Raw genomic sequence first — 256,831 nt, forward strand, 5'->3', positions numbered from 1 at the left:
TTAAATATAAATTGTTCCTCTCTCTCAATGTTCTGTAAATAATGAACTTTGAATACACACTGCTCCAAGTTCAAAAGTTCTTGTGATATATAAGTTTATCAGAATATGCTATTAATCACTCTCAATATCTTCTGACTAAAAATATTTTCAGTGTACATTATTCCTCACTCTTCCACTCCTGTAATTTATAAACGTTTCAGTATACACCCTTCCTCTCTTCTCAACGTCCTTTAAATAATAAACATTTCAATATATACTGTTCCTCATACTCAATGTCCTGAACTAAATATACCTTTCCTCATAAATTGTTCCTAACTCTTAATGTTCTGAAACTAATGAACTTTTCAATATACACTGTTCCTGTCTCTTCATTTCGTGTAATTAGTAAAGTTTTCAATATACACTTTTCCTATCTCAAAATGTCTTGTAATTAATGAACTTTTCAATATACATTGTTAATCACTCTCAATGTGTTGTAAATAAAAAACTTGTATAAATTCACTACTCCTCATTATCAGTGTCTTGTAATTAATAAGCTTTTAATATATATATACAGTTAGTCACTCTAAGTGTCCTAAAATGAATAAAGCTTTCAGTATACACTGTTCCTAATTCTCAAACTCCTGTAATTAATAAACTTTTCAATACACACCGTTCCACACTCTTAGTATCCTTTAACTAATGAACTCTTCAATATACACCGATCCTAACTCTCAATATACTGTAATTAAAAAACTTTTCAATATATACTTTTAGTCACTCCCAATGTTGTCCAGCTAATAAAGTTTTCAATATACACTGTTCCTCAGTCCCAATGACCAATAATTAGCAAACCTTCCAGTGTACACTTTTCCTCGCTCTCAATGTCATTATATTAAAAAATATTTCAATATACACTGTTCCTAATTACCAATCTTACGTAATTAATAAATTTACAAAACACACAGTTCTTCATTCCCAATGTCCTATAATTAAAACACTTTTCAATATACACTGTTTCTCTCTCTCAAGGTTCTGTAAAAAATAAACTTTCAATGCACACTGCTACTCGTTCAAAATGTCCTGTAACGTATAAGCTTATCAGAATATACTATTAATCATTCTCAATGACTTCTAAAAAAAAAATCTTTTCAGTATACATTATTCCTCACTCTCCCACTCCTGTAATTTATAAACTTTTCAGTATATACTATTCTACCTTCTCAACGTCCTCTAAATAATAAACATTTCAATATATACTGTTCCTCATACTAAATGTCCTGTACTAAATATACTTTTCTTCATACATTGTTCCTAACTTTTAATGTTCTGAAACTAATAAATTTTTCAATATACACTGTTCCTGTCTCTTCATTTCGTGTAATTAGTAAACTTTTCAATATACACTTTTCCTATCTCAAAATGTCTTGTAATTAATGAGCTTTTCAATATACATTGTTAATCACTCTCAATGTGTTGTAATTAAGAAACTTGTATAAATTCACTACTCATCATTATCAGAGTCTTGTAATGAATAAGCTTTTAATATATATATACACAGTTAGTAACTCTATAAGTGGTATAAAATAAATAAAGCTTCCAATACACACTGTTCCACACTCTCAGTATCCTTTAACTAATAAACTCTTCAATAAACACCGTTCCTAACTCTCAATATACTGTAATTAGAAAACTTTTCAATATATACTTTTAGTCACTCCCAATGTTGTCTAACTAATAAAGTTTTCAATATACACTGTTCCTCAGTCCCAATGTCCAATAATTAGCAAACCTTCCAGTGTACACTTTTCCTCGCTCTCAATGTCATTATATTAAGAAATATTTCAATATACACTGTTCCTAATTACCAATCTTTCTTCATTAATAAATTTACAAAAACACACAGCTCTTCATTCCCAATGTCCTATAATTAAAAAACTTTTCAATATACACTGTTTTCTCTCTCAAGGTTCTGTAAAAAATAAACTTTCAATACATACTGCTACTCGTTCAAAATGTCTTGTAATGTATAAGCTTATCAGAATATACTATTAATCATTCTCAATGTCATCTAACTAAAAAACTTTTCAGTATACATTATTCCTCAATTTCCCACTCCTGTAATTTATAAACTTTACAGTATACACTCTTCCTACCTTTTCAACGTCCTTTAAATAATAAATATTTCAATATATACTGTTCCTCATACTAAATGGCCTGTACTAAATATACTTTTCATCATACATTGTTCCTAACTCTTAATGTTCTGAAACTAATAATGTTTCAATAATCACATTTCATCACTCCCAATGCTCTGTAACTAAATACCTATTTAATAAACACTGTTTCCTCACTTACACTTTCTTGTAATTATTAAATTTTTCACCATACACAGTTCATCATCCTCAATGTCCTGTAACTGATAAACTTTATAACATATACTGTTCCTTACTTTCAGATTCTTGTAATTAATTATATTTTTAAATATACACAGTTCCTCCCGCTCAAATATCCTCTAATTGATAATCTTTTCAGCATACACTTTTTCTAACTCTAAAATTCTTCTAATTAATAGTTATCAATATACATTGTTCCTCACTCCCAGTGTCTTTTAATTAATAAACATTTCAATATACACTGTTTGTCACTGTTAAAGTCTTGTCGTTAACAACGTTTTCAACAAACCCTGTTCTCATTCCCAATGTTCTGTAATTAATACACTTTTCAATATACACATTTTTACATTCCCAATGTGCTGTAACTATTAAATTTTCAATATACACTGTTCCTCACTCTCCATGTTGTGTAATTATTAGTTTTCAATATACACTATTCCTCACTCTCCATGTTGTGTAATTATTAGTTTTCAATATACACTATTCCTCACTCTCCATGTTGTGTAATTATTAGTTTTCAATATACACTATTCCTCACTACCAATGTCCTGTAATTAATAAAATTTTCAATATACACTGTTCCATACTCTTAATGTCCTATAATGAATAAACTTTCCAATATACACTTTTCCTACCTCAAAATGTCCTGTAATTAAAGAGCTTTACAATATACAATGTTAATCACTCTCAATGGACTGTAATTAAAAAACTTTTAAGTATACACTTTTTCTCACTGTCAGTGTTCTAATTAATTGTTAATAATATACACTGTTCTTCACTCTCAAAGTTCTGTAATTAATAAACTTTTCAATATAGTCTGTTCCTCACTCTTAATGTCCCGTAATTAATAAACTTATCAATAAATACTGTTTCTCATTCCCAGTGTTCTGTAATTAATAAATTTTTCAATATATTCAGTTCCTCACTCTCAATGTCTTTTAATTAATAAACTTTTCAACATACACTGTTCCTCACTCTCAATGTCCTATAATTAATGAAGTTTTCAGTAAACACTGTTCGTCACTCCCAATATCCTGTGATTAGCCAACCTTTCAGTATACACTGTTCTTCACTGTCAGTGTCTTTATATCAAGAAACTTTTCAATATACACTTTTCCTAATTCCCAATGTTACATAATTAATAGTTTCCAATTCTTCATTCCCAAGGTACTGTAAATAATAAGCTTTTAAATACGCACAGTTCGTCATTCCTTGTGTACTCTTATTAGTGAACTTTTCAGTGTACACCAGTGTCCTGTAATTAATAAAGTTTTCAATATTTTTTAAAGTCCTGTAATTAATGAACTTTTGAGTATACATTGTTCCTCACCCCCAATGTCCCGTAATTAATAAACGTTTCATTCTGAGAAAAGAAAGAATGTCCCACATTGAACAGCAGCTGGTTTGTAGGAGTGGGTGTAATGTTCTCCCAGTAAAACTAAACTGGAACCCCGACCTCTTCTTCTTAATAGCATATTATCCTCTTAACATACGAATTTATTTTGAATTTCGCGCAAAACTACACGAGGGCTATCTGCGCTAGCCGTCCCTAACTTAGCCGTATAAGACTAGAAAGAAAGCAGCTAGTCATCACCACCCACCGTCAACTCTTGGGCAACTCTTTTACCAACGAATAGTGGGATTTACCGTCACATTACAACACCCTCATGGCTGAAAGGTCGAGCATATTTGGTGTGACGAGGATTCGAACCCGCAATCCTCGGATTACGAGTTGAGTGCCTTAACCATGCCTAGCCCTTAACATATGAAATATAACTTTTATACCAGTACATTGGGCCCGGCATGGCGAAGCGTGTTGAGGCGTGCGACTCGTAATCTGTAGGTTACGGGTTCCAGTCCCCGTCGCACCAAACATACTTGCCCTTTCAGCCGGGGGGGTGTTATTATGTGACGGTCAATTCCACTATTCGTTGGTAAAAGAGTAGTCCAAGAGTTGGCGGTGGTTGGTGGTGATTAGCTGCCTTCCCTCTAGTCTCACAATGCTAAATTAGGGACGGCTAGCACAGATAGCCCTCGAGCAACTTTGCGCAAATTCAAAACAAACAAACAAACTAGTACGTTGAACATATTATACTATTTATAATACAGTTGTGTTCTATTATTTTAAATTGAAAACATGATTACATAAATAGTATATAAATCGTGATTAATAATATTAAATATAAACTTCCGTATCTAATTAAAATGTTTACTCACAAAATAAATAAAATGTTTCTAATTAGGAATACTATGCTTCCTAATGTATAAATACTTAAATAATTGCGTTCTGTAGCGTAAAAAATTATTCAGTTTTTATTTGCATGCATTTATTGCTTGTTGTACTTTGTGGCCTGGAAATAACTTAGATTTAAAAAAAAAGAAAGAAACTACATTTATTTAAAATTCCTTTATAATTAAAACTTAAAAGCAAGAAATGTTATTATTATTAGCAACTGTCATCAAAATGAATCTTTCTCTAAATTATTATCACACAAACTACGTCCTTCTACTAAATGTAGTATTTGTTCAAATTAAATAAGGGCAAGCAAATAAATAAAAAGTATTCATCATAACGACTGTTTTACTTTTAAATTTAAAACACGCTTATCAATAAAACTTTAAACTTCAAATAAATTAAACAAAGAAATGTCCAACTGCATTACTGTCAATGTCGAATTTGAAATTAACTTTATGTTTAGGCCTAAGCAAAATTAAACGATTGTAGTTTCTTGGTTGAAAATTTATTAACACTTGCTGAATTTTTAGATATTAATTACTATAAACCAAAAATGAAACTTGCACATTCTAAACTGCTACACCTTGAATACAATTTTAGCCAAAGCGAACAAATATTGAAAGTTTAAAACGCCAAACAGTTCTTTTCTGTTCCAAATTAGGCCTACTTCAACTAGCGCGTTCCCTCGGAAGATGGAAAATATAAAGTATTTCCTAAATAATAAAATATGGCATGAGAAAAGGTAGATTAAATACTAAATTTGACATATTGCAAATTGAAAACTCATAGTAACAAATGAGTTTTACGAAGCTTATTCAATCTATGTGTAATCAATTTTAAAAAACATAAAGGAGTAAAACTAAATAACCCCAAAGTACAAGTTACACTCTGGGAAATTATGAAGTGGTAATTAGTTTTCAAAGTATCCACCTGCAGAAATAGAACACAATTAACGGTAAAAACAAGTCGTGTACTCGATTTCAGCTCTATTCATCAATCTTACAATCTACTTCGCTATCTAGAGGAACATTCTCAAAAAGTAAAATTTTGCAAAAATAATACATTAATTTTGTTACCAGAAAGGCAGACAAGAATGTTAAGAGTTCTCACTAATCTTGATGAACTATCTTTAACCCTTAAACATCGGGAATATTGTAGATAGCAGCAACAATTTATGATAGCCACCATTTAACGGTTAAATAACTTGAGGAAATGACGAAATTTGAATAAACGAACGACAACTGTCTGTATAGCCTTCTAAGAATTTCGAAACGTCATCCGCTTTCGTGTGTTTTTACAACAGGCAGTTGCCGTCGATTCAACTAAATTTCTTCACGAGTACTCTCGCTAAATAATATATCAATGAAACTTGCCAGAGTTGCAAAAACTGGCAAGCATAGACATGGAACTCTCCTAACATTCTAAGCAAATCTTATTTAAAGCCTTTGAAACATCTGTGATAAACTTTTGAAAACCTAGGTAAAAATATATGTATATATATATGAAACAAAATCTGGTCTACCACGAACCAACACCGATTTAAATATGGCAACAAGCTCTCCAGTTTCTTGTTTGTTTGTTTGGAAATTTCGCACAAAGCTACTCGAGGGCTATCTGTGCTAGCCGTCCCTAATTTAGCAGTGTAAGACTAGAGGGAAGGCAGCTAGTCATCACCACCCACCGCCAACTTTTTACCAACGAATAGTGGGATTGACCGTCACATTATACACCCCCACGGCTGGGATGGCGAGCATATTTAGCGCGATGCGGGCGCGAACCCGCGAATTACGAATCGTACGCCTTACGCGCTTGGCCAGGCCCCTCCAGTTTCTAACACAAGGAAATGGTGATTTATGCCTATTAGATCAATTCGCTAAAAGGCTATGGAGATCATGAGCGATTCCACCTGAACCAAATATACCCTGTGGAAAGTACAGTTAAAGTTAAAAAAATTGCTTGAGTTATGCTATGTTCCAAAGCTGAAAATTTTTTTTGAAGCAAAAAATTTTATTAACTTTTAATCTAAAATAAGTAAAAACAACATTTAACACAATTCAGAAATACATTGCATAAGCAGAGGTGCAGATGTCCTGCATCATTAATATTGTTCACTGTAAATATTTGTGAGGAAGGGACTTCTTAAATAATTAGTATGCAAAAAAAATTAAAACAACCTCTGAGAATGATAGAAAACTTATCGTCTGTGTTTACATTGTAGCCTTTTGCCAGTTAAATAATGAAATATAGCATGTTACTGGGATTTCTGAAACATATGACTGAATCTTAAATTTATGTAAGATTTATATGAGAAATTAGTCTATTACATTTTCTCTTGTTCAAAGTTGCTACAAAGAAAAAGCTATTTCTGTGTAATTCATTCTCGATTTTAGGGTTAGAAAGAAAATCTTAGAAACAAAAGCATTATCTGGTAATGATATGGAGTTTGTTTGTTTGTTTTTAATTAAAGTTTTAATTCTGTTAAGTGAATAGAATTGAAGCTAATTTTATCTGTCTCTTTACGTCACGAGACGTTGTAAGCAACTTATTGAAATAGTTTCAGTGAAACGTGGTGGAGGAAGTTGGTAAAGCTTCCTAAAGACAAAATTCAATAAATGAGTAATCTGACAAACGGTTTAATCTTAACAATGACACGAGCATTAAGCATGTTCCAACATTTCTCTCGGGTTTATTTTAACCTACGAAAGTTGTGTGCGTCATTCATATACACTATTCCATCGTCCTTGCAAAGTTAATGAAATAAATTCCGCGCCAGATGCGAATACTTGCTAATGATGTATGTTATGTATTAATATATCATTTCAAAATTATACTGTCATTCTTATATGTTTTACTAGATGGCGCGATATAATTTACGAAGGTTTTCGTTTCTAAGTTAGGCAAACTGAAACTTTTTGGTCATTAAAAAGTATAATTTATCAAATTAAATTAAAACAGCCAAAATAGTTGATATATATATCTATTATTATCGTGGAAAAATAGTCGCATATAAAAAAAATGCAACATTTATTGTCTACCGGCAAGTTGCAATGTCTGTTTGACTTTTCTGTAACACCAGTGTTTGAACTGTTTATCACCCTCTATGATGCCCCCCCCAGTGGCTCAGCGGTATGTCTGCAGACTTACAACGCTGAAATCCCATTTTCGATACCCGTGGGGTGCAGAGCACAGATAGACCATTGTGTAGCTTTGTGCTTAATTCAAAACAAAACAACAACAACAGCACCCTCTATAATCAGTTAACTAAGCTAAGATAATCTTAATTAGCTTATAAAGAAAAGCTGATATATCGAAATGCTACATGCCTGCGTGTGTAGATGTGAAAAATCTGCAATTTCCTCTAGAAAGTCATGGAAAAGAAATCTAAAAACAATATATCCATCCTAATAAATTTAACATTATATATAATGTTTAGGTCATTTTATTTTTATTTTTTAACTTATTTGGCATAATCTTTATTGCGACATTTGTTCTTCATACAAGATAATTAAATAATTATTTATTCAAAGCAAGAAATAGGGATAATAAAACTAGGGACTCTAAAAAAGTAAACAGACTAGGCTGGAAATAGTGTATACATTATTTTCTGGAGCTACAAATTCCTATTTTGACTTCACTAAATTTAATAAGTACTGTAGACATACAATTACTAAGTCTTTCGTGATGACGAGAAACTCACTTCAAATAAAAATGTTTTAATACCCATACCAGCCGTCTTGGGAATACAATTACCGAGCCTGTTGAAATATTTCAAGACACACTTACTTCATAAATGTAGTTTCAATTTTACGCTTTTACCTCAGTCTCATATATATTTGAGTAATATCATTGTCAGGTGTTTTTCTTTAAAAACTGTGGTGTGTAAAATCGAATGTCACAGATTGTATATGCTTGTGTTCTTTTGTAGCTACAGAACGTACTTGTGTAGTTAATTGTATCCACGATATTGTTTAAAACGGATATATGTAAAAGAGCACAATCAAATAAAAACCAAAGACAAAACAAAATTGTTATATATTTATATATAACTTGTTCATTATATATTAATTGTATTATGAAAACGGTAAGAGCCACACAGTAGGCCAACCACGGGTATAACAAACAACTTTTTAGCGTTATAAGCCTTCATGCTAACCGTTATGCTACGGGGAGAACAGTTCTATGAAGAAAAACCTATTATAAAGGTAGGAAAAAGACATAAAGAGAAAACTCATTAACGATAAATTACGTGTATCGTCGATCAGTGATCGGTGGAAGAACTTGTGACATCGTCGATGACGTGTTCTTCAAAGTGTCGACAGAGTCACTGGATGGTTAGTGCTGGGGTCTCGTGCTGTCTGTTCTGGTGGTGAGGGTCGAGAACAATGAAACCATTTGTGTTCTTAGCTTATCTAACCATCCTAACAACAGAGATACGAACACACCAAATGCCCACTGTTTACAATGTTCTGCCTCTCGTATATAAACTCTGCGGCAAGCATTAGTTAATACTATTATTTTACTGTCAAACCAGTTGTTACATATAACTTGGACACGATAAAATTACGATATTAGTATTTCGTTGAACGCAAATAAAAATAATAACACTCCTGATATAATAATATATTTTGTCTTTACGTTGTTAAAAAGAATAAACTCATGTTTGGTGAGGAACATTCAGAGCTGAATGATTAATTAAAAATTAACAGAAACTTCTACAATAGACATGTTTTTATCGTATTTTGAATAAATAAACTCAGTTTAACATAATAGTTGTTTCGGTGTTAGCTTCATCTTCATGTTTTGAACAAATATAAATTACTCAAAGTCGTTCACGTATTTTAAAGCGTGTTTTACTTTTTTCAATTTTAAAACTTTGTGAATTTTGTTTAAATTGTGAATGAAAGTTCAAGATGAAGACTTCGTGCTGTACGTTGTGGAATGATAAGGTCTAAAATTCATAAGAATAAGTGAGCTGTTGATTTCTTCTGCCATCGCCCCTCTCTATATATGTGTGTGTATGTATGGAAAGAGGGGAGTGCTGTACTTTATCGTATAACAAAGTTAGATCGGGCTATCTTTTGAGTCCACTGAGCAGAACCCGGAGTGAGTTTTAATGTGAAATAAAATCGATTATATTATTACACATCTTTCATTTAAAAATACAACTATAAATCAAATTGTAGAGTTTTAATGATAGAAAACATTTTTTAAAACTTGTATCGACACAAGCATGTCTTAGATTTTAATGTAATTTAGTTCAAAATAAAAAATACATCATTAGAATTAACAGATTATATGCGTTAGTGACGTAACGTGAGGTTTTACAATTGTCTAACTGCGTTGTCAGTATATTTTTATAAAACCTAGAGTAACATTAATCTATCCACGGTCTCTTGGACAAGGAAATTGGAATTTTGAAATTCTAATTACTTGCTAAAACAAATTATAGCTCATATAATAATAAATTGTTTGTTTGTAGTTAAACAGAAAGCTGCCTATGCTGTGACAACCGCGTGTATTTATTTATCTCTCGTTTTTCATGTTATAAACTTTCAAAGTTGCCGCGGTGCCACAGGAAGCTTATTACAATTAAACCATTTGATATATTTCATTACGAGTCTAATTAAAAAAAAAAAACACAATGCGGAAGGTTTTAATTAACATTTGAAGCATCATAGGATTAATATATGTAGAAAATGTTTATCTTGTTTTATAATAGGGGTTCCTTTGAAATACAGCCATGTACACCTAGATGAAACTGGTTAACGTGTTTTAATGTACCGCTTTGTAATAACAAGAAAGTGGAAGCAGCAACTCATTATATCGTGAACTTTATTTAGTACCAATCCAGGTGATGGTCTGATGTAGTATGGTGGTTAGGACCATCGACTCGCAAGCTGTGACTCATAGATTCGAGTCCTGTTACATAATACATTCGCCCTTTCAGCCGTAAGGGCGTTATAATATATCGATAAATCCTACAGTTTGTTGATAAAATACGAGCCTAGGAGTTGACTGGCTGTATTCTTCTGGTCTGTCACTTCTAAATTACGGACGGCTAGCGTATATAACCCTCGACTATCTTTGTGTAAACTTCAACAAACAAACAAATGTTTATCAGACAGTCAATACCAATGGCGCTAGTGCAGACTTGATTAGCATCGTTTTTATTATGGTTATGGAGGATTTCTTATAAGCTTTGTTTCCATATAATAAAGCAAAATAATTACTGAAAGCTGTTTAACGTTCAAGGTAAAAAACCGTTCTGAAAAACAAACAAAACTGCTAAATGAGAGACGGCGAGCGCAGATATTCTCCGTGTAGCTTTGTGCGAAATTCAAAACAAACAAACATATAAAACGAAAACACAATTCACCAAAGAATAAAAAATATTATTTTATCTTTCTTCTACTGGTTTCCTGACTTATTAATAATATATTTTTATTGATTGTATTTCAATGCCAAACCTTAAGTGGAAATCATGGGAGAAAAACAAAAACAACTAATTTACTCTTTCATTATACATTCATCTGCCGTTTTCACTGCGAAAAGAAAAGTTGACCAAAAAGTTGTTTTCGCTTACATCTGAGTCACACCTGTCGCGGCGTGCTCTCATTTGTTTCACTTTTTATTTTTAATGCATAAATCTTATAAATGTAGTTCACTCGTAATGATTTATTACGAGTAATGGGGCATTTGTACACAAAGTATTATATTGACTACAGTTAAACAGGTGGCTAAATGTGTCTCTATTATCGTACTACTAAAAAAAAGAATCTATTCCCCCCCCCAAACACCTTGTTTATTTTAAAAAGATTTTATGAACTTGTTTCATTATTAAACCCGAAGATGTTGCAATACGAGTTATACTAGCTGGAATATGGCAAAGTGTATTCCTATAGTCTGATCTAGCAGTTGACTGATAACCTAGAAGCCATCGCATGTGTTATAGCCATACTTTGAAATTTGATTTTGAAACTATCGCGCATTGCAACTTAATGTCCCCTGGTTTGAACGCGGTAAATCTGTGGACTTACGACGCTAAAATGCGTCCCTACGATGGATACAGCAGATAAGCCAATGTAACTTGTTCTAAAAAACAAACTACATTTTAATACATACTTTAATGACTTGCACTGTCTTATCATTAGTTGCAGATGGTTCAGTATATTACGTTAAACCGATTTTGAATGTGTAAATCAAGTGAAATCAAGTGACAACTACAGCTGATATAAAATCGCGATGGAACAGATTGTACTACAATTACATTTTGACATTGTTTGACATTTCGTACGTTGTGTGATAATGACCAAAACAGATCACCTTTTTCCACAAAAAAAAACTTCGTACACTCAGATAATAAATATGTGTTCAGAGCAGCATTTAGTTTTTCAGTACAGCAATAGCCTTTGTTATTAATGGCACTGTAAAAAAAAAAAGAAAGATTGATCAATTTGAAAACCCAGGACCATTCAGAAAAAGACCTGCAACAAGTCATATCTAAGCTTTGGTGAGTAAAGTATGGAGTATCATAAAATATGAGAATCCACAAACACAAAAGTCAGTAGCAAAAGTAATTTACGTGTTCCAACGCAACATAAATATTTTAGTCTTACTTCCAGTTCAACCGTTGCAAACCTCTAGCATCAGGGAAATAAAATAGGTATTTACGCTATTCCATAACAATCAACTTACCTGACGCAGTGTCTAACATTTATTATATGTTCGGACTGATGAACATGAACGGACATGACGACATAGACTGTAACAACACAGTTAAGCTTCAAAATGGTTTTACAGTAACATACTCAACTATGTTTACTGTGAAACCTGTCAAGAAATGCACAATATCTATTGAATGTAACATGTTCCAAACCGACATTGTCCACTTCTAAGATACCTTTTGGCTTGTATAGAATTTTCTCGTCAGTTTTTTCGTAAATTATTTAGACCTCGGTAGTTGAAGATAAAACCTCTGTGAATATAATTTTCTACTTACTTAGCTTTGTCATAAAATATCTAGATCTGAGAACACAAGAATATCATCTTGTCCATAAATGTTTACTTATTCTGGTATATTTTAATTAAAAAATTGATTTGAAGCTTTGAATATAAACAAAGTGTTAATATATATACATTTGCAATGAAAATCAAATTATATTAAAATGTAGCAAGTAAAAGAATCTTTCTTGACTAGAAAAACTCATATTTCTACCCCCTTGTATAAATTATTTGTCGTGATTGGCCGGGAGCGAATCATGTGGAATGAAACATTAAAAATGTTGCCTTGAAAGCCAGTTATCAATGGAGCCTGGTTGTCAAGGCCATTACCACGAATGCACGAGGTCACAGAAGGCTTTTGCAGACGAAAATTTTTTTCGTAATATCAAGTGAAAACATGCTGATTTATTTAGAAATAATTTACAAATGACATCATAAATCTCCCTAGCAATCTCTAGGGAAATTTTATGTTAAAGACAGATGAGTGTTTCATTTGTACGTTTATTGGAATGATCAAAAGATGATGGAATGTTATATTTTGAATATGAAATAAGTTATAAACCTTACTAATTTGCTATTGATTCTTAAAATCAGATCTACATATTCAACAAAATATTAAACTTTTAAGTTTTACAGGAAGGTCTAAGGATGTCAAAAAAAAAAAAAGAAGAGAGAATATAACAAATGATGACTAATAATTTCAAACAACTTATCTGTTACCTTCATAATTAATCAATAAATGCCCATTGTTTTCGAATGCTAGTCATGAAAATATTCATCTTTTATATGCAGCTACAAACGAATTACAAGTAGAGGCAAAGGTTGGATGCTTGGAAGAACGTTTGGCTAAAAAGGTAAGAGTTTGGTTTTTACTAGTTTCTGGTAATATTTGTAAACGGAACTCGAGTGCATTTAGTAGATGCCTATATTCGTGATGTTGTAAACAACACTACACAGTATCTTATAACCTTTGTACTCCTTATTAATTCTGCTTTATCGAAAATATTTTTGATAAGAAACACGAGAACTTGAATATTATACTAAGCCAACTGCCTGTGTAAAGTTGTTAACATATATTTTAATCAACACATACATAAAAGCAAATTATAAATCAGACATAAGACATTTAAAATAATGTTAGTAGGCCTGGCATGGCCAGGTGGTTAAGGCACTCGACTCGTAATGTGAGGGTCGCGGGTTCGAATCCCCGTCACACCAAACATGATCGCCCTTTCAGCCGTGAGGGCGTTATAAAGTTCGGTCAATCCTACTATTCGTTGATAAAAGAGTAGCCCAAGAGTTGGCGGTGAGTAGCAATAACTAGCTGCCTTCCCTCTGGTCTTATACTGCTAAATTAGGGACGGCTAGTGCAGATAACCCTCGTGTAGCTTTGCACGAAATTCAGAAACAACTAAACAAAATGCTAATAATATTCAACGCTTCTTGTCTTTGGGAAAATTGTACCTAAGCCTCTGCATAGCAGATTTCAACAAATCGACATTAATTAAATCATGATCGCTTAATGAAAATACACTTAAATGAAGTATCACGGTCAATCATATACGAGGGCTGTTCAAAAAAATACGCAGACTGTTTGAATTGCGCGGCTCCAGTTGGTTCCAGGGGAATCCGCTTGGTGTCGCTAGGTTCGTACAGATCAGCTGATTACGACGCCATTTCCCGATTGCAGATATCTTCATTTGTGTATTAGCTACGCGGTTTTAAGTGAAGTGCGATTTTTTCGTTTGACGGATTTCAGAATGAATGACCTGAAGGAACAACGACTTGTTGTGAAATTTTGTGTTAAACTTGGAAAATCTGCGACTGAAACTTTTGCTATGCTTAACACGGCTTACGGTGATGTTGCTATGAAGCGTACGGCATGTTTCAAGTGGCATGAACGTTTTAAGGATGGTCGACAGTCCATTGAAGATGATGAGCGTCCTGGACGTCCTTCCACGTCAACTGACGACCCACACGTCGACAAAATCAACACCCTGGTGCGGGCAAATCGACGTCTGACTGTCAGGGAGCTTGCTGAAGAGTGTAGGATATCAGTTGGATCTTGTTACGAGATTTTGACCGAAAACTTGAAGATGCACCGCGTTGCTGTGAAATTCAGCCCTCAGAACTCGTGAGTTTTTGGCCAAACACTCGATCACTGTTCTTCCCCACCACCCCTACTCACCTGACCTTGCTCCTTGCGATTTTTTCTTGTTCCCCAAACTCAAAAGACCCTTGAAAGGAAGAAGATTTGAGACGATTCCCGAGATTAAGGCAAATGCGACGAAGGAGCTGGAGGACATTACAAAAGAAGCGTCCCAGTACAAGTGGAAACACCGTTGGGATAAGTGTGTGCGTTGGGGAGGAGAGTACTTTGAAGGGTTCCCAGACCTGTAACTTCTAAATAAAGTACATTTTGTTTTATGACGTCAGTCCGCGTATTTTTTGAACAGACCTCGTATAGAACAAATAGATCAAAGGTAAGTTAAACCAGGTGATAACAAATTAAACATCTCTGAAGTTTTGAAGTTGGTTTAATAGCTCAAATTATACCAACGAAGAAATATATATTTTTTTAATGTTGCTTATGTTGAAAAATGTTTTGTCTCAAAATAAGATATAGTTTACCATAAGCACCGTTCCGAACTAATCACTCTTACTAAATATTCATGTAATACGGTAACTTTGTATCGCCCCACAGTGACACAACAATATAAACATTAAAGTTATTTAGTAACTTTTTTATAATCCCCCCAGCGGCTCAACAACAAGTCTCGGGAGTTATGGCGTTCAAAATCACGCTTAACAACGAATAAACAAACGCAATTTTGACCATGATGTCACCTGGAGGTTAGGACAAAAATCCTCCATCTCATATGTCTGTACTAACAGGGGTCGTGTTTTAAATCGCTTGATGACATATAAACAACAGTTAGAAATGTATTATCAAGCCATGACTTTGTAGGTTCTAATCCGTTCAGATGTTTCGGTTTGAAGTTGTACCAGTGCTAAATATAATGTGATGTTTATTAAAGTTATAAGATACGGTTATGATGTAACAAGTGCCAAAGACACGATGTTATTTACTTGTCCATAACAGCAATGTCAGTCTTATCCTGTTAGGCCCCAGCATGGCCAGGTGGTTAAGACAATCTACTTGTAATCTGAGGGTCGGGGTTCGAATTCCCGTAACACCAAATATGCTCGCCTTTTCAGCCGTGGGGGCGTCATGATGTTACAGTCAATCCCATTATTCGTTGGTAAAAGAGTAGTAGCCCAAGAGTTGGCGTTGGGTGGTGATGACTAGCTGCCTTCCTTCTAATCCTACACTGCAAAATTAGGGACGGCTAACGCAGATAGTCCTCGTGTAGCTCTGCGCGAAATTCCAAAACAGAAAAAAACAAAAACAATTTTATCTCTTTATACATACAATATTAACTCAGATTTGGATGGCTGTGTATATATATATATATATATTTTTTTTTTTTTTTAAGTTTTCGTCGCATAATCCACATTATATTCCTGAGAAACAAAAAAACCGGACCTCATGATTTGATAGATATTTGATTTATTCTCTGAATCGTGGCGTGTCTGCTGACTTTGTATTATCTCGTTCTTAGAGACGTTTGTAAAAACAAGTAACAAAAGGAAAAGAAAAGTGGAAAGTTCGGCGAGGATTCAGAACAAAATAAACATGCAAATAAAATACCTATACCGAAGTGTTGCTTAACGTGTCACATGGAAATCACTGTTTTGGTAATATAAATCACACATTATTTGTCGACAAAAACACAAAACCTAAAGAACTTTTATAAAACCCAAATAACATATTTTAACTGTTCTTCTCCTATCGGGAATTCCCGTCTGATCTTTCAACAATCTGTGGAGGTGGAATTCTGCCACATTAGATACTCAGTGGTTAGTTTGGGTAATGTGCTTCGATGCTTGTGAAGTTCGAGCGCTTTCCGCTAAGCGGCAGAACTTAGTAAGTAAAGTAATTACACAGCGGAAAAACGTTTTAAAAATACTGTGTTAACATGTGTGTGTATGTGTGTATTTTTATAGCAAAGCCACATCGGGCTATCTGCTGAGCCCACCGAGGGGAATCCAACCCCTGATTTTGCGTTGTACAGTGTTAACAGTCGTTGAAGAGTGTTTTCATTAACTCAACTTTAATTTATACGTCGCCTGTGGCTATTCACACGCGCGTGTATGAATTTTCCCAACTACCTCAGCGATGCTAGCAGTTATCAGAATTATAGTCGGAAAGCGCGCGATTAGTAGCAGTCATATTTAGATGATAGGTTACAAAAAGTTGACTACATGTTCTGTGGGTCAACACTGTTCATAGCATTACTAACGTTAACTTGGTATGAATTTACGTGTCAGAGCTTTGATTCCAAAGAAAAGTGATGGTTAGCAAGGATTTCTGGAAATTACTTATGAATTCTAATGAATTTTTATGTCTACTTATAGCAGGGTTTCGTCCCATTGTGTCTAAAGCTTCGACACATTAAACTGTGGGTTGTGAGAAATGCTAGAATTTATAATAGACAGAAGATCTGAGAGAAATCTAGGATTAAAGAAATGTGTGTTTTGAGGAACCTACAAATAAGTTTGCCTGTAGTAGGTTGTAGAATGTAGCAATACATGATGAGGGGTGTGGAATATTAGGAAAATGATGGACCTTAGTCACGTTTGAAGTCTACGTCTCAAATTCTGATTATTTTTCAAACTTACATATTATAGGATTTGAATTTTAAACACGATTGGAGTTTGTATATTAAATATTGTACATTCTGAGTAAATTTGGTCTTTGTCTGTTTTAGAAACACGGCGTTTATTAAGCTCGTGTTAGTTTGTCAAGAAGGCGTTTGGTTACCTGTGGTACTAGCTTTGAAACTTAATATATGTATATGTACGTTACTTGTAATAAATTATAGAATATAAATAAAATGGTATGTTTATTTGTAATAGACTAGTCCAGTGGAACATCGGGCAATATTACGCATTCTTAGGAATGGAATTTAATTTTTAATTGTATAGAACACGTGATGTTGACCGAGTTGGTTTTGTAATGCTATCTGCCCTTGTCTATAGTAACTTGTAATGAGTACATTACGGAATGTAAAGAAAGTCTGTATGTTGTACCCCTCCTTTTCTTAAGGCTCGAACAAGTGTTAATTTTTTTCTCATTTAGTTTTTTTTAAAGTTTCATAGATGTTTCCTTTAGTAATTAGTCCTCAGATAATTAGCGCGAAATGATCAGTCCAGAATGGACCTGTGAGAATAACAACTCACTTTATATTTGTCAACGTTCTCATAATAACTTAAGCTAGTCAAAACCAGGACAAATGACTAGCGTTAAAGATTACGTTTACGACATTTGTAAACGGAATAAAGAAGGTGTTCACTCTACATCAATCTACATATTGAGATCACCTTAAAAACCTAGCACTTTCAACAAGGTTACATTTAAAACTGTTCTAACGTATACATGTCAACAAACTGTCACAGCCTGACTTCACAAATAAAACCAATAAACAACCTGAAATCTCTGTCGACATTCACATATTACGTAGTTTTTATAAAGATGGTTAAAGTACAGATAATTAAACTGGTAAAAATACCATAGTGTTGATAATGTTTTTATTTTCAATAAAATTGTATCTTCCTTTTCTTTCTGAATTTGCAGAAAACGCCAAACCTGATAACAAATCCATCAAACAATCCGAGTTGTCGTTTCCCAAACGAGGTCAGCTGACTGTACAACTTCACTCTAGAAAACTCCTGGACTTAACAACCAGACAAAACTAGCTGTACAACATGGCTTTACAAAACTCTTGGAATTCATACCAGACAAAACTAGCTGTACAGCTTGACTTTAGAAAACTCCTGGACTTAACAACTAGACAGAACTAGCCGTACAACTTGACTTTAGAAAACTCCTGAATTTAACAACCAAACAGAACTAGCTCTACAACTTGACTTCTAAAAACAACTCCTGGACTTAACAACCAGACAGAACTAGCTGTGCAACTTGACTTTAGAAAACTCCTGAATTTAACAACCAAACAGAACTATCTCTACAACTTGACTTTAGAAAACTTCTGGACTAAACAACCAAACAGAACTAGTTATATACCTTGACTTTAGAAAACTCCTGAATTTAACAACGAAACAGAACTAGCTCTACAACTTGACTTTAGAAAACTTCTGGACTAAACAACCTAACAGAACTAGTTATATAACTTGACATTAGAAAACTTGATAGTAGCATATACTGAATGGTACCATTGTAGCCGATGGTCCAGAGTGCCCAGACTGCGAAACTGGGTATTCTAGTTTGTGAACAAATTCAGTAAACTGGTTAACAACGTGACATGTATTTTAATAACATTTGATGCGCGTGTGGAAATTCTAAACAAAATTTATGCACGGTGACATAAAGTGCGAAAAATTCTCGGTCAAGTATGGGTGAATATATCCAAAAGCTCCAGACAACCCAATTTCATAAGTAATCACGCGTTCCATAAGTGTTTACCTCTCGTGTCACTCGCGACACGTGTGCCTCAGGTTAGCCACGTCTGTTCTAAATTGTACAGTTATATGTTTAAGTGACTTTCTAAGTCTGAAAATATAACTTATTGTTCAGTTTGGGTGTATTTCACTAATTTGCTTTAACAATAAGGTATTTATTTCAGGTAACCCCAGCTTTTCAGCAATGTTTTAGGGAGTCCTGACAGAGGCAGGGGTTAATAAAAACAATCAAACACTTCACGTGGAGAGGTTAATAACCACACTCTGCTTCCAATCAACATTTGTTCCTCAGTGGCTCACAAAATATCACAAGGCACCTACACCTTTAACAACCCTAAGTTTTATTTTTGTGGAATATGTTTTTGTTTGAGTCGAGGACGACGTGTAAGGTACTAAGGCATTAAACAAAAAACGATCCGCTATTATTATACTACTGTTGTAAGAGATTTTATTGCACTAAAATAATCTTTGTTTATTAAGGTCTGAATTTATCATTCTTTAGCGAATTTAAAGTTCGAGTACATATGGCTTTTTTTTTTAAAAAACAATGGAATCAAAGGACTCAATCTCTAGCATGATTGGTCCGGCATGGCCAGGTAGTTAAAGCACTCCACTCATAATTCGAAGGTCGCGGGTTCGAATTTCTATCACACCAAACATCCACGCTCTTTCAGCTGTGGGGGCGTTATAATTTTACGGTCAATCCCACTATTCGTTGGTAAAAAAGTAGCCCAAGAGTTAGCGGTGGGTGGTGATGACTAACTGCCTTTGCTCTAATCTTACACTGCTAAATTAGGGACGGTTAGCGCAGATAGCTCTCGTGTAGCTTTGCGCGAAATTTAACAACAAAAACCTCTAGCGTGATTATATTTCCCACACCATTATTGTACTTCCAGAAGCTCTCTATATATATATATATATACATAAAATACCCGAATTCCTCTCTGTGACGCTCTAAATCACCTGGCCTCTCAATGGCACATCGGTACGTTTGTGGACTTTCAGTGCTAAAAATCAGGTTTCTATACCCTTGGTGAGCAGAGCACAGAGAGTCCTATATGCAGCTTTGCGTTTAACAACAAACAAAGTGTATTTCCTAAATTTATAGAATACATTATGTATCAAAGTGCTTCTTTTCAAGAGTACATTTGAAGAAAAGTTTTTGTATGTGCTGAACAATCAATTTAAGAAGAAACAAAATGATTAAAAACGAAATTGTTACTTTTTTTTCTGAGGGAATTTCATGGGCGAAAACAGGACTTCCTCCGTCGACTGATTAAAATAAATATCTTGAAGATAGAAACATGACGAAATAAAAAACGCATGTCGAGGGGAACGTGTTTGAGTATCTATTTGTTGTTGTTCAGTATATGCTTTTGATTTTACTATTTCTAATTAACACTGTATACATGCATGATTTTATTGTACCATGTCGAATAAATTGATTTATATTGAATTGAATACATCCCCATTGGCACTAATAGAAACGACAACTGTCAAAAAACACTCACTTCAGTAGCCTTATTTTCTTGCACTCAGTATATAATAAGGAATGATTACATCTACTGGAAAAAAAAATCCGCGGTTATTTGGTGAACTTGACACTCTGTTGTACTAGATGCGCCCATTTGTATCGAAACTCAAAACAGTTTTGCCAATAATGTATTGCAGTGACTTTCCTTTGCTTATAAATAAACGCGATGTAATTTTTCGCCTTGAATTAACACACGGAATGACAAGAAAAAAAGGTTATAAACGACCCACTAGACAATTATATTGAATGTACGCTATTATCTCATGGATTGGGTTTGACTGCACATTTTATGTTTATGGAAGAACTGCCGTTGGAATATTTCAATCGGCATTTGCTAGTGAATTAATAAAATCATGCTTTCCTGTTTACAACCGAGATAAGCTGTTGACTGTCAAGCAATGGCTATTTGAAGGCAGTTGTTCAGTTGAAAATATTTTTTGGTACTTGGTGCACTTCAAAGGCCTATCTAATCATTATTTATCTCAGCCTGGCAGACATATTCTTTTTTGATTAGTACTCTTATGCATTTTTAAAAATCAGAGGAGCTTATTTTACCTATGTTCTTGCAGATTTAACATGATATAACTAAATTTCCAAATTTATAGAGTTAAAGACACTAATCTCCTATAAAATTATGTTGTTGTTTTTTGCATATGTAAATAAATACAGTGTTTCATGTAGGGCGTTTATAAAGTTTCCAATCAATGTCAGAAACTTTTGTTAACTATTATAAAACACGTCGAGATATTTTTCTTCTACTTTCTGATCTAAGTTCCATGACCTCAAAATCCTTTCTTTTTGTATACGGTTGTGCAGCTCAACTATGATAGTTTATTATTAAATGTCTAGTAAGAAATCTTCAATATTTCGTGCCCATAAATTACTATACCCTCTTTCACAATGTGCAGTAACTTTTTCCTTCACTTTGCACAGGTTAGCCTAACAGCTTTGGGACGAATGGCGTGTGTGATAGGAGAAATTCAGCGTCCTCTAGTAGTATGGAAGTTAGCATTTTCGGTAAAATATTTTTTCTAAATCTGCATAATACATTATTCTTTGTCATAGAACGTGGAATAATTATAAAAGTAACACTGCAAAATTTTCAAAAGAGGTAGACATGTTTTAAAATACCTGAATGCCATTATAACATGATTAAGTTAATTAGGGTTTTCTAAGAATCTGAGAGTTGCGGGTTCGCATCCCCGTCGCACAAAACATGCTCTCTTTTTCAGCCGTAAGGGCGTTATAATGTGACGGTCAATCCCACTATTCGTTGGTAAAGAATAGCCCAAGAGTTGGCGGTGGGTGGTGATGACTAGCTGCCTTCCCTCTAGTCTTGCACTGCTAAATTAGGGATGGCTAGCGCAGATAGCCCTCGAATAGCTTTGCGCAAAATTCAAAAACAAACTAAGAACAAATAAATATATTCATCATTGATCCACGCGTGCAATGTTTATAATATACTCTTCAAAAAAAGAAACGCAAAAGGAATATTTTGTTTATTTTAAAGAGAAATATATGTAATAACGTTACAAGCTCGGAGTATGTGATGTTACACGTGTTAAGGCACTGATTGTTAGACCAAAATGACAATAAAAGTTGTGCACTTTGAAAACGGAGGAAAACAACGGATTTTTCGCCAAAACGCATTCGTGTCCAATATATTTGTTTGAGAGATCTGCATGTTCTGCAAGTGCAACATGTACAAAATCCCTATAAAAGTGACGGGTTCTCGGTTTCCATAGCTCAGTATTAAGCCACCGACACGCAATACAGTTACGCCAAGACTGACTGAAGCACAATGCAACAACGCCATTGGTCGCTTGGAAGCAGGCGAATCTCGATCAGATGTTGCCTGAGCTGTGAATGTCCACCCAACCACCATCACAAGGCTATGGAATCGTCACCAACAACATGGATCAACTCGTGACCTTCCACGATCTAGCAGACCTCGTGTGACCACGCCCGCACAAGATCGCTACATCTGGTTACGTCACCTTCGGGATAGGGCCACCACTGCGACGTCTACTGCCTCAACCATACCAGGGCTGCGTAGGATTTCCGATCAGACCGTACGCAACCGTCGACGAGATTCTTAGGCCCCATGTGCAACCCATCATGGTGAACGTCAACGACGTTTTTCAACATGACAACGCCCGTCCTCACACAGCCCGACTCACCACTGTCTTTTTGAGACACCACAACATCAACGTTCTTCCCTAGCCCTCCAGATCACCAGATTTAAACCCCATCGAACATCTTTGGGACGAGTTGGACCGACGTCTGCGACAGCGACAACCTCAACCGCAGACTCTACCTAAGCTTGCAGCAGCTTTGCAGGCTGAGTGGACAGTCATTCCATAGGATGTGATTCGTCATCTCATCGCTTCCATGGGCAAGAGATGCCAAGCAGTTATTGATGCTCACGGGGGGCATACTCGTTATTGACGTTGAGTGACGTTAAACTTCAACTAGTGAGCGTGGACTTCGCCTTTGCAGACTTTGGATGTTTAGCAGTGAATGTGCAAAGTTTCACACATGTCATACAGAACTACCCGGAATAAACTTGTTAACAATTTGTCTCAAATTTTGCCTTTTGCGTTTCTTTTTTTGAAGAGTATAGTAACTCAAACCTAGTAGCTTGTAGGCTAAAGTTTGAGATTCGCTTCCTCCCGATGTATATAGCACAGATAGCTTATTGTGTAACATTGCGCTTAAGTCTCCTGGAGGACCAACAACAAGTCTACATACCCACAACTCTAATATCCGGGCTTTGATTCCCACTAATGAACCAGGTGGCTAAGGCGTTCAACTCGTAATCTGAGGGTCGCAAGTTCGAATTCCCGTCACACCAAACATGCTCTTCCTTTCATCCGTGGGGGCGCTATAATGTAACGGTCAATCCTACTATTTGTTGGTAAAAGAATAGATCAATAATTGGCGGTGGATGGTGATGACTAGCTGCCTTCCCTCTAGTCTTACACTGCTAAATTAGGGACGGTTAGCGCAGATAGCCCTCGTGTAGCTTTGCGCGAAATTCAAAAACAAAACAAACAAACAATTAAGGCTCATTCCAGGGTGTGTGAACTGACAGTTTATCCTTTGTGCGCATGCATTCCCAGTGAAGTTTAATGTTCCAATTATTGAATAAATAATCTATTTACACAACAAAAATAATTACTTTCAAATATTGTACAAGTTTTTCGATGAAAACGTCTTGAAAATTATTGCTTCTCTACTCACAATAAACTGGCCGAGCTCAAGAAACAGACCCTGAACGATATGTTCTGGGTTTCAATAGTCGTAGTTGACAGAGCACAGATAGCCTATTGCGCTTCAAAAGAGACAAACACACACGCGCGCGCAGGACACCATAATCATGACATAACAGAAAAATGTATTTATTGTAAAAACATCAGCGCTGCTTGAGGTTAAATTTCAGAAGCAAATTATTGTTGAGGTCAGTCCAAATAAACTGTTTAATTTTTTTTAAATTGAAAATACAATAATATGTATCCTATCATTGGATTGTACCGCGACTTCACAGCACAGACAGTAAAGTCATAAAACTGATATGTCTACTGTCAAGTTGTTATGTTCCTGGAGGAGTCGCAATTAACTCCTCCTTTTCCCACAGTAATGGGTTTATTCACTTACGATCAAGTTACGGATATGACCGAGTGATTAGCTAGCTTTCTTACACAGTGAAATCGATAGTTCATGGTTCATCAAACTTTTCAAAAAGATCTAACGTTAGGTCGTAGAATCATAGTATAATTTATTTATTAACAGTATTAAGCCCATTAAAGTTTAGCTCTAACTAAACTAAAACAAAAAAAATGCACACAAGTTATAGTTTTAATTTATCACTATTGATTACAGGCCATGCATAATAAAGGCTTAACTCATGTTAGGCCTAAGAGTGGGCATAATTTCAGTGACTGAGATTACAAAACTTTTGTCATTAGTTTAGCACTCCAATACTTAAATAAGTGCTTTTCCAATAAAGGTATTAATTTAATCGCAAACGTTTTGCGATTTTTGTTAGTTTGATAATAATATTTTACTACCATCCCTGTTGATTTGAATTTTTTTCTTGTAGAAATGTTTCCCTCGTGATGACTCACAAAAAATTAAAAAATTCTGGAAAGTAAAGTTCTCAAGAATGTATTCATAAAGTTGCCAATTTGGCCTAAAGTAGTAAACATGTGATATCAAGTTATTTCAACAGGTAATACCATCGCCTAAGCTATTATTACTACATTGTTGAGGCACGTGATTACATAATTAAAAATCTATTGGTTGGTTGGTTGGTTTGGTGTTTCATGGCGCAAAAATTCTATTGACACTCAACAAGTAGTGCCTGACATAATGAAATGGTTTCTTATAACAAAAGTTGAAAAACGGCGCATTTATTACGAACATATCCAGGCTCAGGTTGATATCTGAAATATAAGCAGTATTTTGGTTGTTTTACCAGAATGGTTACAAATATGCGTCATAAATATAGGTATCGTTGTGCAGTGGAAGCTTTTAACAGTTATAAACAAGTTAATTCTCGAGAATATGGGTGTACAGATGTAATTTGCGGTGTACAAACATAAAAAGATGGAAGGCGAAATGCAGTTTACAAACATTAAAAAAATGGACGTATATAATAAGTAGACTTGAATGCCAGTATATAATATTTTGGTAGTTTATTTAAGTATAACATTCGTCAAATATGTAATTAGTGTATAATTTAAAATATTGACAAATATTGTAAACTGTATATTTATTGTCATTTTAGATCGCGTAAGGCGTGCGACTCGTAATCCGAGGGTCGCGGGTTCGCGACCACGTCGCGCTAAACATGCTCACCCTCCCAGCCGTGGGGGTGTATAATGTGACGGTCAATCCCACTATTCGTTGGTAAAAGAGTAGCCCAAGAGTTGGCGGTTGGTGGTGATGACTAGCTGCCTTCCCTCTAGTCTTACACTGCAAAATCAGGGACGGCTAGCACAGATAACCCTCGAGTAGCTTTGTGCGAAATTCCAAAACAACATCATTTTAGATAATTCTATTGTCAGTAATTTCCGATGTGTAAAGAGGGACGTGGCTGTTTAAAATGTGATATTATTCATAATTATAACTTTTCAAACTGTTCTAGCATTTACTTGTTTCAAAGTAACATTGATAATTGTTCTTTCAGGACAAGAGTTGATCCAATGAAAAATATTAATCTCTTATTGACTGAAAAAGTAATAATCGAACACCAGTAGCATATAAATAAACGATAAAAAGTTATCTTGTTTTTCCTTTTCGAAGAATCGCCTCGAAATTCTAAGCACGTCTATTTTCTGCTTATCTCACGTATGCTAGATAGAACAACTACATGATCTGAATTTTATTTTTAAGTTTCAAGACACACTTATTTAATATAACTATTGTACAAGTTATTGAAATTTATCATTCATTTGTTGAATAGTGTTTACTCACACAGTGGTTACAAGCTGCATGTAACTATTTGTACATTAGGACTGTGTTTTCAAAAAAACGTGAATTCCATGTATGTAAAACATAACGACAGTGACAACATTGTATATTAATATAAATTACTCAATATATCTTTATAATGCCTAAGTCTAACATTGAAAATATAAACGATTAGAATTATTCTTGATTCCATTACCTATCTTATAAATTGACTGCGAAGGTTGGATGTGACGTACTCTTGTCAGCTTCCAACAAAACTAAATAGAACCTTCTTAAATACAAACTAAAATAGAATTTTATTTATAATCCGTGTACGAAAGAACGTTGGACACAAAGAACTACTAACGTCCATGAAAAAAAAAACACACAAACGTTTTTTACATAATGTCATCTGCTGCTATTTTCGCTTTAAGTAATGTTTTGTTTTTAACTAATTTACAGTCTTAATGTAAGATTACTTCTACAGGGTGGCCCGTAAGTCGCTACCCATCCATATGTTATTATGTTATACCAAGGATGAGTTGAAGGCAGCTGTTGTTGTGGCATTTAGAACAATAGCCCCTGCTATGTTGAGGAAAATGTCTCACAGAACATGGCGTCGCATAATATTATGCAGCGAGAATGAGGGACAGCACACAGATACACTGGATGGGTATGGACTTACGGGCCACCCTGTACAAGCTAGGTCTAATAACCTTCTCCGCTCTTTTCATGTTAGTTCAACCAATAGCAGATTACGTTTTTTCAATGTGTCTAATGGATGCAGCGAGTATATAGTTTTATGGGTTTTAACTCGTTTTAAATCATTATTTTCCATAAGCCTAAAACTTATTAGCGTTTAAATTTCTGCAGTTTCATGCATTCCGCATAAATGCATGTATACATAGTTCATTCGGTAAATTGTTTTTATTACTAACAGAAAGCAGTCTGTATTAATTAAAACTTACACTTAAGGGCTTGGTGATTAAGTCACTCGACTTGTGAAATTAAAATCAAATGAAGGTCATTGTGATGATAAACAAGTACTTTTATTTAATATTCTAACTGGTCTTATTGCTTCACTAGCATGATTAAAGGTCAAAGGTTGATTATCACTTATTCTTATTGCCTATTGTATGCCACTTAACTTCAATAAAACGTGCCTAACACGAGCGAGTGATTTATTACCAATGTTTATATTTCGACTGAACTATATCATTTGTATTTGGGGTTTTCGTTCTCTCATCTTCCCTTCACCCTTCCTTACCGCGATAACTTCGACTAATGGTGGGAAAATGTAGCAATACTTCGTGATCCCGTTGCTAAGCTGATGACGTCATTGTTTACTGCTTAGAGAAATGGAGGAAAGTCTAGAGTTCGGTCTGGAATGTGATTAATCTCAATATATGAAAAAATCTTGGGGAAAAAAATCATAAAAGCTCAATACCTCCACCCTAATTCAATATGGTATAATGCCCTGAGCCGCAAAGATAACGATATAGTTACAAAATAAAACTTCAAAAAAAAAAAAAGGTCGTTATAATGGAAACTATAGCATATATTCTTGCATCAATTGAAAAAACTTGTACGTTGTCTGACACTCGCCATTATTACGTTTGTACTCCCACATTGTTTTGAAATTTCGCACAAAGCTACTCGAGGGCTATCTGTGCTAGCCGTCCCTAATTTAGCAGTGTAAGACTAGAGGGAAGGCAGCTAGTCATCACTACCCACCGCCAACTCTTGGGCTACTCTTTTACCAACGAATAGTGGAATTGACCGTCACATAATAACACCCCCACGGCTGAAAGGGCGAGCATGTTTAGCGCGACTGGGATGCGAACCCGCGACCCTCAGATTACGAGTCGCACGCCTTAACACGCTTGGCCCTGTACTCCCACATTAACCCCTTTAAAACTTAAACATAAAATAAAAGATATCAACAGCAAATACATAGATAAATAAACATCGCTACATACTATGTTTATCCAACGCAAAATCACAGATTTTGAATAAAAATAAATAAATTATATTATTACTGTTATCTTTTACATGTATTTCACTTTGAAGACTGGCTGTGGAACTTTTGAAGTTGTATTCATGATCTATATCTATCCAGTTGAAAACTAAGATTTACGGTTTTAAAAATGTTTTTCTATAAATAAATTCATAAAAAAGAGACGCTAAATAATCACACAACCCACATTTTTATACACATAAGGGACTGCACAACTCACAGTTTTGTATGGATAAAGCTTTACACAACCCACATTTCTGTACAGATAAGGAACAACACAAACCAGTTTTGTATAGATAAAGCTTTACACAATCCACATTTCTGTACAAATAAGGGACCACACAACTCACAGTTTTGTATAGATAAAGCTTTACACAACCCACATTTCTGTTCAGATAAGGGTCCACACAAACCACAGTTTTGTATAGATAAAGCTTTACACAACCCACATTTCTGTACAAATAAGGGACCACACAACTCACAGTTTTGTATAGATAAAGCTTTACACAACCCACATTTCTGTTCAGATAAGGGTCCACACAAGCCACAGTTTTGTATAGATAAAGCTTTACACAACCCACATTTCTGTTAAGATAAGGGACCACACAAACCACAGTTTTGTATAGATAAAGCTTTACACAACCCACATTTCTGTACAGATAAGAGACCACACAAACCACAGTTTTGTATAGATAAAGATTTACACAACCCACATTTCTGTACAGATAAGGGACCACACAAACCACAGTTTTGTACAGATAAAGATTTACACAACCCACATTTCTGTACAGATAAGGGACCACACAAACCACAGTTTTGCCAGTTGGTAAGATCATGCTATATTTGTTGTTAATCATCGAGCTACATATGGGCTATCTGTACTTTGCCCACCACGAATACTAAAATCAGGTTTATAAAATTATGTGTAGAACATATCAGATCCCATTCATTAGACAGATTGTTACAAGTATCCAATGTAGCACTACTGTATACAATATGCTCAACGTTACATAGTGCACGTTGCACAAGGTGCCTCTTTCTTGCTACTGATTGTCATGTCCTACCTCACGTGGAATCTGTTAAATAGTTAACTTTACTGAAGGTATGCCTCGTATCGCTGTATGTCACATCCTACTTCATTTGAAGTCTGTTATGTAGTGCACGCTAAAGAAAATAACTTGTTAAAATGGGCAAAGAACACACTAGATGTTTATCTTAACTTGCATTCATACCATTGTACTCTTAATACGAAAGATCTGCTGTACATAAAAATAATGTACAGCTATCTTTTTTTTTTTAAACATGTTCCATCTTCTTTCACATCTTGCGTACATGAATTGTAACAGACAGACGCACTGCACATGAAAGAATCTACCAGGTACACCCACAAGACTCGTTGTTTCTTTAATAGTTAGTTCAGCAGAGAATTGAAGTGTGTTCATTTGTTCTTGTACACACACAAACTGGGTCTTATTATTATATACTAAATACACTAAACTTTAAGTTTAGGTAATTAGACTTCTACACGCAACTACCTAAACTGATAGTTTTCATCTTTTCTAATCTGTGTATTACATCAAAAATAAGGACTGAAATATAGCAATAAGTCTCCTAATTTGATCCAACATAGAATCTGAAAGTGAAAAACGTTTAAAAAAGTGTATTATATTACATATTTTTTGTTGTGTTCAAAGCAAGTTTGAATTATATTTTTCAGTTACAAAAGTAATTTAAAGTAATTACTATTGAATATACAAATTTCATTTTCCTTATTCTTTGGCATAAATTCTAGCTTTCATTTATCTTTGAAACTTTTTTATTGTTTATGCATATCTTCAACTGAATTTATTAATTAATTGATTAATTAATAATACACAAGTATTAATAAGTTGATGATTTGTAATTTTTACATAACTAATACATATACTAGCTTATTAACATGATACAATACGATAGGTAACATCCCAAACTGTATATCCAATCAGACCAATTGTTCTATAAGCATCTTCCTGCCCGTTGTTCAGATATAAACACTTTTCACCATTGGTATTTGGGGAACGTTACTTGTCCTTCAATAGTTATGTTCTCTATTCTTCTTACACAAATTAAAATAATTTTGTTCACTTGGCTGACAATCAAGGAATTAACGAACAGCTACTCCTGTTTCACGAGTCCAGTTCATTCAACTGTTAAAATTTTATTATACATACAGATATCATCAATACATTCAATCAAGGAAAAAAGTCATTTATAAGATAATGTTTATGGACTTGCATTGTACCCTGATACATTATGTTTTTGCTAATAGTTAACATTTTTTTCACAATTTTAGAAATTATTTCTAATTAATTTTTCTATCATTAGCTTTTAATTTTTAAAATTGTGGCTAAACAAAATAACCAAACAACAGGTAAACAAGTAAATGAATAACAATAAAAACCCAATGTAAAGCTAAAACTAGCAAATCTCTTCTTGTTACTGATATATGTTTCATATTTCATTTACTATTCTAAACAATCCTGAAAATATTCTGCTAATAAATGTTCAGCAATCAGATACTGCTAGCCTTGAGATTCAGTATGTTCCCAACAAGGTTCAAAATTAAATCACTTTTGAAAACTAAATTGCCAGATGACTCATTTATTTCGAATTTTGTGCAAAGTCACACAAGGGCTATCTGCCACTAGCCATCTCTAACTTAGTAGTGAAAGACTAGAGGGATAGAAGCTACTTATAATCACCCACCACCAACTTTCGGGCTACTCTTTTACCAGTGAATAGTGGGATTGACTGTTGCATTATATTGCCCCCACAGCAGAAATGGCAAACATGTTTTGTGAAACAGGGATTCAAACTTCAGATTGTAAGTTGAGTGCCTTAACCATCTTACCAGGTGACTGAAAAAAATGTTATTCTTCAATTTTATTCCAATTTTTTGTAATAAAAAACAACAATACTATTAATGAAAAATATATAACTATTTCATAACACTTAATTTCTAACGAAGTATTTCATTAAAAATACATATATAATTTTTTTATAAATTATACAAATCAGAAAATAACTGCTTACAAGTTCATATTTACTTATGACTATTTTAAGTAATGCTTGAACTGTAGCACAACCATTAATCCTCTAGATACAAGTTGGTCACAGCGTAGTACTTGTCAATTTTTTTTTTTAAGAGAAACATATTCAAAATTTAGTCAAGTTACTTTGTTATTAATGTATGTCCAAAAAACTTGGTATTACAATGTAATTTGTAATTCAACTGTCACTTCTTTAATTTCAAAAGGAAATATTAAAGTAAACCCTTAATCTTCACTTTTATGTATCATGTAATATTTCACTGCTCCAAATTATCCATTTCAGGGTTTTACACCCCCTATGATATTTTCTGAGAACTTACCAACTTGCTTTAATTAGTTACAGGCTGAAACTTACATGCTACACCCCTCCTAGTACACGTTGTATTTAAAAAAATGTAAATAAGTACCTTTGACATTTGTTATTGGACTATTTATAGCCAATAGAAAGAAAATATTTTAACTTTTTGCTTTCCTTATGAGTTTATCTCATTCTCATGAGAGCAGCTAGAAATTCAGTTCAATTATAATAATTTTAAGACATATTTTCTTTGTTGTACATTAATTGTTTACCTCTAAGCTGCTTATTTAAAATATATAAAAATTAAATAAGGTACTGGAAACATTTCTATAAAAAAAAAGAGAGAGTTCACTTTAATGAAGACTTAAAGAACAAAAACATACAGGACATAAATATATACATATATTGTATGTATATTGTTCATTTATTGTCATAACTAAAATATAAAAATATACATACAATATAAGATATTATGTATATATTTTTGTCCTGTACGTTTTTGTTCTTTAAGTCTTCATTAAATAGTGTGAGCACTTATTACAAACATAGTATGCTAATGGTAACTTGATGTATTTAAAAAAAACTTCTCCACTTAAATTATTCATTTTGGCACCAATAAATGTGGCAATAAACCTACAGGAGATATAACTTGTAAAAATTGTCTATAACAATGTATAGTTATTCTAGAATGAAAAAATGATAGTTATTTTTTATGATGGTTAAAAAGTCAGCCCAATGGACAAAGCCCTGTATACTCTGTTATGGTAGAGAAAATAACAGATAAAATAGAGTTTTACCGACACTAAACTTTTGACATTTAATTTATGATATTCTAGAATCTAGATGTTATGCTAGTGAAATTTGAAAACTGTAAAATGAAACAAAAGGGAATCCTCGATAGCACCGACACATGAAATTAATTTAGGCAGGGTAATAGTAAATTAATCTATGAAATCTGTTTTTCTTTTTATTATCAATATTTTTGTGTGTTGCCAATACCAAGCATGGGTGTGCCTTACACTCATTTCAGTTTTATTATTCCTAAGGACCTCTATAAGCCTGCCCAGAAACTGAAATTCTTTTAGCAGGATTGGAATAAATTAATCTATGAGACTTTGAGTGTGGAAAAACACATCAAAAGGGTTTGACCTCTTGAGTTCAAAACTGTGATTAGCTCTCAAATCGGTCAAGAAATGATGGAGCTATGACCTGAAAGTTTGTACTTAAAAAAAAAATCTCAGAGCCATTCTACGAGCCACTATGCCATGGCTAAAAATAAAGTATTTTTAACCTTAGCATGAAAATCAACTTGCATTAAAACCAGTTAGGGTCTGACTCCAAATATGTACATGCAAGTCTTTAGCAAAAACAATTAGTTATATAATTTGAATTTTGGTGTTCAAAAACGTTTATTAAAAGCTTTTCAAATTTCATAAAGATACACTCATTACATTCAAAGTAATAGTGTGTAAACTTTCATCGTTATATGATGTTAGTTGAGCTTAAGTAAGATTATATATTCAGATTCCCCTTTCAACTATTATTTTACTATATTGTTATCCCATAAAAACTTTACAGCTCAGAAAAGTGAATTTTTTAAGTCCATTATGATTTTCTCAGCTTTCTCAAGAGTAGTTTCCTCCTGTTAAAAAAAATGTACATATGTACTAATTATATACATCTTTTTCTTAAATGAAATTACTTCAAAACAGTAGTTTACATGGTACAACATAAACACATCTTCAACTACAAGTAATCCTGCATCTCTAACCACTCCTGCACAGAAGAGAGAGTTTCCAAATTGAAAATGCCATTTCTTTTAATCCTCCCCTTTTTAATGCTTATGCCTCCAAAATTCAGTAAAGCTACTGTAACATATGTGCAAAAACGTAATGACAAGAGATAGTTCTAATTGCACTAGACCAATGCTTCCCAACCTTTTTTGTTGCAGTATCTCCCTTCAGTAAAGACTGAACACTCGTGCCCCCCTCTAATAAATGTTTAATACAAGTACTGAAAGTGACACTGAAAAAGATATGCTCAGCAAATGGGCAAGAAGCACTAGGGTAGGTGTTGCTTGCCACAAACACACTCACACAGTGGTTTTTGCTGAAACGTGCTTAAAGGAAAACCCTATTTCTTATGGTTAAATTTTAATATATATAACTATGAAACCCTCAAAACTTAACTATCCACTTCATGCTAATCTCTCAAAGTTTAATGTCTACCCCCTGAATTTTAAAAACACCCACCACTAGGAGTAATACTGTCCAGGTTGGGAAATACTGCAGTAATGTATTCAATGTTACATTTACCTCAGAAGTACTTTCCACAGAAAAATATTTTCTCAATTCTATATCTGTTGCCAAATTCTCTGTTGGCATCATACTTTTTCTGCTCTATCCTAATGTTTGTATTGAATTGTATAATTATGTACATTTTTCCTTCATTTTCTGTTTATGATGACCTTATTAGATGTATATAACAATTTCAAGTTAATTATGGTGCTAATGTTAATTTTACAAACAACAGAATATTGAAAGTGTTTACATAATTGTGTGAATCATATGTTGTGTTGTTCAATTGTTGTATTAACATGTTGTGTTACAAGAACTTGTAAGTTTTTCTTTAATATGATTACATTATAATATATTGTAATGTGTGGAAATTTTTAGGTCTCAGTCCTAGTATTTACACATACGTGACCAAAATGTAGTTCAAGTAAGTTAGTTAAATGAGAGATATAGCCAGATAGATCTAGACTAAGGACTTGTGAGTTTAGCTATAAAGAGCATATAATGGTAATTTTTTTTTTTAAGTAAAATTATCACAGGTTATATTGTAACAACAGAGTAGAGAAGAATAATTGTCTTGTGAATTATGTTCTGAAGTAATTGAATAAACCTGTGTGTACTTTTGATAAAAAAAACAATTATTTAAGCTCAGGATATAACTGTGGTAACCAATGGTTATAATACTGAATTTTGAAGTAGAATTATCACAGACTGTATTTTAATAATAGATTAGGGAAAAATAATTCATCTTGTGAAAGTGTGTTATAAAGTAACTGGATCACTTTGTGTAGACTATGGAAATAAAAGACAATTATTTAAAGCCCTGGGTGTAACTGTAACAACAAATAATGTAATACTATTTGTATATACATTTGACTTGTATTGATACATATATGATTTTAAAACAAGCTCATTGTGTTCTGTTTGTTTATTGTTGAAATTTATTAAAAAAAATAGATATATACTGTAAAGAATTTACACATGTTAAACCTGACATACCTCATTTTACAGTGTACTGCTTTTGTCCAAACTATTCTTGCCTTATCCCTTCTCAAATAATTCTTTCAAGTTTTGCCATCAATGGATTATGCTTTCATTATTTTATACTCATGTTGTTAACTATGAACAATATTTTTTAATTTTTTTTATAGAATATTATACCAGTTTAGGCTTGATTGTGAATCACATAGTTTTCAACTGAAATGTAAGTGTATATACACACATATACATATAAATATGAAAGTTTCATATAATTGCTGAGCTTATTTTGTATGTTTAGTAATATTTAACCTATATTTGTACAAACTAATATGTCAAATACTACATTTTTCTAATAAAACTATCTATATAAACTTTTTATAGCAGTTAAGGCACAATTCAACTTTACTAGATTAATTAGGTAAGGTTTAAGACACAAAGCTCTTGGTCTTATAAACATTGTGATGTTTTTAAATAATTTTAAGTTAACTTGTAACAACTTCTCATTTAAGTTTTTTGCATAGACTACCTGCTTACACAATACATATCACAATTCATAGTTCAACTTTATATATGTAGTCAAAATAATCTGATTATAACTTATTACAAAAGTTTTAACACTTGTTTATTAAAGCTCAGTTATTATATACTCTTTAGCATTGGTACAGGTTGTTTCCTTTGTTACAATTTACTTACCTTACAAAAACAGAAACGGATAAAATTCTCTCCTAAACTTTTGTGTTCATTGGAATAAAATGAACTGACTGGTATACCTTGCAGTTTCTACAAAGAACAAAAATACTAAAGTTTCTCAGTAATTAATTTCAGCTACACTTTTTATACCTTAAATACAAATTTTACATTTAACTATAGAGCTGTTTGGTGAATAACAAAATTTCTCAAGAGCAAACTTGTGCATCTGATAAAGAAGTCACGAACAGTATCTAATTATATGGGTTAAAAAACAAACAAACTAACTTCAACCAGATTGCAAGAATTACAATATCAGTCTGACAAATACAAAAATAAATACCCCACAAGACCTTTTTTCTTATATCTACTTGATGGATAACTCTACATTAATTATTGCACAAATATATGTGATTTGCTAGCAGGTATTAAACAAATATTTTACAATTAATACTATTATAAAGATCAAATTTGCAACAAGCATCAATGAAATCTATAATTATGCTTTATTATTTACAGATAAATTATTATATAATACACATAATTGCTTTCAAGTCAGCATGTGTTCTAAAAGTTTATATACGTGTGTATATACAAAACATCACACTCACATGCTCGTACATATATATACAGAAATACATACAAATTAACATTTGCACTATAAATATGCAGTTGCAAAGTTAACAACAGAAGTAGGCTACATATTTTGAATAATTAATAACAGACAAGTTGATAAGAATTTTATTTCCAAAGTAATATCTAAAACACGTATCAATAAAAATAAAATCACTTTTTCAAAGTTCATCAAAAGTAGAGTCTGCAAAATGTACACTGTAATACATTTTCTCATAACAATTAATGCAGCTTATTCTAAACATAGAAATGTTTTAATAATATATATGGTATTGCACTAACCATATTTCTACATAACCACTTCACAAACCGATAATCTTTTGTTCCAATCTCTGCATCAAGGTCTACCTTGGAGCCTGGAAATATACTTTATTAATATATATATAAATGTATGTGTATATACACATATTTTATGTTCTTCTCTTTTTATACAATAAATGAACTAGCTTTTAGTTGTCTGTTCTTCCATTATTTTTTTTCACTTTTGTATGTGTTAAAAAAACTCACTAGAAACTTTCTAAACCCAATATTATCAGCACAGCACATTTATAGAGTAACATTTTGCTATATTAATAAAATTATGTAATATAGTATATATATTTACAAGGTAAGTCCTAAAAATATAACATGTTGACATATGTAGAACATCTCATTAAATACCTATTTCTGAGAAATCAGCAATCATAAAATAGCCTCCTTCTGGAAAAGTAGGTGCCATTCCTACAGTTGTTAAAAATTTGGCCAAGTGGTCTCGTTTGGGTTCTAATGTGTCCACAGTGTTTTGCCAATAACTATCCGGAGTTCCCATACGTTCCATTTCAATTTCAAACCCAACTGCTATAGCCTCCTACAGCACGTTCAAGTATATATTACATTAAATGTAAACAATGATACAGATAGTTTTGTAAGTAACGAAATGTTCTGTGTTTCTTTAAGTTAGTTCTATTAATATTATTTTTTACTATTATAACATTTAAAACTATATTTGTTATTACTGTAACTTATAATTGGATATTATTTTCAACTGGTAGTTTAGTTAGCTGATCAAACATTATGGGGTATTATTGGGTTGGCACTGAAAGTTTCACTTTCCTTGTGTATTGACTGATAGTATTATTTACTTCTAGTTAGTTTATCTGGTATTAGCTTCATTACAACCCAATTTATTTGTAATTCTAAACTACAGAGTTAGGGTTAATTACAAATATGACCATAAGTAAGTTATGTGCATGGTGTCAGCCCACTGGACAGATGTCATACCTGTGAAGTTGTACATATTTAGCACATATATATTTATACATATATATACACATTTATATCAATTAAAGGCCATGTTACATATTATAACTTATCCCAGGCAAGCCTCCAATTTATTATGTTATGTATCACAATTTAAAACAGACTGAGGTCAAGTTAAATTTGAATTCAGATTTAATTTTTAATTCAGTTTTCCTTCTTATAACAAATATATTTTAATGTACAAACAATAATATAACTTATAATAAAGATCAATACAAATAGATATTACAAATAATAATTTATATCCAAAAGTTTGACAAACTTACAAACAATACTGAGTCTTTTATTTGGCCTGTAACTGAATATTTTATTGATGGTTCACAATAAGTGAATGAATTTAAAATTGATATCAGTACAGTTCACTTAATGGGTAGCTGGCTAGCTCTTGCTGATCACATCAGTTTTTTACTAATCAAGTTATATAACATCTAAGTAAAAATACTAATGTTCAATGTCAATTCACTGAAGTTAGAGTTTGTAATGTTCAAAACTTATAAACATTTTCCCGGCCATATATTTATAGTTTCCTGATTAGTAAGCATTTATCACAGTTATACCTTCTGAGGTTTATAGCATTATAGCAAACCAATAATGTATATTGTCTCTTGGTGTATCAGTTTATAAGTGTTAAGGTGAGATTCTAGAAATTTCAGTTGGCCCAACAATTTGCTGATGCTTTCATAAAATACATATTGTTGGTTCTGACACTGAAGAATCTTCTACAAATTTAGGAAATACATGGGAATTTCACAATATACATTTAACAGTACAAGTTACATGCATTTCTATATATATATATATTAAACTAAAACAAATATAAATATTAAAATAAATATACAACAATACTGGGTTTGGTACATTTGTTGATAACTCAGAAAATAAATAGTTCCAGTTTTATACTCTGGCCTTTCAAAAACTATAATTTGGGGTTTATAATTTGTTGGACACTCTGAAACCCATAATGGTGAAAAGCAAAAATCTATACATTCCTTAAGTAGCTCATCAGTAAGTCTGAGGGCTTATAATGCAAAAAATTGGATTTCAATACCCTTGATAGGCAGACCATAGAGCACCCATTATGTAGATTTGCACTTTACAACAAACAAACCTATTGTATACACTTTAATACTTTAGAAATATAATTATTAAGCAGTAGTACAGAAAAAAATATGTAACAAAAATACTAGAGTAGAACAAAGGTTTTTATTCAAGAAAATATTTTTTTCCCTTACCTCATACTAAAATAAAACTACAGCATGTGGCATGAATAGGTTTTAAATTTTCAGTGATCACTTATAACTGGAATTTTTCCAATTGAAAGCCTGTGTCAAAAACTGATACTTTTAAACAAGTTCTCACCCATAGATCTAACTAGCTTGACACAACTTGACAATTCTCACAACAGAAGTGACACTTTCATAGTGTTTTTAATATATTTTAATAAAATTACTCCAACTGTCAAGACAACAGTTAAAACCCTGACATCAAAGTGACACTTTTCAAATATTGTACATGTGTTGTTCAACTCATCCATCAATTACAACTAAGTAACACATTCAAGTAACATGCTTATACAATCAAATTGTTTTAACTGCTATGTAGCCTTTTAATTTATAGACTGCTTATAAAAAAAGAAAAAGCTTTGTTTGTTTTTTTGGAATTTCACACAAAGCTACTTGAGGGCTATCTGTGCTAGCCGTCCCTAATTTAGCAGTGTAAGACAAGAGGGAAGGCAGCTAGTCATCACCGCCAACTCTTGGGCTACTCTTTTACCAACGAATAGTGGGATTGACCGTCACATTATACGCCCCCACGTCTGGGAGGGCAAGCATGTTTAGCGACGCGGGCACAAACCAGCGACCCTCGGATTACGAGTTGCACGCCTTACGCACTTGGCCATGCCAGGCCTAGTGTGTGTTTTTCTTATAGCAAAGCCACAAAGGGCTATCTGCTCAGCCCACCGAGGGGAATCGAACCCCTGATTGTAGCTTTGTAAATCCGGAGACGTATCTCTGTACTAGCGGGGGGCAAAGAATGGCACAAGTATTTATGGTTTCTTTTGTATATGAACAAACAAACAAAAAAACCAGTTTCATGAAAATTGTTAACGCTTTTCTATAGTGAGTGAATAAGCATATTTATTTTACCTGAAGAGGTGTGGCACAGGAAGAAACACAGTTCTCGTGAAGTAACTGAGGAAATTTTGTTAGCTCCTTAGGCCCATACAGCCAACCTATCTAAAGAACCAAAATATATTTATATTAATTAACATGCAAGCTATCAAGATTCTATATACACTTTAAACATTATTGTAGGATAGGTTATTTCACAGTTTAAAGCAATGGATAATGATGTTGACACCAAACTACAATAATTAATCTAAAACAGGAGAATTAAAAGCCCAGAAAAAGTACAATTACTAGAAAATAAACAAGAGAAATTGTGGCAATGTATGTAGTAGAGACCTGATCAATTTTTTGTACATTTTCTTGTAAGTTGTAATCATTAATGCATTATACAAATTAACTTCAATAATTTTAGAAAAATATTTCAGATTATTTTACATTACAATATAAAGTTATAAAAGACAACAGTATAATACAAACTAGTTTATAGTTGCATGTCTATCTCCCATGCTACTAAACAATCACAAGTTACCATATTTATACTACTGTATAAACATATAAATTGCACCTACATGTACTGTAAAATTATGGAACCTTAATTACATTTCAAAGATGTTCCTTGTTATGAATAATATATGTATGATCATAGAATAACTTTTATTTTGTAAAACATACATACATACTACACATTATTTTACTGGTATCTTAGGAAATAAAAACTTCCTTACAACGTTAAGTGGTATGTAAATAAATGTTAGAATTCATTTTACTACCATATGTCATGAGCAGCAGTAGGAAACATTTTTCACAGTCACGGTGGAAAGGGTGGGAGCACTGGAAAACATATATCCCAGACAAAACAAAAGTGTTTAGTACATGCATAAAGGTTCAACATTAATGTTTTATTTAAGGCATGTAAACCTCAGATTTTGGGCACAGATGTACATCTTTCATTAGCAACACAAGAAGCCTCACTTATTGTAACAGTTGGCTGTTGTTGTGCTTACTATTAAATATATTAACATATATTTGTTGGAGGTGGTGGCAAGAAAACTTGTTTTGGATTCATTTTAAACAACTTGCAATACACTACATGTGCACATCTACTTCTATTTGGTCACTTAAAACTTTACTAAAATTAGGATTTCTGATGACTTCAATAACTTACTTTTCTTGAATGCTTCAATTATTAATAAAACAGCATTAACTACTTCATTTCTCATTTCTGCATTATTTTGATGAATTTACATACATAATATGTACACTCTGTGATGATTGAAACACGTTTTGAGTAAGTATAGCATTGTACCATAAATAAACAACTCTCTCAGGTCTTCAACTCTACTACTACTCTCAAGCACAAATTATATGGATGGTATTTCTATAAAATAGATAATACTAGTAGGACAAAATTTCTATTATAATTAAGGCCTATGTGCAAATGTATAATTATGTAATCAGTCAGGTTACGTACCCATAATCCTAAGTCATATTTTTCAATATATTTTCCAAGTGACAAAACATTTTACTTTAATAAAAACCTTGTACATTTTCATTGAATGTCAGCTCAACAATTAGATATTGAATTATTTTCTACCCAACAAATAGGTATACATGGATGTAGATGCATATTTGGTAAATCTGTAAACTGGATAAGGTTTTAGATGCATTCAATAAAATTTTTTATAACTGTTGAATCATTAAAGGAATAAAGAAAATAAATTTTAAAAGTAGATTCTAAGTTTACAGCCAAGTGTTAAAACAAATATGATTCACAACTAAAAATGTTTTGTAACTTTGAAATAATTTCAAAATCTTTTAATCAACAATAGGATTTCATTTTATATCCTTTCCAAAATAGAGGCATGGGCACTATTTCTTAAAAAGCATGTGGGCATTTCAGAACTGGTTGATCCTATTGTGCCTTAATGTACAAATAATATCTTAAATTTTTTTACAATTGTGTATTTTACTACACTATTATCATTAAACTTTATCTTTAACACAAAACAAGGTTTTATGTCTCTATTAAACATTTTTTTTAAATGAGTAAACACCAACCCAAACTACTTAAATTTAAAATGTTTTTGATGTGCTATATATCATAAGTCATAAGTGCTTCATTATTGTTGATAAAGAAAATGTTTGAAAGAAAACACATTTTCAAAATGTGACAATGCACCACTTTAAATAATGAAAACATTAAATTGTCAATATTTATGAAGAAAGGAAGAATCAGTTACAAATGCAAAACATTTTTTTACCTCAACATGTTTTTCAATTTTAAATTATAGAACAGCCTCGCTATTTCCTTTATTTCTCCTAATTTCATACAAACAAGATTTCTACTGAAATATATAAAGGAATTTGTAAAAAATTTGGATTTGTACTGAATAATTACATCTGGTCTTATTTGCCATGGATTCAAGGTGGTAGATATGATAAAGAACATTTATAACTACGAAAAGATAAACAAGATAGGCAAACAAACAAAAATAAAAAGTTTTATGCTAGCTGCTACAAAATATTATTCGGAATACATATTTTTCATATTAAATTAAACAAATAAAAACTATTATTGAACTTTACAAACATTTATGACTCTTACAACTGACAAAAATTGTAAGTAAACTTAAGTAAGCCTAAAAAACCTTACCTTCCAACCTGTAATGCCAAATGTTTTTCCAGCACTTCCAATAGTTAGTGTTCGTTCCCACATTCCAGGAAGGGTAGCTGAACAATGTTTTGAAATAAGATATGGTTATTTATATAAAGTTCATCCTATAACAACAGAAAGTATAATTCATGAGTTGCAAATACCTTTGCAGCAAACTTTGAATCTTAGAAATCTTAAAAATAAATTATTTTAATATCATTTTGTTAGACCAGTTGTAAATATTTTTTGGTTTAGAAATTTCCAAGTGTGTAAAACCTTAACCATACATTTTATTCAATTTTGGGCCAAGTTCTTAACCTCACTAGCTGACTAAAATGCAGTGCACACTGGAATGTAAACATGTTTAACAAAAAATGAGCAGCTGATTAGTAATGAAAAGATTATCTTGATATTTCAACTGACATTTTCTTGTCCAATTACAAAAGTTGTTTTAATGCAACAAGCAACTGATACAATTTAAATATCAAACAATGTATCCTTAAGAGCTGTCAGAGATTAAAACATTTTCCAACTTTCCAACAATGCAGTATAACAATATTTTAATATATATACAGTAAATTAGTGACAAACATAAGAAATATTCATCAAATAAAATCAAAAATAATGAAATATGCTATCTAATAAAAATAAACTAATAAAAACAGATTCCTTGAACTTTCTATCGAGCAACTGTGGAATGTAGTCTATCTTAATTGAGAAGGGCTGCCTAGACACAAACAAGCTATTTTCATTAATAAAGTATGTTGCAACAGCATATATCATAATCACCCATCATTATAGCTAGCCATAAGTAGACTAAGCTATTGTTTAAGGCCTTAACCAGCTGTGTGTTTAGTATTGTAATAATTAAAAAATATGTTTTAAATTAAACCAATCAAAATTTAACATTTCCCTAAATTGAAAATTTATTTCTGATAGATACTAACCTATTTTCACAAAAGGCTTTTTTTAACTTATAAGCACAACTTTTCACTCATCAATAGCTTAGATACTCCCACATACCCTCACGAGGCCTCTTTGCATGCTTACATGCAAATTATTCTGCAATAACCCTCCACCGTTAGGAGAACAACACAACTTCTATCATAACTTGTACCCTCACTTCTGTACAGCTCTTAAACACTTTGAGATTGGGCAGTACATACAGAATGTACAACAAAAGTGCAAAAGTTGGAAAGGAAACGTGCATAAATAAGTATCAATCAGAAATACATTTTCAATATAAAAATGTTAAATTCCAGTACAATATCTCACCTTTAATCAGAACTAGCAAAATTCACACATTGAGTTGGCAGACGGCCCAGTGAAAATATGATTCATCTTTAGAAAGTGCCCAAAGAAAGACCATGAAGTTTGCAAAAATAATTGAAAAGAGATTTCCCTATGGGAGGCTGCTCCACTTCTTAGCTAGGTATACTCTTTGCCTATGCAAAAAATTGTGTTACAATGATGATTAAACAATGAAGGAACTGCTTCATCTTAATCATGTGTGCACATCGAACCCAACCATCAACCATATCTGCCAAGAAGCAGCATCCAAAGGGGAGGTGCATCTCCAGTCCATCACTAGGATGTATTACCCAGTCAATGGTAGGAGGAGAATACCCAGTCAAACATGTTGATATTAAAGGACTACAGGTGTAGAGTTGCTAGGGCACATTGGACCATAAATAGGAAACTGACTACAACTAACACTAGGTGTGCCCTGATAGTGATATTTGGCACATGGTAAGAAAATGGTACTCTATCTTTCACCTCTAATACATGAACTGATAAAGAAGATGAGTCTCCATGCGAAGAATCTGCAAGTCCAACAAAACCATCACCATATCTGATGAGAACTAAAATCTGATGGACAGAAGGAAGATTTACATCAAAGTGGGAATGCACCTCCAATCCATTACCAGGCAGCATTGGAAAAAATATCATCCCATCTATGGTAGGGAGATTGTACCCAGCTACACTCACATGTGGTCTTATGTGGCTGGTACACCTCCAATCATCCCCATATCCATCTGGAACACAAAAACTGAAAGGCTGTATGAAGGAAAGTGCCTCTGCTGAGAGGAAAACTCCATGTTAGTGGAATTAATCATCCATCATTTGATAGAATCTGGAATTGTATATCAAGTCCACAGTAGGTTGAGCATCAACACCATCTACACTGGCAGAACTCCACAACCCTACACTCAACTGAGTGTAGGGTTAGCACACTCAGGAAGAAATCTCCATGGTCCACCACCCCAGCAACTCTGATCTCATGTGTGGCAAGGACTTCCTTACTTCTTCAGAAGAAAGAGGGAAACAATGCACTGGAGAGCCCAGAGTAATACTGCACTGGAGACAGTATGGCGGGTGACCTCAATACTTTATTTTAAAAAGCTATACATGGATCATCTAGAATGGGCACTAATCTCTGTCTGCTTTACTCTTGTTAATCAATGAGAATACAGTCCTGGACAAATGTTTTTAGGAAACAAAACATTGCAGTACATACCTACAAATGGTCTTGTGGAATACCCCATCTCAACAGTGGAAATATACTATGCACAAGTTTGACTCTACAGGATCCAAATATGCTAGAAAGGCTCCTAAAAATAACAGAAGAAAATAAAGAATCATTTGACTTGCACACTTACAGAAAAATTGTGAGCACAAGATGATGAATGGAGGAAAACAAAACCTCGTATAACAAGTAATGGCTTTGTAGTAAAAATGAGTAGTAAGGATGTAAGAAATGTTCCACATACAAACAACAATGATGTCCTCCAACAAAGGACAATGGAAATGAGCAACCAAGAATATAATATAGTGAATAATTTGATGGGAAGAAACATGGGAAACACCCAATATAATTATCTAAAAAAAAAGGAATGTACAAGCCAAGTGAATCATCTGGCAAATCCTAACCATAAGGGTAGTTACAGAAATGTAGAAAAATTAACCCAATGCAAAAACAAGGATTTCAGGCATTGTGAAATGTCAGTCTGCTTGAACAGGGATCAATCAAAAGGCACATGTGAAGATGGAGACTTGTAATTGACTGATAATATACATTCGATTGAGAAAGACTTAGGAGGGAGGTTGAAAAACAAAGATGGTCCTAGTAGTCAGCACAAAAGTGGAAACTACAGCAGAGGCACCCAAAGTGGAGCCACCTACAGAATTAGACAACAAGTGGTGTGGATGATGAAAAGACCCAGGGAAACAGACAATGAAATGAGTGCTTTCTAGCCTGAAGGAATACGAGATAATAATTGAGTTGTTGGAAAGCACCATCATTGAATTGCCCTGTCCTTCGAAGCAACCAAATATGCATCCCAACCAGAAAGGAAAGCATCTGTTAAAAATGACATTCTGGATGATGAGTTGGAAGAGGAATACCTGAAGGGGCACTGCCTCAACCAATCACCTTGGTACGTTGGTTAGTAAGGAAGGAAGAAGAAAGAGAGGGCTGTCCAAGAGATCCCAAACAAAACACCTCTGAAGATTATACATGTAGGCATTAACAATAGGATGAGGGCCTCAGAAAAGCCCATGTCTCAGGAGAGAGGGCCTCTCACACTGGGGGAAAAGAGGAGGAGTATAGTTGTGAACTAAAAGCTTCATAGTTCCAAATGGAAGAAGTTTGGGCCTCTCTGAGAAGATGATTATATAACACTCCAAGATGAACTAGGTACTGCAGAGGGTTGAGGAAAAATGTCTCCACCTACACAAACCATCTAACCAGATCTACTACTCTTATGAAAAACTGAGTATGAAAGACTGAGCCAGCCTGTGAGAAAGTAAAAATAAGTTGACCATCGATGTAATGGTTGTAATGAAAAACAAAAGCAAATACTTGAGTCACCCAACAAATAACAGAAACACTCAAGTCATCCAATAAAAAACAGAGAGAACCTGGGTATGTTCAGATTGAAGAACCTTGACTGAAACACATATCCAATGGACAAAACAAAGATAATGTCAGAATGCAGAGGAGATGTAGATATATAGGTATAAGTCCAACACCTCAACCATCATCTACAAACCAGGAGGAAAAACCCAATGAAGTACAACTCCATGGTGACACGTGGGAGGGCTAGGAAATGGTTTCATAACTGACAGATCAATGATACAGCATCAGACCCCAATTTTATAATCAGGCTGGGTGGTTTCCTCTCAATTTCTGTTGAATATTTGTTCAAGGTTCTTTGACTTGGTTGTTTGTTTCAGAGAAAAGTCACTTTGTCTATATTAGTGTTTCCTAAACAGTGTGCCACGAAATATTGTAAATGTATGGCATCCAATATACTTTTCCATGACCATGTAAAATAATCAAGTTTATTTAGGCCAACAAAGTCTTATTATCAAAGTAGAGTAAAATAGAAATACCCATATGTGTGGTGATACTCACATGGCTTAATTTGAATAATTGAGTAAATAAAAAAAACATTTCTTTTGTGTGGATTAATTGTGTGTCCAAATATATTTTTAATTATTTTATAAAATTTAAATATATTAAATTGAGAGCATTTTTCTCTATTAGACCCAATTAGTATATGATGATGAGAAAACCCACTTGGAGAGAAACATATATATGTAAAAATGGCTGGTATGAGGTGACAAAATTTTTTATGTGGAGGAGCAAACAACATGAAACTGATGATGACCAAAGAAGGTTGAAACATTGTTTGCTTCTATACATAAAATATTTTTTCAACCCATACCAGCCGTTTTTATATATATAGTATATTTTATGTTTTTAATCAGGAAAACTGTTCTCTTTTCATGTGCAGGGTGAGACAAATGTGCCATGAGCACAAAAAGGCTAAAGACCCACTGGTTTATATGTTGTATTCATCATGTGGAACCCTATCTCAGATCTTAAAACTGTAAATTTACTACTATCACACTGGGTGACTTTAAAATAATCACTCTGATGGTGACCCATTTTCTCTGCACTGAATACCAGTTCATCATAACTAAACCCTGAACTAAGAGCTGGTACCCAACATACAGCTAGGTAAACTGGAACAAGATGAGGAAGGTATCTTACTCAAGGGTACAACAGTAAAACAGGCCAGCATCAAACTCATGCCCATCTTATCCAGTCAAAAGCATGAACCTACTGAACCATGTTGCTCACTGTAGACAAGGAAAAGAAACTGAGGTACTAGAATCTAATCCTCACAAAGGAACAATAAATTACAATTCCCAGAGCATGATCATCCAAAGTACATGACAGTCAAGGTATAGTGGCTCCTAAACTCAACTGGCCCTCAAAACAACTCATGTGAACCCCAGTATCTGGAGAAGTTAGGGAATAATATATACTGACCCAAAACCTAATCACAGATAGGGACAGTAATATAATCATAGGAAACTATAGATAACAATAAAACATAACATACCTAAGGGATTAGATTCACAAATGGAAAGGAGGTCTGGATATTCCCCCCCACAATTACTCATGATATTGAAGCATAGACAAAAGGAGGAAACAGGCTGTTAAAAATTCTCATCAAGATCTGCATGAAAAGACAATTATCAGGTGTTTAGAATCTCACTTAAAGTAGCCAAAATCCCTATGAACTAGAGCTGTCACTTTCCAAGATGCTCAGATGCCATTAAAGTGGCAAGCAAAGCAGCTGTAAAAGTTACAACTATGATAGAAGCAACAAGGAATTGCAAGTGCATGATGTGTGTATGAAAGAGAATTTTATCTCCAAAAATAATTCTCAAAACTGGAAAAAATTATGGCTGAAAAATTAAGTAGATGAAAATTTAAACTGTAACTTGAGCAAACAAGCAAAAATATCAGTCAGAAAACACGAGTAAAACACAAACTGACAATAAATAAGTAATTAAGAGCTGCATGGTGACAATATGAGGTAAAGAATTGCTGCATGATAATTTGCATGTCAGCATGCACGAGTTTCATGTGAATATACAGAATGTAGGTGAGAATATCAAGGCTAGTGGCAAGCAAAAATTTGAATTTACACCTATAAGGATAGTATAAGTCAAGAAAACTATTTATGGGAGGAAGTAAGATATCTTATCAGAAACACATAAGTCAGAAACAGATATTTTAAAATTGCAACAGCAAAACACCTTTCTTTTGGGCACATGTGGTGCCCATATACTGGCTAGTTGCTTAGTTCAATACATGCACAAAAAAGAAAGATACCAGCAAAGCAGTGTTGATGTTTGAGAACAAATTACTCTTAACAAGGATATTGATATGCAACATATTGTATAATTTTTGGTTTGTGGAAACAACAAAATTAGTATTAATTCCTATTAAGACTGCCCTAATGAGTCAATACAGTCTCTGCTTGAAGTACAATGATGTTCCATACAGTATATCCTAGAAGGTCTCTTATTTCCAAAGTATATTGTTTGTAACATACATGGAAAGTTAAGTACATTAATTTAAAAATTATTTTAAAATAATCAAATCAGCATGTCACAAGAAAACTGCACCTGATGTATAAAATCACACTTAAATGGTACATATTAGAAATACATTTTGTTTAGTCTTTCATATACAGTTTGCATAATGCAACTGAAACCTTCTGGATAGAGTAGCTGACAACTCTTTCTGACCCTTGTGAATTTAAAATGCCAAAGATAGGAATGTCTCTTGCACTCAATGGCATGAGCCAAAGAAATAAGGATCATCTCTGCAATGACAGAAAAAGCCAGAAAGAGACCTTCAACAAGTCATACTCCACCCATGGAAGGAAAAGTTTGGCATCTCATAACTAGTGAGAATCAAACAGAAAGTTCAATGATGAAAGCTGTCCACATGTCTCAAGCAGCAGTATATAATTTAATCAAGATGAATATCAATTTGAATAAACTACAAAGTTTACATGTATACAAATTGCTTCCACAATGTATCCAATCAACAACTGCATATCTCAAGCAACTGCAGAATGTAAAGGGTATTCATATTATTCCATAACAAGACATACATAGCAGTTAATCAACCTATTAGACTGTTGAAATAGGTGCTGGAAAGTCATTATCCTCTTACAATAGGATATGGTTATGTGGATCAAAATGGCATGGTGAGGCTTCAAAATCATTTTAGTATAATGTACACAACTTCTGTAATGCATGAGATTGAAGGATGCTATAGTGTGTTTTTTAATGGTTTTAAACTCAGGCTGCTTTCTAACTTTCATTTAATAATTGCTTTAGAGGTGTCTAGAAGATGTAGGCACTCTCCAGGTAAAATATGTTCAAAGTAAAACTGGTTGGCTAGGCTAAATGCACCAAGCATCAAGGTAAAAAGTTAAACTAAATTTAGTAAAATTCATAAAAGGAAATTAAGGTAAAACAAAACAAAGTTTAAAAAAAACATAAGTAGCATAAAACCAATGTTTACATGTAGTCTGCAACGTTAAGAGAAAAACTACAGTGATACAAGTTGTAAAGGACTTTCTGCAGCATAACTGTAATTATCATAACTCACCAGGAAGACTAACAGATAAGTACAAAAACTGCCATCAGTCACCTGAAGTTGGCCTTTCCAGTTATTTGATGTTATGGCCATTTTCAAAAAGTAAAGTAATAAAAGTTTTAAAAGACTTGTAGCAAAATTTTAACAATAACTCACCAGGATGACTAACAGATAGTTCAAACATCAGCATTAGTCACCTGGAGTTGGTCTTTCCAGTCCTGGTTTTGAGTTATTTGACATTACAGCCATTTTCTAATTTCAAATTGAACTATATGGACTTTGATTCTTGAAAAGAAATCACATTAAAAATGTCTAATGTATAAATTAAAAAGCTTAAATGGTCAAAGATAATCTCCAATAACTTTGTCTCAGGGATCACAGGCAGCACAACTTCACAGATACGGAGTTCAGGATCAGGGTGAATACCCCATTGGCAAAAGTGCATGCAAATGGTTTTAGAGAGAGAAAAGTTAAAGCCATTTGCTGTGGTCCACTTCAGTAAACAATTGAGGGCAGTCTGTAGCTGCCACTCAATATACCTCATGTTCAATGACTGACATGAGATGTGAAAGTCATTGACAGAGAGCCCATTTGCAGCAGTGAGAGGGAGTTGTTCAGTGATGGCATTAATTTTTATACTGAAAAGTGGGACACTCAAAACACAGCCCTAAGGGACTCCAGGTTCCTGTAGAAAAGAGCGGGAAAGTGATGAACCCACAAGAACTTGGAATCTCCTGTCCACGAAAAACTGTTTTATAAAAATGAGCAAATGGCCACGTAACCCTTATATATGGAGGTCTCACAAAATGCCACACCTCCATGTTGTGTCATAAGCTTTCTCTGTGTCAAAAAATACTGATAAAAGATGTTGTTTGAGAAAGGCTTCTCCGATCGATGTTTCAAGTCAAATCACGTGGTCCACAGTGGAGTGCTGTTGTCAGAACCCACACTGGGTGGGTGAGAGGAGGTTCTTTGATTCAAGGAACCAATGCAGTTCGAGAGTGTGGGACATCTATAGAAAGTATCCCAGGCTCATTTTTTACCCTTTCCTGCCATGGGCAGGCAGAATTCCACCACGGATAAGGATATAGTGGAAAATGTGTCAAAATTTTAGGAATACATTGAGCAGCTGCTTCTATAATACAGTCAGTCACTGCTGCCATGCAGTCGTCTATTGATGGCTTACAGACGATGGCAGGATCAAGTTCTGTGAGAGCACTGAAAGAGGGCCAGTTTAGGTGATCCAGCTTCTACTGGGGTGCATGGGTCTGGTGGCATTGACCATGGCCAGTCTCTCTCAAAAGTACAGGAAAATGATCACTGCCTCTTGGATTATTGTCAATCCTCCATGAAAAATGGAAGAACAATGAAAAGGAGCAAACTGAGAGATCAATAACAGTAAAGTACTGACTAGGTGCATGAAAATAAGTAGAAGAACCAGTATTGAAAAGAGAAAGGTTGTGATCAGAGAGTATAAGATCTACAGAGCGACCCCTCCTATCAATATCAGCACTTCCCCAGAAGGGACGATGTCCAATAAAGTACCCCAGCCTTAAAAAGGGAGACAACAACTGTTCAATGAGAGCATCAAGGTCTGATTTATCATATGTCTCTCCAGGCAACAGCTAGAGAGAATAAACAGTGATGATATGACCCAAGGAAACACTGATGGCTACAGCATCGAAGAGTGCATCAAGTGGCAAAGACAGGATGGGAACATGTTGATCAACCAACAGCGCCACCCCTCCATGCACTCGTCCATCACATAGCCTGTCATTTCTGTGCAGAGAAAACCACTAAAAGGTAACTGTATTGGCAGGTTTCAGAAATCTTTCCTGCAAGGAAAGACATGCAGGATGGTAGGAAGCAATCAGTGTTTTTATGTCATCCATATTAGAACGTAAACTTCGACAGTTCCATTGTATCAAGGTGGCCATTTTTATTTATGTGTAGGCAAATTAGGTGGAGAACCCTTATGTTTATGACCACGTCTTTTTTCCTTACTATCCTTATTCGAGGGAGGTCTATCGACCTCCATGGATCCTGCCCTTGGTCGACTGGGCAGGTTTTTGCTGTTGGAAGGGAATTCCAGTGAATGAGGACATGAACGAAGGATCGTTTTGCATCTTGGGGTGAGAGAAGATGTATCCAAGGAAATGCCTGTATTCAGAACCAAAGGAAGTGGATCTTGGGATTTCTTGGAATGTATGTAAGGGGCAAAGATGGGTGTTGAATTTGATTTATTAACTTTTTTAACCACAGAGGTCAAAAGACTTTTCATTTGTTTTGAGAAAAATTCTTTTCAAGGCACAGGGAGATCTGTCTGCACTCCCACTGTAGTTGTGGAACGAAGTGGAGCAGCATACATCAGAGATGAGGTGGTGGACAGCAACTTTCGAGCCTTAGGATAAGTAATGTTATGAATCTTTTTCTTCCAACCATTTAAGACAAGAATGAAAGTAGGATGGGTGAGAGCCATTGCAATTGACACAATGATGGTCTGTTTCACACTCATAGGCATCATGGTCCTTGCCACTGCAACGAGCACACATCAAGGAACCACGACATGAAGTCTTCAAGTGACCGACCCGTTGACACTGGAAACATCGAAGATGGTTTGGAATGTATGGTCATACCCTGCAATTAAAATAATCTGCCTTGATGGTGGCAGGTGCACGTGGTGATGTAAATCTCAAAACGAGGATATCTGTCGGCAGTGTAACTCCATCTTTGCGAGTGGAGATGCTCCTCACTACAGAAACTCCTTGAGTGGAGAAACCAGTGAGAATCTCTGACTCGGGGACGTTCTTCAAATCCCTCTCAACAATAACTCCTCATGATGAATTCAAGGTAGCATGAGGGGTAACTTCAATAGTTACATCCCCAATTGCCTTTGAATTCAAGAGGAGTTCACTGAGTTGGGATGTGGATATTTCAACCAATATGTCTCCAGATCGAAACTTCTTTATTGACTTTGTAGAGCCAGCAAGTCCCTCCAGTCCCTTCTGAATAAAAAAGGGGGACATTTGCCCTAAAGGTTTCTCTGAAAGAGAATATAGGATGAGAAAATGAGGTACAACTGGTGGTACAGATCTTGAAGGTTGCTGCTCAGAATCTCCAAGATGTGGTCACTTACTTATAGACTGTTTTTCTACTATTCTATTTAAGGTTTTATTTGGAGGATCCATAAAAAAAGGAAATTTCAGTACCCACTGACCCCACCCACCATGGAGCCCTACGAGGGGATACACTACAATGTCAAACAAGGACACTGCAACAATTCCAGGGTTTCGTGAGCTCTGTACCCAAACACCAGCATCAGATACAGTATCCACAACACCTGTTGAGAACATCCAACACTAGTACTTGGTTGACCCTAGCCCATGTGAACCAGCTGATTGACCCAAAGGGGGCCAACTCAAGGCCCCCCATCTACAGGAATTCAAGGGCAAAGTGGTGTGTTAGGGTTGAACCCGTCAACCACCAGGATCCTACTCTCCTCCCCTTCACAGGTCGCCATGAATGGCAAACATGTGGGTGGGTGTCTAGATCCCAGAGGAGGCAAACTGAAATAACAGGATTTTCCCTGGAAGGTCCCCTCACCACGTACAGGAATCCACACCAAAGGGCAAAGTAAAACTGATGGTTTCAGGGTCCTGATTTAGAAATTAATGGTAAATCAAGCTGCCTAAACAATCACTCCAAACAGTGTATCATAAATATAACTATGAGAGAGGAAGAAGTTGTTTAACACAAACCTAATATACTTTTTTTCTATTACATTTAATAGTTCCTTTTTTTTATAATACAAATATCAGAATTGAAATACCTACCAGTTAGCTAAAGACTAATCACCTATGATTTATTAAGATAGTTTTTGATAAATATCTGATTTTCATGTATAGTTTCCTTAGTTACAGATAGTTTTCTTTATTCTAAATTCAAAAATGCAAGCTTTTTTTTAATTTGCTTCAAGAATTAAAATGTATATTTTTGGCTTGAATTGGCATTTAAAATACAAATAGTTCTTTTTTATGATTATGAGTTAAAACACAAAGAAATATTCAGAAATTTACATTTTTTAAAGTTATCAATGAAGAAACTATAATACATGACTAGATATTCATAGATGAATAATACACATCAGTACTCTAGGGTCTCATATGAGGCTTACCCATGCGGATATGTTCTGACCCTTTGTAAACCAACCATTCATAAACCTCATCCATAACACAGATTACATTGTGCTTCTTGCAGAGTTCTGCTATCATCTCTAGCTCTGATCGGGTAAATACCTAAAGTAGAAACCAATGTAATAATTATAATTTAAAAGGTAATAAAATTTTGATGTACAATAAATTAACAGTGTTATACAAATTATAATGAGAAGGAAAATCCCTCAATATCTGTATAAATTAAAAAATATGTTTCTTAAAATACTACATTTTCTAGGAAAGACTGCAGTAAAACAATCAAAGTGTTTACTACCACTGTAGTAATATATAATACATAATTTATAGCTATTTCAGGTAAATAACATTATCAAGGAAAATAATATACACATTTCAGCTCATTGTTTTCAAATGCAACTTTATACAATAATTTTAATTTAATGCTCTTTCAATAATAATATTTAATGAATTTTAACAAATTAAACTTAATCTTTCCTTAATCTTTTTGTCACACCTGCTTAATACTTTAATTCATTTTTAAAGTTAGTGTGATTCAAAACAATTAAGAGTTACTTTTATAGCAATAATTCTTAAAGAGTTAGCAATGCACACTTGAAAAAACAATTATATTGCCTCATTAATGTAAAAAAGATGTTAAATGGACTGAACTATTGTCATTACTTCTTATGATTTCAAACTTCAAATTAATTAAAATTAGTAAATTACTAATTTATATAAATGATTGATATCAACTCTGAATAATTGAAGAAATATTCATACAATAATAAAATAGTTCATCGTGTTTTCAGTACAACTGTTGGTATTCAATTCCTTTTCAATTTGATTTATTAACTGTAATTTGATATCAAGTTCATTAACAAATCAATAACGAAGCTCATCAATTAAATTTTGAATGTAACTCTTGTGAAATGTAACAACTTGTTCTTTGACCCCTAATCCATGCACATAAGGTCAAGTAAACTTATGGTTTTCCCTATTATGGTATTTAAATGTAAAGAAATGACCAATAACACTGAGTGAAATATCTCATTTTCTAAGAAAAAAATAAAGGGGATATCCAACAATACTTAGTTGAATTAATTGTAATATTATTTTTTTCTGTTGCTTTTTTATAACTCAATGTTATTAATAGACCTGTAACCAACAAAGACATGGCCAGAAGCAATTTACTGCACAAACAGTTTCAAAATATTTTAAAATTTGATGGGGTCCATACACACTCCATCTGTAATACAAGGTTTAATTAACAATTGTGTGAAACAACTACACAATACACATGTGCCTAGGTAAGAGCTATGCATTGTGAATCCATGTGTCAACAGTCACATCTGTGGTCTCTTCTAGCTTAAACACTTACATTTTAAAAACAAGTCTAAATTCAACTAGAAGTTAGAAATGACAAAAAATAAAAGCTTAGCTCATAGGATAATCTTTTGAATTGTAAATTTCAATTTCCATTTTTGAAATGAACCTATAAACCAGTACTACATCAACTATTTAAACTGCTATGGCTTAATATGTACAATGTACTCATTTAAATAATTCAGCTGTTGTTACCCAAATTCAAAACATAGCTTCCTAATTGTACTACCTTTTGCTAATATATGATTGGAAGATCTACAGAATATACATATTGGTACAATTGGTAAAGATTACCTAAGTAATAAATCATACCTGTTGACCTTTCAAATCAGATTTTGTTCCATGTTATACATCGAAGTGTACAGTAAGAACAATCTGTTCTGTGCCAATATTTAGTTGATGGCATTTCCTTGCTTTTATTATTCAAAGAACTCAGATGCTCATTAAAGGCTTCATTTAATGGTTCTGTACTGTTTTCTTTATTGTTTTCTTCACTGTGTTGTACTTATAAAAAAATAACCACTAACATTATCTTGGTTTGTTTGTTTGTTTTTAAATGATTTAAAGATTCTATTCAAAACACAGAGTAATAACGATAAATTATTGAACATCAAAATACACTGCAATTCTAATTTGATAACTAAAACTAGTTCACGATAATTTAATCAATTTATACTTCAGGTATAAGTTGATTAAATTTTAAATTCTATAATTACCATTACTGAAATTAATGGTAGACTAGCACTAGACCTTTTATTCTAGTACTTAATTTTACAAATTAAAAACGCTAATTGCCCACTCCCAAAAAGCAATTCCTCAATAATGAAAGAGTTTTAAGATTTTACTTTTGTGTATATGTTTCTCAAATTTCTCACTCAGACGAAAATAACAACGTAAGTCATGTCTCTCTCACAATAACTGCAAAGAGTCCTTACTCATACCACATATTAATTTCTTAAACCATAACTAAATACACCAAAGTATTATTTTTTGAGTCATAATATTAAGACAAATTTGGTTTCACATAATAAGGTTCAGAAGTGTTAAAGTGGATTTATAGAACCATAGTTACTAATCTATAAAAATAATCTATAGAACAGTGTGCTATTTTAATCTCTGAAAACTCTATTACTTAAGCTTGTCTACAGAAAACCTTGGTGAGCTACACGAGCTAAAGTTTAAAAATGAATAGTGCAAAAAAATAAAATGTTTACCTTCCCAAGTGGATTATGTGGAGTGTTCACAATGATAATTTTAGTTTTGTTTGTAAATTTTGAAGCAAACTCTTCAGGATCTAGCACCCAATCTGCACTAGATATAAAACCATGAGATTTCTGCAAAATATAATATACACTCTTATTAGGCAAACAAGACTCGTTTATACAACACTCACAATTTCTCTCATCAAAACTGCATATAGAAAAAAATTATTTGAAATATATGGCAATTCTGAAACAATTAAAGATAAACAAGAAAAAGGTTATGTTGTGTCATCTTACAGTTAAAGCACAGCCAGATTTTTAACTGATCTTTTCAAACAAAATATATATTTTGTGTATGTGCATGCAGGTTTAGAATCATATGAAGTGAAAACTTGCCATAAATTAACTTTCTATATGTACCTTTAGAAAAACAAATATAGTAACAAATTCATTTTCATTGATGGACATCTGTGTTTAAGAAAAAAGCACTGAAAATTATCTCATTTAACATGCTATACAAGCATTAAATTCTAAAATACCTGTAAAGTTGTTCTCACTAAACAGTTTTTACTTTGTAAAATTCGATAATGGACATTAACATATTAAATCACAGTTGATATTTTCAAAAATAAACTGGATCATGCAACACTAGTTTGGAATATAGTTGTCATCTTTCTAATGTACATTACAGTAACTTAAGTACAACTATCATGCATATGATATCAGTTCCTGCCTTTTAAAACATTCCATTTCATATCACATTTTACACAGCTAATTTTATGTAAATCTATACTGTACAACATTATTAATTAGTATTGGGTCATCAGAAATTAAAAGCATAACAATTAAGTTTATTACAAAATGTTAAAATAAATTATGTTTTCTACATTTTACAAACTGTAATTTGTTCTTCAAAGAATACTCTTAAAATCATAGCCCCATAAAACTGCTAACTGTGCACAAGTCAACATGTTTCTAAACTAAAAATATATTTCTGATATGCCACTAGTTTTGAGCTGACCCCCACCAAAAATTCACATGATTAACATGAACTGCACTAGTGTATGAAGATATCACCACGTAACAAAAGCCCTCCATCAGTAGAAAGGTAACCCAATCTCCATGCACAGTAACTCCAATTAATCACTTGCACTCAAAATAAATCAATCTTTAATGAATGAAGAAGAAAGTAACTGGAAGTGGGGAGGTTGAGAAGAAAAATATGTATCAGAAATACATTTTCAGATCAGGAAAATGGTAACTTCTGATAGGATACCTCCCATTTGGATAACAAAGTAGCTAGAATACTACAATGAATTGGTGGAGGGAGATTTATAAACCTAGATGAGGTAGCTTCAAAAAGTACCTGATGTGGAAAACCCATCCAGTGTGACACCCAATGACAGAGGTGCTCATAATGACACACCTATGGGAGATTGCATATTGTCTCAACCAGGGTATACACATCACCAAGAATGTAGAGGGAGGGAAGGTAAATGAGCCCTACGTGTTGCAGAAATTGGTAGAATATGAACACGACCACCTGAGCACTTGCATACAAGTGGTTAGCAAACTAATATGTACAGTACAGTACAGTTAGGGCACAATCAGACCATACAAAGTTTACTCATCTCTTCTCAACTGGTAAACACACTGAAGCTGCAGAAGGAGGGTACATTTGTTGTGTGAGGGGTGACCTGTACTTCTCTGACAGTGCTACCCACTCCCCACTTCTCACCATACTGTACTGAGCCCACTGCCAAAAGTTCACTGCCCAACAGCTATGAAAAGGTAAGTAGCAAAGGTCTCCTGTGTTCCACTTGAAGAAGGAGTGGGTAGAAATCACACTGACAAGTTCCAGAGAAAGGCTTGGATTCCATCTGGCCTCTGGCTAAAAATTTATTTTACTGGAGACAGTATAATGGAAAATATCAAATTTAAAAGCTGACAATCATAAGCTATTTATCTGTTATCACCCTTTTCCAAATACAAGTTCATGGAATGGTATAGTCTAGATTTCATAATTGAGTAATATTGTTTACCACGAGGATACCTTAAGAGGTCTTATGGAATACCACATCTCAACAGTGAATACTAGCATAATAAAGGCAGATGGAGTAGATGCTTTTCATTACCTCTGACTCAATACAAATTTTGGAAAATAAGTCACACTTGGGAGCAACACCAGCCATATGGTAGGATCCTTTTAGGCAGAAACAGAAAAAAACATAGAAAATATATTTGCACAACTTAGAAACTGTGTGCTGTTTGAAGAATGATGACTGGCAGGAGTCAAAAGTCTGCAGGAGATAAAAAAAAAAACAGATGATGCTTATTGTGAATGACAAATGTATGACAAGATCTCCACATGAGAGCCTGGAAGATCTCATCCAAGGGTTGGTGAAAATAAAAAGCAAAAGAGAAAGACAGGTGATGAATCCAATGCAAGTAAAGTTAAAATGTTCTGCGAGCATCACTAACCAAAAAATAATATAAAAACTGGGTAATTTGACAGAGCAATCCAGTAAAAGATGAGAAATCTGTGGTTGAATAACAGTCCTAGAATAGAAACAAACAATGATGAGAACCTGAAAGGAAGAAGTGCATGTCAAGTAACACTAAATAGCCTGAACTGAACAAAGAGGTTGACCCTTATCTGTAAGAACACAGAAGTGAGAACAGGAGGAAGGGAGAGAGGAGAAAGAGCAATCACTCTCCTGAGCAGCTGAAGTCTTATGAAGAAAAGACGGGTACAGGCAGAGAAGTAGGTACTGTGAATAAGTATATAAGAAACATTGATGGTAGACTTATGAACAACAATGGACATAAGAAAGAAGAAGAAAAGATGCCTTAAGATAAGATGGTGCAAGATGCAACAAACTAACATCTTGAATACAGAATGTGCAAGTTGAAAAACACACTCAAAAGTATTACATATTGTTTAATTTGAGAGAGGACATGGAAAGCTGAACAAATCATTCCAGCTGAGTAGCTTCTTGCAGAAGTAGAGAGGTGTGGGAGAATGATTCCTCCAAAAATAGAGCTAGAAAAACCCATAATCCATATAGAAATGGAATCTCATCTCCAGACTGTGAAGGTGTTGAGTGAGCATCCTCATGACCTGAGTAAAGACAAAAGAAGCTGATGTTATGCTGAAGAAAAGAGAACTAAAAGGCTAGACTTTGATGAACATATTTCAGAAAATGTTTTGTGTGATGGGACAATCACGATATGTAGTAAATCATCTAATATACCAGCCTTGCTAATTCACAGTCCAAATGAAAAAGAACACCAGAAATAAAATAAAACTTCCATTCAGATCCTCAAAATAACCAGAAATTGGTTGTGTAGAGGAAAGGCAAGAGTGAACCCCAGAGTACGAGTGTATACCCTTTTAATGACATTTTTGGCCAAAAGATCCAAGATCAAGTTCTTTAGACTTTGAAGATAGTGGTGTCTGAAGGAAAAGGAAAGATATGAGAAATGGAGAAACAGACTGTGGGTGAGAATGTGAGAAACCATTTGTTGGCTGAGAAATTAGTCTAAAGAAAGGTAAAGTGAGACAGATGGGCATCCACTAAGTTCTACCAAACAGGACAGTGTTAGAGAGGAGAGAATAAACCTCACCATCAAACCCTCTGGAGAATGATGTGCTGGCTCAAACATGAGGTGGAAGGATAAGAAGCAAGACAGGAACATGTTAAGAAAGATGCATAAGCTCAAAAACAATGTATTAAATATCAAAACAGAAGACAAGAGGTCTGCTCCCCTAAAAACATAAAAGATACCCCAAAGATAAAAAATAAAAAAAAGAGAAGGAAGAATAACTATAAGCCATAACAGTAAAGTCAAAAATGTAATTTCAGATGTGTAGTTTTTTTTTTAAGAAAGGAACCATAATATCAGGCAAAGGAGGAAAGATAAAATAATTCCAAACATTGGTGTCATGAAGTAAAGAAAGGGATGGGTCAAAAGTGAAAGGAAGATATCTTAGGACTGTCCTTGACAAGTGAAGTGGTATTCAAAGCAAATCCTGTGGGGAGGGTAATAGCTGGTCATTCTCCAACTGAGGTGAAAAATGTTAATGACAGTGATGTGGAAGCCCATCATATGCAAGGGAACTAACAATGCATTGTACAATGGCTGTAATATCTTCAACAACCAACAAGCCTCCAGAAGTCATACCAGAAAATGGTCTTGTGTTTGAAATATCGTCATTGTCACAGGGCAGTAGAAGACACCATCACTTGAGAATTCAAGAAAGTAATGCTTTTGAAACAACAGGTAATTTAAAATGAACCATAAGTTTTGTTAACAACTACTAATGCAAGACAATGCTAAAAAAGGGCATTATTTTGACCAAATGTAATTAAGGACCTCCACTACATATGGAAGTTACATCACAGTTCAAGGTAATCATGTAAAATTTAAGTTAGCTCAAGGCCATGGACATCTGCAGAAATTATTCCATGGAATGTTAATGTTTTCTTGTAGGGGAGAAAAGTAGTGTAAAATTGTGAATTTAATAAAATAATTTATATACATATGTTGAATGAATAAAGAATGAATTATGTTTCTAATTTTCCAGATGGGGCAAGTGCTCTCCCTTGTTTTCAAGTTGTAATAATTTTCAAAATGATTCATTTCTTACTGCTTTATTGTAAAAGTGTAAACAGAAAAAAAAATTACAGAAATATGACTATTCAAAATTGTATGAGTGAATGCAAAGGAAAATGTATCAAAGTATGTCAACCACACTATATCTGCCACATCTAGTGCTGATGAGGCCAATACCAGAGTTCATCATGTCAGCTTGGACATGACACATATAGAAATGGTCCAAATCCTAGTCTGTAAATAAGATAAAGCAAGTGAATTGTAATTATTATCAATTATAACCCATATGTCCTACACATAATTCAGTTGAAAATGTTTACTATATAAAAAAATGTGATGGCAAGATAATTTTTTTCTTATCTGTTCTAAAACAACTGGGAGACTCAAAGTACCATACACACCCCAAATTATCCTTCAGGCAACATAAATTACCCTCAGAGTCTTGAATTTTATCTTGGTGATGTTATTTTTCTATCATCTTTATATGTCAGTATTTTATTACAAACATCTTTTTGGTCTCTTCTATTCAGTCACACAGAATGTTAAATATTCAAAATAGAGTCCAAGCATCTTAGACACTTATCAGTAAGCATATGTTTGTCTGGGTCAAGTTATAACACAATACATTACAAGTAACTACATATTTCATCATGCAATGTCTTTGATGACTGTTTAATCTGTAAAGATTTGTCTTTTTCATATATATACTAATAATATATGTAATAAATGGGATAATAAATGTAAAATATTAACATTTCATATGCTTAAAAGTTTAATATCAAGGTACTATTGCCACTCCTTGATTATTTTAAATTATGGTGGTGTGGTTCTTTACCAAATTTGATCACAAATACAAGATATTCTCACTTGGAGTTATATTAATGTAAACATGTCCTGCCATCAGATTATATAATTAACTGTACATGAAATCAAGAGTCTCTTATTAGAGAAAACACTTTTTCACATTGTTGGACTGTAAAAAATAGCATGTGACACAACAGTAAGAGGAAAAACTCCTTATAAGAACACAAAAAGAAAAATGAATTTTACTTTGTAGATTGAGGTAAGTAGAAAACCATTATGACAATGCTTTCAAAAGTGACAGTTTGTTTTGTTTTTATTATTTAAATTACTGTTTCCTATGACTAAAGAGATCTTAAAACTTACTGGATGAAGTGGTACAAAAACAGGAATACCACCAGCCATTTTAATCGCTGGTTCATAAAAATCAAAACACGGTTCAATAATAACGACCTGGAAATGAAATAAATAAATAAGTTATTTAATAAAACTTAATAAGACTTGCAAACAAATCTAAATAAAACTGCTTTACTCTAAAAATATACTTTACTTTTAATCACCATCTGTAAATAAACATATGTGTAATGTTGATTTATGATTAAACATTATGTTTTACCTTATAGTTTCCTCTACGAAAAATCTCAAGTCCAAGTGAAAAATTTTTAAGTGACAATATGTACTTTTAGTTTCCAAAGTAAAAACAAATTTGTTTCATAAAGTAATGAATAAAACAAGCACTTCTATCCAAAACAACTTGTTTCTGATTATATATTGTTTATAAGATCATTTAATTAGCTGGATTTGCAATCAAGCAAATCCTCAATCAAAAATTGTTAAACTACAGAAATTAAATTTTATATATAGAGAGAGTTAATCACACATTATAAGACGTTGCTGTATATGTTAATGCAATGGTGTAACACCAGGAGTCATATGTTTAACACCTATAGTATATATCTGGTTCACAGTGAACATCCAACCATGATGTTAGGGTAGACTAATATATATGAACATGAACAACATTTAAAAAAAAAATATACAGTATTTGTTTAGCAAGACTATTAAAAAGGTCAAGTCAAAATAAGTTTTGAAAACAATCTTTAATATCTACTTTGAAAGCAGTAAAACTTTTAGAGTAGAAAATTAAGGAAGACAGTGGGATCTAAAATTAAACACCAGTCTCAAAATGAAAATTATGGTTTGGAAATAGAACTTGGTGATATCTCCTGCCTCCTTAACGTAATAATGAATAAGGATAAAAAGTTGATGAAAGCTTATAAAAAAAAGGCTTATAAGCTTCAACTATGCCCAAAACTTGTTAGCAGTTTTCATGAGCCAAAGAAAATGGAACCAAAGCAAACTCACTTTACCATACACACTTTTCCTACTTTTCAGTGTAACTCTAGTAAATATTTGTGCTTTATGTTTGATTAAATATGGTCTTGGAAATAGATTCTACACTTGTTGATTATCTACAGAAAGTGTGTTAATTGACATACATTGTCTAAGATTGATCTCACCATTTTTGAGCAGAAGTTTGTCACAGTTGAAATTTTAGTATCACACAATAGTACAGAAGGTTAAGTATATATACATATTATGGAAGAAGTAGAATCAAAAACCTGGAATATTGTTCTAATAAGGTGTGATTAACATTCAGTACTGAGGAACCTGTTTAACTCAAAGGACAAGTAACTCATTTCTTTATATCTGTAGGAATTGTCTCAATATATTTACTTCTAATAATACAAAGATTTGTTAGCAAACATATATATTATTTAAAAAATGTAATAATTTTTAAACAAGTTTTATTGAAATGTTATGCAAGTAAAAGATAAATCATGAACTCTTCTACATCTATTACTTGGGTCAGCAAAAGTGTTTTTAAAACACTGTTGAACTTAACTTTTCCATCAAAATACTTAGAATTGCCATTCATCAAGAACATCACTTTAAGACATTTTATAGGCTAATATGTAAAAAAGTGAAGATCTGTCACCTTCACTTCATTATTAATTTCTCAATATATTGAGAATCAGTAAAATCTTGTCATCAAAAATGGCAAAAAGAACATGTTTTAAAATACAGCTCATTCAATAAGAAATTTGTGTCTAACAACTATTTATAAAAACAAATAAAAGCTAAAGATACAATTTCAAACTTAAGCTAATCTCCTTAACTTAAATTATATGACAGCATTAACCTCTAAAACAATACATGTGTATACATATTTTACTTTAGATAAAATACCTCATCTCCAGGATTAACAAAAGCCATAACAGTGCAATACATTGCTTCATCAGCTCCAATAGTGACTAAAATTTCATTTAGTGGGTCCAGTTCACGACCAAGCAGATTTGAATACAATTTACTTAAAGCATTTACTAACCGTGGATGGCCCTGTAAAACATTATAAAAAAGACAAATAACAAATTCACTGTAGTAAAGTATAAAATGAGTAAAATAACATTATCATCTTTGATAATTATAGAGTGAAAAGAGTTTTAATACATACTGTAATCAAATATATCACAAAAAGCAGATTTTACCTTAAAAAACCTGGTGCACTTGAGCACCCACAAAATTTATTCTTTGTGGGAGCAAGCCCATAATCTGCAAACACAAGGAGCATCACCATTTGCTTAAACTAGCAAAGAAAAATTATATTTAACAAACTTTGACATAATATACCACATAACTTGTTTCGTTAGTAAGCTTTAGTTTTGTAATAAAAGTATTTATTCAACCTAACAAGTTAATAAATGGAAGGAGGCAGAAAAGATTCATTGTAAGTTACCTGTAACAGAAAAATGTACTAAAAAAGATACACATCTAATTTATGCTGAACAAGTTAAAAGTAATATTTTAAAACTGTCTTAATATTTTAACATTATGCATTCCTTAAAATATAATCCAAAGGTTAATGTATAAACTATTATTTTTTTCCAAATAAGTGAAATGTTAAACTTTATTTAATGACATATTACAAATTATTTTATTGTGGAATTTTAATGTTTTAGTCAATAGTATTAAACACTTATTCACATTTCATACTACTAATTGAAAACACAAAAGATATGCAATTCTGTGTGCACCCTAATTTTGTACCCAATTAATTGCACCCTTCTGTACGACCAAATAAACTATCTCATTATGTAACACTGATATAAGGATAAAAGTAATTGTGTACAGTACATGTCTTAACTTTTGAGTTTTCAAAACACATGGGGAAAGGTATCCAACGATCATTTTGACTAAAATAAATCTTATTAATCAGAAGGTTTATATATAATCTCACATGCATTCTGAACCACTTTGGTCAACTTTCAGAAGCAAATCATAACTTGTAAAAATAAAATAGATCTTCAAAAATCACTTGCAGCTTGTCATGTTATTAAACAGATAAACCTGATAACAATATGAGGTTAGATGAATTATTTAATCATTAATACTAAAGCTGTTTGTTTGTTTGTTTTGAATTTCGTGCCAAGCTACTCGAGGGCTATCTGCACTAGCCGTCCCTAATTTAGCAATGTAAGACTAAAGGGAAGGCAGCTAGTCATCACCACCCACTGCCAACTCTTGGGCTACTCTTTTACCAATGAATAGTGGGATTAACCGTAACATTACAACACCCCCACAGCTGAAAGGGCAGACATGTTTGGTGCGACCAGGAATCGAACCCGCGACCCTCGGATTACAAGTCAAATGCCTTAACACACTTGGCCATGCTGGGCCTAAAGCCTTTTGAACATATGCCCAATTAATTTGTAAAGCCAAGCGACATGTAAAATCAGTTATAGCTTTTTCCTTGAACATATTAGATAGTTATAAGTTGAAGTCTAATAAAAATTAAAATGATGCTAACAATAAAATGCAGAATGTGTTTATTTCACATTAAATTTAAACATGTTTTGTAACTATGCCTGGAAAAGTAATTTTTTGAAAGATTGCCATCTACAGAGAACTTTCAACCACGAGAACATTTTAAAAGCCTATAAAATACTAAAATATTAAACTTATAAAGAAAGTACAAAAGTTCTGAGTGAAAGCATCCCTGAAGTAATGTACTCATTCACTCTTTCGGTTAAGCAAGGCCCCCACTAGTACAGTGATAAGTCTATGGATTTGCAATGCTAAAATCAGGAGTTCAATTCCCCTCGGTGAACTCAGCAGATAATCTGATGTGCCTTTGCTATAAAAAAACAAACACACAGTTAAGCAATGGAAATATCAAAGAAAGGATTACAAACAGTAGGAAAAAATTCATATATACTACTTATAAATGTCTTCCATTTTCTTAGCAGGTTTTATTGATATTGATCAAAAGAAAAAATACAGTAGTTTCTAAAATACCTAGGAATATAGAAAAAGATTCAACACTGTGCAACATGCATATGAAGTAACATGCATAAATTTAGTGTTGTAGCAGATTTACACTTAATCATACACATTATGAACTTGGAAAATAGTTTAACATATAGTATAAGTCAATTCAAAAGCAAATCACATAACTCAGTGTGAATAATAATAATTAATATTGTAAACACTAAACTAAATAAATTAAAATCTACTAAACTAGCAAATATTCCAGAGCAACAATCCACTAACTGTCCAACTCAAAACTCTTTGAATGCACTTAGTAATACAGTTTTTTAAACACTAGTCTCATGGCTATTCAAACAACTGCATGTGATTTAAGAAACAATTAGAGTAATTGGACCTTAGTCTTCTATGGTATAAACTAGACAGAAAAGTGTAAAAATATGTAAAATTCAAGTTTTTTTTCACTGCACAGTTTATTCCTGGTAAAATTACTTTTATGGTAAACATATCTACTTTCAATTCAAAAGCAATCTAACTTGTCCGTTAAGATGCAATTAAACAAAAGTTAACATTTTCTTAATTCAAAAATGTATTTCCAATAATAGTTACCTCTTCTCACACTTATATCTATTACTTAACTGCTAGGATTTTCTTCTTTGACCATCTAAACATAGGTATAAATTCTCTCTTACTTACCCCAGTCAATGCCCTTGGTGATATTTATCTTGTGACACTCTCCACCTACATTGATGTGTCATTTATCTTGATACTGTATATAAACACCTCATTCAGATAATGTCGTCAGGTTTTTGAAACTGACTCAATCCCAGTCTCTAACACCAACTCTCAGTTGAGAAACAATGTCAGTAAAGTGTAAGAGAGGTAAGTATTATTGGGAATACATTTTTAGTTTAATAAAATGTTAACTTCCAGTACATACTTACCTCCACTGACTCCCACATTGATAAGGTAGAGGAAAATGATTCTACCTGGCAGTGAAAGGCTAAATCATGAATTTCCAACAACCATATCAGATAAGTCATAACTATTCTTCCATATAACTGAGAAGTAAAACCTCCCTGCAGGTTCAGAAGCAACAGAGGAAAGATTCAAAACATCACATAGTCAATAAAATTACTAAATAAAACAAATTGAAGAAAACTTATTCTAAAGTGGCTTCCTTTTTGTATTTATTTCTCTTAAAGACCATGTTGATTGCCAATGATTGGAACAAAATTTGATAAAGTAAGTTTGTTTTATTACAGCAAAGCAACACTGGACTGTCTGTTGTGTCCATTATAGAAAATTAAACCCCACATCTGTGTTGCAAGTGTGTCCGCAGGGGGCTTGAAAGTCAACAAACTAAAAGAAGCCACAGGAAAAAGTAAAAATAAATTCTCTCCAGACCATGTCAATTGCAGCCTCAGTGCCCCCTTTAAGAACACCACATATTGAATATACGACTTCATTTCACTACAAATAAGTTCACTGACAGTCTCAACTAAGATAGGAGAGGCCCAATTTCCCACCATGTTGAAAATAATAATCCAGGAATTCATACCATAAATCAGCTTGCAAATCAGTAAATATTATTTTTTAAGAAAATGAACTTGGTAAAACAGTATGTTTGTTTCAGTTTAATAGATATATATATATGGAAATGCATATGTGTTTTGCAAAATTCTCATCTGTTTTTTAAATTTGTAGGAGATTCTTGAGTGTATCACTTAAATACAAGTACTGATGGGCCAATTGAACTTTCTAGAACCTAACCTTAAAGGTTTTTTTAAAAATTGCAATACACAGAAAGACAGTTTAACAATATTGTTCGTTCGATACAGTCAGAATACCATATATCTCAGAAGCTATAATTGTGATAAACCCTTATTAATAAAAAAACTATAGATATTTGACCAGGAACATTTATAGAATTTGAATATTATAAACCATTTAACTTTAGTGAATTAACTTTGAATGTTAGTATTTCTATGAGGAAATGTCATCTGTAAAAAACTATCATACATTTGCTCAGTGAAGCAGCTTGCTAGCTAGCCATCAAGAAAAATGTACCAATGTATCAACAGAGAATTAATTTGCTCTTTGTGAACTGTCAATAAAAGATTCAGTTCCAGATAAGATAGAAGAATCAGTATTATATGTCAGTTTATGAAACTTTTGCATACAAATTATTATTTGTAATAATCTTTACTATAAATTGTATTGTTATTTGTGTATTAAAACATATTTGTTAAGAAAAAAAATTTTGTGTATCAATCTTGTTGTCAAATTCCATAAATTTGGTACATATTAACATTCAATTAACTTTGAATTAAAATTTCTGGCCGTTTGAAATCGTAATACGTTACACACATAAGACAATAAATCGGATATAAATTATACCTTCAATTACCACTGGAATATCTGTATTATTACCAGTGATAATGTTATTCTAAGCCTATTCTAGGAGTGCCTTTTTTTGGAGAAGCCATAATATGAGCTGTAATAAAAAAATTTGATTCAGCTGAACTGTTACATATCACTCCTACTGAGAACAGGTCTGTATTTGAAATCATTACACAACAGTTGAACAGAATTGTCTGAACTGAACCAAAACAAACTTACAATATTTTGCAAATGGCTGCCATTACTGGGTAGTGTTTTGCAATTTTTATTTTTCATATGTTCTCATAATGCTGCCTTAATATCAATATCATTTGAAGTGAGTAAAAATGTCATTGTTTGATGGAAAACAGGCAAATTAGGCCATTGACTAGTTTATTTTAGTCTACTAGAGAAGGGCCAAAGAATTTTGTGATCATTTATGATTATATTGTTTATTTATTTATTATTTAATACAAAGTAGCTAAAACACTCATACTGGGTCATATAGAGGAGCTTGGATCTAGTATCAAAACGCTTCCTCCAGGCTTAGGTTTAGGCCTATGAGCAACATTACCTTTGGCCTGGTAAATGCAGGGTAAATTTCTGAGACTTATTTTGAAGGAAAAAATAGTGTTTTTGATGTCAAAAAATTGGGCATATACTTGTTCTATGTAACAGAAACAAGTTTTTATTTATACTGTAAACTATTGTTGAAAACACAATTTCACAAAAATGTGACTTTTAGGCATAACTGGGTATAAGGTCATCTTTTAAAAATGTAAGAAATCAATCAACACACAGAAATACCTCAATGTCAACAAAATTTATTTGTAAAAATAATCACAAAAATAAACCTCTTAAAACAAAAGTAATATCATAATAATAAAAAAATATGAAATTGTCTCAAAGATCTAACAGACATTTTCTGGAAGACTTAATTTCTCTTGCACTCTTACACATGTCAATATAAACTTACATGACTTTGAGTGTACTGATTGAGAAAAACATTTGGATGTGCCAAAACATCACGTAAAGCTTTTGTAATAAACTCAGGAGCTGCAAAATCAGGAAAACCTTGTCCTAAGTTTACTGGTTTCACCTCCTGGGCAAGTTGGATCAGTTCCACCCTAGAACAAAAATCAAAGATCTTCATGATAAGTTTTCATGTGAATTATCTCCATCTCCAGATATTGAGGCTAAAGTGTCAAAAAAATTATACAGTAAGTTTTATGAATTAATGGAAGCTTCAGAGAACCATTCTTGTTGTGCTGCAGTCATTATTTATTTTCTATGAGAAACATCAAATATTATATTCATAAATAATAAACATGTCCATAAAATGAAATAGCACAGAAGAGATCTTTTATTTTCTACCAATGAACCCAAATTAACAGATTTCTTTTTTTGTTCTTCTCTACAGTACCATTATTATGCACATTAGGTTTTGTGAAAATGAAATAATATACTTAAGAATGTAGCTAATATGAAGCCATCCAACAAAACTCAAAACTCATTCACAGAATTTCCCAATATTTAGATTATTAAGCTATTGATAAATATGAAGCATGCTTTTTTTTTCAAAAAATATTTATTCTTCACTGTTCCTTAACATGACAGAAAGCAGGACACAGTAACTAGTAAGAATCTACTTTATTGTATTAAAAAAAAAAAGTTTTCAAAATTCTTAGTATATCAACTCCATCACTTATATTGTAATACTCCAGCTCTATGCATATTTGATTCAAATATTTTTACAATTATATTAATCCAGAACTTATCAAACTCTGGACATAGTTTCCAAATGCATCCCCAGTTTAATAACTAGACATTAACTAAAGTAGAAATAATCAGTGATGTCGAGAAAACTCACTTGTAGAGAAATATATATGCAAAAACGGCTCGTTTGGGTTGTGAAAATATTTTACATAGAAGAGCGAACAACGTTTCGACCTTCTTCGGTTACAGCCTCCATGATAATGAGAAAACCCACTTGTAGAGAAAAGTACAACAATTCAAGCCCATAATAAACCAATACAAAAGAACACCTTTATACCTATATTAATAAATATATCCAACATTTAAGCATGCCATCTACATTCCTACACTCAATTACACAACCCCCTTCAAACATGTGGTCAGCTATTGGTCAGTTACCTCTTTCTTTGTGAACCTGACGATGAGCGAAGAAGGCTGAAACACTGTTCGCTCCTTTACATAGAACTTTCTCTATCCTTATCAGCCGATTTTACATATATACAGCCTCCATGATTCATTGGGACCGACCAATAGGGACATAGCTGTGCACATGTCCTGAATGAAATCTATGTTGTAGAATTTAAAATGTAATGCAATGATTTATTTGTTAGCTCTCTTCTGTCTAAACCTCAAACCTTTAGTTTGGTAACTGAAGTGTAAGTTATTTCTCCATAAGTAGTAATTATCTCCTAAAGTTTAACCTGTAGCATTAGCTCATTTTTATTAAACTTTTTTTATATTTCTTCAGAAAGTTGAGGTTTAGCTGTACAGTAAATGCTAACCATCATCCCATGCACACGTTTTTTTATTGGAAGTTTAAATAAAGATTATTTAATCATGATTTTGTACATTCTTTCTGAAACTGTCAGATAGAGAACTCAAAATTACTTTGCAATAAATATCTTGTTGAACCTCCTAAGGGAAATTAGTTTCACCTGAAAATATCACAGTGGCTTCTTATTGCCTTATTGGTACAATCACTTCATTCCTTGCCATATCACAGGATATCTGTCTATGGTTCAAGTTAGAAAACTATACAGATATCTGTTAATTGAGTTTCATTACTGTTAGTGAGCAATTTTATTACAGTTAACATATTCCTACTGTTTTAACACTATTTCATGAATCTGGTCTGAGTGCTATATTATGTGATATTAAAGTGATCAGGAGATAACTGTTATCTTACCCAGGTTTTGTACAGTTGTATTTTTACATTGTGTCATGTTTAAGTAGAATGTAAAAGTAATACTGTAAACACTTAACAGTTCAAATTGCACGTCTCTGGGATTACAGAGAGGCTTAGGAGTAACCTTTTAGTAGTGAGACTTAGGTCCAAGGGACCAATTTTAAATAATAAATTTATGGAAAGAGGCTCCAGAGATAACTTTGGTCAGTTTTGTTTTTTGGAAAGGAAGTTCAGAAATATGTTGGCTATGCCTTATGCTGTATCCATTTGTGTAAAAAACTTTGGAGTTGCAAAAATAATCTCCTGAAATTAAATATCTATATTAAGTTGAAATTATAGTAATATGTTTTGTTGTCTGTTCCAAGTGTTTTGAGTTTGTGTTGATTTATGCAACAACAAGAATAGAGAATTGAGTACTGTTATTCAAAACCAAAACCAAAATGAAGCAGTTTGTACAATGTGAGATGTACCATGTATAAAGAATATACTTGTTAATGTTTAATAACTAAGTTAGTGGTGCATCTAGAAAATATTTCCAGGGTTGTACAAAATTCATGTAATTTGGTATTAATATACTTGTAAGAAATATTTTTCAGCATTATTATTTTCAGTTAGATATGACTAAAGTTCTAAATGTAGTATGCAAAAACCTACATATCTCATTCTCTTGTAGTGTTTATTTTGTATTTACAAAATTAGAAAACATTTAAAAATTAGTCAGTTATAACTTGCTAACCTTGATTAAGGTCATGTTTTTCTTTAACCCTGAATATTAGTTTATGTAGCATATTTGAGCTATGGAAGTTAACTACTGTTTGATAGGATAGTTACAGTTGGCCCTAGAGTTGCTTATGCATGTGAGATTATCCCATGAATTGACACTTGAAAAAAGCACATTTTCAAATATTTGTAGTCCAATTGTATATTTGACCAAATACAAAAAGAATGTGACCTCTAATAGCTGTGACAATATTTCAGTCATATTCATTTTTGTTTAAGAGGGATCAAAGGGCATTCTTGAAGTTTGTTAGCCTTTCTTTATTTTGTTTTTTTTTATTTATATAAAGTTTATCTACTTCATTTCTAATTTCAAATTGAACAATAAATTATCCTCTGCTTGTAAAAACACTTACTCAGTAGTGTATATTTTTGATCAAACTTCACACTACTATCTGTAGCAAATCACCATGTTAGTTATTTAATGTACTAGGCTCATAAGTCTCTTGTTATTGTGAAAATCAAGAAACTGTGTCTTGATTAATCCTTGAAATACCACAGCTCTTCTACCAATTGAGACAAGTTTTGCTACCATCAATCAGGGTTCAGTTGCTGCAAAATATATAGTTAGTGTTTCCTCTGAACTGTTTCTTTCTTGTGATTCTTGTGGAATACCATCTAAGAGATATTTTGTGATCTGGTTTAAGTTATGTCAGATTATAGAGAACTGAACTGATCTGAGTTTGAGATCAGAAAAGTTTTCAATTGAAATCTAAGTGTAGGTGTTTCAGAGCTATATGTATAACACAATGTCACGTTTCTTTGAAGCCTTATACTCTACTTTTTCATGGAAGGCAAATCGTGGACTTGGTTCAAGGTGCATCTCAAGGTACTTGACTTTTTTTTTTTAACATTTGAAACCTCTTTGTTTTGGATTATTCAGAAGCTAATTCAGATCAACAAATGACAGAAAAAAAACATATCCACATCATCAATGAAACAATCACCGATTTTCTCATCATCATGGAGGCTGTAACCTCAGGATATCACCTGACCTACCACAGTAGGTCACATTTGTCTACTTTCTTGCATTGTGTGCAGAATTACAGAACTGTTCTCATGGGAAGAACAAATATTACTTTCAAAGCATAATAAATAAATTAAATAAATACAAAATAATATTACATCAAAGTAAGAAGGTATAAATGTTTGATAAATTTATACACCACAACACTACATACTAGACAAATCTTAAAATATCTAAACTCTAGTTTCTTACCAAACATTTTCTTGCATTCCTTTGAGACGGTCTGCTGCAACGTGACTTGTTCTTGAAGACTAAAATGAATATTAAATTAAAAAATATTAATAAAATATTTTAACAAGAAGTTTATATAAAACAGATAATTATATAAAATAAAAAATCATCAAAGTTTCTTAATCAAAAACTTTTCTAATTTAAACATCTTCCAAAGTCACTTCAAACTTAACAACTTCCTAGCTTCCTGTGTCCTTAAGAGAATTCCAAGATCAAGAGTTAAGTAGGGACACATTGACCAGACTTTTTCCTGATGAAAGACAATACAAGACTGAAGACAATGCATCAATATATCAAAATTATCTTTTCTAATATAAAACTTCTTACAGCTTGTTCCATTTACTGTTTTTTCATGAACCATAAATAAAAACATAGCAACTTATACTATTATTTTGTTATCTCACAGTGTATTTTCATGACAAAATAATTACTGTATGTATATTGAATGTACTTGTATATCTATCCAAATCATAAGCAGACATAAATAGCACAGCAATTCTTTCTTTTGAAAACCTTTACTATGCAATGTCTGTATAGCCAAATTCAGTGACTTGCACTATACCATGTGGGATGCCAAATCCATAAAAGGAACAGACTCAGCCAAATACAAAACTGAAATGCTGATTTTCTTTACCATAACTTTATTTATTTTTTATGTTATATAAGTAATAATTTCTTTAATCACTGAACTATTTGATTTTTCTACTAGTTCTACTCTTCATATAAATGGAACACTTTTTTAAAATACAGTTGTTTGATATGAAAAGCATGATCCCAAACTTTTAATCAAGTTAAATAAGTGAAACTATACATACAGTTACCTACATATACCAACACTTATATACGTTTCTTTTTACTTGTACGTTTGCTTTTCTTAATTTCGTGCAAAGCTACACGAGAGCTATCTGCGCTAGCCGCCCATAATTTAGCAGTGTAAGATTAGAAGGAAGGCAGCTAGTCATCACTGCCCACTGCCAACTCTTGGGCTACTCTTTTACCAACGAATAGTGGGATTGACTGTCACATTATAACGCCCCATTGGCTGAAAGGACGAGCATGTTTGATGCGACGGGGATTCGAACCCGCGACCCTCAGATTACGAGGCGAGCGTTTCTTCTTAAACGTAATTATTTTAATTTAACCATAAATGTTCCCTTGTTTATAGAGGGAATAAGAAACGGCAATATGATTGAAAGCTTGAACGCCCGTTAAGATCAGGTATTCGCTTTTTTAAAACCAATTGGCATATAGCCCTTTATGTTTAAGAACACATATTTATCTAACAAAAGTATACACAAATTAAATAGTTGCATGGTTCTGTAGACTCGTAAAATTACCATTTACCTTGCGTTTCGCAAATAGAATAGTACCTGAACATAGGTCACATGCTACACCAACTGACATTGTGCGAAAGCTAATCCTATGGGCAATAATTTTCACAAAATCCTTATAAATGACCAATAAATAACATTTGACCTACCATTTACAGTTTACTAGGGAGAGACGAGCATCTACAATACGCTACTGCTGTGTGCTCAATATATATATAATACATATTAAATTGCATTCACGTTGTTAGATTTGTGCATGATATAGCTACTAGCAGACGATATTTTTAAATCAGGATAGATAAAAACGCCCTAGGAAAACCAACCCTCCATCTCACGCGCAACAACTGAACGCTGATACAGCAACGACAATATTTTACAGCAGACTACCGTGTTGAAGGCTGAAGAACAGTCACAATATCGGAAAAATATATTTTTAAAAAATCACACAAACTGTATTGAGAATTAATTTACACAGATCAGGAACAAAAAAATGTCTTCCACATCCTATTGAAATATATTATTTTAATACACATTCATTTATCCAATGTTGAAATTAATATTTCAGAAAAAATAGGTAATTTTAACTTATTAACAAAATGGAAAGATTATTTTATCTTGAACGAAAAGCTTTTTGCTCGTTAAACGAGGATTTTCAAAATAAAAGTGTTGAATCTTTAAGTAATGCCATTTGTATTAGGAATTTCTTTGAAATTGCCAATTACAACATTAAACGATGTATACATAAAGAGGTAATAGTGAGATAAACCAAATGTGTTGATTTCGAATATCTTTGTAATAATTTATACTATTTTTGTTTTATTTTTTGATAAAACTACTAATATTTTAAAATATGTGATGAAAAGTATTTGAATATATCAGATATGTGTGTGTGTTTTCTTATAGCAAAGCCACATCGACTAAGCCCACCGAGAAGAATCGAACTCCTCATTTTAGCGTTATAAATCCGTAGACTTACCGCTCCACTAGCGGGTGCATGTCAGATATAAAATAATATTTAATGTAGTATTATTAATATATTTATTTTGTTTTTTGTAATTCATTTATCTCAAGGCTATCAAATGTTATGTTAGCAATCCATTAATGTAGAGGCTACGGAGATTTCTAGAAGGTCTAAGTGATAAACGTATAAATAGCTATGATAAAACGAGCAGAAATCGATCAATCATAGAAAATGATAAAACGCTGTAGGAGTAGAAGGCTTAGTGACTGATATGTTTGAGTGAAATTGACAGTTTGAAAAAAATAAAGAAAATAATTTGTTTCATCAGAGAGAGTTCTGAAAAAATTGAACCCGTCTGTGTGGACTGTGATAAAGAGCAGGTGGACACTGAAAGTTCTGGTTGTAATTGCAGTAATTTTCGCGATTGAATTATACAAGGATAATATTGCGATAGAAATAGAAAAAAGAAATAGTTTGGCTTATCATTTGAATTCTTAAGCAATTGAAATGACGTAAGTGGACTTTGACAAGAAGAGAACTTCAGTTCTAAGAGTGACAAATTATGATATCTATATTGTAAAGAAGTTTTGTACATACGTTTAACTTGTTTTGGATACATATATAATTTTTAAAAACAGTAAAAAATGTGTTGTTTGTTTATCTTAGAATTTATCGCCAACAAGCCACAGACATATAATATAGAAGAATCCTTAACTCACAACACTCATATATTTAAAATGCTATACTTAAAAAGTTAAAAGTTTTAACATTTGGCGAACAAGCCAGGATCATACATTGGTGGTAAACAAAATGTGAATGACAACGAAAATAGGTAGGCCTATATACGTACACTTGTAGTAGCAGCACGAGTAGTATTAAAGATTACAACCATGCTATGTAACCATGTCAAATTTTGATAATTGAATAGAAAAAGGAAAACATCTTAAGTTAAAAGACAGTGAATGATGAGAGTTTATTAAACAAGAACAAGAGTGAGAACAGTGGAAACATAAAAGAGAGGAAGAGAAACAGAGAAGAAAGGTAGGAAGACTGAAAGAAGAATAAGAAAGAGAGAAAAGGAGCACAAGCTGAGGTTTAAAATCTCACTCAATCAAAGAAAGAAGGAACTAAAAATGTCAATGAATTCAGAGCCAACTGACAGAAGCTGCTCAAATGTGGTGAATATAAAGATGGCAAGGATACTTTCCTGAAGGGATATAAGAGATTTATCCAAAGTTTGAACTAAGACAAAAGCTATTGAGCCGTCTGTTTTAGTCCTTTCTCATAGGGAAAGACCTGCAAGTATATGTAGACACGATGTCAGAAGATGCTACGAACTATGGCAAATTAATAGCAGCTTTACTGAAATGATATGAACTTACTGAAGAATGTTTTTGCTGAAAGTTCAAGAGAAGTCAAACTTAAAAATGGAGAAACTGTATTTCAGTATTATCAATGGTGATACTTCACCAGATAGAATGACATAGCTAAGTGTGAAAGTAGTTTTTGAGGAATTGATAGATCTAGAAATATGAGAACAAATCATGATCGCGTGCTCAAATGACATGTCACAGTTGTTAAAAGAGAGAGCATTAAAAGATGCATAAGAGATGATCAAGCTAGCAGAACAGTATACGGAAGCCCATTGAGGGAATATGACAGTTAAGTCCAAATATATCCAGTGATGGCTGACCAGAAACAAGAGTCTGCCAAAAGGCAAAAGGAAGATAATACGCAAAAGGGGTAATCAATGTTATATTTGTTATAAAATTAGATACATTACAAAGAAGTGAAAGTCTATTATAAGCAAGGAAAAGTAGTAATATCAATACAAAGCAACTGGAGCTGTTTACAAAGATAGCCTTTCTCCTCTTATTTTTAATTAAACTGATGCCATGGGTGCTGCTGTAAAAAGAAACAGAATACATACAACTTGCCAAATTCACGACAAAAAGTAAATATCCTTCACGTGATTGATCAGTGGATGAATGATGGTCAACTGAAGTTAAAAAATGAATCAACAGTGCCAGTAGTGATTGAAACATGATATATATATTGAAGGTGCTAACAAATTATAATATACCAATATGTGAAGACTATACTGGGGACGAGAAAGTGAAGGTTCTACAAGATATTGGGTGCAGTAATGCAGCAGTAAGAACCAGTCTAGTATCTGATAGTCAGATGATGAGCATAACACGCCTGTATATACTAATTGAAGGGATAATTAAAAGGTTTACCATAGTAAAACTAAAGATGGATACTCCATATTATGTAAAATATCTTGAGACCATGTGTACCAAGGAACCAATATTTGACTTGGTGACAGGAAACGTAACAGGCAGTAAACTTTGAAAGATATACCGAAGAAAACCTTTCATCACAGAAAATTCTATATAGTGCCAACGAGAAAGTCAAACACAGAACAATGAGGGAATAGACTTACAAAACAGAGGACCAGAAACGAGTATTGAACTAGACCTATCAAAAGATTTACTGAGAAACCAAACCCAAAGAGTGTCAGAAACACTTTATATAATAAAACATCCAATGGTCGAAATTTCAAGGTCAAAAAGGTTTTAGTTCTGATACTCACAACCAACGACAAACTCACCTGGCAGTGGAAAGGATCTTTCACAGTACAGGAAATAAAGAGAATGCACTATAAAGTGAAAGATGATTGAACATTCATGGTCTACCATGCTAATATGTTGAAGTAGTACTTTGAGATAAAAGAACTTACAGGTGCGGCTACTGATGTAAAAATGGAAATGGCAGGTGTTGTTCTCATAGTAGCAGAATGAAAATGCAGTGGCTTTGTTATACTAAGCCTAAGAGATGAGACGTATAAGAACATCAACATAAATGAAGAACAAACTGGTAAGACAAAGAAGAAAAAGAAAAAAATCTACTGTGTCATTATACAGATAGATTAATCTGTCTCTTATATTTTTATTTTCATTTTATCTTTCTTTTTCTACTTGATCTTTCCACTGTTTCATCATCTGCACTTAGGTTTTAATCTCGCTTTAGAATCCTTTTGTCATCTTAAAAGTTGAACATTAGTAAAGCTCTATTCTGTTTTCATCAAAGTAATCACACTTCTTGTTCTACTGTTGGGTAGGTTTTTAAAAGTTATATGGTAATAATAATAAAAATGCGAATTCTAGCCTACGTAAAAATAAGAACTTAATTTTCGAATGGGTTTCTCGTCGTGAAGAACAAATTAATTTGTTTACTTAATAACGTTTCCAACAAGTTGTGTTCCCTTGTGAGCCTAACTTTATAAAACAAATAATACAATAATGTTATTAATATGTTTTGTTTGTATCTTTGTTGTCAATGGTAAAATTAAACAACGGACTCTTTATGCTCTAACCATCATGAGTATTATAATACATTATTACAACAAACACAAATTCGATACGAAAAAGCTAGTTCTGACGACGAAGGCTTCACACTAGTGAAGACTAGAAGTCAGAAAAACAAGAAAAACAAACACCAACAAATACAAAAACACACACAAAAAATGCATTTAAATTACCAAAAAAGCACCATTATCATACAAGGCATACCAGGAAATTACAACCAGCCAAAACTAGCAAGGGAAATATTCAGGTGCAAACCCAAGACTAACATTACAAACATTGAGCGTCTGCCTCGCGGCGGGGTTCTCGTTTAAGGACAGGAACCCGCTGACTTAAATAGATTATTGAAAGAGTGGCCTTTAGACGCTTTTAAAATAGGAAACACTACTATAAACTTGCCTGGAGCTAGGCCAACACCCAAATCTTTCGTAATCCGGGGGTTGCACCATTCTATCGACATAGAAAACATTAAGGAAGCACTAAGTGAACAAACCATAAAACACAATTCAGTTGAACGCATAATTTCAAATATGACAAAAAAAAACAACAACAAACCTAATTCAAGTAGTTAGAGACAATACCCAAGATATAACCCAGCTAATAAATAATGGTATCACAAATACACGGTAGAACAAACCAAAACACCAACAGTGGTTGTAACACAGTGTTGCTAATGCCAAAGGTTTGGACATGTAGCAGCAGCATGCCAAGCAACTGCGCGCTGTGTAGGCTGTGGAGAAAATCACCACATACAACAATGTACCAAACAAAATCCCAAACTTAAATGCTGTAATTGTGGGGAAGAACACACCGCAAACTATAAAGGATGCTAAAATTTCAAATCAATTAAGGCACACTTATACGAACTTAAAAATCAAAACATGAACAAGCCACAAACAAACAAAATCCAAGAATAATCAAAACAAACTACTACTCAAACACCAGAAAAAAAAAAACACAAACAAACTCATATGCTGCAGTAGTCAAGAAAACATCATTCATGCAGGAAAAATCATCAACAAGTAATGAAGATTTACCTAAGACAACTGAAGACACAAAAGCACACCTACGAATATTGAAAACACACTAACCAATGCCTTTACTTCCACCTTTTCTGAAATATTGACAGAATACACAAATCCAAATAATGAAAACAGTCTAACAGACATAATCATTAAAATAATTATGAAAAACATCCAACAATACGTACCACAAATGTAAACATACATCATGAACTCTGTTAAACATGGATAAATTCACAGTACTACACATCAATATCCAGAGTGCTATTGCTTCCAACACCTCTCCCCGTTAAACTTGTACATCTCATCTTTAAGATAAAATCAAATTTAAAATAATAATAATAAAATAGTGCTAAAATAAAACATCCACCTACGTTCTAGACTTAAAAAAATAAAATAAAAATATAAATGGACATTGCCCTGAAAAGGACCAGATTTAAAGTTATGTTATTACTTCAGTATTAATCAGTCCATTCCAACAAAGTAATGGAAGAAGGAAGAGGTCTAGTGTACCTGACCCTCCTGGGTATACATATATATATATATACCCAAATACCTATAGATTAATAGATAGATATATTCCAGATTAACATTTAAAAAAATATTGGACTTGCACATAACACGAGCTTATTTCAAAACGTGTACTGCAGAGTACGCATAAATTCTGATTTTGACTGATTTTCAGCAAGAAGGAGACTGAAAACATTTAACCAGGTAAAAAAAAAAATTTTTTTTATCTTTTTTAAAAATACATTCACAGTTTTGATTGCACTAAACAGGTGATAATTATTTACTGGAAAGACCTACATTAGTTTAGTGGTTAATCTGCAGATCTTAACCAAAAATCTACCGTTACAGGCTGAGAAAGAATAGCATTTATATAAATGACATAGAAAACTTTTTAAAAGTATCATGTAATAATTTACAATTTAGAATTCTAATAAAAGGTTTGTTACACCGTCTGTCCTATCTATCGTTAGCTTTGTTTTCATGATTAACAGGGTTCTTGTAATATGTAGTTATAGTTTGTTAAATTTCTACTCCCATGAAATTGAAGTTTTTATTATATCCTCAATACATATTTTCAAATATAAAATGACTCTGTAACTGTTTTTTTTCTTCTTGAATCTGCCAGGTGGCGAGTGTTGACCAAAAAATCTGACTATACCTATACATATATGTGTGGTATTTATTCTTTATTATAGCGGTTTTTGTTTGAATTTCGCGCGAAGCTACTCGAGGGCTATCTGCGCTAGCCCTCCCTAATTTAGCAGTGTAAGACAAGAGGGACGGCAGCTGGTCATCACCACTCACCGCCAACTCTTTTACCAACGAATAGCGGAATTGACCCAACAAGTATAACGCCCCACGGCTGAAAGAGCGAGCATGTTTGGTGTGACGGGGATTCGAACCCACGAAAAACAAACATAACATTCCTTTTTTGCATATTTTGTATCCAATAAAGAAATTCCTGAAACGTAATCACATAATATTTTCTCATTGCAAGTCTTTTCCCTTGTTACTTTCTCACTTTTTATAGTTAACAAAATATGTAATCAATTTATTTTCTCTAGGCTTTGTAGGATCTTTGTCCAATTGTACACATATATTGTGCTTCGAAATTTAAGTAACTTTATTGATGTTATCTTTTATATTTGGATCAGTTTAGTGCTCTCGAAGCAGTAAAGCCAAATGTATCATTTCAAATCTATGATCTAAAGTAAGCAAAACCTTAGTTGCACTGCACGTACAGGAACTTTGCGTTTGTATAAACATTTTCGTTGTGCATTACACTATGTCATGCCCATTTATTTCTTAGCAAATACTTAAGACACTTTTAGGAGAACTCTATACTGTCTCTTGCTGACCTCTCCAACCCCTCGATACACACACACACACACGTACACTGATGGCCAAAATCATCAAGCCAATGAACATAAAGAAAAAATATGCATTTTGCGTCGTTAGACTCAACCACTTATTTGAGTAGAGCTTCGAAAGATGAAAGTAAGAAAAGGGAAAATAAAAATAAAAACTTTTTTAGCATTTAATACGAAAAATGTGAACACTATGAAATTAGCCTAAATACTAGATGGTTAAAAGTTTAAAACCATATTGAAACGAAGCGTTAATCGGTAAACACGTAACGAAATTTAGTCATTTGTGTTCAAGCATTAACGTTGCCAACATCTCTCACTGACATCTCCCGTGTTACATAGGGTAAAAACATGGCAAAGGCTAAAAAGTTGACAGGGTTTGAACGTGGCAGAATTGTCCAGCTGCAAAAGCAAGATCTCTCTCAACGTGCCATCGCTGGTGAGATTGGATGTAGTAAAACTGGTGTTGCAAATTTCTTAAAAGACCCTCAGGTATATGGAACAAGAATTTCAAGCGGTCGGCCCAAGAAAATTTCGCCGGCGTTGAGCAGGAGGATACAACGGGTTATCCGGCAAGACATCAGTTGATCGTCGAACCAGATTAAGGCCCTTACGGATGGAGAATGCAGCTCAAGCACAATAAGACGGCATCTACGAGAGAAAGGGTTTAAAAACCGTAAACGTTTTCAAAGGCCACGTCTCCTTCCACACCACAAAACAGCTTGGTTAAACTTTCCTGAGAAGCACCAAACACTGGATGTAGAAAAGTGGATGAAAGTTTTATTTTCTAATGAGAAAAAATTTAACCTGGATGGTCCAGGTGGTTTCCAACGTTACTGGCACGATAAAGATATCCCACGAGACATTTTCTATACGACACAGTGGAGGAGGTTCCTTCATGACCTGAGGTGCTTTCTCCTTCCATGCAACACAATGGAGCTTCAGGTTATACAGGGGCGTCAAACAGCAGCTGGATACATTGGCATGTTAGAGAGAGTATCCTTATTGACTGAAGGCCCTCGCTTGTGTAGAAATGATTGGATTTTTCAGCAGGACAAAGCTGCAATCCACAATGCCTACAGGACAAAGGACTTTTTCATGGCAAATAACATGATTCACTTGGACCATCCAGCGTGTTCGCTTGAAGCGAACTCCATTTAAAATATCTGGGGGTGGATGGCAAGGGAAGTCCCTAGAAATGGATGTCAATTCCAAACAGTGCATGATCTTCGTGAAGCCATCTTCACCACTTGGAATAACATTCCAGCCAGCCTTATGCAAACGCTTATATCGACTATACCAAAGCGAATGTTTGAAGTTATTCACAATGACGACCGTGCAACCCACTACTGAGACCTCTTGTTGGGCATTTCCTACCCTGTTTAGGACGTCTTTTTGGTATGGTCTTAAACTTTTGAGCAGCTAGTATTTAGGCTAATTTCACAGTGTTCACATTTTCCACATTAAATGCTAAAAGTTTTTTTTTATTTTTATTTCCCCTTTTCTTATTTTCATCTTTTGAAGATCTACCCAAATAAGTGGTTGAGTCTAACAATGCAAAATGCATATTTTTTCTTTATGTTCATTGGCCTTAAGATTTTGGCCAGCAGTGTATATATACATATATAGTTGAACTACTTAATTTACTATTTTGAATTCCCCATCGTGCCAAACATGCTCGCCCTTTCAGCCGTGGGAGCGTTATAATGTGACGGTCAATCCCACTATTCGTTGGTAAAAGAGTAGTCCAAGAGCCGGCGGTGGGTGGTGATGACTAGCTGCCTTCCCTCTAGTCTTACACTGCTAAATTAGGGACGGCTAGCACAGATAGCCCTCGAGTAGCTTTGTGCGAAATTCAAAACAAACAAACAACTATTTCGAAAAATCAATTATATAAAAGTACCACAAATAAATGAATATATTTTGAATAAAATAAGTTTAGGAGGTCATTTTGAACGTGTTTTCTTTTTTCTATTTGATTCGCTGGCTCTTTTTATAGTTTGTAAATCATGATAATAAAAATAAAGGAAAAGAAGCTGAAGTGTCAAAGACTAAGAGACTTATTTTAGTCCAAGAATTTTAGTCACCACCTGTTCGAGTGCTGCATTTGCGTTTCCAGTTTAAAGGCCGAGAAGTGGTTAGGGGTGTCTCCAGCATGCCCCATAATTATCTCTACTTGCAGATAAGTCTTTGTGTGAATAATCAGCCTAGATGTTATTAAGTCCCAGTAAAGAGGACTCTCAGTGACTCATCAGATAGTGTTGATATTGACAGCTGTTGGTTTTGTGGGAGCCACTCGTGGACAAATAAAAGTTACAGTGTGTGGTATTCCCGAATAGGAAGTAAGTAGGTCCTGCAACTGGAAAGTTGAAAAATATCAAGTTACACAGGGTGCGTGTGTCTCTAATATTTCTCTGAACTCTGGCTTTGTTGTGAAGAAATGTAATGTTCATTATAATTTTTATTAACCCATTAATGAAATCACAATTCATAAATACAAAACACGAAACAAAACAAGAGCAAGTGTGTCTTTAATGAGTTTGTTGGATGGTTGAAAGAGGAGTGAATTTGTGACTCGGTCTCTCTCTCTCTCTCCCATTACTTTTAAGACAAATTACAGAATCAAAATAAACTCAAATGAAAATAAAAAAGGCTTGCATTGTGAATTAAAATGAAATACTTAGTTACAAGAAAGCTAAAAGTTCAATCTATGTTATTTTATATAATTTAAGTTCAATTTAAAAAGTTAATAAAACTAAGTTTGTTAAAAGATTGTGTGAGAAAAATCTGCCAAATAAAGAAGCTGGCTTTTAATACCAAAATACAATAACATCACATCAAACTAGGTTGTACCCGTCACTCCTCGACCGTATAACTTGCATCATGACTCAAGGTCAAGAATGGTGAACCCTGATCCGTTACGTGATTCACTAACAAGAAAAACATGATTAATTAACATTTGGTAAACAAAGTCCCAGGCAGTGTTAGTGAAAATGTTTTTACAGTAGCAATGACAGCAGCGTAGAATATTGCATTACATAAGGTTGACGCAACAAATTTTATATAGATGAAAGTTGAAGAGACCTGAGAGCCAAATTAAATGAGCATAAATCAGACGACAAGACACATTACAACCAATGCAAAAGTAGCACATATAGAGGAAGCAGGACACCTACTTAAAAGGAAGGAAACTAAAATTGTTAGCAAAGGGATGGAAAGCAACAAAGGAAAGCTATAGAAGCTGCTTACATCTTATTACAAAAGAACATTAAACCAGCAGGAGACAAGTGAGCTGAAACAGCAGCAAGCCTATGACACGACAGAAGGATGTTGAATAGGCAGAGGGTGGTCGACAGACGACAATAATGAACCAATCAGAGTGGCACAGTGCAGTGATCAGGAACCTAATATTGGAAAAATATATACATACCCTTGAAAGGCATTAGAGTGTCATACACTCCTGAAGATTTGTTGTCGACACGTTGGGAGAGTAACGATCCTGTTATAACATTTTTACTGTCTCACTGCCACCTTAGTTGGTATTTGTCAACAAGAATAATACTCAATTTATTCATAGATCTATCTGCTCACAGCAATACCTAATTTTTAAGTTATCTAGCGCAAAAAAGACAGATGGCCACAATTATCACTGCCACTCTTATTTGGCTGAATAGTGTAATTAACTGGCGAATCCAACCCATAAGGGTAACGTGGAAAATGTCAAATAAAAGGTGAGAATTCCATGTAATAAGTCAACAAACTCTGGAACCACGGAAGGTAGGAGTACGTGTCATAAACCATCAGAGTGGGTGGGATTGGAATGGTCATAAAGAAAAAGAGGGAAGAGAAAAGGGTGTGAAGGTAGAATTACACTCTCGAACAGTTTTTAGTCTTTGGCACAAAGGAATGATATGGAAAAGTAGAATGCAGGAACTATGAAACAAAACGTGGAATACACATCAGAATGACATAGTTCTCACGTTAACAAGGGCTTCAAGAAAAGGAAAGATACTGACCATGAGGACAAACATTCAAATGGAAAATGAAGAAAAGCATGGGGAAGCACATTAAAGTGCTGATCAAGAAGGAAAGCAGGTTATAGAGGGCAGAAAAAAGTGAAACAAAATATTATAGACAAGACTGGCAACCGGAAAACAATCAAATTTGGCAGACTAAAATGCAGCAGATAACACCATCCTATAGCCCAGATCAGAGAAAACCGAGACTCAGTTTAAAAAGTCAAGACAAAAAGGATGGTATGTGAGAAACAGTAGGATGGGAAGGTTGATAACCTAAGGAGATTGATCAACAGCCCTTCAGGCAAGGAACGAAACAAAGCCATGTGTTAAGATGAAGTGCACATACGGATAGATGATGTATGCCAGAATGGGGCTGATAGAGTGTTGAAGATAAAGAAAGAGAAAGTGGGAGGTAACATCAAAAAGTGGCACTGCAGTTAAAATCACGTGGGACCAAGCCAATACAGACCCACCAGTAGAACACCACATGGAGTAGTCTAAAGTGTGGCAAAGACGCATTTGAGTAGACAAATAGGGGAAAAAATACATAAGTACCAACCAGATTAATCCTGATAGATAGCATTAACAACTACCATCAAAGGATGAGGAACAGAAGATCAAAACTGGGGATGTGGTGACAAAAGCATCCAAATCTGTGACACCCCATATAGCACAGAAAACTCGAAAAATGTGAGGATCCACAGGTTATTTGGCAAGGGAAAGCCATATGTTATACTGGAGTGCAGATACAAATAGATGACACATGCCAGAGTAGGGCTGACAGAAGTGTGTTGGAAACGAAGGAAAAAGGGATGCAACACCAAGAACTGGCATTGCAGTTGAAATCACACAGGAGCTGGTCAATATGGAGTCACCAGCAGAATGCTATGTGGAGTGGTCTGGAGTGTAACAAGTACATGTGGAAGGAGGTAAATTGGAGAAAATGCATATAGGTACCAATCCAGACTGAGAGCATCGACTGATCCCACCAGAGGATAAGGAACAGTGGACTAAAATTAGAATGTGGTGTATTAAAAAGAGTAGCAAAATCTGGAACTTCCTACAGAGCACATGAAACCTGAAAAATATGAGGATCCAAAGTTCACTTGGCAGGATGGAATAACTGTCCCACTAAATTCAGGGTACCCTAATTATTACATGCAAACACTGACATGATGGCGATGAGCCCAATACAGAAAACCCAGTGTTTGAAAACAGAGGTCTATCAACTTCGTAACCCTTGCTCAGTTTTACTTAGGGATGTGTATTTAATAATATAAGCTGTTCTTTCCGCTGAAGATATTTGGTGTTTTTGGCTGCATGACCATGTTATATAACATGTGGACTAAACAGAAGAATAAGAGAAACCCTAAAATTCAAGCAAAGCTATTGATAATTTACACCTGCTAACCAGATGAAAGGCAACAAATCAGTAACTTCTGCAACCTATATGTCTTAACCAAACAGCAGAATTGAGCTTCACAGCTATAATATTCCCACAGCTGAAACTGTGTCCATTTCCACATCATGACTTAAATCCAGGAGCATTTAGAGGCAGGTCAGTCCCCAGGGACAGTTGTGTCACCAGTTCCCTTTTGGAAGTCTTCATACATTCATGGGTGTATGAAAATTTTTTCTGGTGGACAAAAGCCAAATGTGTAGAGAATTTACATTTTTTGGATAAAAGGTAATTTTTCCTTAAGTATATTATGAAAATGAGAATATGTTATTCTTTATCCCAATATTTTCCTGGGCCCCCTAATTGACCCTGGAACTGTAGCCCTCCTCTTGTTAGGCCTGCTCTAATCTTAAACCATACGATTTGCAGTCTGGCAGATTAACTACTGCACCATGATTAGCCTTCTTCTGAGAGACTTTCAATTTCATTTATTTTCTTCATTAAATATCATTTTGTCTGTATTTATTCCACAATTTCTTAATCTTTGATATATTACTATTACTATTCAGTAAGATTACTGAGAATTTACAGTTAATTTTCTGTTTTTCAACAAACAAAAATTTTAATTTGGAATTTATTACATTTTAGATCAAAACATTTGTAAATTCAACATACTTCTATTGCTTTACTTCATAAAACTGCAAAGTGTGAGAAGCATGTATATCAAAGTAAAAGTGTGCACAGAAAGAAAATATTTTATCAGCAATATAAGTAAGGTAATTTGTGCAACAGACGTTAATATCAAACCAAGACATATATTGGCACTACCAGGTAAACATTAACTAAGTTGTTAAGTTTTATTACTTTTCATTATGCCACTATACTCTTGTAAGGTTAGGTATTGAGACACTATATACATATATATAGTAGCCACAGTTTAAAATATGCAGACTCTGTGAAGTACAGAGATCAAACTTGCCATAAACTAATGTTTCCATATGTTTAGCATTCTCTGCAAGTATCAGTGCAATGCTCTTAACATATAATTGAAACATGCCACAAAATATCTGTTCACTGTCCTTTACAAGAATTAATTCTGTATTTTACATATAACAAATACAAAATATGTGATATCGGTTCATCTAATGCTATTAATTACGACTGACTAATTGGAATTAAGCACAAAGCTACACAATAGGTTACATGTGCTCTGCCCACCATGGATATTGAAACTTGATTTCTAGCAGTGCAAGTCCACAGACATACTGTTGTGCCACTGGAAGATGGATAACTATAAAGCAAACTGCACTCAAAATGTCATGTGAATGATATATTATTATTTATGTGTTCAGCATTACATACAGCTTTTGAAACTACACTTCTGTTTCTTTTTTCCTTATAACAATTAACTTTAAGGCTTTTAATGATAACCATCTATTCAACAACTTCAAGTAAATGATGTGTTTTGGTCATAATATATGTACATAATAACTTTATACAATAAAAAGATCTTGAATGTACTTTGTATTAAATAGAAAACTAAAGTTTATTGCTGGAGAGAAGCACCATTGTTGTGTATGCAATCTTCAGCAAATGTGTAAATCTATATACAAGTGTTTATTTTCATTTTTTGAGGCAAAAAAACAAAACACAAAGCAATTATAATGTGTTTTGGAAGAGTCGTTTTTTCTTCATGTAAAGAACTACTCTTAATTCCAAGAAGGTGCATAAGCTGATATTTTCACATCTTATACATTACTTTTAAAACTGCAATTATAAGTTCCAATAAAATAGTTCTATTTTAAATTATATATTCAACCATTTCTTGTGCATTAGCAACAAGCATGATAGAAAGTAGTAAATATTTTTTTAACTGGATCATCATTGATTGATTAGTAACTTTTGTCAGTGTCTGAAATTCTATTAGATAATGCTCTTAACGCTTCTTTGCTATTTTTATAAAGTTTTTTTTGACAATATTTCAAGTTTCTGATAGCTGTTTTAATTGTCTTTTAAACCTTGAAACTTTTATAGTCATTTTTATAATGTTTTCAACTGAAATGTGGGGCTCTTTGGAAACAAGCTAACTGTGGAAATGATAAAAATCCACTTGATAAAATAATTTAACAGTCAGTTGTAAAACATTAAATTGTTTACTATACATCAAGATATTCTCTACATTACAGGAAAATCTTAATTAAAAAACCATGTTTAAAGTCATAGTTCATCCAAGTAAATCACAATCTTTGCCAGTAATAAGCACTTCCTATAACTATAACAAACAATTTCCAATTAATTTTTCAACTTCAGTGTCAGATACAAAATATTTAATGTAGTATTATTAATATATTTATTTTGTATTTTGTAATTCATTTATCTCAAGGCTATCAAATGTTATGTTAGCAATCCATTAATGTAGAGGCTACGGAGATTTCTAGAAGGTCTAAGTGATAAACGTATAAATAGCTATGATAAAACGAGCAGAAATTGAGCAATCATAGAAAATGATAAAACGCTGTAGGAGTAGTGTTGGAAGAAGTGTGTTGGAAACGAAGGAGAAAGGGATGCAACACCAAGGAAATTTATCAGAATTACTGAGCAAAATATCCAAACAACACAAAATAAAATCTCCACATGTATCACCCTATACAATTTTCAAAATATACATCTGTCCTCATTCTTATTATGAAGCAATCAGATATTACATCCTCTGAAAAAGAAGATCCAAAAAATTCCATATCCCTAATCAATTTAGATATATTCATAATTAACCTTCTATGCTTAAGTAAACAGGGTGGTACTAAAATCTAATTATTCTCTTTAGATAGTCACACAATGACAAAATTTAAAAATATTACATTTATTTATTGTCAACATAACAAAATGTTCAGATGTTTATTCGTAATACACCAATCAGAAATCCCAAGTATGCACAATTATACCAATGTATGGATATATATCAGTTTGTTCATGCAAATTATAAACCTTATAAAATAGTATTTCTCTATCCAATTAGTGTTAACCTTTGCACTTAAAAACATAAGAGAAAAAAATAAACAAGAAACACCCGATAACTGTGGTCGACAAGTGTTACTACTACTTTCATTTAATACACTTTCTTCATTGAAAAAAACAAATAAAAAACAGGACTTTTCCAGTAAATCTAATGCACAATCAGAAAATGGCTTTAAATTGATTCACAAAGTTTCAGATATACATGCATCTCTAAAACTTTTTAAAATCAATTTTTCATGTATAATTTTGAAAAACAGAGTTATTGTTGTTTATTGAATGACTGATTTGCAAAAATAATGACATGGTGAAGTATCTTAGTAGAATTTAAAAATAAAAGTTTCCTTCTGTTCCAAAGTAAATAAATAACTGAGGTAAATAATAACTAATCAACCAGACCATGACTGGATGTACCAACAGCACTTAAGGATATAGAACTTCTACATCCATTTTCGTGTGCAGAAAAATCAATTTCCTTTGGTCAGTAACAGAAAAAAATTTCCTTTGGTCAGTAACAAAGCTACACACTTTAGTAAACTGTCCAATTATTAAAATAGAGCTAATAGTTGTAGTTATCATTAAAAATATTGCACAATTACATATAATCACATTTATTACTTAAATTGCCTTTCAATTCTGACATCATTATGACCTTGACAACTCAATTGAGAGATTTTTTCAAGTCAATTAGTATCTTCTCAGCTTTCTCTAAGTTTGTTTCCTCCTGTTAAAAGAATAAATATCAACTTCATTTCAATATATATTTTGAATACACACTCTTTACCTTTTCTAAACCATATCATTTTTTCTAAAAAGTTTATTCAATATACTACTATGCATTGATAATATTTAAAACATATGAAATTGAGATAAATCTAAACAAACTACAATTAATCTGATACCTACTAAATACAAAATTTTTAAGTACAAAATGTGATATTTTTTCATTTCTGCATTTTATACAATAAATAAATGCTCAACAACCAGAATATGCAAAAAAAATTATGGCCCCTGAAGTCCATGTTAAATGCATTATACTGTTATTACCCAAAATATATATATATATATATATATTTTAAAGCAATTACCACCAAAGTTGATTGTTTGTTTGCTTTTGAATTTCGTGCAAAGCTACTCGAGGGCTATCTGCACAAGCCGTCCCTAATTTAGCAGTATAAGACTAGAGGAAAGGCAGCAAGTCATCACCACCCACTGCCAACTCTTGGGCTACTCTTTTATCAATGAATAGTGGGTCTTTTAAGAAATTTGCAACAGCAGTTTTACTACACCCAATCTCACCAGCGATGGCACGTTGAGAGAGACCTTGCTTTTGCAGCTCGACAATTCTGCCACGTTCAAACTCTATCAACTTTTTATTCTTTGCCATGTTTTTACCCAATGTAACACAGGAGACATCAGTGGGAAATGTTGACAACACTAATGCTTGAACACAAATGACTAAAGGAAAGGCAGCAAGTCATCACCACCCACTGCCAACTCTTGGGCTACTCTTTTATCAATGAATAGTGGGTCTTTTAAGAAATTTGCAACAGTAGTTTTACTACACCCAATCTCACCAGCGATGGCACGTTGAGAGAGACCTTGCTTTTGCAGCTCGACAATTCTGCCACGTTCAAACTCTATCAACTTTTTATCCTTTGCCATGTTTTACCCAATGTAACACAGGAGACATCAGTGGGAAATGTTGACAACACTAATGCTTGAACACAAATGACTAAATTTCGTTATGTGTTCACTGATTAACACTTCATTTCAGTATGGTCTTGAACTTTTGACCAGCTAGTATTTAGGCTAATTTCATTGTGTTCACATTTCCCATATTAAATGCTAAAAGTTTTTTTTATTTTTATTTCCCCTTTCTTATTGTCATCTTTCGAAGCTCTATTCATATAAGTGGTTGAGTCTAACAACGCAAAGTGGATATTTTTTCTTTATGTTCATTGACCTTAAGATTTTGGCAAGCAGTGTATATCATTGTTGTTACCATGAAAATATTTTAATCCTATTTTCCATTGTGCAACATTTTACCAGTTTATATTGTTACCTCAGCATTTGTTTTGTTAGTCTATAATCCATATACTATATAAAAATACAATTTCCACATAATTACTTATTGAATTTCTTGAGAATAAATCAGTAAATTTCACTTTCAGTTGAAAAATGTGTATTATAAAATTACATAAGCTAAGTAAAACTAGTTTCACATTTCTACTTATAATAATTAGAGCACAGTTCAACCTATGTATCTAGGTGCATAGTAATGATTCTACATACAGGATTTAGCTTTCTGCCAAATTTATGGTATTATCAAAACCTTTCTACATGCCCTTAAATCATATTAAATATAAAATCTGTTTCAGATTAACAGAAATAGGAAGTAAAAATTTCCTGTTCTCCATGTATAAAAATAATAATATATGGTATATAAAAAAAAGAAAAGCATGAGAAAACATTCCACTGGTGGATATTAATTTGAATTAAGACCTTTAAAACTGAAGCATATATTGATATTTTAATGAGTATTTTGGGGATAACTTTACTGATGAATTGTTTCCATAGTCACTGGACTAAAACTGATAACTTAGAAGCATAAGGGTAAAAAAAATAATACAGCAATCTAAAACACTACACCTGTATTGATAGCTTTTCCAGAAAGCACTGGTTCAAATTTCACTTGAGATTGAATCTTATTTTTAATTTATTTTAGAATAATAATAATAATAAAGTGTTATAAAAAGGAGCCAATTAAATTATAGAAAAGGGTAAATTATATAAATATATTATGTAAAAGTGAGTACATTAAACATGAAAACAAAAGTGGAAAACTTATTTTCTTTTATATTGCAGCTAGAATATAAAGCACCATGAATATACAAGAAGATAGCCAAGTTTTGTTCAATATTTTCATGTTTATCATTTATAACCTTATTAACACTTTCCAGATGAAAGGAGCATCAAATTTCAATTGCATAACGCATAGAACCTTCTAAAATTATAGCTTAAGTTATTGTTGTTTTTAAGGGAAATGTTTTCTATTTTCTATATTTTATGACTAATTGCAACTATTATTATTAATGTACAACTTAATGAGATGCTTAAAACTAAGAAACATACATCCCTTTGATTTTCATAAGATAATCTTGATGTATCTTCTTTTGGTTATATTTTTATTTGTATGCCTTTACATTTTAACAAACAATTTATGTTTAATGTGTTATTTTATTTTCTTGTTCTTTAGTGTTGTTATTGTGTTTTTTTAATCAAAACACATGTTCATGGGTGTCCTTGGCCAATACTACAGTATCATGGGCTGAGACACTTTAGTCAGCAGAACAATTGCTAACCCTCATGAACTGAAGAGATGGTTTATAATTTAAAAGAAAAAATAATTCTTTCAAACATGTATTTTGAAATATAACACACAATTAACTAATATATATAAAACTAAAGCCTAAATACAATTCAACTAACAAACAAATTTATAGGTGAGAAACAATGCTAAAGTACAAGCAATGACAAAAATGGAAAAAGTACCAATAGCATTTTGACTAGTTCTCTATGGAAATATTCACACTAATATTAAAATAACCCTTAAGAAATCATGTTTTGAAATGCACTCTTCTATTGATTATAAATATCTAGCTCCAACAGTACAAATGTTCTATTTGAGCATAGCTTCTGTCAAGAGTCATAAGACATTTATTTCTTTTTTTTCCAAAGGTACCCTAAGGATCTTGAAAGAAGCATATGCAATCAGAGCAATTAATCTAGTTTCTGTCTACAAACAGAAGTATTCAAGTTACAGAAAAGTTAAGACTTATTTCTTAATCTACATTATTTATACCAAAAACCTTTTTAAACTCAACAGTTGTTTCATTTTAGGTTCCAGTGCAGAAAGTTAACTTTCAGTATATTTAAATATTCAATCTTACCTTGAAAAAACAGAAACGAATAAAGTCTTCTCCTAAATTCTTATGTTCATCACAGTAAAATGCACTAGACGGTATACCTTGAAGTTTCTAAAACAAGGATTATAAAACCTTTCCAGTACCTATTGTCAGGTACTTATTTTAAATATATAATTCTATATTAAATACAGTAATCACTTTTAAAATATTGTTATGAAAATTATTCTGTTGGGTTAATATTAAAGCTTACCTAAAAATATGAGACACTGTTTATTCTATTGCAATAACAAAAATTACCCCAAAACAGTTTTTTTAAACCTTCATATCATGAATTATTGTTTGTTAGATCAGGGGTAGCCAACCTTCAGCAGAGAGAGAGACAGAATTTTGCAACACACATTACAAAAAAGAGAATCTAAAATTTATTTTGCCACAGAAGAACACAAGTAACTTTGGCAAAGTATGAGAGGAAAATGAGGTTCCCAGCTGTGCCATCTCAGTGGTTCCAGATAATACAAATGATCTTATTTATATATATTGGAACATCATTTTAACTATATGTTTTCACAGATTTTCTTATGCTCCATAAATCAAATGTGTTACTTTAAATTTCAGGAGTAGTGAAATATGCAATAACAAAGAAGCCACAGGTTAGTCATCCATGTTAAATGACAAACTTATAGGGGTATTCCATGTTACAGACATTTCATATCAATATTACAGTGCAGATCTATCTCACTATATCATGAAATATTACGAATTAATAAAGTGTACAGTTCTGTTGTTTTATTAATTTTACCTTCTAATCACAATGTGATAGGCCTTATAAAAAAAAATCAAATAATTCCAAACAAAAAACATTAAATTGACCTTGTATTTTAACAATTCCTAAGTTTTCCAAGTACACATGAAAATGCAAAACTTGCACAATAAATATCAGCAACAAAATTAATGACAGAAATAAGTTACAAACTCTCAATATTTATTACCATCGTAGTATGAATTTTATTTCTAACACAAACATATAAACAGTTAAAATCAGATATTCTCTTCCCTAAGCTCATGAAATAGCAAAAAACTAAACACACAATATTTTAATTCCACTGAATTTTTTGCATTATGATTTGTGAACCACATCTAAATATAAATAATCCTAAAATATACCAATGTTCTAACCTTATTTCTAGATAACCACTTCACAAATCGATAGTCCTTTGTTCCTTGTTCCGAGTCGAGGTTTACTTTGGATCCTTGAAATGCAAGTTGAAAAAGATTATTATAAATTTACTTCTTAAAATTAAATTTCCTTTTTTTTAAGAACTCTTTTAGTGTGTGTGTATAATCACCATAGATAAATGTTTTTATTACTAAAGCGAACTTAATTTTGTAAATACTTGTTATACTGTTGGATGCTATGTTTTCAGTATTTTAAATTAGATTATTGTTTATCACAAGAAGTTTGCCATGATGATGCAAGACACAATTTTCATGAATGTTAAAGCCTCTGTAGAATCTGGTAGTTTCCTGTATTACATACATACAAAATTACTGTCTATAGATATGAGACTTCATGAATGAATAAATTAGTTAAGTATCAGTGACAACTTGCACAGTGAGAGCTGGTGTGTCTGTCATTCATTTATTAAGCAAATTCATTAGTATGATTGTTAGTAACAGATTAGTTGGGAAATTTTGCTAGTCAGATGTTGTGTATTAGTTTTGAAGTTGTTGTTCAGAAGTTATGTAGAAGTTAGACCTAACAGCGACACAGCAAATGTTACTGAACAAATGTAAGAATTTATCATTACATGGACTAGAAATGACAAGAACAAAAACATTGCAACAAAGGTTTCAGAAGTTTGATTATTTTAGTGAGAATAAAATAGAACATTGACAAAACTTCAAGATAACAAAAACATAAACGAGACTGAAAATTTATTGGATCCAATTAAGCTCTAAAATGGAAAATCCAAAGACCGAGAAAAAACTTAAAGATAAAAGAATATCAGAGTTAAGAGATTGGATTTAAGAGAGGAGTTAAAAGGAAAAAGAGTTCTAATACTAAAATAAGAATCAAAATTTAAAATTAATCCAAGAGACAAGATTTATGAAGCAATTTATAAATGCACAATGAGATTATATCAAGACGACCAACAAGTACAGAAATATTGTAATAATAGAATTAAAGAAATACAGAAACATCAGTGAGGTAGAAAATAACACCAAAGATAGAATATAATGATGGAAAATGAATTAGTAAATGCTGAGAGCAAAGTAGACACCTCTTTCTGCATCCATCTCCAAGAATTTCAACTTAAAATGCCATTTACTACATAAAATAGAAGAGAATAAATTATTTGGTCTGCATCCATTACCACTACTGGTGTACCCTGGACTGCTTTAGCAATGCAATTACAGAATTCAGCTCCTTGTTCTGCACAAGAACCTGATGAGGTAAGAAATGAAAGACTTGAAGCAATGACAGAGTCGGCTATAACAAGAAGTTTGAAAGAAACTAAAGGGGAAAGAGATAGAAGTTAACATTTTTGTAAACTGAAAGTGCATTTCCAATAATAACTCTGCTGACATTATAGCTATTCTTTGATCTCTGGCATTTCAGCTTTGCCCATATAAGTACTGGATATCTTTTTGATTTGCTTCAGTATTATACACCCCACTCAAATGCCTTTGGTGGTATCCTATCCACCTAAGTCAATGCACCATCTGTCCTGGTACTGTATTATAAGCACCTCATTCAGATAATGTGTTTTGAGATAGATGCTTTCCAGACTACACTAGTATTCAGTGATGGTTACAATATCAATTACTATTCTGTAATGGAAAGATAGTTATAATTTAATAGTTTGGAAAAAACAAACAAACATAACCTTCAAACTTGAGAATTCATGGTAAGCTAATAATTTACTGCAAAAGTTTTCTATATTTATAGGTTAATGTTTAGGAAAAAAATAAATGTAACACTATTCTGAAGGCAATTCAGAATATGCTGCAATATGTGTAGAAAAAAACTGAATCACATTCTTATTCATAAGTAATAATTTGAAGAAACTGAGAACAGAAAACTACATTCATATAAAAGATGCTGTGAAAAGATGAAAATGCCAGGAATGTTGGGCAAATGGTGATTTTACCTTCAAGTATAACAGGAGACTCCAGATATATGCATGAATGCATGTAAGATGCCATGTGTTACGTTAGGAAGTATAGATGCCCTGACCTGTTTATAAATATTTACCTGCAATCCAATTTGGACAGAAAATATCATTAGAATTATTATGTAATCATAAATCTCAAAACTGCCATAATATAACTGCTCACATCTTAAAATCAAATATTGTGAAACTAATGCAACTTTTAAACAAAACATGAAATCTTTGGTTACACACAATGTGACATATATACTACTGAACGGGAAAATAAAGGAGGATTTTCACATGCACAGATACTAATTTGGCTTAAAGAAAAAATCTGACACAATCAAACTGATGATGTAACTTCTGCAGTTATCAAATCAAAATGATACCATTTTGTTTTAAATTGTGAAAAAGCATATTATTCATTGTGCACGTGATTCATCATCAGCATAAATTCCCATACAAGAAGAAGAAAAATGTGCTAAAAGATTTCCAAAAGCTTTCCCCAAATAGACAGAAGCAGAAATTGATGGATATTCACCTAATAGGAGGAAAGAGCCAGATGATAGAGGACACAGCATTCATATGAAGGAATTTAAAATTGATAATAGGTGGATTGTACCTTATAAACTTCACTTCTTTTGAATTATGTTTTGAAATTTATTATTGAAAATAAACAAAAACTGACAGAAGATCATGATTTTGGTAATAAACATATCCTTAACAATGGTGAAAATGATAAAGGTGGTACAATATCTCTTGATGCTCCAGATGGAAAAGGAAAAACATTTGTGAGTAACCACCTTCTTGTAAAACATAGATCACAAAAACACACTACATCTCATTCAGTTTATAAGTTACCTCTTAATGTTAAACAGTATGCATGTGGTATAAGGACAGACCAAGGGTTAGAACTCATCAACACCCATTTATATTGTCAGAAGAAGAAATAACAGTCAATGTGGTATATATCAAGCTTTAGATTTAGACAAAAATTATAAAAATAGTGTAAAAATTAAATGTTTTAAATAAATGTTCTTTGGGTACCTCATAGGGAACAGGTAATTCAACTAGTTGTATACAAATACCAGACTAAAGATTTAAATTAATCAGCTTTTTATCAGTTAATAAACTACAGTAAAAAGCTCATGTGACTGATTGAATTAGTAACTTTGTTAGTCTGTCTGTTACTAGTTGATTAACAAAGAAATTGTGCAAGTAATTTTACAAATAAATAAGATGTTATTTTCAGAGTTTCTATTGAAATAATGTTTAAAAGCTAATTTCACCAATGAATGTAACCTGTAGCAAATATTATTTAAGAAACAAATTAATTCATTAATATTACAACAATCCACTTAATGATAAAACAAACCACAGCAATATTACTTTGTAAAAAATATGTAAGAGTAGATTCCATAAAATGTACAATCCCAGAAGTTTAATTCTTAACATAAGAATACCTTATTAAATACCTATTTCTGAAAAATCAGCAATCATAAAATAGCCTCCTTCTGGAACAGTAGGTGCCATTCCGACAGCAGTTAAAAATTTGGCCATGCGGTCTCGTTTACGTTCTAATGTCTCTACAAGGTCTTGCCAATAGCTATCTGGAGTTCCCATACGTTCCATTTCCATTTCAAATCCAATAGCTACAGCCTCCTACAACAACATGTGGATGTACAAATTAAAAGTAATGTAACTGTAAACAAATAGAAACCCTTTCCCTTTTACCTCCTTGTATAGGGTATCCTTTAATGTGCACAACACAAAGTTTTAGTGTCTTACACTTAAACTTTTATAAAACTACTTTTTGTTTATGCTACACCAATTAGTATAACATAAAACCTTAGCTAATAATCCATATTATAACAGTATACAAGTTTTAAGTTCTTAATTCTACAAAGCAATATTAAAAACAATAACCAGAATTTACCCAAATCTTCTCAATTTCTCTATCACCCTTTCAAAAATACAAAAACCAATCTCAATTTTTATTGATGGTTATCAAGTCAGTCAAATTGACCAATTCTGTTTTGAGGAAGGACAGACAAAATAAACAGATAAAATATAAAATTTTACTGAAAAAATAAACTTCTGAAATGTATTTAGGAAGTTTAAGAAATTACACAAAGGAAATTTGAGATTTTGAAATAAAAGTATTTTTACATCTTAATATAAAAATTACTTTTCACACAGACTATTCATAACAAATATTCAATATATTCGTGAACAAATCTTCATTTTAGTTTATTAAAAATAATTCAGCGCAGAAAGCCCTCTAGTAGGTTTGCGCGAAATTCAAAACAAACAAACAAACAAACAAAAAAAATACTTTATTGAAAATATGATTTTTTGTACATAAAAGACTTATGTTAACTGAAAGAATGCCAAATTCTGTAATGACATACACACTGTATTGAAAATTAGATGTATTAAATATATAAAAAACTTTAAATGATTACAAAGAGATCACATGGTCAATCAAATTGACCAAGCCCATGTTGTGAGTTAAAAAAAAAATCAACTGATTTACCTGGCATTATTGGATTTAAGAACCACAGTAATACCTCACGAATCAAAATTTTCTATGCCTATTTATTTTAATTCCACTAATTTTAACAGCTCAATGTCTGAAATTAATATTTTAAAATTAATTCTTATTAGCTGCCAAAATATAAATCCATACGCCTGGTTGGAAAATATTCTGATATATTGAAGACAAGAATGACACTTTGCAATACCTATAATTACATTCTAAAAATCAAACCACTTCCTTTCAATATATTTTATACTTGCTGTTAAACTCATTCATATATATTTAAATTTTAAAAGCTGAACATCCAAGTGATATATTTTGACAAATCAAATTGACTTAACTGGTAATGAAGTTTTTATCCTAACATGACATTTAAAGATAATGTTTATGATTTTATTACTTAAAACTAAGCAAAAAATCCAAGATTTATGAAAATTCACATTATCAAAAAGACATTCATTACATTGAGTGAATAAGCATGGTTATCTTACCTGGATTGGAGTGGCACAAGTATACACACAGTTCTGGTGAAGTAACTGTGGAGGTCGTGTTAGTTCATGGGGCCATACAGCCAGCCTAACTGTATTGAAAAAAATAATGTTTTTATGTTTTAAATCAGTACCTTTAAAAATTCTATACTCAGTTACAAGATACAGTTTAACTTACCCAATCTCAGGATGTCACTAATATCCACGTTTTCGTTCTCACAATGGAAATATTTAACTAAACTGCATGAAACTTAATATAAACTTAATAACTATTTTCATCCTCTTTTGCTTTGTAAAAATGTTAAAAATTTCATTGTGAGACTGTTTTGAAAGAATAAAAAAAACCTTTAAAAACCTCCTTTCATTCTAGAATTTAAAGTCTTTACTGTTGATAACAAGTTCCATTTTGTAAATCCATTCTTTTTCAACATGATTAACAATATTAAAATACTTTTTTCACACATTACTTTGCTGACTTCATTAGTTATAATTTCCCAATAAATTACATAAAACACAACAAAAACTGACAGATTATTTAGTAACCTACAGTGTGTTTGGAAAGTCACTGTGCAGTTTTGTAATCATATACATATACAAGTGCACAGTGACTTTCCAAACACCCTGTATAATCTAATTTTTCACAATGTTGCCACTATTACCTTTTTTTCTTTTTCCAAGCTAGATAACAATATTTGACACAAATTACAATTTGTACATAATAAATACACAATGTTCAATAAATAAGTTCTTTTCCTTACTTACATTGTTTAATTGACTTAAAAAACATAAGGATTTGAAGCCTTGGGATATTTTGCCATCTCCTTAAATGAAGTCTTAACAAAGAAGGAAACACTCAAAACTTTCAGAGATATAACTTAATGTGGATACATTTTCAGAATCAAAAAGACCTTCTACAGAAATGATAAAAAAACTCTCAGAACTTGGTTCATTCTTAAACTTCCCAGAAGATTCCTTTGTTCATTTTTATAATAGCTACATTTAATCTCTTAAATTAGTGATTATTCATCAATATGCCGCAACATCATAAACGGGTGAAAAGAAAAGCTTGTTCCTCATCCTGAACAGCTGCTGAGTTGATGAACATGAAGACAACATTAATTCTGAGGTTTTTAATAACTCAAAGAATAACAAGGCTCCTGGAACAAACAATTCTCTAAAGATGGCTAATACCACTTATTCCTTTTTTCAGAAAAGGCAATGAAAGCTGATAGAAACCCTGATAAGAAAATGTCTTTTGAAAGTCTCACAAAAGAGACTTTGCAAATTCAGTTAACATACCATTTTGTTCCTTAGTCAACATGACTTCACAAGAAGAAACTCTCACCTTTCTAATCTTCTGACATTCTTTGAAGAAGTTACTGCTTATGTAGTTGAAGTTAGAAGGTATGGATTGATACATCTAGATTTTTAGAAAGCATGCAAGACAGTGCCACATAAAAGTATTGTTAAAAATTATTTCTCCAGTGATGTGGGATAAGTTGGGTCACTAAGTTGAAAAATAGGTGGATGAAAGAAATCAGTTACTATAAATGGAGTCTATTCACACTGGATTAACATCATAAGTAAAGTAACTTTAGAGCTCAGTGTTAAGACTTTCTCTCTTTGGCTTACATCAGTGATATGGTAAAAAAATGGTATCTGAACTATTTGAATTTAGTGATATTATTCTGGATATTGCTGGATGTGAGGACAATGCTGCTGCTTTATAAAATGGATTTAAATTATTTTATAAGATGGGTGAAAAAATACTAAATGGCAGATAGCATTATAATAAATGTAAGGTAAGGAATGTGGCTTATCATAATTTAAATTATAAATTTGATGGTGATGGTCTTAGCAATCTTATAGAAGAAAACAACCTTTAGTTTGATTGATCAGTCTCTTAATTCATCCAGTGTGCTGTTACCAGGTTCAAAGGAAGGCTACTAGGCTTGGAATGTAGAGGTTGTCATATAAGGTTGGGGTCTCTGAAATATTCTCTTGAAAAAAATCTAGAGTTAATCTTATTACTAAGGAAATTGAATGTTAACAATACATTATCTTTTTACACATCAAATATTGATGAGAGAAGGACAAGGGGACACAAATACCAGTCTTGGTAGGGTAAGAGTCATATTCAGGGCAGTTAGCCTTCAAATGTGCTGTATGCATTAAATTAAAACAAAGATTAGAGACATATATGTTTAAAGCATAAGGACTAGATTTGAGAGAGATCTCTAAATGTTATGATAATGTAATGTATGCACTGTGAAGATAATGTATTAGATCAGTACCTAAGAATTTACAATGTTTAATGTTTTCAATCACCCTTAATTATTGAGAATAACTTCAAGAATTTTATTATACACTTATTACCCCCACTTCTTAACATTCATCAGATCATCTCTGCCTCTGACCAACACAGGTTCCACCTAAATGATAGAGAATAAAAATATAGATTCAATGAAAGAAAACTGGCTTTAGCTTTCCTCTATGTTGATCCTTTTTGACTGTTTACTATTACACTTTTGTAAGTATGCACATTTATGAGGTGATGCATTTGGCTTCAAAAGTCAATCATATGTCCATTAATTTGATAATTTAAAGAAACTCCACATATCAATTTTGATTTAGATCCAGCTCCCCATCCACCCCAACATATTTCTCACTGGATTTGAATGAAGAGGCAGGACAGTCAATTTGACAACAGAAATAAGAGAAGTCTAAGGAATAGCAACCAAATCTCATCCCTGTAGGATAAGAGATAAAAAAAAGGGTTAAGCATCCTTATATTGACCCATAGCCTAACAATGAGTCAAGGCTTACTATGATTCTGTCAAGAATTTCATACAATTTTTGTATTAATTTTTTTCCCTTTACAATCTTGACTACAATAAATACTTTCTATCTAAAGACATTTTTTTTTTAAATTTTCTGTACTCTAGTTCCTATCTCTATGCATTTCTTTTGGATTCAATGAAGCTATATTTATAATCACAGAGTAGGTCATCTTCAAAATTTCATTAAGAAAGTCTTTAAATTAATGTAAATATATATTATATTACTTTCTTTTCACTATAATTCATATTATCAGTCTCTATCATACTGGAAAACCAATGTCAAGTTTTTTTATAACTACAATCCTTCTCTGAATCTATCCAAGTAATCTTTAAGCTGAAGTTCCCCAATCCAAGACCCTAGCCTTCACGAATTTCTGAGATGTTTCATGAGTGAAAGCAGATCCAACATTAAAAGACAAGCCAAAGACTTATTGTACTGAAATAAGGCTCTGAAAGTGTACAATGTTGTGCTTCTCCTTAACCAAAAAATTCCACTTTTGAATAAATGAGCTCATTTTTACTATTTCACTTATAACACCATATAACTTATTAGCGAGTTTTGGCAACTTCTATTGATACAGCCATCTTCACACATTCCTGAACTGAACTCCAAGTCATTAATGCAATTTGGAACATGACATCAATAATCAATGAATTTAAGTGGCATTAAAGCTGTTTTGTTCTGTTAAGACTGAGCTTATGTTCTGTATGATGTCTACCTTTTGATGAAACTAAAATGTTGAAGACAAATATTTTCACTGGGTATTGGTTGCTTCTCTTCATAAAACATGTATACACCAGTATGCACTATGTTAAATGAACTTTTATGGCATTAAAAAATGTTTTTCATGCAGACTTCATTCTACATTGTAGATTTTGTACAGGTAATTGAAAAAGAAATTCTGATACTGTTAAAACTTAAACACAGTTAAAAAGGCCATTGGCCTTTAAAAATTTAAAATATTTGTAAGATGGACAGTGTTGTCATCGTTAATGGTACTATCCAAGATCAGGATAAACCCATAATAAACACTTGCCTAAAATGATACTGTCAGTCACAAATGTCACAACAGTAAAACGTGGGCTATTGCGACTTGAGTGTCACACAGACCACACACTGGCACATCAGTTCCAGATAATAGAAAACGATCAGTTAAAAAACTGTGACCAATGTGTAACCAAGTTAGGACAACTTTCTCCTTCTGATCCTTACAGAAGCAAGATGGCCAAAGAGCAAATGAAGGTTTGATCTGAAAAAACTTGTTATTGTGTTACTCACTTTAAGTCAACTGCCAACTGCCATGGAGCCAAGCCTTGAATACAGGACAGACTTAGCTGCAGTGTCAGTAAACTTGTTCCCATGAATACCAATGTGACCTGGTATCCAGAAAAACTGGGAAGAAACAGATGATAAAGATAAATGGGATAGTCATATTTGAATATCAATGAGAACAGGATGAGAACTAATGTGAAGTGAATTCAGGCCAGTAGAGAGCTAAATGAGTCAGTATGTCAGTATAACTAGTACACTTCATGTACTGTATAGCTTCTCTGTGATCCAAGGCAAGAGAAATGGCATACACTTTGGTAGTGAACACAGAAGCTGTAGAGGGGATCCTGTGTGCAACCACTGAACCACAACTAACCATGGAAGAGTTCACAGTGTCAGTTCTGACCAGTGAAGACAGCAATGTCACCCAAGAACAGACTCAATTCAGCCAACTGTGCCTGAATACAAAGGCAAAAAGGAGCAATGACAGGCTGTCTATTCTGAAAAAGCACAACCCACTGGGAAAGGAAGACACAAGTCAAAGTGGGATGCTGTGGTAAGAACTGAAGATTCGAAGTATAGAGAAATGAAAGTTGCAAACGGTGTAGAGAAGGTTCACAAGACTAGCTGTACAAACTCTAATCTGGAGAAGTGCACAGAGCCCCTATGCAGAGCCTAAGCCCCAGATATCATGTAATTTGATAAGCTGTCTACTGTGAAGCAATTTCAACTTCTCCAACTTTTTATGCATTTCTCAGAATGAAAGAGAGACTGTACACAATGAAAGATATTGAGTAAATAAAAGACACACATTGTGTGAACTTGCTCTGATGCTCAACTGTCAATTTTACTAGAGCTGAATTGAAAGTTTATCTCCTTAAAGATCTAATGATACTTACATACCAGGTAATGTCAGATTCACCCAAAGCAGCTGATCATTATCATTTACACATAAGAGATGTCGTAAGCTTGGAGGATATTGCTATCTAGATTCTTGCACAGTGTGCAACATTACAGCTACATCACCCATTGACAGAACATGCATAATCTCTAGAGAAGAGCAAAAGAACAGAACTACCTAGAATTAAATCAACTTCACGTCTTTCTTCACTATGTAGTTTGCGAAAACTGTAAATACTAGAATAACTTTTCATCATTTCTTCTTAAGCACAAATCTACATAGAGTTCTGCCCACCAAGTGTATAAAAACCCAGTTCTGTGTTACAAGCCCTTAGAGCTTACCACCAAACCACCAGTGGGAAACTAGTTTAAAAAAAAGTATATACCAACATAATATAGAAAATGAATGATGATATGTTTGTATCCTAACACAGCCCCATAATATTCAAAATAATACCTACAGGTATTTAAGTAATGGTTAAGATCAACTCTAGTGCTGTCTTAAGAATCTATATAAATTGAGACTTTAGTTTATTATTAAATGTTTTCCATAAATAAAACCAAAACAAATAGCAAATTAAAGCTTTATAAAACCTTCTTAATATAATCTTGTTAACAATAATAATGTCCTTCATCATTTTATTACTATTTTTATTAAGAAGCTGATGTATACAAAAAGTACATTTCTAAACTATGATAACACATCTTATTTATTATATACTGAGTATGTATATACTTTACATATACACTTTCTCACAATCATATTTAAATGTTAGTTCATGAACTTGTACCTGATCTGCAAGTTAACATTTTATACAAGTCTGTTCTGGACGTTATTCCAAACAACAGCTTACACCCTTTCTGTTCATTCTGTAATTCTATATACAGCACTAACTTTATATTTTAGTAATGAAAAATTTAAGAATATAATAAAATCTTCTGCTATAATATTTATTTTTCAAATGTACAGAATAAACTTGCTGAATATAACAGCTGCATATTTGGTTCTTTTGATTTTGTATTTTACACTTGATAAAATGGGTTCTGTGAGCTAATGGATTATTTCTCTTTTATACTTTACAAGTAAAATACCTGAAGTTCTTTCTTTTTAAAAAAATATATAATTTGAAATAACTTGTACAGCTATTTGGATTTATACCTCACTATTATATCTAAATATGTTTTTATGGACACTAGTTGATACAACTTAATTTTTTTTTTAACCAAAAGTCCAAATGAGATAAACAGCAAAACACAAATGAAACAAATGTTTATGAGTTGTGAGCAAAAATAAATATTAATGGTCAAGCTTATGTGTGTTTATTGAACAATAAAAGTAGTAAAAATAACAGAAAAAGTGAATTAAAGAAGCCCTGAAAACTTTACCTTCCATCCTGTAACACTGAATGTTTTCCCAGCACTTCCAACAGTTATTGTTCGTTCCCACATTCCTGGGAGGGTAGCTGAGAAAAGTTAAGAAGAAATTTTTGTTTACATGCAAGTGAGAGGAATATTCATTTACTAAAAATACAAAGCAAAAAAGGTTTTCTTCTCTTCAGCAAATTAAGAAGTTTTGGTATTTTACTTACGGTGCAAGTGATTAAGTTTTAAATTTCTACTTTAGAAATGTTTCACTTTATACCATATTCTAATTTGATTTTTAGTTCTTAGGCAAATTAGCCAGTGTCATTAAATATATTATAGAAAATATACTCAAATGGAAATGTACACAATGACTAACCACTTTATAAGAACTCTCTCAAATATATGTACAACACTAGTTTTGTATGCAAAATAAACAGATCTATCAGGGGTTACAAAATGCTAGCATACCATATATTTTCCACTTTGATATTTTAATGCAGAAATTAAAGAATTTGTTCTGCATAAAAACACATGGTCCAGAAAACCATCAAGCTGCTTTGTTCTAAAGGCCTTCAATTCCTTTGTTGTTCCCCAGAGATACCTGCTCCACCTTCAGGAGGTATTGTTATAATGCTGCATGTGCATTGTGAAAGAATATCAATGACAACAGTGTATATGCCTGATCGGGTAGAAGATAGTTACATATTAAGGTGTTGTAGACTCATGTGAAGGGAAGATAACTCAAGAAAAGGAAATATGTTGATCAACCTGGAAGTTCAGTAGCAGCCAACCACCTAGTCTCTATAAGACATGTACATACACGATTCTGTCCACTGAATTAATGACTATTTTCATTTTGTACATGTTCAGTTTGCTTATTTTTTTACTTTAACTCATATAAATTCAGACTCATTTTATAATTTAGCTGTCAAATCATCCCATTTTAAAATAGATCTAACTGACACTCTTTGAAAAAAATCAGTTAATCTGAGAAAATGGCATTGTAATCATATGATCACTCAGAAAGCAACTGGTACAAATAGAAATTTTCCCAATTTTCTAAGGAACAAGATGAAAGGTGAGTACATTTTTTTTATATTTCAGACTTTTTGGTAACCTTTTTAAGAAACATTTGCTATCAGAGTTTATCTTTAGTAGCAACAAAAAGGAGCTGTATCTGCAAGTAAGGAAAACTGGTAGTTAAATGATGAGGATGTACAACATATAAAGAGGCTTGAAAAGAGCAACCACATTTTCATTTTTCAACATTCCTTGAACAGTAACATGGCAAACTGTAAAAAAGTAATATGGCACCACCCAATAACCACTTGCTTCAAATACAAACAAAGCTTTAGTAGGGACTAACAGCAAACAGGGGTAAAATGGGTGTCTGAAAGCAAGATATGTACTCTGATGAGTCACTTTTTACTATCTTTTGTAGCACTGACTCTAGAATAAGATCCAAAGGCAGTACTTTGTTGTTCTTACACAGATGATATATAAAATGGCATGGTTTAGGTTCTTTTACAAAGGCCAATAATAATCTGAGTACACGTGTGCAAAAACCTGCTGTTTTTCTATGGTTTAAAAAAATATAGGGATATCAATTATCTTTGCTGGTTAAAAATTTCTCTAGATCTCATTCTATATGATCACCTCTGAGAAGTTGATTGTTGCAATCACCATCACAATCCACTGCTGATACCTTTCCTTGTAAAATGAGGTTAACTGATCAAGAACCTTTAAGGATTACATGGATATATTCTCTGTCAGGTAGGGTATCAGCTTAAGTTAGTAAAGTGATGGAAGATGGCCCAACCTCATTAGTTAAAAAAAGTGGCTAGTCAATGGAGTCCAGGAGTAACCCTATTGCCTCAGGTATACTTTACCGTGTATGAAAAAGTTTTTGTGTCTTATGCTCAAAATATTATTAAACTACTTTGTGTTTATTTTATACCAATTAATATGGCACTCAGCTAATAACACACTTAATAGTATACAAGTTTTAAGTTCTTACTTCTATAAAGAAATGTAAATTTTAAAAATCTTCTATTTCTCCTAGAGTTACATAGTAATACATTCTTTCTAAACATCCTCTCTTCCCTATTTTATCACCCCTCAAAATGAACAATTTTCAATTGTAAATTGCTTCCTATAATATTGTCACTACTCAAACAAAAATAAATCTGTATAGCACTACTCACACAAACCAGTCTGTATAGCCTTCAATTTTGTTTGGTCACAGAATTAGAAGTAAAAAAAATCACACCCCTCCTGCCACACCTACCTATCACATCCTCTTAGACTTTGTTAATGTGTTTAATAATACATTACTTATAATAAACAGAAACTCAAGGTTTACCCATCAAATGATGTATTGTATAATGTTATGTTCTGAACAGACAAACATCAACTTCACTCAGAGTACAAGCTAAATTATATACTATTATATATACACTATTAAAATATGGATTACTAGCTAAAATTTTATGCCATTTTAATAGCATAACATAAACAAAAAGTAATTTAATAAAATTCTGAATGTAAAACACTAAAACTTTGTGTAATGTGCAGCACAGAATATCCAGGATGACAGGTTAATTAAATATATTTAAGCTTTTATTTTACCCTACATTGTTGATATTGTAACAGAAAGTAAATGAAATATATGCTTCACCTGAAAAATATTTATGGTATTCACTTAGTAGGTTCTAGAATTTAGGCAATTACTTTTGTTCTTAACACTTATATTAATTAAAGTTTTAAGTTCATAATCCTATAAAGCAATATTTTAAAAAATCCTGAATTTCCCGTAGTGCGACATGACACATTTCATCTCAGCATGCCATCTATTTTATGCACTATCCCTCGAACGAGTACAAAATTAAACGTAAAATACTCTCTATAAAATCATCATTGCTCAGATAAACCACATTTATTATAGTCTTGAACTCTGTTTGGCTACAAAGCCATTGAATTTAAAATTAGAGCCTGTCTCATCCTCTCTTTCATAATTTGTTAACAGTTCACTCTTATGTTGAATTATATATTACCTATAACCAATAGAAACTCAAGGTTTTTATCTATGAAATGATATGTTGTATAATGTTATGTTCTAAATGGTTAACTGTCAATTTTGCTCACAGTATGAACATTGTTCCCATGAGAAAGTTAACAACTAGATTGGATGAATTTGTAATGACTGTTATCACAGTTAGAAAGCCAGTAAGTTTTTGAGAGGTCAGAGAATTTGTCCACTTTTTTGCAGAGCAAGAAAAAAGAAGATTGCACAAGTATTTTATTTATTGTTTTCATGCTTATTCTTTATGTATAACTATAAACACAAATAAAATGTAAAAATTAGGATATTTTCAGGTTTGTTAAGATTAGATTAAGTAAAATAAATAATAATAATAATATTTGTTTCACAAGGCACATATGAGAGTTGTTTGTACTAGCTGTAGTAGTTTGTAGGTAATGTAATTTGACAACATAATGTGAGCTGCACATAGTTGTAAATAACTTATAACAGTGTGGACAGTAGCTAGTCACGACTCAAAGGGCAATGGAACAATAACATTTAATTATAAATAGATGTATACCGTTACAAATTTAGAACTACTTAGGATAAACAAATGGGATTTCATATTACAATACAAGATAATTACAGAAAAAAAAAAAAAGTAACTTAGTTTTATTTTGATTTTTTTTTTTTTTTTGGTGGTTACAAGGTCGGTTAAACTGACCAATCACATTTTGAGTTACAGTAGAGAAAGCAACAGATAAACTATTAAATCTTACTGGAAAAAAAAAAAGGTTTGAAATATATTTAGGAGGCCTTAGGGATTACACATAGGAAGTTTGATATTTTTGAGATAAGGAAAAGTATTTTTAACTTTAACATGAAAATTACTTTGCACACAGAGTATTCAAAACAAATATTTGATATATTCATGGACAAATCTTTATTTTATTAAAAATAATTCACTAAAAAAATATGATATTTTGTATGTTAAATTGCATGAAATACTGTAAAAGTTTGTGAAGATACACATTACACTGAAAGTTAGAAGTATTAAATCTGAAAAAACAAGTTCATAGAGGTCATGTAGACCAAGCCTGTGATGAGAGAGTTAAATGTAAATTACTTTTATCGACTGACTGCTCAATGTAATAGGCAATTACATACTACGTAGTATAAGTACTTTATATTTCAAATATGCAACTTATAACACAAAATATTATCATGCACCAAAAGTATAATGTCCTACATTTTCTTTCTAACTAAGTTCTAAACAGGTTAAGGTTGATACTTCTCTTTCTATTTGCTATACATAATTCTATTATAAATGTTACAGAGAATTACTGACAAGCTTTTAAAGACAGGATGTGATAAGAGGGGTGCACCGAATGGGTTTGACTTTCTTGTTCACACCTCAGTAAAGCAAAACCTTTGGAGGCAATAAACATAATTATGGCTTGGCAATGTAATGTGCAATATATACAAAATTCAGATCATAGGTAGAAAAAAATTCAAAATGAAGAACTCGGAATAAAAAGGTATCACATGATACAGAGAATTCTTTTAAATATTTCTTTTTAAATTTAAAAATTAACATTTATACATTATTAAAACTTGACTTAAGTTACATTTTAATGCTAAACTTACTGACTTTCAATCATAAAGTTGTGTCATTAAATTTTGAATGTAACTGTAAAATGGTTGTGATAGATGCAGTTTGACCCACCTACACACACAGGGTTAAAATAAGATAATTAACACCTCCTGGATTGTCAAAAATGTAGCAAGTCCTTTTATTTTCAGATTAGAGAATATCTACAGAATCATGAGTTTTACTGATAAACATATTACATAGTTCCATAATTCTTGTATGTAAGAGAAAAAACAAAAATACTATTAACAGTTAGAAAATAATTGGTGAAAGAAAAAGGCATTTTACTATTTACTACTCATAGCTGATTGTAAAAACAGTACAAAAATATCTCAATTATCTTTATTAAGATTCTTTATTAAAATTTACAATCTAAGCTATCATTTAACAATTGTTTATAAAATTCATAATATGGGTTAATAAATACCAAAATAAAATTCTAACAAGTTTTACCATAATGTAACAAACAGTTTTGGATATCATAACGGTCATGTTTTTAACATCAATAGGTCCCTTCGAGTTAAGGACCATAACCTTACAATATATAAAAGTTTTGCCTTGAGAAAATAATAATGTCATGAGAGATGTTTGCAACATGTATAGTTCATTTAAAATTACTTATGTCATCACCTAAATTTTATGTGCATTCTGTTGAGTCCTAATTCGAGTATGAAATAACATTTTATAAACTTATTCTAAAATTTCACATATTATTTAATGATTTTGGTATTTAAAGATATTTGCTTTTTCCATTTCATATTAATATAAATTGTAAAAACTTCTATATTCACTATCTTAAAGTGACAGTTATACAGAAATTTAGTATACATTATCAAGCAATAATGATGAATAAAACATTCATAAATAATTCGAGAATTGATATTTACCCATGCGGATATGTTCCGACTCTTTGAAAACCAACCATTCATAAACCTCATCCATAACACAGATTACATTGTGCTTCTTGCAGAGTTCTGCTATCATCTCTAGCTCTGATCGAGTAAATATCTAAAGCAGAAACCAAGTTCTAATTTTGTGCCACAGATTAACTGTTCCAAACAAGTGCTAATGATATAAAATCAAGAACTAAAATTTCTGAATACCTTCACTGATTAAATACTTTAAAACTTGGATTATCAAGACAAGGTTGAGCAATAATACACACTTATTAGATCTTTCATATAGATCAATAACGCTTTAATTATTAATGGTGAAACTTTATTAATTAAAGTGTGTTTTTGCTCATCATTGTAAAAGCAATATATTTTATTACTTCAACATTTCCCCATTTTAATATTTTATTCAGAAATTCTCTTTAACTGCATTTCATTAACACAATAATCAATGTTGTTTTTAACAATATGTGACTTATGTCAAAAACACTTTTTCACTACTAGGATAATAACACTTACAAAATTAATGAGTCAATTCCTTACAGTTAATCACAAAATATATACATACATATATATATATACACCCACACACACATTTTTTAAACTTTAAGCTATTGCTTCCAAGTCTCAATAACTGTCTCATATTATAGTGCAATGTGTCTCTACTGTGTATTGTAAAAAGCAGCTTAAAATATTTTCTGTTTAGATAATAAATATCAATCCATATACTGTACAAGCATAGCTTCTTTCTAATTAATTAAAAAAATAAAGCATTCCACTTTAAATAAGTCACTTTATGTGGTTTGTCTGATTTGCTATGTGGCAAGAATGAACACTACTTGCCCAACCCCTAATTTGCCCATTAAATTTTTTACGTTTTCATATACTTTTAGTTCAATAGCCACAACTTACTAAAAAGTCTTAAAGTACTGGTAGTTCCACTATACCATAAAATGTCAGAACATAAGGATTCTATTGTAGGCTCATTAAAACTTTAACTGAATAAAAAAAATCATTCCTAACTTAATAATCATACAAGATAAAATTGTTAAACTATACACAGATGCCTCAAGTTAGTCCTTGTTTTCAAAGCTAATAATAATGCATAAGTCAGAATTACTGCTTTTCATATGTCACCAGCCATGGTTTCTTTTAGCTGATATACATTCTATATATATCATATGTGTATTTTTAAAGCAAATCTATATAAAACTACATGCTAATTCATGCCCTATAATTTCTGTCATTGAGATACTTCTTGGTAATTTAAATCCTGTTCTTAAAAACTTGTAATACGAGGTCTGTTCAAAAAATACGCAGACTGTTTGAATTGCGAGGCTCCAGTTGGTTCCAGGAGTATCAGCTTGGTGTCGCTAGGTTCGCACAGATCAGCTGATTATGATGCCATTTCCCGATTGCAGATATCTTCATTTGTGTATTAGCTACACGGTTTTAAGTGAAGTGCGATTTTTTCGTTTGGCGGATTTCAGAATGAATGACCTGAAGGAGCAACGGCTTGTTGAGAAATTTTGTGTTAAACTTGGAAAATCTGCGACTGAAACTTTTGCTATGCTTAACACGGCTTACGGTGATGTTGCTATGAAGCGTACAGCATGTTTCAAGTGGCATGAACGTTTTAAGGATGGTCGACAGTCCATTGAAGATGATGAGCATCCTGGACGTCCTTTCACGTCAACTGACGACCCACACGTCGACAAAATCAACACCCTGGTGCGGGCAAATAAACGCCTGACTGTCAGGGAGCTTGCTGAAGAATGTGGGATATCAGTTGGATCTTGTTACGAGATTTTGACCGAAAAATTGAAGATGCACCTCGTTGCTGCGAAATTTGTGCCACACCTGATGACGGACAAACAAAAAGCCCATCGCGTCCAGGTTTGTCATGAACTGCTTGATCGTTCAGAAGATGAAAACTTCTTGTCAAGGATCATAACAGGTGATGAATCATGGGTTTATGGTTATGACATTGAAATGAAGGTCCAATCGTCCCAATGGATGGGTGAAACATCCCCCAGACCCAAAAAAGCTCGCCAAGTTTGATACTAGGTCAAGGTGATGCTGACAGTTTTCTTCGATGCTAAGGGTGTTGTTCACCACAAGTACCTCCCCGAAGGCTCCACAGTGAACTAGACTTACTACATTGAAGTTCTGAAACATCTGAGGGACGCCATCCGTCGCAAAAGGCCAGAAATGTGGAGGAGTGGCGACTGGTTTTTCCATCACGACAACACTCCAGCCCTCAGAACTCATGAGTTTTTGGCCAAACACTCCATCACTGTTCTTCCCCACCCCTCTACTCACCTGACCTTGCTCCTTGCGATTTTTTCTTGTTCCCCAAACTCAAAAGACCCTTGAAAGGAAGAAGATTTAAGACGATTCCAGAGATTAAGGCAAATGCGACGAAGGAGCTGAAGGACATTACAAAAGAAGTGTACCAGGACTGTTTCAACAAGTGGAAACACCGTTGGGATAAGTGTGTGCATTGGGGAGGAGAGTACTTTGAAGGGGTCCCAGACCTGTAACTTCTAAATAAAGTACATTTTGTTTTATGACGTCAGTCCGCATATTTTTTGAACAGACCTCGTACTGTTGTCTAACCATGTTGAATATCTCAAAAATTGAAAATTTATATCCCTGATGCTTGGATACAAATATAAGATTTATCTTTGTGTATTTACCTGGTAAATAATACTCTTATTTGCCTTTCAGTCATGTTTACTTTCTGATTTGTTCAACAAGACACCAATCAGAACATCCTGTTCTGCACCAATATTCAATTAGTGGCATGATGAACACTTATTACTTGAACAACTGATTTGTCTCATTAAAATGTTTGATACACTATGCTTCCAGTAACAATAATAAAACAGCTATGTCACTAATGTTATACAAATTGAGGTGACTGGATAATTAGTATTATTACATATAAATCAATTTTTTTTTGAATTTATACATATTATATGCTTTTAAAAACACAGATACTTCTAAATCATAAATTACTTTTACAACAAATATCTTCACTTCAAAATTACATCATGCTAGGTTTATCAAAATAAGGAATCAGGTGCTAAGTGGAACTATAAATTTCATAATCATCAATACTAATATAAATGGTTATTAAAGTTTAGCACTATACTCTATTTCCAGAAATTACATTTATCCCTATTGCTATGAGCATTCTTTTCTGCATACGATTCAATGTTTTAGTGAATTTTATTAATCTATTTTTTTCTTTTACACCATACTAATTTGTATAGCATAAAACCGTAGCTAATAATCCATACACGAGTAGTATATATTTCAAGTTATTAATCTTATAAGGCAATATTTTTAAAAAATCCTGAATTTTCACCTAGTGCAACAGTTTTTCTAGGCATGTCCTGTTCTCCATTTTTATCCACCACCTACACTTACTATAAAATTGTCAGTGCTCAAACAAACCATAACTTTTACAGCCTTCAATTTTATTGGGTTACAGAGGTATCAAATCGGAAATCAAACCCCTCTTGCCACACCCATTCTTTCAGAAGTTGTTAACAGTTCTCTCTTACATTTAATTCTATGTTATCTACAATCAATAGAAAGCCAAGATTTCATCTATCAAATGACACTGTATGATGTTTCATCAATGGACAATTGTCAAGTTCACTATTAATACAAGCTTTGTTCCCATAGGAAATATGCTGAGTAGCTTGGATGAATTTGTAATGGCTCTTGTTTCAGAGTTAGGAAAATTTTGAGAGTTAGGAAAATTGTCTACTTTTTTTCATACTATTAATCTATATTCTTTGGTGCATTATTTAATTAAATACAATTTATGTAATACATTACTACCATTAGTATATATAAAAAACTAGTGTTGTGTCATCCACAATTGACAGCAACAAAAAAAGATGTTTCAGGTAAGCACTTCATCTCTTGGTTTTCTTGTATATTCTTTATTTATTACAATAGAAGTTGAAATGCAAAAATAAGAACCTCTTTAGGTTAGTTAAGACTAGATTAGGTAAAATAAACAATAATATAATAAAAACGTTTCATGAGGTATACATACAAGCAACTTGTAGTAATTTGTGAGTAATGTTATTTGGTAAAGTGAGTTACATATGCCCCAAGTGATTTACAACTTGTAATTGCATGGATATATTAGTTAGACACAGTTCAAAGAGCAACCAAACAATCAAATTTAATTATGTATAGATGTATACTGTTACAAGTTTAACCCCACTTAGGATAAACAAATGTAATTTCAAGTTACAATTTGAAGTCATTTTCAAAAGTAAAAAAAGGGTAATTTTGATTTTTTTTGTTTAGGTAGTTATAAGGTCAGTAAAATTTACAAGCCCCATACAGATATTTGGTTAAATATATATATAGTTTTAATGAAAAAAAAGTTTGAAATGTATTTGGCATGTTTTAGCAATTACACAAAGGAGATTTTTGAGATGAAGAAAAGTATTTATAATATTAACATGAAAAATCACTTTACACATGGACAATTAAAACAAATATTCATGGACATATCTTTATTTTAGTTTATTAAAAATACTTCACTAAAAGATATGATTTTTGTATATGAAATACTTCTAATGTTAACTAAAAGACTGCCAAATTTTGTAAAGATATATGCACAATATTAAAAATTAGTAGTATTAACTCCATAAAGACTTTAAAAAAGTACAAAAAGGTCACGTAGTTGGTCAAATCAACCCAGCCCATGTTGAGAGAGTTAAAGGAATACCTTAAAAACAAGTCAGAAAAACCCAACATAACCAGCAATGACAAGATAATAGAAGCTTCAAATTTCTGTTTTCATGTACCCTTCTCAGATATTTATTTTTATAGCAACTGTATTTACAACTCATATCAGAACAAAACTCTTCTTTACCTCAAAGTAATGTAACAGCAGGTCAATATAGTCTTTGTAGTGTTTACACTTAGCACCACATAAAAATTGTTTTTCAACTATGATGTTATGGCTATTTAATTTCCAACAAAATCAGACTAAAAGTTTTAACTAAATACATGTAGTAAAATTTTCAAGCTTTAGATGGTTTAAATTAGGTTTTTCTTGAAATTGCATTATGTTTTGTAAAGAATTTGGTTGGTTTGTTTTGGATATCACATAAAGCTACAGAAGGGCTACCCTGTTTCTAATTTATAAGTGAAAGACTAGAGGGAAGACAGCTAATCATCACCATCCTCTCTCAACTCTTATACCAATAAATAGTGGAACACGACTCTCACATTATAATGCGCCCACATCTGAATTGGTGAGAATGTTTGATGGGATGGGGATTTGAACCTGCAACCCTCAGACTGGGAGTCGAGTGACCTAACCATCTGGCCATACAGGTTTGTAAAAACATGTGTAACTGTTCATACAAATAGAGCTAGCGTGTGTACACACACACACACACACCAAAGACAAGCTAAATTCTTAAAGTTTTTTGCTGTTTGTTTTTCTAGCTGTAGAGTCATCTCAAATAGACATCTTTTCAAGGTGAGTGGTTCTAGCTTTCACACCAGATTTTGAAACTAATAACTTCTAAACTACATATAGAAATAAAAAATAAAAACTAAGTACTAAAAGTTTACCTTCCCAAGTGGGTTATGTGGAGTGTTCACAATTATCATTTTGGTTTTGCTTGTAAATTTTGAAGCAAACTCTTTGGGATCTAGTACCCAATCTGCACTTGATATAGGACCATGAGTCTTTTTCTGCAAAACACAAATACACACGTTGAACATATTAAAATAAAAAGAGAGCTTGTACATGTAACAGTTTTTAATTTTATTTTACTAAACTAAGGAAATTAGCAATGAATGAAACTAACAGTGAAACACTTTCAATAATTTTTAGATTATTCTTGCAGAAAATTCCCACTTATAATAAAATTTGAATAGAACATGTATTTATGATTAGAAAATACTAATATTTTAACATACTGTTATTTCATTTTCCAATTATTTCCTACAAGTGAGTTGACACAGAAATCAAAGACAGTGAAAGGAGTGAAGCTTGAATCAGAAAATGCTTTAAAATACAGAAAAAAAAGAGAGACCCCAAACAAATGAATCAAAGAAGTAATATAACTAACAATCTAATGTGAACATTTAATGCCATATGCCACTTAAAGGTGAATGAGTATCCTGCTTCATGGAAAGGAAATTTAAATGAATAAAAAAAAAAAAATCTTTTAAACCTTTTCTACACAAGTCACCACTGCATTCAAAACTTAATTAACCTCCTTTACTATCAGTATATGGAAAAGAAATTAGCATTATAATGCATGTTTTGATTCAAAGATCTGTGTTTAATGTTTCAGTCCTTTATTTCAAAAGAAACCTATACATAAACTACTTAAAACTTCAGACTAAACTATGAAAATTCTCTACTTTACCACTTTATATCTTCAATAATACAATGGTAGTACTTCTGAATTAAGATACTTATCTAACCTTTTTACTCATACATTCCAAAGATTTCTGAACGAAAGCAATTGAAACAAGTAATACATTTTTTAACCCTTAGCAGGTGCCATGCTCACCTTCAAGATATTTGTTTGAGGTTATAGGTCACATGTAAATGTTACATACACATGTGTAAAGTCAATAGAGAAAGCTCATCTTACACTATAATCCAACAAGTTATTTTGTAATTGATTGTGGTATTGTTGATTGCTTGACCAATTATAGCATTAATAGTTATTTCTCACTCAGATATGCTGTATTAACGGTTAAATTGTATTTAGCTCTTACTTTTATATTTTAGTTAATTAAGTATTAATTACATTTTAAAATACACCACTGAAAGGCTTAAATATTTTTTAAATAAACATAAACCTTTGCGACACTTCTTAAAGCTTAGGGATATTACGCAGCATACAAAATATTGCCAAAGGATCACACACATGCCACAGACATCATAACATACTTCAAGAGAGCAATGATGACTTGTGTCAAAATGAACTGAAAGTAGTAAAGGACAAGAAAGAAGGACATTTTAAATTAACTATATGTGAAAAGGAAAAGACCCAAAATTATGAATATAAGCAAAATGTAATTAAAGATGTTCTACAGAAAAGTTAAAAGGCATGTACTTTTCTATCTCCTAATCCTAATCATTTCATTGTATTATATATTCATAATAGCAAGAATTAGTGATATGGTAGAGAAAATATAAAAATAAAATATAAATACTGCACTTAAGCTTTTGACACTCATTCAGGACATTTCAGAGATTATAAAATAAAATATGAAAACAATAAGATGAAAGTATTTTTATACTTAAAATGAAAATCACCTTGAATCTGAAATATTTTAACAGTTTGATGACCTAAGAAGGTTAAAGCATTGTTCTGTACTTCATTTTAATCAAAGTACTAATTCTCATACCAGCTGTCTTGAGAATGCATTTTTACTTCAAATGGGTTACTTGTCATCACAAATCTGAAGTAAAATCTAAAGGTAACAATCTTGTTGAAAGGGATATGTCTGCGAGCTCCAGATCAAGTATTAATAAAGTCAAAACTGAATAAACCTCCACAGCACAGTGAAATCAAGATTACCTCACTTGTAACAAGTAAATTTCATATTTAATAATGAGATATATCTCCATAAAACAACTAAAAAACAGACTACAAAGCATTAGGAATGAGAGATAAAACAACATGAAAGGAATCACCTAAAGCTGAAGTTTTGATAAAATCAGATTCAAAAACCTCAAATTAATGAAAACAAAAGAAACAACAAGTAGCATCTGACTTACAAAGCACTGCACTTCACTGTGATACCCATGGTTTAAAGACAAAAAGCAGTTTTCATATTCTATCAAACATTGATAACAAAAGTAAGAAGTTGTGGCATGTTTCACAAATAAGAACAAATGCTGATATTAATGCCTTACAGGTAACCTTAGCAGATTACAAAATTAACTATGGATGTTAAACACACATCTGTAAACAACTATGTAAGTTAGTTTGCTAAATGAGTGACTAATCTAGCAAGAAATAATATAACATTCCAAAACTGGAGTTACTACAAAAATACAACCAGTCAGTACTAAATGGCACTTCATACAATAACTGTTAGGTAAATTTTCTCCAAAGCATATGTATAATTGTGGATAGCTGCTGATGGAGGTAAATCTGGTAGATTTAATGAAAGTTTGAGAAACAGAGTTCATAAAACAAGTCAAAAATGAAGAAAGAGAAACTCAGAACAATCTTATCAGGGTTTTATTTCACTGTCTATTATGAAGTTCAATAATATGAATGAGTATCTTTCATAGTTACAACTGTTCAAAACTAGAAAACATTTCATTTTGTAGTTGTTTGATTACCACTTTTTTACTCCCATTTTTCTGCTACTCCTTCACTGGCAAGTAAAACTTGGGAATAACAATGATACATCTAGCCTGAAGTCATAATGACAAGTTTTTTTTAGCTTATAAGCAAATATCAATGAAAATAAAACTTGAACAAAACTGCAATGTAGACTAAAATACTGGAAGAAAAAAATTATATTGATAGTTCATACATGCACACTATGTTTCTGTTCTTCAACAAATAAACTCAATACACACTTACAATAAATTACTTTTTTTTTTAATTACATATAGAAAAAGAAATATAATTCCATTCTAACAACAGAACATGTGTATCAAAAGATCCACTGAAAAATTACAGGGAAGTCACTTTTAAAAGTTGTACCTCAGTTAACATCAATACCTTTGTTATTTGTGAAATATGATAGTAAACAGTGAGAAAAATAAACAAATACAATAAAAACTTTAAATTTAAATTTTTAAATAAGAGTTAAGAACACAATTTTTGAATGGAGAGGAACAAGTTAAAAGAACAAGTTAATTCTTTTTTTATCTTTAATTCCTAGATTCTACTCAAGAAATGTTACTTATGAATGTTCATACAAAACCACTTTTGTATAAAGGTTTGTTTTTGTCACAGTTGAGTTATCCTTTTATCTTTACAGAATTACCCAATCACAGAATAAAAAGAACAAAATGATAGAGAAGTTGTAATTAATACATTTTAGTCTCAAACTTTTATACTGAAATATTATAACAGATAATATCTTTATATATGTAAAATATCTTTGTTTTGTAACTCATAATTATTGTTCCTTTTTAGGAAAGATCTTGAAACTTACCAGTCTAAGTGGTACAAAAACAGGAATACCACCTGCCATTTTAGTCATTGGTTCATAGCAGTCAAAAAATGGTTCAATGATAATCACCTGAAATTTAAACCAAAATTTAAAAAAATTTTGTTAACATCAAAAATCCAAAAAGTACAAATAATTGTTAGCAACATATTTAAAAAGATATTAGGTGCTTTAATGTAAAAATGTAGCTTTTGTCAAATAATCATTTAATACACAAAAACTGATTTAAGGAATTTTGTGCTGATCATTAAGTACTGATTAATTACTATATTAAAAAACAATCATCACTCTTTACAAGAATCCCCTATACATTCTTTAAAATTCATGTGACTGTTTCATACAAAATATCAAGTTCAATATAAATATATTTCAACCAAGAATTATTACTTTTATTTAAAAAATAAGAGGAATTTGTATCTTTCATAATTCATAAAATCAAAAATCAAAAGTAAGACAACTTTTACTGATAATATTGTGACTGGCTCCTTATTCTTCAAACCTAAAAATCAAAAATGGCTAAGCTACAAAACTTGAAGCTCTTATGTGTATTGCAGAACTGTCAAATTCAAGAAGCAACCTTTATTTTGAGTATTTTTGAATGTGAAACTTATATTAACTAATTGTAAACACAATGGATATATTTGTGAAGTACAACAAAATTACTAGCAAACATATAAGACACAATATTCAACTGAAACAAACATAACATAGTTTTATTTCAATGATATATAAGAATAACCATCTTGTCATATATATATATATATATATATATATATATGTAACTCTTTATTAAGGTCAACAACAATTTTTAAACTGTTGATGAACACAAGTTTCAACCAAGATATTTAGAATTGAAAAACAAACAAACAAAAGAAACAGAAGTCATACAAAGTTCATAAATAAGATTTATATAGATATGTAAAAATTATATTTTGAGATTATTTCATTATTAACTTTCATACAAACAGAGAAGATTCAAAATTTTGCATTCCAAACAGGCAAAAAAAATTATTTTTTTTGGAATTTTTGAAGCTATAAGCAAAACAGAAAACCATGGGAACAGTAATGTTAATAATGATAATTAAAGTGGTTTTAAAACACCCTATATTTCTATAGCAAAATGATATTTCTAATGATTATTCTTCAAACATGAACTCTGAAAAAAAACTTATGTTTTTCATGTATAAGTTAATTACTTGAATTATATCTATACACACACATGCTGCTACGTATATTTGTAACACCTGTATACCCAATGTTTTGGATAAAAGTTTCACATACCTCATCTCCAGGGTTAACTAAGGCCATAATAGTGCAATACAATGCCTCATAAGCTCCTACAGTAATTAAGATTTCTTTCAATGGGTCCAGTTCACGTCCAAGCAGTTTTGAGTATAGTTTACTTAGAGCATTTACTAAACGTAGGTGGCCCTGTCAAACGTTATAGAGAAAAAATATTTCCCATAAGTAATGCAAAAAATGAATAAAATAAGACTGCCAACAATTAATAATTACTGTTTAGAAAACCAACATATTGGCAATTAGAAAGTATATGAATCTATGTTGAGATCATTTCACAAAAACAATTTTTATCTAATAAGAAAATGGAGTTTATAATAAATGGAAGGGCATTATTAAACATAGTACTGTTACAAAACTATAAGAACCAAAGCTTTTCTTATACATTTAGATAACACCCAACGGTAACAACCACAGTTGATCACCATACTCAGGCAAATCATTCAAAACTAAAACTGGCTTATTTTCAATTTTTGTCAGCTTATATTTCCAATGATAAATACAATTTAAGAACTGTCTGCAGTATTCTTAATCAAATGAAATTTAAGTTACAAATAAAAGTCAAGAAATTACTATTTTAATTTAAAATTTAGATCAAAAGTGTTGTTTATGTTATTCATACATACATTTTAAGCCTATACATAATATGAGTACATAATTATGGTCTGACCATATATGCATCTTAAGTCACAACGGTGATACCATTAATGTCACAAAAAAACTGAATAAGGTACATTTTTTAACAAACAAAAATCCATCAACTCAATGTGTAATATGTGCTCTTATTTGCCACAAATGTGATGAGAGATTTTAAATATTTTGTGCACAATAATGATATAATTAAAAGAAAATTAGCACCTATAACATTAATGTGTTGACATAAATGCCTAATAATTCCCTTAATTTGCCAATGTTATTATATTTTGCACTTAGATAAAACTGTAATATTTTAAACCTTGTGAAAACTTAAAAATGTTAAGTTCCCCAAAACATAATTCACAATATTAATGCAATGAAATAAGAATCTTTCAACAGAAAAGGAACAGCATCTTAACTGTAAAACCAAAAAATAACTTATGTTTAATATTTTACATAATAAATTCACCAAATATCATATCACAATGAAAAGAAAAGTTCATAAAACATTTTAAATCAGCAAATCATGATTATTATACTGTAGTCTCTAAATTCTGGTTTCTATTCACACCAATACCACACAACTGTAATCAGATCACTGTTTACAGTATTTTTTGTAACAAATGTGACATTTAAAAAAAAAAATTACTTAAGAATATTTTTTTCTACGTTGTTGTCCCTCACATAACACACAGCATAAGAGAGAAAACTGTTTGTAACATCTAAAAGTATCATTACTTCACATTTGGATTTTTCTTCACTTGAAAACACATAAGATACTAAAGTAAACAGTTTACAATATTAGAATTCAGTCAGACAAAACACCTCTGGTCTTAGGTGAAAGCTCACCAAATGTCCAACAACAAAATGTTTATATGTTGTGAATTTTGCACAAAGCTATTTGAGGGCTATCTGTGCTATCCAACACCATCCACCACCAACTCTTAAAAATAAATAGTAGAACTGACATGAGACTATAACAGTCTCATGGCTGAAAGGCAAACATGTTCAGTCACATAGATATGAACCTGCGACCCACAAATTGTGACCCGAGCACCATAACCATCAGCCATGTCAGGCCTTATAAAAAATGTACCTGAAAGTTCTACTATAAATTACTCTCAGAAATCCACACAGTTTTGAATGATGTGTTTAAAATCATTTGTCTGGTTGTTCTGTAATATTGCAGTTGTTGGACAAATCAAAATTACAAACCACAAGAAATACAAACACTGAAAATATCATATTTTAATAACATATGCTATGACCAATATTTGTTGCATGCATTTGAAAAACTGTGTCTACCCGACATGTTATGCAAATACATATTTACTCTTTTTGTGTGAAAGATATCAGAAAGAGCGATTTAGATCATATTATTTATTGTATGTCTTTAACACAAGGCCTTTTAAAGTGTTCTGGTATTGTGTGCACTTACCACATGCACTAAGACTTAAGTTATATAGTACTGTTGTCTGATGTACTCTGTTTCCCTTCCTCCCTCTGTCTGTCTGTCTGCATGTGTGCATTTACTGAAAGTGATCTAGACAGAAGAAATTCATTAGGACCCACAAACACACATCTTACTAATAACTGGTCTGGTTATTTCAGGTGGTTTCAAAAATCATATTCTGTTTTACTGTGTATAAATCAAGTGTTCATTAAAATATCCTAAGTGTGCACATATACATCACATGCTTTCTTACAGTAACAATCCCAAACATTATTTGGTGAAAAATACCCTTTCTTATCATTACTTCTGAGCACCAGAATATAAGTAATTACATATAATTACTGTTATTAATTCAAAAGATCCTTAATAATACAATTTTAAAGTATTTACAGATACTGAAATCAGATAGCTACATATTATTGCTCCATCAAATAGCAGACTACTTTAATCACAAAGATAAAAGCCAATTGTGTATAGTTGATGCATATCTTTAGAAGGTTTAAGAATGTCTTTGAACAAAGTGAGTTTCTTAACCTCTGAAATTAATTTCAAAACACTGTAAAAGTCCAATATTCCTGGCTTAAACCATACCTGGTTAATACTTTTATTACTTTTTTGTTGTTGCAGCACAATGTAATGCTAAGTTTAATTGAACCAAGAAGAATATGGGTTTAGACACTAGCACAGACATAAATTCACTTACTGAATATTTACAAATAACTGTATGTGCTTTTCTTTGTTAGCAAATTATCAAGATACTGCTTTTCATTAACATTGCTGGAGAATCATTACTCCTTTTATAAAAAAATATAAATTGGTTTCCAGAACTGAGAATGTAATAAGAGATTAAACACCAGTTCTGAATTAACTTATCTAATCATAATCTTTTAAAAATCATATATAATAATCTTTATCCAGCCTTCATACCATATGCCCACCAATCACTTACTAAAGCCCACAGCTACTGTTTTTATAATACAATTTGCATCATTGCATCATTTGATATAGTTTATCCATTTGTCTAACATACAGACCATAAACTAGTTAACACATTACTGGTTTTGGATAATGTCCAGTCACTGCTTGTGCTGTTAAACCATCCATGTGTCACTGACACAACACTGTGTTGGACAAGAGGAGGAAGCTGTTAATAAAAAATTATGGCCCATGAATTTTTGCTTATTCATGAGCCTGGCCTATAACATGAAGTAACTTTGACAGCCCTAGAAACAAAAATATTATGAAAGTGAAACATTACATGAAGCATCTTTACGAGCTGTTAGAATATCATCTAGTTGTTCTTTGAAAACTTTTAACAGATCTTGAGTCACACACCATTAAACTGTTTCTGTATACATCTGGGAATTATTACAGTTTAGTCTGCCACAGCACTACCTCGACAACAGAGTACCTGAATAATCACACCTAAGTAGTTTCCTACATAATTTATGCCTAAATAAAAACTGCAAGCTAGAAAGCTTTACTAAGTACACATACTTCAGATATTTCAGTTTAGTATGTGATGATGTGGAATTCAGTCAAAAGAAAAGAGTAACATACTAGATGTTTCAAGTAATGGAATTCTGCTTCTTGCAAAAAAAGGAATTCATTCATAAACATAAAACTTTAAGTCTGACTTGTTTTCAGCAACAACACAGTGACCCACACAATGGCTCCAAGTTTGTTTGTTTTTTAAAGTACAAACCTTTAATTCACAGTTCCATCATCTTCTGATCATCATCTAGGTTAATTTACTGTAGTCCTGTTTGAAAGAATGTCAATTTGAGGATAGGTTGGGAGAGATGAGTTGTTATTGCTGGTAAACAAAGATATAGCTAATATAAATGAAAAAAATGTCTTAAATATTAATTTACTCTAATCCTGCCAGAAGAATTTCAAGTGCCACAGCTGCTGAGAATTCCCTCATTTAAATTTCAGCTAATATGTTGTCCAACTGTTTATACTAAACCAAAGTAAGGAAAGCCAATTTTCATCCTCAACTATTTATTGAAACGGGTAGAGATTCACAGTTAATTTTCATGTTTTTATTTTGATTCAGAATATAAACTACTCTCCAATACAAAACTTTAAAATATATGGCCTTTTTTTTATATGGATGCAAGTCTATCTTTTGAAACAAAAAAGCCTACAAGTACTCTCTTTGATAGGTAAGAAATTGGTCACAAAAAAAAAAAAGTAAAAATACTGCATTTATAGCATTTTAAATAAAGATTTATGACATCATAAATCTTATTTTTGAAATATGGCAATGTACAACTATCTTAAAGATCTGATGGTCATCTTTTAAAACAATTTCTACTTCATTCAAGTACATATAAATACAAACTTACAAAACCTCGAGTGTACTGACTGAGAAGAACATTTGGTCCTGTTACAACATCACTCAAAGCTTTAGTAATAAACTCAGGAGCTGCAAAGTCAGGAAATCCTTGTCCTAAATTGACTGGCTTCACCTCTTGGGCAAGTTGGAAGAATTCCACCCTAGAAAAAAGGTAAAGGTCTGAATGACAGATTAACAATATAGTGGACCATATCCACAAGATAGATTATATAGCAAGTTTCACAAAATATTGAGATATTCAATGATTTTCATTTTATTGTTTTTGTTAAGATTTTACTTTTCAATGAAAAACATGGAATATTAATGTCCAGAAAGAACAAGCAAGGCTGTAAGTATATAGCTTCTATTTTATAAGTGAAATGAAGAATAACTGGCTTGAAAATGTAATTAATATTGAGGAATACCACTTAAGACAGAGCTAAAAAACCAAGTGCAGATTTTTCCTAATATTGAGATTTTTAATATGTTGGGTGATTATGGACAAGTATGTTTTTTGTGACATTATACATAATTCAGTACAAACATTTCCTTTACAAGGTACATAGCAGAAAAGTGAGAACAGTTGAAAACATATTACATTAAAAATACATATACATAAAGAAATTTTCAAAATGCTTAACATATAAACTTCTATACTTAAGTTCAAATCTTGCAGCTCTACTTACAATACAAACACCACCAATAAAAGACCAAGTGGTTTTCTCAACAAAATCCTTAACATGGTTTATGGGAAGAGATTCTGTGATCTGACCACCAATGTGAAGAGTACATCACAGATGCAGTTAAAAATTAACACATACTAGACAAATGTGAACATATATGAACTCCAGTTTCTTACCAAACACTCTCTTGCATTCCTTTTAGACGGTCTGCTGCAACATGACTTGTTCTTGAAGACTAAAATAATTTAAATATATATTTATTAGTAGAAATATAAATGCACACATACTGCAATAGAAGTTATTAAATATTATAATTTGAAGACCTGACTTGTGTCTCCTTTAATACCTTTATACTCCAAAAGAACTAAGCCCAAAATGTTACCTCACCACAGTATGTAAGGTCAGCACATTTACAAACACTTTTATTGATGTCAAAACTTATCTAAAATGTTGACATAATTACTTAGTAACTAAGATTCAAAGAGAGATATTACTAACAATATTCTTCTAGTTATTTTTTTTAATTTTAAATAACTCTTTACTTTCTATTTCCAAGCCAAATTGTTATGAACTCTTAAACATTTACCTTGATTTCATAAACATCCAACTTATTGATTTACTTCTTGCAAGACATTTCTGTTAAAGCTTTTCCAAGAATTAAGAGAAACATCAAATGGGAATGAGTTCATAGAAGCACAATAAAAAAAAACTTAAAAGATAGAGAAAACTTTTAAAACCCATGCTGAAACATTTGTCATTTTTGTTATTTATTTTACTATACTCATTTACATGCTTTAGGAATTTAGTACAAGTTATCTTTCCTCCAGCTATAGTTCTATTACAGCAAATTTGTCAGAGTGTGGTCCAGGTAACATTACATCATACTCAATTAACCACAATGAGGCAACCACCCAGCATTATCACCTCATTATTATAACCTCCTAAGTCACTCATTCATCTGCAGGAGGAGAGGTATAAGGGTCATCTGTATGGCTTGAACAAACAAATTAAATGAAGAATTTGTATTTATATGCATAATGTACTTCACATTATAAAATGACATCACAGTTGTTTTACTTTATAACTTTTACTAATCTCTATCTACAACCTCAGTGTCTATTGACACTCCAAGTTCTTCCTCCTTCCTGAGCTAAAGGAGAGATTTCTTGGTGATCCTACTCTTGAATGCCCAACACAGAACTGACTATGTAAAAAGGTTAGTGGTTTTCAGATGTAACCATACCAGTTAAAGGGTGTGACCTTTGTGCTTTGGTTGCCATTTTTCCTGACAAAAATGTGAATGATTATTATTTTAAATTAAAAACATAAAAATTTATGGAAAAAACTAAAAAAAAAATAGAAATAAAAATTGGGCCAAGACTGTGGAGACATTAGATAAGTACACATTTTTGCTGTAGTTGTAGCCCAGGATGAAAAGGGTTGAGTAATAACCACCTTATGACATGCCCAAAATTGCCCATGGGTCAAGTTTATCATTCTATCAAATATGAAATTGACCACAAAATAGTTCATAAGCAAAAAAAAAAAACAAAAAACGTTTTTCTTTTGTAAGTTGAGATTGCTGTATACAACTTTTTAAATAACAATAATTTTCATTTTAATACAATAATGTATGGAAGAATATACTCTTCCTCAGTGAGAAAAATGCAACATTGAATTAAATAAATTAAATAAAACAAACATGTAGAATGTAGTCCTACCATAAAAGAAATAAATAAACACAATTTGAATAATAATAATAAATTCAATAAAAAAAGTTCTATTTAATTTTATACATAAAAAACAAACAAATTTTGAATTATTTTTGGTTGATTTCAAAGTGCTCAAAATGAAAACATTACATATTTGTGAAGAATTTTTATCCTTATATTTTAGGAAGGTACAATGTGAAGATAGCATCAAATACCATGTTGATCTTTGAAGCTTCTTCCACTTATCAAAGACTCCATGTTATAAGGCAGAACACTAGCCAAATCAACCCTAACCCACTCAGTAAGGTTTCATAAAAAGTAAATAAAAAAGGAAATATTAAATTCTTAAAAACAGCACTTAGCATGAAGTTTTAAAAAATTATAACACTTTGCTTGAATGAACTTGTGTTCCATACAAAAAATTTTGTAAAACACCAATGAAAAATAACAATGCACAAACAGTCACACATTCAGAAGTGTAGCATGCTTTTTAAATTTAACACATATAATCTCAAATACAATGAGAAGTTAAATTATCAGTTCACAAAGCAAACTATATACCTGAAAGAGCCAATAATTCATAGTACTTTTCTAATATAAAGCTTTACTTCACATAATGTCAGCACTGCATTAATTCAAAAGTGAATATTATGCTAACCTCAAATGACTTTTAGACAAAGTCATACCAAAGTACACATGTGACCACCACATATTTTGCTAACATCCATTTAATAAGAACTTTTTATGTCACAAATCAAAACATATACCTGTTAAGATCATTTGACGATCTTTCATATAATACACATACATTTCTCAAAATAGTCAGCTTTGGTCAAAATTTGACATTGAATACTAAGTAAACCTCATTAATCAATGTTTATAGATTAATTTCAACTACAAAAGACGCTTTTCAAAAATCAAAACATACACCTAGGAAGATCTGTAATATGATATATATAACACTTTCTCACATGAGTAACATGTTGAAGTTCTACACTAAACCACTCTTTAATCATGTACCAGTCTTTAATGCAATGTCCACTTTTTAAAGAACTTTTTGAAACACAAATCAAAATACACTGTCACATTCTATACAACACTTCCAGAGAAACAAAATGTATCACACTGAAATTTAACACTGAATACCATGGTAACTGTATCAGTTAGTCTTTGGAGCTACATTTGCTTATTAAAGGCTCTTTGTATCAAAAATCAAAACATGTACATCTCTGAAGTTTGTTAAATGTTTCAACATGTTTATTTCTCGCATGCGTTTTTTTGTCACAACTCAAAATATGCAACGTTGCAAAGATGAGCCAATTATACCATGAAGAATGGTAAGTCATTTCCACTATAAGGTAAATCACAGTTATGTGAAACATTAATAAAATTATTTATATCTAAAATTTACTGTATAGGAGTTCTTGTACATAATTTTTATTAAAATAACACAGATGCATCTGTATACATCACTTGCACACTTAAAGTTCTTATCCCTTCTGTGTTAAAGGCTCCTAGTAAACGTTTTTAGAGGAACAAATGTGAAGTGTACTGAAAATTAATTGCATATCACCTGTCCAATACCTGTTTTGGAACATTTATTTACCATTAAATATGTCTAATGTTCTTTTAATGCAGGTTGGAAACCAGTAAATTACATTTCATCTTTCATATCTTCTGAAAAGCATTTTTAATACAAACATAATGGAAATATCCATTTGGGTTGACCAACATTAACTTACTATTCTAAGCTAGCTGGCATTATTCTGTGTTCAAAAAATATTTTAAGTGGTTTATAATTCAAAAAGTTAATGAACAAATTGGTGAATGATGGCAAAAAAGCAGCCTGATTTTGTTTTGAGCTTTCCAAATGTTTCAGGAGATCAATACTAAAAGAATTTCCAAAACTTATTTATTAAAATTACTGAAAAGCAAACCTATTAGTTGGTGGATAATAATACAACACATAAAAGATTAAAGAGTTTACAACAGAAAACTGAAACAAACAAATTTCTAAACCTTCCCCATAATTTTCCTAAGAGATGAAACAAGTGATATAGAAAAGTAAAGGAATAACAAGAAAATAACATACTGAGAATGTGTATGGAATACAGCCAAGACTTTTGTCCAGTTACCATTCTGACAGTAAAACTGTATGATGTTACAAGATTTGTATGTGATTGGGCACTTAATTAATGATTAACTTACATTTAAACAAAATAATAAGATATAACTATAAAAATCTGGCTATTTATAAACTTGTATATATATAAAAAAAAGCAGACAGAAACTTTTCTTTCACATTATTTAGTTTTCTGCTTTTATCTTTTGGTAATTATTTTTCTTACCTTTGTGTCATATTTCTCCATAGTGCCTTAATTGAGGATTAAGTGTGATTAATTGGTTTTAAAACCAATACAGCTTAAGAAAATCTAAGGGAAGGATAAATTGAACACATGTATTAACAAACTTAATACCAGCTGTATGTGCAAGTGTATAGAAATGAATGATAATCAATAAATTTTATTCTGTGGTTTTAGGTACTGACCAACTTAAGTAACACTATTAAGCAGAGCACTAATATGGGTGGGATAATAGTCCAACAGATATAAGCAACAGTCAAAGAACTGTGGGTTTACATATGTACAAGCAAGAAATTTGACAGTTTTACATCACAGCCAAGACATTATTTTTAGAAATAGTTCCATTGCAAAAAAAAAGTCCTATGGTATCTTTGGTAACAATTTTTTTTTAAACTGCCTACCAAATATTTTGTGCCAAGACACTCAATGCTGGTGTAAAGCCACTGAAGTTAACCTTTATGCGCCTCTTCTCAACAATAGGGGTATGGGCTGATTTGTAAAAGTGAAGGCTTAAAAGGTCCAATATGTTGTTGCAATTGTAAGAAAGTAGCATTAAAGTGTACTACATGTGTCAGCCTTGTAGCAGACAAGACTGTGACTTGTAAGATGCATGACATCAGAACCAATGATTATTAAAGTTTACAAACAGAAGCAATAAAGTTTCTAACCACCTAGAATATACAGAATGATTATTGCATTATTTGTACTAGCATAAAATGCGCTTTTCACTCACAATTCATAAAAATCCAATTGTAGGGACCATACTCCTCTGTTATCTCAAATTATTTTCCTAAGTGCATCCAAAGAAGTCTGTACATAAACCAGTTCTAGGACAGTTCACTACTGAAGATTTCACTAGCAGCCAATTCTTTACTGGTCCTTTCATTACAAAGATATCTCACTACTAGGTCATTCTGATATTTATTTCAGCTATGTCTAAATAACTGATTATAGCCCAAGAACTATTCATAGTAGTGGTTGGACAACTAATTGAAGAAATGACATCACATGTAAAGTGACATCAGAGGGTTACAATCTTCCTAACCCTCAGTCACACAGCTGCTGCTTCCATGAGTAATGAATATTGAAAGCTTGAATGTGGCTTGAAGTCTACAGTACAACAGAGAGTAGGATGTGATGGTCATCGATGACTGAAGAAGGTCGAAACATTGTTTGCTCTTCTATGTAAAATATTTTCTCAACCCAAACGAGCCGGTTTTGCATATAAAAAGAGAGTAGGATGAAACCAAACAAATTTTAATATTTGCAACAGACACAGGTCTTAAAGACATCAGGGAGACAAAAGGATTAGAGCTTTCATATTTTAAGTAGAATGTTTTACAACACAAGAGTTTCTTTTTTTTCTAAAGGAGTGTTTCTCTAATAAACTAATGAAGAAATATTTACTAATATTTAACTGACTGGAGTATTTATTGAACTAATAATGACAAAATATTTTCATGATCTTAAATAATGTACGTAAAGGAGATTATGATATAAAATTATCATGTAGCAAAATACCATAGTAACAAAAAGACTGGTAGTAAAATGTCCAGGATAAAAATTTTCAATAGCAAATTGTCCAGCTACACTATAAACCTACTCATAGTACCTGAGAACATATGGATAGTTTGGTCCCACCAGCTTCTATGAAAGATATGAATGACTACAGTTTTAAAAATGGTACCCCTAGGGTCCTGAAGGAGAGACAGGAACACTGAAACCAATGAGAGGTCTTAGTTCAGCAACCCTTTAAATTTATCCCATTCCTAAGCCCCATTATGCTTTGTCTTTCCAGATTCTTTTTAGTCTTTCCTGGGAAGAGAGCTATGCAATATTAATAGAGTTTAACTAAACATAAAAACAGACAAATATAAACAAAGTTAAAGGATTGTGAGTGACAAATAAAAAAAAAATGTATTTTGTACACTTTGGAAAACTGTATAACATGTAATTTTACTAAATTCTCTCTGGAAAACACTACACAATATTAGTCCTAGTATTCCCCTTCACACATACACTCATAAAACTTCAGTCCTAGAAGGATGTTTGCAAAGCATTTTTTGCAAGTTCCTTTAAGAAAGTTTTAGAAAATAATATTCAATAAACAAAATTTTATTCTTACTTGGAAAATTCCTTGAGATTCTACCTCTTTGTGATGGAATTCTCTCCATAGTGTCAGTCACTCTAAACAAACTTACTTGCTTCTCCTCTGAGAAAACTTTTGCATGGTTCAAAACTTTATAAGCTATACATGTACAACCAAATTGTTGATATGATACAGCACAGGGAAAGCTGTTTTCTGTATGTATCCATGCATGCAAATGAAAATGTTACAATCAAAATACCTGGAATGAGGAATGTCTGCTGCAGCAAAATTGTGTAAGTCTTCAACAATTAGAAATTTCCACTGAGACCCATTAAATGGATGATTAAAATGTCAAAGTTCTGCTGAAGACATGGATGTACCACCACCCATACAATAAATCAAATTTCTTTTTTTTGATTAACACAAAATCTAGAATTTTCACATCAATTGGAATGAGAAGAATATCAGACTGCATGGCATCCCTTCCCCAAGAAAGACAGGTAAATTTTCATTCATTGTATCTTCTTTTTTGGAATGTTTTTTTTTTCCTTGAAAGAAACTTAAATTGCTTTTGCAAATATCCTTTTTTGCACATGAGGGAGAGCACCAGAACTAGTATCATGTAGTGCATCTCAGAATGAATCTAGTACAAATTCTGGATAAATTCAAGTCATTACACTAAATGTCCAGTAAAAAGCAAAACTTTTGAATACAAACTGTAAAAATAAAGCACCTGCCACAATATCAGTTACTACTTTAGACATGATGAACTTTAACTACTCAACGAAAACACCAGTTTTATTAATTATTGTATACAACAAATGCAAATCTCTGATGAAAAATAGATTTTATCTGTTTAAATAAATAAAGTTCAATTTCTTTTTGAGATAAGAGATTAATTTTAGTTTGATTATTTCTTGTTCAAACTTCTTTTTTTTCTTACTCTTTTTAATTAATTCTCACAAAGTGTATCAAATTTAGGTACTTAGTACGAATTTGAAACTGTATCTCAGTTTCAAACCTTCTACTTGTATGTGATTATTTGGCATTATGTCATTTACAATCTTATCTAATAATTGAGCTAGGAGACTAGCTTCTATTATATTTGGTTCAGAAATCCACATATATTTAAGGTAATCTAATGTACCATTTTTTTGTTAGCTTGTCCCAGTGTCCCAAAAACTTTTCTTGGGGTGCATAAAATGTTCTGTATCATAAATGTGATAGGTCTACTGGATTGCTCATTGCCATAAGATGTATTCTTCTGTTACCAAGCTCTCTCAAACATTCCATCTGTGCATGATGATAAATCCAGGTATGAATATGAAGAGAATTCACACAGAGGTCATCACCAAACACAACTTACAAGTTCATGTACTGATTTTATGACAATAAAGGAAAGTAAATTTTTATATTCCATCCATCTGTCACAAATTGTATCTTAAAAAAGGTTAACATAATGCAAAAACCTAAAAGTAGTATATTTGAAAATGTTATGGATTATTAAATAAATCCAGATAAAAAGTAGTTATTTTAAAAAGAACTAGATAAAGTGAATAATCAGATTACTTGTATAATTTAATTACTTGCTCACAAAAAAAAGCTGAAATTATATTAAAAATGCTGCCGATGTTAATATAATTGAAAATTTTGTGGAATAGTTAAAAAATGAAAAGTTCACTATTTATAACAACTTTGAAATTAGGGATATGAGCTGAACTGCTCCAATGTTTGGCCTTGCAAATCTGGACACCATAAGTATATTGCATATTTATGTTTTGCTGCTCTCTACCAGCTTTGTTTTCACTACATAATTTTCCAAGTTGACTTAAGTTACAATGTTTTATTGCAAATGTTTCTTAGTTTTACTACAGACTTATCAGCTGCTACTACATAATAACAGTGTCTTGTTGATAGGCACTAACACTTTTCATAACATGCAGTTTATAGTGTGGATTTCACTGAAAACTTCTTGGGCATTAAAAAACTTTAACTGGCTTTAAAGATCAATACATTATTTTTTCAGTCCATTTTTCAATTCAATCCTTTTCAGGTTTTATTGGTATAAGATAGTTTTCTTTACTGCAATGTTAGTTTAAAAACCAAAACTTGCAAACCTGGTGAACAATAGTGAAAACAGCATTTGTGCCAACTAGATTATGAAAACATACTACCATCTTCCATCAGATAGTCTTTAGCCTCCCTTAGGTGTAAACTATAAGTGCTACACAGTTCAAGCTGCATTTCAGAATGATAACAGAGACAATAAAAAACTCTAATCAACAACTATTTTAGCAGCAATTCCTTGTGCTTATTCATCCTCATTGAAACACTTAAATGTTTCTACCTAGCTTGTTGTAATGCCAGATGTAGGAGTATAATTTGCATTCTTCTAAAATTCAACAACGAGAATGTGCTATGGAGGTATTTTTTAGGAGTGCTTTAAAATAATTCATAAAGCAAAACTCAATTAACTGTAAACTTAAAATACTGATCTATGCACATTTTACTTTAAAAATCCAAAAGTTTGCCCACATAATTTGAATGTACATTTCAATCATTGCTTGTGTCTCTATCTTTTGGAAAGCCTGAAGTTTTTTTGTTTTGTTTTTCTAATTGGAATTCTTCAATGTTTCAGACTTCCTACATTTTTAAAGTAACATTGTGCAGCTGGTTCTGAAACAAGTTTCTGTACATTTTAATTGGTCCACTTTTGACTTCCACCTTTGCTTATTATGTGTGTGTGCAGATGGTACAAAACGTGTGGTTTTTCCAAATGACTCTTATCTTGACAGTGTAACACCACACCATTTTTACAAACATGAGAGTATAGAATTATAAAGTCTTCACATATGCTGATGTCAACTGATATAACACAATAAGAATCTCTATAAACATTTTTAAAAACTTTCTGCTTTACTGTATTCCTTAATCAAGTTTAGTAATTTCAATTGAAGTTGTTTAGCACCCCAACAGACCCAGCTCAGGAATTTTATTAATACAATGTAATATTTATTAGTTTATAAAAAGTACATTGAAATATTCTGAAATTTTTATAAAAGCATAAATAAAGTTTTACTGAAAAATATTACATTAAATCACTTCAGTTTTGCATAATATATATTCATGAAAAGTCATCCAACAAATGTGAAGGAAGACTCTATAGCACTTATTCATAATAGTTACCTTTCCTCATCGTTATTTCTAAATGAACCACATACAACATAAAACTGAACCTGCACTTTTCTTTCTAATTTCATAATTAGACACAATTAAGAATTTTAATTATATTTAAATGTGTTTCACAAAGTGTACTGGAAACTACTAAAGTACAGACAACTACTGTGTTAATAAAAACCTGCTAAATATAAACAAATAAACCTTACTAAGTAAGAATGTAAAACAATTCACACATATAGGTGTACAATGCTAAACTCTTACAAACAACAGGTAAAATAATCAAGTGTAACTTTAAAAATATTGATAACCTTGACAATTTAAATCTTTATTTGTATTAAAGGAAAAACTGGTCACTTCCATCCATTATGTAACAAATGTCCTTAAAATCTTTTCAGGTAAACTGTAAAAGGTTTAAAACACACTTTTCAATTGTGATCAAATATTGATAAACAAATGAATGTTCACTTACAACTTAATTTAAAAAGTTTGATCCTCGAGCAGTAGGGATTTTTTATTCTCCTCATTTTGTGTTCTTCAATTTCTTTTCTGCATAAATGTGCTACACCTTTCTGGTTTTTCTGTCATGTCACACTATATACAGTAATTTTCTGGTAGCTAATGTGTTCCTGTTTTAACTTATGATTCAATTTTTTCATAAGTAGCCTGTTTTGATAATTGCTCTGTTTTAAAGAACATCTATCCAAGTCATCATTAACACCATGAAGATTACTTACAAAGTCCACTTCAGTAACCTTTCTGTGAGTTTATACAATTTACAAAGCTAAAGCAGATGTTTTATTACAGAAAAAGAATTAAATATAATTAATTTTGTAAAAACCCTACTTATAAAACTCTTCCTTTCAAAGACTTTATGCAAAGTTATGTTAGCTCTAAAATATCACTTCTAGAAGAAATAACTTCCATCAAGATGATAGGTTTAATATGTTTAAAAGTACTTATAATGTACATTGCAGAACATTCAGAGAAACAACCATTTGTAAAAATGCACAGTTAGGAATATTAGTCTCATTTCTGCTTGTAAGAAAGGTAATAAACTTATAGTAACAACTGCTCATAAAGTGTTTGAATAGGCATGCCATCTTTAATACCACTCATTGGTTAACATTGAGTTTTGTATCACCAGTTCTTCAATGTATAGTTCATTTAGGGGTAGGAATTCCTTGAAATAAAAATTCATTTTATTTACCCAACATGTGTTTTCTGTTAAATCGTCCTTATGGAATAAAATTCACAAGATGCCTGCTGAATAGAAGGTTGATTCTACTGCTTAGTTTTATTAAAGCTAGTTCACAATGAAACTTAAAAGAAAGTAGTATTACTATGCCTGTCGATGAACAGGTCACATTACTTTGGCAATTATGTTTAATAGGTCTGTATTAATTGACATCTGGTTTCCCTCTGTACATCCAAATACAGGTATAAAGGCAATATTATATTTCTATATCCCATTAAAAAAGAATGTGGCAAATAATATAACTTGTTTAATCTAAAACCTATTGACAGTAATTATGAACTTAGTTCTTGACAATTTTTGTAGAATTTATATCCTATGTAGCAGAAAACAGAAGCTTCCAACATCATCTTACAGAAGTCTTATTTACACTAAAATCTTGCTTCATATTTTTTATCTTTTTCTTCATATCAGAAAGGTACTACAATTGAGTGTTAGAGATACATGACTGTTTAGTTTAAAGTTTAATTTATTGACTTACTTCTTAATAGTTATTTAGTTTTCAAAATAAGTGTTAAAAGTTTTTATTTTAAAATTACTTGTTATAAGTTCCATTATATTATTCTCTACAAGTCACACACTGTGTAAGTAGTTCAATTGCTGTACCTGGCTTTTGTTATATTGTTGATGTCATCTTACTTGAACCTTCCAAGTAATTCTCATCAATATTTCCAGATTTTTCTCTCGCATTATAAATGTGCATAAAGAGAGGAAGAAGCAAGTTAGTGAATGATACAAATACATATAGACTGGGTAATCTTGAGTTTAGTCATAACTGGCAACTGTTAGTGTCTCATAATTAGACTGTACTGTAACAACAGAATAGAGAAGAATAATTATTCTTGTCATTTGGGTTACAAATTAACTGAACCAGTTTGTATGTCCTTCTGATGTAAAAAAGAATTATTTAAAGCTCTTTACCACTTACTGTATTGCAATAACAAAGCAGAGATGAAGAATTTATCTCATCAGTTCAATTCTATAGTTACTGAAGTAGCTTCCATGCAATTTAGAAAAAAAGAAAATTAAAGTTTTAGATCCAACAGTGGTAAATCAAGTGTAATGAATATTTTGTACATATTACTTTAAAATAGTAAATTTGATGATGTTCATTTATTATTGAATAATATCACTAATAAGTTAGAGATTATTAGAGGGTATTGAAACTATGATACAGACACCATACTAGCTGTCTTGAGATAGATCTTTACATCAACTAGGTTTCGCATCATCATGAGGTCACAGACGTTTATTGTAAAATAATAACGCCTTCTAAAACCTAACATCTGGAGAGCCAGCCAGAACTATAAAGTGGTAAACAGTAGTGAAAGAAGACATGAACGATGACAAAAAATACAGTTACGACAGAAGGTGTTTGTACCCCTGCATCATGAGTAGTTTTTCCTCGTAATTTAAAAAGTATCACCGATAAGGATAATGAAAGTACAGTATATTATATTATACTAACACACATCTACATAAATTTTTATATTAATTGAACGACAAATAAACTGTTTATAAACAAATAACCAAACATAGGAGGGGCAGAAAGTGTTCATGCATCTACTTTAATGGTCAGTTGTGTAGCCTTTCAGATGAATTACTTGGCGCAGTCTCTCCTCATAGCCCTCCATTATTTTTTGACAGTACTCGACTGGTATTTTCTTCCATTCTTCTTTACAGAAGGCCTCCAACTCTTGCAAGTTTTCTGGATGACGCTGAGGAACCCTGGTCTTCAACTCATGCCAAACGTTTTCAATTGAGTTGAGATCGGGTGACTGCAATAGCCACTCCAGAATGCTTATATGGTTCTCTGCAACTATGGACTATGACAAGTTAAAAGTGGAATTGCTGAAATGGTGACCAACATTTTTTGCCAGAAATTTCAGAGAAGTCAAACATGGCACTAGAAAAACTGTATTTCAGTCTATGGCAATACTTCATCAGGTGGACTGACAAGGTCAAGTGTAAAGACATGAGAGGCAGATGTATTAATATGCGAATAGTTCATGATCACATGCTCAACTGACAGGCCACCTTCCCTGAAGAAGAGAGCACCAAATGATATGAATGAGACAAACAAGCTGGCAGAACAGTACGTGGAAGCCCACACGAGTATGACTCACAAGTTCAATAATAACTAAAGTTGAAGCAAATGGTGGCTGACCAGAAGGAGGATGCCACAAAAGGTGACAGGAAGTCAACAGAGAAAAGGAAGAAGAGATACTATAATTGACTTTTTGTGTCAGGAAATTTTAATTATCATATGATAGAGGGTTAAGCCCTATGAATACTGGTTGGTAAATGTCCAATCATCAAAACCTTTTAACAGTTATGTTCAAAGTTCAAACTATTTAGATATCAATGTATGTCAATAAACTTCACATTTTTCTTCAGAAGTGTATCTAATAAATTCTCAATCTTCACTTTTCTATAGCACACAACATATTGTCACTTTATATTGGGTAATTTACTAACAACTCTCTTCAAGCTTCTGAATTTTAATGGAAATTACAAATTCATTGTATGAATATTGCTAAAATAATTTAATCTTACAGCTTCCCATCATCTTGATTTAGAGAAATAAATAAGAAGGTCAAATGCACATTCCACAACCTCCTATCCTATAAAATATTTTTAAAACTTTCAATACTTCACTTTTCCAAGTTCACATTGACCAAAAGAAGAAAATATTTTTATGCACTTATAGCTTAATAAAAAGCCAGTTAAATTATCAGTTATAGAATATTATTATTTTGTGTGTATGTGTGTGTTAATATATGAAATAAATTCAGTGCAGTACTAACAGTAACCCTATCAGATATTAGGATCAACTTTTACCAAAGACCTAAAATTTTCTTATGTAAATTTTGAATTTTTGCATGTGCATTATAAAATTCAATACTTAATTTCATTGTAACTTAGTTATTTGCTCACTTGATGTTTATAGCTTTATTAATTTTTTTCTTTCACTTTTCTACCCTAATACTCTACAGGCTTGATTCATTTTACCAAAAAACCTTTATTATTTAAGTTCTCAGAGTTATACTAATGAAATTTAAAAACTATAAAGTGAAAATCACCTTGTATGTCACTGTAAACTAAATTTACATCCCATAAATTCAGACAAATATTTATTAAATATTTTTTTTGAAATCTGACATTCTATACACTTTCATGAATGTGAAAATTTGACTAATAATATTTACAAGGCATTGTTATATATTGACACAAATGACTCATCGGGTCAGAAATTGTTGTACAGCACCCAAAAAAGCATTAAATGGTGTTAACAAATGTTATTTTGATTTGCAACACAAAGAGTTCTTAATAAGTTCATGCCCCTTCAGAAGTTAAATAATAAGGTTTAAGTAGTATTCAACAATCATTTTTGCTTAAATTAGTCAGGAAGTGCTGTTCTTAACACTCCTACGAAAAATGGGGCCTAATAGGCCCCAGAGCAACTTGAAAGGTTATTAATATTAGGCTAATAATTTTGTATTTAAATAAAATTGCCATTTAAATCCATTAATGAATGGATTAACGAGATTCCCACTGACCCTATCTACTATCTAGCGAAACCACAGCCAGGGGAACGGGCTTGGAGAAATCAGGACTAGAAACGTCTTTTCGTAGGAGTGTTAAATAAAAGGCCATGAAACAGTCTCAACAAGTAACCGAATAAAGCTTCAAATGCAAAATTTTGCCTTATATCATCAACATGGAATCCAGTGTCAAACATTAGTATGATTTGTGTCACAGGACACTGTATATTATGTGACCAAGCATCTAGTGTGTTCCAAGTTGTAACAAAGAGAATCTTTAATTAATGTAAATAAATTTCACTTTATTTTTGAAGATTATTTATTGTGTGATAAAATTTAAAGATTTTCACAAATATGTTTCAGTGACATAAAGATCAATGAATGAAGTTTACATGATATTCAGGGTTTAATTTTTATGCGACTAATTTTGGTTTTTTGCAAGAAGTTTTGCAATCACAAGATATAATGTTAAATGGTCTTAATAAATGTGTGTATTTTTAAACAAGCCTTAATAAAATGAATACAGTTTCAAAGATTTACTCATAAGGTTTGCCACAATTAGAATATGTCAATTGGTTGTTTCAAAAATTGCTTAAAAGTTACAATTACCTAGCCCTTTTTGTTTTCACGTGTAATTTTCACAAACATTTTTCATATTTATTTACTAAATTTTGTTGTTTATATTTTTTTTGTAAATAATTATTTAAAAATAATTCTACATGAACCATCTTTTACCATTTAAAGCCATCTGTAACCTTGAATATTAATACTTCAGACATAATCCCCTCTCCCAACTGTTATTATAAACACTGATGCAAAATACTGTACATCACCATATTGTAGTTCTTTTAGAATAACTGGCCACAAAGATTAGCAAGCTGGACGTAAAGAAGCAAGTGTAAGTATGGTTAGCTACATGTTTTTATTAGGCTAGAATGAAGCTATTATACATTTCCATTGAATACTAAAGAGTTTGTTTGGTCCTTAAAGAAATGGGAGCAGTCCATCCCATAACAGAAATCTGCAGCTCCACCACAGTTTATGAAAGTTATTGCCTATAATTGTGCAAAAAGCTTACCATGCTACTGATAGGCATAACAATTAGCATAAACACTAAGATTAGTGAAGATGAAGTAAATTATTTTCAATTTAACAAGCAGATAAAAAAATTAAAACATTAATTAGAGATTGCATTCAGATGAAGGAAACATTAAGAGCGAAATAAATTGACATTTCATATTTGTGAATGACCTTGTCACTACTGTGCATTTATGTCTGTTTAGAATTAACAAACTTACTGACTGGCATGATTTTAGTTACTCCATTCTTTTGTTTTTATTGTATTTGTATTTCATAATATAGCTTTGAATCTTATTGTTTAGGTTTGTCAGTGAATTGCTTTGTTTTTAAGTCATTTTATCTGCATATGTCAATTTTTAAGAAATACATTACATGATCACACAAATACTAATTACTGCATTACTGTATAACAAATTTTAATTATTACAATGGCATTTTTTTATTGTGTTTGATGTTTACTATGTAATCACTGGCAATCTTAATTGCTGAATAATTACCATGAAACATAATAATAAACTGTTTTACCATTTTATTCATTATGACATCAGGCTCACATTTTTGGCTATTTCACATACACATCAAGTACTGGTTATCTTTTAATCATGTCTCATTAAGTTATAATCATGTACCTGAAATTTTAACCATTACCCTAGATATTGAAATTACAGTAACCAAACAACACTTATAGCAATGAAGAAGTAGGGCAATTAGACACCTCTAAAACTTTCCAACATACTTAAAATACATATAATAGGGGAAAAGAAAACTGGTAGTGTAGTTGGCCTAGATTTATACAATTCATACAATGAAGTAAAGGACAAGTTTGAATTCACACAATCAGTTTGCTAACTAACTATTTGTATTCATAATAGTTTGTAAACTAAACCACTTTCTCCTTCATGGCATCACTTATGATCTTATAAATGAGATAGCTAATAGTTTAACATATATTTGCAACAATATGATGAATTAAAGTGGTAATGTATTAGGTACGTATATACATATGTATGTATGTATACACACACGTATATAGTTTTGTACATAAAACGTGTTTTGTGATTATTTTATAATAAACAAATGACGTCTAAATGTCATACTTCACCACCTTTTTTGGCAACTGTCCTGGATTCAGAAATTACAAAATCTAATATTCAGGTATGTCTGCTTTTTATTATTATTATGGGGTAGGATTTTACCGATTTTAATTTTTAGCTTATAACTTCTAAGTCTGCATTCAGTGCATATTAAATTTTATAGAGATCTGACAACTAGCTCAGTTTTCGACAATACTAAACTACTTACAATTTTGTTTTGCTGCATTGAAGCACGCAATTGCAAATACAAAGAATATAGCGATAGCAAACATTCTACTTATTTTTTCAAGTTTATATATTCAGAAAAAACAAAACACCACAACGAAACCTCATATCTATCGTACTTTTGCACTAAAATGTACAAAGTTCACCTTCACTCGACATTTACAAAATTACTTAAGAAGTTACCCGCAACTTCGAGTTGCAATAGAGGTCATTATCACAAGCTGGGCTACCTAAAATAAAACCTTGTTGGATATGCAAAATTCTATTTTTTAAGAATTTAATATTCTGCTTTCTACCTAATTTATAGAATGTTCCTTAACGCGTTACGATTAGTTAGGCTACTTCAAACACCATTCTACGAGAACACTGCGTTCCACATTTTACCGATTTACCATGACATAAATCACGATTTCTGTACGATCTATGTATAAATTAATTACACTCAACACTGAAAGTTAGTTTTTGTATATTTTACCCTCGTTAATAAATCTTAAATTTTTAACATTTCGTACTGTCTAGAGCGTGAATTAAAATTTAAGAAATACTTTAATACAATTCATGTACATGCAAATATAACCTTGGAAAATTGCTTACCATTATTACAACTTCGAGTCGTAAGTCTGTACATGCGAGCCAAGTTAAAGCAGAACAGCCACCACACTATGAAAGCGGCAACGTAACATATGTCGATTTTCATCACCTATGATATGGTATGTGTGTTTATAATATATATATACACACACATACAGTAAAACCTGTCTGAGGCAGAATCACATGGGACCGAGTGAGATTTCCAGCTTAGACAGTTAACGTGCATTTCCTTATTTATGTATAATTTTTGAGCGGAACGTTATACTTTCCTGACTCAAGAGAAGTAAGACATTTATGAATAAATTTGTTATACTGTTTATGATATATTTATTAGAATAAGAACAAAAATAGACATTCAAAATATACATAAATACACAAAATCTTAATCAAATTTATTTGAAAAAAGTGTCGAATTTCAACTGTTTAGTTTGTTTGTTTTTTAATGAGCTTTCTCATGCGGTTAAAAGAGAACGCCAATTCTACGGCCTTTTCATGAAGTTCATTTTCTCCCAGGCCGGTATGGCCAGGTAGGTTAAGGCACTCGACTTGTAATCCGAGGATTGCGGGTTCGCATCCTCGTCGCGCCAAACATGCTCGCCCTTTCAGCCGTGGGGGCGTTATAATTTCACGATCAATCCCACTATTCGTGGGTAAAAGAGTAGCACAAGAGTTGGCGGTGGGTGGTGATGATTAGCTGCCTTCCCTCTAGTCTTACACTACTAAATTAGGGACGTTTATATGCAAAAACGGCTCGTTTGGGTTGAGAAAATATTTTACATAGAAGAGCGAACAACGTTTCGACCTTCTTCGGTCATCGTCAGGTTCACGAGCATTTTTGGCGCGATGGGGATTCGAACCCGCGACCCTCATATTACGAGTTGCACGCCTTAACACGCTTGGCCATACCGGACCATTTGGGACGGCTAGGCTAGCGCAGATAGCCTTCGAGTAGCTTTGCACGAAATTCAAAAAACAAACATTTTCCCCCTTCATTTTTGCGTACACTTTGATAACGTTAATACACGTTAACACTTGCGATGAAGTAGGAATTTCTATTTCGTCACTATCTTTTCCATTTTGTTCATCTTCTGAATCTCTCATACTGTTACCATCTTGCGTTTCTATTATAAATTTCAAATCAATTTCATCAGCTTTTGTTAAAACATTCTTTTGAATGCAATTGTTCCTTTAGCAGCAAAGGAATCGAAGAGAAACTTAATGGAGGTTCAATTCGTTTTACTTATAGCAGATGCTTCAAGCCGATAAAATTCCATCTGTCATGGTGCGTTATTTTTTACCAGAGAAAGAGTGAAAATAAAGTTTTTAGACTTTCAGTCAGTTCCTGGAGTGGCATAAGAAATTTTGACGAATTGCTTGGTGTCCACTTTAAAAAGAAAAACGTGATTTATATAAAAAAAATTGTTTATTGTGGTGGCAACTGCAATACAAATTTTGGAGGCATAAAGAGAAAGGAAAAAACAATGTATATAGTCGATTGAAGAAGGATCTTGGCAGAAATATTGTGGGTGTTCATTGTGGTGCTCATCTTGTACATAACTGTCTCCAAAGTGCAACTGATGTCCTTTCTATTGAAGTGGAAAGCTTGATGGTCAAAATTTACATGCATTTCTATATCTACACCGTGCATGTTATACGCCTAAAAGAATTTTGCGAGCTTGTAGAAATTGAGTACAAGAAGGTTCTTCAATATGGAAATACGCGATTTCTCTTCCTGTTACCAGCTGTTACGAGAACTCTCCATATTTACGAAGGACTAAAATGATATTTTTGTTCACAAAAACAGTGCCTATTGTTGATAAAAAGATTTTTTATGAGCAAATGTGGAGAAATGTATCTACGGTTTGTTCATGGACAATTAGGCTTGTTCGACAAAGTGATTTTAGCCACGGAGAAAACAAAAGCAACTGCAAGCGATATTGTTGCAGAACTTAATAAGTTGAAAACAAACTGAAAGAAATACGAGGTAATAACTTTATTCTCCTTGGTACAAAAAAAACAAAAAAAAAAAAACCTCAGTGTGCTAGAAGAAGAGATGGATTCCAGGAAAACTGGATTAGAAAGGAATTTACCAGTTTTTATGTTTGCTGCCTGTCTTGTATTGAGCTGTGGGAAAACAGTTTTGGTGGTGGGGAATACTTTGTTTGGATAAAAAACAATGTATTCGTGTGACCTGACATAGAAGCAGCTGCTGAAAAAACGCTTGGAAATGCTGCAATCAACGTTGATGATCTGTTTGATGAAGTTGTTCTTGCCAAATCCTTCTGGTCATCAAAATGTGACGAGTGGAAAGCAAAAGAAATAAGTTGTGAAGAAAAATGGGTAGAACTTTTCAACTACTCCAAACATCAAAGTATTTCTGTACCTAATCTCAGGCAAGTTATGGAGTACATTTTTTGCTTACCAGGCACTTCTGCCTCTGTTGAAAGAGTATTTTTAGTTATGAACAGCATTTGGTCTCAAGAGGTCTAATGAACGAATCAACAGTAAAACGGTTGTTGCATTGTGAACTCGATATTAAGTTGCAGTGAGTTCTTTGAAAAACTAAAAACTAAAGATTTTTTTGAAGTTCATTCAAGTGAAAAATATGAATGATAACAAACAATTGTTCAGTGAAATATTAATCAAATTTTGATGTTCCTTGTCTTGCTGAATTTAAATAAATGTTAGAGATATAAACTACCAGTATTCCTTTTTTTTGTTTGATTGTTTGTTTTATGGCAGCATTAAAGTTTGATGGGACTTAGGTTATGAAAGCACTTCTTTATTATACCAGTGCCGGTACTTGTTATAAAATTTGAAAACTGTCCCGGTTTGAGATTTGGAAATTTTGGTAAGCCTACCTATTACCCATGGTTTCTCTAGTTTTCCATCAGCAAATGCGACCATAAAGTACAGTCAATCGTTCTTTCGAATAGCGACCTCCGGAATAAGGACAGCAGAAAAAAAGAATAGAATATACATTGTATTTAACCAATACTAACTGCAACAAAATGTCCCATAATTTATTAGTATTTAAACAAATTACTCATTAACAATAATATTTTAAAAATATTAATTAAATAAGAAAATAATATTTAATCAAAAAATTTTTTTCCGTCTTACTCGGGTTCTAATCCTACTTGCTGATAAATGAGGTGGGTAAAAGTTTTTCGTCCGCGTTGCGCAGGTTCCGCCATAAGAGAAATCTTAAGATAATGCTGCAAGATTTTGATATTTCCGGCTTGTACAGGTTTTACCATATTCAGGGTGGCCAGTAAGTCCCTACCCATCCATATGTTATTGTGTTATATTCAAGACGCATGTATTATAAATTTGTTTCCTTTTTTCAGGAAAATATGGCTGATGTAAGCCCATTTACACTTAAAGAGTGTATCGTGACAAGTACGTGGGTACATAAGCGCAATGAGAATGAGGGACAGTACATACACTGGATACATAAGATATATGGATGGGCAGGGACTTACGGACCACCCTATATAGTATTTTTACAGAAATTGTTCCTATACTTTTTTGCAGTTACTATTTAAAAACTCTGCATAATTTATGGTGAACAAAAAAAAAATTTGTTTGTTTTTGTATTCGTACTTTAAATTTTGAAGTAAAGTTGCCGAATTTTGTAAATTTGACTCTGTTCGGTAAATTTGATAAAACCTCCATAAAATTTGGTAAATTTTGCTAATTTACCCGTTGCATGGCCAGCAAAAAGACTTTCAAATTTATTACCTCCTTTACGTGAAATTTAACTTTGTGATAATGCTTTAAAAGGGCTAGTTTTATATCCAAATGTTTGAATATGCTTTATAAGGGTTCATTGCGCAGGCACAAGATAATTTCAGACAATGATGATCCACCGGTAGCTCTTTCCGTCATGTTTTTAAATACTGTAGCTATTGTTATGATTTCGTGACACTCGTAAGTGTCAGTGTTCGTTTACAGTGTAATGCATTGTTTAATTTTGTGTTTTGCCTAATTTTTATAATTTTATTTAGTTTACATTAAACCTAACCCACAGATTATAATGGCTGAGAAAAGGAGCGATAAACATAGTAATTTGCAAGAAAGTAAGTCTAGTTACGAACAGAAACGTCAGTTGCCACAAAATGGCTTAATGATCCTGAATTTACTTGTTCTGACCGAAGTTCGAAAAACTTTAAGTCATTTTGTAAAATATGCAGTTGTGACTTACCTGGGAGTGTCACCATATGTGAGAAACATCTTGACAGTGAAAAACATGTACAAAATATTAAAGCAAGTGTCCAGACTTCTTAAAGTAACTGGTTTCTTAACTACCTTCTACTTCTTCACATAGCATGTCTCAAGTGACTTCCACTAAACTGAAAGTGTGGGTTTGTGGCAGAACACAATCTCCCCATTTTCAGTACTAGATCATCTTCCAGGCTTCCTATCTAGTGCATGTCCTGATTCTAAAATTGCTAAGGGAATTAAATGTGCAAGAACAAAAAGAACAGCTATTTTTTGTAATGTTATTGGGGAGGAATACTTGGAAATTCTTATAGCACAATTAAATATTAAATTTTTGTTAATTATTGATGAAAGTACAAATGTATCTACTAAAAAGCAACTTCTTTTAATAGCTAAATTTTATGATAGCCTTATTCAAAAAACAGTTGACTAGTTTTTAACTCTTTTTGGAAATCAATTGCTCTATTACCCAAACATTTACAATTCTACAGTAAATGTTTTGAAAATCATCAAATCCCATTTAAAAATCTATTAGGCCATGCAAGTGATAATGCAAGTGCAATGATGTGGTCAAAAAGTGATGTTCAAAACCTTCTAAAGCAGAAAGTGCCATATCTCTTAGTACAAGGTGTATGCCATTCAATGCATTTATATGCATCCTATGCATATTCTGAACTTCCATCTTCCTTAGAGGAGCTGACTAGAAATATTTATTGATATTTGTCAAATAGCCCAAAGAGATTATCTGAATTTACAGAATTTCAGGAATTTACTCAGACTGATCCTAAAAGGATTCTACATCATAGCTGTACTCGATGGTTATCACTTCAGCAAGTGGTAGAAAGACTACTGAATCAATGGCCAGCACTTGTCTTATTTTTTACTTTAGCAGCATTAGAAGATGGGATGACTTTAGTATCTACAATACTAGAAGCTTTACATAATCCAATTGTAAAAATGTACTTTGCATTTCTAACTTTTATTCTTCCATATATAAATAAAATAAATTTATAGTTTCAAGCTGAGAGTTTCACAATTCATAAGCTACATGTCTCCATCAGCAGTGGTGTTAAAAGTATCCTTGGTAATTTTATTAAAAGTACTAAAAGATGCAGATATATTGAAGGTTAACATCAATGACCCTTCAGTTTACCTTCCCTTAAGTGAAATATATCATGGAGCAAGAACTGTAAGTATTTTTCTAGAATATTCTTCCAAAATCCAAACCAAAGACCTTAAAGAATTTCAGCTTAAGACATTGAATTTTTATGTCAAACTAAGCAAGGAAATGTAGAAGGGAGGAGTGAGCATCGCTAGATATCTGGGTGTCTCAAATAATTATTTTAATAAACAGGAAGTAATGAAGTGTAAGAAACTGTGTGTATAAAGCAATAGTATTTTAGAACAATGACAGCTCCAAGAATGTACCAAGAAAGCTGTTGCCGTACGATCAAATAATATCTAGTTTAAAAAGAATTGACACTATCAAGGACAACAGTTATTTAAAACAGAAATTCAGAGAAAACTGCTGAAAAGCATCAGTTATTTGTTTAGATTGGAACAGACAAATACTATCAACATTAAAAGGGGTTATTCAAGCTATAAACTAAAAATGAGAAACTCTCCATTGTATGTTTGAGTTGAAGTGAATTGACGCTTTTGACGATAAAAAGGGTTAAGCAAACTTGGACATTGAAACCAAGAAGAACTTTGGATGGTGGACCAATACTACAGTGTGGGCTGTTGTTTCCAAGAGGATGATTAACTAACAAACTTAGAAGTTTGTAAACAAAAGAGAAACCTTGACCATTTGATGAACTACTGGTAATTAACAAGCTTATGAAATCACAAACAGGAAGTCAGCTGACATCATGGTACTATAATTAAGCCAACAATTCCCTCCTCTGCTAGTATAAAAGGTTCGACAACAAATGCCAGAATATACAAAATCTTAAAAAGTCTAACAAGCACTCCAAACTGATCTGATCATTCAAAAGGAAGGAGAGAAGATGCTTCTTACCACTAAAAGAAATCCCATTTCTCACCCAAGAACTTTGTAAGTATTGTAATACCATTCTTTCTTAAACATCAGTCATCATGTTAATAGAGTTAAAATGATTGCCTATGATAAACATGAATAAAGATAAATTGCATATATATATATATATATATATATGTGTGTGTGTGTGTGTGGTTGTAAATATTAAGCATTTGACAACTTAAATAAAAAGTGTTATTGGAAGTCTTAGCCTCGAGTCTTTTTGTTTCAACTGTATACCCTCAAGTTAGTGCCTGCATGCTCCATTAACACACTGTATCCTCATTTGAAATAAATATTTCATGTAACAGCAGGTAGTATTAGTCAAAACTACAATGGTTAAGCTGAACAATCCACTTGGCATCCCTGTAAGTCTGCTCACGACCACATTACACTAGAAGAAACCAAGACCTAAAATGGATATATCCCTAGAAGGAAAGTAACATATAGAAAAATATATCTTGCCAAGTCCAAGTCAAACTATTAAAATAAACATAAAAGAATAATTTTGACAGTTACAGGAGGATCTTGGATATTTCAACAACTGAAGGGATTGCATGGATGTTCAACTTGAAGGAATCAGAGATTGAAGGGATGCTCACATCCCCAAAAGAGGTAGAACCATCCATATAAGTAAGAGCCTGACTACCCATTCCATAACCTGAAGCCAGATGGAAGTTGAGTGAGCCCAGCTTAAAGCATGTTGAAAAACTTGTACAATCCTGCAGGAAATGTGGTACAGATGTTCACTAAATGGTGTATCTCTGAACAGCAGAACCTGACTCCCTGTGCATGAAATGTAGATAGTGACAGGAAGAATTTACTAAAAATGCATCAGCAACACTGAACTTGGTCATCCACAGACCTGGTGAAGAATGCCATTGTAGGTTGAGAAAAGGACTTCATTGTGAACGTGGGAAGATCAAAGAACTGGTTGAGACAAGAAAGATCAACAATCATCTGCCAATCTCCTGTCATCTTAGGCACAACAAATAAAGAGGAATAAAATCATAGAAGAACAGCATTAACTCTCACTATCACCCCATGACCAATAACTCATCAATGCCCTGTGAATGAAAATTCACAATCCCCTGATCAGTTGGGGGTGGAGATACTATAGCTTGAGAGGATAATGGAGTTCAAGAAATGTGAATGGAAGGACCAATCCCGATGCTAAAACCTGAAGACACTATAGATCTGCTGTGAAGGAATACCAGAGGTCCATCAATTGTAATAACCTCATCCTAAACTTCACCCACCAAAGGTAGACACTAATGCCATTGGAGACAATTGGCCCACATGAAGGAGTCTTGAAACTTATGACAAAACATATTTTTAGTATCCATAAAGCAAAGAATAGGATCTGAGGGATGGGACTCTCAAGGCATAATTGTAGCCTGGCTACTAGGAGGAGCCAAAGAGGGTCTAGAGGCTGCCAACAACAACAAGGAAAGAAACAAATATGTGACATCATTTCATAATACCAATACCTCTGGGAGTTCCACAAATGTAAAGGGATAAAAAAGTGACTCTCATGTAACTCATGGAGAGCTACAACAAACAAATTAACTCCTTCAAACAAAGTATCTACTTAATAAATATCAACAACATACAATCTGTTTTTTGGGGGAATGATATCTCAGAGAAATGAGAGAGGGTCAAACAAGTATATTAAATTGTGACCTATGCAAAGTGATCACATGGCCAATCTGGAATTCCACATACTCAAAAGCAGATAACGCCTATGGAATTGAAATATACACCAACCTGATGGTGGTAAGCCAAAGCAAGCAGTCAGACTGATAAGAATACAAGGTATATCTATCCCATTACATAATAATACAGAAAACTCTCAGCATGAACCAGCAATATTGAATGGAGGAGGAAAACTAAGTACTCCTCCCCAACCTTTACACTATCAAGGAGGAAGTAGACTCACAGGCAACTGAGGAGAGCTTCAAATTATCAGAAACCCAAGTGACCAACTTTTATTGATCAAAATTAAAACAAAAATTCAGATAAAAACAAAAATAAAACTTGGTGAGAGCACAAACTAAACCTTACAACATGAGTACTGCCAAACAAGAAAGAATAGTTTAGTACAATTAAATTGTGGGAGTCACATGCATCAAGATTATGTTACACTCATATTGGTGAAGAGTTAACACATGATGATTTACATGTTAGATGCATGTGAATCAGCTGATTCAGAAATAGGTGGGAGATTCAAAGCTTGTGGCATGTGAAAATGTTTTTGCATATAGAAGACAACATTCAAGAAGATTAGCTGTTTATGTGAGAAGTAATGTACAGTATAAGAAACCCTCAGAACTCAGTTGTGCTCTGGAATACAATAAGAGCTCTTGAAAACAAGCATGTGTGATCTCAAAAATTTCTTACAAAATGAGTCCAAAGGTAGAAAATGTGTAAGATCCAAGCTCCTAAAGGATGAAAGCTGATAGGTGAGTCTAGAGACAACTAATTACCAAACCCAAAGATGACACCAGAAATGGATTACAGCAAAAGGAACCCCAAAAAATATCTGCTTGAAGGATGGGTGATATGTGGAGTTCTCTGAGATAGACTTGAGAGAGTCTAACTCCAAAAATAATGAATTCCAGAACAGCAAGATCCAAGGCTGACATGACCAGGTGGTTAGGGCTCTGAACTTACAATCTGAGGGTCACAGCTTCGAATCCCTGTCCCATCAAATATGTTCATCTTTTATCCATGGAAGCATTATAATGTGACAATCCCACTATTCATTGGTAAAAAAGTAGCCCAATAGTTGATCATGGGTGATGATGATTAGCTTCTTTCCCTCTAGTTTTTCACTACTAAATTAGGGACAGCTAATAGAGATAGTCCTTATGTAGCTTTACATAAAATTCAAAACACATAAGCAGCAAATCTCAGAAAACAACAACAAATGAACTAGGCAGTACTACTAAAAAAAATAAAAAAATGGGATGGCATAAAGAATAAGTTAATGATAACTTCTGCAGTAAAGCTTCAAAAGGAAAAGGTAAAGAGGTCAACAAAGTGAATGAAAAAGAAAGAGCAGAATGAGGGTAAAAGAGAGATAAAGAATAAGAAGAAAATCCCTGTGCTGAAAGATTGAAGGAAATCGATCCTAGAAAAGAAAAGTAATTCTAACCACAGGCTATGAATAAGGAATCTTAAGTGTTGAGAGGATGTGAGAACTAACAGTCAGCATTCAACATCGAACAGAATCAGAAAAAACCTGGAATAATGCATCAATTAGATGATGGACAAAGAGGGGAAGACACCTCAGGTGGTTAGGTGCACTTAAAAATATGACCAAGATCCAGAATAAACAACTAGAGAAAAATAACGGATCACAAAACTGAGTTAGCAGAATAAGCAGAAGGCATAAGTATGTGCTAGCTGATCCATGAGAGGGATAGCAGAACCAGAAAGAGTGGTAGTTTGTAGGAAGAGCTAGTAAAAGATGTCTATAGACAAGATAAATGCTAGAGAAGTTACAAAAAGTTTTCTAAAAATTATTTTGATAATAAAAATTATTTTTTGCAACTTTACTATGAACAAATGCTTATATCTTTTCAGTATGCAAACAAGTTCTGACGAACTATTACATAATTACCAAACAAATATTTTCTTGCATATAAAACTTTAACCTTTGTATGCAAAACAAACAACAAACTGCAGTCATTCACATTACACAGTTTTTATAATTCTAGAAAAACAATGATATGCATTACTAATAAAAAACATACCTGTTTAAAGCAGGGTGATGCAGCAGATGCATGTAACAGCTGAGATGAACTTTTATGAATGGTAAAACATACATTGTGTTGTCTAAAATGTAGAGTTGAATGATATAAGTAACTGTTAATTCTACGTAGACATCCAATATATTTTGACATTTCCTAGCAAGAATAGAAAAGAAATCTGTGTTTGTATGATATTGAAATCTAGTTTTGGTAATACAGTTTCCATGATAAAGCTTTAGAAACTGTTGCCTTATTAAAGACAAAAGAAAAACATCAAATTAAATCAAAGAATTTTTTTAAGTTCACAGGTCAAGTAAATTAATTACACAAACTTTTCATTCATAAACTTATCCTTAACAAAATCCAAAACACTTTAATCTATATAAAACGTTTCACTATAAAACATATTCTCTGACAAGTGTTCCAAATATTATAACTAAGAAAAAAAAGGTTGGAAAGCAATTTAGATGTTTCTTTACAGCACAAACACTGTCACTGAATTATTTAAACAAATCTCAACTTCTAATAAAAACCAAACACTTAAAGGAAAAGGCAAAGTGGGAAACAACTGAAAGATGTAGAATGCAATGGTATATATGGCACCAATAATGAAGATATTAAGATATATAGATGACAGGAACAGGATATAAACACAGAAGTTCATAAAAAATAACATGCTTCCCTAACAAAGCATTAAAAACTAGTAATTTAAAAAACATGAATCCAATAAACATCTCAATGAAGAAACCTTGCATGCAGCTAAAGATCTGAAATCAGGATTGAGCCAGTCAAAGTTTCCTTAGATGTATTAATAAAACACAACAACAGATATTATTCTTCTTGGTTACAGCTACAACTCTCGAGAAAAAAGAAAAGGCAAGTAATGGTATGATTACTCCTAAACTAGAACTCTTAACACTACAGCCACAAGGTAATAACTCAGTAGATGGAATCATCACCAGATAACTAATGCACTTACAATAAAAAAAAGAACCCCTTATTTATAAAAAAAAAAAAAAAAAAAAAATTGAGTGGATAAAACTTCTTCAGTCATCCTCCTTATTTTAAAAGTATCTATTAAAATACAGACTGGGCTTGCTATAAGAAATAAAACATTCTAAAGCAGCTGACATTTTCAAAGGATGCTATCGCTTGAGAATTTACTGGAATTTGTTAATTGATTAAACAACAATGTCATTAATCAATGATATTCAACCAGTTAATTATTATGCCATTAAAGCACACACACACACACACACACAAAAAGACACTAACTCATGAGCTTCAATACTTATGGAAAGAACACAGAAAGCATATTGCAAGCTTTCTTCTTAACAAACACAATGGCAACTTTTCAATTCTTTGGATAATTGGTATAATTGAAAATAGTAATTAAAAATCATAATATTTAGATTATTGTAAAGTTAGGATAACTGAAAACAGTATTAATCATACACAAATTTTAATTTTTTATTTTCATGTTATTAATCAATTTAATTGTAATTTTAATTAATTGTTGGAATAATAGAAAATGATAAAAATTGAAAATAATAATTCCAATTAGTTCATTATATTCATATAATAGTGATTTTTAAAATAACCAAAAGTGGTAATAATTAGAAAGTTATAATTTTTCCCATACTAAAAGTGTAGTTCTGATAAGTACTTTCCTTCTCTCACAAGATTAGCTATTCTCATCCAGTGCTGCCTCTATATGTGAACATTTTCTTTATGTATACCACAAGCCTTCTGCAACACTCAAATGGAACTGAATAATTGCGACACGCCTCTGATACAGATCATCATGTGTCATTTCTCCACCAATAAGAGAGTGGCATACTTATGTTATTCACAACACCTTGTATATACCTCTAATGAACTATTACTTTGAAGTTCAGCAAAAGACATAAGCACCAGAGGAAAATGGAGAGGAAAGGTGTGAAGTGTGAGATGAGGTAAGTACCTATCAGAAATATATTTTCAGTATAGGAGAATTATAACTTTCAGTATGGTACTTACCTCCTTTGATAAGATTAGCTAGAATCCCATGCTTGAATAGGAGGTGGAACTGGTACAAGGGAATGATAAAGTTACCCTAAAATAATTGGAAGGATACCCATGGAAATATAAGAGTCAGATCAGAAGATCTGATGAGGGGAACTGCACCACTTCTGAACTAGGTATACCCTTCCTTCCCTCATGAAATGTATAGGAGATAAGGGCAGAAAAAAAAGAGAGAAGCACATGCAAGTGGGAGAGAGCTGTGGCAGGATTATAATCCCAACCATGACTTGTATATGTAACTCATTCTTACTTAATATAATAGTGGGTAAATCAGTGGATATGCCCTTAGGTGTAGAGCAGCTAGAGTATAATGGGCTGTACTTGAGGAAGTAACAACATCCATACTACCATACCATCTTCACCTCAAGTTCAAGAAACTGAAGAAGATCTAGAACCACCCTGAGCATGACACATGTGATATCTGTGATCTCTTGATCCAGAGATCTAACATTCGGTTTTGAAAGAACATCTATATAATACAAATTAAGTCTCCCAACAGTGAAACTGATCAGAATCATCGAAAAAGCAAAAACATCCTCAGCATAAGATACAATGAGAGACAGCAAAAATGACATAACCTGAACAATCTCCCTTTTTTCTCCTTGGTTCTCTGTAAATCCAAAACCAAACAATAGGGTACCAACATTCATATGGAGGTAAGATGTGGGCTCCCAATCAAGGAGGTGAACTACAATTTGATGTTTCACTTCTTCCTGATTGCATAACACATATTGTATGGAACCCATCCAGGAGGGTACCTTTATAAGCAACCACTCCAGCAGTTTGAAACTGGAAAGTGGTAAGGATTCCCATAATTCACTAGAAGAAAGAGGATGTTAGTTCATTGGAGAGTCCAGAGGAATGTCATCACCTGAGACAGTGCAATGGGTGATCACAAAACACTATTTTGAAAAGCATATTATATTGATTTATTTAATATAAGACATAGCAGGCATGGACAGTTATCCCCATATGCTTTACCCATGCAGTTCAAGGGTGGTATGGTCTGGAACAGGCAAGGTTATTCACCTGCAAGTGATCTCCTGGAACATTGTATCTCAACAGTAAGCATTGTGAAGCCATGGAAGTTTAAGGGTGAGTCAACATGGCTGTACAATGTAGATTTCTAATTGGAGAATACCTGATTAGGCATCACTTTCCACAGAGTGGGATCCATTTAAAGAATAAATAAAGCTAGGACCCCTGAAATGAAAAAGTATGAATACAGACATACCAAGTTAAAGTAGCACCAAAGCTCAAAGAATTGGCACAAGTGGAATATGAAAGCTGAATGAAGAAGAAACTGCAATATGGAGTAAATAAAGTGAGATGAACATATTAGATGTAATCCACATGCCCAACTGACAGTCAACAAAGATAAGATGCAAGGGAAAAGGTGAGGTTTCAAATCTGAAAAGAAAAACCCCTGATCAAATTCTAGTGGGAAGAAGTGAAGAAGGAATAAGTCAACTGAATCACACATTGAACTCAATTAATCAAGATAGGAGGAAGGAGATTACAGAGAAAAACTGCCAAGAGATAAGGAGTTGAGACACAGAAATCTTATCCAGATTGGGATGAGAGTAGAGATTAGGAATAGAAAAAAAGAGAAATATGTAAAAAGGAAAAGTTACCCTCCCTAACTGCCAAGGTCTTTAGGAAGAATGAATTATCTCAATAAAAGATAAGATAGGTGTGGCAGCAAAGCATATATAAAATGTCAATGGTGAACAAATCAGGCACATGATGTCAACTGGTGAAGAGGAGAAGGAAATATATTTTAAGAGAAACATGGGTCCTGAGAAAATAGATTCTAACAGAATAAAGTGAGCAAATGGGAAACTACATTAAATCCTAGTCAAACTAGGTCATCTGAGGGGCATAACAAATTCAGAAGGAATGCATAAATATTGTAAAAGCAGAGGAGACAAAAACTTGATGGTACTGAGAAAAACAAAACATAAGGGATAAGACAGTCTATAAGCAGAGATTAAAGACACCAAAAGTTCCTGGTCAAAAATCCATGTGAGAAAATAAGCCACTGTAGGATAATCAATGGTATTTCCTTAAGTAATGGACCACCCATGAAACACCTTCCAGTTGTGCTGATATACCTCCATAGAAGAAGGACATGTGAAATGAACCAAAAGGAAAACTACTTTATTGGAGAAACTGATTTCCTCACCAAGGATCAGATGAAAGCCATGTGTGAAGACAAAGAAAATAAATGGTGGAATATAGAACAAGTAACCAAGGTTAACAAAGAAAGAAAGGGTTTGCTTGTTTTTTAATTTCACATTAAGCTACCTAAGGGTTATGGGCCATCTGTGCTAACTGTCCTTAATTTAGCAGTGTAAGACTAAGAGGGAAGACAGAAAGTCATCACCACCCACTATCAACTCTTGGGCTACTCTGTTATCAATGAATAGTGGGATTGACTACCATGTAATAATGCCACCATGGCTAAAAAGGCAAGCATGTTTGGTGTGACAGAGATTTGAGCCTGTGAACCTCAAACACCCTAACCACCTGTCCATGCTGAGCCAGAGGGGAGGAAGATAAAAGAAGGGGCACTGGAGGAAAAATGTGTAGTTGGTGTAATGGTGAAAGCCATAGTTGTGCTGGCCAATAAGCAGGGGTCAGAAGGACTTGACATGGGATGGTATGGATGAGAGAGACCACCCAATGAAGTAATCAGATAGAAGGAATTTGTGGGGCCAATTCTATTTGAAAGCATTGATAGCCAGAGACTGAGAATAAGGTACAGTGGATCAACAGAGGGTAATTTGTGATTAAGGGCTGTGCAAAATACCCCTATGTGTGAAAACCTCACAGAGAGCAAAGTTACTGGAATACTAGAGGATTGAATAATCATTGGATAAAGGTTGTCAGAGCAGGTCATATTTCCTCCTCTGACATGGAAAGCACCCAGAACATGACATAATAAAATTAAATGATGCATTTGGGCCCAGTATAGGAGATACAATGTATGAAAACAGAGATACTGACCTGGTGCCAACTTGGTGATGGATATATGCTACCACTCTAAAATTGTCTGAAGAAATCAACACTAGACAATGTCTGGTGAGAAAAAGGAAATGATGCAAAGTCCAATAAACCTTGAGAAGTTCAATGATGTTGACGTGCTTGTTGGCAGACCAACAACATAAAACCTCTCGAGGACTGATCCATTCAGCTCAACTCTGAAAGGATGTGAATGGGAACAGATAGAAACCTGAATGAGGAGGACAAAGTGGGATGCCTGTCAACATAAGGGCCTTATCTAATCACTAAAGCAGATCATCCATCAGGTTATGATGAAGGGTAAAGTGAACTGCCAAGGCATCCTAAGCAAAGTTCCACTTTGTGTGAAGATCCACTAAAGGGATCATATGTGTGCATGGGCAAGAGAGAGTAGTGATGTCATTAAAGACTCCATCTCCAAAAGTAAAAGTACCTCACAAGCAGAAAATGAGAGACCTGAAATGGCATGGCAAATGAATAGTTCTGTGAAATGAAGTCACAGAAGACTAAATAAGGTCACCTAAATGGACAAGATATTGGGTGCGATGGAGGAAGGACTTCTACAGTTGATTAACCAGCCCACCTGTGCAGCCATGTGAATGAACTGATGAGAACAGCTTGCTAACTTCACTTTGAAATGAGCAAGGAAAAGCCAGTTATTCAAACAACAGTGAAGTCACCTCCCCAGAGAATGAAGATGATGGACAAAAGCTCTGACCACCCAACAGAAAGCATAAGGAGTGAAAGCAAGTACGAAGAGTGCAAAATTGGTAAACCACCCCATGATGGAAAAACTGAAGATACGTAGGAAATTGTCTTGACATAGGCATGTGTAGATAAGCATTAGTGACATCCATAAGCCTGAAGAAAATGCCCAGCATAGGGTGAGAAATAATTCCATGGGAAAATGGTGTAGCTGAACAAAGCAACAGAGTTGGGATAAACTGATGATAGGCCTGTAGTCCCTAATTTTCTTGAGCACAACAAAGGGTCAGAAATAGATCAAGTTCAGTGGCCTGCTGAGATAGTAGGTCCTGAACCACCTCTAATAAATACTAACCAGTCATTGGATCTCAATATGGAGGGAAGGAAACAAGTGTAAAAGGCATGAGAAATGGGGAAAGAAATGGGATCATGAATACTTCCAATAAAATGCAAGGAAAACAATGATTCATGATGAAATTATGCCATTGATGAAGAAAATTGGCAAGTCAAGCTCTCACCAGACCAAACCCAAATGGGTGGTAACCAATAATGTTAGTGATGTGATGTGTATTGTTGAAGAAAAATGACAAGAGGAGGTACCCTGAGAATAAAGGACTGGAAGGTAAAAGTTCAGAAGGGAAAGGGCAGGAAACTGTCACAGTTGTCATTTTGGTCTTTCACTGACACACACAAGCAAGACTGAAATGGGTAGATTGTTGTTGTACTGATACAACAGAACCTATCAATTGCTGGTTGAGAAAAAGGGCATTCTGCATGATGATATGCAAGCAAAAACTGGTTTGAAGCCCACAGGGTACCAGGGATGATAATTCTGCTACTTAATTGGGAGGCAATGCATACCCAAATATCAGAGAAGGGGTAAAAACCAAATAGGGATGTAAATATTGGAAGAATGTGATTTATGGGAAATAGGGACAGGGGATAAAACCTAACATACCTGAGAAACAAAATCCAAAAAGATCGTAGTAGACTTAACTGAATCCTCAGGAAGGGCATGACAAAATCAGGAAGTGGAAATAGGTGATTTAAGTCCTTATCAGTCTAAACAGGCTCAGCATGTTCAGGAGGAAGTGGTGCAAAGTTTAGAGGTAGAGGCTGACCTAATTAATATTCAATCTCCCTGATAATTCTCTCAATGGTTTGCCTGCACCTAAGGCTGTGGCATAGAGCTAGTCACAGGTGTTCATAATCAAGATGGGTAAACTGAAAATCAAAATTATAAATAATGCAACTCTAATAAACTGAGATTAAGGTGTAGAAACAGTCCAAATATACTTAAAAATAATGGAAATGAAACCAGTTCCAAGTATACTAGAGCTGAAAGTGAAATATGAAACAAACAAAGAAACAAGCACTGAAAAATGAGAAGTGATAGTTTGGTATAGGTGCATAGAAGGAGTCGTGTGTCATGTGATTATGCCATTCTCCTGTTGGTGGTGATGTGATGCATGATGATTTACAAGAGAGACATGATGGAATACTTTGATTCCAATTTGGAAGGGGGGTAGGAAAGACTTGTGGCATGTACAAAGAAAATATTTGGATAAAGAGGGCAGCACTGGACAAGAACACCTAATTTTGTGAGGTGAGTTAATGCTGTATCACAACAATAATTTCAATTAAAAATTTATATTTAAAGCATTAATCAACATAATCACTGCTCACAGGCAATCTATCTTATTGCCTCGCCCTACTCTTGAGCAGTGTGAAAATGAGAGAACATAATATAATACCTAGTCCCCTAAGCACAGCTGATGTTTTGAGAAATCTGAATCTGGCTAAGCAAGATTTTCAGAAAAACAATGAGATAGCATAATACTTAATGAAAACAATGAGACTTCACTACTTCACAAACAAGCCCAAGAAAGTGCTTTCATGAAGAATCGCCAGGGTGACAATCTGTGAAACAATAAACACCAACTAAAGAATGAGTTTGAAGTGAAAATATATTCAAAATGAAGAACTTAAGCTTTACCAAATCAGCAAACACTGGTTAAAATAATTCGTTATTGACCACGTGAAAGTAGATATAATTGGTAAATTTTACCTTACAACCTAAATTAAAAATAACAGTGATTATCCAGGTAATCGAGAACCTGGAGATAGGCATACAAAATATCCAATTTCATTATCTATTTGCTTTCATATCATGCCCATGCACGTGTCAATTCACTTTAAAAGTAGGAATGAAAATGAATTATTCAGAAATGAAACATTCAGGGAAATGGTTATTGCTTTGGAACTTTCTAATGCTGTAAAAGTTTGTAGCAGATCCACATAAAAAGAAAAGAAAATTGTTTAACAGAAGTTTAAACAGATTATGACATAATGAAGTATCAAAAGAAAAGCCAAAATTAAAAAAAAACTCAAAATCCCACAGATCTTATAATAAATAAAAGTAAGATGGGTTATTAAAAAAAAACATTTAAGCTATTTCTTCCCAAAAATTTATAAACAGGGATACAGAAGAAAAATACATTTCAATTATTAAATCATTGTCTTCCAAATGGAAGGCCAAACAAGCAGAGGTTGCACATTCATATTAGAAATTTTCTAATTCAAACAATAAATGATAAAATACATTACAACTTTCATTTGAACAAACACAGGTAATACTTGACAAGTAGATAGTTAGTACCCATCAAAATTCAAAAACATGATCATAACAAAAACATTGTGGTGATTTTTTAACATTGGTTTAAAGAAATGAAACTAAAACAAAAGCTTGATGTTATAAAACTTCAATCCAAGCTTCTAGTTTTAAATGAATCCCCACAGAAAAAAAAACACAAAGGAAAAAGTAACTCTATAATGAGTGCAAACAAAATTTAACAAACTACTACTATGAGGTAAAACAATGCATACACATAAAAAAAACTAAGTTTCTTGGAAAATAACAAAAGTCAATGATAGGGTGGATCCTCTCCTTTCAAAGAGCAATATAACTCACAACAAATTAACTCCAATTGATACTTTGCATATGACATTGCAGAATAAACCTCTGACAATAAAAATAATGTCATTCATGGCGTGAAGCAATAGTTTATATTAGTTTGCAATTGTTAGACATGTTTTGCAGTTGATTGTACCAACAGAAGAGGGCAAAAGGATGGAATTTTACTTTACAAGAATCCTTCAGAGAAAGAACAACATCAGAAGTAGCTTTCTGCCACAAGTAAACTTGACTCCATTAAGCACACAAATTTATATAGTAAATGCATTGCATCAGGTAAGACCCAATATTTTAGAATCCTCACACAAAAAATATTTATGGTTAATTCACATTTGTTCCTAAGAAAAATGTTGCACTTCCATTTAAAACTTTTTAAAGCATGTTGTGAAACAGCTTCAGTACATATTATGCCAACCAAAAGCTTTGTTTGTTTGTTTTTGGAATTTTGCACAAAGCTACTCGAGGGCTATCTGTGCTAGCCGTCCCTAATTTAGCAATGGAAGACTAGAGGGAAGGCAGCTAGTCATCACCACCCACCGCCAACTCTTGGGCTACTCTTTTACCAACGAATAGTGGGATTGACCGTAACATTATAATGCCCCCATGGCTGAAAGGGTGAGCATGTTTGGTGCGACCGGGATGCAAACCCTCAACCCTCAGATTACGAGTCGCGCACCTTAACACGCTTGGCCATGCCGGGCCCCCAACCAAAAGCAAAGTACTTTTAAGTCAATTATCATGACTGTGGATAGATTAGGCCTACAAGCTATTTTATACCAGTAAAAATTAATAATACACCAACACTTGTGTTTTGCCCATATAGAAAGCAACTTGAAATGAATCTTCCTATGCCTTATAAGTCAGCTTTTATCAATTGTGTTTGTGTAATTGATTGCTTTGAAAATCTTAGCAAAAAATCTACTGACCTACAATATCAGGTACAAACATATTCCAAATTTAAACACCATAACATTATGAACTATTTAATATGGCTTATTCTCCAGGCTTTCATATTAATTTTAAAACAAGTTATAAGTATGTTACTGATAATGTTTTTTAGACATAATGTCTGCAGGTGATGTTATTTTAGCAGATGGAGTGTTAAGTATATATGAACGTTCATTTTAAATGTAATACAACAGTGTTATTTGTGTGAACTTTAAGTTATTTTTAGAAGTGACAGTTGTATCAAGTTTGCTTATGTAGCTGTTTATAAATCACTTGTTGTGAATTGATGTCATATTACTTAAATATCAAATTTTTCTTGTTGCTTTAACTGAGTATTTTTGCTTCATATATTAAGCAGTGTGTAGAAAGTTCTAGGCCTCACCTGGGCTATTTATAAAAATGTGTATGAAATTTGACAGGAAATTAAGTAAAGAAAAAAGAAAATTAGATCAAAATGGACTGTGTAATTATGAGTTTAGTCATAAAGTGTGCATAGTAGCAACTTTTAAAGTGTAATAATTACAGATGTTATTGTAATAACACAGAAGAGAAGAATAATTTGTCAATTGGATTCCAAAGTAACTTAATCATTCTGTGTGGACCTCTGATCTAAAAGAGAATTATTTAAAGTTCTGGAACCAACTGTGGTAACCAATGAGGTAACATGAATTAATTTATCATTTGTTGTATTGTGATAAAAGAGTAAATAAGAATAATTCACCTTATCAGTTGTGTTCTAAAGTAACTGAACCAGACTGTGTGAACTTTTGATAAAAAAGAAAATTATTTAAAGTTCTGGATTCAACTGTGTAACAAACATTTATATATGCACTGTTACTTGTCTTAATAAATTATTTTAAAACAAGCAAACTGTGTGCCATTTGTTTATTGTTGAATTTACTGACAAGTCACAGACACCCAATTTTAAAAACTGCCCACACACACATGAAAACCTGATACAGGCATTTTAATGTAGGTGATTCAAGAGGACTTTACAATACCCAATTGAAAATTCCTGCATTCAACTGAAGAAAAGTGCCACAGAAGGCTAAAACTACAAAAAGTATGTTATTGGAAGTGACAAAGATCAGCTCTCAGATACCTCTATACATGAGCTTTTGTGTACTAAAGAACAACAAAAACATCAAAGAGAGTACTCATTATAAACTTACATATCTTTTGACATCTGAGACAACCCGAATGCAAAGTAAAATCAAAAGCATCTGCCACACTGCAGATATTAGGAGAAAAAAAAAAGAATAATGAGATAGCTTGAGATACATGAAGAATTAGCATCAGAGTAAGAAAAAAATTCCATGACCACAGGAATCAAAAGAACTAAATAAGCACTATATAATGTGAATATATAAAATAATAAAAATAAATCCACATAAAGCAATAAGCTCAAGTGACTATAAAAAATCTAAAAAAAATAAAAAGACATTTCTAAAGTAAATGAAAATTATGGATACCATTTCAACATTTAAAATAGTTAATGGGGCTATGAAAAAATCCATTTAAGTCTTAAAAAATAATTTTAGAAATAATAGCTATAACTTTTCAACAATGTGTTACATTAAACCAGTGTTTTATTTTTTTCTTAAGGTTAAGATCTAGAAATGTGTTATATATATATATAAAGCATTGCTTTCAAAAATTTAATAATTGGCAATTTAATGCCATAAAAGAAATATAGTTTACAGTTGAACAATTTACACAAACAAAACATACATAAAACTTTGCATACATCCCCATATTAACTTGTTAATAAAACATATAAAACTCAAATTTATGTAAAACAACAGATCACAGAAATAGTTCATTTCAATATCTTTTACACAGTCCAGAAATATTAACATTACTCTGACAGCAAGTTCATTATTGAACCTCTCCAGACATTGATTAATAAAATATAGTAACAAGTAAATATATCTCAGAATCTCAGTAGCTGTACGCTTAAGATGCAAAAAGAGAACAGATGTGACATAGTATGAAAAAATAAATTTCATTTGTACAAGCCCTGAAACAAACTACGTGTTCATTACATAAAATGATAATGATGAAAACACTTTAAACAAGCATATGTAATAATTACATACAATAATTTTCAAAATGTGTGTCTATACAGACTTCTTTATGCTGAAATACTTAGCTGTAGATATCAAAACATTAATAAGCATGACAGCAAAATGTTTACAAAAATAACATTTATAATATTACATTTTTACAGATACAGAAAAAAGTACATAAATTTAAGGAATTAGTTTTTAATTTTGCTTAAACATACTAAAACGCTTTTGGTCTGGGATTTATTCCAAGACACATTTTCATCCAAAGAAAAATCACAAAGGTGATGAACACACATCCAGTTGGGTATTGAGCAGGGAAGAACAAGTTTGATGTCTCACATGTAGCATCAACTCCAGAAGCCTTTTGTGTTTGTGAAATCTCACTTTTCTTTGTACTCAAATAAATTTGTAGTTTAATCTGTTATATGTTAGATAAATATTTCAAGAACTCTTTCATAATGAAAAAAAACATTGTAGCTCTCATAACTGATGTGAGGCAAATGCTGTACAATCTCAATAACCAGTTGTTGGAGCTCTAAAGGTAGCTCAAATTATTGTCATAAAGCAATAATAACATAAAAAAACAAAGTGACAGAAGACTAATTAGTCTTAAATTACTTTAAAAAAATGTTTTTTAGATCTAACTAAGGAATAAATCTGTCTTGTCATTTGAAACTTAAATCTATTAGTTCTAATAACAAAGTCTGTGTTTCTAACTGTCAGCTTTGAAAACCTCAATCAAGTCCACTCTACTTGTACACTTCTATATTCTACAAGAAATAAGCTCAGTAATCTAAACCTCTCCTTACAGTTTAATATAAATGTAAATGAGCTAAACCAGATATCATTCTGGTGATCCATCTCTCACTCTCAACATGTTAACCACTAAAGGAGTATAATGACTCTGTCATGACCTCATACATAATGCAGTGAAAATGAATAAACTTTTTGTGTTTTTTAAAGTAATTTCAGACTTAATAATCTTCTGTCATTTTGATTTTTTTATGTTATTATTGCCCATTATAAGGTTTTATGACATTCAACCCCGTATGTTAACCCTGAAGAAGCCACAAAGGTGAAACATTAGTTTAAATAAAAATAGGTTGCTTTATATTTATTTGGACTGTAAGGGTCTTTTTTAACTTTTGAAAAAAAGTACTTAAGGAGTTAAAAACAAAAGTTATGAGAGTTAATTTCCTGTATAAAAGTTACCCCTGATACAACACAAAAAACAAAATTGTCCTTGTTTTATAATCCACTTTAAATACAACTATTCAGCAAAAGTTTTAAATAACTTATACTAACAGCATATATCACACTATTAAACAATCCAGTCAACAAGTTTGTAACTAATCAACAAAATATTCATCTGAATAAAGGATTCCAAGTTCAAACCTATTACCACTAACATTCAAATTTCGATTTTCAAACTTTTTCATTGCATCAGTTAAACAGACAACCATTAAGAATCTATCAAAATCTTTAATACTTTTAAGCATTGTATTTACATCCCCCCCATTTTCTCTGTAAACAAGGAAAAACAGATGCAAAACTATAAGCCTTTCTTCAAATAACGTGAGAAAGCTATTATTACAGTTTTTCTGTAAAGTTTCACAATGTGGTTCATTGACTATGATAATACTGGTTCTTTAACACAAATTTTCAGTGCTTGCTACTAGCCTTCTACTGCCACTTCTGTATGTACCCATGTAACTGATTATGGAGCAGCTCTCCACCAACAGGAATGAAACACACCCCTATTGCAACCAGCAGCTTCTTCGTAATTAAATGTGTTAATGACTTCAAAATATGTCAGTTTGGTTTGGTTCATTTGAAATTTTGCACAAAGATACTCAAGGGCTATCTGTGCTAGCTGTCCCTAATTTAGCAGTGTAAGACTAGAGGAAAGGCAGCTAGTCATCACTGCCTACCACCAACTCTTGAGCTACTCTTTTACCAAAGAATAGTGGGATTGACTATAACATTATAATGTCCCCACAACTGAAAGGCAACGCTTAGTGTGACGGGTATTCACCTACGGCCCTCAGATTACAAGTCGAGTGCCTTAATCACCTGGCCATGTCGAAATTGGTTAGAAGACCAACATCACATATCACCATAAGTGGGGAGGCTAGATGGGAAATATGAGAAGAGCTAAATATCTATCGAAATATCTTTTTTAGATTAGAAAAGTGTTAACTTTCAATGTGATATGTTACCTCCTCCTCTCACAAAATAGCTAGAATCTCACATTCAACTGATGGAGGACCAGTGAAAAAATGAACCCCTTTAGGAAGTATCCAAAGAGAGAGTAGAAGGTGTGGAACCAAAAATGATAACATCACATCTCAATGGGAGACCACAGCACATCTGATCCAGTTATACTTTTTGCCTTTTAATGAATATTTCACAAATATAAAAGGCAGAAAAAAAAAAAGGATCTCCATACATATTTCCAATTAATGGGACTCCTGGGTGTTGTGTGGCTAGGGCATGAAAGACCATAGTAATAGTTTGATCTAATTCAACATCTGGCAGTATCTGGAATTGTACGTCAATTCTGTAGTAGGTAGAGGTTTAACTACTAGTTTAAACAGGAATTGGTAAGGAAGATGAGCTTCCATTCAAAAATACATCTCCATGTGCATGCATTTCCAAACCAACCAATACCTGAACTACTCTGAACCAATATCCAATGGGTGGTATAGAGGACGAAAGCCTTGGTTGGTTGACATCTCTGGTCCAAAACATGGTGGCATCAAGTATGGGTCTTTCAGTCTGCAGCAGGAGCATATCTGGCCATAAAAAAATGGAAACACATGTGTTGTGTCCAGCAACAACCAAAATTGCATCCACTATGAGCAGACATCCAACAGATGACAGGAAGAAATACCACAAATGTAGATGCCTCTCCAGTTGAAAACCTGGTGGTATTGGGCATATTTAATCCATCCCATGATAGAAGGATGAATAATAACCAGAACACATGTGAGGACTTACTTAGTTGAACCATCTGCAACCAACACTTCGGAAAAATTAACCTACTAAATATAGATATTACTATGGCATAATATTACAACCAAAACCTGGCAACATCAGGTCCATGATAGGAACTGATACATGCTACTGGCCCATACAGAATTCCACCATCCTACTCTCAATTTAGTAATACAATGTATCCCTCAGGATGAAAGGCCTTTATGATCAACCACCCCAGCAGCTAAGAACTAGTAAATAGCAAGGATTCTCATACTCCACTTAAAGGGTAAGAAAAATATGTTGAAGTCCAGAGAATGGCATCACCAAAGACAGTGCAAAAGGTGGCCATGATACTCTATTTTGAAAAGTGGAGCTACTATGTTGAGAAAGTTAATCAACCAACACCCAGTAGCATCTTAAATTGTATGTCAGGTTTGCAGTAGGAAGAGTATTAACACTACACAGCATCAAAGATGGGCAGCAATCCCTGTCTGCTTTACTCATGTATGTCCAGGAGTGTACAAAGAATATTTATGAAGTAAAAAAGACACTACAAAGAACTATAGCAGTCCTATAGAACACTCCATCTCTATGGTGTGTAATCTAATTCTGCAATGTAACTGTTTTGCTAGAAATAAAAATTGTACAAAGATACACAACCAACACAAGGTGGAATCTGGAATTATACATCAGGTCTATGGCAGAAAGAGGCACAATGCAACTGAAATCAAGTAGATCAAAGGATGGACAGTGCAGAGTTTAAAAAAAAAATACCTGGGCAAGCATCACTCATTACAATATATTGGCAAAAAGGTCCTTGTAAATGAATAAATAAATAACAGAAACGTAGAAAAGAAAAATTAAACCTTTAATATAAAAGGACACATATCTACAGTGCTACTATTGAGATGTTTATAACCAATGCAAATATGGAGAGGGTACTGGTTATGATATGGGTTGTGTCAAGCTACTATTGATGGATAGCTACTGCATAATCACTTATATATGGATAAGCAAAGGTGGAAAGTAGAAGCCTAGTGAGGAGCAATTGAAATTTGGGCTAATAGAAGGCATTACTAATTGAGAACACTATTATGTGACTAGAGGTAACATATTGTATAGGAAGTAACAGAACCTTCACCCTGTTAAGGTTTAAAATAGTAAGATCCTAAATATAGTGGAAATGAGATTATCATTTTCAAATCAATTGCTTTTTATACCATGTTTTGCAAAATAAACATTTTAACTCAAGGTAGAAACTTGTGATCTTCTATTTATAATACTATCAAACTTGGGAGACAAACTATTTGTATCAAACTTACAGGGCAATGATGGAATGTCAACATGCTTTCACTTACATTTAGCACTTTCTAAATGTCACTGAATAGCATGTTATAAAACTACAGCTTTTGACTTGGTTTTCATGTAATGTAGAAGCATAGCTTCTCGATCATGAAGCACATCTTTGGCTTCATAAAATGAACTAATACTTTAGAAGATTCAAAATATGTAAAAACACAACTATAAAATACAATGGAATTGCCAAGCTTTATTTCATTTGGAGTAATTTCTGGGCTCTCTTCATTTCTTTCTTTATGTCGATGGCCTTTTTATCTTTGACTACATTCAAAGTTCTAGTTACCATGTATTTGCTGATATGCTTGTCTAAAATTGTGCCAATGATTTTAAAAATATTGCAGATTTTACGTATATATTGATTAGATTCTTTACAGTACATGTCTGCAAATGTGTTGGCGATAAATTTCAACAATAAACAAACACCAAACAATCCACTTGTTTTTGAATAATATATTAAAATAAGTCAAAATGTTCATTACACTTTTAATCACAACAGTTGTATCTAGAGTTTGAAAAAAATTGTCTCTTTTTTTTCATCAAAGTCCATATAGGTTAGTTAGATTAGTTTAGAAAAAAAATTGAAAAGATGAATTATTCTGTTATTACAATACAAACTTTGAAAGTATCTATGTTTTGCACACATATTTATAGCCTTACTGGCACAAAAATCATTCTACACAATACGAGATACTACAATGCAATAATGCTCAATTAAAAGACAAGAAAATCTTATACGGTTCTAGTAACGTGGTAAAATAGTACACAATCACCTATTCATAACACTTGAACTGTACAATGTGCACAGTTCTAGAAACAAACTTAAGATTAACTATCACTTCTTAAAATAACTAAATTTAACACTCATACTAAAACCATCTCCATTATAAACTCACACACTTGTATATCTCTAACAATAAGTCCCTCTTCAAGAAAAAAAGCATTTAGTATTTTTAATACTATATATAAAGACTATCTTCAATTCATGTGCAAAGTTTATTAATGCAGTTTGAACCAATGTTTGTAGTCTTTTTAAAACCTTCAATGCACAACAGGTAGTTCTGGAGGTATCATGCCCACCTAATGATACTTGCACTGTTGATTTTGCACCTCTAGATGGTATGCAAGAGACTAGTGGTCCATCTAGATGATGAGCTCCTTCAAGATGGCAAATATGATAGCCAAACACTCTCATTCAAACACAGAGAAGTTTTTATCACACTTCAACATCTTTTTACTGACATACAGTGTGCAAGACAGTTTGTTTTCATGTTTTTGCAGAAGTGCTACTCCAATTCCAATATTTGATGTAGTGTTCTGAATGATGAATGGTGTTCTAAAGATTTGCTGAGCTTCCAAACATTTCTTCAACTTCTAGAATACCATCTGTTGTCATCGTTCCAACTTCACCTTGTTGGGAACGCCTTTCTTGAGCAGGTTAGTCAGTGCAGTAACTAGAGCATAGTTTGGTATGAACTTCCTACCATTAACCCCAAGAAGGATCTGACATGCTGTTTGATCACCAGCACCAATGCATCACACATATGGGATAACTTTTCTTCCTACATGGCTATATACGTCTCCCAGCAAAATCCAGCACAGAATAACTAATCTAGCACTTACACAGTCAGGCCTGAATAGCTTTCTGAGTTTATCAGATGGTATTTCCATATTACTGTGCGAGTCAGAATGTCATCCACATAATGCTCAAAGTTTGTGGTATTGTGCAGGATCTTTTTCATCATGCAATTGAATGTTGCTGCTGAGCTGACTAATCAAAACAGCAGCATATGTCTGGTGTCATAAAGGCTGTCTTCTTTTTAGATTTTATCTCCATCTGGATCTGCCAATAATTTTTACAGAAGTCAATTTTCATCAAGAATTTGCCCCAATTTAGTTTCACCATGATAGCCTCTTGGTTGTCTATAGGTTCAAAGTCAAATTTTGTCACAAGACTTCACTTCAGGAAACCTATGCAGAAACATTTCTCTTTTTCATTATTACCACTGGTGAGCAGCAGACTAAATTTGAAGGCTCATTGATTCCAGCTTCTCACATTGCCTCATATTCTTGCTTGATCTAGTCTTTTTTCAGCTGGGCTTCATCTTGACTGGATCCTTGGTTGTGGTCTCAATCTTGTGTTGCACAAGGTCTGACTTCCCTGACTTATGAGAGAAAACATCTCCAAACTGGCACAGTAGACACTGTAGTTCTTTCTCTTGCTTGTCACTCAGTTCTTCATTGAAGTTGATGGCTTTGTACGCCTCAACCCCATCAAGTGGTCTTAGGTTTAATAGGTCTTCACCTTCTTGGCATAAGTACGTTTTCTAATTCTGCACCTATGACAGCTACACCTGTATTGTCTATCTGTGCCTCATTAGCTGCATCCATTAGGTCTTCTTTCCTCTCAAATTACCTCTTCAACAAATTGACAGGGTATAGTTTGATTTTCCTGTCTACTTTCACCTTAAGCCTCATTCTGTAGACCACTTCAAAAGGTCCTTTCCATTGTAGGGTGAATTTACTGTTGTTTATTGATAACAGAACCAAAACCTTGTCTGATCTTGAAATATTAATCCTTGGTCTTTTTGTCATAAAAGTGCTTCTGATTTCCTTGAGCTGCATACAAACTTTCTTAAGTGAGCTGACATATCTCCTTTCTTTGATTTCTGAGGCCTAAGAAAAATGAATTTTCTTTCTGCCCTATTTCCTCAGCTGTAGGCTCTTCCAATTACAACCTGTCAAAATTTATCACTTTTATCCTTAAACCCTTCACCTTGAAGAAACATGAAATTACCAATTCTTTTACTTTTGCTTCTGAAATATGTAAAATTCTTTTTTGCTGGTCAGTATGTTATGGCAGTATTTGATATTAAGCCTCTCTATATCAATATTCCTCTTAATGAAACTTTTAATCATAAAGCTTCTCTTACCTACTGACACTTCACAGTATCTTGGTTTCACACCTTAGAACTTCTTGTCCTCTCCACATAGTTAAACTATTTCCTCTTTAATTACATCATTTATGAGCAGGTGGCTAGAATCCCCATTTGATCCAATGATAGCCAGTAGTTTTCTATGCTATCATGAATGCAAGTGGCTAGAAAACTGCTAATGTAAATTTAAATATATCTTTTACAATCAACTGATGTTTCAACAGTTGAGTCATATTTTTAAGTTACTTTCTTACCTTAGGGGAAAATCTTGCCTTTCAAATCTATTGACATTTTTGAAATGGTTATTGCTTATGTAGACAAGGATAAGGATGTAGATTTGGTGCATATGGATTTTCAGAAAGCATGTCACAGGGACTTGTAGAAAACATTATCTCTGTATGTGTGATAGATAAGTTAGAAAATTGAATAGAAGAGTAGCTGGATGAAAGAAACCAGAAAATTGTTACAAATTTAGTTGAGTCAAACTGGATTAATGTCACAACTGGGATACCTCATGGATCAGAGTCTTAAGACCTTTGCTCATTTTGATTTAAATTAATGACATAATTCAAAGAAAGGTCAATAAGTTACTTAAATATGCTGATGATATCAAGATCTTAAGTGTTGCTAGTTGAGAAGAAACTGCTGCTTATTTACAAAATTATTTTGTTCATTTAACGAGTTGGGCAAATAAATGGTAGATGGGTTTTAATTATAATAAGTATATGATAATACATGTAGGTTATCATAATTTGAATTTTAAGTAAAACTTTTGATGGGAGTAACCTTAACAGAGCTTTGAAGGAAAGGGATATTGGTGTAATAATTGATCAGTCTCTAAAGCCATCCAAGTAATGTGCTGTTGCTAGTGGTAGGGCAAATAGGATTTTAGGTTGTATCTACAGAAATATTGAATACAAGTCTAAAGATGTTATAACTTCATAATACAGGTTACTGGTTAGGCCACATACATCTGGAATATTCTGTTCAATCTTGGTTTCCTTACCTTAGGAAAGGCATTGAATTGTTGGAAAGGGTTCCAACAATGGTAACTAGAATGGTGCCTGGGATAGAAGGTTGTCATAAAAGGAAAAGGCTGAAATCTCTCAAATTGTTTTCTCTTAAAAAAAAGATGAATTTGGGTAATCTGATTGAGGTATTTAAGATTGTATAGGGAATTGATAGTGTTGATCTTTTTTCATATTTAACAGTGAGAATAGTAGGACTAGTGAACACAAGTCTAAACTATGACAAGTTAGGAGTCATCCTCATCTAAGACAGTTTTATTTTTCTAAGTGGTTGGCCTTTGGAATGGGTTGCTTTCAGATGTTGTAGAGGCAATAAATTTAAATGAGTTACAGAAAAATCTTGACATGTATATGAATGTTAAGTGTTGGTTATAAGATTTTTTAAAATTAATTTAATTTAGTACAGAGGATGGAACAGACAAGATGAACCAATACATCCCATGTTAAAACATGCCTGTGAACATTTAGGAGTATATCTAACAGAATCAACCATCCACTATTTAAACCTAGCCACTTGTCCATTCATTCACATTCTAAAACCACAGGTCACAATATTTTATTTCACAATTTGTCTGTCATTACTGCAAGTCCTTGAGATCTTGAACTTACATTAAAGGTTTATTCACAGCTAAAGGCCACTCATCTCTTAATGACTCAATAGATATAAAATGTTCACATTTAAACTAAACTGTTGTACAATATATCTATAATCCTTTGTTTTATGTATTATTCATTCATTTAGCACTTTACTTAAAATCTAAATTAAGTTGTGAATGTGATATTATAGTTTTAGTTAATAATAATCTTCATAACATGATATTTAGATTTTGCTGAAGATGAAATAAATGTATTCTGTAATGTTTGAACTTTGTAACTAAATTGTTTTGTGTTTTATTAACTGTCCTCATCTTTATTATTTGACTTTGTTTTCCCCATCATGAATCCATTGCTAGTACTAGAGCATCTGGGACAATGTCACACAGTTAACTACTATTAACATGCACTGGTTTCCCTTGTCAGATACAGGTGCTTGTGGTCAGATCAAGTATATAGCTACTCTGTTAAATGGTTCTTCTATGAGAGGTATCTCACCAAATGGCATGTGGGTTACCTTCCCTCTAGGTATGGCCCAGCATGTTAAGGTGTTTGACTCGTAATCCAAGGGTCGCAGTTTCAAATCCTGGTCACACCAAACATACTCACCCTTTGATCCATGGGGGTGTTATAATGTGATGGTCAATCACACTATTTATTGGTAAAAGAGTAGCCAAAGAGTTGGCAGTGGGTGGTGGTGAGTAGCTGCCGTCCCTCTAGTCTCACACTGCTAAATTAGGGACAGCTAGCACAGATAGCCCTCAAGTAGCTTTACATGAAATTCAAAACAAACAAACAAACCCTCTAGGTACTGCCTTTGGCAGATGTCATATGACCTGCAGAATCTGATCACATCTCCAATGACCTCCAGCCAATGGAAGTTGCTGGTGATTCTCTCTGTTATCTTCCTCACTCCTAGGTATCCCACTATAATTGATTGTGAACTAACTTCATCACTTGTGTTCAATATTCTTTTAACACTATAATCTGTATTCTGTTGATACTATGATCTGTTTAAAAATTTCCAAGTAGAACTGCCTTGATAGATTTGGTACAGCACTCACTTCCAGTCTGGTAATCTGTAAGCCCTTTTCCATTCTGTTTTGTGCTTAACCTTCTTTAGGCCTTGTTCTAGAGCTTCTACAGTGAAAGGTCATTTTTCTACTCTTCCTTTAGATCTATATTTGGGGTGTTGTCTTTCAAAATTTACAGGGGCTTGATGTCTTACTTGCTTTTCTTCTCTTGAGTTCTTGTAGTGACTTGTGATGCTTCATCAGTGTACTCTCTGTCTAGTTCCTCCAAACTTCTCCTGCCTGGTATATCTCCAATAAACAACTCCTAGTAGGATTTCTTCATACACATAGCTTCAAGGTCTCCAACGTATTATGAAGTATCCACTTTATTCCTTGTTATGGGAAACATTCTCATTGTTCCATCAATCAGTACACACAGATGTACTTTGCATATCACTTGGTCATCATGTATTTGACCGATTCTCACTGTTGCATGCAGTGTCTTGTAGAATTTTCACTTTCTTCTCCCCAACATAGCCTTTATCTTTTGTCATGTTGTGATTTGTTGGCACCACTCATTGTTTGTAACATACTCCAATCACCACCGGCACTGTTGACCCATTTGCTAACTTTAGCTGATAATCAATCATACACTGTTTAATCATGGTGATATCACTTTATTTTTGTGGTGAATATGATGAGTCTCTATTCTGTTCTTTCTTGCAGTAGCATCTGTGGTAACAGTCACTATTTGTGTTTCTTGTCAACACCATCTTTGTTAGTAGCTCCATCTCCTTCATTTTGAGATTTCTGCATGTGCTTATTGGCAACAGATTTGCATTCCTTTGCAATGTGCCCCATTTTATAAAAAAGTATGGAATCTCTTCTCCCTTTTGTTTGTTAGCTTCTTATTGCCTTTGGCAGTATCCTGATTGTGGTCAACCACCCTTGGCTATGACTTTGGTTATCCTTAGACTTCAGAGTTGTATTCCCTCCATGGGCTTCCATATACTGTTCAGCCAGTTGATCACCTTGTTCACTTCTTTTGCTTCTCTTTCTTTTAGGAACAGTAACATTCCATTGAATCACATGATCTTGAACTGTTAACATGCTTGTAAATCTGCCAATCCTTCAAAATTATCTTAACACTTAGCCATGTCAGTCCATCTTGTGAAGTATCACCATAAACCTGCCACAAATTTAAATACATTTTCTCCAGGGCTGGATTTAATGTCTCTAAACTTCTAGCAATTAACTTCCTTGATAATTTCCTAGCATTTCACCAAGACTACCTATAACTCTTCAGAGTTCTTGCCTTTTCTGTCATAATGACTGCTTAAATTTGGAAGCCTTTTCCTGGGAGAAGGGAGTTGAGACAGACAACCCAGTCATTTTTGTCCCAGTTACCAGTTACGATTTTGGCCAAATCTTTTATACCTCTCCAGAAAAGCACTCATGTTGTTTAATCAAATTTTGGCAGCTTCAGTCATATTGTCATTCCTGGATCTTTCCTCTCTCTATTAGGTAAGTTTGGCAAAATTAGTTTATGCTCTCTACTTCCAGTGTCTCCTCTCTCTACTTTTCTTCTTTATCAATTCATGCTCTTACATTCTCTTTTCTTCCCCTTCACATTTTCTTTCTCACTTTGTACTTCACATTCATGTCTTCTTTCAGTTTTCTCTGCATCTACTCCTCTCTCTTCTATTGATGCACTTCTTTACTTTGGTCTTGTTGTTTCACAAACTCTCATATATATATTGCCATCTTTGAGCATAAGTAATTTTCCCCTCTCTCACCCACTTAACAAAATCAGTCAACATGGTTATACAATGTGGCTGTGACCTCTAATATTTTTGCCACCACTAAAACCTTGCATACATAAGGTTCTTTGCCGTGTTGTTTACACATACTTCTACTACTGTTTAGGCCTGTAGATCCAGGTTGGCTTGCAACTGTCAAGTTTTATGTTTGAGCCATATTCTTGATGATAGATATCTGTGACTTGTTGGCAATAAATTTCAACAATAGTAAAATAGAACACAGTCCACTTGTTTTAAAATAATACATTAAAACAAATTAAATGTATATACAAATGTTCGTTACAGTGTTGGTTATCACAGTTGCATCTATAACTCAAATTGTCTCTTTTTCCATCAAAGACCACACAGATTGGCTTAGTTACTTTAAAATACAATTTGACAAGACAATTTTTTCTTCCTGCTCTGTTAATACAATACAGTCTGTTGAAATTTCACTTTCAAATCACCTCTATATCTGTTGATTACCATAGTTTTATTCAAAACTGCAAATAATTGTCTTTTTTATCAAAGCATACACAGACTGGCCCAATTACTTTAAAACACAACTGTGAAATTATTAAGCTCTTTATGGTTAAATTAACAATCATGCAGTCTAGACCTATCTATCTATCTATACAATTAACTTGACCAATATTTTTAACAGGCATTTATAGTCAGCAAAGGCCTAGAATGTTCTACTCACTATAAGATATCATGATGCAATGATACTCAACTAAAAACCAATAAAATCTTCGAGGATTCTAGTAACATAATGCAACAATACAACAATCAATAATTCATGACAACTCAACTACACAATATATGGTTAGAAAACAGTAATATAAAGAAACTTGTGACAAACTATTTTTTCTATAAATAATGATATTTAACACTCATGCTATACTTAAACACACTAACTAATAATGTACCTCAAGATGGCTTGTATGGGTATTAAAACCTTTATTAAAATAAAGTAGAGAACAACAACCTTCTTAAATCATCTTCAGGTTAAAAAAGATGACCTGATTAACCTGAAGATTACCTAAGAAGGTCAAAATGTTGTTCTTTACTATATTTTAATAAAAGTTTTAATACTCATACCAGCCATCTTGAGATACATTTTCACTTCAAATGAGTTTCTCATCATCATGAAACATTAAATAATAATGATCACATTAAACTTAAAAAGTCATATATAACAGTTATCATATTTGATCCTCTACATAGAATTTTCTCAACCAATACCAGCCATTTTTACATATATATTTTTCTTTAATGCTCAGTTTTCAAATAATCCAGAACAAGGTAACATGACAACACACAGAGAACTAATAATTTATGCCACATAAACATTCATAGTTGCATAAATAACTGATATATATATTAATCTCACAAGTACCTGCATAGTCTATAAGACAGTACAATATAGTACTACTAGCAATTTTTATTATCACTTTAGAATTACAGTTGTAGTATGTTACACTTAAAACTATATTTAGCTTAGGTGTAGGATGCACAGTACTTACTGAATTAATTGTATCAGTGTTATGTATTAATATTGTATAATAGCCAAAATATTAGTTCCAATTTAAATTGTGAAGACTTACTTTAATTAGTTGGGAATTATAATGCATAAATAATAAATCTATTTTAAAAATAAAATCTCTAAGTCTACTAGATATTAAGTCACTACAATTAGAAATACTCAAGAGTTTAATGTTATCCATAATCTCATAACGAATCTTGTATTTTACACAAAGAATATGTTGATGTCAGAATTATTAAGAAGAAAAGAAAAACAGTACTGATTACAACTTCTCCTAATTTTAAAAAAATATAATCACAATCCAAATATGCTGGGCCCAGGTTTTACAAATAATACAATTAAGCTTCTAACCTGACACAAAAAGAAAAAAAAAACAGAAAAAAAGCTAACTAAGTCATCACAAAATCTACCTAACGATAAACCTTCAAATACATCTAATCTGCATAAAATCCAGTATGTCACATCATGTCACTCTTAACTTCTCAAAATAGGATGAGTCATAAAATCAAATGCATATATCCAAACAGAATAGTTTAATTACTGTCTGCCAATCAAAAATTTAGTGGCAAGGGGTGCAAGGGGTTGTAAGAAGGATGCTATGAAACCTTGTAAGTGTAGAATTGATACAATGAGCCTAAAGTAAAGATGTAGTGTGGGATCACCTAGCTTAGAATAAAAATACTGTTTTAATTTTAAACTTCCACTGTTTCTGAATTATGCTATTTTCTGTTGCATTACCAATGCTTTTAATAAGAAGCAAACTATTTTAGTCAATAGAGACTCTAAATCACAAAATCAACAAATATTTTTCCAGTGTTGTTCTATATACATTTCATTTTATACTTTCAGTGCATAAACTAAGAATATTAGGTTATACATTTGTTGCTAAGCAATATGAAATAAAAGCCTTTGTTGGAACAGTGTTACCAAAATGCACTGGCTTTTGTATATATTAGTTGTTAATCTGATTTTTACCAATAATTATTCCATGAATACATCACAAAATCATTTTATGAATAATCTTAATTTTGATTGGCTCACAAAGGAATTTCTCAACATTTGACTGCACTTCATTCATAATTTTATTGCTCTCTGTTATCGAATAATCCTAAGCAATTAATTGGTCTTTTTCTAAACTTTCACATATACAGTTTTGTAGTTATTATTTTGTATGGCATTTTTGAAACCTTTTTGAAAAGCTAAGTTCACTAAGTAATGGAAGATTTTATGTTGATTTTCTTTTATGTTATCACATTTAATTAAATGATCTTGCAAAGAATTTTTTAAATCAAATTCTCTAAAATTTCTCCTGCTACAGAAGTAAGAATAATTGGTCTACAATTTCCAGAACAACCCTTATAATTATTATCACTTATATGTTATTTGATCTTTTAAGTATAATTTGAAATACCCCTTAAATAGTTATATGCAAAATGAAGTGTGCATTCCTTTATAAATGCCATTAATGATATTAAGAAAGAAAAAAAACAACCTCGTCCATAACCCTGTTGTATATAACACAAGAAGCATTAAGTTGTTAAAATGAGGTAGTTTCATCCCAATTATTTAAAACCTACCATCTTGTAAGATTCACCAACTGCTAATCCAATCAACTATTTCACTGTCATGAAAACATACATGTCCTCCTCTAGAAGATTACTATGACTTCATATATGACACTCATAATATAACTTTTGTAATGGCCTTTTAAATGAAATATTATATCAATGTTCTAAGAAATAATATGCAATAAAACCATTAACTTCATAATTAATATATACAAAATATTTTGCACATTAATTTTTGAATTTTGGAAAGATATTACTGAATAATTTATCACTTAACAATTTTTACAAACTGAAAAATATTCCATTATGTTATATTTCAATTACTTATCTCTTTAAAAGATGTTCATGTTAATATTATAAATAATAAGAAAGATACAAGTACCTATACAACACTATGTATTTGTCTGTGTATCTAATCATAAAGTTGGCACTGGAAGAGTTATTTATAAATTAGGCAGGAACAGTTAACTACCTCATCTCTTGTCCCAGTTAAAAAAAAAAAAAAAAAAAAATCACTAACCTATATCAAATCCACTGCATTCCTTATGTACAAATTCATTACAACATTTTCAAAGAAATATCAATTTGAAAGACATGACATTCCCTTTCTTAATTTTTGTAAACTATCTGTTATTTATCAAATTTTACATACTACAATTATTAGATTGAAATAAAGAATTAACACAAATGAATTAGTTCAATAATGATAATTTATTCAGATTAAGAGTTAAATTATTATTTACACTAATTGGTGACTGTTAATTGTTTAGTAAATGTAAGTAAATTTAGCTATTACATATATATATATGTATATAATACCTAATTGTCTGTTTCTAACACACTGTATCACCTGATAATAGACAAAAAATACATATATAATGAAATTCTAATTCTTAAGAGGATAATTATTTATTTTTTTGAATTCCTAAAATTTAATAGATATATATCATCATCAGTCTAATCTTCATATGTACTGAATGGTCAATTTCAGAAAAAACTTTATTAAGAACAAAAAGTGTTTTTCCTATTTTAAAGTAAATTTCATTAAGTATTTTTAAGATAGGAGGGTGAAGAAATAAACACATAAAGAGATAAACATATTTGAATATATATTTTTTGTTGTTTGGTTGTGGTTTTTTTTCATGTCGTATTATATACATGTATTATGTTACTGTTCGATGTTGAATAAATTGATTTGAATTGAATATCTCCCCTTTAACATTTCTTATAGAAATTATAACTATCAAAAAGTGCTCACTTCCATAAGTCTTCCCTTGCATCCAGTAAAATAATGATGAACAGTGGTAACAAGCAGAAAAAATTTCAATAATTACTTAATGAACCTGAACACTCTAATGAATAGTAGAGCCATGGCAACAATTTTAAATATCCTTAATGAACATTTTGAGAATTACATATATCCCAACTTCAGCAAATCCATTACAATAATGAAAGAAACAATCTTTAGTATCATTACTAATATAAAAACACAATGATGTTAGGATATTATAAAATATTGAATTTCATAAAAAAAAAAAATTTCTGTTAGAAAATCCCATATGTTCTAAAGTACATATCTGTCACTGATGAAAAGTCTTGCATAATGCAAGTAGTTTTACAGCAACTACAACCTTTAAATGTAAGACTGAGGGAAAATGTTTTTACTTCTAAAAACATTGTTATTACAAAATAATGATTTGAAGATACCGTATTTTCCGGTTAATAAGCCGAGGCCAATTTTCAGCTCTGAAAATGAGGGTTTTTGCTTATTACCACCCAATAAGCCGAAGCCATTTTAAAGAAGTGACAAGTTTCTTCAAAATGATTTCTTAGTCTCGTTTCAGCGTCAGCATGCATGTTGTGTGTGATCATTGGCGTTCTGTAGTAAAGCAGAACGTGTCGTATTGAGACAGAGATGGAATCAATATGTCATTCGTTATTGGCTCCACTCACTGTAATTAGGTAACCAATGAAATTCCAGAAACAACGTTTCACTGTAGTCTTAACGTGCTTTGCTGATGGGACAAAATTACCGCCTATGGTAATTTTAAAAAAAAAACATTTCCTAAGAAGAAGAAATTTCCGAAAGGAGTGATCGGCCAACAAGCCGACCCCCAAAAATCAGGTCCAAAATTTAGGGCCAAAAATTCGGCTTATTAGGTGGAAAATACGGTAATACAGAATCTAACCTGGATATAGAAATACTTGTGTATCTGGAGTTCTTTTCTTAGTGAAAAAGTGACATGTTAACATTTCAAGTAAAAATGAAGGATACCCATCTTTGAGTAAATTGTTTTGAATGAAAGTTATTTGATTATGAATGGAGATTAAGTAGATCCTGTGAAGAATAGTTAAAACTAAGTTGAGTTTGACTGATTTTGATTTACAAATGAAACTGAAGTTATCACCTCTATTTTCAAAAAAACAAAAAATGTATTGGTTTGTGTGCATGCTTCAAACTTTTTCTGCCAAAATCATTTAAACTAAACTTAGTCAAAACTCTTTCTAGTTTTATAATTTCCTAATGCTATTCACTGTATTTTGCTATTAGTAATTATATTAAAGACTGTTTCATTCATTGTTGTTGCAGATTTACTGAAGATGATAAATATGTAACTTCCAAATATTCATTAAAGATATTTGCAACAATTACTGTGGCTCTACTATTGCTTACTTGAAATAGTTTGGGGGAGATTGTACTATTAGAGGGTGCAATAATGGATAAAGAGAAAAATTTGAGGAAACAAAACAAGAAATGGACATATTGAATATAAAAGTTGATTTGGAAAAGATTGATTAATTTTAAAAGTGTATAATAGAAAAAGTTGGAGCTGTAAAAGTATTCAGTTAACACTTAGGTATCAGTTTATAATAGGTCTAAACCTTTGACTGCTTGCAGTGAAAGAGATGATCAAGAAGTGTACATAATGGGAGAATTTCTCATTAATTATGAGGTATATTCAGGTCAAATTGATCTTCCTAGAAAGCTACAAGATAGACCCTCAGCATAACAAGAAACTCAGTCAGAATATCGATTACAGAACACTACCAAATCTCCAAATAACCAAATCTGACTTTATTGTAATAGATTTAACACAATGAGTAGTATACTTGCTTTTACATAACAACAGACTAAGTTTTCCTCAGTTCCTCAGTTTATGAAGACTTCTACTACATTCACTAAAACTTGTGTTCCTTACTTGAAAAGAAATGTTTTTATTCAGAGTGGCTAATGCTACCAACATGAATGATCTTTCTCATTCAATCACTGGTGAGGCTTTAACCTCAATATTTCACCTGTACTACAATTACATCAGTACCTCTACTAGCAGAACAAGTATTACTTCCCCATGAATAATAAAGGCAGTTAAAACAAAATCAACTTAATGGGTTTCTAAAACACTTTATAGATGTGCAAACTGAAGGACAAATTTAGAATAAATACTATAATACCAAATATACTTTTGCAGAGTCCTCAGAAGTGTTCTGTTTCAAAAGTAAATAAAACCTAAATATAAATAACATATTTTTATCTCTTGCTTTTGAAGTTCAAATGTCATGCTGTGTAGTAGCCTAAAGAGTACATAATTTTTCTTGTGATTCATGGCACACACATTCTTTACTGACACCACAAGAGTACAAACAGTAACAATGAGCATTCCTTACGTAAAATCATTTTAGTGTATACTGCCTGACTGACAACACACTACTGTATTGTGGTAAGAGTAGTTAAAACAGGTGACACCATCCAGGCAGCCTTTGACCCTCTTTATTTATATATCACATTTTTCCTCATCCTTATTTCAGTCTTGTTCTTAAACTGACAATTAATTTATACAAGACAAAAACAAACCAAGATAAAAAACAAATAAAGCTCCAAAAACAGGTAAAAAATTTAAATGGAATTATAAAGGTCAATGATCCAGGACAAAAACACAAACTGTAGAGGGGATCCTGTGACCAACTACCAAGCCATAAACTATTACAGAGCCAACAGAGTTACCTGATTTTGAACCATCCTTATAAATGGGAATAGAAGGATTGTTTTAAAATGTTCAACAAATAGAAGACAGTATTTTGAATCAGGAATATCCACCATTTTCAGATGACTCAAGGAAAAAATCACATTTGAAATGGTGAAATGGGCTGATCATTGGGCACAGCAACATCATCCAATGCCAGACTCAATTCATCCAGTTATGCCTGGATATGAAGGTCAAAAGAAGAAATTGAAAGCCATCTATTGTGAAAGAGCATGCCCCACTAAAGAAAAAAAACACATAACCAGCTTGGTAGCGTACTATAAACAAAGTTGTAAACAAAGGTAAAGAGAAGGTACATGGAACTCTGTGTACAAACTCTAGACTGGAGAAATGCAGAAAGTATTTGAGTAAAGCCAAAGCCTCAGCTGATGAACTGGGTGCAGCATCTTCAAAACTGAGATCCTGGCAGAACCATAGAGCAGAGACCCATAGTTCATGAGGACACGACAGATCTTGAGCATAAAACGCTGATTTGCTCCCCAAGAGTTTGAAGAGGTGACACAGAGGATGTTCAGTGCCCTTGTACACTTGACAAGTAACTACATTATGTGTAGAACAAAGGTAAGCTTATGGTCATAGATAAGAACCAATAATTTTGCCTCAGGAACCACAGAAAGAACACCACCACTGAGATATAGCTTGGGAGCAGGGTGAAAATTGCTGAAATGTGATTGTATTGGTATATTTCAGGAATGCATTCTGCAAGGAAAGACACAGGATAACAGGAATCCAGATAATAAAGTCATCCACATTAGAATGAAAACCTCAAAAGTTCCACTGTATCAAAGTGGCCATTTTTATTTAAGTGGGGAAGGACTGAGTGAAGCACTTTTGGTTTACAACCATACCATTTGTCTTTATTATAAGCAGATCTATCAACCTCCATGGATCCTGCTCTGGAATCAATAGGCAGGACTCTGTCAGTATACATAGGTTCAACTGACTAAAAGTATGAATAATTAATTGTTCTCCATCTTGACACTGAAGATGGACCCAAGCATGCACCAATAACCAGGACCAAAGGAAGTGGACCCTGGCAGTCACTGAAAGGAATGGTGAGAACAGAGACAGAGAAGATGTTGGGTTGTCAACTCAATAATCCAGTGAGGTTTAAAGACTCTGATGGAGGTACAGAAAGTGCAGAAGTGGAAGATGTTGTAGCAGCACATGAACATAATGGTGTTGGGGACAACAATTTCTGAGCCTCTGAATATGAAATGCTGCTAACTGTTTTAAAATATTGTACCTCTTTCTCCTCCACCCACTTAGGGCAAGATTGATAGTAAGAGGGGTAGAAACTACTGCAATTAGCAAAGCAACAGTCCAATTCACACTTGAGACATCATGATCTTTATGACCACAATGAGCATACATAACAGAACCACAACAAGATGCCTCTGAATGGACAAACCACTGACACTAAAAATATCTGAGAAGGTTGGGAATATATAGCCATATCTTACACTTCAGATAACTTTCCCTGACAATAGTAGGAAAAAGGGGTGATTAGATGTCAAAATTAAAACACTGATAAGCAATATAATTCCATCTTTACAAGTGGAGATATGTCTCACTGCAGACACTCCTTGGTTGGAGAAACCAGTGAGGACCTCTGAAATGGGGATGTTCTTCAAATTCCTCTCAACAACAACTCCTCATGAAGAATTCAAAGTAGCAGGGTGAGTAACCTCAATTGGTATACCCCAATGGCCCTTGACCTGATGGTTTGTCTGACAAAGATGCAGTATGAGAAAATGAAATACATGTGCAGAATGAGATGGAGATTGCTGTTCAAAGTTTTTAAAGACATGATCATTTACCAATAAACTGTTGTTTTTTTTATAATTTTACTTTGTTTCAGATTTGGAGAATCCATAATGAACAGAGAAAGAGTCAGTACCCACTGACCCCATCCACCATGGAATCCTAAGAAGGGGACAACCTACAATGCTAAACAAAGGCACTGCAGTAACACCAGAGTTTTGTGATAACCATACCCAAATACCAACATCAGAAACAATATCCACAACACCTACTGTAAACATTCCAACACTGGTACTCAGTTGTCCCTAGCCCAACAGGACCAGCCAAAATACAGAACTTTTTCTGGAACATTTCCTCACCATGTACAGGAATCCATCTTAACATAAAATGTTAAGTAGTAAAATTTCCAATTACAAATACAAGTTTGTATCAATTCCAATTGGCCAGAAGATTGGTCAAGAGCTTAGGTTGAAAAAGAGTGATAACTGCCCAGTAAGAACCATTATTTTTTTCAGAAAATTACTTTAATAGGAGAAGTAACGAATCTATTACCTGGGTCAGGTGACAGTTTTATGGGTTCTGCATTAATCACACAAAGAACATATATCACTGACACCAAATTTTACTTTTCATTGTTAGAACCCATTAACATTTACACTGTCTTTCTTTAAAGAACTTCTTCCAGTTACAAGTTAAGTACAAATTTACAAAATTTTACCACAAAAGAGTAACTTCCCCCATCTCACTCACAGCCTGCATTTTCATGTATCTATTACTGTACCATGTAATAAAACAATGTTACAAAACTATTTAGAAAACTGTGTATTTTATTAACTATTTCTACAAGTACTTTCTTGAAGTATCAAAGAAAAATCAATATTTATCATCCTAATGCTTTCTAATAACAGTTCAAAGCCTCCTGAATAGTTAGGTTAATGGTATTTTCACAAAAGAAAAAACCCATTTCTACTTATAATCAGATGCATACCATTTATTCCAGAGATGGATTTCACAAACTTATTCATCAGGAGTTCTCCAAATGACAAAGATTTTTACAATCTAATCATACAGATTTACTTAGAACCTCAACAGCCATCACAATTAAACCTTGACAGCATACCCAATAAAATTAGCCTATGACTTATAGACTTAATTTTCTATACTTTTCAAGTAGCTCCACTGACCTTATCTTACATCATTAGCTCAAACATCTACTACAGGATCAACCATCTTTCTAACTCTCTACTACCATCATCTACCCAATCAATAAAGCATTTTTTCCCTAGAAATATCTGTTACGCATCACAGTGAAAGGTCATTAAATGTTTAATAAGTCACAATGAAAAATGTCCTATCATAAATCTGAAACACATCTATTCCATTCTTAAAGTAATACACAAAGATGTAGTTATATAGAAACCAGTAGGCCCATGTGTGAAAAAAACAAATTCCTTTCCAATAGCAGCCTTACTTTAAAAGTTCTATTAAATAGAAAAAAAAGTATTTTTTATCAATTTGCTTTCAAAAGTAGATATGCTAATTTCTGTTATTCCAGGAATTAGCTTACATGCCTTGAAGCAGTTACCATCTTAATTATCATTCAGATCCTTCTTCCTAATTCCATGAAGACCCCCTCCTTGCATAATTTTATCTTTTCTTGTCTCATCATTTGCAAAACATTTATCCGTCCTCAGGAATTGTAATTGTAAACCTCTTTCTTCTATTTTCTTATAAGTTCTAGTTATACTCCTTTTAAAGTAAGATTAATCCTAAAAAGTCTAAGACTATTAAGTTGGAAACTACTTCTACAACTTACAAGTTAATTTAAACAAAATTCCACATCATCTTTGCTAACATTCAAAAATAAAATCATGTTTAATGCTATTTTGAACTTAAAATCGTTTTCAAAAAAGATACCACTCGTTACCACACTGACCTAGTAGTAGGAGTAGTACAAGTATTGAAGCATTTATTACTACTAACTTACCAGCATTAGAGCCTATATTATATAAACAAATTTAAATGGTTTTTTGTTCTACTTCTTAATAATTCTTCAATTTTGTTTCATTTTTAAGGCCTACATATAACATACGACAAAATAAAAAACTTACAATCAATTAACAACACCAGACGGCCACGAGACAAAACCAAAAGAAAAGTCAAAACACCCTCTCGCACTAAATAGTGTATTATATAGTATTTTGTTATTTCTCTCTCTCTCTGCTATTGCGGGTATATTTATGTGTATACCCAGGAGGGTCAGGTACACTCATCCTCTTCCTCCTTCCATGACTTCGTTGGAGTGGCCAGATTAATATATATTTCAATTTAAATATAGGGCCTGGCATGGCCAAGCACGTAAGGCGTGCGACTCGTAATCCGAGGGTTGCGGGTTCGCGCCCGCGTCGCTTTAAACATGCTCGCCCTTTCAGCCGTGGGGGCGTATAATGTGACGGTCAATCCCACTGTTCGTTGGTAAAAGAGTAGCCCAAGAGTTGGCGGTGGGTGGTGATGACTAGCTGCCTTCCCTCTAGTCTTACACTGCTAAATTAGGGACGGCTAGCACAGATAGCCCTCGAGTAGCTTTGTGCGAATTTCCAAAAAACAAACAAACAATTTAAATACAGAATGGCTGGAGTGATATCATAAATTTATTCAGGTCCTTTTCAGGGCAATGTCCATTTACATTGTTCTTTGAATTTTTTTATTATTGTTATCATTATTATTATTTTAAATTAGTAAGTCTAGAACGTAGTTGGCTTGTTTTATTTTATCTCTATTCCATTACTACTATTATTATTATTATTTTAAATGATTTTGTCTTAATGATTTAATGTATAGATTTAACGGAGAGAGGTGTTTAGGTCTCTCTTCATCATATATGCAATACCTGTCTAGTTCGCATAACTCATTTTTTTCGCCAATTTTTATCAAAATATTTTATTGTACTCTGTAGAAGTTTATCTGGTATTGTTTGTGTGTTTGAGTAATTATGCATGAACTTTGATGAAGTGGTTTTAGGTACTCTGTATGCTGATGTAATTAGTGTATTCTGTGATGTTTGGAGTTTGGTTTGAATTGTTTTACACTTACACTGATCCATGCAGGAGCTGCATAGTCTATTACAGGTCTAATGTATGACTTGTATATTTTAATGATGTTTTCTGGTGTTGCTCCGTAGTTTTTACCAGTTAGACTCCTAGCATAGTTTATTCTTCGCCAAATATTAGTTTTTATGTTATTTACATGTTTTATCCATGTCAGCTTCGAATCATATGTTAAACTTAAAAATTTTGCAGATGCAGCAGTCTGGAGGCGTTCCCCATTCATGTAGATTTGGGGTTGAACTTTTTGATATTTCGTAGATTTTGAAAATATTACTAGTTGCGTCTTTGCTGTATTTATTTTGATTCTATATTTTTCACAATATTCACATAATCTATTTAGATGTGGTTGTAAGTTAGTAACTGCTGTTTCCGGTGTAGGGATACTTTTCCAAATTGCTACATCATCAGCGAACTGAGACGCGTATCCATGGTTTGGGTCTTTTAGTAGCATATTACTTACATACATGGTGAAGAGAATAAGGCTAACCACTCCTCCTTGAGGGACTCCAGCTTCTGGAGTGAAGAACTCCGAGAAAGTTCCCTCTACGTTTACTCTACATTTTCTATTTTCCAAAAAGTTTGATAACCAGCGAATAATTCCTCGCGGTAGTCCCATTTCATACATACGGAACCGAAGACAATTGTGCCATACAGTGTCGAATGCTTTCTCGATATCGAAGAAGTAGGCAACAGTGCATTCTTTATTATTAAAGCTGTTTATTATTGTTTCAGTTAACCTAATTAAGTGATCTGTTGTTTGTCTATATTTTCTAAATCCGTTTTGTTCTTCTGGTAATTTTGCATTGATTTCCAAAAATGTGGAAAGTCTATTGCTTATTATTCTTTCGAGAATTTTGCCTACACAGCTGGTCAGACTGATCGGTCGATAATTGTTTGGTTTATTGGCTGGTTTTCCTTCTTTGTGGAACTTTAAATTATTAGCTTGCTTCCAAGAAACTGGGATGTATCCAGAGTGTAGAGATAAGTTAAATATTGCTAATAGATGATCAAATAATTTTGGAGTGCCTTTTGTGAGAAGTATTGCTTGTATTCCATCATTTCCTGGTGCTTTGTTTTTTGTATTTTTGATTGCTTGTTTCAGTTCATTTAGTTTGATTGTTTTGGTGAGTAGTTGGGTATTGTGGTCATATGTTTTGTTAGTGTTGCTGTTTTTAATGTTGACTGGAAAGTGTGGTTTATATAATTCTATGTTATTTATTACGTGGTTGTTTATTTTATTGTAGTAGTAGTTGTTCATGTCGGTATCATTGTGTGTTTTAAATGTGTTTTGTATATGACGTTTGAAGGTTTCTGCTTTTTCTTTGTTGGTATGTGCTAAGGTGTTGTTATATTCCAGTGTTGGGTATTTTCTTGTGGTGGGTTCATAGTGAATCTTTTCAAGTGTAGCCAGAACTTGCTAGGGTCGGTTTGTTCATTTAGTTGAGAGCAGAAGTTGTCCCATTTTTCTTGTTTAAGTTGTTTAAGTTCTGCTCTAATTTTATTTCTAATGTTGTTAATTTGTGATTTTATTTCTTGTTCTCTTGTTGCTGTAAATAGTCTTCATTGTTTTATCATTGTTAATAGTTGTTTTGTTGGTTTCCATGTATTGTTTGTGGTTGTATCTTGTTGTTTAGGTATCGTGTTCGTAGCTGCTTTTTGAAGGCACTCCATGATTATTTGACTATAAGAGTCAATTTCTGATTCGTTATATGCTGTATGTTTAGTTTTTTCTGGTAGTATTCTGTTTAACACTTTTTGAAATTCTTTCCAGTTAGCCTTTTTGTAATCAAATTTATCCTGCCTACTGATTTTATCTTTATGGGGGGTGAGATCGAAGACACACCACGTTGGGAGATGGTCGCTGTCAACATCTTTTCCCACATTTAAATTTATTAACTTTTGCCTCTTATTGTAAGAGGTGAGACATATGTCTAAGATATCATTGGAGTTTGTTGTATAGTTAGTGTGGGTAGGTGTATTATTATTAATAAGAGATATGTTATTATTATCTATGAATTGTAATAGGTGTCTGCTATTGGAGTTTGTACAATTACATCCAAAGTTCTTGTGTTTGGAATTCAGATCACCTATTACTATTGTATTTTGGTTGTGGGAAAAGATGTTGTGTATTAGATATATGTCTATACACTTATTTGGAGAACAGTATAATCCTGCTATTGTTATTATCTAGTGGTTTTCTAAGAGAATATCAACCATTATATTTTCATTGTTGCTGTTCATTTGTATTTCAGTAACTGAAAGGTAGTTTTTATATAATAACATAATTCCTCTGTTGATGTCTTGATTATTTCTTCTATTTCTTCTTATTGACGTATAGTTACATATTTTAAATCTATTCTTGGGATAAATTAGTGTTTCACTTATAATAATAATATCAAGGTTAATATCTGTTATTAAGTCTTCGATCTCGTGTTTCTTGGAAGCAAGTGCCCCTTGGATGTTGATATTTAGAACTGTGAATTTTATGCTTTAAGCATGTATCCTGTAATTGTTGTTATTAGGTGTGGTATATGTGGTGTTATGTGTGTTGTTTTTTTTTGCTATGTTTATGAAGAGGTCAATACTATTATTTGATTGGTTCGGTTTAGTAAATTCTGTAATAAACTCTGTGAGAATGTTTTAATTAAGTTTACTATTATGTTTGTTTCTTCGTTTGTATTTTCTTTTATTGTGAGATTGTTGTTTTCTTGGTTGCTTGTTTTATCTGTGATTTTGTTCGGTTCTTGTATAGTGATTTCTGTTTTCTTTGTTGTTTTTTAGTTAGTGGTTTTTGTTGTGTAATATTTTCTTTTAACTTTTGTGCATATGTAGTTGGTCCTGCAGTTGTGTGTGTTTGTTGTGTTATTGTGTTTGATGTATTATCTTGTGATGGTTTTGTTGTTTTATCTGTTTATTTGTCGCATCCTTTGTAATTTGTTGTATGTGTTTCACCACAATTACAGCATTTTGGTTTGGGTGTTCTTTTTTACAAGCCGATATATGGTGTTCACCACCATATCCGCAACACCTCGGTGTTGCTAGACATGTCGCTGATACGTGTCCATATCTTTGCCAATTAAAACACTGGATAATTACAACCGCTGGTGTTTTTAATTGCTCGACTTGGTATTTTTGGTACCACAAAATGATACCATTATTTATCAATTCTAGAATATTATAGTGTTGTTCTAAGTCTACTTTTATTAAATTTGTTTCTTTGTTCGTTAACTTGGATATAATCCTTTCTATTTCTGTGTAAGGTATATTAAGATTGTTTAGTCCCAGCTCAATATCCTCTTTGGTTATTGAGTGGTGAACCCACGGATTACTATAGCCTCAGGCTGTGGCTTTGTTCCTGGCAGATGTATATTTATGCTTCCAGGTGTGAATGCGTCCTTGGGCCATTCTTTGAGAAGTTTATTTAGGTCAGCAGCTTCTTGACCTCGAACAAGGACACCGCCCCTTATTTGTTATTTCTAATATTATATAATAAAGTTTAAAAGTGAGTGTGTGTTTGTGTGTGTTGTCTTATATCAAAGCCACATTGGTCTAACTGCTGAGTCCACTGAGAGGAAAAAGTTTAAAAGTAAACTGCAGCAAAAAATCTTAAACTCCTGTCCTTATTGGAATACCATTCAGTTTACAGACTTGCAACACTAAACCTTGGGGTTCGACCCCCCGCGGTGAACACAACAGATAACCCAACGTAGCTTAGTTGTAAAGCAAGCAAATAAAACTTTTAATGCCAGATATTAATTTTTTAAAAAATGTTTTATTTTTCTCAATATTCAGGCTTAATTGTGCTTTAGTTTCAATAAAATATTGTACCATAGAACTGAAAGAATACTGTACGTTTCCGTGTTTAACTTTTATTTACATTGCAACGCTAAAATCAGGGGCTCGATTACCCTCGGTGGATTCAGTATTTTTACAAAATGTATTGCATTCCCAAAGTAGTATTACTGCAAGAAATTTAGTGTACATTAAGAAATGTTATTTGATGGTAATACGAATCATTAAATTTACTTTTGTATTGTTTTTAGGGAAAATGTTTCACAAAAATTTAAGTATATTGTCATAATTATGACTACAGAATAAATAAAAAGCAGAGTCTTAAGATACATGTTTTAAAATAATAAAATATATCACATACAAACAAATATTACAAATAAATACAAATCAGTAAGGTCCTTTAGATAAAAAAGGAAACACTAATCAGTGATGTCGAGAAAACCCAGTTGTAGAGAAGTATATATGTAAAAACGTCTCGTTTGAGTTGAGAATTAGTCATAATGAACACGAATGAATACATCCAAAAAAATCTAATATAAATGAACTTAATCACAAAGCTTTAATAGCCAGTTTCGATGTTATATCCCTCTTTACAGAAGTTCCAACCACCGAAGCCTGCAAGATAGCCTTAGAACTCTATATCCGAGACCCTAACCCATCTATAGACATTCCCAGCAACCAATTAACAACCCTTATAGAATTCACCACGATGAAGACAAACTTCATGTTCAACAACCACAACTATATACAAACAAATGACCTGAGCATGGGCAACCCAGTATCACCAGTTCTAATCAATATTTTTATAATACAAGTTGAAACACAAGCAATTAACACAGCATTATATCCACCACTATACTGGTACAGATATGTAGATGACACGGTTGCGGGATTCAGATCTACAGAACACACACTTAATTTTTTTCAATCACATTAACTCTATACATCCCAACATAACTTCACATGTGAACAGGAAAAAAGCAATCAAATATCATTTCTTAACCTCAAAATTACAAGAACCGACACACAATTTAAAACAGAAATCCACCGAAAAATCACCCATACTGGACAATACATTCCTTGGGACCCAGCACATGAAACAAAACAAAAACTCAATATACTAAGAAACCAAATAAACACAGCCATAAAACTATGCTCACAAGATAAAATTAACGATGAATTAGACAAAATAAAACAATACTTCTTCAACATCAATAAGTTTCCTTCACAAACCGTAGAAAACATTATACGCACACATCTAGACAGAAAGCAAAATCAACCAACAAAAGTAAATATATCTCACTAATCAAAAAATCACGAAACCATTTACTGCTGCAAACCATATATTCCCAACATCAGCAGAAAAATAACCAACATTTGGCAAAAAATAGTAACAAAATATGACATTCCAGTTAATACCAAATTTATTCAAAAACCAAGCACAAAACTGAGGTCTATGCTATGTAAAAACTACACTGACAAACACCACACCAACATTATCTATAAAATAAAATGTGATAACTGCCACGACCTCTATATTGGAGAAACAAGTAGAAAAATGGAAACCAGGTTTAAAGAACATAAAAAGTCACCTTCACACGTTTTCGAACACTGCAAGTCTAATAAACACAACATAACTATAGAAAACACTCAAATATTAAATAAAGAAACAAACACAAAATTAAAGAAGCCTTACTTATACAACAACTTAAACCCAAAATAAACCAATACAAAGGAACACCTTTATACCTATATTAAAAATAATAAAATAACTAATATAAAATTATATATTCAAACATCTAACACCGCCCTCTACATTCCGACACTCAGTTACACAACCCCTTTCAAACATGTGGTCAGCTTCCGGTTAGTTACCTCTTTCTTTGTGAACCTGACGATGATCGAAGAAGGTCGAAACGTTGTTCGCTCCTCTTCGTAAAACATTTTCTCAACTCGTTTTACATATATAAAAATAGAAACACTCTTCTCCCGAAAACAGTGATTTGTCAAACGTTTGCAACAAATGAGATGTTTTATGAGAATTTGAAGATATGTCTATAACTATACATATAAAACAAACACAACATTTGATTGAAGGGAATATTTTACAAAATAACGAAGTGGAATTACTGATAGTGAAGTACAGTAAAACTAAAAAAATTATCCCTGCTATCATTCTAAGTGACTGTAATAATTCATATCAGCAATTATTTTTTTCATTAGATAGTACTTTAAGATATTCAAATAAAACAACCTTGTTTGTCTTCAATTTTGTGCACTAGGGCTATCTACAATTTAGTAGTGTATAACAAGAGAGAAGGCAGCTAATCATCGCCACCCACTGCCTATTCTTGGGCTACTCTTTTACCAACAAATAATGAGATTGACTGTAACATTATAACGCCTCTACGGTTGAAAGGACGAGTATATTTGGGGTGACTGCGATTCGAACCCACGACTCTCAAATTACAAGTCGGGCGCCTTAACCACTTCATTGTGCCAGGCCTAAAACAACTTTAGAAAAACAAAGCACTTTCAGATTTCTGGAGCTACTTTTTTTTTTTAGAGAAAAAAAAAGGTGTTTAAAACTTAATTGTAATGATATGACTTGTAATTAGAAAAATTGTAAGTAATCGTAAGTTTGTATAGGAATTTCAGATTTAAACATAATTGATACTACTAACTTGTAAATTATTCTGTTTTACAATTTGATTACAACATTAAATGTTAATTCAATTTATCTTTTGATTCATCACTTGTTACAGATATATATCAGTTTCAACAAATTCCACTTTTTATCACTATCCGTGGGGAAAATATCAAAAGAAGAAATGGTATGTGAGTAGGTGGGTTTCCCGTTTCATGGCGCAAATCAACTAGGCTATCTCTGCCAAACATCCAGTAAAAAGTTAAAAGTAAATTATTAAAATTCGTTAAAAAAATAATGGTAAAACAAGACAAAGTTGAATTTTTGAATTAAAACTTAAACAGCATGATATCCAATTTTTATATCTAGTGCACAGCAGTAAGAGAGAAATTACAGTAATATCAGTTTTAATGGACATTCTGTAGTATAAGTTGAATGGTTTGTTTGTTTGTTTTTGAATTTCGCACAAAGCTACTTGAGGGCTATCTGTGCTAGCCGTCCATAATTTAGCAGTGTAAGACTAGAGGGAAGGCAGCTAGTCATCACCACCCACCGCCAACTCTTGGGCTACTCTTTTACCAACGAATAGTGGGATTGACCGAACATTATAACGCCCCACGGCTGAAAGGGCGAGCATGTTTGGCGCGAAGGGAATGCGAACCCGCGACCCTCAGATTACGAGTCGCACGCCTTAACACGCTTGGCCATGTCGGGCCAAGTTGAATGGTTATAACCCACCAGGATGACTAACAGGTAGTACAAACATAAGCGTTAGTCACCTGAAGTTGGCCTTTCCAGTCCTGGTTTCGAGTTATGTGACGTTACGGACATTTTCTAATTTCATATCAAACTAGTTGTACTTCAAAAAGGAATCACAAAAAGATCTAATTTATGAATTAAAAACTTAAATAGTGTTTAAAAGGTCAACGGTCTTTACAAAACTAAAAACATTTGTAAGATAAACAGTGTCACCATCGCCGATGACACTGTCCAACGTTAAGGGTAAATACAGGGACAAAACATGTCTTAAATGGTGCCGTCGTTGAAAGTCGTAACGACGACAAGACAGTAAAATGTGGTTTACAGTGACCTGAGTGTCACACAGATAATACATTGGTGCATCAGTCCCAGATAAAAGAAAACGATTAGTTAGAAAAATGTGACCAGTGTGTAGTTTAGTGAAGACAACTTCCTCTTTCCGATTCTTACAGAAACAAGACGTCAAAAGTCCAATAAAGGGTTTTCTGTGGAAAAGCTTGTTTTCACGTTACTCACTTCAAGTCAATTGCCAACTGTCACGGAGCTGAGCCTTGAATACAGGACCATAGTCCAGTATAGAACAGGCACAGCAGTGATAGTGCCAGATCAGACAGACTTAGCTGTGATGTCGAAGCTCGTTCCCGCGAATACCAACATGATCAGGTATACAAAAGAACTGGATAGAAGTAGATGTTAAAGAAAAATGGGCCAGTCGGTTTTCAATATGAGTGAGAATAGGGTAAGAATTGACGTGAAGCGATTCCAGGGCTAATAGAGAACTAAGTCAATCGGTATAAATAGTACAGTTCGTGCATTGCATAAATTATATGTGATCCAGGGCAAGATAAATGGCGTACAATTCGGCAGTGAACACAAAAACTGTAGAGGGGATTCTGTGTGCAACAACAGAATCACGTCAAACAATGATAGACCCCACAGAGTCATGTGATTTCGAACCATCTGTATAAATGGGAATGGAAGGATGGTTCGAAAGATGTTCAGCAAATAGAAAGTGATACTTCCAATCAAAAGAATCTATCTTCTTCAGATGATTAAGTGAAAGGCTACATTTGGGGATAGTAATTAGCCATGGTGGGATGAGCTGATTTGTGGATACCGCTATGCATCCAAAGATAGACCCAATTCATCCAACTGCGTCTGGAGAAAAAGGCTAAAAGGAACAGTGGCAAGACTGTCTATTATGAAAAACGTGTGGCCCACTTAGGAAGAAAAACACAAACCCATGTGGGATGCTGCGATAAAGATCTAAGTTTTGAAGCATACATTAAAGACAGTTGCAAACAACGAAGGTGTAGAGGGGGTTTATGGAACTCCGTGTACGAACGCTGGACTAGAGAAGTATAGAACGTTCCTGTGCAGAGCTGAAGCCCCTGATGGTGGATAGGGTTCAACATTTTCAAGGTTGAAGTCCTGGCAGAGCTATAGACTAAAGACCCATAATTTAGTTTTGATCGAATATGGGTACAATAAATTTTTAGTATGGAACATTGATCCGCCCCCCAAGAAGTGAAAGATAGGACACGGAGGATGTTCAGTGTCCTTGTACATTTGACACATATCTGCTTGATGTGTGGAACAAAGGTCAGCTTACGGTCAAATATAAGCCCCAAGAACTTTGCCTCAAGGTCTAGGGAAAGCACAGCTTTACTGATATGGAGTTCAGAATCAGGGTGAATACCCTGTTGGCGGCAAAAGTGCATGCAAACGATTTTATAGAAAGAGAAGTTGAAACCGTTTGCTGTGGTCCACTTCAATAACGATTGACAATAATCTGTAGCTGGCTCTATATACTTCATGTTTGACGACTGATACGAGATGTGGAAGTCATCGACAAAGAGACTGTCGATTATAAATCTTTATAATGAAAAGTGTGACTCTCAAGACCCATAGGTCCGGCTGATGTATTTCAAGACCAATGAAAAGCAAGTTTAAGTTCCACCAGTGTAAATGGGTAATTATAGTCATAGAGAGGATCAGTCTGAAAGGAAAGCGGCGATCGTTTTTTCGTGTTTTGATGGCTAAGAAGATGGAGGATGAAGCAGAAGTGCTAGATGCATGAGAAAAGCTTTTGCCGAGAATATTGACGATGCTCTGGGAATCAGAAACTTCCTGGCCATCAGAGAACAAGACTGAAAGGGGCAGAAGGATACTGGCCACTAACCTTTCGAATATTTTGTCCCATATGACTTTAGTACTGGTGGTAGAAGAAATGCTAGATGTGTATTTAATATAAGATTCCTTCTGGCTTTGACGTCTGACCTGTCGAGCATATATATGCACGGGCTTGCTGAAATGAAATACAGTTTAAAGTGTGTGATATATACGAAAGGTATCCCAAGTCCGTTTTCGAGCTTTTCTTGTCATGTGGCAGATAGGATTCTACCAAGGACGAGGATACTGTGGGAAACGTGTCGAAGTTTTAGGAATACACTGAGTAGCTGGCTGAACAATACAGTCAGTTACTGCTGCCACACAGTCATCTATCGATGTCTTACACACGATCGCAGGATCAAGTTCTTAGAGAGTGGTGAAAGAAGGCCAGTTAGCCTGACACAACTTCCATCGAGACATGTGGGTCGGGTGGCATCGACCACGGCCAGCATCTCTCAAAATGATAGGAAAATGATCACTCTACGAAAAGTAAGTTAAAAGTGAAGGAGAGCAAATAGGAAGATCTATAGCAGTAAAAGACTGACTAGGTGCATGAAAATAAGTATAAGAACCAGTATTGAAGAGGATGGATCCGAGGAAACATTTGAACCTGAAGAAAGTGAAACTGGGCAGTCACTGAAAGAAGCAGTAGGGACAGAGATGGAAGTAGACATAAATGCATCAACCTTTTTAATTACGGAGGGCACAAGATTCTTAAGATGTTTTGCAAACGACTCTGCTGGAGGCACGGAAAGATCTGTCTGCACTCCCACTGTAGTAGTGAATGGTGTGCAGCAGCATATGTCCAAGATAGAGTTGGGGACAATAATTTCCGAGCCTCTGAGTAGGTGATTATTATTAACAGTCTTTAAACGTTGCATCTCTTTCTCTTCTACCCATTTAGGGCAAGAAATAGAGTAAGAGGAGCGTTGGCCACTACAGTTATCATAGTGTGGTTGCAGGTTGTACTTGTAAGCGTCGTGGCTTTTACCACCACAACGAGCACATACCAAAGGATCACGACATGATATTTTGAGTGACCAAACCGCTAACACTGGGAATATCTGAGAGGATTAGGAATGTAAGGCCGTACCTTGCAGTTCAGATAACCTGCTCTGACTGTTAGTATCAGAACACAAGTAAGGTCCATAATTCTGTCTTTATGAGTGAAGATTCGGCGTATCGTAGTAACGTCTTGGCTGGAGAAACCAGCGAGAATTTTCGACTCTGGAATGGTCTTTAAATCCCTGTCAACTATAACTCCTCTGAAAGAATTCAAAGTCGCATGAGGAGTAACCTCAATGGGTATATCCCTAATGAATTTTGATTTCAAGAGGAGTTTGGTATGCTGTGGTGAAGATATTTCCATCAAAATGTTTCCAGAACGCAACTTCTTAACTGACTTTAGGGAGCCAGCTATACCTGTAATCCCTTTTGTATGAAAAATGAAGACATCTGCCCCAAGGATTTCTCAGATAAGGAATGAAGAACCAGAAATCGAGGCGTAGAATCTGGCTGTAATGTTGACTGTACAACAGAGTCGTCCATACGTGGTCGTTTTCCAATGTGCTGTTTTTTTCAATTCTTTTACTTTTTATTTATTTTGTTATAAAGAGGGATATCCATAACAAAAAGCTACATTTCAGTGCCCACTGACCCCACCCACCATGGAGTCCTACGAAGGGACGCACTACAATGTCAACAAGGACACAGCAGCAACGCCAGGGTTTCGTGAGCACCATACCCAAACACCAGCATCAGATACAATGTCCACAACACCTGTTGAAAACATCCAACACTGGTACTTGGTTGACCCGCGCCCAAGTGAACCAGTCGAATATACCTAGGTGGTGGGCAGAGCACAGATAGCCCATTGTGTAGCTTTGTGCTTAATTCAAAACAACATCAATTCTCATTTCTGTCAAAGAGTTGAAACAATATAATTCATTTATTATTACTTTGTTACATATAGTTAAATGTCAAGTAAATAAACTAAAATGTGACACGATTTAAAATATTCTTGAAAATACATTGGTCAGAGTGAAAGGCAATGTTACCTTTCTCCAGTGATATATTTCAGCAAGTATTATATTACCATGTTCTAAAGCGATCAATACAGAATTTAATAGATATTTCGAAGTTTTTTCTCTTATAGCGTTTTTGCATAATAACATTTTAAAACAATTTTCCTAAAGCAAATCACTTTGCCTCTTTCAAGTGATCTTTAGAGCAGTGAGTCTTTTCCACTAATTCTCTTCATCAGTCAGTCCATCTTTGTCTCATTTTATTGTTGAAGATCCTATTTTGAACTAATTTTCAATGTTCTATTATCACCTCTCATTGTGATAAACGCTTATTATTTGGGAAACTTCAGATATTTGACCAGGAAAGTTTGTAGATTTAGAATATTACAAATCATTTAACTACAGCGGACTTTAACATTTCTACAAGGATATTATATAATTGCAGCAGTAAAAAATTAGATGTGCAAATAAAGAAGAACGCAGAGCTAGCTAGCTCACTGTTAAGTGAATTGTGCCTGCATTAATTCAAAATTAACTCATTTATAGCGAACCCTCGATAAAACATAAAGGAAATTTCAGACCAGAAAGAATACTCGATATTATTTATAAGTTTGTAAAACTTTTGTACATAGATCATTGTTTGTAATAACCATTATTGTAAATTGTATTGTTGTTTGTATATTAATAGATATTGGTATTAAAAAGAAAACAGTTTGTATTAATCTTGTTGACATGCATCATAAATTGGTTACATACTGACATTAATTTAACTTTTAAGTTTAAATTACAGTTTAACTTAGTTTCAGGGTATTTGAAATTGTAAAACATAACATTATTTATCATGAGACACAGTGGTACTGGAAGAATTATTAACTCTCGTTGAAGAATGTTTTCTGTTGATATAATTAATTATATATGTTTGGATGTGTTTTTATGACAAGTTGGCATTCACCATACTCGAACTAATCCACTGCATTTAAGGCACAAACAAACTATTAATACTTTAGCATTACTGCTAAGGGTTGATCATGGGGATTATTGGATTAAATAGGATAATGATAGAATGAAATGTCAAATTAGGTTTGCAGCGTAATAGATTATTTAGAGTCTAAACATTCTTATAAGGTTCTTTCATGTATTTACAAACAATTGGCTAAATCTAAACGTCTTTCTGGTTTAACAGTGGCCAATGGTACATTGAATAGCGATATTAATGGTATATTAGGCGTATGCTATGATTATTTTCTTGATATGTGCTAATATAGTTTGAGAACTATTGAAATGTGGGACAATGTTACTCAATATCTGCCAACATTGGATCAGGCTTTCTTTGATGATTTGTTCAAGCCTTTCACTGTGAAAGAGTGTTGGATTGCAATACAATCCTTGATCCTTAGTAAGTGTCCTGGGACCGATGGCTTTATTGCTCTTCATAAAATTTTCTTGATTCTTTTTTTTGTTTAAGGCTTTAATAATTTTTTGCCCCAAGTTTGTTTAAATTTCAGTACACTAGAAGACTTTCTGTTAAGTATGCTTGACATGTGGATGATGTTAACTTTTACGTCTATCTAGACTCCTCTTAAAAACACTTTTGATGCAGTTAACTTATATTTACGTTCTTGTGGGGCTAAGTTGAATTTGGAAAATTCCTAGGAATAGTTTTTGGGGAAATACTCATTCTCTTCTGAGACTTCTCAGAGTTTGTCCTGGAGTGGTTCTGTTTTCAAGTGCTTTGTGATTTTGTTCCTTCCTTCTCTTAGTGTTATTTGGGGAAGATATTATTACTCGTAATCAATAAGTAGATCAGAATTTTCATATCTCCTCTTCTAGCATTCTTTTTTTAGCAAAGGTTATTTGTAGCTTCTAATGTGATATTTTGGAATGATTTTCCCTCTGTAGAAGGACAGTGCACAGGTTATTGGTTACATTATATCTTCATTTTATGAAATGAGAAAACTGAACTATTTTTTGTCTTTCTTTACATTTACTGTGTCATATTAGGGGTCTTGGGATACTGTGTATTTGGAACAAGTGTCTCTCTTTACAGCTGGCCCTAACTGTTAAATGTTTGATCTGGAAAGATCATTTATGTTATTACTTACTTCACTACTTGTTATGTCTGAATTTCAGCGTTTTTGGGTCCTTTTTCATTAGTTTCTCTCGTGTGTTAAAAACATCTATCGTGGTATTTTTGGTATATTCAGATTGATCGCCATTGTCAGAGCAAGGGTATTAATTTTGGTATTTTGTCACCTCATTCTCTCTACTATTTGCGTACATGTGTGTTTTCTTATAGCAAAGCCACATCAAGCTATCTGCTTAGTCCACTGAGAGGAATCGAACCCTTGATTTTAGCGTTGTAAATCCGTAAATTTACCGCCGTACCAGCGGAGGACTACTACTATTTGCCAGCTGCTCAGCAGCCTCATCGGATTGAACAGTGGCACCTTATCTTTATTGAGATTGTATTTCAGTTCAGGCCATCTTTTTGTAAACTTAAATCTACAAGCTTTCTGCTGGCACATTGTTCACGATATTTTGCTAGTAAGTGAGTTGTTATCTTGGCCCGGCATGGCCTCGCGCGTAAGGCGTGCGACTCGTAATCCGAGGGTCGCGGGTTCGCGCCCGCGTCGCGCTAAACATGCTCGCCCTCCCAGCCGTGGGGGTGTATAATGTGACGGTCAATCCCACTATTCGTTGGTAAAAGAGTAGCCCAAGAGTTGGCATTGGGTGGTGATGACTAGCTGCCTTCACTCTGGTCTTACACTGCTAAATTAGGGACGGCTAGCACAGATAGCCCTCGAGTAGCTTTGTGCGAAATTTCCAAACAAACAAGAGTTGTTATCTTAGGCTTTTTACTGTCACTTAATTTAACCTCATTTGTCAGGTCTCTGTTGAATCTATCTTACATTTTTTGGTGTTATGTCCTTTTTCTGCACTAATAGAAAACTTTTCTCAAATTTATTTTAAATATCATTTATTCAGCCTAATAATCTTCTCTATCATGTTTCATTACATGTGTCAAAGCATTTTGCATTATCAACTCACTGAGGTCTGATTATTTTTAAGCACGTTACATAGTTGACTAGAAACACGTACGTTTTTGGAAAGTCTGAAAATAATTTTCTTAATATATGTATACTATACCAGGAAAGGTAATGTCTTCTTTTGTGGTTAAAGGCAGGTTTTCAGTTTTTGATAATTGTAATTTTGTCAAACGATGGGGACCTGATGTCTCAGTACTGTTTACTATGACCCATGACCATTTGACACTATTATTTTAAACCTATTATTATTATTTTGTGAGCTAATTTAGTGCTCTCATTTGGATTTAATGCGACAATTATTGTTTGTATTATCAATTGTTGTTTAATTTGAGTTTCTTATTTTACGTACTTTGATATCTACTGCTTTTGTTTATATTTTGGGTATGCCTTGAATTTGGTATTAATGTGTAATGTAAATAAATAGAAATTGGTACCTTACTTTACCGGTTTGGTCCCGGGCGGAACCAACGTTGTTCAACGGAGCCCGGCATGGCCAGGTTGGTTAAGGCGTTCGACTCGTAATCTGAGGGTCGCGGGTTCTAATCCCGGTCGCACCAAACATGCTCGCCCTTTCAGCCATGGGAACGTTATAATGTGATGGTCAATCCCACTATTCATTGGTAAAAGCGTAGCCCAAGAGTTGGTGGTGGGTGGTGATGACTAGCTGCCTTCCATTTAGTCTTACACTGCTAAATTAGGAACGGCTAGCGCAGATAGCCCTCGAGTAGCTTTGCGCGAAATTCAAAATAAATAAATAAATAAACCTTACTTTACACCTAGGATTCGTATGGTGTCCTCCAAATTTATTGACGTGAACAAGGCATGTGGTCTATCAAGTGTATGCACACACAGAATCTACAATGCGTGAGTTTTAATTTCTCCTCAGCTTTGGTTCATTGTTTCACGATACTTGTGCCATCAAGAAGATTAATTTCATATTCACTGGCCTCTTCAAGCAGAAAAAAGTAAAATTAAAACAATATTATAGCTGTGAAAAGTATTTTATGCAAGTACAAAATATGAAATTGCATTTGTCTAAAAATACATAATTAGGTCTTTTTTGTTTGTTTATACATGATGCACAATTAATTTCTATCATAAAATCTATATTTTCTTCCAGTTTAAGTCGAGTACTCTGATAAGAGTTCTTTTTTCAAAATATTATTTATGTGGAAATTATCTGCAAAGGGCGATAAGATGTGCAACAATTAGCAAATAAAATCCCAATGAGTTTGAAATTCAAAATAGTGTGATTTAACGTGTCATTTGGTTTATTAATTAAAATCGATAATGAAATCAAATTTCGTTAATTACATATATTAAAATAAACAGAAGATATTGTGTTATACAGGTAAACGTACAAAGGACTTATACATACTTCCAAGTGAAATAAAGGGAGTAGTACAAGGTTATGACAGTTAGGAAAGAGTCAGTTCCTAAAAATCATTTTTATATTTTTTCATTATACATTGCTTTTTTTTCTTCGTTTGAGAGAAAAATCATTGTGATACATTTTTTTTTAGGTAAGAATGTAACGTGCTTCATTTTTCTTTTTTATAGTTTCAGTATGCTCAAATGCTGCAATTTTAGTCGACTGGCATGGATACTCTAACATATCACTTATGAGGCATATTCACAGTGATTATAACACACGAAATTTTCAAAACCTCAATGTATATGCAGTACAATAATACCTTTTTTTACAAAAAAGTTTTAGCAAGAATCTCCGTTTCGCAACGGTATCGGTTTAATATACACGAGTTTGATTACACATTTGCACAAGTTAAATATTTGCCCTATAACCTTTTATACAACAGGTGTATCTTCGCAAAATTTGGCACACTTTTAGTAAAAACTACAACTTTTTTGTACACATAAAACCAAATTTTCTAAATAAAATATTTTTACTAAAGATTTGTTTGTGAAAATATCGACAGTAGTGCAAGGTGATTTCATGGTACGACTAAAAATGTATTCGTCGTCCCAAAAATCTCAGTTATTATTTGCGTAATCTCTAAAACCTGCTAATTACACTTCAAGCGTTTGTTTTCAGCGAGACTTTATGTTTTATACTATTTTCTATACCCTAACTATGTCACTTGATCAACCTCGTAACGTCATGAAAAATTAGGAAATATAGATTATGCTTTTTCGTATTAAAATGATTATATATTATAACACGAAAATACAGCTGTTTTGTCGAAGTAGCTTAAGTCTGATAATTATTTTTTATTGTATTAACCCTCCAGTTTGCCAAGCTAACATTGCATAACTTGCATTGACCATATCTGATCATGTTTTGTATCCAGTAATATAAAACTAACTTTTAGTCTTCCCTCTATTGGCTGTGTTGAACTAGCATTTTGTAATATATAACCACATTTCAATTATTATACATTATATATGTACATACATTATTACTATTTAGAAATACATTATCAAACTTAATTCTTTTAAAATACAGAACAGTAGATACAGAAGTAAAACAAATAATTATCTCTTCTCGCTACGACTTTTGTACTCGGTTGCTGCTGGACATAAATTACTAAGCCTTTTAAAATTTCGCAAATGTAGGATATCAAACAAAATGTTTTCGGATTTTATATCAATACAATTGAATAACCAAAAATTCATTAGTAACTATACTGATACCACAGAATTCCATTATAATTTATTAAGCTTAGTAACTAAAATGTATTTAGGTGTTTAATAAAATATGAAACTTCGAGCAACCTACCTTCTTGAAATCTTGGTTCAAAAGAACACGATAACGTTTTCACAAATGGCCGAGAAAACCTCATGAGAGACATTCTAAACTGTCGATTGGTTATTCACATGCCATATATTGAAGTAAATGTATATATGGTCCGTTTCCAAAATTAGAAAGAAGTACATTCTACCTTGGTAATATTAGTAATTTTTAGTTCATAATTTGTACGAAACTACAGACTAAGTATTTGGACATCACAAACATCGAATTTTAAACGATGCTGCATTCAATATACCACGTGATTCACTGAAATCTATATTTAGGCGTGTTCTGTTAAATATTTGCTTTTAAATTAAGAAATCAACTCATACACAGTGTTAAAGTTTAAATTATAGTCTAAATATGATAAAGTAAGTAATTCAATATAATTTTTAATACAAATCAACAAACGCGATGGCATGGCTTCTGACTCTTGACTCATCACGAAAAGGTTAGAAATGAGCCTGTTCTTAAAAATCATTTTTATATTTCTCTATTATCTATTGTATTTTTTCTTGGTTTAAGGGTAATCATTATGATACACATTTTAAGTAAGAATGTAAAGTGTTCCACTTTTGTTTTTTATACTTTGAATATCGGCCTGGCATGGCCACGTTGGTTAAGTCATTCGACTCCTAATCTGAAGGTCACGGGTTCGCGTCCCCGTCGCACCAAAGATGCTCGCCTTTTCAACCGTGGGGGCGTTATAATGTTACGGTCAATCCCACTATTCGTTGGCAAAAGTGTAGCCCAGGAGTTGGCAATGGGTGGTGATGATTAGCTGCCTTTCCTTTAGTCTTACACTGCTACATCTGCGGACTTACTAACGTGACGGGCAGGATACAGATATCCCCTTGTGTTGCGTTGTACTTAATTTCAAACAAATAAATTCACCCATCATTTCTCAAATTTCATTTGACTGGCATAACTACTCTACCATGTAATTTATAATGCATATTTACCGTGATAATGTTACACAAAATTTTCGAAATCTCACTGTGTACGCAATACATTAATATCATTTTTTACTTACAAAGAAGATTTAGCAAGGATCTGAAGTTCATTTTTCTTTTCAAGTCACAAATACTTAAATAAAATATTATCCTGACATAAGTATCATTCTAAATTTTAATAACAGATTTGTAATATGAGCAATCTTGTCAGAAATAGTTATTTATTACTATTAAAATAGTACTTACTGAGATGTATATATTAATAATTCATCGAATTTTTTCTTCGAATAGTTTTCAATCACTGAAGCAACTTTCTCCCTCAAATGTTCATATCGTGAGATTTTACCAACAGAAAAATTCAATCCTAAATTGCCAGGATTATTAAACATAACTGTTTAGCAGTTATAATTTGTTTTTAATATATGTTTGTTTTTTGCAGCATAATATTTTGAAATAGTGGCCACTGTATGAATTTTTATATAGTGTGCATGAATTGTACATATTTCTGTTTTTTAGTGGTAATACTTAAAATTCAAAAAAGGAAATAATAATGCATTGTTTTATACAAAATAAACATAACAAAGGCTTTAAAATAAACCCAAAATTGATTAAATAATTGGCATAAATATCGAGTCTATGTTATAAAAAACATGATTATTACTAGTATGTGTATTAATTCATAAATGTAATTATAATCTGTCACTTTCGCTATTCCAATCAACTAAATATCTTGGAATGAAATTTATTGGTTTTTGTAAAATTTTCAGTAATCAAGAAGAACTCCACTTGTAAGAAACTCAAATGTGAAGAGATGACTGGTGATTAGCTCATACAACTCAAGAGACCAAAGTATAAGAAATTCCCTAAAATAACAAAGAAACAGAGTTAACAACAATAAAATGGAATATGTGTAGAGTAAGGTAGAAAACAGTTGTTTACAAGTTTTATCAGTAAAGATGACAAGGCCTCGATTTAAAGCCTAAAAGTAAGATGAAACGTAATAAGCAGCAAGTAAGTTGAGTGAGTAAGAAATGAAGACATTAAAGTAGAGAGAGGGAGAGAAAAAAGAAACCCACAACCCAAAATGAAATACTATAGAGGATCACACAACAAGGAACACCAAGATTCAGTGAAAAATAACTGCAAAAGGAAGAAACAAGAGTCATGCGAATGGAATGTAGACGGTGGAAGACAAAAGTGGGAAGAAGAAACTGGAAGCAAAAGCAAGTATGGAAATAATAGTGACCAGTGAAATACATCATAAAAAATACAGGTTCAGTTGAAGTAACATAAACACGAAACTATATTTGCTGGATTTGAGGTTAAATTAGAACCAACCAACTGGTAACAATAATATTAATCACCAAAGTGCCTACGTTCTCATAGCAACATTAGATGACAGAACCTTGAGAGGTATCAGAAATGCAGAAACACGGATGCACAATACATTTGATAGAAAATACTAATTTTAAGGTAGCTATTTGTTGTAAAGGATGAGTAATATATAAATAGCACAGAATGCAGGAAAGTTTTACTCTTTTTAATTTTCTTTTAGTTAATTAGTTTTATTTCGCTTTGGAGAAATTTAAATGAACCTAGTATGTCAATTAAAATGAAAGTTTAAATATAAACAAGAGAACATATCCCAAACTACAAATGGGATAAAAATAAAAGTTTAAAGAGTTTAAAATTTGGTATCTTTCTTTCACATGGGCCCGGCATGGCCAAGCGCGTAAGGCGTGCGACTCGTAATCCGAGGGTCGCGGGTTTGGTATGGGGCGTATAATGTGACGGTCAATCCCACTATTCGTTGGTAAAAGTAGCCCAAGAGTTGGCGGTGGGTGGTGATGACTAGCTACCTTCCCTCTAGTCTTACACTGCAAAATTAGGGACGGCTAGCACAGATAGCCCTCGAGTAGCTTTGTGCGAAATTCCAAAACAAACAAACAATCTTTCACATAATCAAAATAATTAAATAAATAAATAATAACTAATACGAAAACAATCATTGCCTTTGTTCAAATATTCATGAAATTTACTGTGCATGAAAGATGTGTCCCCCTCATACTGGTGAAGGGTATAATCTAATGATGAATACATCATAAGCAAGATGAATACGTATAATATTTGTAAGTCTGGTTTGTTTCAAATTTCGCGCAGAGCTATACGAGAGCTATCTGTGCGAGCCGTCTCTAATTTAGAAGTACTAGTTACGGTCCTCACTTTATTATATATTTTTTATTTAACGTCATTAGTTACTTTATTCTTCTAAGCCATTATTATAAACATTTTCATTAACTTTATGAATATTCAACTTGTTTATCGTGAATCGTCTTATTAGTTTTTCTAAGAATCACGACAAAATATTAACTGTGAATAAGCTCTTCGAGAATACAAAGAACAAAAATTCTGTTGAAAAAATTCAATGATATTGGAAAACTGTAAACCATGTTGAAATATATTAAAATGTCAGTTTTTTATTTATTTATGTGTTGGAGGAGTTTAGCACCAACCGAATCACAACTTTTCCTTTGTCCAATTGTCACAGCAAGTTGGTCAGTGGACAAGTTATATTGCACTCTCCATAATTCCAAACCATCAACCATAAGGAGGAAACCTGCCCAGCAAACTTTTATTTAATACCCTATGATTATAAATTATTAAGTATAACTTCTTTTTATGGCCGGAGATGGCAAGATGATTAAGGCACTCAATTCGTAATCTGAATATCGCGGATTTAAATCCCTGTCACACCAAACATGCTCGCTCTTTCAGCTGTGGGGAGTTATAGTGTTTCGGTCAGTTCCACTATCCGTTGGTATAAGAGTTGGCGGTAGGTAGTGATGACAAGCTGCCTTCCCTTTAGCTTACACTGCTAAATTAGAGACGGCTAACGCAGATAGCCCTCAAGTAGCTTTGCATGAAATTCAAAACAAACCAAAGTTCTTTTTATTTTATTTTTCTATATTTTCATGTTATCACGCCTGTATGAGTATATTCTCAATAGAGGGCAATTGACTAATTTCTTCGTGGTTTCGTAAACTTCAGATTTTTGCATGAAAAGACTATTAGTATTGCTGTAGTAACAAGTAATCGATTATTATTATTTAGTAATATTCAGGCATTTTCTCCTTATGTGTGTTTAATTAGTTAATTAAAGAAATCAGTTGTAAGATAAAATTACTAGGCTTAATGGATTTATCTGGTAATAATAATAATAGGCCTAACAGTTACACTAATACCGGTATTGCCAATCAGGAAGAAAACATTTTTGTGGACAGTTCTTCAACCTCAAATTCTTTAAGTTCTAGGATTAGGAGAACTCAGGCTCAATTTCATGTTCAGGCTATGGTTAGAGGGCGATCTAGATATAATTTTAGTGGAAGACATATTTCTGGCGTAACATCCAATAGTGAAAGATTAGATAACTTGTTGAACAATGAATATAGGAAAATATGCCGACAAATAAATCAAGCCAAGAAACATATTGAACTTTTGAGAGAAAAAATGAGAAACATAAAATGTCTTTTACGTAGAGCAGAAAAACATAAAAATCATGCTTTTCGACATAACATGAGCCTTGAACTTTCTACCGTCAGTGGAATGGAAATGATGTATGGATATTTTATAAACCAGAAAAGGTTTGAACTACTTCGTCTTCGAGGACTTAGATATTTGCAAAATCACTTTCCTGATCAAAGGCTTTCACAGTCAAGAAATACAAATCGTGTTGTGAATGCTGTAACTTCTAGTAATGTTACACAGATAGACATGCCTGGAATTCTCACTCTTCATGAAAGTATTAATAATATCCATAACATTACAAGTAGTGAAACTGAAAGCTTGAGTTCTGATGAAACTCAGAATAATACTGGACCAAGAATGTATAATGATGCTAATATTAATAGCCTGAGTGCTGATGAATCATACAGTAGTACTAGAGATAGTATTAATGCCATTACAAATAGTGACAGTTTAAGTACGGCTGAAATTCGCAGTGGTGATGGAGAAGATATCTTTACAATTAATAGCACGGGTAACTTGAGTGCTGATGAAGTTCATAATGTGTCAAGTCCTTCCTCAACTGAGATGAACAACTGAAACATAAAAGAGTTCAATTATTGAAAGAACACACATGAAACTGCAAACAATTCACAATCTTATTTTAATGTATTGCAAATAAGGTTTATATAAAGATAATTTAGAGCCTTAACATTATAATTTATATCTGATTGACTATACTGAATTTAACACATTAAAAAATAATGCTTGTACTTAAAACATGAAATTGACAGAATATTCAGATTGCAGATGAACATTTTAATACAAATAATTCTATATAACTAACACTGTAGAAAGAATGACACTGTATGTAACTGAAAATAACTGCTTTAACACATGAAATGCTAAGAAATTGAACAGAGGAGGATTAAACATTTGTAATATTCTTTGACTAGTGTCAGTATAGTTAAATACATTTAATTTTGTACAGTCTAATTTATCCCAGTGTTATTATCTTACTGTTAATTGTGTTTAAATCTTACTGATGTTTACAAGGATATTTGGAAGATTAGTAGGATAAAGGGCTACTTTGTTCCATGTATCTCAGACAGTAAGAGGAAACAAGTTTAAGAATTTGTAAATACAAGCTAAGCTCCAGTTTTTTTGTTTTTTCCATGACAGTATGTAGCTTATGGTATGAGTTACTCACAGCAGTAGTGGGAGATGGAACTTTTATAATAGTAAGGATTTAAAAATTGGAGTCAGTTATTTTAAGGAAAAGTAAATGATGGGTTTAAGTATTTGTTTTGTGTGTATGAACAGCCTTAATAGGTTAGCTGACTTATTGCTGTACATATGTTGAATAAAGGTTAAAATTATAAAGAAATGTCAAGCCAAATCTGTCATTCCATTCATTATCTGTCACTGTGTTATACTGGTCTAACTCAGTGATAAGTGGTGAATCGAATAATACATTTGTCTGTATTTTGGGTATTTTAAATAATTCAGTTGCTGAATAGTTCAAATGAATAAATTAGTAACAGAAATTTCCAGATTTTTAAAATTCTGTATGTTTACTGTGGTGAGCAAATTATGATTTGAAATACCATGAACATATGCTTCACCACTGCAAGAAACCCTTTTTTGTTGTGGTTATTTATGTCCAGCATTATGGAAGTTGGTGGAATTCCTTGGTGCTGGTATAACTTATGGACAAGTAGGGAACTGAATGATATTTTGAATTTTATATTTATTTTTAGTGTTTTAATTAAACAGCTTGTGTACTGAATGATATAAAGAATAAATAATTTATATCAATACTGCATGTTCTTTAAATTTTATGTATTTATAGGGACATGTAGGAAAGTTGAACTGTAGATTCTAAAAGGGGACAACAGGTTCACACATCACTTGTTTATTTCTGGATGTTCTCTTGGTGGGTAAATTTTACATTTGTGTATACAAAGTACACAAGGTGTATATAATTTATATGTGTGGTTGCTGGATATACAGTACAAGTATTTATTAAACTGTAAAGAAATATGCAAAGAAACTTTAGTGTATTCAGTCAGTGTAAAAAAATTCTACACAGAAATGCATTTATGTTATATATAATATATGATGATTAATGAATACTGATAAATGAAATGGATGAATATACTAGATTCATAATGTCAATATTGTTTAGATTCTTAAAAACCACTATACTATATACAGTACCACATATTTATAAGTGATTTAATTTTAGCATATGCTTCTTTTATATTTTGTAAGTTATTCATGTTATTAAGAATGTATAATTCACAGTCTCTACAGTTTAACATTAATCACTAGTAATTGTTTACTACCAAAAGAGATCATTTAGCCTGTTGACTCTTTTTTTTTTTTTTAACCAGTCTCAATGATACACTATATGGGTATGAAAATGTCTCTGCAAGTATCATTTCAAATTTTTTTACTAATTATATCTTGCTCTATATAAACTGAACAACCAGTTTATATGCTTTGGATGAGATAAATGTTTCTTGTTTCAAATGGCATGGTTGTGACACCAGAACAAAATCTAATCTACAGAGTGTAATCTCATAAACGAGCACATAACTATAAATGTCATGTCAGACAAGACAAATTTTGCTATGGAAAGCTGCACATTGATTAAATATCAGAAACCAAACATGTTAATTCATTAGGTAAACTGGAATAAAAGATAGTTTCAAGTGAAATAAATTATAAAAGTTTTATTAACTTCCACTTGAAAAGTACTCTGTGTTGTACATACAGCATTTTCCCCATAAACTGTCAAAAAAGTGAACCTGAATTAGCAGTTTTGAAATCCTGTTTTGACCCATTTGAGAGGTTTAACTCAAAGCCATAGATACAATACTCTTCAGTTCATTGCATAGATTTACAAGACTTGACTGTGAAGTGTGTTTTTATGACAAGAAAGGGTTTTACCATTTACAGTAGTAATGTACTACACTTTGAAGGCTAAATTTCAATTCAGTTTCTTCTGCAATAGCATATCCAAGTTTTATAAGATATAATTTTAAATTTGCTAGAGTTTGTTTACATGTTAGTAAATATATCAATGTGAACAGCTTCACTCTGTAATTTTTGTTTGTTTGTCAAGGTTGAGGTACAAATGACAACAGCATGCCTTTTTAGGATTATTTTACATTTCTGTTTAAAATATTAGAAAATTTGTATATTACATTTATTTTCATTATCTACCATGAAGAGCACTTTAGTAGATACATCTTCTTTATTAAAATATAAATGGTTTTTTATCAGTTGTTTCAGATTTATTTCTCTGAATTTTAATATCTTAAATTTTATCAGTATGTTACTTGCATACCTGTCTTCCAGAATATTTAGATACAGTGGGCTACTACAGACAAATAATGTTTGGCTATTACTACTTTATAGCTAATATGCAAATTGTAAAGGTAATTTCATGATTAAATAATTAGTTTATCTTAAAATACTGAAATTGTCTGAACTTTTATGATCTTGTCTAGATTAATATATGGAATCACCTGTGTTATAGAGTTGTTATTTAGTTCTATGTAATAAACGTTGATCAGGAGTTACTGAAAAGTTACTTTGATATATTTAATTAGCATTTTGTCAGATATCAGAAATCTACAGACTGGTTTTCTACAGCCCAGGAAAGATGTGCAACAACAAAGACAGAATTGAAAAGTATAGCAATAGTGATGTATAACAGTTAAAGTGTCAAGATTATAATACAGTATTTTTGGGTCAAACAGGGTATTCTACAGAAATGAAAATTAAAGAACATTCTAGTAGTTGGAAGTTAAAGAGATAGAGTCTACTTTTGCATCTCACCTTATTGAAACTAAAAGTTTGATCTACAAAAGAACTGCAAAATTTTACATATTTGTGAAAAAGATAAAAACTAGACAGTCTGAAAATCCTACAAATAAATAGATGTCTTAAATCCAAAGAGTTCTAAACAATCAAACTAACTTAAGTTTTTTTCTATTTGTTACCCCATTTTTCTGTAGATGAATGTCAAGGTAATTTCTGTTTCTTTGTTTGAACGAGTATACAAACCCTATTATAAAAGATTTCAGCCTGTACCCAATGATGCCTTTTATTACAAAACCACAGGCATGAGTAAATGATGTATTTGTGAAATGTACAGGTGTCTTGTTTTCCTCAGTTCTGTAATTATGGAGTTTCACCAAGTCCTGACAGTTTCAGTTACCAATTATATATATACTTTTATGTATTAAGGGTTGGGTATGCTTGTGCATCCACTTCTATGGTGGTAAGCATAACTGCAACAAAAAGTAATAATGAGACAGTTGAAAACATTTGTTAGTGTTATTACATTGCCAAGAGATACAGATATGTTCAATACAACATATGAGTAATAAAGAAATTTCAATGATTTTTGCCTCTGCCTGTATTACAACTTAAATAGCAATCAGTCTTATTAAAATTGTGTATGGTGCTACAGTCTGAATAACATTGTCCAGTGATTTATTGTGTACAGTTCAGTTTTGAGAAAAATAATCATTAAAAAAAGTTTGAGAAGGGAGAATGAAATCCAAAAATCAAAGTAGCCATAGTAGTGATCCTTCATAACCAGATCATTATCAAGATAGTCTCTGGCTACAAGGGCAATCATCCAACTGAAAATGCGTATCATTAGTATCGGGGAGTTGTAGGATTATCTCGAACTTTCATCTCCAAGTTGACCCCAAGCAGACACTAAGGGCCAAACACTTTGGCTTCTAACCTTTATTGGAACTTGTATGTTCTATTGTCGGACAAGACCATTCAATAACTCTGGTGTGGCATTTATGTTAGTTTCATCTTTCACTCACAAGAGCCCCTCACTGGCACAGTGATATATCTGTGGACTTGTAATTCTAAAAACTGGGTTTCATTACTCATTGTGGGCAGAGGACAGATAGTCCATTGTGTAACTTTGTGCATAATTTCAAACAAATACACCACTTACATGAAATGTTGCCTCAACTGATCAGTACATTGTACTTTGTATAATGGGCATAATATTTTTCTGACTGTCAGCAAATTACATACATTATGAAAGACTGCATAAGTGTCTAAACTGAATATAATATGAAAATTCAAATGATTTTAATAGAGGAAATTAAGAGTACTGCATTTAAAGATATTATATGTAATATGCCATCACCGTCACACCAAACATGCTTACCTTTTCAGCCGTGGGGGCATTATAATGTGACGTTCAATCATACTATTCGTTGGTAAAAGAGTAGCCCAAGAGTTGGCAGTGGGTGGTGATGACTAGCTGCCTTCCCTCTAGTCTTACACTGCTGAATTAGGGACAACTAGAACAGATAGCCCTTGAGTAACTTTGTGCAAAATTCAAAAACAAACAAACTCTGTGAGAAGGCATATTGTATCATAATATTTTATAAAAAGTTGAAATTCTTCAGTGATCCCAGTTCAAGGGATTCGACCCAGAGGTAAGTAATTCTGTAATTGTTAAAATGTAAAAATGTTTACTCTGTTCTACTTAGTAAAAGAGTAGCCCAAGAGTTGGTGGTAGGTGGTGATGACTAGCTGTTTCCATCCAGTCTTACACTGCTAAATTAGGGATGGCTAGCACTGATATCCCTCGTGTAGCTTTGTACAAAATTCAGAACAAACCAAACCAAAACATGTTTAGTGACTCATAGAAAATTTATGATTTTAATAAGATTTGTTTTAAAATAAACAGTTTTAGTGGATTAATGTGTATTGAATTGTTTTACGTTGTGTTTGTTATAAAGAATTAAGGATTGTGGGAAATTTACCAATGAAAATATTTTGAATGACAAGTCAAGTAGTTGCCTTTTATTACATACAAGGATATACTTATAGGTTTCTTTTATTATTTACAGAATAAATCTTAGTCAATGTAAAAATAATGTGGAGTACCATATTATAATCAAAGTGGTTTTAATATATACATTGACAGGATAAGTGCTTGGTTAACTCTTGACATAAGAATTGGCCACTATGGTCAAAATGGACAGCTTTCTATATTTAGCTGTCTCAGCAATGCCATTTTTACACTATAAAACAGTCATGTTAAATGTCATAAATTATGTATGCAATATGTTTTAACTTAAAAGTTAAGTTAAATTTATGGGCCAGTTTTAAAATACAGGTGAAACATCTTAAAGATGCACAAATTATTGTCTCAGTACAAGATATGAACATTTTGGTTTAAAAGAGTTATTCTGTTGAAAGTTTTTTTTTGAAATATACCATGTTGTTTAATGCTGTATATACAGTTTAAATATGCTAAAATGTATTGAGAATATAAATTTATGTGTGAGGTGTATGATATTTTTAATATGTTTCTTTATTGTATTGGATATGTAAACTACTAAAACACAGAGCTTGATTTTAACATATAATATCAAAGGACAAAAAGAGACCTTTTGATCTCTCTGGGCTGTCATAACCACTAAATCAACCAAGTCTCTCCACCCCAACAAATGCTTCAAAGCCAGCCCTTATCTTTCAAATTGTTATCAAGTTTTCTCTCAATATCCTTCAAATTAACTATATCCACCACATCTGAAAGCAACCTGCTCCAAAGGCCATCCTGTCAGAAAAAAACTGTTTTATGTGAAGCTGACTCCTGTTGCTAGATTTACCATTCTCAGTATTAAATATAAAAGAAAGATAGTGCATCTGCATTATCATTTCCCTTACCAATCTCAAACACATAAATTAGATCTCTTCTAACTCCTTCCTTTTCAAGAGAAAATAAGTACCGAGAACTTAACCTATCTTCATATCATAACTTTTCCATCACAGGTATTATCCTAGTAGCCTTATTCTAAACCCTTTTTAACAGTTCATTGTTTTTATGAGCTAAGGATTACAAGGCTAAACATAACATTCCAAATGTGGCCTAACCAATAGTCCATAATTTCTTTAAACTTATTTAGTATTTCCATAGATACATCCTACTATCCTATCTGCTCTACTACTAGCAGTAGCACACTGCTAGGATGGCTTCAGCCTAATCACCAGAGGCCCAATATTGTTTTAATCGTAATACTGTTAATAAAGTTATTCCCATCAATATTATATTCATATTTCAAACTATATTATCTTACATGCCTTACATTGCACATATTATAATCAAAAGTTATCTGCCATTTGTTTACCCAATTCACCACATTATCCAAATTATTTTTAAAGGCAGAAGCTGCCTTGTAGCCAGCAACGAACACTTGAAAGCCTTCAGCAAATTTATATAATACATTAAGCATTTTTTCGTATATGTCACTGACGTAAACTAAATAGAGCGAAAATCCTAACACTGAGCTTTGAAGAACCTCATTACTAATATTAATCCAGTTTGATTGAATTCCATTTATGAAAAGCGTTTGATTTACTTACATCTAGCCACTTTTCTAAAAAAAAGGGTCCGGCATGGCCAGGTGGTTAAGGCACTCGATTCGTAATCTGAAGGTTGCGAGTTTAAATCCCTGTCACACCAAACATGCTCGCTCTTTCAGCCGTGGGGGCGATATAAAGTGACGGTCAATCACACTATTCGTTGGTAAAAGAGTAGCTCAAGAGTTGGCGATGGGTGGTAATGACTAGCTGCCTTCCCTCTAGTCTTACACTGCTAAATTAAGAATGGCTAGCGCAGATAGCCCAGAGTAGCTTTGCGTGAAATTCAAAACAAACCAAACTCTATCAAATGACCCCACCTATCCTTCACACTTACACAGATAATTTTTAAAAAGCCTTTTATGTGGGATTTTGTTAAATGTTTTCTGAAAATCCAAGTACTTCGCATCTACACCTTTACTTTCAAAGAATGTCGAAAGATTTTCCTATTGTGAAATCCCATCTTCGATGGCTCAAAATTACGCCTGGGGGCACATGATACTTAAAATCGGGTTTCGATACCCAAACTTTATACAATAAAATAATTCATTCTGTAGGTTGTTAAAACAGCTAATAGAATTAAATCGAATCATCTTACTACATATTATGAGAGATATCCATTATGATGCACTAGCCCCATTTAGTGATCCTAATTAATTATTGGCCCGGCATGGCCTAGCGCGTAAGGCGTGCGACTCGTACTCCGAGGGTCGCGGGTTCGCGCCCGCGTCGCGCTAAACATGCTCGCCCTCCCAGCCGTGGGGGTGTATAATGTGACGGTCAATCCCACTATTCGTTGGTAAAGAGTAGCCCAAGAGTTGGCGGTGGGTGGTGATGACTAGCTGCCTTCCCTCTAGTCTTACACTGCTAAATTAGGGACGGCTAGCACAGATAGCCCTCGAGTAGCTTTGTGCGAAATTTCCAAACAAACAAACCTAATTAATTAACCACTTCAAATACTAACCTTAAGCTGCTGTTCAAATTGTAAATATCAAATACTTTTTATTTTCTTAAAATTCCTTAAATAGTATTGTAACACGTTAAAATAAATGTTACATTATGTTTCATCCACACTTGCAGAAATGTAAGAAAAGAAAGATAAAAAGAAGTTAATGTTATTAAACTTAGGGTGACTGCGACAAAAATGGAAAAGGAAGGATTAAGGTGGAACAAATACACAAAGAATAATATATATATGTATATCGAAAGCTTAAATTAACCCATTAAAAATAATATAAAATATTGAAGAGTGAATTTTTTTTGAAGAGGCTAATAAATTTATACAGAATTTGGGGATAAGCATAAGTTAATGAAAACGCAGTAAACAAACTCTGACTAGAAAAAAGGAGAATGATTGGTTTGAAGTTCAAAACTACAAATGGTCTATTTGCGCTGCGCCTACAACGACTATCGAAACCCGATTTTTAGCGTCGTAAGTCTATACTTATTGAGCCACTCACTAGGAAGCGAAGGGAAAGAATATAAAAATGCAACAGATTTATACGATAAAGTCTAGAACTAAGAGAAAAAATAAAAACTTACAAGCGTGAAACTGTTTAGACAGCTGGAAACGATTTGTTTTTCAATTTCGCGCAAAGCATACGAGGGCTATCTGCGCTAGTCGTCCCTAATTTAGCAGTGTAAGACTAGAGGGAGGGCAGCTAGTCATCACCACCCACCGCTAACTCTTGGACTACTCTTTTACCAACGAGTGGTGGGGTTGACCGCACATTATAACGCCCCCACAGCTGAAAGGGCGAGCGTGTTTGGTGCGACCGGGATTCGAACCCGTGACCCTCAGATTACGAGTCGAACGCCTTAACCCACCTCGCTATGCTAAGCTGGAAACGAACAGACTCAATAAAAAAAAAGGAAAACTAAATACATTAACAAGATTTTCGAAAAGATAAAATTTAGTTGACGATCAGGAACAGTGAGAATAAGAAAAGAACGCCAATTTAAATAAACAAATAGCATATAAGCAAGCAGATGATAATTTACGTAAAAGCGTCGAATAAATGAAAAACTAACGAAACATAGGATTTTAAAAATTGTAAAATGAAAGTTTATACACCAATTTACTGAATGTGCCATTTGTAATTGACATCAAAGATGTTTAGAAAAACTTTTTTAACCTATCTTGTTTTTTGTGTAATATTTTATTCAATTACGGGACCCGGCGTGTTAAGGCGTGCGACTCGTAATCTGAGGATCGTGGGTTCGCATCCCCGTCGCACCAAACATGCTCGTCCTTTTAGCCGTGGGGCATTATAATATGATGGTCAACCCCACTCTTCGTTGGTAAAAGAGTAGCCTAAGAAGTGGCGGTGGTGACGAGTTGCCTTCCCTCTAGTCTTACACTGCTCAATTAGGGACGGCTAGCACAGATAACTCTCGAGTAGCTTTGTGGGAAATTAAAAAAAAAACAAAACAAACAAACTGATTCATGTAAATCTAAAGCAGCACATATTTTAATTACAGTTTATTTCTGAAACATCTAATAGTAAAATGAGAAATAAATATTATATGATAAAATTATTATAAGGCAGTTGGAACTTGAACGTCAATGATAGTTCCTGTAATATTTAGTTCTGTCGTATTGTCAGATATTAAATAAATAAGTAGGTCAAGACAGGTGGAGACATTCCAGAGAAAATAATAAGCTCTCGGAAGAGGGAAGAAAATAAAAAAACAAGAGGAAAAAGAAAATAAGGAAGAAATACGGATTGGATAGAGAGACAAAAGTCACCGTAAGATTAATATCTTAACATCAAGGTTAAGATTTGACTTTGTTGTTGTTGTTTTTCACTCATTTCCTTACCGTTGGAGCGCGAGCACATGCATGTCAATAAACAGTGGATCAAGCGTGATGATGCAATGACCAAAGTAATTGTGTATTATTTTTTTTACGTCTTGTTATGGTTGAATAATGAATATATAGTATGCACTTTTTTTCTCTTTCTCCAATTAATATTTATAAGATAAATATGTAGAAATATATAGACATAATTTTTTTATAATTAATATTTATCTTGTGATAACTTTTTTTAGAAGAAAAAGAATATTCTGAATGTCTTTTTGACAAGAAAATCTGCTGATGCGACTGTCAACAACCTTAAATCCCTAGAGATAAACGAAAAATTTTCGAAACTATTGGACGAAGCCACAAATTTAACGAAAGACATAAAAGAAATAATTAAGGAAGAAGAAAGTAACAGTATCAAAGAACTGACCATTCCTCGCGGCTAGATAACGACAGAACGTGCCTTATAAACTGGATTTGCATCTGCTACTGCAGATTTTGATAGTCCAATCTCCTTTGCAAGAGACACTATCTTTTTACTCCTGTTCCAGCTTTTAAAGAGCAAATTTAATTTAATTTCGATAAAAATGATCAAAATATTCGTTGCGGTTTCTATTTTTTGCAGTCTACGGATTTACAACACTGAAATCAGGGATTCGATTCCCCTCGGGAGGCTCAGCAGATAGCCCCATGTGGCTTTGCTATAAGAAAAAACACATACACTGTTTTTTTCATAATTCAACCTGCCCGGCATGGCTAGCTGGTTAAGGTACTCGACTCCTAAGCTGAGGGTCGCGGGCTCGAATTCCCGTAACACGAAACTGTTATGTTCCGATCATAATGTTCCGATTAATCCCACTATTCGTTGGAAAAAGAGTAGCCCAAGAGTTGGCGGTGGGTGGGGATGACTAGCTGCCTTCCCTCTAATCTTACACTGCTAAGTTAGGTACGGCTAGCGCAGATAGCCCTTGAGTAGCTTTGCGCGAAATTAAAAACATAATTAAAAAACTGTGACTTTTATGGACTAAGTGAAAATCAGGTATTTTCAGAAAGAAAGACTGTGGTTGGTCTTCTCGATCAAGAAAAACAAAATCCCCATTTGTCTTCTGGATATGAGTTGTCAAAATGGATTTATGAGAATGGCATCTCTCAACTTCTTCCAACTTATTCTCAGTTAGTGCAAATACGCAGCACTGTTCCAGCCAGATCCTGTTCTGCTGAAAGATTATTTTCTGCTTTACGTCAAATCAAAACTTACTTACGTTCTACTATTGAACAAGAAAGATTGTCTCATGTCGCCATTTTGAATATTGAACGGGAAATAACAAACTTTGCGATGGAAAATAAAATTGAAGAAATGATCAATGCCTTTGCTCATCACAAAATTTTGAAGACCTATTATTTATTTGGTCTTATCTTATACGCGTTAGCAAAGTAAAAACACTAGATGCATTGAAAGATTTATGGTTTATGATTCTTAAAAGTAAATATATGTTGTTACTTTTTCGGAGTAATCACGGTAATGCAATTTGTGGTTACGTTTTTTATTCTTTATAAGAAAGATATTATTTTTTTAGAGATGTCGGGGTACTGATCCCCAGTTGTGAATTCTGCTCTGCGGACCTGCCAATAGAAAAACGTTTTTGATGGCAGTATAAATCTTAGTAGTGATAATTGAATTGAACATTATGTTACCATTTTTCACTTACGAGTGTCTAACACATTGTTCACCTGAATTGTCATTATTAAACTTTTCATCGTCATCAACAGTCGTCGTCTTTTCTGTTTTCTTTCTTGATCACGCTTTCTTATTTTTGACATCAGGAATAATTTTTATTTAGATGTAAACATACATCGAAATAAATTTCGTTTAGTTACCTACAAATAATTGGATGTTTTGTAAAACTGTTTTGAGTTTTTTCCAACTTACTTAGATAAAATGTATTTTGTTCCCAGGAAGATGTCCCTCGCTAGTACAGTGGTAAGTCTACGGAATTCCAACGCTATAATCAGGGTTTCTATTCCTCTCACTGGACTCAGTAGATAGTCCAGTGTAGCTTTCCTATAAGAAAAACACACACACCCAGAAAGGTTTCAACTAATGTAATTTATTTTTATATTTTTTTTATTTCTTGAATTGAAAGAATCACAGGGTGTGAGGCTAGTGTTAAACATGCTTTTAATAACCATCAAATAACGTATTGGTTTACTGTTCTATTTCACTTAAAATGCTTGGAACATATGATAATGCCATCGTCAGATCAGAGTATTTATGTTTCTATGTGTTCTACTTTTATTACCATTGTTTCAAGTTCCATTTGCAGTCCAAACAAGTAAGCAATTTTGTGGAAGGAGAGACAGTGTTTTTACTTACCTAAATGTTATAAACCCACGACTTTCCGAGAGGTGGGTCTCTGGCCTCAAATCCCGCCCTAGAATGTCTTCACCCTCCCAGATAAATTTTCATGAACTGGGAATTGCATAGGTTAGTAAGTGTTTACTATAACTTTATAAAATGAACAAGTGAGTTTCCTAAAATGGCGAGGGAAGAAGCCCTTACTTTCACTGCATCCCCTCTAACTACATTTTTTAATTAGATTCCTTTTAGTTGTTGTTCATTCAAACCAGTCATATCTGAAAATGACGACAACATCAGAAATGTTATTTATGCAGGTATATAATACTTCGGGCTAACATGTGATTGCTACAAGTCCACACCATCTGGTGGCTTTTGTACTGAAGAAAAGGGAGCCATGTGAAGTGACTTGTGGTACATGTGTAATAACCTAACAAGAAGAAAATGAATAAAATTATCTTGAAACATAAGTTTATACCGTGTTGAACAGGTTTAAAGAACGATGGGAATTACTGTTACGACGACGTTTAGCTTTTTCCTTGTTGTTATTTTGTGGTTGTTAGGTTTGCAGTAGAAAACTTAAGCATTTGAAAGGTACATCTGATTATAAGAATATTTTTGTTATGAATACAGACAGAAATAGTTTAAAATAACTATAGTTTTACGTTTGGTCAAAATACAAATGATGAACATTTAGGTGAAGGATTACTTTCTCACCCGTGCATATTATGTAAAATGTGCTTCAAATTTATTCATTGGTACTTCCCAAACATACTGGTTATAGTTAGTACATCGAATACCATTTCATTTTATTTTAATTTATTACCTGTTAATATATATTTATTACAGATATTTTGTCATTCTTAACTTAAAATATGTATTTAGGACTAATCTAAACATTCCAAACTATCCGAACATCGTGAGGTACTATCGAAATTGTGGCTGAAAATATCGTTGATAAAGGTACCCAAACGATGAAGCAATTTATTTTGATTTAAGATATATTTTAAAATACATTTAATGATTGTAATGATGGCCAGTTTGATGGTGAGTTATGCTCTGAGTACGTTGTTTATTTTGATCGGAAACTATTATTATTATTCACGATAATATCATTTTCTTCTTGTAGTTATGTTTGTGCATTTTAAAGTGTAAAGGCACATTGTGGGCTAGCTGTGATCTGCCTATTACAAATATCAGTTTTTATCATTATAACCTTCAAGTTGACCGCTGAGCCACAGGGTCATTTTTGTATTATAAATATTGATCACTTTGTAATTTTACGTGCTACAATTGTAACCGATAGATGTCACTATAATAGTTTTTTTATTTTTGAATTACCATAAAAACGTTATTTTCCTTAAAATTGAATTATCAGGGACAAAATATATTTACTTTTCTTTATAACGAATATCAAATGAACTTTTGCTTAGATTATCTCAACATTAACTTTAGCATTCAGCGAAGCACAACGTTATTTTTCTATATGTTAAAGTTTGCTTATCCTATCTGATATCTGTATTATCAAGTTACTCCTGATTATCTGCTTTTTGAGACCTTTTGTGTTTAGTAGACTTTATCTTTTTGTTGTTTTTAAGTACTAAAGATTAAACACACTCATGTTGTAAATTTCTGTATCTTTTTAAATATATTTTGATTATTCTCATATGTCTATGTTGAAGAAGAAGGGACTACAACTTAGTAAACCTATACACTAATATACTCACACTGTTTGTTTGTTTTTGAATTTCGTGCAAAGCTACTCGAGGGCTATCTGCGCTAGTCATCCCTAATTTAGCAGTGTAAGACTAGAGGGAAGACAGCTAGTCATCACCATCCCTCGCTAACTCTTGGGCTACACTTTTACCAACAAAGAGTGGGATTGACCGCCACACTATAATACCCCCACGGCTGAAAGGGCGAGGATGTTTGATGCGACTGGGATTCGAACCCGCGACCCTGGATTACGAGTCGAGCGCCTTAACACGCTTGGCCCTGCCGGGCCCAATGTACTCACACACCTTTCAATTAGTTTAAAAACAACTATGAATTCAACAAAGCTTAACAGAATGGACGAAGCTGTTAACATCCACTTTTGAGGAACATATTACAACAAACATCTAACATATATTTATAACCTACCATTTGAAACAAGCAGCAGCGTTAAGATCACCCCATCATTAGCGTTCATGGCAGCAATTTGAAAATTATGCAAACATCTTCAAATAAGTTGAAAACCTATACAGGTAACTGTCGACACCTTCACGAATTGAGTAAACCGTATAGACACAACCAAGGATAATTTTCCAATCAGTCTAAATAATTAACACTCGACCATCCAGTTTACTGCGGGAAAATGAATCAGCTAAAATGTGCCGTTCGCAGATGTGGTGGTCTGTGATCTATGGAGAAAGCCTAACTGAGTGAGAAATGAACTTTCCAGTTTCCAGAGACAAGTCACAAAAATAAGTTGAAACATTACAAGTAACACTTCCATTACTGAAACATGACAAGTAGCACTTTAATTATTGAAGCCAAACCTCCACTAGGGTGTCTACGGGCTTATACTACTAGGAACTGGGTTTCGATACTCGTGGTGAGCAGAGCTCAGATAGCCCATTATATAGCTTTGTGCTTAAACACAAAACAAACAAACCATTACTGAAATATCACAAGCAGCGCCTTTATTAGTGAAACATCACATTCAACACTTCTCTTATTTAAACATCATAGGCAGCACGTCCATTACCGAAACATCATAAGTAACACTCCCATTATGAAGTATCACAAGTAACATTTCTATTACTGAAGCATTACAGCAGCATTCACACTGTAGAAACATTACAAGTATCACTTCCATTATTGAACAGAAATTAATTAGAAAAATAACAAACAAAGATCAACCTCTACTCGTGCTGCCTACCCTCGTCTGAAAGGTTCCAAACATGAAATGTGAAGATAGTGCAATCATGAAATGTACTATAATTAGTTAAAGTATTTTAGTAACAAAGCTAACAAGACAATCCAGTTTATAGACCACTACAATGCTATTTAACTGCCTTAGTTTTGTGTTGTCTGTAAATACAAAGGTAGAGTTTCAGTAAACGCTTTTCATCAGGAATCTGTTTATTTGCAGTAAACGTGTAAAGAAGCCTGGTAAATGATGGTTTGTTATTCATGTTACTGATATGTACTGTTTCGAATTTAAGCCGATTGAGAACTAAATAACTTTAAGTCATATAAATAAAAGGATGGTGGAATGAACAAAAATCAGAGTGTTGAGCCTGTGGGAGGTTTTTTTCAATGTGATGAGAAAGTGTCTTATCCCCGCCTCCCCTTCCGGAGGGAGTGAGGGAGGGTGTTGCAAAGGGATTTGTGTGTATGACTGTCTGTGTTGCCGCACACATTTCTCTAAAATTAATAGATTGATGTACATGATAATCTTACAAAATATGGGAGGTGAGCATAGAATAATCATCCTTAAATTTGGATTACTCTAAACATTTTTGTTATGGGAAGATAGGGTATTTTCGTAGTTTTGGAATAATAGCTCTTGTAAAGTATGATCAAATTTGTAGCAAATTTCATGAGCATATTAAGGTTGAGGCTTCTTATTTACACTACACAAATGATCCAGATCTTCGATCATTCTGGATCTCAGAAGGTTTTTTTTTTTTTTGTTTACGGAGGTGAAATTTGTCGTTATTCAATATAAGCGCATGAAATCTCGAAAAGGAGCAGCGGAACGAGAATTTACAATCTCTCTGATTGGTCTTGTTCTACATGTATTTAGTTTATTATATAATACTGTACGTTACTAGTAACTAATGCTAGACCGTAGTTTGAATCTTTTGTAGACGCGCAAGGACACCTGAAATTGCAGAAGATCGCCCTTCTAGATGTAGAAACTTCTGTAATGTCACTTATAGATTTTAACAAGTTTTTACCTTGTTTATAAATTTGGAAAAAGAATCCAGTAAACTCTAGAATCTTATTGAAACACATCCTTTTAATCAATGCTAATATGAATTATAAATAAATGTATGTTCATAAGATTATTTTGCTCCATCCTGATGTTGCATTTTTCAGATTTCAGTCTCCACTCTGATAATAACAAGATTTTAAGATACTTTATTTGATCTTAATTAATATGTTTCATTTTTGATCAACGTTTCACATATGACTGATTAGTGTAGCTACTGTTACGTATTACGATTTCAAATAACCTGAAACTGAGTTAAATTGTAATTTTAATTCAGAAGTTAATTAAATTTCGAGAAGTATAAAATTTATGATATTTGACAATAAGATTGATACACTCAGGCATTTCCTACCCTGTTTAGGACTTCTTTTTGGTATGGTCTTAAACTATTGATCAGCTAGTATTTTGGCTAATTTCATAGTGTTCACATTTTCCCTATTAAATGCTAAAATGTTTTTTATTTTTATTTTTCCTTTTCTTATTTTCATCTTTCGAAGCTCTACTCAAATAAGTGGTTGAGTCTAACAACGCAAAATACATATTTTTTATTTATGTTCATTGGCCTTAAGATTTTGGCCAGCGGTGTAGTTTATTGACGGTTCATGATGGGTGAATGAATTTCGAGTTGATACTGGTACAGTTCTCTTAATGGGCGACTAGCTAACGTTTCACTGATCATACGTGAGTTTTTACCGCTGAAGTTATCTAATGTTTTCGTAGAAATACTAACGTCCGATGGTAATAGGTTAAACTAAGCGTTTGTAATGTTCGAAATCTATAAACGTTAATCTCAGTTATAGCTTCCGAAATTTATAGTATACCAACTGTAGCAAACCAACAATACATATTGTTCTTGCTGCGTCGAGTTATAAACTTTAGGCGAGGTTCTAGAAATTTTAGTTGTCCCAAAAATACTTGAAGATACGTCATTGCTATCATAAAACATATTTTGTTGATTCTTACACTGAAAAATCTTCTACAAATGTAGCAAATAAGTGGGAATTTTGCAATACACATCTAACAGTGCAAGTTACATGCGTTTCTAAATATCTATTTAACTGAAACAAACATCGATATTAAAATAAATCTATAATAGTAAATCCATTACACTACTTATATAGAACTCTCATTATGTAAAGCGTATTAGTACATCTCTTGAATGTTTAAATTATGCAGATATCCCATATTGAATGAATGTTGCAGATACCGTTTAAATTCTGTAAATTTATTACTGTTGTTAAGTTTCCTTTGAAATTACTCTGCTGGGACAGTGGTAAGTCTACGGAATTACTACCCTAAAATCAAAGGTTCGATTTCTCTTGATGGATTCAGCAGATAGCTCAATGTAGCTTTGCAATAAGATAATCATACACAGGTTTTATGTGTTTTTCATAAACAGTTACTGTTTTCACGGAAATGAAACATAATTATCAGTACAAGCCTGAAATCTCCCAGTTGAAAAATCTCTGAAACGATGAGTAAACCACTAACCTACAAAAACTTACATTTCATGCATACAAACCTACTGCATCTCAGTTGAAGTTTACGCAAATTTAAATATGAATAACTTAGTTGTTGCTTTAATAATATTTTTTTCTTTGCCAAAAGTCTCAAATGGTTGGGAAAACCTTTGGTTTTGGCTAACATAACTCTTTACCTATCGATTATTCTACAGAATAAATCTTCGATTATGGCTAACATCAGGTCACTCCCTATCAAAGATTCCACTTGGACGTCACACTTGTAACTGTTCAGTAGAAAAACTCATCTTATTGTGAGAGGCTCAGAACTGTTAAGTAAAAATATATCGAATAATTATTCAAACTGGTTTATGGGCAAGGTGTTGCCTCGTGTCATGATTGTGAATCCAAAGATTTATGGGTTGTGACTTATTGCTGCAAAAAAATCACGCTTCACACTTTGAAGTTGTGGTGTATGTTATAAAAATAATAATCTCATTCCACTCTTCATTGGTACAAGAGAAGTTTAAAAGTTGGCGGTTGGTATTGTTAACTAGCTGCCTTAATTCCCTGTAATCTGCGATTTAAAATTAGTAAAGGTTGTGGGGAAGAGTGTAGCTTTGTTCGAAATTCTGAAACAAATAAACTAAACTAAATTTAACTGCTCTCTGGATTTCAGTGGAGTGACTTATAGATCATCCGGAAGTTTATTTTTCTTTACGAAAATAAACCTTTCATACATTTCTTAAGAAAATACTTACACTGTGATGACGTATTTCACTATGGTATGTGTGTTTTCTCATAGTAAATCCACGTCATGCTATCTACTGAGTCCACAGCGGGAAAACGAACTCCTTATTTTATCGTTGTAAATCTATAGACTTATCGCTGTACCAGTGGGGGACTCGCTGTTGTATAGCATCACATTTACTCCACGATTTCAGAGTACAGTAATAGAGGTGTCTGGTGTACAAAGCGAGAAACCGATTCACAGGCTGAGTTAGTTGTTGTTTATCGTTCCTCTACATAGAGCTTTCTCTATCCATACCAGCCGTTTTTAAATACATAATTTTCTATACAAGTGAATTTTCTCGTCATCACGGATTGTTGTTTATTTGTCAGAGTAGAGGGTCTTGAAGTTAAAAGGGTATTGTAATATCTGTTCTTCATATTAATTTAAGGTATCAAAGCATTAGTTTTGTGATCTAATTTACGACAGCAAAATTTCGTTTGGTATTTAAAATGTTCAAATCAACAACTTTCTTTACCTCACAATAGCACAAAGTGGTAAATCTATTAGACGATGAGGAAGAGGAAAACCAAAATTACCCATTAGTTTCCATTGTTCAAACAAAGGGTAAGAACATACTTCCTGCGAAGTAAGAGTCATACAAGTTAGGTTTTATTACGTTTCAGGCTCGCGTATCACATTTTTTTTTAAGTTTTAAAAATTACAAACCCAGATATAACCTTAAAAAACAAGATAAAAAACTATTAACAAAAATTCATGTTTAATACTTGCCCATTAATGTGAATGGTGCGATTATTTTCTTTAGCACGACTGAAGAATATGTGGTACCATTTTTTGTTAATCTTAAGGGAAGATAATATAAACGAGTCTACGTTAGTAGAGGGTTAGGAGAGCAGATTGTATATGTGTGGAAAGCTCAGACTGGGCTTGTTTTATAACAAATAATATGATTTTTTTATGTTAATTGTGTCATGTTCCATTGACATTAGCTCCAGTGGTACAAATACCAGTTTGAGAATCCTTGTACTAGACCATATAATTTAGCTTTCCTATTAATAAAATTTTCTGAGTTATTTTTGTGATTTATTTTCCTTTGGACATGGTATTTAACACTTGCACAAGTGTAGCTATTGTATTTGTGTAAGTGCAAAGATCTAATATAGAAACAAAATACTTTAATACGTTTTCGTGGATAAAGTATGGTTACTTGTTCTGACACCACTTCATGGTGGATGTGATTAGTGAGTTGAATATATGGACGGTCCCTTGCTTTTATCCGGGTAATATATCTGTTTTAAATAATACCTCATATAAGGAGAGAATACCAACATTATATGCTAGGCAAATAACATTGATACGTTTCATTTCAGGTAACTGAAAATTCCTCCGTGCAAGGAGAACCAAGCAGTGTAAGCTATTTTTGTCTGTTTTTCGAACATTTACTCTACACGTCATCAGTATTTCTTAACAGCAACATCTGGAAATCATTTATAAACAGAAAAAACGTTGTTTGTCTTTGTTTCGAACTATAGAAGAAACACATTTTAGGTGTTGAAATAGCACGAACAAATGAGATTGTACAGTTGACAATATGTTGTAATCGGTCTAGGATGTGTTTTTGCAGTTATTGTTTACGTTTAGACACATGCAGGCACCTTTTGAGTAGCTCTTAATTGCAGGCCGGCATGATCAGGTGGTTAAGGTGCTTGACTTGTAATCTGAGGGTCGCGGGTTCGAATCCCCGTCACAACAAACATGCTCGCCCTTTCAGCTGTGAGGGCGTTATAATGTTATAATCAATCCCACTATTCGTTGATAAAAGAGTAGCCCAAGAGTTGGCGGTGAGTGGTGACGACTAGCTGCCTTCTCTCTGGTCTTACACTACTAAATTAAGGACGTCTAGCGCAGATAGTCCTCGTGTAGCTTTGCGCGAAGTTCAAAAACAAAGCTCTCAGTTTGGTGTATCTTCTTAACGTCAGTTATTTTTATTTAATTATATTAATTAATCATGTTTAAATAATTTAAACTAATATTAAATACGTTCTGAAAATAGAAAGCGGTTTCACTTAACACTGACTAAAATAATATAGATGTTATATTCCTGTTTTTTCCTATGTGGATTTATTTCTGACAGTTAAGAAAAAAGCATTGAATAAAATCGAGTAACAAAATATACACCCTTTAAATGTCAAAACGTTCCCCGCATTTACAACGCTAAAATAGAAAGCCAGAATCTATACGCAACATAAGGTCCAATGTGGCTTTGTTTAAAATCAAAAACAACCAAATATCAACAAATATACGATTTGTTTTGAATTAATTTTCAGTGTTATCTTTAGGTTAGACGAATTCTTCGCATCCCGCCAAATTCTGAACTCATTTTCAGGAGCATTCAGTCATTTTTGTAGAAGCTATTAGGATCATAAGACACTTCGTTTGCATTTATCTGTTTTATAATATGCAGTTTAACCACAGTGGTAACGTTACGCATTATGTGCTAGAATATGTGCTTCGATATATTTTTACACACGCACATATATGTTCTGTGAAGATGTTTTTGCTGCTGAAAAAGCCGAAGCCTAGATAGCATTATATATAGTGAAAATGCTACCTTAAGTAAAAAAATAAAAATATAATACTAAGTAATAGTTGTTGCCATTAACTTCGTATTTAAAACAATAGAAATTTCAATAGTACACAGTCAAAAAATATAATGCGTACGTTCTCAATATTAATGTTAATTAAAAATGTTCTTCGTATTCCACGAATTTCTTTTTCAAGTTCGTCTCTTCGTTGTTGGATACTTCTAGTCAGACACCAAAAATTCACATTTCACGATATTCAAGCATTTTTTACGCTGCGTGAAAACTTTTTTCGTCTATCATAGGGTTTGTACCATTGACAAAATGGTACTGATGATGAATATTTTCAAATATCATATTTTGATAGATCAACCAAACTTATAAAAATAAATAGTGAAATAAATAACAGTTTTTATTTGACTTTCGTTTTAACTTTCTTTAAAGCGTTTTATTTTCTCGTGTTACGTAATGTAAAGTAAATTGATTTGTTTCAGATAAAACTTTAAAATTCGTAAAAAAATAAATACATATATAACACGTTTTACGTAAAGATAATTTGACTTGGGTTTTATCTCTGCCTCTAAAAATTTTACCAGGGTAAAGATGCAGAATCCACTGCATATGTAATATAAATAGTCTTATTCCTCACCTTATAAACATTTGATACACTTTGTCGAGATCTGAAGAGACTTTCAATAAACAGTTGTTTTTAATGAGAACGTGAAGTTTAATAAACACTATAGAAAAATAATATAGCGGGAAAAAAGATCTATACTAACCAATTAAATTGTTAAAAGAGAACGCGATGGAACAAAATAAGCTTATATTTAATTTATACAATCCCAGATGATATAGTTGAAATGTATAAATTTTAATATTTATCATAAATGAATGTATGCCATATAAAATTGCCATACAATGTTAAGTTGCTCAAAAAACTTTCTTAAAATTGTTTCTTTTAACACAATATTAAGCCTCCCATGAAAAAAAATGATTTATTTCCTTAATTTCTCCAATCTGTATTAATTAGCGTTGGTGGATTTGCTTTTAAAAAATCTACATATCTATAGTATGAACATATATTTAAAAATTTATTTATGGTATATCAACATGGGGCCTGGCATGGCCTCGCGCATAAGGCGTGCGACTCGTAGTTCGAGGGTCGCGGGTTCGCGCCCGCATTGCGCCAAACATGCTCGCCCTCCCAGCCGTGGGGGCGTTATAATGATACCGTCAATCCCACTATTCGTTGGTAAAAGAGTAGCCCAAGAGTTGGCGGTGGGTGGTGATGACTAGCTGCTTCCCTCTAGTCATACACTGCTAAATTAGGGACGGCTAGCACAGATAGTCCTCGAGTAGCTTTGTGCGAAATTCCAAAACAAAAAGATATCAACACATTTAAAAACAAAGTCCTAGCGATAAAACTTGGTTCAAATAATCAGTGGCATTATTGGTTAAAATGAGTTAAATGAGAATAAAAGCATGCATTCATTGAACCATAAGAAAAGCTAAAATTTAAACATCTAATTTAAATATGGAATTCAAACACTGCAATTATTACAAGCAGGATTGTTTAGTAAATGTGCATACCATAGACATAAAGTTGCAATTTACATGATGGATTTGCCACCCTGGCTTCTTTGAGCATTAGATATTACAGGAAAAGCTCTAAAAATCCCAAAAATGATAAATGTCTTTCATTTTTATCATGTAATAACATTCAAATATTAATGATTTTGCATTTCCTTTGATTAATGGTATACTGCTGTTTCCGGTTTTTTTCTCATATATTGCTATCTTTAAAGGTAACACGATTTCTAGTCTCACATAACTTGCTCGATAATTTGTGTAATATTAGTAATTTCTAAATCTGCAAATTATTCCCGTCTATGAGATGATTCCTTTTAAAGTTCTAGTAAAACGATAATGAGATGGTTCCTTTTAAAGTTGTAGTTAAACGATAATGAGATGATTTCTTTTAAAGTTCTAGTTAAACGATAAAGAGATGATTCCTTTTAAAGTTCTAGTTAAACGTTAATGAGATGATTCATTTAAAGTTCTAGTTACACGATAACGAGATGACTCCTTTTGAAGTTCTAGTTAAACAATAATGTGATGATTCATTTTAAAGTTCTAGTAAAACGATAATGAGATTATTCCTTTTAAAGTCCTAGTTAAACGATAATGAGATGGTTCCTTTTAAAGTTGTACTTAAACGATAATGAGATGATTCCTTTTAAAGTTCTACTTAAACGATAATGAGATTATTCCTTTTAAAGTTCTAGTTAAACGATAATGAGATGGTTCCTTTTAAAGTTGTACTTAAACGATAATGAGATGGTTCCTTTTAAAGTTCTAGTTAAACGATAATGTGATGATTCATTTTAAAGTTCTAGTAAAACGATAATGAGATGATTCCTTTTAAAGTTCTAGTTAAACGATAATGAGATGATTCATTTAAAGTTCTAGTTACACGATAATGAGATGACTCCTTTTGAAGTTCTAGTTAAACAATATGATGTTATGATTCAGTTTTAAAAGTTCTAGTAAAACGATAATGAGATTATTCCTTTTAAAGTCCTAGTTAAACGATAATGAGATGGTTCCTTTTAAAGTTCTAGTTAAACGATAATGAGATGATTCCTTTTAAAGTTCTAGTTAAACGATAATGAGATGATTCCTTTTAAAGTCCTAGTTAGACGATAATGAGATGATTCCTTTTCAAGTTCTACTTAAACGATAATGAGATGATTCCTTTTAAAGTCCTAGTTAAACGATAATGAGATGGTTCCTTTTAAAGTCCTAGTTAGACGATAATGAGATGATTTCTTTTAAAGTCCTAGTTAGACGATAATGAGATGATTCCTTTTCAAGTTCTAGTTAAACGATAATGAGATGATTCCTTTTAAAGTCCTAGTTAAACGATAATGAGATGGTTCCTTTTAAAGTCCTAGTTAGACGATAATGAGATGATTTCTTTTAAAGTCCTAGTTAGACGATAATGAGATGATTTCTTTTAAAGTCCTAGTTAGACGATAATGAGATGATTCCTTTTAAAGTCCTAGTTAAACGATAATGAGATGGTTCCTTTTAAAGTCCTAGTTAGACGATAATGAGATGATTTCTTTTAAAGTCCTAGTTAGACGATAATGAGATGATTCCTTTTCAAGTTCTACTTAAACGATAATGAGATGATTCCTTTTAAAGTCCTAGTTAAACGATAATGAGATGGTTCCTTTTAAAGTCCTAGTTAGACGATAATGAGATGATTTCTTTTAAAGTCCTAGTTAGACGATAATGAGATGATTTCTTTTAAAGTTCTAGTTAAACGATAATGAGATGATTTCTTTTAAAGTCCTAGTTAGACGATAATGAGATTATTCCTTTAAAAGTTCTAGTTAAACGATAATGAGATGATTCCTTTTAAAAGTTCTAGTTGAACGATAATGAGATGATTCCTTTTAAAGTTCAAGTTAAACGATGATGAGATTATTCCTTTTAAAGTCCTAGTTAAACGATAGTGAGTACATTGTAATCGTTTTAGATTGGTGTGGCAAGCTTTCGAAAATAGATATTTATTTACAGATAAAGAGAAGGAGATAACTGCCTCAGGTAAGTAATCACAGGTTGACTTCATTGTTTCAACTTGTAGAAGTAACATAAATCGTAAAATTTGCAAGAGATGGAAAAAGGATATGTTCATCCTGGTTCGTACGTGATGACATTGTAAACGTTGTTTGCAGTATTTGCTTTCGTATTCGACGTGTTTTGTTGGTGTATGTAGTTGTTTCCGTTAGCAGCAAATAACGGAAAGATCTTTGACAATTAAACTTTTGAAAAGTTTTTATATTCTATTTTACCCTTCACATTCATACACCATAAGAAAAAATATACTTGTACTTATTTACATTTTTATTTTTACTTCTGAACCAAGATTGGGGTACTGAAAAAAATTAATTAAAAAATCGAAAAAGCCAAGCGTAATGAATGTAATTTTGTAGACCTTTTCAAGATTACACAGTGTTTGTTATAAAGCAAAACACTTATCGTTTTCATTTTGAGGAAGAACAGTAACCATGCACGTTTTATTCATAATAAAGAAAATCTGTAAACAGAAAACTAAAGTAGTTTTTGGTTTTACTTTTGCTACAAAAGTACCATTTCATTTGATATTTAAGAGTTCGTAGACTCTTTTTAATTTTATTATGGGAAATATTTTGAGGGTGTGCATTTTTTAATTGCAAAACCACATCAGACTACCTGCTGAGTCTACCCAGGGAAATCGAACCTCTTATTTTAGCGTTGTAAATCTGTAGACTTACCGCTTTACGAGCAGGAGACAAATATTTTAAGCAACTTAATAGTACATGACAACATTATATAGAAAAAAGACATGAGCAATATTTCTTAGTTTTTTTACATATTTCAATAAGTTTGAAAACCAACAATAAGCTTGTCGATTCTATAATTCAAGCAACAAAGCTGATCAGTCTTAAATGTTAGGCCCTTTTTCTTTGCTCTTTATGGAGAAAATGATAACTTTTCAAAAGCGCTTTATCCTTTTCTGTCATTTTTAATATCTGTGTGTAAGTAGATAATAAAGAAAAACATAGTTTCAAGAAGAGCTTCCGTAATGGATTATGTAATCGCGACCTAAGTAGGAACTTTTTAGAAAAATGAAAATAAAGGAGAGAACTCAATCAATAAATAAGAAAATATAAAAATAATAAAAATTAAAGGAAATAAAATGTTAACAGCAAAAGAGAATGAATGAAGCATGCAGAATATAAAACGATTTTATATAAAAATGCTGAAGGTAAATTTAGTGAGATAAAGAAGAAAACAGAAGGTATGAAAGAATAAAATAATAATTAGATATTTTAGATAAAATATGAAAGAGAGCAACTGACAAAATAAGGATGAAAAGAAAATTTAGGTAACTTATAGACCAAGGTTGGTACTGTATATATATATATATATATATAATGTAAAAATATAAATAAATAAAAATATATTTAGGTAATTTTAGAAAAACGTTAAAAAGGTGGACAGAATGAATTACAAAAAAGCTTAAAGACTGTTATAAGGAAGAGTGTATCAATAACTAATTTTTAGGAATAAATGAAACATATCAAACGAGAAATGACAGGACAGACAGTAAAATTAGAAGCTGGGAAGAAACATTTTATGGACTCTTTAAAAAAAATGTAAGATGAAATAAATAAAAAAAGGAAAATAGGAACGTAGAAATAAATTATGAGAAACTGGGTATAAAGATATGAATTCATCTTTTCAGAGAAAGTAAAATATCGAAGAAAAATAAGAATCCAGATTAAGATAAATGAATAAATAAATTTTATATAGTTGCAACAATGGAAATTAATGTATGAATTTTAGAAATAATGTTTGTTTTTTGAATTTCGCACAAAGCTACTCGAGGGCTATCTGTGCTAGCCGTCCGAATTTAGCAGTGTAAGACTAGAGGGAAGGCAGCTAGTCATCACCTCCAACCGCCAACTTTTGGGCTGCTCGTTAACCAACAAATAGCGAAATTGACCGTCATATTATAACGCTTCCACGGCTGAAAGGGCGAGCATGTTTGCAGTGACGGGGATTCGAACCCGCGACCCTCGGATTACGATTCGAGAACCATAACCACCTGGCAACGAGTCGCACGCCTCAACACGCTTGGCCATGCCGGGCCTTTAGAAAGAATAAACAGAGTAATGGAAAATATAATGTACCAATAAAATAGAGAAAAAGAAAAATTTATTCAATACGTAAACCAGGAATGGAGGAGAATCCATAGGATTACTGAATGAATACGTTGTATGAAATTATTACAGGTATAATGGCAGATAAGTTAACGTAATTATTAGAAGAAAACGAAGCAGGTTTTAGAAGGGTATATTTAAAAATAGACAACATATTTATTTTGAAATGTATTAATAGAGAGTAAATTGCAGGAAACAAGGAAGAGGTTGTTTTGCTTTTCTGTGGACTTGAAATTAGTATTTGGTACCGTAGGTGGAAAAGGATTGTTCTGGAAGGTACACAAGACTGGAATTAAATGGAAAATGTTGAAGACGCTACAGGAGCTTTATATGAAAAGAGGAAGTAAAGTGAAGACGAGAGGATAAACCCGTGCTTAGAAGATGATGTGTGCACTAAAATTATTCGACAACTAGAAGATTGTTTAAGATCAACAACAACAATAAAAAAGATATAGATGGGTTTGAGTCCTCGACCATTTGTATACTAAACGTGTTCTGTGCCGTATGAAGAAAAATCCAAAGATTTTTGCACATATGCAGTGGAATATTATATAAATATGAGAAGGATATATATTTGAAATAAATAAATCCTTTAATGCTTTGTTGTATTATATAGTTAGACATGAAGGAAACAAAAAATCTCTTAAGTAGAATACGGTGTTATTGTGTTTAGATTTAAAGTAAAAAAAATTATAAACATAGAATTACGATAAACGCAATATGTATATATATGCACAACAATTTTGTATAAACACCTTGTCTTTATGAATAATTATAATATTTGGCTAAAATCTTGAGATTTTTCTTGCTAAAGCGATGTTATAAAAAGTGTGTGTATATTTTATTATAACAAAGTCACGTCAAGCTATCTGCTGTGTCCACCGAGGGGAATCGAAACTCTGATTTTAGCATTCTAAATCCAAAGACTTATTGCTGTGTAAGCGGAGTACTATAAAAGTGAACTTTTCAAATCATGACGTCAAGAAGCGAAGACCTAAGTTGTTTTCGTTTGTTGCCGTTCCACTTATTTTTCTTTTTTATTCCGCAATAGAATTAACTCTTTTTTTCCTTTTTTACTCGTCCTGAAAGTAATAACAAAGTGTCGGTTCACCGCCACCAATAACAGAAATAATGTAATATTTTATTCCCCTAGCGAATAAACTCGTTCTTTACGTGTGTGTGTTTTTTTCTTATAGCAAAGCCATATAAGGCTATCTGCTGAGTCCACCGAAGGGAATCGAACCCCCTGATTTAAGCTTTGTACACCTGTAGACTTACGTTCTTTACGTCCGATGCTTGTTTAAACTTTAGGCATATTATTCGATTGTTAGGTGCCTCTGACGAAATAGTTGAATTTTTTAAACTATGCTATTCAGAAGTGTAAAATTCAACAGTCGTGATGTGTGCTTTTTTCTCCTTTTTGTAAATATGTGTTTAAATCGTATTTGTATACAAGTTGAAACCTATAATTATTTTTTTTCGCACAATGTATTAATTATCGAACATCAGAAGTAATTGAAATTGTGGAAGTGATAGTTAAGGCTAGTTATCGTAGGTTATATAACTGATAAACGTTTTTTTTAAGTATTTAAATTTCGACTAGTTGGCAATATTTACGTGCCTGTGGAACTTATATTAACATGTAATGGTATTGCATTACTTATAACCCACAGACAGATAACAAATTAACTTAATGTGTTTCCCTAAGGTTTTTTTATGTTACTGATGTAATTACTTTTAAAGTTAATGCTACAAATGTTGTACTTAAGCAGTGTAGAAAACTGCACATTGTGCACTTTGAACTTTTATAAACGTAAAAATACCCCTGTACAGTTAGTCAATAGGAATATTAGTCATCCATGTGAGCTAGCACACATATACGCAAGGGCTGACTGACAAATAATATTCTTTTAATTACACAAGTAGGTAGATGAAAGACAAACAGAAATTCCTTGTACATAACAAGAAGTTATAGTGTTTGTTTGTTTTGAATTTCGCATTAAGCTGAATGAGGGCTATGTGCGCTAATAGTTTCCAATTTACCAGTGTAAGACTAGAGGGAAGGCAACTAGTTATCACCATCAACTCTTGGGCTACTCCTTTACCAACCAATAATTGAACTGACCGTAACATTATAACTCCCCAACGGTTGAAAGGGCGAGCATGTTTGGTGGAACGGGGATTCAAACTCACGACCCTAATCACTTGGCCATGCCGAGCCGAAGGAGTTGGAAAAGATTGTCTCTTATTACGTGGAATATATATATATCTAAGTCATGTGTGAGAGGAGTGTAAGGAAATGAAAATTTGGGGAACTATGATTGCAAAACATAAGATTTATTGTTTAATATTTACAGATGATATAATTACAGTGGCAAGCAATAAAGAATGATTGAAAGAGATGTGTGAAAATTAAAATTATGTATAGTTAGAAATGAATTTTACTAAATTTAACTAAATATCATATTATTTTGAAGTAGAGGTAGAAGGGGAAATTACCAATGAAAAACAAGGAAACAGAGGTAGTAAAAATATAAATTTTTGTGACATTGGTTTACAAGAGAAAGAAGCAGAATATAACAAAGAGAAGTGCAATGAATAATTGAAATAATTCAATAATTAAATTGAAACTTCAGCTCTCTGAACTGTTAATTGAATTAGTGGTAGTATATGTGATGGAATAAAGAGGATAAGATAAGGAAGTTTCAGGAAGACACATGGAATGAAAAGTAGAAATGCACTGAATTATGAAAAGTTAAAAAGAAAGTTTAGGACATGTTTCAGGAGTAAATAGGATAAAGGAAAAAAAGATGAATAAAGTATTTTTATTTGAAATAATAAGATTAACTAAATATAATAAAAAAGATAAATGTGATATGGTGATGATAAGATTATTGGACAGTTTTTGAAGTACATAAACAGATAAAACTATTTTAAAGAAAAAGGTATGAAGAAAAAAGATATTCTAGATATCTAGAATAAAGATGGAACAAAATATACAGTATAACTGGAATGCAAAAGGCCATTTTTATTGTACATAATATAAAAAAGATACAACAAGAAATCGAAGAGATGGAATACGTATAAAAAATCGATAAAAGAAAAAAATATTTTGAATTGTGGACCAAATCAAGATGCGGAAATATTCGTAGAGGGCAGATAAAATGGAGAAGTCTGTAAGATTACAAATTTGAAAGGTATAAGAAAAAAGAAGGAACAATGGAAGAAGTGTAAAGAAATGGAAAACTAAGAAAGAAATAATATTAATAGGTTAAAGAAAGAAATTTGCAGACATACTGATGAATTTGTAAAAAAGAGAATTAAAATAGTAAAAACAAAGTTGACAAATAAATAGATAAATAGAAAACAAATAATTAAATAACTGTACTGAATCAGATAATTTTTAAAGAAAAATTTGTATAATAAATTTAATGTACAAAAAATGTACCTTGTTTCTAAAGGAAAATTCTCTAAAGAACATAGCTTCAAATCATTCTCTATCAATCGTGGCCTTGTAGTGAGTATGTTGAGCTTTGCATCAGAAGTTTCTGGCTTCCAGACGTTATGCAGTACATTCATTTGTGAATCCGTTATAACAATGACAGTCAGTTTCATTATTCGATTAAAAAAGCCGAACAATTCCCTTTTGTTAGCGAGTACCTGCTGTTTTCTTTCCGTTCAGTAGTTAAAAATTATAGTTTGTTGTACGTGAATTTTAGAGTTGTCTGACTTTGCTACTTAGTCCACCTGACCATAAGGTAGTGTTCAGAAGGAAGATTTCAATTCTAATATTTCAAATGAAACTGACTTATGGAACAAAAAATTAAGAATTTTATAGTTAAATCAATATTTTTCAATTAAAAATTATGATTGTAATTAAACTATGAAATATAATACAGATTTCTAATCTCAAGTACTAAGTACCCATCGGAACTTTAGTCTGAGGGCTTATAACTCTAAATCTGGGTTTCATACTCGCGTTTAGCATAGCTTAAATAGCCCATGTTCTAGATTTTTGTTCAACAACAAATAAAAAAACTAAGAGCTTAAGTCATTTGGAAAATGCACTGAAAGTTCAATATAAAAGTTACAAGTTTTCCTTTACTACTGTAGATATTTTATTATAACTTAAATTGATACCCATTTTGTTCTCTAAAAAAGTTTTCTGATAAGGATGTATCCTTTTTGTGTTTAAGTGAAACTAAAAATTCCTGTTCTTTGTTCTTCTTTAGGTGATAATAAGACCATCCCAAGACAAAAGATTTGCGTGTTTTCACTGCCACGGAGTATCGCAGCTTACCATAAAAAGAGATATAAAGCTACTGTACTTTCTATAATATAAAATTCTCGAAAGTGAGTTTACCAAACTAACATCATATATCTCATTCCGAGAGTTTTCAGCGCATCTTCAAAGACATAAATGATGCATTTGGACAAGTGAAAAAAATGAAATTCGATTTTTTCTTTAGATATTAGAGAAAAATAAAGTAATTGATACATCGTTTGATTGAAAAAATTACCGCAAAAGAGAACCAATAATAAAAAAATCATTTATTAATATAAATAAGAACTAATTTTGTTTATTAAACTGAAATATCGAAAATGATTTGTTTCTCTTCCTTGATAATTCTTATAAATCATCTTATCATTAACTAGTTAGTTAATTTACATTTGTGTTTATAGTTACTTGAATGATAATGGCCGAAATCGACGCTCAAAAAAATGAATTTGTGCTAAAGCGTTATGATTTTCAAACTATTCGATTTTGGTCCTTTACGTATATGTTTAAAGGAAATTTACTGAATAAATATAAACAGTCTAACTTAAATTGGTACGTGTTAGTTTTAAAATACTATGAAGCTTTCATATTTTGCGATGTTGTACGAGAACAAAAATTCATTCACCCGAGCTGAGCCTACTTTGCACTTGTTCCTCTGAAATTTTTCTTTCCCGTGAGATAATACACAGAAAGGTCTTTCACTGGCTTTCTATCAAGATTTATTCCTGTTGTAAGGTCTTGGTATTTTTAAAACAGTTACTTCAATAAACTTCACTGGTTCCAAGATCTGTTTTCATTCACTCGCAGGTTTTGTAAAGTTATCATTATTATACCTTTATTGTTATATACAAATAAAGATATTAATACTGATGGTTACTTATGTATTCAAGATATTAATAGTTCTGTTTATGTACTGTTCTACAGATATCATTAAAAACTTAACTTGGGTAATTATTTTTATTGATGTTAAATGGTCGTTTTCTCTAGGATAACTAGTTATTCTCTCTCTCTGCTTTTAATTTAATGTTTTCATATATTTCATTATACTGAATCTCAGCTTATCTTGTAGTTGTCAAACTATTAAGCTTATTAAAAACTCGAATAGGTATTTTGTGCAACTAAACGGAATAAACAGAATAGCTGCACTCGATATGGGTATCATTATTAATTTTATTGTTCTTGTGAGCACATGTAACACATTTATTACCTTTGGTTAGATTTATAACCACAAGTGAGAATATGATCATTTTTGTAACACATACCTACTTACTTTTATGTTTCTTTTTAATGTAGACTTAGTCAATCTGTTCCAAATGTGAGTCGTCCAAAGACTTCATTTGTAAGAGAAGTATATGATTTTTTCGGGTTGTGAGACTATCGGCACAATATTAATGAGGGTCTTAACATGGTCTCAAAACCATGGGTAAAAGCCAAGGATCACAGAAAACTCAATACTCATGCCTATCTATCTGGTTGCCTATATACTTATCTGTTTATCCTGCTCTATCTGTACTATGTGGCTTGATACTGTCTTAATTTATCTGTTATTTCTGTTTTCCCCCTTTCAATATACGTGCTGGTTCATTTAACCATTTCTTCATTGATACATTCCATTACCTATTATATATAAACTTTGAAAGTTTTCGACCTCACAAGAAATTAGTAATTAATTGTTTTCATACATGCAAGATAACATGTTAAACGAGTTCACAGGTGTAGGAAAGTTTATGTCTGTGTTTTCTTATAGCAAAGTCACATTGGGCTATCTGCTGAGTCCATCGAGGGGAATCGAACCCCTGATTTTAGCGTTGTAAATCCGTAGACTTACTGATAGGAAAGTTAGGTTTACCATAAAGATAAGAGAGATATATTAAATTGTAAATATATATATATTTTAATATCGAAAAGCGCTGTTTTGAAGAAAAACACTTATTAAATTCTTGATGCCGTATTTTTTTCGTATAACTTCTACTTACAAGAGGGCGCTTGGTCGTGCTAAAATTAATAGGCTTCGTGCTCACAAAAGAAAAGAGTTATTTTTAGTTTCCATTTGCTGGCTGTAATACTCCCAGAATATAGAATAGCGACGGTTCCCATGACAACAGCCACGATGCTCAAAATCCACGTATAAAAAGGATGTGCACGCACTTTCCATAAACTTTTTGTATTTTAATTTAGTTATGTTTTTTTCTTTGTGCGATTTTAGAATTAGAATAATCTTTTTTACCCCAAAGCATATAATCCGAAATAAAAAGAGAGAGAGGGAAGATTTACTAGTTTTTGAATTTTTTAAAATACAACTTATTTAAAAATATATATATTTTAAACTTCTAGTGAAACTGTACGAAACAAAAGGTTTTATTTGTATAGCTTTTAATATTAAATAATGACATTTTTTAAAGAGTTTCTACGACTAGTTCAATTTTTTATTTAACATGGATTTCTTTTATAACTATATAAACAAGTTTCAACTTTCGTTTTAGTTTTTTCACACACACGGAAAAAACCCTTCTTCAGAAGCTTTTGCTTGAGATATTATACGTTACACGTGGAACAGAGTAGCGGTTAATCTGAAATGTGACATTTATAAACACATTCATTCATCCCATTACACCGGAAAATAAATGGAAACACAAAGTTTATCTGCAATAAAGTGTTATCATGTACCTCGTTATCTGCTAAACCTCTCCTAACACTGTACACGGGGCCGTCGAGACCGGGACATTTACAGAGGGTGACAGGTACTTTGCGGCGAAATTGTGTAGAATTCCTACAATGACGGAAGAACGGGAATTGGCGGCATAGCCAGCGTTTACTCAGGGTAGTAAAACACGTTATGCCTGCCCTTCAAAGACACATACGATTTAATACACTAATAAGATAGATTGAATATACAATTATTAATTGTCTTTTCCGAACACAATTAATTTATTGAATTTGCCATTAAAAAGCAGGAATAGAAAGCAATTATCTCACTGTTTTCCACTTACAGAATAATTCAAAACTATAACAAAATGTAAACGAAAAAAGAAAGGTAAATATATGTGATAGCCTAAAAATAAATAATTCTGTACGTTGGCACTGATTTCTCCATTTTACGGTTTAGCATTAAATTAAATAACTATAATTAATTAAGTGGCCTACAAGGATAGATACATCCAACTACATTCTTTTTTCTTATTAATCAATGGGATTCGGTCCATCTTTTTGGACCAAGGAGGATGAGGTTCAGCGTTGACCTCTTCCCCTCCCTATCTGGAATTGTTATTTTGTCTGTATTATTGCAGAATCCTAAGTAATAACCCTTGTTACTTTGTTGTTGCATTGTTTACAGTATGTTACATATTGCCTATTGTTCCCAGTTTAATTAACATACCAGTTTCATGCCATGTCCGATTCATGGGAAAATACTAACTTGTATATTTTCACTAACTTGACTTATGCATGATTGGACTAACAGTCCGTGTTTACAGTACAGTTCCATTTAACAATCATACATATACATAGTTCTATTTTTACATACAAACCCCTTTAAAACAGCTATGTTTGTGTCTAGAATTCTGTTAATCAAGCACCGTTTCACCTGTACATTTCTTATTTATGGTGTTTAAAGTGAAGAGGTACACAAGGCTTGGTTTATCATGTAACTCTTTAGTTGCTGATCAGTTCATTTGTACTATAATATTGAGGCTAGTTATCCAGGAGTCTGATAAAGTTGGCATGTTTGAATAGTCGTGTAGAAATACTGAATTTGTTGATTTTGTGACTTTTTGTGTTATTCTTAAAATATAGTTTTTTCTTTGGTGCAGTCTGTTGATGTGTTTTTGATACATTTATCCATGTTATACAGGCATATTCTATGACTGGTTTTATGTATTTTCTGTATATTTTTAATATGCTTTCTAGTGAAGCTCCTTGTTTGTTGTCATTCAGCCTCCAACGGAAACTCACTCTTTTTATAGATTCTGGTTTTAATGCTATTATGCTATTACTGTGTGATATCCAGTTTAATTTTGAGTAAAATGCATTCCATAAGTATTTTGCTAATGTTGCTCTCTGTAAGATAGTCCCGTCTGGATACAACTGTGATGTTAGTTTGTTTTATACGATTTCGTAAATAATATTACTTGTATTCTGTGCTCATTAATTTTAATTACCTAATTATTGCAATATAATTCTGTATTGTTTACTAGTGGTTGTATATTGTGTCAGACTCCTGTTGTTGGGTTTGAGACATTCTTACAGATTGTAACACCATCCTCAAAATCTGAGCAAAAAATGTTGTTTTGGGTTTTTTAGAGTCATGTCGCTCACATACATCACAAACAGTGTAGGGATGAGTACTCTCCTTAAGAGACACTTACCTCTAGAGTGCAGCACTCGTAGTTGTATCACTCTGATGCTTCTATTGTTCGGGAAGCTAGAAACCTAGTGAATAATTTCTGTGCCAGTTTGGATAGTTTACTTCTGAGTCCATTGTGACATACCTTATCGCAGGCATTGTTGTTTTTTTTTATTAAAGCACTGTATTATTTATTTCCGTTAATCTTGTGAGATGATCTGTTGTTTGTCTTGCTTTCTGGAAGCCATTTTGTATTTCCGGGAGTATTGATTTAGTTTCAGAATAATTCATGAATCAATTATCTCTAAGTTTGTTAAGTAATTTTCCTATATTGCTTGTTAGGCTTATGGTTCTGTAAATTCCAGTGTTATTCGTTATTTTTTCTACTATCTAGTACATAATGACATCAGACTGTTTTCAAGTGGTTTGTATGTATCCTGTTTTAAGAAACAATTGTAATACGAGTGCGGACTTGGGTTCGAATCCTGATAGCTGATCACAGTTTTTATTTTTCCAGAACTATAAAAAGCCAGAATTATATGGAACAATCTTCTATTTAATCGTAATATGGAATTTGGACACAAATGAGAGGTCTTGACAAAAATCGCTTTAACTTCCATTGAACTGGAAGCTGCATGTATTTGGCATTATTAAGAACGATAAGACTTATCAGACCGAGGCTTATTTCTCTCTTCTTTTTTTTTTTTTTATAAATGCATGTAACTTGTGGTTAAATTTTATCTAAATATGAAATATATTATCAGTTCTTTAACAAGTATTTATACCCAATTATGCTATAAGTCCATTAAAGCAACGAATAATTTGTAGGAGTTTTGTTCATGTTATTCAGACTACTGTTGATTAAACACGTCTTACACAAAATATAAAATATAAAATCTACATCCAAAGTTTACAACCATCATACATACCAAACAAAATTGTAGTTTTGTGGCTAAAATAAAAAAGGAGAGCCAGAAGAAAATCTACCGTAGTCTCTTCTGTTTACAGTGTTTGGTAATTTTGCACAAAATATGCACGCGTATTACTTTCCTTCAGAATTTAAAATGGCCAATGATTTGTTTTGTCTTGTAAATTGTATACCTGTAGAACAGTCTACAGAATTTCATTTATCAGCTTCGCTTATTTTTGATTCTCGAGCCACGTGATATTTCCCAGAAAAAAAAAATCAATATTTTCAGTGCTTCCATCTTTGTATAACAATAACAAAAGAAATTAGTGCAAATTATGTTTCTTAGCAGCGTGAATTTGAAGAGGAAATGTTCAGTGTGCATACTTTTGCAAAATATAATTGTCAAAAAACGTAGTTCGCTGTTATAATGCCTGTATAAAATATAACATCAAAAACTGATGAACACCAAGTGCAGTAGTGAATGCTAGCCTGAATGCTTGCACAGAGTAACCACGTCCTGCGGATCCTTATTCTATTTCTTACGCATCTTACGATGTATACTAACCAGTCCAAGCGCTGGAGCTACGAATCAGCGAATTTAGCACGCATCTACTTTTTCAGTTTAAAATAAATATATATTTTCATGTCACATCAGTTATAACTGAGAAGAAACATCGATTAATAGCGAACAAAATATCCTCCTCCAAAATACCTTCCTCCCCTTCATTTTGTACAGCCCAGCTCAGAACGAAAGTCCTACTCAGTGCCAGTGCTGCTTCGTGTGTGTTTTTTGCACGTTTTCGTCCTTAAAGGAAACGCTCTTGCCAGTTCCATGTAACCTGTTCGACAACGTGTGTAATGTTAGCAGTATCCTGATCTGTAAATTACTTTCCTGGATAAATTGCTTTTATTTAATGAAAGATGAAGTTAAACAATAATTAACACACTGCAGTGTCTCGAATTGATCAACACAAAAAACTGCGTAAAATCCAAACACGTTTGATAAACAGCAAACAAACAAAAGGTCTGAATTATACTTCAACTTAAACAAAAGATGGCACCTCATGGATACAATCCATTAAAACAATTTGGTCTTAATTTTTTCTTGTACTGTGAAACTGAACTTGTATTAAGCTCAGGTTTACTTTCATATCACATTGTGCTCAGTGTAACTCGGTGATAATTTTTAGGTGAATTAGGAACCGAACTGATTGCAAATGAAGAAATTCAAACCAAGATGATTTAAATTGCTGTATTCATTTGATATCAGTTCCTTTTTTGTGTTGAGACGGAGAATTGTGTCTCCGAATCCTTTATTGATGGATGTGTATGTATATATAAATATATATATATTAATATTTTTTTCTTCCTAAATATTTCTTATCGATTCTGGTGCCTCTATGCTATTTATTTTTTTCTATAGTACAGTTTCAGATTTCGTTTTATCAGCTTTCTGTTTACTCCGATGTTCAGTGTTCTGTTTTTGCTATTTGTTTGGCTTTGGATATTCATTTTCTTTTCTACACATTTTTTATCTTAAGACTACAGATAAATGAGGAAATATTGTCTTCAAGTACAAGCAGAATACCAACCGTTGAATACTTCTTCTAGAAAGAATGGACAAATTACGTAAAATAAAAGTTTTTTGTTTTTTTTTACGTGAAACAAAAACTGGTTTATATGAAGATTACAAAAATATTTCTTTTATTTCCCCTAAAACTTATAGACATTAATTGAAAATTATAAATTTGATATTTCTACCCTTGCTAAGGGTCCGACATGGCCAGGTGGTTAAGACACTCGACTCGTAATCTGAGGATTGAGGGCTCGAATCCCCTTCGCACCAAACATGCTTGCACTTTCAGCCGTGGGGACGTTATAAAGTTACAGTCAATCCCACCACTCGTTGGTAAAAGAGTAGCCCAAGAGTTGGCGGTGGGTGGTGATGATTAGCTGCCTTCCCTCTAGTCTTACACTGCTAAATTAGGGATGGCTAGCGAAGATAGCCCTCGAGTAGCTTTGCGCGAAATTCAAAACAAACAAATACAGTTGTACGAGTAGAACGGTGTCATTCTTGAATCTTTTAATCGTAGGTACGCAGCCCAGCACGTTAACTAACAAGGCACGACGACCGCGTAGAAAAGAAATGATATAAAACATACATACAAAAAAGCCGATGCATTAATTTATGTTTGTCGATAAAATTTAACTTTTTTCCTTTACTGTGCTAATTATTAATATTCTTAACATTAGTTTATTACGCAGATTGCAAAAGCCTTTTTCTTTAATGTTTTTGAAACTTTACATTTCATTATAGGCCGAGTATGACCTATTCATTAACATGCCCAACTGTGAATAGGAGAGTTCGTGGTTTGCATCCCATTGCCGCAAAAACGTCTTCAACATTTTGCTATTGTTAGTGTGGTATAAGCGTGACAGTAATATCCCATTAATCGGGCAAGAAAGAGTAATATAATAGCTATTGGCGGGTGCTATAGACTAGTTTACATTTGATATAGTAGTTCAAAACTGGGACTGCTATAAAGAGATGTTTATTGAGTAAATATTCTAAAACCGATAGATGAATTTGAAAATTTTGTTCAGTTAGTTCCTTTTAATAAAGTCAATATTTAGTGTAAAAGATATGGAAACTGAGAATTCTTTATAATGATTGGTTTCATTATAGAATATACATATTTAAAACATTGTGGTGTAGTTTTCTGTCTGTTGAATTATTTTGTTGGTTTTTACTGAATAAACGTGTACAAATGCTCTTGATATTATGGCAAAGTTTAGAAGAACTGGCAGAACTTGTACTTATTTGATAGATAATTTTGAAATTTGCTAGTCTTCTTTAAGAAAGAAAAAGGTTACTAGGGAAATTAGTGTTGTTATTGTCATTAGCGACGCTAACTCGTCCATAAGATCACGCATATTTTGTTTTTCTCTATAGCCCTAAACATAGACCTTTTACATAACTACTTTGTTCGAGTAGGGTTCCACAAATAAATGTGGATTTTTTATTTGTCATTGTTTTCAATGAATTCATATTTCTATTACTAATATAATTATTTTTAAAATGTATGATTAAAATACACCTATTATAAAAAATAGGTCAGGCATATAAAAATATAACAACAGAAAAAACTGACTTTTCTTATGCACAGAATAAACGATAAGTTATGACTTTTAACTCTCTTTATGTTTTGTTTTTCTAAACATTCTATGTATTTCATGAAAATTTATGTGTGTGTGTGTATGTAAGTATATATATATATATATTATCTCTTCATAATATATTTTCTTATATTTAATATTTTAACACCTTCGCCACTTCATCTCACTTAATTTAGTGGTCCATCTTTACTTATTTCTGAGTAAAATAAAATAAAAGATTACACCAGGTTCTCTGTGTATGTTGTTTTCAAGAAAATAGCAAAACTTAAGCTTAGTGTCATAATAGCACTAGTGGTGCTGATTGAATATGACCAAATGATTGGTGAGCTGTGCTGTGAAACTGAGGTTTCAGTGCTCGCGCCTCGTTGTCACATAAAGTGCCGTTGGTGTGTTATAAGAGAAACGGTTAAATTCCACTATTCGATCAGAGTAGCTTAGGAACTGGCGATGGGTGAATTTAACTGGTCTGTAAGTTCAGAATTAGGGACAGCTAAAGAGGACAGCCTTCGAGTAGCTTTGTGCTGTTATCCAAAACAAAGTATTACAGTACAACATACTATGTAAGTTCAGAATTAGGGACAGCTAAAGAGGACAGTTCTCGAGTAACTTTTGCTGTTATCCAAAACAAAGTGCTATAGTACAACACACTATGTAAAGTAAAGTTGGTTGAATAGTAAAATAAATTGAGCATTCATAATTTGAAAAGCTTTTAAATATAATGTGTTTTCACACCACAACATATTCTGAACCACGAAAAACTTAAATATGTAATCACATCCTATTATTATATTTTTGCTTATACATAGGAATAAGGACGACATAAGGAAGAACATTATGGCAAAGTTTAGAAGAACTGGCAGAACTGGTACTTATTTGATAGATAATTTTGAAATTTGCTAGTCTTCTTTAAAAAAGATAAAGGTTACGAGAGAAATTAGTGTTGTTATTGACATTAGCGATGCTAAATCATCCATAAGATTACGTTTATTTTATTTTTCTCTATAGCCCTAAACATAGACCTTTACCATAGCAATACGACATCTGGTCTTCAGTGCTTGGGGCCAAGACCTTAGACATGCACAGTATGCTTGTTTGTTTGTTTGTTTAGAATTAAGCACAAAGTTATACAATGAACTATCTGTGCTCTGCCCACTAGGGGGCAGCACAGGATAAAATGTAAAGTCATTTGCGGCAAAAGTACCATGGCAACTATGGAACATGGCACATTCTCTGGGCTGTAAATAAAATGTCATTTGTTGTATGATGTCTCAGAAAACTGTAATAAAAATTGTGGTACTTAGATGTTTAACTTATTTTAATATTTAAATAGGTGTGACGCTAAATGTTTGTGTTACACATATTTGTACCATTATTTTCACAATTTTGTCAGTTAATTTTTATTGTTCAAAGTCCCATTTTGGCTTTTTACTCGCATTTATGATGGCAATATTGTTGCTAGTAATTGTAGTACTATGTATTTGTTTTGTTATTTTTTTTTTGTATTTAGCACAAACCTATCGGTGCCGTGTTTACCATGGGTATTGAAGCCCGGTTTTAGCGTTATAAGTCTGCAGACTTTCATCTGTGTAATGGGGGGCGTAGTAATATTAACCATGATAAATATTTACTTAAGAATAAGCATTGTTAACAATATTTCTGTATTATGTATTATGAAAGTGGGAATTAATTTACAAGAAGGAAGCTAAACGGGAACAAACAGAAAAGAAACGTTATCAAGTCGCTTTTCAGTAGGCCCGGCATGGCCAGGTGGTTAAGGCACTTGACTCATAATCTGAAGGTCGCGGGTTTGAATCCCTGTCACATCAAACATGCTTGCTCTTTCAGCCGTGGGGTTATTATAATGTGACGATCATTCCCACTATTCGGTAGTAAAAAGAGCAGCCCAAGAATTTGCAGTGGGTGGTGATGACTACCTGCGCAGATAGCCCTCGAAATTCAAAACAAGCAAAGAAAAACTTTTCAGTAGATATCTGCAAAATAACATTAATACTAAAAATAATGCTATTACTAAAATAATATTAATAATGATCTGTGTTCTTGGCAAACTTATTTTCATTGAATATATACCAAAATGGCTCCCAAAGATTCCAAATAACCCAAGTGTATCACGCGGAAAGGAACGGTATGCAGCGAGCCTTTTGCAATAAGTGACTTCGCCATGACGTCAGTGACTATAATTTCATCTCGGATTCAGCCACTGTAATAATAATTGTGTTGAGTATACGTAGTTTAGTTCTATAATAGGTTTATGGACCTAAGTGTACTGATAAGAAATGATAATATTTTTTACATGATGTCAATAAATATGTTAGTGATTAAAACTTCCAAACTTAAAACATTAATAAGCGAATAATTTAATGTATAAGTGAGGAAGCTTTGAAACAGTCAAACACTTTATTTAAAAAGTGTAGAAATAACTTAAAATGTATTAATTGTCGGATATACAACGTATTACACTTATATATTTATAACGTTTCACCAGGTTAACCTAGCATCATCTGGCAGAACAATTAGAAGCCAGGTTAACCAGGAGAAACGTTGTAACCATAGGCATAACCATAAACCAATGGGGCACATTCTTCACTCACACAGGCTTAAGATAATTTGTCTTGAAATTGTTACTCTAATGTTTTGCAGTAATTCCTGCATGCTGAATTCGAAAATGATAAAATTTCTCTCCATCACGTACAGAGTTTTCACAAACACCTTATGTAATTTTGTACTGGTGGTTCATTTTCTTTGAAATCGAATCACTTTTTATTATGCTTGAAATGTTGACAACCACTGGCTGTAAATTTCCCTAGACCAATCGCTACGTGAGAGTCTTATCGATCGTTCTAGACCCCACGAGAAACACACATAATAGTAAAAAAATATTCTTTGTGGTAAACTAAATAATATTTGAACTAAGTAAAAGTTGTTGGGTTTTTTTTCGATTTGTAAAAAAAATTGTACATGATAAAATAAATATTTATCCCAGATCTGTGTCATTAGATAATGTAGAGATAAGTGTGAACAAAACTACATCAGACTTGTGGCATTTTTGTTTTAAAAATATAGAATAAATGTTAAAACCGTTTGATCAAAATTTTATCAAATACAAAAAATATAACCTACGCGTTTAGCAGAACATATTTTAAAAATATAGATTAAAATCAACGTTGCTTAGCCTTTTGTTATAAGCAAAGTCCAGTGTTTTTTTTTCCAGGGTCGCTACGGATTTTGTATTGTGGTTGTTTACAACTTGGTCGCTTAATTTTCTTCTTTTTTTTATAAAAAACGAAATATTGGTTGCGTTTTTTGAAATAATATTTTGTTTTTGAATTTCGCCTGAAACTACACAAGGGCTATCTGCGCTAGCCGTCCCTAATTTAGCAGTGTAAGACTAGAAGAAAGGCAGCTAGTCATCACCACCCACCATCAACTCTTGGGCTACTCTCTTACCAACGAATAGTGGGATTGACCGTAACATTATGACGTCCCAACTGCTGAAAGGGCGAGCATGTTTGGTGTGATGAGGATTCGAACCCGCGACCCTCGGATTATGAGTCGAGTGTCTTATCCACCTGGCCATGCCGGACCTTGAAATAATATTACACCAGACAGTTGCTTTTTAAAACTTATTCCTGTGTGTTTCACTGAGTTTCTCTGTAAATACTATAAGACAATTTGTCATTTTCGTTCATTTACGTTAAGCTTCACTGCCGTATAGTTTTGGAAAAATAAAACTGAAATATGATTTTTGTATTACTTAAAATTAAATTATCAAATCAACGTACCTATCAATTCACAAAGTTAGCTTCATCCATAGATTTGCTTTTCTAAAAATATTGTTTGTTTGTTTAGAATTAAGCGTGAAGCTACACAATGGACTATCTGTGCGCTGCTCATCACGGATATCGAAATCCAGTTTCTCAAGGTGTAAGTCTGTAGACATACCACTATGTTACTGGGGTGGGTCTAGCAAAAGAACGCCTGCGAGATGGATGCATTTGTCTCTTATTATACGTGAGATCTCGTTCAATACATGATGAATCGTGCAAAGCGTTTTGCTAATCTTGCAGACCTTTCAGAGAACTACAACCGATGATACCAGTTTAATCTGGAACCATAAGAGAAAAACAACCTAATGAACTTTGTAACACTTAAGTATGCACTATCTGTCCATTAACTTTTGGAGTGAAAGTAACTCAAAAATGTGTTTGTTCGTGAATTGTGGAAAACCTACTTGAGTATATGCGCTAGTCGTCTCTAATTTAGAAGTCATAGTCTTGAGAAAATGCAGTTTGTCAAGACCTATCTACCCTTAACTCTTAGGTTATTTTAATCGAATAGTGAGAACCACCGTCACATTATAATATCCTCATGATTGAAAAAGTGCGTTCGGTGATGGATGTCGAAACCACAACCTACAAAGTGAGAGTCAAACGACCATACCAATAGGCCATGT

At 32.7% G+C, this 256,831-nt stretch overlaps 3 protein-coding genes and 1 long non-coding RNA gene across 12 annotated transcripts; 2 read left to right on the top strand and 2 right to left on the bottom strand.

The window, feature by feature from the left end:
- Nucleotides 1–8,845: 8,845 nt before the first annotated feature.
- On the top strand, nt 8,846–76,521 carry LOC143226515 (uncharacterized). 8 transcript variants are annotated; one of them, XR_013014655.1, is made up of 4 exons: nt 8,846–9,102; nt 13,405–13,466; nt 73,067–73,127; nt 75,791–76,521. It is a non-coding gene; the product is annotated as an uncharacterized LOC143226515 (long non-coding RNA). The 8 variants fall into 8 exon arrangements; XR_013014657.1 differs by lacking the exons at nt 73,067–73,127; nt 75,791–76,521 and adding an exon at nt 17,095–17,254 and having other exon boundaries at nt 8,859–9,102; XR_013014656.1 differs by lacking the exons at nt 73,067–73,127; nt 75,791–76,521 and adding an exon at nt 17,092–17,254 and having other exon boundaries at nt 8,861–9,102.
- LOC143226504 (kynurenine aminotransferase-like) lies at nt 30,324–75,264 on the bottom strand. 2 transcript variants are annotated; one of them, XM_076457535.1, is made up of 13 exons: nt 74,901–74,978; nt 73,518–73,576; nt 69,557–69,707; nt 64,123–64,272; nt 62,239–62,325; nt 56,467–56,586; nt 53,872–53,992; nt 42,224–42,300; nt 39,589–39,678; nt 36,803–36,989; nt 36,425–36,498; nt 35,516–35,602; nt 30,324–33,189 (listed from the first exon to the last, which is right to left on the bottom strand). In XM_076457535.1, the coding sequence occupies exons 1-13, from the start codon at nt 74,958–74,960 to the stop codon at nt 33,127–33,129; spliced, it is 1,326 nt and encodes a 441-aa protein (XP_076313650.1). In that variant the 5' UTR covers nt 74,961–74,978; the 3' UTR covers nt 30,324–33,126. The 2 variants fall into 2 exon arrangements, with proteins under 2 accessions (XP_076313650.1, XP_076313657.1); XM_076457542.1 differs by lacking the exon at nt 74,901–74,978 and adding an exon at nt 75,037–75,264 and having other exon boundaries at nt 32,938–33,189.
- A 13,856-nt stretch (nt 76,522–90,377) lies between the features above and the next one.
- On the bottom strand, nt 90,378–189,782 carry LOC143226495 (kynurenine aminotransferase-like). The gene is given in 15 exon segments (XM_076457524.1): nt 90,378–91,269; nt 94,499–94,585; nt 95,651–95,724; nt 99,105–99,291; nt 100,660–100,721; nt 100,724–100,748; nt 107,053–107,129; nt 112,592–112,712; nt 118,217–118,339; nt 121,790–121,876; nt 123,086–123,235; nt 127,544–127,694; nt 128,393–128,451; nt 155,368–155,520; nt 189,762–189,782. Coding segments are annotated over 15 exon segments (1,425 nt in total). The 5' UTR covers nt 189,768–189,782; the 3' UTR covers nt 90,378–91,206.
- Nucleotides 189,783–212,029: 22,247 nt separating this feature from the next.
- On the top strand, nt 212,030–216,942 carry LOC143226487 (uncharacterized). The gene has a single exon (XM_076457512.1). It carries the CDS (start codon nt 212,217–212,219, stop codon nt 213,123–213,125), a length of 909 nt encoding a protein of 302 aa, XP_076313627.1. The 5' UTR covers nt 212,030–212,216; the 3' UTR covers nt 213,126–216,942.
- The last annotated feature ends 39,889 nt before the right edge of the window (nt 216,943–256,831 follow it).

The sequence above is a fragment of the Tachypleus tridentatus genome, chromosome 1 (assembly GCF_004210375.1).
Source record: "Tachypleus tridentatus isolate NWPU-2018 chromosome 1, ASM421037v1, whole genome shotgun sequence".
NCBI lineage: Eukaryota > Metazoa > Arthropoda > Merostomata > Xiphosura > Limulidae > Tachypleus > Tachypleus tridentatus.

What these genes read in the sequence shown, in the direction of transcription:
- LOC143226504 (XM_076457535.1), bottom strand. Translation starts at nt 74,960, where the DNA reads ATGTCAGTTGGTGTAGCATGTGACCTATGTTCAGGTACTATTCTATTT. An exon ending in TTTTTGTACCACTTCATCCA is followed by an intron (nt 56,587 to 62,238) that starts GTAAGTTTTAAG and finishes TATATTTTGCAG; the next exon opens with AAATCTCATGGTTTTATATC. An exon ending in AGTGGTTATGTAGAAATATG is followed by an intron (nt 35,603 to 36,424) that starts GTTAGTGCAATA and finishes TGTTCTTTGTAG; the next exon opens with AAACTGCAAGGTATACCAGT.
- LOC143226487 (XM_076457512.1), top strand. Translation starts at nt 212,217, where the DNA reads ATGGATTTATCTGGTAATAATAATAATAGGCCTAACAGTTACACTAAT.